Source organism: Marmota flaviventris, chromosome 6 (assembly GCF_047511675.1).
Source record: "Marmota flaviventris isolate mMarFla1 chromosome 6, mMarFla1.hap1, whole genome shotgun sequence".
Taxonomy (NCBI): domain Eukaryota; kingdom Metazoa; phylum Chordata; class Mammalia; order Rodentia; family Sciuridae; genus Marmota; species Marmota flaviventris.
The window spans coordinates 1787198-2074729 of record NC_092503.1 but is presented as its reverse complement, the minus strand read 5'-3'; the positions used below and the strand labels follow the sequence as shown (position 1 = coordinate 2074729).

The 287532-nt window shown below is 50.1% G+C and overlaps 3 protein-coding genes and 1 long non-coding RNA gene across 13 annotated transcripts; 2 read left to right on the top strand and 2 right to left on the bottom strand.

Moving 5' to 3' along the window:
- The first annotated feature begins 46511 nt into the window (after positions 1-46511).
- On the top strand, positions 46512-64096 carry Frmd1 (FERM domain containing 1). The gene is made up of 14 exons (XM_071613780.1): positions 46512-46964; positions 49304-49393; positions 49968-50111; positions 53352-53442; positions 57453-57529; positions 57782-57858; positions 58506-58692; positions 59649-59804; positions 60429-60494; positions 60569-60637; positions 61215-61389; positions 62108-62380; positions 63062-63141; positions 63599-64096. Exons 1-14 carry the CDS (start codon positions 46512-46514, stop codon positions 63839-63841), a joined length of 2181 nt encoding a protein of 726 aa, XP_071469881.1. The 3' UTR covers positions 63842-64096.
- A 7142-nt stretch (positions 64097-71238) lies between these two features.
- Kif25 (kinesin family member 25) lies at positions 71239-100321 on the bottom strand. The gene is made up of 13 exons (XM_071613867.1): positions 100290-100321; positions 99996-100134; positions 97673-97776; positions 94622-94710; positions 93573-93609; positions 83892-83959; positions 83112-83186; positions 80998-81147; positions 76630-76806; positions 73937-74088; positions 72476-72646; positions 71943-72098; positions 71239-71417 (listed from the first exon to the last, which is right to left on the bottom strand). Exons 3-13 carry the CDS (start codon positions 97730-97732, stop codon positions 71239-71241), a joined length of 1314 nt encoding a protein of 437 aa, XP_071469968.1. The 5' UTR covers positions 97733-97776; positions 99996-100134; positions 100290-100321.
- A 3279-nt stretch (positions 100322-103600) lies between these two features.
- LOC139706179 (uncharacterized) lies at positions 103601-107572 on the top strand. 2 transcript variants are annotated; one of them, XR_011707820.1, is made up of 3 exons: positions 103601-104785; positions 105793-105884; positions 106394-107572. It is a non-coding gene; the product is annotated as an uncharacterized lncRNA (long non-coding RNA). The 2 variants fall into 2 exon arrangements; XR_011707819.1 differs by having other exon boundaries at positions 105793-107572.
- A 6393-nt stretch (positions 107573-113965) lies between these two features.
- On the bottom strand, positions 113966-240132 carry Afdn (afadin, adherens junction formation factor). 9 transcript variants are annotated; one of them, XM_071612848.1, is made up of 33 exons: positions 239956-240132; positions 206205-206400; positions 201475-201590; positions 198923-199086; positions 196334-196494; positions 187306-187463; positions 181767-181878; positions 180118-180285; positions 174489-174583; positions 173365-173627; positions 169948-170017; positions 166684-166802; positions 163166-163227; positions 162859-163064; positions 161077-161097; positions 160201-160346; positions 159790-159884; positions 159118-159383; positions 157519-157662; positions 155701-155899; positions 153075-153178; positions 151412-151498; positions 138018-138083; positions 137768-137841; positions 136945-137063; positions 135399-135590; positions 134753-134844; positions 134225-134410; positions 131655-132650; positions 122980-123111; positions 119818-120106; positions 116700-116784; positions 113966-115928 (listed from the first exon to the last, which is right to left on the bottom strand). In XM_071612848.1, the coding sequence occupies exons 1-33, from the start codon at positions 240058-240060 to the stop codon at positions 115775-115777; spliced, it is 5442 nt and encodes a 1813-aa protein (XP_071468949.1). In that variant the 5' UTR covers positions 240061-240132; the 3' UTR covers positions 113966-115774. The 9 variants fall into 9 exon arrangements, with proteins under 9 accessions (XP_071468949.1, XP_071468952.1, XP_071468951.1 ...); XM_071612851.1 differs by having other exon boundaries at positions 122980-123105; XM_071612850.1 differs by having other exon boundaries at positions 198923-199083.
- Positions 240133-287532: the final 47400 nt, after the last annotated feature.

Below are 287532 nucleotides of genomic sequence, written 5' to 3'. Positions count from 1 at the left end.
GCAGTCCTCAGGCTGTGCCTGCCCTAGTGACTCCATGGTGTGTAGGACAGCAGTCCTCAGGCTGCGCCTGCCCTAGTGACTCCATGGTGTAGGACAGCAGTCCTCAGGCTGTGCCTGCCCTGAGTGACTCCATGGTGTGTAGGACAGCAGTCCTCAGGCTGCGCCTGCCCTAGTGACTCCATGGTGTGTAGGACAGCAGTCCTCAGGCTGTGCCTGCCCTGGTGACTCCATGGTGTGTAGGACAGCAGTCCTCAGGCTGCGCCTGCCCTAGTGACTCCATGGTGTGTAGGACAGCAGTCCTCAGGCTGTGCCTGCCCTAGTGACTCCATGGTGTAGGACAGCAGTCCTCAGGCTGTGCCTGCCCTAGTGACTCCATGGTGTGTAGAACAGCAGTCCTCAGGCTGTGCCTGCCCTAGTGACTCCATGGTGTGTAGGACAGCAGTCCTCAGGCTGTGCCTGCCCTGGGTGACTCCATGGTGTGTAGGACAGCAGCTCTCAGGCTGTGCCTGCCCTAGTGACTCCATGGTGTGTAGGACAGCAGTCCTCAGGCTGTGCCTGCCCTAGTGACTCCATGGTGTGTAGGACAGCAGTCCTCAGGCTGTGCCTGCCCTGGTGACTCCATGGTGTGTAGAACAGCAGTCCTCAGGCTGTGCCTGCCCTAGTGACTCCATGGTGTAGGACAGCAGTCCTCAGGCTGTGCCTGCCCTAGTGACTCCATGGTGTGTAGAACAGCAGTCCTCAGGCTGTGCCTGCCCTAGTGACTCCATGGTGTGTAGAACAGCAGTCCTCAGGCTGTGCCTGCCCTGAGGGACTCCATGGTGTGTAGGACAGCAGTCCTCAGGCTGCACCTGCCCTAGTGACTCCATGGTGTGTAGAACAGCAGTCCTCAGGCTGTGCCTGCCCTAGTGACTCCATGGTGTAGGACAGCAGTCCTCAGGCTGTGCCTGCCCTGAGGGACTCCATGGTGTGTAGGACAGCAGTCTTCAGGCTGTGCCTGCCCTGGGTGACTCCATGGTGTGTAGGACAGCAGTCCTCAGGCTGTGCCTGCCCTGGTGACTCCATGGTGTGTGGAACAGCAGTCCTCAGGCTGCACCTGCCCTGAGTGACTCCATGGTGTGCAGAACAGCAGCTCTGAGCCTGTGCCTGCCCTGGTGACTCCGTGGTGTATGGAACAGCTACTAAACAGGTGTTAGTAGTAAGAGCTGACACTTGGAGGGACGCCGAGGTGCTCTGTCCATGCTAATGACATAGCACTTTCAGGTTCACGACAGGTTTGTCACAGACGCCCCTGGAAGCCCTGGGAAGACCTTGAGCCCTGCTGGGTTCCTGAGCACAGGGGGTGCCAGGACTCGATCCCTGGCCCTTCCTCTGTCTCTGGGTTGTGTCTGTCTTAACTCAGAAGCAGAGTCTCGGACACCAGTGGAATTACCCTATGTGTTTTCCCCTGGTATTCATGGTGTGAATTTAATAAGAGTCTTGGCCACATGTCAACATGATTAGAGGCAGATTCACCTCCTTGTAAGGCAGTAGCAATTTACCTGGTCCCCACCCTCTCTTATCAGCAGGTAAATTGTTTCCAGCAAATCTAAACAAAATGTGAGCATATACAACCCCACGGCAGTTTTGAAAACATGTGCAGGTGCCACAGAAGAAATTTTCAGGAGTGCATGGGTTGCTGAGCAGGCTCGTGTCAACACTCAATTTGGACCAGTAACCAGTCATCCTCTGCAGGTCACGCTGACTTACTCCAGGTCAATGGGGCTTGGCAGGGTGACGCCCATCAACAGCATCTTCAAAACAGCCACTCTACCACAGGAAAAGAGGTAGCCGCTTGCTTACTTCACATTTTCTTAATTAGAGGCAAGACTGAGCATCCATTTTCTATGTATAAGTCATTTGAATTTTCTGTTCCTCTTGCTGAGAGCCATGGCTCTCAGCATCCTGTAAGTGGTTTCCTCCTTTCAGTCACGTCCCAGGAGGGAGTTTGGGTCGTGAAGAATGTGCCCTAATACCAGCAGGGTCAGAATGGGTGCCCTGTGCCTTTGGAAGTCAAAGCTGATGCCATCCTGTCCCGCTCCATGTCCAGCCCAAGTGGCTGGGGCAGCACAGCCATGGCCCTCCCGGGCATCTATGCAAGGGGCAGGTGCTCAGAGGGTAGAGTCCAGGGGCAGCTCATGCCATAAATAAGAATGGTCACCCCACGCTGGCCCACATGGGGTGGTCTGCAGGCTGCTGCCACTGCTGGCCACTGGAATGCCACCGTCAGTGCTGGAGTGTGACAGTTTCAGCAGGACGTGAGTCTCTGAGAACTCTGGAGATGACGAGCCAGCTGGGGAGGCGCAGGAGGCAAGTGCTGGCCAAAGCTCTGTCCTGGGGAGCAGCAGGGCAGCCTGCTCTGACCCGCCAAGCCCAGGGGGGCTCAGCATCTTCCCCACCTGCCCCTGCCCCAGAAAACGGCTCCACGTTAGTGAGGCTGAGAGTCAGGACACACTGCAGTCATAAAGGGGTCTCAGAGGGTCTGGGATCTGGCTTGGATCTTCCTGGGATGCACTGGCTCTGGGAGCCATTGGCACCCGAGAAGGAAAGGGGAGCCCTCCTGGCCTTGGGGGTCCCTGCCCGGCAGGTGCTGCAGGAAGACCTTGCAGGAGAGCTCGGAGCTCTCCAGGGAGTGAGTGCTCACACGGCCACGTTCTCTCTCCACTCAACAGCAGATGGAAATAGACGCGTCGTTGTAAACATGAACAAGAAACACCATAAGGGGTCGGGCGAATAAGTGCCATGTGGTGGCCTCGTTGGTTAGAAACCCAAACCCCAGGAATGGCTTGGTCTGCGCCCGAGCACTGCAGGGGCTGCTGCTCAGGTCAGCCGCGGCCAGCAGAGCTCACGCCAGCCACGTTTGCACACGGGCTTCTTCTAGAAGGCACATTGGGGAAAGCAAGAAGAAACAGCAGAAGTTAACGGCACATTTTATGTAGCCCAATGTATCCAGCTGTTGCCACCCTGATATGACTCGTAGCAAACATGAGCGAGACGCTGCATCCTACGTTTCTGGATTCCTCCAAAGCCAGGACATGTTGTACCTCAGCCTTGACCTGGGCTTGACACTGTCAAGTGCCCATGGCACGGAGGCTGCCTGGGTCTCCCTGCGGGCAGCTCAGCTCTAACCTGCCAGCAGAGCGTCAGGCCAGCCTGCTGCTCTGAAAAATTCCAGTGCTGAGCCATGGCATGGGCCAATGGGCACCCATTGGAGGGAGCGATGGGGACACCGTGCCCCTCAGGCTGACTCAGCGGCACCCTGCCAAGAAGCACCTGCTCAGCGTCCCCAGCAGTCAGGACAGGTCCCCTTCCCATGCTCTGCATGGAGTCGACAGTCAGATTTTGCATGTTGTGATTTGTATTTTTAATTATTAGTGAGCTAAACAGTTGCTCCTGGTTTAAAGTTTATTTTTATTCTTGTCTGTGAAAATCAAATTGGTGAATTAGAAAACGGCCAGATACAATGACGGGAGAGGGTGCGGGGATCAACCAGGAAGCTCACTGTCCATCTTGCACATGGGTAGACACATCTGGCTCCAGGCCCTCCCTGTCCCACACCCTGGGCCGTGTGACTTTGGCTCCCTAACTGGAGCCAGAGTGTAATTCCTGCTCCCATCCTTGCTGATCTTGGCCCTGTGAGAAGGGTGGACCGGGTGGGGGCGAGTGTGTGCTCCAGACTGGGCTTAAAGGATGTCTCTCCTCCACTTTGAATGCCTTGAGGAGGACCTGGCCACAGTCCCTGCTGGCAGCAGCTGGAGACACCGAGGAGCAGGGAGTCACCAACCCAAGCCCATGGCCCGAGGGGACCAGGCAGCTCATGCTTTGGGTCATGCCAGAGGCTGGGGTGGCTTGTCACAAAGCACGAGTGTGGCCATACTTGGCAACGCAGAGCAGACAGAGCTTGGAGAGGGCAGGCCAGGTGCGGCTGGGGGGTGGGGGTCCCTAATGCCAGCAGAGGCCGGGTCCTCCTGTTGATGGCTGAGGGGTCCCTAATGCCAGCAGAGGCCGGGTCCTCCTGTTGATGGCTGAGGGGTCCCTAATGCCAGCAGAGGCCGGGTCCTCCTGTTGATGGCTGAGGGGTCCCTAATGCCAGCAGAGGCTGGGTCCTCCTGTTGATGGCTGAGGGGTCCCTAATGCGAGCAGAGGCTGGGTCCTCCTGTTGATGGCTGAGGGGTCCCTAATGCCAGCAGAGGCCGGGTCCTCTTGTCGATGGCCGAGGCAGAGCACTGCAGACAGACGCACACACAGATCCAACTGGAAAATCGTCTTCAGTCCAGGTAGAAGGTAAGGCTGTGGTCCTCCTGAGGGAGGGGTGACCAGGAGAGGAGAGAGAATCAGAAGTCCCAAGGGCAGCACTAAATTCGGAAACTGTGATTATAGAGATTTCGAGGGAAAGAATGGCAATACGAGAATTTTACACTCAGCCAAATTATTGTTTGACATTGAGAGCAAAGAAAAACAGCTTACCGCCCAGGCACTTTTTCCAAAAACAAAAACGATTACTCAATGAAATCTACCACCCACGTGAAAAATAAAACTCCCAAAGATGTAGATAGAATTGGAATCCAGCTGCACATTCCATTCTTTTTCCACTTTTCAGTGTTTTCAAAACAGGCCCTGAGCAGCGCGAGCCTCACACAGCGGTTCCTTTTCTTTCTTTTTAATTTATTTATTCTAATTTGTTATACATACAGCAGAAGGCATTTCAGTTCGTAGTACACACACAGAGCACAGTGATCATGTCTCTGGTTGTACAGAGTCACACCATTCCTGTCTTCATACATGTACCCAGGCCAATGATGTCCACCTCATTCCACCGTCTTTCCTACCCCCTTTCGCCTCCATTCCTCTCCCTCCCCTTGGCCCTATCTAGAGTTCCTCCATTCCTCCCATGCTCCCCCTCCCGGCACCACGTCCCCATTATGGATCAGCATCCACATATCAGAGAAAACATTTGGCGTGTGGTTTGGGGGATTGGCTAACTTCACTTAGCATTATATGCTCCAATTCCATCCATTTACCTGCAAATGCCATGGTTTATTTCTCCTTTATCACTGAGTGATGTTCCATGGTGCACACATGCCACAGTTTCTTTATCCGTTCATCCACTGAAGGGCACCTAGGTTGGTTCCATAGTTTAGCTGTTGTGAATTGTGCTGCTATAAACATTGATGTGATTGCGTCCTGAAGTCCTTTGGGTATAAATGGAGCAGTATTGAAGCTGGCCACGTGTTTGGACCAGACCCACCCACGTTACAAGACAGCAAAGTTAGAAACCACATCCCTGTGAGCACAAATGCATAAATTGTCGACCAGCTGTTTGAAAACTGGATCCCAAACCATGCAAAAAGGGCACTGTCTTGGCTGTTGTGGGCTGTATTGTGTCCCCAAGACAGATACGTTGTGATCCTCAGGATTTGGGGAATGTGGGTTTTTACCTATGTAATTGGGTCACTCTGGAGGGAGGTGGGACCTAAATCCAGGACACCTGGTGTCCCTGTAAGAGGCGGAGAGATGCAGAGGACATCATGGAAGACAGAGACCCATGTGAGGGCCACTCAGGGCAGAGGCAGAGACACAGCCCTGTGTCTGGGAGCCAAGGAAGCCGAGGACGAGGACCGGTGGCAGCCGCCAGGAGCAGGGACACAGGGAGGGGACCCTGGCACCTTGAAATTCCTGTCTCCAGACCACGAGGGAACACACTTCTGCTGGGTCCATTCCTAACCCTCATCACAGAAGACTTCGGAAACCAGAGCAGTGGTCCCTGGTGTTGTTCCACGTTTGGTTTGATGTATGAAGAGCAAATAGTGCACCTCTCCGTAATAAGAGAGTAAGAGGAAATGTGAGCACCCAGCAGATCCAGGAAAACTCGTCTGACGCCGAGGGTGAGTCCATCAATGGCACCTCTCAGCACACCAGGGATCAAAGGCGCCTGGAAGGGGCGTCTGTAAGCAGCTTGCAGACAGAGCGCTCTCCAGGAGCAGCTTCCCGGAGCCTGGACAAGCAGGGTGCTGTCCTCACCGCCTGCAGGCAGCCACGCAAGCCACAAGAGGAGTGGGGAAAGCACGGGGTCAGAAGGACAGCTGTCTCCTTGAAGGACAGGTTAGAACATCCTAAGGAATGGCCAAAGCTCCTAGAGCTATCAGGTAACTTCAGCACACTCAGGGACCCCCAGGACAAACGGCCCCTGAGGACCGAGGGGTGAACACCTCAGGGGAGAGAAAGAGCGAGCCAGCTCCCAGCCACACCAGAGCATGAGGCGTCGGAAGGTTCCGGGCCCCCAGGCCTCTGGGAGTGAGGCTCTGGGAGAGAGGCCCCGGGAGACGGGTGGCTGGAAAGTCACTCATCCTTCTGCACCGTGTGGTCCACAGAAGTGCCAGCTCTAAAGGCACAATGTCAGGGATTCCCAGACTGAGGGCAGCACCAGGTGGCGAGGGGCCAGCGTGGGCGTGGCACCGTCACCCAGCAGTACACAGCAGCACCCCTGAGTGGTGAGGCCCAGGAGCAGGAAGAGGCAGGGCAGCCGGAGCCCGGGAGGGACTGTCCCACCTCTGCGTGTGACGACCTCCAGGGATGAGTCCCTGTCTGCCTAGATGCCGCGAACTGCACACCTCCCTCGGCCTGAGCCAGGCTGCGGTCTCTGACCCCAAGGCTGACCCCTTCTGCCCTGAGCTGGGCCCTCAGTAAAGGTGCTGGGTTGAAGCCTCCTTTCCACGAGAACCCAAGGTCAGTGACACTGAGCAAAGCTGCAGGACATGAGGCCAAAATAGCAAACCTCTGCTGTGTGGCCGTACCCTGCAGCGCCAGAAACGCAGACGAAATGTTGAGAAAACCCTCACAATGGCATAAAAACATGCTTAAGAGAGATTTAATAAAATAAGAGCAAGACCTGAAAAGTACACAGCAGGCCCAGGGCACCGCTGAACGAGACCACAGAGGACCTAATAAGTGACAAGTAGCCAAGTGTGCGGGTTGGATCCGTCAGGACTGTTGGGTGGCCATGCTCTCCCCAGGGACGCCGTCTATGCAGGGCCGCAACCCGTGCAGGCCCAAGAGGCTCTGGGCCAGCCCCTGGGCTGCCTGACGAGCAAGCCCCATCCTGGACTGGCAAACGCAGGAGCAGGACCAGATTGCCCTGGACACAGGGAGTCGAGAGGCCCAACCAGCCTGCACCACAAGGGCTCCAAGGAGCCACTGGCCAGCCCCTGGCCAGCCTCCTGCTTTGGCAGAATAAGGACTGTCCAAGGTGCCACCCTCCACTTCCTCTCACGCCCTCTCCCCAGAGATTAAACTTTTGCTTTCCCTCCTTCTCGCCAATCCAAGAAAAATTTAACTCTCATCATGTAAATACGAGGGCCCACTGGACACTCCTAAGTGGACAAACTTGAACCTGGGACCCCTCTCCTCCCAGGCTGTCCTTCCCTGACTCCCAGCACAATAGGCTTCAGGGGCTCTGCTGTCCAGTGGAGGCTCCCAGCCCAGCCGGGCTCCCTGGGACAAAGGCCTGCAGCTCGCCTTTGTCTCCCCAGCCATCTTTTGTGGTGCAGCCTGGGAAAACCCTTAATGAGCCCGCCCGCTGCTGCAGAGGGTCTCCTCAGATAGAGGCAGCCCCCCTTCCACCTGGCAGGGGACACGGAGGGGACAACAGCCCACATCTACTCGGTTCCCTGAAACAATGCCCCTTTAGCTTCCTAGGCAACGAAAAAACACGATACCACAAAAGATGGATTTGATGCAAGAAAACAGAGAGTTAAAGAGCCCAGTGGAGAGGCCGCCCTACAGGACTGCGTGGCTGACGGCAGAGAAAGACGCAGGAAGGCCCCAGCACAGGGCCACCCAGCCCCCTCCAAACACTTCCTGAATGGTGATGGACTTCATTTCAAAACCCGAGTCACTGCGGCTCAGCCGGCTCTGCATGACACAGCAGTAAAGTCATTCACACTGACAGGTCGGCAGACGCACTCAGAAACCGAGTCCTACGCAAGGTAAATGGGAAAATGTCGACGCGGACACTTGGACACACCTAAATAATAATATGTATAAACTGGAGACAAAGGTCAAAGAGGTAAAACATTCCGTGTTCACTGGGTTCCTTTCAAAGGTCGATAATTTGCTGAAATTTAAATAAAAATAATTGAGCTTGTGTCTGTCAGCCTCTGGCTCACCGTGGGCTGGCGGGGGTCCTCCCTGTGTTGGGCACCACCACTTGGTACCCAGGGGCAGGATTCCACCCTGGTGGCTGCATTCCTGGAGACGGTCTCTGGGTCAGAATGCATGGCTGTCCTTGACAGGCAAGAGCAGATGTTGGAAAACAAGCCCTGACCCGGATTTGCAAGGCGTGGAGGTGCAAGGGAAATAATTCTGTAGGTAGCCTTCAGAAGAAGTCACATTTTTGTGCCCTCGATCTTCTGGATGGTGGCCCTTCCAGCCACGTCCAACTCCAGCTACTCAGGACAAACCACAGCTTCTCCAGCCCCTGTGCTCTCACCACTCACGGCCGTGTTTGCCGAGTGAATAAGCGTTCCAGTCTGGATCAAGGCTCAGCACAGGCAAGGGGTAGATGGAGATGAGCTGGTGGGGACACCAAAGGGCATCCTGAGTGCCACACTGATCAGATGGTCCTTTCAGGTCTGCCAATCTGCTCTCAAAGTCCCAACAGAAGTGACAAGCTTGTGCTCCTTGACATCAATGTGAGGAGCTTGGCATTTGTAGACAATTACCAACTTTCATTAGTAGCAAGTCCTATCACTAACAGGTTTATCTCAATCCCTGACAATCTGTGTAAGGTTCAGCTCTTCAACTTCATGGGCCTCTATCTCTTGGCGAGAGACACTGAGAGAAGGTCTTGCAATTCCTCTTGTAGGAGATGCCTTGTGTAGCTAAGCAGGGAGCAGAGCCCGCCCAACTGTCAGTCATGCTCTGGGAGCGCCCGCCTTCCTGGGGGAGGGTAGTGTGTGCATTCACCTGCAGGGGAAGACCCTCTCCTAGGTTGCTCTTCTACAGGTGTCTCCAGCCTGCAGGCCCCTCCAGAGCTCTGCGGGAGCCCTTGCCGCCCTGCCCTGGCTCAGCACCTGGTCTCCCCCGTGCACAGAGCAGCCTCTCACTGCGCCTGTTGCAGCCAGTTTCCACCCTCTCCTGGCTCTGAGCTCAGGGCAGAGCAAGGCTGTGAAGGCCAGCATCTCACAGGAGCCTGGGCAGAAGCCGCACCAGCCGGGCCGAGTGAAGGGGGAGTGCTGAGCTCCCCATCCCCAGGACTGGCCAGGCCGGCCCGGTACTCGCGTGCCTCCCCCAGGCCGCGCAGCATGGCTGGACCTCTGCCGGCTGTTGAGGCTCGGTGCCTCTCACCAGCTTGAGATGGAAGGTGTCAGCGTGCCTTCTGGGTGCTCCTGGGTTTGGTCTCAACCACCTCACCAGTTTCCCCGGCTAAGCACCACGGAGTGCTGCTCCCTGCATCCTGTGAACCGCCTCTGAGCAGTCTCTGCGAGGACACGGCCACTCAGAGCTCCTTCACTGAGGATGGTCCTGTGCCTCCTCATGTAAGGCGTCCGTCCAGTCGCGCAGTGCCACTTGCACCTCACGGGCATTCCCGTGTTCTCAATGCCTCCCCACGAGGCAGGGCAACCTAGCTCCTCGCTGTGGCTGGTGACAAGAGCCAGGGTGCAGGAGGGCAGGCACTCTGGGGAGACACTGCTGACGTTGGCCTTGGGAGGAAAACATCCTGTGAGCCCCAGCCCATGGCCACCAGTTCCCCGTGGCTGCCAGGTCCTCCCAGCAGGCCCCCTGACCCAGGAAGCTGCCACAGCCCCAGCACATCTGGCGCTGAAGGGAAGTTGTGTGGGTACAGGTCCTCCGTGTCCTCTTTCTACTGTGTCCTGGTCTCTGCTGCTTCTGACCAAAGGGTGACACTGTGGGGTGAGGCAAAGGGGCGGAGCTCTCCGAGGGGAAGCAGCAGAGGGATGTGTCCCCAACAGGCTGTGAGCTGAAGGAGACCTGGCACCTGCTTTGCTCACAGCTGGTTTGGTCCTTGCTGCTCTCAACAAATAGACACGCCATGAAATTGAAGATTGTCGAGGATCGAGACAAACCCATATAATGTGACCTGCTGTGAATGATACTTGGCGATTGTCTACAGATGCCAGGTTCCACGCTGATGTCAAGGAGCACAAACTTGTCACTTCTTGTTGGGACTGTAAGAGCAGACTGGCAGACCTAAAGGAACCACGTGCACACACTCATGTAAGTATATACAGGCACACACATGTTCCTGTGCATGTGTACATGCACACACATACTCCAGGAGGTGGATCTGCACAATGCACATTCATGTCAGTACACATAATATGCACACTCGTAGCTGTGAAAGCATCTGTATGCGCACACGTGTACACACATGCACACATGCATGTCAGTGTACACTCACAGGAGAAAAGAGCAGGTAAGAGAAGGCCCAGCGCTGCTCACAGCACAGGGCAGGTGGTGCAGCCAGACTCACGCTCCCGTGGCTCTGCAGGAGCACAGTCCGCCCTGGGATGGAGGGGGTCACGTGTGCTGCTCGGCTCCACCACCAGCACCCAGGGCTCTTCAGGGAGCACCACACGGTGTCTGCAGCCCAGATGGAGCCCGCGTCCACCTGGAGAGTATCACAAGGCCAGCCTTCAGTCTTCAGGAGGACAGTAAGGAAACCTCCCCCAGGGAGGCTGTGGGCATCCAGGAATTCTTGGGTTCTTCAGAAACACACCACCCAGCTTCTAATGGGAGACCCAGCGGGGAGGGGGCAGGGTGGCTCTGCCCGAGTGTGGGAGAGTCCACACCAGGACTCCTGCTGCCTGCTCCGTCCTGGTCCAGGAGCGACACAGCAGGGCATCATGCCTCATGGGAGTCTCAGTGGTGGCAGCCCCTGGCAGACGCACCACAGGCTCTTTCCTGAAGCTGCTCGGCCCTTCCCTGCCGGAGGCTTCACTCCTGGGGTCCAAGGTGGCTCCCCAGGGCCCTCAGTGTTGGGGGGATGCCTAGGGCCTTGAAGTCCCTGGGACTTGAGTCTGCCCCACGGCAGGACTTTGTGCACTGGCCGCATGGAGTCCCCCTGTCAATTGAGCCATGGAAAGCGAAGGGCTGTGGCAGGAACAGGCGGAGAGCGGCAAGCCTGCTGACGGAGCTCAGCCACCCAGGCGGGGCCCTGCACTTCTGCCCCTCCCCGGCCCACAGGGCTGCTTTGAGGAGAGCCTTCTGTGAAGGTCCATTTCAGAGGCAGGGAGCACGTTCTGGAAATAAAGGGCTGGAGATGAGGATGATGGAGGCGCTGGGCGGGGCTCCATGAGACCCCACTTGACTGCTGGCTTGGCATCTGTGAGCCAGGCTTCCCTGGGACATGGTCACCGCGACTGTGGCCACAGGGCACCACATCTCCAGTCAGTGCTGGCTCCTTGCCCACCGGCCACTGAGTCCAGATCAAATCTCCAGGATTCCCTGGGAGCCCTGGTCAGCTGTGAGCTCCTACTGCTGGGCATGCCTGCAGCAGCCACCAGGGGGCGGCACCTGCTGCCAGTTCTGCACCAGAGTCTGGTGCGGAAGTCCTGCCCAGATCTGCCCCAGGCGTGGGCCACCCGCACAGCCTTGGGTGCTCTGCATGCTCCGGGGCTTTGCCTCTGAGAGCTGAAGTTACAAAAATGTCCTGTTCCACAGGGCGCACCGGGCACCCCAGGGGCTCAGAGACTCCCATGAACCCACTTCCTCCTGCAGACCCTTCCTGCAGGTGAGCTCGGGAGGCCAGGATGGGTTACCACACCTCCAGGAAGCAATCTCCTCAAAGCCCCTGGAGGGCAGCCATGCTTGATTCAGGCTCCAGGTTGGCCCACTCTGCCTGGGCCACCTTTGCTGCTGGGTAGGCAGAAGAAGCCAAGTCAAGGGGATTGTAAAAAGGCAAATATCAGGGGCTGCCACTGCAGAGTGACTTCCAGCTCACAAAGCGCTTTCCTATGTCGATCTGTGTGCTCAGTGTTCATGTCACGTGTCTGCAAGTGCCCGTGAGACCACCCTGACTCTGCGTTGTGCAATGGGAAACTGAGGGGCAGGTGCTGTTTAACTGAACACCTTCCCCAGCTCAGTTAGAAGCACTGAGGCCGTGGACCAGATGAGGTTCTTCAACCTCAACGACAGCAGACCCTGCCCACCACACGGGAGCCCATGGGACCAAAGGAAAGGTGAGGAACTAAGCCAGGAAGGACAGGAAGCAGCCCATAGAGATGGGTGAAGGACCCCGCCCTCGGGACTCAGTCACCCCAACAATTATCCTGGGTCTTTGAGCCAAATTCCAGGGGAAGTCACATGCTGGCCCCTCCCGGCTCAGGGCACACAGGTGCTTGTGATTGACAACCCATAGGGGAAATTTGGGACAAATCCCAAGATTCCTGGTTCCTCGCAGAGCTAGAAGATAACCTGGCTTCGTTGCTAATAAGCAGACACAGTGGAACTTCCACCCGGGTTTAGCGTCAGACTCTGACTCTCACCCAGCCCAAGCCTTGCTGGTGGAAGACCCTGCAGGAAAGGGGAGTCGGCCACTTCCACCCTGTAACTCAGCTCCTGACCGCCTGCTTGTAGCTGTGGCCTCTGTACCAAGGAGATCCGAGGGCCCCATGGCTGTGACCAGCATCAACAGCCTCTGGACTTGCCGCCCTGTTGAGAGCCACAGCCGAAGGGGCCCCAGCAAACTTCCAGCTGCCAGCAATCCAGCTGCCGGCTGATGATTGGCTCACAGCGGCCCCAGCAACATCTAGCTGATTGGCTCCTCGGCCCCAGCAACATCTAGCTGATTGGCTCCTCTGCGGTGATGCTCATTGGACTGTTTCCCTGCCCTTTCAGACCACGGAGCTGCTCATTGGGGGACTTTTTGGCTCTGCCCACGTGACCCAGCCAATCGGCCTCAAGAGCAGGAGGATTGTGGGAGGTGGGGAGAAGCCTGTGGGGGGAGAGAGGCTTGTGGAAAGCCGGTGGTGGAAGTTGAGGCTCTGAGGATTTTTCCTGAGAGGCTGTTTTGTTTGGCGTGTTTGGTTCTAAAAATAAAGTTAGTTTCTTTTGACAAGTGGCTTCTGATTGTGCCCAGCCAGACTGCGGCACCGCCCGTTCTCTCAGGGTGTCTCCTGGGTGTTTGGATCCTTCGCCCCTTCCCTTGACCCCTGGGACCCGACCTGCTCACTTCCCCCTCACCCCAGGCCGTGGTGGGGGTTGAACCATGCCCCCCAAGACACTACCACTCCTGACCCAAGCACGACTTCCCTTGGCGCTACCACCTTCTCAGTTCACGACCCAAGATGAGTTCATCCTGGACCGTCTCCAGGCCACGGGCGGCAGGGCTTGGGAGCAATGGGCACCAGGTCTTACAGCCAGAGGACTTAATCATGAGACTCTGGGAGCAGGAAGCAGAAGAAGGAGAGGGCCCTGGTGTGCGGCCCAGGGCCCAGCTGCCCATGCTGAATTCAGGGCATCTTGGGATTCTCTCCTCACTGGCCACCACCAGAGGCTGGAGGAGGCAGGCATAGATTCCCGGGGGACTTTGGGAGGACAGTGGCCAGTGGGCACCTTGGTCTAACACTCTGCCCTCCAGACAGTGAGAGAAGAAAGGAAAGGCCTGCTGTCCAGCTGCCCTGCTAGGGTGCCCAGGGTCCCTGGGAGGCACATCCGCCTCTAGAGGGAGCTGCCCTCTTGGTGGTGTCCAGGACATCCCGTCAAGGGAGCCTGCTGTGCCTGGTTCTTCTCACCTGCCTCCCTGTGGCCTGCACCCGCACACTCTCACACACTCACACACACACACACCTGCCTCCCTGTGGCCTGCACCCATACACTCACACACACATTATCACACACTCACACACACACACTCGCACACACACACACACACACATCTGCCTCTCTGTGGTGTGCACTCACACATTCTCTCTCACACACACACACCTGCCTCCCTGTGGCCTGCACCCATACACTCACACACATACTCACACACTCTCACACCCTCTCACACACACACATCTGCCTCTCTGTGGTGTGCACTCACACATTCTTTCTCATACACACACACTCACATACACACACTCTCACTCTCACACACACACACCTGCCTCCCTGTGGCCTGCACCCATACACTCACACACACACCCTCACACACACTCTCACACACACACATCTGACTCTCTGTGGTGTGCACTCACACATTCTCATACACACACTCACAGACACACACTCACACACTCTCTCTCACACACACACCTTGCTCCCTGTAGCCTGCGCTCATACACACACACACACACCTGCCTCTGTGTAGTGTGCACTCACACCCCACACACACTCACACACCACAGTCTCACACTCTCACACACACACAGTCTCACACACTCACACACTCTCTCTCACACACACACCTTGCTCCCTGTAGCCTGCGCTCATACACACACACACACACACACCTGCCTCTGTGTAGTGTGCACTCACACCCCCCACACACTTACACACTCACACACAGTCTCACAAACTCACTCACACACTCACACACTCTCTCTCTCACACACACAGCACCTTAACTGTCAGGAGCTGCCACTGCACCGCCTCTCAGGTCCTCATTCCCACCAGTCCTGGGAAGGGGGCCGACAGAGGGAACTGCGTGCTCCATGAGGGGTCACCCCTCTAGTCCCCTAAGTTTGAAATGGGGTCAGTTGGGAGTCCTCCGTGAACCACCTTCTACGGGGGCTTGAAGGCTCCCCAAGGCCTCTGTGTGAGGCCCTTCTCCCTTGAAGGAAGAGGGAGCCCCCACACCTGGCCTTCAAAGAGGAGGCAAATCTGGCTCCTGATTCCTGGCGGCCACCACCTTCGCCGTGGTGTCTCATCTCTCCTTGGCGTGTGGCATCTATGGAGCCTTGGTGACAGTCCAAGTTCCTGGGTCAACGTCCTGGTGCTCGTGACACAGGGAGGTTGGCCTCTCGTGACAAGATGCTTGCTGAGCAGCCCCGCCCGCGGACTGGGGTGCAGAGCGAGGACGGAGCCCCACCTCTGCCTCATGGTGGAATGCACATCAGCGCCCCGTGTTTCCCTAGCACCAAGTCCCTGGCCCGGCCTCCAGGCTGACCCTGGACGAAGGCTGTAGAGGAGGCCTGGAGTGCAGAGGCTGGCCAGGCAGAAAGGCACGGAGGGCTCCCCCTCGTCACCCGGGCACGTTCTCTCCACATTGAACCTCCAGTTGGACAGGCTCCTTCCACTCTCTCCCCTGTTGAGAGATGGCCGGGAGGGGACTTGGGCACCCGCTGGAGCGCCATGGCTCATGTTTAAGGCTTGGCAGGGAGGGAGGACCGTCCTGGGCAGGTGGAATCGGGGGACTTGCATTTGAGGGAAGGGTCCCATGAGTGAAAATGGCTAAGCCACTTAGGTCCCCAAGAAAGGCTGGAGTCAGTGCCGTGGTCCTGGAAGACAGGGGCTGCTGGTCCCTGAGAGACGGGGCTGCTTCTGCCCACGCTACTCCAGGTCTGCACTGGAACAAGTGGGCCAGGAGTGAGGGAGAAGCTTTCATCAGATCCTCTTCCAAACAGGCAGGGAGACGAGGAACAGGTCACTGAGAGCAAGGCAGGGGGCCTCAGGGAGGACGGGCGTGGAGCGGCCACGGGCAGGAGCAGTGCAGCTGGCTAAGCCCCTGCTGTGGAGCAGCAGAGCCGCCCGGGGCCTCACGTGGCGGGTTCCTGAGAAGGGAGCGCAGCAGAGCAGGAGCTTGGAACAGGGCGCTGGGCTCACGACCTGCTGCAGGGGCCAGGGGCTTCCGTCTGGGGACCCCAGGCTTCACGTGAGCACAGGAGCTGCTGCCAGCGCAGGACGGCCCCCGGCGCCCCTGAAACCAGCTGGTCCAACCCTGCCCTGCAAGTTTGGGACAGTGTAAGCAGAGGCTGCGGGGAGGGGACACAGGAAGGGAAGGAGACCACCAGCAGCTGAGTTGTAAGGGGGACCCAGAGGTCCTGGGCTCTGCTTCTCAATGCACGGCCCCAGATCTGGCAGTGCCCATCAGGGGGCTGAGCAGAACTGCAGGGGAGGGGACGGTCAGCAGCCAGCCCTTCTCTGCTCCCCTGCTGCTGGGTCTTCCCATCTCTGCAGCCCTCTGTCCTCCAGATCTAAGATACCTGGAACTTGGAGTGAGAAGTCCAACCCTGACACTAACTCCCCAGGTGACCTGGGGTACTGGGTCTCAACATCCAAAAACGAGGAAAGTAATGACATCCCACTGCAGTGGGAAGATCAGGTGGACTCTTGGCCACAAGTTCCTCTGATGGACCCTCAGACCTGGTATGCGTGATTTTGCGCTAGTGGAAGTGTGTATGGGTCTGCTGGTGACGCTGTAACAAACACCAGGGACCTGGAGGTTAAGCAGCAAAATTCATTCAGCCTGGAAGTCCACCATCACGTGTCGGAAAGGCTGGTTCCTCCTGGGCTTCTCTCTCTAGTTCTCCCTGGGTCTCTTCACACCGTCTTCCCTCTGTACCTGAGTTCATGGTTCTCCTTTTAATAAGGGTACTAGTCATGGGGATTACGGCCTAGGTGGTGAGCTCCAACTCCACCACCTCTCTAAAGAACCTACCTTCAGGTCAGCCCACATCTGGCCATGCTGTGTGCGATCTTCACTGTGACCGTCCAGCCTGGGTCTGCAGCAGTGCCTGGAAATCTTGGAAGCTATGAGAATCATTCACGGAGGCTGGGCACAGTGGTGCACACCTGTCATCCCAGCAGCTCAGGGTGCTGAGGCAGGAGGACGGCAGGTTCATAGCCAGCCTCAGCAACTTAGCAAGCCTGTAGGCAACCTCCTGAGACCCTGTCTCTACATAAAAAATAAAAGGGGTTGAGGACGCGGCTTAGTGGTTAAGTACCCTTGGATTCAATCCCTAGTACAAAAAAAAGAAAAAAGAAAGATAGAGAAATAGAATCATTCAGGGAGGTTTTAGAAAACACCCACAGGCCTAAGCCATGCCCAGGTCAGTTAAACCAGAATGCTTGGGGGTGGAGTCCGGGCAGGGCACCCTTGAGGGCACCCAAAGCCCCAAGGGAAGGGGTGATGAACATCAGGGGCTGAAACTCCTCCTACCTGTGTGGCCAGTGGGCTGCAGAGGGGCCACCTCACCAGGGCCTGTGAAAAGGGGCAGCTGCTGGCCTTGCTGAGGGACCTGGTGCTGTGAAACCCAGGAGAAGAGACGGTCTCCAGCAGCTGAGCCTTGGCCCCACCTCACCTCGACCTCGGCAACTCCTTCTGAAAGACTCTGATGTCCACGCAGCTTTGCCAACCCTTAGGCGAAGCCCTCAAAGGGAAGCCCTCGTGCTTGGGACCTGGAGGGTGGCCACAGCAGGACAAAGAGAAAGCCCCTCACTGAAGGTGAAGCCAGAGGACAAAGGTGGGGCTGCTTGGCCAGCCATCCCTCCTCGTGAAAGTGTCTGTTGTCGGTCATTCACTTGCCTGTCCACTACCCACCACCACTCACCCACCCACCCACCCACCCATCTAGTCGTCCACCCACCCACCCCCCACTCACCCACCCCACACTCACACATCCACCCACTCACCTACCCATTCACACATCCATGCACACATCCAACCATCCACCCACCCATCTAGTCATCCAACCACCCCACCCACCCACTCACACATCCACCCATCCACCCACCCATCTAGTCATCCAACCACCCCACCCACCCACTCACACATCCACCCATCCACCCACCCATCTAGTCATCCCATCCACTCACCCACCCACCACTCACCCACCCACCACTTATCCACCCACCCACTCACCCACCCACTCACACATCCACCTACACATCCATCCACACATCCAACCATCCACTTACCCACCCACTCACCCACCCACTCACACATCCACCTACACATCCATCCACACATCCAACTGTTACCGCTGTTGACCGGTGACGAGTCCTTGCTTCCCCAGTGTTGAAGAATAACACCAGAGAAGCACGCCGAGGCAAGGTCAGAGTATAAATTAGAAGTTTATTAAAGGACAGCAGAAAAGACTTCTCCTGGAGGAAGAAGGGGACCCAAGAGGTGGAATCCATGGAAGTGCGGTTGTTTCCCCTTTTTATAGTTTTGGTGATGGAATGTAAGGGGGAAGGGTTGGGACACAGGTGGGCCAAACAAGTAATCCGGGCAGGAAGGACTTCATTATCACTTCTTTGGGATGGGCTATCTTCAAATCTGTTGGGGGCTGTTTCCTGGGTTCCATTAACATTTCTTTGGGGTGGACTTTGGCCTAGGGCCTTTCTGGGACTTCATTAACATTCCATGAGTTGTCCTGTGTTTCTCCGGAATCATTGTCAGCATGGCCTCCATTTTAGATCTTACTCGATATTAGACCCGATTTACCTAACTACACTGACTACCTAACTTTAAATCTGGCTTCACAACCATCCACAACCCATCTAGTCATCCAACCACCCCCCCACCCACCCACTCACCCACTCCCCACTCACCCACTCACTCATCCACTCACCCACTCACCCTCCCACCCACTCACCCACTCACTCATTCATCTACTCACCCACCCATTCACCTACCCACTCATACTTCCACCCACCCACCGATCCACCCACCCATTTACTCGTCCATCCATTTACCCATTCACCCACTCACCCATCTACCCACTCATCTACACATACATCCACACATCCACTCACCCACCCACTCACCCACCCACTCACCTACACACTCACACATCCACCCATCCACCCACCCATCCACTCACTTATCCACTCACCCACCCACACATCCAGCTACTCACCTACCCACACACATCTACCCATCCTCCTACTCACCCACTCACTCGCTCAACCCATACTCCTCCAGAGCGTTCAACATGCCAAGCGCTGCTCTGTACTCATAGACACAGGAACTGCCCCCTCGGGGACATTTACTGGGACAGACACAGAAGCTGATGCGTTACTCTACAGCAGCTTCGGGCGGTGAGTGTGCCATGGGGAAAAGCTGACGAGGCCAGCAGAGAGGGCAGGGGAGCTGCCTCTCTCTGGAGTGGTCAGGTCATTTGGTATTTTCCTTGTCAACTTGATACTCTTGTCTGTGACTGCTTACAGGAAGAAGGGGACCCAAGAGGTGGAATCTGTGGAAGTGCAGTTGTCTCCCCTTTTTATAGTTCTTTCAGTGATGGAATGTAGGTTGGAAGGCCCGAGGGGTGGGACACAGGTGGGCCAAAGAAGTAATCTGGGCAGGAAGGACTTCATTAACATTCCTTTGGGATGGACTTTGGGCCTCAGGACTTCATTATCACTCTGTGAGTTGTCCTGCTTTTCCCGGAATTCATTCTCAGCATGGCCTCCATTTTAGATTTCACTCGATATTAGACCCGGATTTACCTAACTACACTGACTACCTAACTTTAAATCTGGCTTCATTCCCCCCTCTAATTTTGGGAACTCCTTACTGCTGTAAGGAAAGGGGGCGAAGATCCTTCTGGCTTCTTCAGGCTGAAAGGGGACGATGTGGGGCAAGCAGTTTGGAGTCCCCTTTAAAAATTGGGTCTATCGAGTGGTCCATGATAGAAGTCCGATTGAGAAGTAATAGGCTGGAGGGCCATTTGAGTGATGGGTGGTCTATAAGAGAAACAAGAATTCATTAGTACTGGATCCAGATTGATGCAGCAATAAATGCCACAGCACAGGAATATGCCAATGAGTATGATGACAAAGACAAAGACTAACACTGTTTTCCACCAGGAAGTACCAGAGAACCAGGAGCTAAGATATTGTTTCCATGACAAAGTTGCTGAGGACATGGCTTCTATCTGAGCATGTAAATCTTTAAGGATAGTTGTCACATTGCCAGAATTGTCAGGGATGTAAACACAAGATTTAACTTTTAGGGTTAACAGTTGTCCTTCCCTTAAGATACAGTTTAATAATTTAATGTCATCTGATCTTGTAAAATCCTTTTATTAGTATGACCTCTGTGTCTAAGAGAGAGACCTTTAATTCTGTTATTAGGGCTGGATAACCATACTAGCAAACAACATGCCTACCTGTGTAGGTTAGAAATAAAGGCCTAAAACTAAAAACTACTCTGGCAGTCCCTTTTGATAGTTATCAGGCATTCCTACCTAAGAATCTCTTTTGGAGCCTCCAGTTTACTTATTCTTGGAAGTTACATTTAACTATTATTATCATTTAAAATGCCCAGGAATAGCTGTTTTGGTTTTGACTGTCTTTGCTAAGTGTTTAAGATGAAGCAAGTCAAACTGACTTTTGTTTCTCTCTATTGTTAACAGTCAGCCGAGTTTCCCTGGGAATCCTGGGGGAACTTTACAGCAGCTTCTCAGTTCTGCTAGTGCCATTTGCGCTAGGATGGGTCCAGGCCTTGCTTGACCATGTGGCTTCCCTTGGAAGCATCAGGGATGTCTCCCTTTTCTGATGACCCTCCTCTTCACAGCAAATGCACTGATTGGCTTTCTGTTCTCCAGTGGTCTCACTAATCTCCCTGATTGGGAGGTTAAGTGGCCCAGAGTTGCAAAGCTCTTTGGAGATGTCCCCTGTTCCCTGGATTCAGACTGACTCAGAGGGCAAGAGCCAAACATTGGTTTTCTTGGCCCTTTTAATTTAACTTTAAAACTTAATCTTAAACATCCAGCAAATAAATTTCAACAGCCTTATATTAAGAGTACTGGGCTTTAATGTCTATCTCTCTAACCTGTAAGTGATAACTCATTATCTTAAATTAACCCAGGTTGTGTGTTCTTAAAGCAGTACCTCTGCAAAACATTAACAGGCAATCTTTAGACCATTTATAAGAAAACTACAAAATAAAATTAACAAGAGTAAAAATATATTTAGTTCATGTAATAGCTACCTTGAATTTTGGCAGAGTTATACATTATAATCCCCTGTTTGAGATCCTAGTAATCGTGATAAAAACCAACTTTTGGATACAACTTTAAATGTACTGAAATCTGGCCTACTTCTTTCATAGTCACTTTCACATGCAGTGAGATGGGACACAGAGCCTTATCTCAGGTAAGGCGGGGTTCTTCATAAATCTTAAGTACTATAGTTCTGAAGCTGATCTTTGCTTTTTAGACATCATTTTATAAAGTCTACATAAATTGTTGCTCAAGTTTACATGAATATTAGCTAACACAACATAATATCACACCTAAAACATGAATTAAAGAAAAGCTGAAAGCTTTTAACCTTTTGTAGAAAAGTAGCAAAGTATTTTTTGTGTTTTACAATAAAACCTTTACACAGATTAGGCTCTCATTAACTTAAAAATACATTTAAATTGTATCTTAGTATAAAAAGTAACATAGAACTTTACATATCTTATTGATAACAAGTCCAGTTATAGAACACAAATGATATAAATAAATCTCCAACATGTTTTTCTTTTAAGCCTAAAATTACCATACAACTTTAGAACACCAGCTTGATATAAGGCTCTTTTAAAGCTTCTACCTTATAGACTTGTATACCTGGAAGATATGAACAAATAGCACCACAATTACATTGATGTTTTTATATTAACCAAGTTTAGCTTTTAAAGAAATAACATAGCACAATTCTGTAACACAACAGTACTTGTTTAACCAGCTGTTTAATTTCTTTAAGATTACTTGCTCAAAAACTTACACATATAACCAACTTACACAGACCTTCTTTATCACTTACTTAAACCCTCTTATTAACTTAATCACATAGACTCTTATCCAGAAACGCATTTTCCTTCTACTAAATCCATACCTAGAACCTTTTAATTTCTCTTTTCCATCTGTTAACCTCCTTTTCTGTTCACATTTTGAAACAATACTTGTAAATTTCTGAATTTAAGCAGATTATTTCATAGACATCAACATTTTATTAGGGTCTTTTTTGAACACCTAGAAAAACTTATAATCTTATTTTTAAAGACATCTTTACTTTTATCTGTTTACCCAATTTAAATTGAACCATTTGAATCACGTGAATCAAAGACATTTGGATCCATTTTTTTTAAAATTTTTCATGAGCGCTCCTCATATATCTGCAAATTGTCATATAATTGCATGATATATGGACATACACATATAGACATACAACACGTAACACAAGTGTGCACACATACACAATAGTAAAGGCCTTGTAGCTTTTCTCAGGTGAAATCTCCATTGCAATGTTTAAAAAAACTCCACAGTTGATCAAAAATCGAACTGATTAGAAAAACATTAACTTAGGTCTGTAGGATCAAAATCATGAGCTCAAAAAAAAAAAATACAGAATTAAGAAAAAGCAAAAGTCCTAGAAAAAAATTGACCGGCCAGTAATTAGTAAATACCATACAATTTACTCTTTGGTTTAATCTAGTTTGAGTTCAGGTAAAAGACACCTTTACTTTTTTCCCCTCAGTCTCCTACTGAGCCCCAGGCTTCTTCTATTTGCATATCAACTTAAGTCCTGGCTGAGGTCTGGAAGGAACTGGGAAAACTGGAATTCTGAGCAGAAACCTCATGCCTAAGGCATTTTAACCGTAAGTCACAATTTTCAGGTTTGCATGTTGAAAATTATGATACAAGTTTAAGATACAATTCACAAAATTTCATACCTCTACATCTTTCTACACTAGAAAAACTTGCTCACACAAAACTGAAAATAGGATCTCACTTGATAATATAAAAGCTACCATCAGAAGAAATTCCTTCAGGATCATTAAGCCACATCCTTTATTCTGAAGTTCCTAAAGTAGTATTAAGTTACATTAAATCACCTGAAAAAAATTCCAAACGAGAACCACACACTACCATGTATATCCAAAATTAAGCTTTAAAAATTTCCAAGACTGTTGCTATTTAATGTCATTTTAATAAGCCAGACCAGCATTCCAATTCAACACTTTTCTTTCCTAAATCTTACACACTGAGAGGAACAGATACCATATCATAATTTACTATCCTTGCCCAAGTTAATGCACTGGTACACCTAGTGAAATCTTCTCGAGCTACCCAGTTCAAAAATTGATGAAAAAAATAAAACTAAATGATTGGGAGTTACTTGCCAACTTGGAAGTAGAGTTCTTTAATTTTCCATCCTAAGTATTTAGCATGAACTATCTGAAATCACAAACTAAACAATTACCTAACCCCAACTTTTAACTGCAAGATTGTGCAATGCTTCAAACTCATTTAGATACCAGATGTTACAATGAAACATCATCTTTTAGACACACATTTAGCTTAAATTATCCCCAAGAAACAATTTATAATAACTTTAAAACAGACAGACCAGATAAGAGAAAATCTCCCCAGGTTTCTAACTTCCATTTAATTATGACTCCTACATCAGTGGCACCATAGATTTCCCCACGAGTGGACCAGATGTTCTCACATAGGGGCAACTAGAGGTTAGATAGGGTCTTGGTGTGGCGACTTTACTGCATTCAGTGTCCCCTTCTTTTTAAGTAGACAGAGATGGAGCAATCCTTACAGTGCAGGGAAGAAATGAGGAGGTTCCCCAAAGCAAAATGGCTTTGGCAGCTGCTGGGAGTCCCTCAGTCTCTCCTTTTACTTATAGGATTAGCTCCTTTGGTTAGATCCAATTCCAGGCAATCTGGCATATCTCCTAACTTTCCAATAGTCAGTTTTTATCTGCCTTAGGTCTTGAAGGGGGAAAGGGGTATGTACTTTGATTGGCCCAAATTCTCCTGGCATCTCCTGGAGAGGTAATATATTTGGTTTGCCTGTTGGGGCAGATGCAGAGAGGCCAGCCGATGGAGATTTTGTGGGTCCTCCTGATTCTTTTTCCTCAGTGAGTCCCCAAGATTTTCTCTCTTCATGGCAGATATCACAGCTAAGTCTACTTTACACTGTTGGCATAATTTAGGATTTTCCCTTAGAGCAAAGAAAACCTGAACATACAGCACCTCACACCATTTCCTTTTTTTGTAAATTTTATCAAGCTGTAAAATTGTATTAAAATTGATATTTCCCTCTGGTGGCCAGGTTTCTCCATCAGAGAGTTTGTATTGAGGCCAGGCCAAGAAAATGAGGCGCTTTTTCTTGAGTACTGAGAGTCAAATCTATCCCAGTTTTTCAATACGCAGGCTAGTGGTGCACCTGGCGTATTGGAGAGAGAGAAGCTCCCGTCTGAGTGAGAACAGGACTCAGGCGCCCGCACTGCGCCGGAGAAAACTGTTCTCATTAGGGACGTCTCCCTAAGTTTGAGCTTCCTAAACGGTCCAGAAAACCCGTCTCTCACCTTGCTTTGCCAAGGGGTTTCTGGTCCCCTTTAGCAAAGTGCTAGGGTCTCAGTTTGCCCTGTGCCAGAGACCCTGGGAGGATTCAGACTTAAGGGCATTACTGCTTATCCTCCCGGCCACTAAAAACCCATTGCAAAAGAGAAACGTGCACTCTTTTGTTTCCTTTGCTCTGTAGACTAAAGGAGCCGCCTAAGTGTTAAGGGATATCTACTGGTTGTAAGGTAGCAGATTACTGGAGGAGTTGATTCTAAAAATGCCTCTCTAGCAGCTTAAAGAACACAGCACATTTTAAACATTGGGGAGGTAAAACAGACTAGTGAAAGTTACCTATGCATCTTAGGGAACCTGGGCAGATTTTACTAATTATCCCATGCCTTTCTCTCAGTCCTGCAACCTGAATTGCTAACATTTCTGACCAATGAAAGAAGGGGAGCATCCAGGAGGGAATGGATGCGTTTTGGGGAGTGTTGCATAGCCCATATGGAAGCAAATGTGATTGGGGCTTTCCCTCAGTGCCATTCATCTACCGATCACCTAGATACCCCTGAGGGCTGTCGGGAGGGGGCTCAGAGAAAGGAATTTAGGAATACGTCCGAGTGTAGCCCAGACCGGAATTCCGCAGTTGTTCCAAACTCCTTCCTCCACCTCCATGCATCCGAGGCAGACCGGGATTCGGGACACTGTGTACTCACGCCAATTGCTCTCCGGGCCCAGACAGAAAAGTTGGAAGTGGCTTTGGCAGAACCCAACATGCCTGCTCTGTACCGAACAGGTGATTGAGAGCTGCCTAGGCCGGGAAACCTCTCACCCGAGTCTTGAAGAGTGGCGGCTGCACTAATTGCGTTTAAGTAGCCGTCGGGTGCCCACCTTACCCTCCAGAAAGAAAGAGAAAGATGCACCTCAAACAGACATGGGGTGCGTGCACTTACCTCGGTGTAGAATCTCGGTGGGACCTCCAATATGTTACCGCTGTCGACCGGTGACGAGTTCTTGCTTCCCCAATGTTGAAGAATAACACCAAAGAAGCACGCCGAGGCAAGGTCAGAGTAGAAATTAGAAGTTTATTAAAGGACAGCAGAAAAGACTTCTCCCCGAGGAAGAAGGGGACCCAAGAGGTGGAATCTGTGGAAGGGATGTTGTCTCCCCTTTTTATAGTTCTTTCAGTGATGGAATGTAGGTGGGAAGGCCCGAGGGGTGGGACACAGGTGGGCCAAAGAAGTAATCTGGGCAGGAAGGACTTCATTAACATTCCTTTGGGATGGACTTTGGGCCTCAGGACTTCATTATCATTCCATGAGTTGTCCTGCTTTTCCCCGGAATTCCTTGTCAGCATGGCCTCCATTCTAGATGTCACTGGATATTAGACCCGATTTACCTAACTACACTGACTACCTAACTTTAAATCTGGCTTCAGTGCTGGGGAGTGGGCCTCCTGCCCCTTCACCTCTCTTCTCGTGCCCCTCCTCCCCTTTCCTTGCCTAGGAGGCCAGAAGGGAACGAGCCTCCCAGGGTGCTCTCTCATCTGCCCAGAGGCAGGCAGGGGCCCCAGGAGGTGCTTCCTGAACAGCTCCTGGGAGGGCCACTCCCTGAGGCAGTAACCTTGCAAAGGTGGGGGGGAGCTCAGCTGGTATCCGCATTTTATGTCCTCTTGACCCATCCCCCATCTTCCTGACCCAACCATTCACCACCTACACTGACTGTCCTTTGTCCCCCTCAGGAGGGGGCATCAACCTGGCAGCTTTCACTTTACCAAAGAGGGACATTAGGGCTTTAGAAGGTATTAGTGCCATCATAAGCACCTTAGAGAAAGTTTTGAAATTAAATTAATTTATTTATTGGTACTGGGGATTGAACCCAGGCACACATTACCACTGAGCACACCCCCAGTACTTTTTATCTTTTATTTTGAGACAGGGTCTTGCTAAATTGCTGAGGCTGGCTTTGAACTTGTGATCCTCCTGCCTCAGCCTCCTGAGTCACTGGGATTATAGGCGTGTGCCACAGCATCTATCCCCTTAGAACAAATTGTAAGAAAAGACATCATCTCAGACTGAAGGATAGTCTTTTAAAGTAAACATTTTTACTTGTTTCTCATTTAATCTAATTTTACCAAAAACTTTTGAAAAACCACTACTATGGGTGAAATTGGGTCCTCCCAACATTCAAACGTTGAGGTTCTAACCTCCAGTACCTCAGAACGTGACCTTATTTGGAAACAGCTTCAGTGCAAATGTAACTAGTTAAGCTGGGGTCACACTTCTGGAGTGTGGGTCCTAACCAACCCGGCCTGTGTCCTTATGGAAAGAGGAAGGAAGTGTGGACACACACACCATGTGCATGTGGACTCTGAGCTCGAGGGACACTTCTAGAGACCAAGGTCACCCAGGAGGCCAGCCAACCCCCAGAGGCTGGGGCTGGGGCGGGGCCCCTTGCAGCCCCCCACCCCACCCCACGTCTTGCTGAGAGCCATAGCTGAGTCGGAATGACCCATGGCATTTTTGCCAGAACAGAGTGGTTGAGAGGTGACACCAGCAAGCCATTGAGATGATGATGGTTATGTTAAGCTGTGTATTCAATTGCATATTAGACCCCTGCTGTCCGCCTTGGCCTGCTACTTTGGAGTTCTTGAGGGGAGAGTTCCCATTGGTTGGGGAAGTGCCGGAGGAGGGATTTTCCAGAGGAGGGATTTCCGGTTGGTGTGTGGAGGGTCCTGGGGGAAGGCCGCATGCATGGCCTTCGCGGGAGTGCAGAGAATAAAGGAGTTCCTGTTCTGAACCTACAAGGCTGTGTGGCAGCTCGGTTAATTTGTGCCCAGCCAGATGTGGCAACGTCTTAGGTCTGCAGGCCTCAGATCACACCCAAGAAACACCAACAGTCACAGAATCAAAGCAGATTCAGCATTTTGTGTCAAAGCTTGTATCTGCATAAATACAAAATTCTGAGACATGGGAAATCCGGCCCTGGTAAATACAAATCACACCAACCATGCCTCTGCCAACCTGGGATTGCAGGAAAGACCTGATGATCCCCCTCCCATTTCTCACCAGCAAATACTTGCAGGAGCACATTCTGGCACATTGCAGAGACAGCCCCCTTGAGCGCCAGGCTGGGACTGTGCCCGGCGGGTTTCTCCAACCTGAGCTGCCAGCCTCAAGCGTGATGAGGCGTGTGCTGCCATGCGCTGGCCGTGGCTGTGGGTCTGCAGGGGTCGAGCAGGAGGACTTCGAGTCAATACGCCACATTTCCATTTGAGAGCAACTTGCTTGCTCTAACAAACTCAGAGAATTTTAGATGGAAGGCCATCATGTGTTTAAGCCCAAAGGAATTAATTCTTTTCTAAACAGCAAGCCATTCATGGGAAAGAGAACTTGTTTGGCATTCACAACTTTTTATTAAAAATGTAATGCAGAAAACAAAATTTTTAGTTCTAATTTTTATTGTTAACATCTTAATGTATTTCTTTCCACTTACCAAAGATAAAGTTTGGACAATATTATATAGTTTTGTATCCTGTACCTTTACATAACAAAAAAACTCACATGTGGAAAACAACATTCTAAAATAGTTTTTACAATCTTCAAAAATAGTCTGTTGTCTTGATGCAAAGCAACGTTTTCAAACCGATTCTACATTGTCAGCCATAAATGTTTTTCCAAATTCTTAATCTCATAGTCTTCAAATCACAGTGCAGCATGTATTCTTCTGTGTAAACATCTGGGTAAGCAGGTGTTGAGACTTGAGATGTGGGTAGCACTGTCAACCACTACTATGCAGCTTTGCATTCTGTACTTAACTTCGTGGCATTTGTTTTGGTGGAGAGTGTGAAGGAAGAACCTACCTTTCATATGCTCCAAAGGTCCTGTGTCCTCACGGGTCAGTCTGGTCTGCATCTGGGACCTGTTTCCCCACAGGGGGCAGGAGCACGTGCCAGAGACCTCTTCAGCCTTCCACGGGCTGCAGCTGCAGGGTCCTCCCACAGGCGACCGTGGCCCGTCCCTGTCCCTCATTTCCTCCAACCTTCCCAGGGTTGTTTTCATCTGCTTTGTGACCTGTTCTACGGCTAAAATGTTCCTTGCTACATTTTTTAAAATTGATTTTTAAAATCAGAAACTCTGTGCACCTCCAGGCTATTTGTGTGAAGAGTTAGACCCTGGAGCTTCCTGCCCAGCTGAGTGACGGAGTGATCACATTGCCTGCAACCGTCTACAGTCTGGGTTCTTCCTCCCAGTGATGGTGCCAGGACTTCTTTATCACATTTGATGGCCTTTCTAGAAGCTCCAGGACAGGGTGACAGCTGGTCGGTCATGGTCATAAACACAGTTCCTCCTGAACTTCAAAGTGTCCATAGCAGGTACCTCACTCTCCAGATGATGTCACCTGGCTAAAAGAGTCTTCTGTTGAGAGTGTCCTTCTCTTCCAACTCTGCCAAATGCTTGTATCAGAAAGCATTTGAAACCTTCACAAGTAGCCGTAGAACAGGTCACAAATAACCACATAATATCAAGCCTTGTCCTGTTACTCTAAGTTACTGGATTAAAGCACTGTCCCACAATGAGCCGCACTTATAATCTGGACAGAGTCATAGTAGATTGTTCTTTGAATACATTGAAGGGTTTTAAAAGCACATTACTGTACACATATGTACAGTCTACAGCAGGTATGTGTACAGGGCATGCATGTATGTATGTGTGTCCATGCATGTGCATGCACATGTGCAGGAGTCAAGTGCATGTGGGTGCATGCACATACAGTCATGTGCATGTGGGTGGGTGTGTTACATGTGCATGTGTGTGTCCATGTGCAAGAATGCATGCACATATACTCATGATGGGTGTGCATGTGCTCGTGTGTGCTCTGTGCACAGGGGCTTATCTGCTAGCACATGTGCACACGAGCCAAGAGGACACAGCTCCATAGACAGTTCTGAGGAATCCTCTTGACTCAGGTTTTTTATTTTTGTTTTTTTGGTACTGGGATTGAACTCAGGGGCACTCAACCACTGCGCCACACCGCCAAACCTATTTTTTTTTTTTTTTTTGTATTTATGTAGAGACAGGGTCTCACTGAGTTGCTCAGCAGCTTGCTTTTGCCAACATGGCTTTGAACTCACAAGCCTCCTGCCTCTGCCCCCTGGCTGCTGGGATCACAGGCGTCGACACTGCACCTGGTTTGACTCAGTTTTTTATTCCACTTTATAAAAACAGGTTTGTATATGAGAAACTTCTATAAAATAAGAAGTTTTTAGGGAAATAAAACTACAACACTTTTTCCCCACATTATTTGGCCTGCGTCTGTCAGCTCTTCACCCTCTGTGAACACATTTTCACATGACTTTAACGACAGCTAGGCGTGTGCAGAATCCAGCTGTGCCCCTTTCCCTTGCAGTTGTTATGCATGACTTTCAACCTTCATCGTGAGCCATTGTCCTCATATTTTAATTCTAAACACTGCATGATGTTCCATTGCTATTTTATACTGTAACTACATAATGTTCCCACTGTTAGCAAGTTTATTACTGCCTTAGAAACTTCAATTTCATGAGCATCTTTGTGTATGTAATTTTTTAAAGGTTTCATTATGTTATTTGCTGAGGATAAATATCCAGAAGTAGACTGGTTTGTCAGAGTGTGGACATTTTAGTGGCTCTTTGCAATTGCCAGCTTGTCCCCAAATAGGACTGTGTTGGTCCACTAGGTGTCCCCAACAGAGCACCAACAGACAGTGTTTCCAGTCATACAAACCATTCCTCAAGGTCCTGGAGGCTGGAAGTGGAGACCAAGGTGCCAACAGGGCTGGTTCCTTCTGAGGGCCTCTGGGCCGTGGAGGACCGTAAGTCACCCTTCCATGAGGACACCAGCCGCTGGTTCAAGGCCACTCAAGTGACCTCATTTTACCTAATGACCCTTTTTGCCTAATTTGCCTTGCAAGGGTACATTCTGAGGAGCTCAGGACTGGGACTTCAGCACATGAATCTGGGGACAGGATTCAGCATGTGACCAGTACTGCGCACTGGTCATCTCGCCTCTGACTTCCACCAACGCACCTCTTCTGCAGGGCCTGGTCAGAGCTAGGGGGTTAAATGCAGCAGTAGAATGAACAGTAGAATGAACAGTAGAATGTTCCTTCCCATCAACCCCCTTCCTTTTAGTCCAGATTTGGGGAAAGGCCCACCAACCCCACACAGAGCAAGGGCCCTTGGCAGTGGGGCCCGAGCAACTGCAGCTCCCGAGGCACCTGCCCCAGGCCCCTGTGTCTGGGAACGAGACACCTGCCTTCTCTTCAACTCCTTCGGGCCCAGCCCGAGAGCCTGAAGCTCACTTTCCAGAAGCTTCCCTGTTCCTACCCTCACCCTCGTCAGTTCCCTTGGGAGCATCCCTGTGCTGAGTCTCTGTGCGTCATACAGGTGGTATTGGGGTCCCCTGGGCAGGGGACAGTCCTGAGGTAACAAGGGTGCCATTCTTTCTCCCCAGAAACTTCCATATGAATCCTGTGGCAGATACTCCCAGGAGGTGTGGTGTGTCCCCACGTGGCAGAGGGCAGACCACCTGGGCTGGGAGTGGAGGCCTCGGCAGCACCGTCCAGCCTCCTCAGGCTTGCCCCTCTCACTTCACGAGGGGAGACTGGAGGAGGACGAGCCTCTGCTGGCCTTGTAGCCCACTCTGGGGTAGAGTGACCACAGCCTCCACCTGGGAACTGGGGCTGCAGTGCCACGATCCCCGAGCCACCAGGCTGCAGGATAGACGTAAGAAGGGCCAAGGAGGAGCAAGCACAAGCCCAGGCAGGCGAGGGCACCTGAAAGGAACCTCAGGACACCAAAGCGCCTGAGCACAGGTGTCCTTCCCAGACCCGCAGCTTCCCGGCCCATCATGCCCGGGCCCAGGCGGACTCCCAGCAAAGGCTGAGAGGTTTTTGTTGTTTGGCCAAAGCCCCCCTGCAGAGCCTGTGGAGTCAGGAATCAGCCACTGAGGGGGAGGGTGCTGGTGTCACTGTCCTCAGTCAGGGACCGTCTCCTCCAGAGTGGTGGAGCCTCGGGTTCTGCCCTGCCCTGCCGTGACCTCATCACATGGCTCTCGCTTGACTTCAGCCAACTGCAGGGACCCCTCTGGGTCACTGAGCTGCACAAGCACCGAGGGGGAGGGGCCCACGTGGACTGTGCAAGGGGGGACCCAGTGCTTCCGGAGCTCGCGGAGCCCCATGACCGTGTCATCGTGGAAAGCATCGGACTCACTGGCCGGGTCTTCCACTGCTCTTCCCGCAGGTCCAACTGGTCCAGGAGCCTCTCCTGCCGGGCCCAGGGTCAGCAGGCACGTCCACACGTTGTGCCATGTCAGCTGGGGAAGCTGGTGAGGGGGACCTTGACCCTCTGGGTGCCATCCCATCCCTCTGAATTGTCCTGCTTTCCAAAGAGCACCCCTGAGTCAGGGGGCTCCTCTCTGTGGTGCAGACAAGGGCAGCACACACGGGGCCTCTTGTGGGTGTCCCTCATGCTGTCCCTGGGCACCCAGCTGTCACCCAGAGCACATGGGGGACCACAATATCCTGCCCCCGGCAACCAGCCAGGACTGCGAGGCTGATGTTGGTGGAATAAGGGGAGCAGAGGCTGTGACCCGCGGGCCACTCTCCACCTGCCCCTGGCCACGTGGCAGCCATGCTCCGGGTAGCACTGGGGGCTTGAGCCTGAGCCAGAGCCTGCATGCCAAGGTCACTCTGAGGCCACACCACGGGGGGCGGGGGGCGGGGTGCCAGGACGAGGAGGCCAGCAGGCTGGACAGACGCGGGCCGTGAGGCACCTCCCCAGCGCAGACTCCCGTCCTCCTTGGGCTCCTGGGAGGTGCCACAGGCGGTGGACACCCACGGGGGAGCCCCCCACAGCTGCCTGGGCTGTCCCTGGAGAACACTTCCTCCAGGAAGCTGTGGCCTCCCCAGGTCTGTGACATGCTCTTGTTCCACGGTGACAGTCGGTGTGACCTCACTGCCCTCTCTGGCCCACCCCTACTGTCAACCAGAGGCCTCAAGATGTTTGATTCCAAAACAGTTCACCTATGTCAGTATTTTAAAGTCATTCTTTTGGGGACTCCTGGAACCTGGCACTGACAGGTCATTGTCATGAGCTTTCCAATCACAGCCTTGGTCTTCGTCTTCTCAGGTGACTTTTCTTTCTTTGCTCCTTCCTGCTGCCTCAGAGGAGGCCTCCCAGCTCTTCTGCCTCAGCTCCTGATAGTTCACGCCCCACAACTGGCTCTTTCCTGTGGTTTCCTGTTTTTATTTTGCATTCGCAATGTCTTTTTACCTGATTTGATATTTTATGATTATCTTAAATTACTGGCCCATTTATTTTGATAATTCTGCTTCAGATTAGAATGCTGTCTATTTCAGGGTGGTGACTGCTGGCCCCATTATTACAACATACAAAGTCTATCTGCATGAAGTATACAGGTTAAATCACTAAACTTAGGAAAATAGAAAATTTTAATTTCAATCATGGTAAGAAACTCAAAGTCATGTTTTATAATATGTTATAAAAATGTCTTGCTTTCATTAGCGTTCTTTAAATTCACTTCTTGGTTTACTTGCTTCAATATGACATTGTACCAGTTGCTCAAAATGATAATCATAGCAATGATGTTATTAATATTAGCAATATTTTAAAACAGTCCTTTCCTTTTCTTAAAATAATTTCATGATCTTTCCTGGATTCTCAGGGCACTGTGGATGTTGAAGTCTGCTTCCTGCTGAACTTTGTATAATGTTCGTTCTATTGGAAGCAGCGTGCCAGATTAGAGCTGAACAGAAAACGCTGAAGGTGAGTGGAGGTGTGATCTGGGCCGTGTGGAGCCTGCAGCCTCCTGTCCTCAGTCTCCAGAGGAGCATGTGTGCACCTCCACGCGAGTCTGTAGCTGTCTTGCCAGAGCCTGGGGAGGTCAGCTGGAATCCTGATCGCTGTCCAGGGTCTGCAGCCACCCAGCTGGCGATGCGCCCCCTCCACCCCGCCCAGGTGCCCTGGTGACTATCCCTGACTGGGTCCTATGAGGAGCCCTCTCTGGGTGCCATTGTCTGGATCCTGTGTCCCCCAAGGAATCTAGTGTTAAAGGCTTGGTCCCCAGCATGGTGTCTGGAGGTGGGGGACATTTAGGGGGCCAGTTGGCAGGTCTTTAGGTCCCTGGGGGATTGGGGACCCCGCCCCTGCTCTGCTGTTTTGTGTGAGGCCAGCAGCTTCGCTCTGCCCTGAGCTTCAGGGTGAAGGGTTGCCTGGACACAGGGACAGAGCCGTGGGGCCCACTGGTCATGACCGCAACTTCCAGAGCTGAGCCAAAAGAAGTGATTGTCTCAGGTGCCTGTGTGGCCACGTGAAGCTGACCGACGCCGCTGGTTGTTTGTGTCTGCCAGAGGCCTGCGGGAAGGAACTGGACCCTGTTGCAGCCCCTAACAGCGGTCTGTGAGATTTCTACATTGATGAACAAGACTGGGGACTCATTTACAGACCAGGGTCCAAATTTCATTTTCTGTGACAGATCTAGGTAGGTTCCCCTGCTACTTTCCATCTCGCTTCCTCCAGATTTCTCCCTGATGGTACAATGAACCAAGAGCCCAGCACTGCGTTATTTTTTGCCAAGATTCTTGTGTTGAAACGATCGAGCCCCTGGGATTGGGACGGTGCCCCTTTGCTGGGTGCAGCAGAGCAAATGGTCGCACTGAAAACATTGCTGCTGGCCTGGAAAAAGCACGGGCTGGCATGGGCTGGGCGAGTCCGAAGCCGGCCAACATCATGCCTTGGGCAAGCGCAGCCCTCCAGCACTCAGCCGAGAATAAGACATAGTCCAGAAGCCTTTTTAACATGAAGGTGTTCATTTCACACAGGCAAACCAGCTGGTCGTTTGCTCAGAGCCAAACCCCACCTCAGGTCCAGCTCTAAGGCCTTCCTGGGTTGATTTGCCAGGCGGCAGCAGAGTAGAAGGGGAGGTGAAGAGGGGAGAGGAGAGGTGCTGATTACCCACAGGCTAACAGTGGGGAGAAAGACAGCTAGGGCAAAAAGAATATTTTTAAGAAGCCAGAGCCTCCTGGGGCCATTTGGGCGAGCACGTTCTGTGCAAGACACCCTGCTAACCTCTGAAGGCCTCGGAGCAAACTTGTGGAAATTAGCCCAATTAATAAAAGGGTTGATACAACGTACCTGTGTGTGTCTGCCAGAGGCCCGCGGGAAGGAACCTGTACCCTGGATGCAGCCAGGGGGATTGTGGGCCCGCCCCTGCCCTCTCTCACGGACAGTGGCGGTTAAGTCCTGAGCCTTTGAGACTCCGTGTCCGTGGTGGAGGAGTTGGTCAGTCTCCTGGGGACGCCTGAGACAAGCTTTCTGCTCTGGACACGAGGCTGGAGGTGAGCTCCATCTGGCTTGTTTCTGAGTCCCACGGAAGCTCAGACGCCGGCCTCAGCCTGACGCTCGTCTCTGATGGCAGGACGATGAGGCTGCCTTCCCCACACACAGCCGCACTGGAGCCCACCTCGGCCCCTGAGCGCAGAACTGGAGTTTCACTTGGAACCTTGCCTTTGCACCTGGGCACTTGCTGGGATCTGATGGTGTTGATGACGTCATTCTCAGCTGGCAGTGTCACCCTATGCCACCTATCCTATGGGCCAACCGAAGAGGTGAAGGCGGTACCCCTATCACAACCAAGGAGCCGCCAGCTCCGGAGCCATCCACTAGCCATGGAACCCTCTGACAGCTGACCGCTCAGCTCAGCTGGCCAGAAGCCAGGTCCATTCCTAGAAAATCCTGTCAAAACGTCCATGTGGCCTGGGAGAAATCAGGGCACCTGACTTGTGGTACTGCTGACAAATTTCTGCTGTGAGCCTGAAAATGAGGGGAATCAAAAATGGGCCTTTCCCCTCTAGCCGGCCCCCCGCCGACTCTTGACCCTGTACCAGCAAGCCATCCCAGGACTTCAGAACAGGCCCTTCCTGGACGTGATCACTTAGGGTGAGGGCACTGACCCAGGGTGGCCTTTTGTCCAATGCAACTGCATCCCTGTCGGGGAGAAAGAGACACAGAAGGCCTTGGTCCTGGGATGAGGGAGGCGACTACAATCAAGAAACCCGAGGAGGTGAGGAGCGTCCTCCTGAGGGCCTTACAGGGAGCACTCCCCACCACAGCCTGACCCCACTCCTGCCTCCAGCACACAGGGATGTGTATTCCTGATGCTTTAAGCCACCTGATTTGGGGTCCTTTGTCACAGCAGCGACAGGAGACTAATGCCATGTGCCACCAATTATAATTTGCATCTGTGAGGTCAAAGCAAGGCTTCTCCCAGGACAGTAACTTAAAGAACCAGAAACTGTTGTTGGTTTCCAAGTATCTGAAGGGTGACCACCTCCCTTCCCAATTTGATCAGTGCCCTCACCATCCCTGCAGCTTGGCCAAGCTGCCCACTTCCACACTGCGCACGGAGGACCTAAACTTGGGCCTGCATCCTTAGACCTGTCAGAATGACCACAGTCTCCACTGGCTGGCTTAGAGACAGAGGTCATGGCTTCAGGCAAATGGAGTCCCCGAGCCCAGCCCAGTCCATTAGAGAACTAGTCTTGACCATCAAGGCCACCTGTCCTTGCAGAGTGTTTCTCTCTCTCTCTCTCTCTCTCTCTCTCTCTCTCTCTCTCTCTCTCTCTCTCTCTCTCTCCCCACCACAACCCCCATCAATCTCTCCCTCTTTTCAAAACATTATTTGCAGACTCAGAAGTTTTCTCTAGTAGAAATCTATTTTTACTATTTTCTACTTACTATTCTAAATTAACAGTTTATGAAATCCTGTTTTATTAAAGCCCAGAAGCCTGGTCAATAAACCTTTAAAATAGTGAGTGAGATGGACCCATCTGTCCCTAGGTGGACCCCCTTCCTTGTTTCATGGGTTCTGATGGCCGCCAGCTCTTCCTGAAAGCCCTTGGCTTGTAAATAGGTCACTGCCGTCTCTGCCTGCCACCACATGGCCCTGGCCCCCCCGTGTTCAGGTTGGTTTGAGTGTCTCTCTGCTTTTAGGGCACAGTTCAATAGAAATACAGTATACTACCATTCAACAAGTAGCAATATCTTAAAATAAACAACAACATTCTACGATCTGTTTTCATACTGAATCTTCAAAATCTGTTCCATTTATATTCACATGCATCTCAACTTGGACCAATTGCAAATGTTCAAGAGCAACATGCGGCCAGCAGCCATTGCTGGGGACAGTGCCAACTTAGAGATAATGGAATGCAGCTGAATGACAGCGGGGTTTAAAGGCCCATCTGTAAGTCCTTCGCTATCCCTCCCTGGCAGCTGGGTAAGGGCTGGACTCACAGCTTGCTCTAACACTAGAATCATGGGAAGATGGCAGTGTGTGACTTGCTCTCCGCTCCCTCTCGCGGATCAGATGGGTCACTGTCTCTGAGGACTCTCAGCTTCCTACCAGGGCCCGGGCATGTCACAGGAGAGTGCCATGCTGGTAACTCAGGGTCCCCCCCCCCATCGCCAGCCTCTAAGTTTGGACTGTTGTGTGTGGAGCTGCTGTAAACACCCAGGCATGGTTCTTGGTGATAATGTAAGTTTTCAGCCTCTGCTAAATTCCAAGGGAGAGACGGCTGGAGCAAAGGGAGGAGTGTCTTTAGCTTTGTGAGGAAAAGCCAAGCTATCTTCCCAAGTGGCTGTGCCGCTGTGTGCTCCCACCAGCCGTGTGCGAGGGGTCCCCTGGCTTCCCTTCTGAAAAACAAAGACGAGAACAAAAACATTTTTCCTGGCAGTTGCTCCAGTGCAGAGGGACCAAGAGCACCCTAACAGGGAGGACCAGGCAGGATGTGCAGAGGGACCCCTCCAGGCAACAGGACCAGCTCTGTGCTGTCCTTGGGATCTGGAGTGCCCTAAGGGCCATGTGTGGGAGGCTTCATCCCGCCTGAGGCGCGACTGGGAGGTGGTGCACCTTAGGAGGTGGGCCCCACGGAGGGGAGGTGAGCCGCTGGGTGTGTCCTTGAGGGCCCTTGGGTCCTGCCCCCTCCCGTCTCTTTTTCCTGCTTCCTGGTTGGCATGGGGTGTGCAGCCTCCTCTGCCACAGGCTCCGGCGGCCATGGTTTGCTGTGCCCCCACAGGCCCAGAGGAACAGGGCCAGCCACAGGCTGAAACCTCAGAAAACAAGAGCCAAACAAACTTTTCTACCTGATAAAGGGTTCTTCTCAGGTATTTCATCACAACAATGGAAAGCTAGCACACTCAGAAACAAAGACAAGGTAAAACACCTGGCACCAAGACAACGTAAGGCACCATTGACCATGGAACCGCCCGGGGTCGTGAGTTCCTGGATCACACTGGTCTGCGGCTTCCACCCCCTCCTCCCTCACTGAGCAAGCTCCTGGATGACGCAGCCCACCTGCTCATGGTTGACAAGGACCATCCTCATGCAAATGGCTCATTGCTCTGCTACGACAGTAGCTGAAAGGAAGACGAATTAAAATCCAAAGAGGAGCCACTGAATTTGGGCATGGTGTTTTTATTTCTCCATAGAAAACCTGGAAAGCTAGATCCTACAAGGCCCTTCCTTCCTGCCAGGAAATTTCTGAATGTCTTACAAATACGATGGCAATGAATCCTCAGACACACGAAAAGTACATTCCATTAGTTTCCCTATTTTATAGGTAGAGAAATTGAGATAGAAAGTGCTTCAGTAACCTGACGAGGATCACATAGCAAGAAAGGGACTGTCAAGATGTGGGCCCCAAAGCCAGGCTTCAGAGTCCAGTTCTTAACCTGTGTGACGGCTCCTGTTGGTTTGCCCTTTGCTCTGATCACATGAGAGAATGATTGGGCTGTTTTGATAGATGAATGTAAATTAAAACTAATGGATAACTCATAATGGCTGGTGAATAAATTCACTTGTTCCAGAGTTTTTCTGTCGGCCTACAGAGATCGAGGCCCCTGGGTATGAGTACACAGAGTGGGCAATGAATGAAAAACAGCGCGGCGTGATTCCAGGCCCTGGACAGGCAAGGCCTGCCTCCCCGTGGGTTAGCCCTGCAGGATAACCAGGCCATTGATTCCCTCTGGCCACCAGTGTCCTTCTCTGTAAAATGGAAAAGTAGGTTTCTCCCTGGCAGAATTCACTGTAAACCTGAACACTGTATTCAGTAGACAGTTGGTGGTACTAAAAAATAGCTCACACCCAACAACGAGAAAGACATAAACAGTTACGTCTTGTAGTTCAAGGAGAGATGTAAATCTCACTGTAAGTGAACCTGTGATATAACTGGGGTTGGAAGTCCACGTTGGGAGGGTGTAGAGGAAAATATGACTAATGGGGCAGTCCCTGTGAGCTTGGCCCTGATGTTCACGCGAAAGGTAACTCTCCAGCACCAGCAACCCACGGAGAGTCCAGCTATAAACAAAACAGACTTAAATGTCTGCCCTGTGGGTGCTCAGATTCTGCCTGAAGGAGCCAGTCAAACTGAAAGAGCAAATAATCCCAAGTGCTCTGAAGGAAACCCATGGAGCAGAGTGCAGGCAGGAAAGGAGGAGCAGAAACTCACAAAGCCTGGGGCAGCGGTCAGAACAGGAGAGCAGGGCTCTCCCCAGCCAGGCCACCTCTCAACTCGGGCCTTCTGCCCTTGCACTTGGAGGTCCTGGGTCTGGACCTCTCTTCTCCCCCTCTCTCCTCAAGGTTTCAGCTCAAGCCCCAAATCTCCCTGGTCACCCTGGGGGAGCAAACCACCAGGACCCAGGAAGAGTCCGCTCCAGGTCTTCTTCCCTTGTGAGGTCCTGGCCCGGTGGTCGGCAGAGAACATCTCCTGCTTCTTAGAGCCCGGCTTCTGAACCTGCCCCAGCGCCCAGCGAACAGCTCTGCCCACTGCCCCGCGCGTGTCCCACCAGGCGAGCCCTCTGACCCAGGACGCAGCCCTTCACCTGGGCTGCGGGTGTCTGCTGTGGTTGCCCCACAAGGCAAGCGAAGGATAGTACCCACTGTATGCGTGCGTCTGGCCCAGGGCGGCGGGGGTCACTAGATGGCTGGCCAGCCCTGAGGTCGGGGAGAGCTGCCAGGCCAGGCAAGCGGGTCCTGCGTCGCGCTTCCCCGGACCCCGCGCGCTCCCCTCTGAGTACGGGACGCAGCCGCGGCCACCCCGGGAAGCAGTGAGCCTGGGGACCGGACCGGCGGCCCCTGAAATGGTGCTGTGCAACCCCGGGACAGCGAGACCCCGGGACTCTGCAGCCCCACGGGATCCTAGGGGAGGGGCGGGCCGCGCCGGCCAATCGGGAGCCCGGGCCGCGTCATCCCCGAGGTCGCCGCCTCCCGCGGTTCCACCCCAGAGTTGCAGCTCCAGCGGGTCCACGCCAGGGCCCGGACCGGATCCGAGCCCAGCCCGCAGGTGAGCGCGTAGACCCCCAGGCGGGGTCCCGGGCAAGGGGACAGGGCGGGGTCCCGGGCAAGGGGACAGGGCGCGGACGGTTGTCCCCCTCGCCGTCGCTGTGTTTCGTGGTTTGTGCGTGATCCTCCCCCGTCCCGCTGACCCAGAGGCCGCCTCGGGTCGGGGAGGGTCGGCGGTCCTTGGGGTCCCCGCCTGGGGGAGGGAGCCCGCTCTCCGCCTGACCCTCGCCCTCGGCCGGACCCTGGCCTCCCACACTCCTCTAATAGACACCCTTTCCAAGGTAGCTTTCCTCCCCAGGCAGGCGCAGCCGCCTTAGCCTTCCCCCCACCCCATCCAAGTGTGGTGGGAATGGGGGAGAGGCGCACCCAGAGGGGGAGGGCTCTGCGGAGAGGGCAGGTGCAGCTTCAGCCCTAGAGCCCCTGTGCTGCCTGGGGGGCAGCATGAGTACACGGGTGCAGGTGGCTGGGGGGAGGGGGACTTACAGGAGGTGAGAAAAGGACACCTGAGGGTTAATTCTGAAGCCAGAACAGGGTCTCCTTTGTTCTGAGCCTCCAGCTCCTTCCCTTCCTGAAAAGGGTGGTTGGAACACAGGTGGGTGTATCTGCTGCTCAGGGAGGGTCTGGAAACGTTGGCTTGGAGCAAGTGGGTATTGGGTAGGGGGCTGCCAGCCGGTGGCCCTGGACCTCCTGCCCCAAGCTTCAGAACCTCTGCAGCCCCCCTGCCCTGACTCACCACAGGAAGCTGTGGAGGAGCCTCCAGGCTCACCTTGAAGCAGGTCCAGTGACACACAGGACCCCACAGGCTGCTTTGCTCTAGACTTGGTCTCTTCCTGGCTGACCCCATGTAGGATTCCTGGTGCCCAGCTTTATTCCTGGACATGAGGCCACAGGAGGTCCCCAGCCCTGCATGGCCACCGGCACATCGAGTAGGCCTCTTGAGGCTGGGCAGGCTTTTCTCTAGGGCCCCTTCCTGGCCACTGGGCAGGCCTGGGATGCTCCAGTAGGCTTTTGTGAGGTCCAGGTCTGGACACATACCCTACAGATGAAGAGAGGGTCCAAGCCCCTATGGAGAGCTTTCCAGAAACAGCAAAGTTGTCAGCAGGGGCTGATTCTCCAGGATTCTGCCCTGGCCCTGCCAAGCCCCTTCAGTGAGCAGGAGGCATGAACTCCAAGGCAGGGAACCCTAGTCCTGCAAACACCAAGGGGGACAGTGGTCTCGGGCTCTAGAGTATTTTTCAGCAGGTTGCAGCCAGGTCAGGGGCAGGGCTTGCTCAGCTGTCACCCTGCCCAGGCCCAGTTAAGCTAGCGCTGGCCTGAGCCTCCTTGTCTCTCTTGGTCCCCATTCAGGTAGGCTCTCTGCCAGTCCTCCAAACATGGACCAGGGAGGGCTGCATTCATGTCTTCTAGAAGGGAGGAATCCCAAACTCAGTGGCACAAAGTGGCTCCTGCCACCAGGCAGCCTTTGCTAAGGGAACCTCTGCCCTTGCAGAGGGCTCAGCTTATCTCCTGTGAGTAGCATGCCCAACAGCCTTCCCCGGAGGCAGGCGGCACCCCGAGCTCTGGCACTCCTGTGCTGCCTTCCTCCGCTACCTATCCAGTACCCACCTGGGCACCAGGGGTGGACACACCATGGCAAATAGCACTATGGAACCCGGGGGTGGGGGGTTCACCTTACAGTGCAGACTTTGTCCCACGTTTCACAAATATTTCCTTTGTCTTGGGGTAGAGTTATTTTCTTTCCTATTACAGAGGTCCCTTTGTTCAGAAATCTCAGTGTTCTAGAAAGGATCATGGCTTACCAAACAATAACACCACCCCAGATCCTTCCTGGGTCTCGTTTGAAGTGTCCTCATCGAGACTCAGCCTGGGCACTGGGACTGATGGGGATTTAACACAGGCCATTTTTAAAGGACTCAACTCTGAATGATGGCTCTGGGCCACACCCAGCTGCCTGAACTTTACGAGGTGTCACCTGTTGTCCCAGTGGGGTCTTCATCAGAAAAGCATCATGGTCCCAGTGTGCTAGGCCTCTCCTTCCATGTGACGGAGGCAGTAGGTGGCCCAGGTATCTGCAGGTGGCTCTTATACACCTCTGGTCTGAGCACCTTCCCACCTCCTGGGACCAAGTACATCGTCACCTGGTGCTCCTGCAGGCTCCCCAGGAGGTGGGAAGGTGCTCAGACCTCATAAACAGGGACTCCCTGTGGTCTGCAGTGGGCTGGAGCCACCACGAGTGCAGCGCACACCTGCTCGGGCTGCTTGGTAGTGCCTGAGGTGGTTCTCATGCTGCCAGCATGTGGTGGTCCTGTGTAGGTCCTGTGCTCCCAGAAACCAGGTCTGTGCCCCACGAGAGGGGACCAGATGACGGGAAGACACTGCCCCCCAGGCCCCACCCTCTGCATTCCGCCACGGTGGTAGGTGAGGCTTTTGAACTAAGCTGACTGTGTTGGTTGAAGTTTTCCGTTGGTCTGAGGGTTTGCTGTTGACATTTGGAGGAATGGCCCCTTTGGAGCTGGGAGTGGGAAGGGCTGGCTGGAGGAGGCGGGGGTCCGAGGGCCCCGAGCACTGGGTTACATAATCGAACGCTGCCAGGCCTGGGCTTCCCAGGTTGTGGGGCACGTTTTCTAAGGCCACGTGGAAAGGACCCGGGCTGTACCCAAGAACCCCTCTGGGAGTCTGCCCTCCGAGGGAAGGACAGAGTCCCTGCCCAGGGTCTGCAGCCCTCAGGGCCACATGGCTGGTTGGTGGCCTTCCCCTGGGTGGTGAAGCGGGCTGTGTGACTGGCGCTGCCAAGATCACACAGGAAGCAGGCAGAGCAGCTCCAGCCTGGGTCCACCTGACCTCCAGGGCCACAGTTGCCCCTGTGCTGTGGCCAAGCTGTGGGTGCTCCGGCCTTCCAGAAACCCACTTAGGCTTGTGTCCACTGACCCCTGAGCAGTGAGCAGATGGACGGCCCAGGACGGAGCCCATCTGCTGTGCTGTCGGCGGACGATGTCCCTCCGGGGTATCAGCCAGCAGGAAGGGACCCGTGCAGGCCGTGCTGGGCCCAGCACTCTGCTGGCGAGGTGTACTCGGTCCCTTGGTGGCTGAAGTGCTGTGTTCTTCTGACTGTTCAGTTCCCCCTGTCTAAGATTTTGATCCCTGATTTGTAAATTTGTGATATTAGGTGTAGAAAAAGTCACGTTCCGTGCTGTTAGTCCTGTCTCCTGGTGGCCCTCTCTGAAGTTGCAGGAGTGACTTTGTGTGCTCGGTGGATTCCGAGTCTCTGCTCCCTGTGCCCTCCAGCCGCCAGGCATCCTCTGGTCAGAACTTGTTGAGGCCCTGAAAATTGGGCTGGCGCTGGGGCTGCATATCACAGACAGGGCCTTGGCATTTGGAGGGGCCAGAGAAGCCCCTGCTGGTATTTTGGTTCTAGTCTCATGGCTTGATTCTGCTTTGGGGGCATTTTAAACATTGCTTTTGGGCGTCTGTTTCTTTTAGCTGTAAAATGTAAGTAATGTGATTCCTTTTCTCATGGGACTGTGCCGTGGGAACACATGGAAACACAGCAGCCTCCAAACACAGGGCTTGGTCGTGCTCTGCAGAGCTGAAACCTGGCCAGGAAGTCAGCAGCGGGATCACTGTGTGACCCTAGTGTGATGGACACATGGACAAGATTTGTCCAGCCCCCCGGGTGCCAGCAAGCCCTGACGCGGGCCACAGGCTCTGGGTAGAGTGACGTGGCTGTGTGGGGCCTCGGTGGGGGGTCTGGGTGGGAAATCTCTGACTCTTCTTCCCAATTCTCTGTGCACCTCAGATTGCTCTGCAGAAATAAACCCTATTTACCAAAAATAAAAATAAAACACAACTCGTTGATAAAACACAACTTTATTATAAGAGGGGAAGGGGGGCTAAATAGGTCAGTTTTCGCTGAGCAAGGGAGGGTTTTAACAGCCAACTGACCCATGATGACCAGCGAGTGAGTGGCTGGCAGGGACACTGGTCATCTGTGCAGCGAAGGCTTCTCCTGAGAGCAGCCCCCACCCAACAGCAAGCTCTGACTGCCACTCTTTAAAACTACGCACAGCACGTGGAACAGGGACCCTAGACTTATCCCCCTCCACCAAGTGCAGGTTTCCTCCTGCTGTGGAACTCTCCTTCTTCTGTAAGTGAAGCAGGACACGCACAAGGTAGACTTAGCAAGGACCGGACAGGGTGGCTGTTCAGAGAATCCAGTTGTGAGGTCCAGAGCACACTCACTCTGCTCCCAATGCAGGCTTGGTGAGCAGTCTCCGAACTGTTCCCAGAGACTCTTCGGCCTCTTGGCCCCAAGATTTGCTTACACGGAGATCTAGGAACCTTGTCAGAAGTTCTGGACCAAATGGTGCTTTGGCCTTGACACTACTGCTGCGTGGAGCAGGCAGAGGCCTGGGGGCTGGTGCAGCTGTAGCCCCGGACTGCATGGGGGAGAGGAGACCCTGAAGCCACAGTGCAGGCTGGAGACGGCCAGGGTGGGCCCTGGTGGACATGCTGGTGGGAGCATGGCTGGGAGGTGCTGATGTGCTTGGAAAGTGGCGCCATCTGGGTCCCCCGTGCAGGCCTGTGGTGGACGCCCAGGGGCAAGGGCAGTGCCTAGAGCCTATCAGTAGCCCAGCAAATATCTCTTGGATGAATGGAGGCATGCAGGCTGCTGAGGATGGTGCGACTGCAGCCCCTGTGGGAGCAGGTGTCTTGCTCACAGGCTCTTGTGTCATGGCCAGGAGCTTTGGGTTCAGCACGGGGGCAGCCTGCCTTCCTCCCCTCCCTGCAAACACGCCTCGGGTTTCAGGAGGGTCACCCTGGTGCCCTCAGGGGCCCACTTTGCAGAGACGACAGTGAAAGGCATCAAGAGCCAGTCTACCTTTTATTGTCCCCGGGCATGGCCCTAAACAGTGCTGATGGCAACGCCCCACCCCATCCCCCCCTTTCAGGAAAGGCCCTAGGGCTCCTCTTGGCCACCTTCCTGAGGCTGGCCCCTCCAGGTGCGAGGGCTACAGGAGCTGCCCTGTGCCATACAAACAGGGTCTCTTGGAAAACTACAATGGGTTTTCCCATGACCGTGTCCCAAGGACTGTGACACAGGACGCACAGGCAGTGTGGGATCTGCACACAGCTGAGGGACTCAGGTGCAGCAGCTCAGGGCCCCGCCATCCCTGCTGAGCATGACCACAGTGACCACAGGTGGTGTGCGTGCGGTGTGCTGGCCACAGGCCCCCCTGCCGAGCCCAGCACCAGCTCGCAGGCTGGACGCCCCTCCACCCCTATTCCCTGGGCATCAGGCAGCCTTTGGCCAAATATATCTTACTTTCCAAAATGTGTCTTTCTCCTGAGCCACAGCTCCGGGTCCTGTGAATGGGAGGACGGGAGTGACCGGCAGCTTCCCAGGATGGACACCAGCGAACGGTGGGTGGATGGGTGTCTGTTCAGGTAACCTGTGCGTGTGAAAGTGTGGGACTTGTACAAGGCATTGAAGGCCGGCATGACAGGTGTGTGTGTGCAGGTGTGGGCAGCCCGGCGCCCAGAGGGCCCTGTCTGTCCGGCTGTCTGTCTGCAAGCCTCGTGTGCTCTGGCCCTCTGGTCTCTCAGAGTGGGCACCCATCGTGGGCCGCCTATCCACACCGCGTATCTTCTTTCTGGGTTAACACCCCCAGTTAACAGCTGCTGCAGCCTGGGTCACACCTGGGGTGCCAGGACCCAGCAGGCAGAGAATTCCAAGAATCTGCCCTCTAGGTGACAGGGAGAGTCCCTGAGCTGAGACCAGCAATAAAGGACTTGGGAGGGCAGAGGCTGATCCTCCCTGGAGCCAGCTGGCCCTGCTCTCCACTGCTCCCGCCCTGCCCACCCCTCGGCTTCCTTCCAGGAGGCCAAAGCCTGCACTCTGGGTGCACCCCGAAAGCCTGTGGGGGAGGAGGGGCCTGGGCACAGGATCCCGAGGCCGAGACGGGAGGGGTGGGACTGGGACAGGTCCTGCTCCACTCGCGTAGATGGCACAGCCCAGAGCATGACTCCAGGGGAGAGGGTCAGGAGGGCCAGTCCAGGCCAGGGTCCACCCTGGTCCTCAGGTCCCCATGCTACTCATGTCCCCCTCACCCGTCCTCAGGTCCCCAAGCTGCCCAGGGACCCCACACCCTGTCCTCAGGTCTCGTATGCCAGTCCCAGAGTCCCCGCGCCCTGTCTCTGTAAGCAAGGACGTGGCAGAAAGCGGCGGTTCTCGTCCTCCTCCCTTGGCCTCTCGGACGCTCAGATGTGCTCAGCTCACAGCCGCCCGCCTCTCTCAGACATGGCTGACCTGGTCCCTGTAGCAGACGGCTGCCGCCTTCCTCCACCCCTTAGAAAATGCTGCCCTCTGACCAGGGCACCCATTCCACCCCTAGTGATGGGTCCAGAGGCCTGGACACTTAAGTGTCACCCGAGGGGCAGGTGACCTGGGCTCTCTGTCACTTGGCATGGTGCCTGGAGGCAGACCCTGGTCTTCTGTAGGTCCAGGAGAGGAGCTGGCCCCTCAGCGGCTCTGCAGTCCCTGTCCTGTGGGGGCAGCTCCTGCCCATGGCACTCCCACCTGCAGGGAAGGAGGGTGGCCAGCCAGGTGAACAGGGATGTGAATGTCACACCTGCTGACCTCTGTCCACAGCAGGGCTGACCCCTGTGGAACCTCTCTCAGCCCTGCCACCGCGGTCAGTTAGAAAGGCAGAGGCAGCTCCAGGGGCAGGACAGCCAGGGCTGTGGGGGGCCCGTCCTGCTCGTGGGACCTTGGGTGGTCACTGGGGCCGAGGGGCCTGATCAGGTCTGAGTGGGCAGGAGACAGACACCAGGCCCTGCCCATGGCACCGGCACAGTCCCTGGGCGGCTCTTTCCCGCGGGCAACCTCGTCCCCAGCCCCTAACGTGAGCCGCGACTCAGGACTGATGATTGAGGACTCCCCAGCCCGGGGCCTCCGGCACCCTTCTGGAAGGTCCTGCCCAGCCCGGAGGGTCCAAGGGAGGTTCGTGGGAGTCGGAGCCCACCCGCGGATGCCCACACAGAGCCTTACGGGCCTGCGAGGTTGCACGAGTCCGGCTCACGACTGGCGCATTGCCGAGAACCTCGAGGGCTCCTGGGTGCAGAGGCCTTGGAAGCGTGGGAGCCTGGCCCTGAGCAGGGCCCTCAGCTTCTCTGTGTGGCCAAACGTGTCCCGTCTGGCCCTGACTCCTGTCCCTGCTGGGGAGGCTCCAGCAGGAGATGCCGTGGGAAGCCCCCGCGTGCTCAGAAACCGCGGGTCCCCTGTGGAGGTGGTGGTCAGATGGCAGCTGGGGAGGGCAGAGTGGGCACAGGACAGTTGGGGAAGTGACAGGTGTGCAGGTGGCGGGGAGGTGCTACATGAACCTAGACCCCCACCCTGAGGGGGTGCTGTGGCCTAGAGCGAACCCTGACTGAAGGTCCTCACCTGCGGCCGGGACAGCCGGGGAAGGGTCCCTAGAGCCGCCAGGGGTGCCGAGAGGACCTGCGTGTGCACACACCCCTGCACAGGCGGCCCTCACGTGCGTGTGCACTCAGGGCACCCACACAGCACGTGCACACGGGCACTGAGCCCCCTGCTGCGGCTGGCTGGGGCTGGGGACATACACTGCCTGTGTCCTCCCTGTTGTAGGACTTGTCCTGCATTCCGATGGCTTTATTGAGATATGATTTACATTGTGTAGAATGCATTCCTCGTCAGTGAGCGATTCAATACATTTCACCAAATTTAAGGGTCGTGTAACCGTTGCCACCCCCAAACAACACTTGCCTTGTTCCTGTCACCCCCAAACAACACTTGCCCACGGGCAGTCCCTCCAGCCAGGCAGCCAGAGCTGCCCTGTCACCGTGGACACGGCCATCTCTGGACACCTGGTTAGTGCAGTCCCCACATGTGGCCTGTCCTGTTGGCTGCTGCCCTCTTGGCATGGCAGTCTCAGTCCGCCACGGGAGTTCAGAGGACCCCCTTCCTTTGTCTCTCGGAAAGGTATTCCCGCGTTGCTTTTTCAAAGCCTATCCCTCATGGGCGTAAAGAACTGAGAAGCTTGAGTTCTAGAACATTCTCAGCAAGCCCATCTACAAGATGGCACCCACTGTCCAGAAGAAGGGAGAACTGGGTAGAGGAGGACTGAGTGCCCGCCTGGAAAGAGGCCTGGCATCTGCCTTGGCATCTCCATGTGGAGCCCCTCACACCTGAAATCCCAGCCGTGGCCAGTAACTGACCAAGAGCCCAGGGGACAGTGCACCCCGTCAGCACGGGGCTCCGGTGGCCCCACATCTGTGCACCAGCCTAGTTTGGATCAAGGATACTTGGAAAGCACTGCGTTTGGCCGGGAGGTGTAGGCTTCCTGGCCTCTCTTCCTAGCCCTGCGGTGTCCCAGCTATCGGCACAGTCACTTTGCATCAGGCATTATAAGTCACCTCAAAGTGATAGTTATTCACAAAATGAGTGCCATTTTAAGCAAGGAGCTTGAATGTCACCAACTTGGGACTCTGGGCAGTGTGTGGAACCCATTCCTGCAGATAGCAAGGGAACTAACTGTACCTACAGGTGCTGTGGATTTGGGGTATCTTGCCATGTTTCTGTTTTCTCAAAGGACAGAAAGCTGTTGTCTTCCTGATGAAGTGTCCCCTGACTGTCCCTCAGAGGTGTTGCTGGGCGGCAGGGCATTCTGGGTAGCCCGTGCAGCTCTGGGTTCTGGGCCTGAGACATGCCACAGTGCCGGGGTCCATGGGTCGTTTATCAGTGACGACACACGTTTCTCTTCCTTTTGGCTCGGAGAAGACACCACCTATGACACATGGGCACCCACACCCACCACAGGGCTCTGTGGCCGTCGACCACCCCCGCCCAGCTGTCCTGGCTCTCTCCCCGATTACTACCGCCTGTGTTCCCACAGCCTCGGGGGCCCCAGGGGCCCTCCTGTGCTCAGACACTGCAGGAAGACAGTAGCTGCTGTCTTCTGAAATGCTGGGGCAGGCGACCATCCACCTCCTGACCAGCATCCAGCTAGCAATTAGCCTGAAGTGATGATCAGAACCCAGTGTCCATCTTCCGGAGCAGTTTGCCTTGGCTGAAGGGATGTGTGCTCTCCTGTGACGAGGAGCCGTGCATTACCCTGCAGAGAAAGCAGGCCCGGGCGGGAGGGCTCAGCCTGAGTGGAGGGGGCGGTGGGCAGAGATGAGGTGGAGCCCCCTGTCCCTGGGCCTTCTAATCTTCCAAAGCCCTGGATAGCCCTGAGGGTGCTGGAGTGTGGACCTCCTAAGACCAGCCAGCTGCCCCTTAGGACCCTCCTGGGTTCATCCACCAGCAGCCTCTCAGGATCAGTAAGAGGGACTTCTCCAAGGAGGTCCTGAGACTTAGGGACGGGAAAGAGGCTCCCCAACCCTGGCTGAGGACAGAGGTCCACAAGCCAGGCCCATGGGTCCAAAATCTCCTGGACCTGAAATGCCCCCAGTGTTGGCTGCCCCGGCCAGTGGCCTCCTGGGGCCCCTGTTAGTGCCTGGAGAGTCCACGGTGGCCTCAGACTGATGGCAGAGATCCCACTGCTGGCTTCTGAGAGTCCACACCCTCATGTGCCTGTCGTGGCCCACTTCTAGCTGTCCCGGCCTACTGCAGGGGGCCGATGAGCTGGCTCTGGCCAGAGGAGTCCTCAGCTCCCAGCTAGCGGAACAGAAAGGGCCCCACGGCAAGGTCCCTCGAAGAGCTGTGACTTCAGCACGTTCCTAACTCTGTGGCCAGTACAAGCAGGAGGTGTTGTCCTGGGACCAGGGCACGTTCCTCTCCCGTTGCCTCTTGTCCTCCTGGCCCTCCTGCTGCTCCAGTGACCAGGGGCCACCCTGGTCACTGGAGTCTGTGTCCAGGGCTCTGTGTGGCCCCTCTGTCCTCGGAGAGCTTCAGGGGACATCTTGTGGTGCAGGGGTCCTGGCCCTTCCTATAGGGGCCACACAGTGGTCCCTGTCTGTGGCCTGGAGTGGAGCTGCCCCTGCCCCTGCCCCTGCCCAGGTACAGTGAGGTGGCCACAGGACCGTGCATCCAGTCATCCTCCACACGCCCAGCTCCCAGCCTGACCCTTGTCCTGCACAGCCACCAAGTTCCTGGCCCTTTACGGCGAGTGTCAGAGACACCAGCACAGAAGGCATAGCTGGGAGTGGGAGGCCAGTGTCCACCTGAGCTGACGACCAGGGGAGACCAGAGACGGTGGTGCGGAGGTGCCACCCAGAGGAGGCGGGGCTGCAGCCGCTCACTCCCCCTGGACAACCCTGACTCCTCTCCCCTACAGGAGCTTGGCCGGCAGAGGCTGGTCCTGAGAGAGGCTTGTACGCAGCCCAGTGGAGCCAACCCTGGGGACAGCAAGATGACCTCAGAGCACAGGGATGTCCTCGTGCTGCTGCCCGCCCAGAAGCAGTTGCGACTGGCAGTAGGGGTGAGCAGGGCCTGTGCCCAGGGGGTGGCCAGGAGAAAGTTGGGTGTGTGTCCAGAGGGTGACTGGGGGACAGTGGGGACCACATGTCCAGAGACTGATATGGGGACAGAAGGAGCTGTGCACTGGGGGCACCTGGACTAGGGGAGACATCAAATGACCACTTCACTATGATGCGGGCCACTGTAGCATGCTGGGGCTGAGAGCTGCCCAGTCCCCTTTAGCGTCCAGAGTCCTGGGCTGCCTGGCCCTCCCACAGCGTCCACGCCTCCCTGGGTTGACCTGTCTGATCCCTGGGTGTCCCTCCTGTGGGAGAAGCTGGACTGGAAAGGCCGATGAAGAAACGGTGCCTCGGGAGCAGGAAACTGGAGGCACAGTTCACCCGGGACAGTGGCCTCCCTCTGGAGGCCCTGGGTGGCTCTGCGTGCCCCTCCGCCCTGCTGCCCTCTGGTCCTGCCCTGTCCTCCACACTGGGCTTTAGGGAAATGTTGGCTTCTCTGCGTTTTCACTCCAGGGCCCCTCTGAAGTCCCTGCATCGTCATCGGGCTGTGACTGTCACGGGCAGGGCCTTTCCCCCGGGACCCCTGCCTCTCTTCCCACTCTGCAACCTCTGCCCCACCCTTCGGCCTCCCCCTCCAACTTGGTGAGGACCCTCATGGCCGGACCATCCCCCTGGGGATGATGGATCACACTGTCACCCTCAGAAGTGGGACGCCCTCCCTGGCTGATAGAAAGCCCCTGCCCTTCAATCTGAGGACAGCGCCGAGGGCTGTGCCCAAAGTCACCAGAATCCCCTCAAGACAGCGTCTGGTAGGAGAACTGAGAGCTAGGAGCAGCGCTGGCCGGCCCCAGAGGAGGGAGGCCTGGCCCGCAGGAAGGAGCCGGCGTGGTCCAGGGACCCCGGCCACGGCCTCCACAGACGGCTTTTGGATCAAACTTCAGGTTGTAAAACCACATAAAGGAACGGAAGGCTGCCAGATGTCGCTCTGTACAACCTGGTCACGTCCTGGCACTTAGGGTCTGAGAGGGACACTAAGGAGCAGGCCGTCTCCTGGGCACAGATGACCTGCAGCCAGCGCGTGACCCTTCTGTGAGGACTTTGGCATCCTGTGTGGATGCAGTCTCGACGCCTGCAGCTCCTCCCTGCCGTCCATCACGGGGCAGTGTTGCCAGCTCATGGTCCTCAGGTCACTGTGACCTCAGGGACAGCAGGGTCATGCGGTTTGCTGCAGACCCGGCCCTTCCCCACTCCCTGCCCTGGGGAGGAAGGGAAGTGACCGGGCCCGGGCCCTGAACTGATCCAGGCACTCACTAGTCCAGGTCCAGGGTCCCTGCGATTGGCTTCCTTCTGGGGCCCCTCTGTGCGAGCCGCGGCAGCCTAGGGGGGGCTCTTCCCTCAGGCCGTCTGAGCAGCTTTAAGCTGGACCAGGATGCAGTCCTTTCACCTTTGTAAGTTTGAATGGTGATTGAAATGATGGTGTCTGACAGAGTGACAGGTCCCTCCCGGGGGAATGTGTTGGGTCTCCTTGTGGACAGCTTGGTGCTCTCTGAGGCAGTGACGGGCTGTGACATCACGGTTCAGGTCCCCCGGGAACCTGGTGTCTGCCTGGGGCTGCGTTTCCGTAGGAAGTGCTGGCACTTAAGTTTGTGGCAGTGCCCCACGCACTGGGGTACCCACCTGAGCAGGGGATGTCAGGGTCCTGGGGCCCTCTGAGGCATGTGGTGGACATGCTGGGGCCTCCTCCTGTGTGGCCAGGGCGTCTTCTACCTGTTTCCCTCCCTGAACTGCACTGTGAGATTCAGCCGGAGGCTGCACCCAGAACACAGTGTGAAGCCCTGGGTGAGGTCACGCTCGGGGCGTCATGGAGCGTCTCCTGCTCCTACCTCCCCAGTCGGGCCCTCTGCTTGGCAAGGACACAGCTGGCCAGCCCTCAGGTGCGAGCCAGGCACTGTGGACCGTGGGAGCCATCATGGGAGTCCACGTACCCCTGTGCGGGGCCCAGTCCAGTCATTAGAAGAGCGTGGGCTGAGAAGACCTTCCCAGTGCACGTCCCAGTCCTCGTGGCCCTCGCCATGTTAACGGATGCTGATGAGCCGACCTTTCAGTAACTTGTCATCGAAAAGCAGGAACAGGCCGTGCAGCTCTGGTGACACAGAGGCACAGGTAGCAGACAGCCAGGTCACGGGGCTCTGGGTTTCTAGTGGAGGCCAGGTCAGGGGCCTCACCGGGGCCCGGGGCCACCGACACACACCTCTACCATAGCCAGCTGGCACACACGGTCTCTCTGAGTCACCTGCAGGAGATGTGTGGCTGTCCCCCAGCAGAGAGGCGCAGGGGGTGAGGACAGCACTGCCAGCCTGGAGCTGAGTCCGTCGGGAAACTGAACAGAAGCAGTGGCTGCAGGTGCCACGGTGTTGTCCGCCCGCGGACCCGGTGGCATCTGAGGGGCTTCCACGCAGGCAGCTCAAGGACAGATTGGAGCAGGGACGTCACCCAGACCCAGCACGGGAGCTTCTATAGGCTTGGAGTCAATAAGTAGGCATAAGGGGTTGGCACGGGAAAGGGGTTTGAGGAGATCGCTGTGAAGAGCCCGTCAGGGAGCCACGCTGGGACCACGGGAAGCAGACCGCAGGACGTGCCGTCGAGAGAGTCCTCACCTGCGCGCCGAGGAATGCACCCTCCTGGGCAGCAGCATGGACACTGGCCCCGGGCGTGAGGCCTGCCCGGTGGTGTCTGGGGGTGTAGTGTAGGATTGCCCAGGGCCAGCTGTAGGAGTCGTGTACCCGATGACTAACGCTGGCTGAGGCACAGACTGCACGGTGAAGCGTGTCCTCGGGGGCCTGGGGCCTGGCTCAGACTGTGCACAGGGACTGCTAGTTAGATCTGCAGAGCGCTGGGCAGGCAGTGTGTTCCTGAGTGTTGTCAGCCCCTCCTCGGCCCCCTCCCTTCAAAATCAGGTGTCTTCCCCATGCACAGATGCCCATTTCCGGGGTGGTCAGGGCCATGTTTGCATGGGGTAAGGAGGATCTAGCAGGCGGGCCCCCAGGTGGTGCACATTATGGGGAGGGTGGAGGGTGCTCTGTGCAATCCAGGGGCACCCCTCCATCTCCCTCTCCCAGGCAGCTCTGTGGGGTCGTGAGTGACCTGGCCCTGAGCACAAGCCACTGCTCACGTCCTGAAGCGTGGTCCCCTGAGCCTGTCGGGGGCAGTCCTGGCCGCCCTGAGCACCACCCCTGTTGCAGGTGAGGGCCACGGCGCGGGAGCTGTTCCAGCAGGTGTGCAGCGTGCTGGGCCTCCGGGAGGCCCGCTTCTTCGGCCTCAGCGTGGTCAGAGGTGAGCCGTGCTCCCGTCCCCACCTTCAGGCCCTCCTGCTCCCCGCACCCCACCCCGATGTTGCTGGGCTTCTGGGGTCAGGCTCTGGGCGGACTACCACAGACAGGGTGTAGGGGTGTGTCAGTGTGTGCACGTGTGCTGCAAAGTGGGTGGTCGGTGGTGTGCAGTGTTCTGAGAGTGTGCGGTGTGAGGTGTGTCTGTGCGATGCCTGTGGCGTGTGGCGTGTGTACGTGTGGTGTGCCCGTGTGTGGCCTGTGGTGTGTGCTCGTGTGGCGTGGTCATGCATGGCCTGTGGTATGCGATGTGTGCTCGTGTGGTGTGCCCGTGTGTGGCCTGTGGTGTGTGCTCGTGTGGCGTGGTCATGCATGGCCTGTGGTATGCGATGTGTGCTCGTGTGGTGTGTCCGTGTGTGGCCTGAGGTGTGTGCATGTGTGATGTGTAAGCCTGTGGTCTAAGGTGTGTGGTGCTCACATGCGTGTGTGATGTGTACATTTCTGTGCACCAGCACATGCGGATGACACACACAGCTGCCCGCTCAGCCTGCTGGGCTCTGTCAGGTGGGGAGTGTGACAGTTTCGGGGCCAAGGTGGGTGCCTGTGCAGACGCAGCCTGATTTCAAGGACCTGAGGGTGGGGCCTGGGAGTGCCGGGCGGGTCCCCAGGAAGGAGGTCGGCCAGACACAGTGGGCAGGGGAACACCCCACATGCTGTAGGACGGGGTGCTTCTCCCTGGTGGCCCAGAGGTGCTCGGCTTCCTGCTGGTCAGGGACTCCCCAGGCCTTAAAGCGAAGAGTGAATCAAAGCCCTGGTGATACCGCGCCAGGCCCCGGGGGCCGCCCCTGCAGGGGGCCAGAGCCCACAGTGTGAACACAGCCAGCAGCTCAGGACCTCTGTCCTTCTGATTGAGGCTCAAGGTCCATACCGTGAGCTGCCCACACCTTAGGGACCAGCTCACAGGCCTTCAGCATGTGTGTGTACCATGGAGCACACACCTGTGAGGTGGACGCGTCACGGGAGGCCCTCAGCCAGGGTCAGCCCAGGTCGAGGCCTTGCAGCAGAACTGCCGAGGCTCGGCTCCTGTGGGCGGGCACAGTGGCCACTGCGAGGAATCCAGGTGCACACACAGGGATTGTTGGGAGTGTCGCAGGGCAGGTTACCAGCTGGAAGGCAGCCACCTCCACCAGACCTGTCTTCCATCTCCTCTCCTGTTGGCCATCTGAGATGGCCTGCCACCAATCTTGCCGGCCCCAGGAGCAAGTGGGCAGGGCAGGTTAAGGAAGAAATTGGGGTTCCCTGCTCCCGGGTGAAGACAGGCTCTCCCTCCTGCACATGGGACCTGCCGAGGCCGAGGCTCAGCCCACTGAGCTTGTCCATCTTGGAGCTCAGCCCAGGGCCACGGGCACCCTTCATGGCCAGAGCCTTACTTGGGAGACGTGGACTTTTGAACAGGACCTTGGATTCCTTGCTTCAGTTGCCTCAGGCGTGGTGACTGGTGCACACTTTTGGTAACACAGCAAGGGACGGGACCTCCACCGGCAGCCGGGGCTTGGCAGTAGGGAAGGTGGGACACAGACAGAGACCGGGCAGGCCCCACCTCCCTGGCCAGCAGGAACGCGTGGGTCAGCTCCTCAGTCCGCCTGGTGGCTTTGGGTGTCCTGCCGTCTGCACTAGATAGAAGGCAAGGGCTCCGCGGGAGGCCTAGGTCTTTCACTCCTCCAGAGGCATTGGTTGGGCTCCAGGGTGCCCTGGTGCGTCTGTGGCCTGAGAGGACAACTCTCCCTGGGCAGAGAGGTGGGGAGGCCTCCGAGGTGGGCAGGTCCTCACTGCCATTCCCGGTCACTGGGACATACCACGCTCTTGGCTGCACTTCCTAAGTGTCCCAGTGTGCGGGATCACCAGTGGGACTGGGCTTCAGGGGGTGCGTGTGCAATACCCCTCGACAGGGCTCCATGGGACCCTTGGCCACAGGAGCAGGAGCTCCCAGAGGGTCCTGGGGCTTTTCCAGCCCTCCCTGCTGCCCAGATGGTGGGGAGTGAACAGGAAGTCACCAGGCACTTGCTCCTAGGGCCATCTGCAAGACCTCGGGTGCCGGTGTCTGTCCAGTCACCAGGGGCAAGAGGAGACCTCCCTTTGGGCCTGAGTGACTGCAGGCTTGTTGCGGGCCCTCCTGCCTCAGGAGGCTGGAGTCACACTTAGAGGGGGCTTCAGGACTTTAACATGTCATTTTTTGGAGCAGGTTGAGGTGACAGCAAAACTGAGCAGAAGGAAAAAGTATTTCTCATGTACGTCCCACCCACAGTGTCCACATCCCAACAGGAACCTACAGGGACACGTCCGTGTCACCCAGAGTCCACGGTGACATGAGGCTCACCCCTGGTGTCAGACACTGTGCAGTGCCCTCGGTGTCACCCAGCAGTGCCATGGCCCTGAAGCCCTCCCTACCCACCCCCACCACCGCGGGTCCTCTGCTGAGTCCCTGCCCTGTCCCCAGTGCTGCCCCTCCAGACGGCTCTCCCTTGGTGACAAGCAGTCACATCGGCGCCATGCCCTCGACAGCTGGGGCTGAGTCCTCGTCATCAGTGACTGACCCTCCACTCTCTGGATGTGCCACAGGCTTTCCTAGTCACCTGCCAAAGGACATCTCGTACAAAGGACAGTTTGCTTCCTTCAAGCAAGAAAATAAGGCCTGACTCAGGAGGTGACCTGGTCAGGGAGGCAGGGCTGTCTGACCCCAGGGCAGAGACCATCTTCCCAGAGAGCCAGGGACCAGGGTCAGGGCTGGCCAGACTCAGGCCGTGGGGGAGAAGCTGTGCCTCCGTGGGGGCTCAAGGAGGTCTCTGCTGGGACCTTCCAGTCCAAGAAAAGAATCTCAGATGCATCAGGCTCCGCACCACGAAGAGCGTCACTGGACAGCGGAAGGCCGAGGTCGCTCAGAGCAGATGGGCTCTCGGCCGCCAGCCGGGCCGCAGGGTTCAAAGTCTGATGTGTTAGGGACAGAATTGGGAGAGATACACGTGACCCTGGTGGCTCCTGGGGTCCTCTCCCTCCTGTGTCCTCTCTGCCTCCTTCCCGGTGTCTTTGCATTGCTGTCCCTCTGTGCTGCATGTCCATGCCCCGTTTCTGGTGGAGCAGTCCCTGAGGCCCTGGGGTCAGGGCTCTGACATTGGGGGACACAGCTCAGCCCCTAATTCCTGGCCCTGGTGAGCCTGGGAGCTCAGCTGGACCCCAGCCCGCTGTCTGTCAGGTCCGTGGGGCTCTGGGGGAGACAGAGGCAGGCCAGGCAGAGTCGGGAGGCCTGGGCCCCCAGCCCTGGTCCCCGGGGAGCCTCCGGACATTTCCGGGCACACTCAGCCCTCTCTCTACCTGGGCAGGACTGCTGGTCCCAGTGCCATGTCCAGCCGGGTGTCTGAAGGTGGCAGCTGGACTGGGATGTGCTAAGTGGGCAGAACGGGATAAAACTGCCAGGGACAGCCGGTGACACTGGCCTGCAGCACACTGCCCTCACCGTCGCCCAGCAGCTCCTCGGTGGCTCCCGGGGGACGTTTCCTCCTCGGTTCACTTGGAGCTGTGCACCTCAGGCCTTGGCATGGAGCCTGTGACCGTGGAGGGAGCCCCCAGCCTCCCCCTCCAGCTTCCACAGGAAGCCCACTGTCCTGCCCCAGTGTCACAGCAAGGCTTCCCTCAGCAGAAGCGTCCCCAGCACCCCTCCCAGCCACTGGGCCCACGGTGCACTTGGTGGTTGGCGTCTGTTGGCGTGGGCAGGTTAGAGGGTCCCTCTTGTTCTGTGGCTGGGCCAGGGACCCCGCCGCTCACCCTCATGCCTCCCGGAAGGCTGTGAGTGCGCCAGCCCTCCCTGGGAAGGCCATGCAGGTAACCAGCAGCGGTTGACAGGGCTGTCCCCGCAGCCAGCCCAAGGGAGCAGCCCACACCAGGTCAGCCAGAGGAGGAGCTGCCCCGGCTCGAGGCCCTCGGGGGTGAAGGCGCGTTGCTGACGAAGCCCTTCCTTTCTAGACAGTGAGCACGTATTCATGGACTTGGAGCTGAGGCTCAGCAAGTACTTCTCAGAGGACTGGAAGAGAGGGCCGCGAGTAAGTGGGCTGCGGCCAGGCTGAGCCGTGAGGGCCTGCGGCAGGAGTGCGCCCGAAGGCCCCTCTCCCTGCTGGGCCCCCGCCTCATCTGGGCTTGTCTGGCAGGCACACTGCTGTCCCCACGTCCTCGGCAGGCTCCCTTCTCCCCTTAGAAGAGTAGGATGAGATACTGAGTGTCGCAGCTCCTAAAACCCCGGGAAGGCCGGGCGCAGGGAGATGCCCAGGCCGCTCTTCCTCACCCTCTCCCAACAGGGAGGCTGGAGGCCCCGGGCGCCCTTCGTCACCTCCCTCAGAGTGCAGTACTACGTGGAGAACGGGAGGGTCATGAGGTAACTGCTCCTGGTGTCCAGGACCTTGCCTGGAAGGACACCCAAGTCACAGGGGCCAAGCCGTCTGCGTGTGCCTCAGAACAGCCATGTTGGTGCAGTGTGGGGCCTGACTGGGCCTTTACCTGTGCAGACGTGGCAGGAGGGGTTCCCAGGACAGGGGCGGTGGCCTCCCTCAGATGGCCGCCTCAGAGCTGGCAGGACAACCAGGAACCCTGATGTTCAGCAAGACAGAGAGGGGGCTGGGGACTCTGAGAAGGCAGGAGGTGGCTGATCCCAGAGGGGGAGGGGGAGGGTGCAGGTTCTGGGGAACCGGGAGGTGGGCTGAGGGCAGTGCCCAGCTGTATTAGGAGACCTAGGGGAGGCCCCCCGGGCAGCCCGCCTGGTCCTGGAGCTGTGGCCGGCTGACGGCACTGGGCAGTGGGCTCAGGGAACCGGGTTTGGTGCCGCTGCGCCTGAGCCCTCGGGCAGGCCCTTCCCTCCGGGGTCCGGGCTGCTGAAGGCTGCAGCCAGGCCTGGCTGGGCCCCACTGGGGGCGGCAGCTCTCTGCTCGCGGAGAAGGGTGCGCCCGGCACTGCCCTGTGTCAGACAAGGCTGTGAACAGGGGGGGCTGGGTGCCCTGGACCCCACCGGGCTCTGCTGCCTTCCAGTGACCAGGTGGCCCGGCACCTGTACTACTGCAGCCTGAAGGAGCGGGTGCTGCGGTCCCAGTGCGCGCACAGGGAGGAGGCCTACTTCCTGCTGGCCGCCCTCGCGCTGCAGGCCGACCTGGGCAGCCACCGCAAGCCGCCGCACGTGGGGCGGTACTTCGAGCCACAGGCCTATTTCCCACAGTGGGTAAGGACCCCTTGGCCCCTTCCTGGGGGGGTCACTGACACTGTCCCCAACAGGACTCTATGGGGTCCATGCAGAGGGGAGGCTGCAGAGCTGGGAGGGGCAGGGTGGGGAAACCTGGGGGAGCCCGAGGCAGGCGTGTGGCCGCGTGGACCAGTGCCAGGGCAGACTCCGGTGCTCCTGTGCACACTCGGCCAGCTGTGCGACCTGGAGACAGTGGCTCTCCTCCTCTGAGCCGCTGGGCCTGCCCAGCTGGGAAGAACAGCCCACCTGCCCCTTCTCTCCAGGTATCCCAGGGCCCTTTAGGGGCCACTCACGCCCGTGCTTCAGCCCTTCGGTGCCCTGGAGGAGGGGGGTCAGGGAGCAGAGGAGTCCACCTTGTGTTCCCAGCCCCGGGCACTGTGCCTGGCTTCGTGGGGGCACTGAGCACTGGGTTGTCCTTCCAGGGACAGTGGCCCCTGCCCTGGGCAGAGTCCTAGTTTCCCTCCCTGTGGGCGTCTCCTTGTTCCTTGGCTGCCCCAAGCAGCTGGAAACTGTCCACTCTGCACACTGGTCACTGTGCCCAGGGCTGGGTGCAGTCCTCCAGGTACCCCGTCCCTCTGGACACGGCTGGCCCTCCTCAGATGCACGTCCCTCAGGTTTCACCCCGTGCACCTCCTGGGCCGCTGGGAGCCGTACGGGGAGTCGAGGCTTGTTGGGCGCACACTGCCACCTGGAATCAGCTTGTTTCTGGGTCTCTGTGGTGGGCACTGGGGGGCCCAGAAAGAGAGGGGCTGGCTTTCCTGGGTGCTTTGGGGAACTCCACACACTCCTCTCTGTGTCCCCAGCTTGGACAGCAGGACGGCTGCAGCTGGGGAGGTCCTCTGCAATGGCAGGAGGCTGGGAGGCTTCCCAAGGAGGAGGCCAACTCAGGGGAGGGGAGGGAAGGGGGGGTGGAGCTGACCTGGGCCCGTCCTCAGGTCATTGCCAAGAGGGGTGTCGACTATATCCTCCGGCACGTGCCCACCGTGCACCGCGAGCAGCAGGAGATGAGCCCCCAGGCAGCTGTGCTGAGGTTCATCAGGGACGCCTGTCAGCTCGAGGACGTGCCTGTCCACTTCTTCAGGCTGTACAAGGTTGGGCCCAGAGCACTGGGGCCCAGGACAGGGGAGGGACAGAGCCCCCATGCTGACAGCGTGCTGGGACCCTAGGACAGGGCAGGCAGAGTCCCCTGCAGAGGACACTGTAACCTGGATCCCAGAGCAGAGCTGGACAAAGTCCCCACGGGTGACAGTGTGACCAACCATCCTGGGGACCGAGGTCCTCAGGACAGGCTGGTGTGGTGAGGGAGGGAATGTGTTCCCTGGTGGCTGTCCAGAGGTGGTGTGCAGAGCTTCCGCAGGGCTCCAGCGAACCCCGAGGGACTGGGGACCCCGAGCCTGCTGGCTCAGCCACGGTTGCTCTGACTGGGGTCTAGTGCTGGGGCCTCGGGCCTGGCCCCTGTGTCCACCCGGCCAGGCACACAGGTGACACAGCGCTCAGTCTTTGCGGAGAGGACTGGGTGGAGGTTTCTTGGGGCAGGTTAAGGGGTTCAGACACCTTTGGGGAATGGAGACTGAGGCAGTGCCTGGGCAATTGGCAGGGACAGCTCCAGCACACAGAGGGCCAGGGGAGGGTCCAGGACAGAGCTGGGTGGGGCATGGTGGTCTCTGGCTTCTCGCCACCCCAGGCCCAGGGCCTCCACCTCTTGCTCCTTCCAGGATAAGAAGCGTGAGCACCCCACCTTCCTTCTGGGACTCACCCTCAAGGGAATGCATATCTATCAGGTGAGAGAGGGGCTCGCCCCTCCCCGGAGGCCCGCCCTGGCCGCCCTCCTGGACTCAGTGCCTCTGTCTTGCAGGAGGTGAGCCACGCTCCGCAGCTGCTGCACGACTTGCCCTGGCCCTGCATCGGGAAGCTGGCCTTTCTGGTGGGTGTCTGCAAGGGCATCTCCGTCCTCCGGGGCAGGTGCAGGCTCCCTTCCTCCTGCTCCCGACAGCCCCGGGTGCTCTGGACATGCTCACCCTCGCAGCTGTGCTGGCAGGGCCCTGCCGGGACTGGGCGAGTGGCTGAGATGTGAAGGGAGGTCCTGACGCCCCTCTCATTCCATGTGACTTCTGGCTCCCGAGTGGGTCCTAGAGGCACACCTGTGCCGCCTCTGCCCCTCTCATCCGGCTCCGGAGCTGTCACCCTGGGCCCCCTGTGACTGAGAGTGAGGGCCACTGGGTAGAATGGACAGGGAGACTCAGCCCTTTAGGTCCCACCCTGGACACTTGCACCCTCACCCAGCCAAGGCAGGGGTCTGCATAGAGGGCTGCCTTCTCGTGGCTAAGGTCAGACAGCCTCCTGATCCCAGTGACCACAGAGATCCGTTTGCTCACGGAAGACAGATCTTTAAGGGGGACCTTGGCCGTCGCCCAGTTAGAGGGCCACGTGATGTCCTTCCTATGGTTGGAGGGGTTTCTCAACGTACACAGCCACAGCTATTGTCCCTTCTGTCTACTCAGGGAAAGAAGCTGGAGATCCAGCCGGCTGGGCTGCCCCCATCCCGGAAGCTGGTTTTCTGCACGGGTTCTCCCTGGCGCTCCCGGCACCTGCTCTGGCTGCTCCGCTCCAGCCACCAGTTCTACCTCGGTGTGAAGCCCCTGCTGCAGCGGCTGCAGCTGCTGGATGAGGCTCAAGGTGGGCACCTCCCCGCTGGGGTCTGGGCACCTAGCAGACAGCTGCTCACCCCCTCTGAGGGGTGGAGATGAAGCAGATTGTCCCTAGGACTTGCCCAGGACCTGGGCCACCCACCCTGGGCTCAGCAAAAGGGTTCTCCCGTAATGGCCAGTGGCCTCTCAGCTCCTGTCCCCCAGACGCTCCGGGTGAAGGGTGGTGGTGACCTCAGCAGGAGCCTAGAGATCAGGGTGGGGTGCAGGCAAGGTGAGGGCGGCTCAGCTCTGCCCGGGCTCCGGAAGCCCCCTTTCCGACTCCTCACATCGTCCCTTGTGCAGAATCAAGGCCACGTGAAGACCTGGCTGCAGTGCTGTGCCAGGCCTGGTCTCACTCTCCCAGTCTTCACCTGGGGACTGTTCTGTGTCCTTAGAGAGCACCGGGAGACAGTCACGTGTGCACACCGCAGTCACAGAGCACGGGTGGGAGCACATGTGTGTCTGCATAGGGGGGTGAGCTTGCACAGATGTGTTTGTCCTGTGTAATGAGGCAGCCCTAGGGGACACCAGCCCTGTCCTGGGTGGCCGTGACATCAGGGATGCTCAGGATGAGCCTGTAGCCTGAGACAGCGAGAAAGCCCCAGGAAAAGCCTTGTGGGCCCTGTCCCCTGGGCCAGGCCTTCCTCCACACCTGGGCTCCGCCTGCCTCCAAACCCAGCTCTACATCTGTCCCCCACGCCCTGCAGAGAAGAAGCGCTACCAGGAGGCCTACATCAGCGACCCGCTGGACTTGGACCCAGAGCTGGCCAGCAGGCACAGGAGGGACACTGGCCCGCACCACCACCGCCGCCTCTCGCTCAGCTCTGCTGACAGCCACGGCAGCGGCCACACACTGGGCACAGAGGCCGACTCTCAGCCTGAGGAATCTGGGGAGGTGTCTGTGGATGAGCCCGTAGCTGCTGAGGGCCTCTGCAGGAAGATGCCGTCCATCAGCTTCAGGGGCAGCGGGGGCAGCAAAGGTGGGCTGAGAAGAATGAGGTAGCAAAGAGCCTGGCCTGCTCTAAGTGCCATATGCGGGGAGAGGCCAGGCTGCGTGTCACAGTGACTCTCTGGGAACATGCCCGAATGTACCACCCAGGGCCGCCTGGTGTCACCTAAGGCCAGCCAGAGTCATCTGGGGTTGCCCAGGGTCGGCAGATCTGTCACCAACCCGTGTCCACTGCTGGCTTCACCTCTGATGTCTGGACCGACCCAGTAGAAGTGACCACAGCACCCCCCTGGCCTGGAGAAGTCTGTTCTGTCTGCCTTGGAGCGGACAAGGCCACAGGACAGGGAGGGCTACTGGGGAAAAGTGGCCAGCACCACCCAGGCCTGGCTTCTCCCCAGCCTCAACACAGACGTGCACTGGGCAGGCTGGGGCCCCGGCTCTCTGGGGAGGTCCTGGGCCTCCTGGGGCTGCTCACCTTCCCCTCCTGATGGAGCCAGGTGGGGCAAGGAGAGGGGTCCTGTGTCGGTGGAACCCGATGCCCTGGGCTGCCCGGGACACACAGGACCACCTCGCAGTGGACACTGTGAGACCACAGACCGCCCCGCCTGCTGGCCACGAGGAGTCGGGGCCCCAGGACACAGCACTGGGGCGGGCGGCTGCAGGTGCAGGACGGGCCCTGCCAGCCCCGCTCAGGCCCCTTCCTCCTCCTCAGCCTCCTGCTCGGGGCCCTTCACGGTGGAGCAGGTCCCGCTGGCCAGGACCAGAGGCCAGAGCGCCGAGGTCCTACACAAGGTAGGGCCCCTAGGTCCAGGCTGGGCAGTGTGGCCTGCATGTGACCCATGTGTGGCCCACAGGTGGCCATGTATGTGACTGTCCCCATTCTTCCCTCCATCCCCCTCTGCCACGTGTGGGGTCTCTCTGGGACAGCCCTCGGTTGGACCCACCACCCCGATTGCCGCAGCAGAGGCCAGCCAGGGGCTGTGTGATGGTAGCAGAGGACCTGGCGGTGGAGGGTGGCGGGGTGGGGAGGCGCAGCAGGGTTGAAGCAGAGCTGCTGCTGCTGCAGTCAGGGGCCTCGAGCACCCGGAGCAGGGCCCCCCGGGCGGGGGCAGGTGGGCCTCAGGCCGTGCCAGGCAGTGGGAGCCCTGCAGGGGTCCAGTCCTCCTGCCAGAGGCAGAGCACACCCAGCAGGGGGCACAGGCTGGCGCCTGCTGCTAAGTAAAGAGCCCTGGGTGGCTTCTCCCTGCAGGTCCGGGAGGCGGAGCCCAGCGGCCGGGAGGCCCTGCACAGCCGCAGCCTGGACCACACGCATCAGCTCCAGCCAGCCCCTCGCCCTGCACCTGCCTCTCATACCTGTGCCTTCAGCTGCGCCCTGGCAGGGCTGCTGGTGCCCCAGGAGGCCAGGGCTGCCCTCGGTGGCAAGAGGTCCATGAACTGTCTCTCCCTGGACCTGCTCAGGGAGGGCGCGTCCTTGCAGGAGTTTGTGGTGTAGACACTATCCACAGGTGCCTCCGTCTGCGCCTGCCAGCCTGAGGGTGGCTCACCCCAACACCACTGCCCTGTGGCCAGCCCGGGGCAGGGCGGTCTTGGCCCTTGCCTCTTCTCTCTTCCAACCCCCACTTCCTGGCCAGCTTCCAACGGTCTCCCCCTGTGGGAGGTGTGAAGCCAGCTCGGACGTCAGCTCAGGGTGACGGGGGTCCTCCTCGTGCCTGTCTGTGGCCCCTAAGCTCCTTCCCCGAATGATAAGTCAGGGTCTGGACATCCAGCGTCCAGGAGAGCCAGGAGTCAGTGGTGCTGACCCTGGGGCAGCGCAGCAGCCTATGTGAAGGGTGTCTGGCCAGCCTCAGGCCCTGGGGGAGCCTGGCCTCCTGCACTTACACTGCCCGCACGGGCCCTAAACCCAAAGCTGCAGCTCACCGTTGCACCACTGTGCCATGGCCTCTCCTGGACCTTGCTTTTTGTGATTCTGCTCAGAAGTTCAGGGTCCTGCAGATGCAGGCCTCTCCTGCACTCTGGGCCCAGCTGTCTCCCAGGCCCAACCCAGAGACCCTGTCACCTCCTGCACAGACATACCACCAGGTAGAGGATGGCTCCCTGCACAGACCCCTGCCCTGAGGCTGAGGCCCCTCCCGCCCCAGGCCGTGCTCTCTTCCCGAGACATCCCAGCCTGGCCCAGACGGCCCTGCTGGTGGCAGGGAAGGTGCCTTGGTTGGGGCTGCTCCTCTGCCTCATCTGCCTGCCACCACAGTGGCCCCTGCCTTCCTCCCAGGAGGCTCCAGGGGCTGCAGGCAGGTGGAGCCCACGGGTAATTCCGCCTTGGTGTCTTGGGTGCCTGAAAAGCCCAGGGCCGGGGGTTCATTACTGCGGACTCTACCCAGGGGCCTGCCAGCATCCTGCCGTCCTGTTTATTTGGCCATGTGGACTTGTGTGTCTGCTGGCTAAGCCCTGTGTGGTCACTGGGAGCCACAGCGGCACAGCAGTAAAGAACCAAGCACACCCAGGGCCTGGGTTCGTCCTCTCCCGGGGGCTGGGACCAGGCATAACAGTTCTGCAGTGAGTGCACTCGGGGACTTCTGTCAAGCTGAAGGCTTCATCCCAGGACAGTGTGACGTGCAGGGAGAGACCCGCCCAGAGATCCATGTGCAACTGGGGACTGTGGGTGGGAAAGGCACCGGAGCTGTGAGGACAGTGGCAGGACCAGGCCTCACACAGCGGGCACAGGCTGCCTTCCCCAAGACGGGGACGAGAAGGGGTTCACCTGGCCTGGGGAGGGTCAGACCAGCTCCCTTCAGAGACACTCGAGGAGCAAAAGCCCAGCCCACGTAGGGCAGGAACGTGCCCACTGAGGGAGCAGGCGTGGTGAGGGCCTGGACAGGATCCTGCCCACACAAAGATGTCCCCACATGTGCACGCGCGCCCCACGGGCAGGCGCAGCCCACGGGCAGGCGCAGGAAGGCGGAGGACGAGGCAAGCGAGGCTCCCGCATGGGGTCAGGCGAGCTCCCAGCCACCGGCCTCGACCTCCCCGCACTGCAAGTGTTCCTGGAGAAAGGGCCCGGGGAAGTCCCTCCCAGCACAGCACCCCACAGCCAAGGCGGAGGCAGCATGGCTGAGGGTCACCCCGAGGTCCCTCTGCTCCTCAAGGACTTGCCTGGCCCCCAGCACACCAGCCGGGGCTTGGGTTCCCGTTCACCGACAGGGAGGCCATGGCCATGGCGTCTCCTCTTCTTCCCTGGCTGCTGGGGTCGAGGGTCGACCTGTCAGGCCTGGGTCTCACAGCATCATCAGTGTCACCGTCACCACCAGGGCTCCCATGGGGCCCTGAGTCCTGTGCTGAGGGTGAGCAGGCACCATGTGCCATGAGGCCATGGCTGAGGGTGGGGACCCAGTGCCTGCTGTGAGGACAGTGTCCAGGACCAGGGCCTCACACAGTGAGTCCTCCCCGAGTAGCCAGGGTGACCTGTCCAGCCCCCACCCACGGTGGGGTCACCTTTTCGTTCTGGCTGCTTCTCCCCGTGTCTGGGATGGGCCGGGAGCCCCAGCTGGTCTCTGCCAGCCCTCCCAGAGCCGGTCACAGCCTCTCTTCAAGACGTCCCCTGCCAGTCCCCTTGGCCCTGCCCTGGGTGTCCTGACTTCTCAGCACAGCTGTGGGCAGCAGCGGCAGGTCACAGGGAGGCCGGGACCTGCACCCTGGGTCCTTCCAGATGGGAGGCAGAGGGGGCTGCTGGCTGACCCAAGAACCCACTTGGGCCCTTTGGGCCTTCTATTTCTGTCCTTCCTCTGGGCCTGGGGCCCATGGAGAGTTGAGCCAAGTGACCTCAACCACCAGGCAGCCCTGCTGCGGCTGCAATCTCTGGTCTGCGAGGTGGGTGGAGAGGACACTTAGAGGTCGACGGGTCAGCCCCAGGCCAGGGTCTCACTTCCTGCCTCACCCAGATGCAGCGTGGACCCTCCGCACTCTGACTCCTAGCCGGCACGCTCACTTTGTAAATGCTGCTTCTTGGGGAGCAGAGCCTGCTCTTGTGTTCCTGTCCTCTGTGCCCTGGTCAGCACCCCCTTTGGAGGATGGAGACCGCCAGCTGGAGTCCAGCGCAGCTCCATGACAATGCGGGCCTGGACGGCTGCTCTGTGGCTGGAGGAGGAGGAGCCGGGCCTCCGGTGCCTTCCCGGGTCCAGAGAGGGTCCTCCACGCCAAGCAGCGGGGCTCAGGCAGCAGCACGTGCAGCAGCCCCCGAGGCAGGTTAAGCCGCGGGCTCAGCAATGTGCGCAGGCAGTTACAGCTTCATAAATGTGCAGGGGACTTTGCACTGTGGGGGGCTGGGACCCCATCCTCTTCCACTGGGCACCACCGCCCTCCTCATCATGGCTGACCACACGGGGCCTGAGGCATGCAGGGGGCTCGTGCAGCCCTGGGGGCACAGCTGCAGACCATCTAACTCGGGCGGGCCTGGCGGGAGGCCTCCAGGGCTCAGGCCAGGTTGCAGGGGTGGTAAACTTCTGGGACTGGACAGCACAGGGCAGAGGCCATGTCACAGGATGGGCATGTCCTCCCCAAAGCAGAGTACCAGGGGGCAGCAGAAACACCTCCCAATCCCGCAGCCCCTTTCTCAGCCCTGGGTCCTCATCATGTCACCAGTTACCCGGCACAGGGGACATGCCTCAGGCTCACTGCTGGGAGCTGGCCTGCCAAGCCAGGAGGGCCACGTGGTTCAGAGCGCGGTTCACAGGACCCTCTGCAAAGGCCCCAGGCTGTGTGTGGCTCGTTACTCAGGCCACCAGTTCATAAAAGTGCTGACTCGGAATCTTGGGATGATTAGCGTTATTTTCCAGGTTTTGAAAGTTGGGATTGGATGGTTTTTGATTTTTCTCTGAACTTCCTTCAGACCTACTTCAGATTTCCCAGCCTTAATTCTTTCCTCCTGGCAGAGGGTGCCCATGACCACCTGGAGGTTTCCGGCCTCAGAGTCCGGCTCAAGCTGGGGATGCTGGTGTCAGACCCTCTGGTCACAGGGCTGACTCCCAGGGACATGTGTCTGTGCCCAGATCTCGGCTCACAGCCCTCCTGCTGGCGAATGGAGGCCCCTGGCTGCAGGACAGGCCTCAGACTGGCAGCTCCTTTGGGCTCCTCACCTGCCCAAGCCTCCATGGCCCCCATGGCTTGCCACGTCCCCAGCGTCCCCAGCAGCCCTTGGCCTGGGTGCTGGCCTGCACCTAACACTGCCCGTGCCCGACTCCTGTGGACCTGCTGGGGCTGCTGGCAGCATGTGGCTTCTCCCATCTGCCCTTTGCTGCTGTCACCGTGTGCACCTGAAGTAGGCAGCCAAGGGTTCAGGCTCAGTAGAAACTGGAGTCACCATCACAGAGCATCTGGGACCACGGGCAGTGTCCTGAACGGTCTGATTTCCCTGGTGCTGGGGCCTGGTCTTCTGGGTGCCAGAGGCTGCGGGGCCTGAGTGGTGCTGGAGCAGGAGGAAGAGGCCATCCGGAGCAGGGCGGGGACATCATCCAGCATGCAGGGCCAGCTGAGTCCCAGGCTGACCTCAGTCACCCACAAGGGACTCGGGATGGGCACCACTCTGGAAGGTGTGATGGGGTTGTGACCAGACCAATCCCCATTGTGGTGACAGGTCCATGAAGCGATGCCCCTGGCCCAGAGACAGGGCCCTAGAGGTCGGTGGCCACCCGGCTGCAGCCTCGCCTTGCACATGGCTTCTCATGAGAGGTGGCCTGCAGGCACCTGGTCTCTGGGGAGGCAGCTCTCATGCAGCCTTAGCTTGGCTCCTGCAGCGAATCACGGGCACAGAAACTGTTCAGGCAGAGACACGTCTGGGGGCCCAAGGCCCAGGCCAACTGGACTCTGGTCAAGGGCCTCTTCCTGCTTGCCATGGCCTCACACAGTAGAAGGGGTGAGGACCCCTGGGACCTCTAATAACATCATTAATCCTGGCGTGGCCCTCCACCTCCTAACCAAGTCACCTGCCAAACCCCAGCCTCCCAGCCCTCGTTACCTTGGCAAGAGAGAGCTTTGGGGACATATTTAATCTGCAGCTTGTGGAATAACCAACTATTTTTGCACTTGGGGGCAGGACACGCCTCGGGGAACGTGGCTCTCCCGCCCAGCTCTGCAGTCTCCCAGGGCAGGAGCTTTGTGTGTCCACTGTGGCATCTCCAGTGCCCAGAACACAGCTGGACACGAAGTAGGCCTCCAGGGAATGGATGTGTGCTGACCGTGTGGCTCTTTACACACCAGAGCTGGGGCCGAGGCTGGAGGCTGGCAGCGGGACAAAGCCCTGCCAAGGCACAGCTGCAGTCTGACGCCAACTTGCCCGACCACATGCCCACTCTCGCTGCCCCCAGGGCCGCGCTCACTAAGGCCGTGTCACCCAGCTCACTGGATACTGCAGCAGACACCACGTGTCCTGGAGGAAGGGGACACGATGAGGCAGTGGTCGGCTGGGCCTCGTCCTGAGCAGACAGCTTGCTGGCACCCCCAGTGACATGGGGTGGGGGGGCAGAATCCATTTCCTCTTTCTCCCCAAGGCAGCGCGTCCCTTTCTGCTGACAAAGCAGGGCTGGGCCTGGCTTTGTCCTACCCTGCCAGTCGCAGAATACACAGGCACACGGCCTCTTTGAGGATCACTGGCCCCTGGCTTCAACCCTGTGCTGACAAAGCCCTGTCCACCCCTCCAGGTTAGCAGTTTCCCTCTGGCTCTGAGGCCTGCTGTCCCACACACTCTGTGTCGTGGGAAATCATCCCTCACAGGCTTGGGCATGAGATAGAATGGGGTGACCACAAGGGGACAGCACAGCACCCACACACTCAGCCCCCGTGTCCTCCCCAGTGTCGCGGACCTCCCCCACACTCTGCTCGGAGCCAGGTCCTCAGGGAACCGCCCCAGCAGAGGCACTGGACCCCTCTACACCCTGACACCCAGGTCCTGTCCTTGCTGTCACTCAGTGGTCAGGAAGTCTCTGCCTCCCCTCGTGGTCCATCCCTCACGCAGCCGTTACGTGCTTCTTAAGCTGCTGCTGAATCCTTTCTTCCAACAAATCAGCACAAAACATCTTTAAAACCAGGGACCTCAGACCTCCTACAGGTTTGAAGAGAGTGGGGTGCAACTCCGGCCTCGCATGAAGGAGCTCCCGGAGGGAGGGCCCCCAGGGGGTCAGAGCTGAGGGTCAGCCTCTGGCCATGTTATGTTCCCCTGGTGCAGGCTATCTTTGGGATGTGTGCCACTCTGTTGCCACCCAGAACGGGGGTTCCTTCCCCTCCTGGAGATGTTTGGGGATACACACTTGTACCCCAGCTTTCCTGTGCTGCCCGAGTCACTGCTGGGCACTGAGTCATCTACGGGCAGCAGATCCAGAGAGGCCTGAGCCTCCCTGTCTGAGGACTGACACCCACGTCCTGTCCACACTCCATATTCAGTGTTAAGCAGGGTCTACACTGACCTAAATCCAGTTCAGCCTTGCACCAGTCCCAAGAGCCTCTCACCTGAGGTCAGGCCTGTCCAGGGTCAAGGGAGGCACAGGGGGCTGTCATTGTCTCAGGTCACACCTCCTCCCACCCATGGCTGAGTGAGGGCCAGCCTACTCCCACCAGACCTACACCACCAGACCTGGTTCTTTCATGTGTGTGTGTGGGGGGTACTTGAGGGTCCTGGGAACTATGAGACTCACTCCCCTTTACCAGTCTCCCCGCAGCCTGCCCCGTGGAGCATACAGTTCCTGCTCACAGCCTTCCCCGGCAGGAGTCCCTCCTGGGCAGGGGCCTCCCCAGATGGTGGCCCACCCTCCTGCCCCAGCTGGCCTCTGCTCTCCACATACTTGGGTGGAAAGCTCGATTCAGGGACCAGCTGGGCTCCCCTCGCCCCCTCCTGTCCCACAGAGCCCCGAGCCCCAGCACCAGGAGTTGGGGAAAACACAAAGTGACTTCAAACTGCTCTTCCGACCACTGCTCTGTGGGCCTCCGGGTCTAGCCCTTCCCCACAGGCCTGCGGGCAGGGTCTCCTGCGCTTCTCTGTCAGCCTGGGACAGCGGGGCTCTGCCCAGAAGGTCAGAAACAAGGAATGCAGCTCTCAGGTTGCCACTGGGTCCTGTGACATGGCTCCCAGCACACGCGGACACCAGCAGCGGGCAGATCCCCAGCCCCCTCCAGGCCCTTCTACTGCCCTGGCATCAAGTCCCCCGATGCTGTGGTTGGTTTCCCACACATGGAGCTGCGTGAGTCCAGAGGCTGGTGGACATGAAATGGGCTGTTTCCTCCTCGGTGCCCAGAGCCCTGACTACTCATAGACCCCTGGCCACGAGCTGGAGGTCTCGTCACCTCCCCTGCCACTGTGCCCAGCCTGGGCCCTCACTTGGCCAGGGAAGCAACGTGCAGACACCTCGGGGCGGTGTGCTGTGAGTACGGCACCTGTTCTGCTCCACCAGGCCTCGATGCCCATACTGTGCACCCCTGATCTTCACCCCAGCTCACAGACAAGGAAATGGGGCCTTCCCTCTCTGGGACACAAAGCCGGGAGGAGGCAGAGCCCAAGTCTGTCTAGTTCTGGAGCCTGTGCGCAGAGCTCCTGGGTCTGTGTCTAAGGAGGCACAGCACGCAGAGCTGGGCCTCCTGGGGGGCTGCGGGCCTGCTGCACAGACAGCACAGCTCCTCACCCACCTGAGCACCTGCTGCCCACCTGCTCCGGGAGGAGGCTCCTTGGACGAGCCGTCCTCTCTCTGGCCTCCTGTGCCGGGTGATTTGGCCTGAGCTGTGCGCGGATCTCCCAGCCAGCCAGCCACAGGTCCCTGGGGCACAAGAGGCTCATCAAATCCAAACACATTTATTCCTCAGGCACCCACACTAGAAAACAGTGACAGAGAGCACACTTCCGGGGAAGAGGACTCATCGAGATGCGGAGCCCCCGCACGACTTCCTCACCTGGGCGCAGGAAGGCCTCTTCCCAGCCTGTCCCCGCTCAGCCTGCCGAGCTCGGGCCCCAAACCCCAGGCCCTGCAGTGTCTCTGCCACGTGCTTCTGCCCGGGGGACACACAGAGGATCACCAGGAGCTTCGCATCACCCCCTTAAATAAAAGGAACAAGATGTGAGCTGAGTAGGAGTCATGACAAATGGCATCTATATGTCCCAAAGCACTGGACGGGGTCCAGCTGCCTACACAAAGTCCACTGGCACTTGGAGCAGAGTGCGGTCCCCAAAAAGGTGGCAGATACAGGCCCTGAGGCTGCACCAAGTGCCCTCACCCCACTCAGCAGAGCTGCAGCTCCCACAGCTTGGGGCTCATGGAGCAGGTGGCCCTGGCTACTGCTGAGTCCAGCGTGGTGGAGGGAGAGGTGCGAGGCCTTCCCCAAGAGCCCTGAGCCTAGCTGGATGGCGAGGGGTGCACCTCTGAAGGCGCACACCAGCCAGCCCTACCCAAGACTGGAGAGCACAAGTGCAGTTGCCACCAAGTGCCAGGGACATTGGAGAGGGGACCTCCCAGAAGCCCAGCAGACTTGGGTGGGCCCCAAGGACAATCTGGGCTGGGGACAGCTCCCCCAGGCTGAGCTCACAGTGTTCTCTATTCTGGGTTCATCCGAGGGGGACGAACCGATGGTGTCCTGGAGCAGGTGGGTAAGCTTGCTGTTCCGATAAGGCACGTGGCCACGGCGCTCCGACAGGGCACCCAGGACATCTGCCAGGGCTGCAAGGCTCCGGTTGATGAACGAGGTCTCCCTTAGTGCCAGGCCAGTCACCCCAGATGCACCTGCAAAGCACAGGAGCCCCCTCAGCCACCCTGCACTTCAGCAAGCGCCCAGGAGTAAGGAGGCTCTGGGCGGAGGGCCTCTCGGCAGCTGGTGGGGAGGCACCTCCTGGGAGTCCTTACAGTGGACTCCGCCATCGCGCCAGCATGGCTCCTCCAGGGGCCAGAGCTGCTCCTGGAAACTCAGGAGGAAGAACGTGACCTCTGACTGCCCTGGGGAGACCTCTGATGGCCAGATGTGACAGGGCTTCGAGTCACCTGAGCAGAGGTGCCAGGCTCAGAGCTTCCTGGTGGCCGGTCACAGCCTGGCTGTGGGCACCCCCAGGTGAGGGCTTCTGCCCGCTGCCTGTCTACCCAGCTGGCCGCCAGCTGCTGCTCACCTGCACACTCACTGCCGGCCAGGTCCACCAGCTGCAGCTTGGCCCGCGCTTGCCTCGCAGAACCCGTGTGGTCCACAGGAAGGGGCTGGAGAGGCCGAGCCTGGGGAGAGGTGCTCCACCCCTTCCCTGCCCCAGCGTGACCCTGCAGGGGGGCTGGATGGTGCTGCGGGCCTGGTGGGAGGGGAGGACAGAAGACAGCCGGGCAGGGAGTCAGTGCGGAGGCCTCTTGCAGCTCCACCCTCCAGGCCTCACCCACCAGCCAGAAGCTGGTTCTGCCTCTCTCTTCCTCTTAGAAGCAAACTGGGCAGAGGGGCAGTCGGTGGGTTCTGTAGGGGGCGATAACAAGAAAAGGAGGCGGGTAGCATGCTTCACATTGGGAAGTCGAACGAACGCCCAGTCCATCCCAAGAAAACTAAATAATGCTTCCTGGAAGTCCGGGTGACGATGGTGACCGGAACCCCGGGAAAACCCATGCCCTCCTGGAAATCCATCCATCAGCTTCACAGAAGCCCGAAGAAGTGCTGTTTCCATGGGTATGAAGTCTCGCCCTGCGAAGTTCCTGAACAGACTCCACGAGACCCTCGAGAGCTTATGCTCATGGCACAAAACAGAAAACACAGAGATTTTCGTAGGAGAGCCCAGAATCCCTGCACAGAGGCACCTCTGTGTCTGTGCCTTGTGGCAGCCCTCACAGGATCAGCAGAGCTCCCTACATATCAGGTGCCTGGCGCTACCTGGGCCCTACCTGAGCCCAGTCCTGTGCCGGGCAGTAGTGTGCTGGCTGGTGGAGTGGCTCGAGGAGTGAGTATGCTGCCCCCGCCCTCCCTTGTCCGGGGACCACAGTGTGGAGTGTCATTGTGATAAGACGCACCACATCTGTCTACACTGGCCTTCCGGACGCACCACATCTGTCTACACTGGCCTTCCAGGCAAGAAGGAAATGAGCTGGGGCAGGTCAGCAGGGCTTCCCTGGGGCTGGGGGGTGGGGGGCAGAGCAGGGCTCTGCAGGACACACCCTCTGCACCATGGACTTCCGCGGGGCCTAGCCTTGCCTTGCCTCCTGGCGCCCTGCCGTGCACCCGTGCGCAGGCACGTGTGGGCCTCTGTGGCTAGAGTCCAGGAGCTCTGCTCTGGACGCCGTGGGCCTCTGTGGCATGACACGGCCTTTCTGACACGCCAGGCGTTGTTCTCTCTCCCACTGTGCAGTCCCCTCAGGACGCTGCCCCACGCCCCCAGGTGCCGCATGCCCTGTTGCCCATGTCCCTAGCAGATGCTTCCTCCCGCCCACCTCCCTCTCTCTCCCCAGCCTGGGTCCTAGGGCCTCCTGTGTTCAGGTCCCAGATCCCAGGTCGTTGGAGCGTGTGGCTGCAATTCCTGCTCCAGACCCCGCGGGGACCCCGGGATTTTTCCTCTTGGTGGATTTCTGTTACTTGAACTGACCCAGCGCCAATAGCAGCTCACCAGTGCTGTCTGAGGGGGACACCACGGTCAGAGTCACCGTCACCACCAGGTGAGATCTGGAAGAAGCCATGTGCACCAAGGTGGGGTGCCTCGCTCTGAGCTGCAGACCTCCATGGACAAGTGCCACCAGCTCTGCGGCGCTGGCGACGGCCCTGGCAGAGGAGAAGTGTTAGAGGGCACCCAAGGGCAGGTAGCAAATACCACCAGGCTGCCCCCAGGTCAACACAGCGTGCCACCGCTAACAGACACCGCTCCCAGACAAGGGTACGGCAATTCCAGAGGAGACTGAAGCTGATTTAGGCAAAACAGAACATAAGCAATTAAAAATAACCAGTGTTTCACCAAATCCAAGGTCGGTAACCCCCAGTTCCCATCTTCCTCCATCCACCCTCACGGACCCACGTTTTTAGAATATTCTATCAAATTAAATTCATGAGATAAGAGCCCATGTCCGGGGATCGGGGCTGCTGCCCAGGCTCCGCAGGGAAGGGCTGCGTTTTGATCACAGTCCGGCAGCCAACAGCTGAGAGTCTGGGTTACTTCTGCAAACATGTCACCACCAAGTGCCTGGCACCTCAGGCTTCTGGAAACAGGACCAGCAGCCGGCACAGTCTTCTCTTGCTGAGTCTGAGTCCCCGGCTGGGCAGCCCCGCCGTGGCCTCAGGCGGGAATTCCTCCTGTCACTCCCTAGTGGTGGGTCAGGTGCTGACCCACACAGGGCTCTCACAAGAGTAACTTGAGAACCCAGGCCATGTGAGGAGTGCACATTCACAAGGGCTGTGTTACTGTGCTCTATAAAATGCTGATGTTCAAGTGTGAGGAAGTTCACCGTCCTCGACTGACTGTGGGCAGTGAGGTCACTTCGTCGGCTTTTCCTCTCCTTCAAGGTGGGGTTGAGGAGGATGGAAGACACAAGCACAGGTGGACAGGGGAGTACAGAAGGATGGGGGCTGTGACTTCACCCCAAGATGCCCCACGAGCAGCCCTGCACTCCCTGGCCTGTGCCCCCAGGTCTGAGTCTTAAGCAGCCCAGGGCCTCAGAGTGTCGGGGCCCAGTGAGCCGGCGCCCCCCACATTGCTAGCTTGCACAACCTATTTTCTTTAGACTAAATAAAGCCAAGGGAAAAAATGTTGCTAGTGACTTATGAGGTGGGAATGTTGCAAAAGTTATCTATAAACGCCCAGCAAGGTCAGCCTGGAGATCCTGAAGAGAACCAGGCCCCCATCCTGAGCTCCGAGATTAAAGGAGCCTTGGCTCCCTGGTTGCGGTCTCCTTTAAGAGAAGAGCCCGAGGCCCGTTTCACTCTTGAGATGGCCTGCGCTCTGTCCCTCCGGTGAGTGCCCCTTGCCTTCCTAAATGAATCTCTGCTATGCCTCTTCCCGACAGGTCCCCAAATTCTTTTTCTGCAGCATGTGTCAAGAGCCAACAAAAGCTGAGTTGAGGTCCCTGTCTCCCTCCTGGGCCCCATTTGGTGACAAAATGGCACCCATCCCATGGACTCTGATGAAGACTTTTTAAAAGATACATTTATTTATGTATATTTTTTAAAAGTCTTTTTTCTATTTCTTTCTCTTGTGCTGAGGACTGAACCCAGGGCCCTGCGTGCACAGGCTGGCATTCCACCACCCAGCTCTACCCCTTTTTTATTTTCAACAGCTTTATTAACATATCATCAACATATAAAAATTATTGAACACCTTGATGTTTTGACAGACTTACACATTGTGACACAGTCACAGCATTCCAGCTAATTAACATATCTCTCACCCCTGCACAGTTCCCAGTAAAAAAGGTCACTTTGGGCTGGGGGTGTATCTTAGTGGTGGAGCGCTTGCCTGGCACACATAAGGCCCTGGGCTTGCTTGATCCCCAGCACCATGAGAGAGAAGGAAGGAAGGAAGGAAGGGAGGAAGGAGGGAAGGAAGGAAGGGAGGAAGGAAGGAGGGAAGGGAGGGAGGAAGGAAGGAAGGAAGGGAGGGAGGGAGGGAGGGAAGGAAGGAAGGGAGGGAGGGAGGAAGGAAGGGAGGGAGGGAGGGAGGGAGGGAGGGAGGAAGGAAAGAAGGAAGGAAGGGAGGATGGAAAGAAGGGAAGAAGGAGGGAAGGAAGGAAAGAAGGAAGGGAAGAAGGAAGAAAGGAAGGAAGGAAGGAAGGAAAGAGGGAGGGAGGAAGGGAGGAGGGAGGAGGGAAAAAAGGAAGGAAGGGAGGAAGGAAGGAAGGGAGGGAGGAAGGAGGGAAGGAAAGAGGGGAGGAAGGGAGGAAGGAATGAAGGAAGGGAGGAAGGAAGGGAGGGAGGAAGGAAGGAAGGAAGGAAGGAAGGAAGGAGGGAGGGAGGGAAGGAAGGAACTAAGGGAGGGAGAGAGGGAGGGAGAGAGGGAGGGAGGAAGGGAGGGAGGAAGGGAGGAAGGAGGGAAGGAAGGGAGGGAGGAAGGAGGGAAGGAAGGAACGAAGGGAGGGAGGGAAGGAAGGAACGAAGGGAGGGAGAGAGGGAGGGAGGGAGGGAGGGAGGAAGGAAGGAGAAAAATTCTTAAACTAAGAATTGGGAGACGTGCACTAAGCACTGAAGCCCGTGTGGCCCGTCCCGCTGACCACCAGCCCGATCCTCCCTCACAGCTGGCTCTGCTTGGGCCATGGCCGATCGGCACCTGGGAGGCAACCGCCCCTCGGGGCCAGGGGGACCTCCGCCTGAACTCACGTGCAGGTCAGACCGGGGACCTCTGTGCACCCTTCCCGGGTCGTCAGGACCTCACGCTTGGTCCCAGCCGCTGCTCCAGAACCCTCCTTGGCCAGGAGATCAAAAATGTCGTTATTGTAGATCTCCACTATGGACAGCTCAGCCGTGGGGCTTCTCGGTGGACTTTCTGAAATGAGCCTGGGGAAGCACACAGGGGGTTAGCCAACAGAGGACAGCCCGGCCCCATGGCAGATGGCCGCAGCCACAGACACTCAGCAGGAATCCGGCAGCAGGGTGCAGGGCAGGTCTCACAGCACCCAGGTCACTGGGAAGGGAGTCCCATCTAACCTGGAGGGAGAACCGCGCCCTGGGGACAAAGTGACTTCATGGGAGTCTTGCTTAAATCAGCTGCTGCACAGCCCTACCCACAGGCCCCGCGGCCCAGGTGGAGAAGAAGGAAGGATTCACAACCAGGAGCAGAGACCCCCAGCCAGCTCACCCTGGGGCACGAGCCTGGGGCAAGCTGCAGACCACAGGGCTCCTTTGTCTGAACCCCCTGCTTCAGGGAGGCTTGGTCAGAAGCATGGAGGCCAATCCACTCATGAGGTCCAGCCAATGTCCCCTGGCCTCCTGCACACCCACTCAGCTCTCAAACACCACCACGAGCCTCACAGTGCTTCAGCTTTTAAAGTGTGGTGTGCTGACCACTGGAGAACTAGAACTAAGGGGGCTGCTCACCCAGAGGGGAGCCCACCCCCCACCACTGCCCGCCCTCCCACATCCCTCCTGATCCTGGTCTGCCCTCTGACAAAACTACCCCCCAGACCTGTCCCAGGCCAAAGGACAAATGAAGCTGCTTCATGGTCCAGATTCCCGCCTCCTTGACACAGCACAGTTGGGTCAGCTGATCCCCATCCTGCATTGCTCTCGCCCAGGAGGACGGGCCCAGGGGAGGGCATTGACGGTGTGCTTGAGGCAAGTCCTGTGAGATTTTCCTGTCCGAGCTTTGCTAGAAGGAGTCGTTAGTCCAGATCTAGAGACAGTTGTGGGTAAAACAAGCAATCGATGTCTTCTCATGGCAAACAACAGACCTCAGCAACAGAGCAAAGGGGAAAGAGGAGGCAAGGGTCCAGATGCCAGCGGTGCTCACACTGGAGTCTGTGGGGACCGTGCCAGGAACAGGGTCTGGAAGATGCCAGAGGAGCTCACTGAGCCGGCAGCTGGGTGGACATGGCCTCTGCAGTCGTGGCCTTTCCTGGCAGGGGCCAAGTGTCTCAGGGTCATGGGCCCCGAAGCAGACGCTTCTCATCCACAGAATTCCCCAGAGTTCATTTAAAATGCTCATCAAGTCGTCCTCTGGATTCCAGAAGGGGTCGGAAACTGCATCTTCTGTTTTAGCCTTTAAGCAGCTAAGTTTCTCGGGCAAGATATGCGGTCGTCACGGAGAGCAGTGTCCTGTGGTCAGCCCAGGCGACACCAGCCCAGGCTCCTGGGTTACATGGGCAGGCCGTGCAGAGACCCCTTTCCCTCCTGCGTGCCCTCGGCTGCTCTGTGCCGTGTCCAGTGGTCCGGCACACGTCCTCCTGCTGCGACCTCTCCACTCTAGGCTTCTTGAGGGCTGAACAGTCATCACACACACCTCACGTTCTCCATGCCTTTGGCGGTGTTGAGGAAAGCATCCTGCATCAGGTGAATGAGGGTGAGCAGAGACCCAGCCCAGGAGGCGGTGTCAACAGCCAGCTTAGAAGGAAGTGGGGAAATGCCAGAGCAGAGTCCCCGAATCTCATTTCAAACGGCAGCAACGGCTTCTCTGGTAAGTGCGGTCTAGCAGGACCCTGTTTTAGGGTAAAGGGTCCTCAGACACTCCCTGATACGCAGGCCCCGGGTTGTGATTTTGTCTTTTGGCGGGAGGACAGAGCACATGTTAACTCCGGCACACCCATGCTGCCCCCGACCAGTGCGGGCAGCTGAACTTAAGGTCAGTCGTGTGAATTTCCTGGGACCCCAAATAAAACACAGACACACACTTTACCTTTAAATCAAGCTCCGGGACGGCTCCTCTGCTCTCGACCTCAAGCTCCCCAAATGGGAGAGCGCGGAAAGTGACGAGAGGCTGGCGAGAGAGAGGGCACGTTTGGAAGTGGGCTTTTATTGGGGGGACCCTCATTCTTAGAAAGTTTCATCAAAAAAGACCAGGAGGGGCAGGGTTACAGGGACAGGTGAGAGTAATTCGACCCCTGGGGCTGCAGGACGGCTCGCCTATGTCTGAGGACACTTCCAGGATCCGGGCAATATCCAGGTAACTACGAAAGTGACCCACAGAGCCTCTCGGATCACGGGAAGGAGAGTGCCAGTCATTCAGTGAGACCGCCCCCCCAGACTCACCCCCACGTCTGGCTGAACCATGTCTAGAGCTCGTCTCAGGTGACCAGCTGAGGTCTCAGCTCCGGGAGATCAACCTCGCCAGCTTACACTTGGACTGAGATCACACGGTGCCTGTCCCTCTGAGCCGGGCTGAGCTCTCCTGGCACAGTGATCTCCAGGCCCATCTTCTTGTACACGACAGGGTCGTCCTTCTGTGGCCGACTCGTGCTCCATGGGGCACATGCCCCGCCCCTTCTCTGTCCACCCTCAGCTGACGGACACTAGACCTTCTGTGAGTCGAGCTGCGGTGACCCAGGGAGAGCCGGTGCCCCTCAGCACACTGACTCCTCTCCTCTGGACGTGCACCTGGCAGTGGGATGGCTGGGTCACGTGCTAGTTCTACTGTTGGTGTTCCAGGGAATCTCCGTGTGGTTTTCCACGCTGGCTGTGCTGATTCACACTCCCACAACAGTGCAAGGGCCCCTTTCCTCCACCTGCTCGCCAGCGGTCACCTTCAGTCTTCTTGGCAATGGCCAGTCTCACTGGAGCCTGGTGAGGGCTCACGGTGGTTCTGACTCGCATTTCCCCGACTGGTGGTGTGCAGCATTCGTAGGCCTGTTGGCCATCTGCATGAACTGACTGGTCAGGCCTGCTGCCCATCTCTTGTCAATTCTCTAAGGATCTGAGCCCTCCGCGCCGTCTGCTCCGGTGTCCAGATGGCTTGGTGCTCTGCGTCCAGATGCCGAGAGGCTGCCTGTGCAGGTCCTTCACAGTGAAGGAGGAGCGGGAGGGCTGAGGCAGGCAGAGGGCAGACGCCCCCCCGGAAATCCCCTCCGCAGGCCTTCTCAGCCCTCAGCCTCCACAGGAAGTGAGGAGCCTCGCGCTCCAGCCAGCAGTCCTGCGGCTCCCAGCTGCGGCTGGCCCTGCCTGGGGCTCAGACCCGCACTCCCCTGCCCCTGGAGGTTCTGATCCGCTTCTCCACCTGCATGGGCACTGTCCACCTCATCTCCGAGCTCTTCTGCAGCCCACAGCTGAGCAGTGTCTACAGACACCGAGACTCCCCCAAAGCTGGACCCCAAGACCTGAGCTCAGCATCGGTGAGACATCTCTTGGTGTGTGTCTGTGGTGGGGCCTGATGCTATTCCCAGGGCCCTGTTCTGCTCAGCCGAGGAGATGGGGAAGGATGGACGCAGGTGCCCTGGGGGATCCCTGAGGGCACAGGCATAGCTTCCCTCCCCTCACACACAGGCACATGCTGGGAAGTCCTGATCTCCAGGACCTGTCACTGCAGCACAACATTATGCAAATGCACAAGGTGGCCCATGACAGAGAACATGGAAGGACTTTGCAGCATGTACCCAGAGGTACTTAGTCCAAGTAAATTGGTAGACACGCGAGTTTGACAAATATTTAAGGAATACCAGTTTGAAGACACTAAAGCACCCGGCTTGGTGGGATTGCTACATCATGGTTCATCCCTGGTTTTAGGACACAAAAGATCAACATAAGGAAATAGAGTCAAGAGTCGAGTCCCAGGGTGGGGAGCACAGAGGCCGCTGGCCGAGCCATCTGTTCCCACGGGGCAGGGCCCGGGCCGGCTGGGTGGGCAGCCAGGGTGCGTGCAGAGCAGCGTGAGAACCAGAGGGGAGTGAGGAGGCCAAGCCGGGCGTGGGCTAGAGAGCCTCACCGTCGCCATGGGCCCTGCCAACCTGGGCGGCTGAGGACCCTTATGGTGTTTTCCTAGGACTAATTTAGGTGGGGACATCCTGACCATGGCCACAGGTCTCCTGTGGGGACCCGTGAATGCAACAGGAGACCCTCCATCAGGAGGGAGGAATTTGCTCCCGGGGGGGGAAAGGAGCCCAGGGATCCTGGTCAAGAGCTCCGTCCTCAGGAGACTTTTGTGAGCTGAGTGAACGGCTGTCCAGCGCGAGCTGACCCTGGGCCTGCTCTCCATCCCTCCCGCCCCGTCTCGTCCCACACAGCACCGAGGCTCTGTGCTCACAGTCACCACCATCCAAGTACCTGAAGAGCTCCTCCGCGGCTCTGGGGATAATTCCCAAGTCAGCGTGAGCCCCCGACGGCAGCCCAGGCTCATCCCCAGCATGCGGCCCCAGCATGGTGTAGCTCTTCCCGCTCCCAGTCTGCCCGTAGGCCATGATGCACACGTTGAACCTGAAAGGCAAAGCCCGCTCAGGCACAGCACACGCCCGGCCGGCCACCGCCCAGCGAGAAAGCGCCCTCACTGAGGGTGAAATTTCAACACACTTCATTTCGTGTCCCCCTGTGACTCCACTTCTTGTAAGTCAGGTTTTCATTCAGCCACGACTAGTGCCACTACGGCCACCGTGTGGCTATTCTGCACACAGCCCGCATCTCGCCCCGCCTGCTTCGCATCCGGCGTCTCTCGTGGGTCATGTCCTCCGTCAGCTCGCAGGTCACCAGGGCCGACCCACAGTGGGTCCCTTCCGAATTCCCACAATGTCTCACTGGCTTTCACCGCAGTATTAGAGTGGCCCCAGGCAAGTGCATCTTCGTGTTTCATGAAATGCCATAGAAGTCTGCGCGTTCTCTTACCATGTTCTGAGAACATTTTGTTGGTTTTAGTTAGTCAGCAGCACAGTGGCCACCGTCGTACACCGATGGTTTTAGGACACAAAAGGACAACACAAGGAACCGTGGGCTTTCCTTCTTGCCAGTGAACCCACCAGTGCCCAGGCCCTCCCCACCACCTGCCCTGGGGTTACTGGACCACAGTTTGTTCCACAGAAGGCAAGGATTCCTGATGGACCCTGAATTTCCCTCCAGTCCTGTAGGCCAAAACATCCATGAGAAGGTCGGAAACATCTACATACGTTTTACATTAGTTTATTACATGAAATTATATCCTCAGCCAGAGGTGGTCTTGCCTGAAAGGTGCTGGCCAGATGCACGCTGCAGGGTCCTCCACCCTGACTGCCCGGCAGGGTCACCCAGCACTCCCCTCACCCTGGAGGTTCTGATCTGGCTTCTCCTTTTGGATGGGCACTGTCCACCTCATCTCTGAGTCAAGTGAGTGCTTTCCCTGGACAAAGGTTTGGGCAACTGGTTGGTGGTCATCTGAACGCTCAGTGCCCAGAGCAGTGACGAGCCCAAAGGCCCAGACTGAGGGAGCTGTCGCATCCCCAGAGACCTTGGGGCCACAGGGACCAGCTCAGGGCCTGTAAGCTGTCGCCCTGCGCTTCGGGATTGAGGAGGCTCGAGGCGCGGTGGCGGGAGCCACCACACCCCACTCTCATCTGAGTAGCCCACCTCCCTTGCCCTTGACCCAGCAGAGCTCCCCCCCTGGGAGGGGGAGCAAGCAGGCAGCACAGAGGCTGGGACAGCGCAGCGTGCTCCGGTTACCAGGGGAAGGCAGGTGCAGCCGAGACTGCACCACGGACTCCTCACTTCTGAAAAGATGCCCGCTGACCGGAGCAGCCTGGCCATCTCCAGGGCAGATGGACACAGGCCAGCTGAGGCAGAAAGTGCCCAGTGGTGAGCGGGGATCGCTGGGTGCCGGGGTGGTGAGGTGGACATGGCCAGCCCCACTCCACAGATCACAGGCCTCGGGGCAGCCAGGGCACCAATGGCGAGACAGCAACCCTGCAATTAGCTTCTATTTGTGGAGGTCGGTCACGCGGCCTCCTCTCTGGGCAGACATAGGGGCGTCTTCTCCAGGGAGTTGGATGTGGACCTCTGGGCAAGTTGTGGCCTGAGGATCCTCAGTTCAATATTCCAACCTGGTTTAACTGATGGCTAAAGAAGTGCTCTTTACTCCTAAGACCCCTGCCTTTAAAACCGGTAGTTGTCTTTTCTAAGAATAGACAGAGCCCCCGACATGATGGAGCGTTCACAGCAGACTTCTAGAACGTGTGAAATGTAAAGAATCCCAGAGGGTAAAGGCAGCCGCTAGGAGGCTCGAGTCCACCCGCAGCCACCCAAGCCCTGCTCAGGCCCGTACGCTCTGCCCAGCAGTGCCCTCCATCTCCAGGGGTGGAGACATGGTGCAGTGCAGGACACAGAGCCAGCACTGGCCACAGGCTGCCCCCGGCCAGGCCTCTGATTTCTGTATGGGAAAGAGGCTTGTGATCACTGGTCTTAAAAACGTTTTCACTCACCCATCCAGGAAGGACGTCAGTAGGGGACACACATCTGCAAACACAGCCTCCTGAGACTCTGCTGGACCGTAGACTCTGCGACAAACAGAGGCTGCGTCGGGGGAGGAAGGCAGGAGCGGGGCCTGTGTGCAGGCCTACATGTGCACCCCGACACACTCGAGACCCCTGCCTGTCCCCAAGCTGAGAGGATGCGGGAGGTGGACAGGTGGCGCCCTGCCTGGGAGCTCGGAAGCACAGGGGTGTGCGCAGGCAGACACCCCAGTGCTGCTGGGCAGCCCCGTCCCCGAGACCCCGGCTGGACGGCGCCTGGTGGACTGTGTGTGCTCTGAGGTCCACTGCTTCTCCCTGGAGGCTCTTTCAGGACACCCTGCCCCTACTCACTTGTCCCTAGCTGGGGACTTGGAGGAGTCCGTGAATCTCCAACTGTCCCCACAAAGCCAGAGGCCACTGCCGGGTCAGGAAGAGAGTCCTCAGACATTGTAGTTAGGAGCAGAGGACTAAGCCTGTGCCGGGGGGCCCTCACCATCCTTGGGTGGGGGGGGGAGGACCTTCCCACTCAGGAGCCAGGATCACTCACACCCAGCTGACCAGGAAGGCCTCTGACTCAGGCCCCGTTGTTTGAGAGAGAAAAGAGAGAAAGAGAGAAAGCCCTGGATTTACCTGGGGGGTGGGCACAGGGGTTATCTCTAACCGCCATCCCCCAGAGGCAGGACAGGGGGCACGTGTCAGTCAACCCCAGGCACGATGTGCATGGTTTATGTGTACTCGGCCAGCACTTACCTTTCAAAATTATACGTCTTATTGATCTTAGGGTGACCAGGACGATGGCATTTCACCAGAATCGTTTCCTAATAGAAACAAAACAGAGCCTTCAGACCCAGCCAGGGCTTCACTCATCAAACGGGAGCCAGGGTGGAGGACAGGCCCTGGGCCAGGGCCAGCTGTGGCCTGTTTGGTCGACACAGTTTCCTGGACCACCCGGAGCCCTTTGCTGACGAATGCTGCAGGCGGCGAGGTGCAGGATAGCTCCAGTGGTCAAGACAGAGGACGCACGGCCTCGAAGACGGCAGCCTGCAATGCCTGGCCCTTAGAAAAAGGTCGGCCTGCCCCAACCCAGAGAAGGCACTCACACCGTGCGGAGTATGTGATGGCCTGGGGCCAGTGGCCTGAGCATCCTGGGCACTTGCAGTTTCCCATAGGGGATGAAGCCCCCGAGGCTGGAGAGCCGCTTTCCAGCCACTTCCCCTGGGCCTACTGAGCCGTCTCCTTGAGGTACCTCCCATGGGAGGGGAGCCGAGGCGCCCTTCAAGAAGTGGGGCACCAGCTTCGGCTGCAGCTGAACAGAAGAACGTGGGTGGGCTCCAGTTCCAAAACAAACTGAAATTTCGTGGAGAGACAGCAGCTTGGGAGGCCAAACAGCAACAGCCCAGTTCTGAACGGCCAGGCGTTTGCTGTCCACAAGTCCTTGTATTTGGAGGAAGCAGGATGGGCGCTCCCCACCCCCTGGCCAGCATGCGATGCGTGCACAGGAAGCACATAGGGATTTCTGTGAGATGACAGATACATGCCACCACGTGCCCATTCCGGGGTGGAGCCACAGGCTGTGGGCCCGACAGCTGTCAGTGCGAGCAGTGGTCCTCTTCGCTGTCCACTGCTGGAAGCCCCTAATGGCAGCCGCTAGAGCACGACGCTGCACACCTGGCCAGGTGGGGCTCCTGGTGCTGAGCTCTGAGGCTGCCGCACAGGCGACCCTTCACCGTCTGCAGTCACAAGTAACGCCACGTGAGTCCCAGCATGCATCTGGGTACGGCAGGCTAGGGAGACGCGACTAAATGTTGGCCTCTGCACACATCCTGCGGGGATGAGGCTTGGCTTTGCCTGACAAACAGCCTGGCCCGGCCCCTCCCACCTGCAGCGCCTGCCCCGTCAAAGCACGAAGGCCCTGCCCGTGCCCGGCCTGTCCTTCACACCACCGCAGAGGAATATTTCCAAGATGCCAACTGAAGAGGGGGCAGTGAGGTCCCTGAAGCCCAAGAAGCAGTCACGGGAGGGACAGAGCCAGGTCTGGCAGAGGGTCACCCAGCCCGTACTTCAAGTCCCTGTAAGCTGTGGTGGACCAGGAGGTCATCTGGGCCAGGATGAGAAGATCAGGAGCGCAGGTGGGGGAGCCTGTCCAGGGGAGGGCAGCTCAGCGAGACCCTAGGGAGCACTCGCTGTGCCGCCATTGCTTCGAGAACAAAAGGTTCCTACACCCCCCTGTCATGACCCCAAGACAGAGCTCGCTGCTCTTCTCACCCCCTAAACTCCCTAATAAAAGGCAGGAGCCAAGCTCAGATGCCAGCCACGACCAGTGCACCCACAGCCTGGCTGCCACACCCCAACATGGCCAGCCTCGGCCCCGCTCCCCCGGCCGGCACCCCTCTCACTGGCCCCGGGAGTGACCCCCATGGCACGCAGGCATCAACAGGAAGCAACGACCCAGCTTCAGCTGTAAGGAAAAATCAGTGGAAAACCCTGACGCTCGAGGGGTTCTCCAAGGAGCACAGGGCCCAAGCACAAGCTGGAGACCAAGCGCCCTCGGGCTCCCGGGACCTCCGACTGCAGTGCCATCAGCGGAGGAGAACACCGAGACCGTCCCCGAGGAGGGAGTGGCTGTCCCAGCCCAGCTCAGGGCTCTTTTCTGCCTGTCCCCACAGAAGCTCCCCGTTCACAACACTCCATGCCTCTCGGTCTCACGAATACAGCCTCCAGCCCCGGGTGGGGGCTGCCTGTGGTGGCGCGTTCCCCAGAGGCTGTGGATCTGCAGCCCTCTCCCGCAGCCCCGTCACTCGCGGGCTCTGCCTCCGGATTCTCGCCATTCCTGAGGCTTCTAGAGGCGGAGGATGGAATCCAGCGTCCTGCAGCGAGGACCGGGCTCCAGGCCAAACCGCCCCAGCCCTGCACGGTCTGTTTCTTATTCCTACCTAGCTTCCTAGCTAGCTTTCAAACCTGTAGGGCTCAAAACTTGCTCCCAAATTCCAGATCTCACATTTTATAGAAATAAGTCTGAGGCCAGGAGGAAAAAGGCAGACCCCATGCAGACTGGACAGCCAGCTGCTCCGCCGCCGTGCCCCCCGGGGAGGCGCACTCACAGCCAAGGCTGGGCCTCCTGGGGTAGCAGAGGGGAGCCCCACCCTCCTGGGGGCCCAGGCGGGGCACCCAGGTGAAGCACCCTCTGCGTCTTTCAGAGATGTTACCTGGATGCCACGGGTGGTCGGGGTCTTCCAACTCTGATAAGCCACAGGGTGACACAGCTGCGATCCTCTCTTGAGAGGACACCTGTGAGGACTGCAGCCTGGGGACCGAGCAGAGCCCCGAGTGAGACCACCAAGGGGCTGGAGGGCTCCCGGTGACTTCCTAGGACCTCTGTGGATAGGGCAGCGCCTACAGTTTATAAGCATTATTAATTCCTGTGTCTATGTTCAACGAAGGTGCCGGCAGTACCAGGTGACACAGGATTCAGCTTGCAAGGGGGACATCAGGCACCAGGTGGGCCACCCAGGGAGACCAGGCATTGCCCACGTCTGGTTTCCACATGGGGTGATGCGTTTATAGAGGTGTTAATACTACAAAGTAATGATGCAGGCGTGGTTCTGAACCACCCACATCCCCAGGTTAAGAGAGGAGTAGAGCAATCTGCCAGCTGGCAGATTGTGCCAAGGACAGGAGCAAGACGAGCCGCACCTCACGTGTGTCAGCAAAATCAGACTGTGGGCTGCACCCAGGGCTCACGGGGGCTGGAGGGGCCTGGGGATAGGAAAGCCACAGAGGACACCAGAGCACAAGTTGGCAGGACCGCACCGGGCTCAGAGAGGCGCACTGGGCAACGGAGCTGAGGGGACGAAGCTGAGGCCAGATCCCGGTCAGCTGGTGGGGCCATGGCCTCTGTTTGACCGGCTCATACCACCTCTGCCTTAGGCCTCTGTTCTCGTGTCTCTGTGTTGAGTCTTGATTTCACAGAAGGTTTGAAGACAAGGTCACAGAACTTAAGGAAGAAAGAGTGAGAAGAAAGGCCGCAGGGCTCATGGACGAGCCCACAGGCACGATGGCGTGACCTGAGGGACACCAGGGCAGGCGCCAGGGATGCGGTGCACCTGAGGTCCCCGGCTGAGGCTCCAGGTCTTCAGATGCGTGCAGCAGAGGGCGGGATGGTGGCACCAGGGGCCAGGAGGGAGGACGGCAGAGGGCACGGGTGGCAAAGTCCCATTCAGCGAGCAGGACACCCTGGAGATGAGGTGATGGCCACGCGCGCCCGACGCCACAGAAGCGCGCCTGGGTGGCAAAGGTGGCAGCTGTCAGGTTGCCTCGTTACACACAGATGGCCATCCCAAAGCAGGGCTAAGATCCCTCGTGCCCGAGGCCCAGCGAGGAGAGAGCATGAAACACGGTGGACAGGAGCACCGGGCACAGCTCAGGCGCCTCTGTGCCCCAGCCCCTTGGCAGTGATCGCCTTCCTTCAGGGAGGAGGCGGGACAGGGCTCAGGCCTGTCGGTAGCTGTCTGCAGGCCAGCTTGCCCGCCCAGCGACAGATGAGGACAGCTGTCCTGTTCCCGCTCCATGCCCCTGACTCGAGCAGGTTTGGTGGCTGGTCAGCCACGGGGCTGGTGCTCAACCTGCTCTGGAGCTGGGGACATGCAGGAGTGGGGGTCCCCTCTGTGGGTGTGAGGGGCTTGCAGAGGTGGCCGTGGCCAGGGGCGCAGTCCTGCAGAGCTGAGGGCTATAGGCAGGGAGACGGAAACACATGGACCATAAGGAAGGGCCAGCTGGCCTCAGAGCCCCTCACAGCCAAGGCCACACTGCTACCAGGTCGCGCTACCTGATCTGGGGGAGTTTTCTATCCCATGATGGGTGCAGAACCTCCGGGGATCCCCAGGCACTGGACCGCTCTGTGCTCTCGTGAGCTCAACCCTCCATGAGTCTGTGGCAGGGGACAAGCCTCTCCTCCACAGCACAGATGCTGGGTGACTGGGAGCACTTTCCGATGTCCAGTTGCACATGTCTGATTTATTCAACCTCATCTGAGTCCTTCCCTATGGCCACCATCCCCCTGCACCCCGGGTTGAATCCCAAGCCTCCCTGCCCCAGGCCAGGAACACGACACCTCTTCCCAAATCTACCGTCTGCTCTGTCATGTGGCTTGGACGGTGGGGCAAGGAGCACATGCCTAGCACCTGACACCAAGTGCCAAATGATACTTCCTACATTTTTCATGGGCACTTAGGAACAGAGATGGTTTAGGGTCGTGTGGAAAGTGCCTACCAACCCCCCATAATGTGGTTTTAGGTGCATATGGTACACGATGCCCCTTTCCCGGTTACCTGAGCCTACCCACACGGCTTTGCCCACATGTCACGAGGTGGTCCCGTAGCCTTGCAATCGTAGGATTCATTAGGTCTATAGGTCTATGACTTAAGTATCCATGAAACAAGAAAATATGAGGAACTACCACTAGAAAAGGAGCACACTGCAGAGGCACTCTGCAGAAGTGGGTGGCTTCCTAAGACGGCCTGTACACAGGCAGCCACATGCTGGCCCTGACGAGGAGCCTCGGGAGGAGCCGCACGCCCTCGCGGGAAGAGCACTCCTGAGACAGCGGTGGTGAGCAGGGTCTCACCCGTGCTTTGGGGGCCAGCACACCGAGACTGGCTGACAGGAGAGGAGGCTGAGCACAGGGGACCGGCTGGGCGCAGCTGACCCTTCTGTCCTGCGTCTCCTGAAACAGAAACCCAAGCCTCTCTCTGACCACAGTCTGTAAAAGTCACGTTTGTTCTTGAAATAATTTTCCAGTTTCTCACAAGTGATTCATATTTGAAAACTAAATCTTGATCCTAAAGAAGTCCCTTTTAGACCCACTTCATGGTTGGAAAGAAGACCCCCTCAGGAGCCACATCCAGTGACAGTCAGGGCTGTGACTCCCTGGTCCTGACGGGCACGGGTGATGTAAAGTGCCTGCCGTGAGCGAGGGGACGTGGCCTCCCTCTCCGGAGACAGACGCTGCCAGTCGGCGTGGTGGACAGTCCTGTGACCTGTAGGCTGGTGTGCAGACACTGGTCTAGGGAAGACCACGAGTGCTGGGGGTGCGGGCAGCGAGGTTGCCAAGGAAAGGCACCATGGCAGGGGGTTCAGAGAAGCCCCTGTGGAAGGGGTGAGGGCCCTGGAAGGTGGCCATAGGCTTGCGGGCAGAGCAGAGCCTTCAGGATGGAGTGAGAGCCCTGCAGGTCCTGCCCGAGGCGCCGCGGAATTCCACGAGCACACACCGAAGAGGCTCCGGCCAGGAGTGGGTGTGACCATGATGGGACCAGGTTGCATTTGAAAGGACACTGCTGCTGGGCAGGTGAGCAGGCCGGCCAGGAAGCCAGGAGCCGTCGGGCAGGGGAGAGGGTGGCCTGGCAGGAAAGAAACCGTGGGAGCGCTCACGGCAGAATTCACAGGACTTGGAGATCAGATGTGGCCGTCAGGGTGCCTGGAGTCTCCATGTGATGAGCTGGGAAAACAAGGACAGTGGATCCACAGAGAAGATGAGGAGCTCCGCTTTGGACGTCTTCAGGTTGGGAAGCGCACATGCTAAGATGGGAGGCCAGTGGCTGCCGGATGCGTGGTCTGAAGCTCAGAGGGGTCTGGAGAAGGAAGACGGAGGAGGCAGGCGGCTGTGTCCCTGCTTCTGCACAAGCCCAGGGACTGACTAGGGGAGTCTGAGGCCAGGAGCAGTGTTAGAGAAGATCGAGCGGTCCACGGAGGACCCAGGGTCTCGGGCCATGAGAGACGGTCCTCAGGTGTGTCACTCCGCTGAGCCCTCGAGCCCCTCTGCAGAATGCGATTCACACCATGGCAGATGTGGCCAGGCCTTGTGACCCACAGCCCCCACCAGCTACATTCGGAAATTGGAGTCGGTGTCAGGCAGTAACAGGGATCCCAGGCAGCAGTCTGCAGGAGCTCGACACAAAGCCCGAACTCTGCTCTCCCGTGTCTGGTCATCAACAAGGAGATGAACGTTAAATAAAAACTGCAAGTGAATAAGCAGGAGGCAGGGCCCAGGTTCTCCAGCTGACACCGATGGTGTTTTTGGGGCGAATCCAGACCTACCGCAGGCTGAGTGCTGGCTGCACATCCACCAGCCTGGACCTCCAGATCCCGGAGAGCCGCACAGCCTGGGAGCCTGCAGGTCACACCGTCCTGGCTCTTCCAGCAAACCCAGTGACAGGCAGTCCTTCAGCGGGCAGGCCAGGGTCCTGCCAGTGATTCTTAAACTTGAGCCACACGCCCCCCGACCAAAGAAATGCTACCTTGTTAGACTGGGTAAGACGTGAAAAGACAGGCGTCCCAGGGAGAAGGTTCGGTGGGACTTGGCGGGGCCTGGAGGGGTGGGCCACTGCCTGCCGGCCTCTGGCTCAGGAGGACCTTCTCACCAGAAATTCAAGGCTGGCCAGAATGTCCACAGGCAGACGGCCCCTCAGACTGGGCCGCAGGGACAGGGTTGGCTGGGGAGGCAGGGGAGGGAAGGCCAGGGCCAGGGTCCCCCTCACCCAAGTCCAGGAGTGAAGGTATGAGTGCTTGGAGGTAACCAGGGACCTCCAGGGACAAGGGAAGCCACCTCAAGGGCTTTGGGAGTGTCCACTCCAGAGACAAGTGAACTTCTTGATGCAGCTGTGACAATGATCTTGGCCGCTTTGTGAGAAACCATCCCATCAACCATTAACTACCACAGAGGACTGCTAAAGCTCAGGATGCTAACACGGTGAGACACGCAGACGAAGCCGCCTTTCCAAGAAGTGATGAGACTTTAGAAATGCTCCAACATGGCCATTCTAACCCACATGACTGAGATTTTCAGGTGACAGTCAGCGTTACCCACATTAATTACGTGCTTAGCATCTCACTTGTTTCCTGAATGCATTCTTTGGTAGTCATAATAAGCTAGAGTGAAGCATAAGCTCAACACGAAAATGCAATTGTCCTGCCTCAAAAACACTTAGCACCAGGGCAGTCTTCTTTTAAGGACATTGTGGCACAATCTACCTCCCTTTTCTCAGCATGTTTTAGATTCCAAACCAGACAACATGTTGTTTCATCTGTAAAGACCACAGTCCATATCTTAACCAATAAGGGCTTTTTAAAGCATAACTAGCATGCTAGTAGTCAGACCTTGTAAAATTAATGTCACCTGAGAGGTGGCTGCATTAGTCTATTTCATGTTGCTATAAAAACATAACTGAGGCTGAGCAATGTATAATAGTTTTGGGGGCTAGGAGTCCAAGATCAGCTGGCCCCTCAGTTTGACCTCTGTGAGGACTTCTGGCTACTCACAACATGGCAGATGGCATCACAGTGGGGGTGCATGTGGCAGGGGAAAAGAGGAGCAGCAAGATGGGAAGTGAGAGGGGTCCAGGGCCCAGGCTGGCTCTTTGTGAAAACCCACTCTTGTTTCACAGGCCCTAACCAGGGTCCCTCCAATGGGGTCTATGACTTTGAGCAAGCCCTTCCTCCTCCCAGTAGGCCACACTGGGACCAAGTGTCCAGCATGTGAACTCTGGGAACATCCTAAGCCGCATGCAAACCACAGCAGGGCGGACAGCTGCCCCCAAATGCTTCACTTTGGCACCAGGGCTCTTTTTATTTTTAACATTTTTTTAGTTGTAGATGGACACAATACCTTTCTCTTCTTTGTTTTATTTTTATGTGGTGCTGGGGACTGAACCCAGTGCCTCACACAAGGAAGGCAGGCGCTCTACCACGGAGCCACACCCTGGCCCTGGCACCAGGGCTCTTTTCCTTTGAAGGCAGGCAGAGCAGAGGAGAGCGTCTGAGCCACTCTCCTCCAAGGCAGGAGATGAAATCCCCACCAGCAGCCCCTGCTGGGAGGAGAGGAGCACTCTCCAGAGAGGGCACCCAGGCGGGGGAGACCACCAGCAGGCTGCGAACGGGCCTGGTCCCTGCGCCCCGTGGGTCTTCCCGCCCTTCCTCTTTGCTCAGCCTGGTACAAAAGCACCAGACTTCGCCATGCCTGGTCTCCACTTCCCGACAAGGGCCCCCATGTCACATGGACCTCTTGCAGTGTCCCTGAATGCTTGTCTCCGCACAGCTGTCTCCTGCAGAGCGAACACTCGGGCAGCCCAGACTGCAGGGACAGGCGTCCTGCCTGGGATGCACTGGCACAGGCGCATTTCCCAGGCCCCCCTGTCCTCCAGTGAGCCTGCTCGAGAGGGCGGGCCCAGGGGGTGCACCGTGCAGCTTCAGTGTCCTGTTGTTGACTTGTTGGGGACGCCCAACTCTCATCCAGTGAAGTGCCCACGTTCTGGAGTGGTCAGGTGTTTCCTCTCCTTTACCATGACGGAGGGGGACCTGTCCAGAGGCAGCTTTGGCTACAGCGAAAGCCCTGGGTGGCTGCCCTGTCGACTTCACCCCCGTCACGAGGTCACCATGTCTGCAGTGAGCTCTGAGAGCTCAGAGGTGCAGGGCGTCCCTCCAAGTGTGCAGACCCTGCTGCCCCCGGGGCCACGGCGGCCACCGAAGCCTGTGACCCAGGCACCACTCCAGGGGCTTCAGAGCCACCTCTCAGCATCGGCTGTGAACTGGTTAGCCAACGTCTGTGAAGACGCTTCTTACCACCACTCACTGCCCTGAACCACCTCTCTCACACCCAGGGCGGCGTAAATGCTTGGCTCTTTTTTCCCCACACTTTTTAGAATAATGAATTGACCATCTACCACCCTACAGAAGTAATCAATGGAGTTTTTTTAGAAAATATTTATGAACTCAGAATTTTTAACTATGATCATGTATCTCCATCTGCTCAGCCATTTCCTGAGCTCCTCGTTTCCCACCGTGCCAAATGGTTCTGTGTTCTGGGGACATGGCCACAGCCTTGGGGACTTCCCCTGTGGCCAGCAAAGGTGGCCCCGGCTCACCCTGTCCCCTCCCAGCCCCATGAGGTCGCCTGAGGAGCACAGTGCTTGGAGAGCAGAGCGTGCATCTTCTCAGAGCTACTTCCAGGCATCGCTGGGGTAGAACTGAGAAGCATGAGGGGTTCAAGGAGAGACAGAATCAGGTCTGTTTCCAATTAACACTACAAAGTTCATGTTTGACTTCACTGCTTTTAGTTTTGTACCTGTGTCTCTTTTCTGAATGCTCTACTTTTTTGAACCTACCCACCTGCCACATGCTCAGTTTGCAAGAGACTGGGCTCTGAGGCTGCAAACGCAAAGCACTGGGGGACCTAAGCCAGGAGCCACCCGCACAGGAGCAAGAGCACCTGCTCGCCCAGAAAGTAGGCAAAGCCACCCTGGCTGACCAAGAAAGCCAGCCTCGCCAGGGAAGCCACTGGCTCGCTCCCAACAGCAGAGTCTGCAGGAAGCTGCCCTCCCGGTAGGACACCTTGGGGGCCAGAGTCCCTGAGGATGTGGGGACACACTGGGGACTACTCACATCATCCAGTGCATGGGCCACTTCTCGCGAGATGGAGCTGTAGGGACAAACGACACTTAAAATGCACACGGCAGCATGGTTTCTTTCTGAATTCGCGGTGTCCCCTGCTCTCTCCATGGCTCTTCCCCACCCTCGACTCCCTGGACTCTGGCTTCATTCTTGCTCCTCGCGGGTGTTCCCTGACCTCTCCTGTGTCCACGTGTCCCTCTTTCCACACACACATCTCTTGTCCTCTCTGGCCTCTTCTTCTACCCTATACTCTTCGCTTTTTATTTCTTCTGTTCCTACATGATTCAGAATAGGGGCCACCACGGGCCCTGCTCTGCTGGGGGCACCCTGCGTCTGAGCTGCCGCATCACACTTTCGGGGTAGCAAGTGCGACCGAGGAACTCAGTTTCTGATTTGTTCAATCTCATCGGTGACTGGTGACGGGCCGCCCAGAGCAGATGACAAAGCAACAGAAAGCTGCATTTGGTACCTTGAGGCAAGGACCATCTGGAAGCCAGGCCCAAGAAGCTGTCACATGTCAGGGTCACCACTACACTGTTTTCCCTATTTTCAGTCCTTTGACAAACTACAAATGCTCCCAGTCCACAAGGTGCACTTGTGCTTCCTGAGGCCTTCCTGAAGTCCAGCGCTCAGTCATCCAAGGTGAACACAGGGGACCAGGCAGGTCCCTAGAGGGGAGTAAAATGTGGACAGAAGAGGGGGGACCTGAGACCAGGAAGGCCACACCAGCCAGACTAGGGGGCAGGAAGCAGATGACAAGTGCAGAGGAGGTGGAGAGGCAGGGGAGGCTGGGGAGTGGGGGTCCGGGGGTTTCAGCCACTCTGAAGCTCTGTCCCCAGGTCTAGTTGCCTGGCGAGGAGCACCACCCTGAGGGATACCTCCACTCGGACACCAGCAGCACCTGTGGGGCCAGGGCTGGGGAGCCAGGCTGTGGAGACTCCTGCCAGTTCTATACCTTTTCCCTCAACACCCCCACGTGGCCACACACAGCCACACACAGCCACACACGGCCGAAGACGATGCCCCGAGTGTCGGGTCACCTGCTATGTGAAGCCGAGCTGTTCCACTCACTATCGAAGGGCAGCAAGGGACGGATCCGACAGTGAACTCGGATGCTTCCTTTCAGCTCCTGCAACAATGATGTCCACTGTGGACACGGCTGTGAGCCACAGGGGGACAGGAGCCACCCCCTCGAGGCGTGCACTGGGGACATTTCCCAGGTGATCCACGGAGTCACTGCACTAGTCCTGACTTCTGGAGAAGGCCTGGGGGCAGTGCGTGGTCAGGGTTAGCCCAGGCTTTTCTGACTCAAACCTAACCCATCCATTCCCTTGGCAGACCCCCCGCCCTTGGCAGAAGAACCCACAGGAGGCCTTTCAGTGCATCCCAGGTGAAGTGCACTGGGCATTTTAGGGGAAATTGAGACATTTGGCTCTTCTGCTCATCATCCTGGCCCTCCGGAGGCTTCGCCTGGATAACGTCATGGCGAGGTTGGTCAGGGTGGACGAGGAACGTGGGCCCCTGTGCGGGCAAGGGGCAGGGGCAGCCCGCAGCTGCCCATGGGGAGCAAGGGAGCAGAGCTGAGTGCAGGTGGAGCTGGGAGACTGTCTGCCCCTCTGCCTGACGCCTCTCCCCACTGCCTGCGGCTGTGGGCCCCTTGCACACCTGTCAGCTTCCAGGCTCCGCCTTCTCCACCCGCCTCCATCAGACCTCCCTGCTCATGGCTGACTCCCAGCACCATCCTGAATGGCTAAAATCTACCCACTCGGGTTTCCTCTTTCTCTGGGTGAGGTGTCCAGAACGAGAGGCACGGGTCAGGTGTGGTGGGTCCCTGCCAGAGCAGAGCAGGACTGAGGACCACCCTGACCCACGTGCTTTCTGTTGGTGCCGCCCAGCGATGCTCGCGCTGGCTTGGCAGCTCTGATCCTGGCACTGACAGCAAGCGAGGACTGTCAGTCAGGCCACCAGTGGTTGGTAATCAGGTGTCTTGTACCCAAAGAACTCCCGACCTGACTCGAAGGCAGCATCGTCTTCTCCCAGCCCCTTTGAATCATGGAAATCGGAAAGCAAGAGAGCCCTTGGAAATGCACGTGTGCAGATGCCTGTAAGGGCGCCGAGCCCCAGCCCTGTGGGGAGAAGCCCGCTTGGGAAGGGGCTGTCCCCGGAGCAGCGGCAGAGACAGCCTTTGATGGGGGGAGGTGACAGAGAGCAGTGAGAGCCAGTGAGACCAGCAAGTCACTCCACCTGCAGAGTACAGGGCCTCGCCACCCTCGCACTGGTGCAGCCCGGGGCAGAGGAGCGGGGTGAGGAGGGACCAGGCCCAAGGCAGAGCCCTGCACTGGCTCTTCTCTGGGACCAGGGACAACATGTGTCTGTCTACTGGAATCTGGCCTTGGCTCAGCAGGGTGCTGCCATGGGGAGTCCCTGCGTCCTTCCACGTCTTTCTACCACACTGTGCCTGCAGTTGGTACCCAGGTCAGGCTCAGCCTGTGGCTCTGGCCCGCTGAGGTATCTGCGACCAGCCAAACCCGCATCTCCTCTGAGATCCCAACCAGGCCTTCTACATCCCACCTGAGTCCTAAACATTAGGGTCTAATGTTTAGAGCCAGACAGAGCCACAGGGTGCCGCTGGGCACCAGGGCAGAAGCCTGGCCCCTGCTGGGTTCCTGGGGACAGGAAAACTCCTCTCTCCCCGGGTGCTGGGTAAGCGGGTGACCGTGCTGACAAGAGGCAGCAGCTCCTGCTTGGAAACTGTCCATAAATACTTCATGCAGTGCTTCCCCACGCGCCTGGCTGAGACCAGACACTCCACACCCGCCACATTTCCTTGATTTAATACCTGAACATTTCATTCCTGTAAACTCCTGCTGCTCTCAGGGAGCGACCCTGCTTCCTTTAAGTGCTCACACACTTTGAGCACTCCATTCTAAAGCCTCGTCTTTGATTGATGATGAGCAAGTCCAACAGCTCTGCCATACGGCTGCTCCTACTGCTCGAGAACCAGGTAAGTGACAGTGTAGACGGATCTCCAGCCTCTTGAGCTTCCCGAAGCTGAGGTCAGTGTCCTGTTTGCACAGTGCCCATGGCAAGGAAGGGCCCCTTCGGCTAGTGCAGCAGGTCCAATGACGATCCTGACTCTAGACTCAGGATCGTGTGCCATCGATTCTTCTGTATTGGACTTGTGTCCACCCTAGGTAGTGTGTTTTAGCCCTTCTCACTAGATCCCAGGCTGTCCCCAGCAGCCCCGAGAGGTAGAGATAGCACGGCAGTTACGTAAGGTGAAGGACCACAGTGCTGTGGAGCGCTGGCCCCTGAGCACCGACAGACGACTCCTGAATACTGGATCGCACAGATGGCCCCTGCGCCAGAATCATCCTCAGCCGTGTCTCACGCCCAGTGGAGCTTTTCACCTCTGTGAGGGCCGAGCACCCCTCAGGAGCACAGGCTTCATGGGCAAGAGGTTCTGGAACTCAGACGTCAGCCTGGGTGCGAGCACAGTCAGGCCTCACAGAGGAGGTCCAGAGCAGACCCCCCGCCCTGGCCGCCTCACCATGGTGGAGGGGAACCGTCCTAACTCCGGAGTCTCAGACCCCTCATCTCTGAAGCAGCAGTCGGGGGACCTCATGACTGGGCTGGAAGAAAGCAGCTAAGGGCCGTGAGGAAGGGCAGCTGGGTCCTCTCACCCTGGCGCAGACCTCTGAGCTCTCCAGCTGGGGAGAATTGGGGGTGTCCTGCTCTCAAGTACCCCTCTCCTTCCTGAGCTCACATCAGCTCAACTCCTGCAGGCCTCAGGGGCTGACGGGGTCCCAGCCTAACCCAGCATGGCCACTGTGTGGCCCGGGACAAGCACCTCTCCATGCCTCGGTGGCCCCTGCTCTTGACTGAGCACCAGAGTGGCTGGTGGTGTCTGGGTGAGGGAGGACACTGGAGCCCAGCACTGACCTCAGCTGACCTCTCCGCCCTGTGCCCCCCCCCCGGCTGTCCCTCCCATTCCCACGGTGTTCTGACTTTCTGTCCCCTCCCGCCCAGCTGTGGCCTCAGCGCGCCCAGCCCCTCAGTGGCGGAGCCCGGCAGCCGCGGCAGGCGCTCACCAGCAGGCTGTTGTGCAGGGCCCGCCTCCTCTGCTTCTCCCGGTGGCAGCGCTCCTCCATGTCCTGCAAGGACTGCTCAAGACGAAGGGCCTCTGACCGCCAAGCTGGAAGGACAGTGCGACCCAGGTGACGGGGATTCTGCAGGGGGGACCCGTGTGGCCTGGCAGATTAAACGCCTCTGTTAGCAGAGAGGCAGCCACTCACGGAGGCCAGCAGCTCTCCACATGGGACACACCCTGGGACCATGGCCAGGGGCCTTGCCCAGGAGTCCTGCACCAAGACCCAGTCCTGGAGGCCTGCTCCTGACGTCCCGAGGCTCCCGGGGACCCTCTCTGTGGGTAGAGCCTGCAGCAAGGGAGGCGGGGTCTGGTTTCCAATTCCTCCATTGCCGGGCTGACCTGGGGCCTCCACTTCCTGTCAGGTCAGAGACCCTCTGGCCATGATGTGAGGATGAGGGGAGACTGTCCACTACACACTGGGGCCAAGCACAGTCGCAGCTAAGCCAGGATGCCCAGGAGCCCAGAGGGCCATTGTCATGATGGCTGCTGCCCACGTGGAGTCCAGCGCAGGAATGGAGAGGCTTGTCATGGCCTGAGGTCAGCAGCAGCCAGGCCTGCTCCAGTGCCCACAGTGACACACCTGGCCTGGCTGCAAATGTCCAGGGAGGAGGCCCCATCAGCAGTGGCCACTCACAAGGCTAGAGCAGAGTGTGCTCTCTCGGTGCCCAGCCAGGTAGCACAGGTGTAAGGGGGCACTGCCCCCTGAGCAGGAAGGTCTCCACAGCTGACCCTGACTCCGTCAGCAGGCCTGCTCCCCACCCCGTCCTGTCTGAGGTGCGGGATGAACTGCCTGACACCAGGTGGTGTCTCAGCTTCACCTCTGATGGGCGCTGAGCTGCAGGGGAGGAGGAGCTGGGAAGCTGGCCGCCTGGACAGGACGTGGGCCAGCAGCCTGGAGGGGCCTTCCTGGGGGTCTGTGTGCATAGGCTGCAGGTGTCTGGCCAGCCTGGGACCTCGGCCAGACATCAGCACCTCCCTAGGGAACGGCCCTGGCTCCCGCTCGACCTTCCCTGGGGTCCCAGAGCTGCACCCTCTGCCCTGAACTAAGCAACAGACTCTTCCCGTCAGCTCCAGTGGGGAGACCATGCACAGACAGACACACCACACACACCTACACACACTGATACACGCCACATGCACCTACATACAAAACCACACACACCACACACACACCTATGTACACCTACACACACACCTACACACACCTGTGTACACCTACACACACCCACACACACACCGACACACACACACCACACACACCTACACACACCACACACAGGTGCACATACCACACACACCTACATACACCTATACACACACCTACGTACACCTACACACACCGACACACACACCACATACACCTAATACACACACCTAAACACACCACACACACACCTAAACACACCACACACACGTGCCCACACACCACACACACACCTATGTACACCTACACACACACCTACACACACCTGTGTACACCTACACACACCCACACACACACCGACACACACACACCACACACACCTACACACACCACACACAGGTGCACATACCACACACACCTACATACACCTATACACACACCTACGTACACCTACACATACCGACACACACACCTAAACACACCACACACACGTGCCCACACACCACACACACGTGCCCACACACCACACACACACCCAAAAGCAGCAGACACACTGTCCTCTCTGGGGCGTGGCGGACCCCGTGCGCTGCGCAGGCCCCTGGCCATCTGAGCGCGGCACGGCCATGCCTCAGAAGGGCAGCGGGGCCGCAGCCCCTCACACTCTGGGAATCACAGGAGGGGTCGTCGTCCACAGCCCTGCCCAGTTGTCTTCAGGCTCCAGCAGGACGTGGGCTGCAGTGGATAGCGTGACCCTGCACTCAGGCGACACCGCGCAGCTGACCACCCTGAAGACAAGCCCCTGTGAGAGGAGGTGCGGTCCAGTGGCTGGGGAATCGTGGAAGGAGGAATTCCACCCATCTCGGGGAAATCCGACTCTGAAAGCTAACGCGCCTGCAGGCTCTGTGCACCAGGAACGCCACGGGCAAGAGTCACTGTTCCCGTGACAGGGGAGGAGGAGACCCCCACGGCGGTGGCCGCAGGGTCGGGGGGCAGCAGCCAGGATATAAGACAGCGTCTCTCCTCGCCCTGAATGGGCATCAGTGGGCAGCTAGGAGAGACGGGGGCTGGCCCCAGGCAGGCCTCCCCCAGCAGGCCCGGCTCGCACAGTGCGGCACCTCACCTTGCACAGCCTGACTGTCCAGCTGTGCTCTCTGCACAGCGGCCGCTGCTGCCGAGAGGTGGGCCTGGCACTGCTCCTGACAGCTGCCCACAAGCCCCAGGACGGAAGAGCGGAACTCCTTCACATCTTGTTTAAGCCTCTACGGGAGGAGAGCACACACACGGGGCACAACCGGTTTGTAACCATCCCCACTGTGGTATGACCCAGAGCAGGTCATCGTCCGCTCCTGTCCCCAAGCCCCAGCCCCAGCCCCAGCCGGCGGCCAGCCGAGTCCATCGGGGCCTGCAGCAGCACCTGGGGTGCCCTCACTGCCACACCCTGGTTCAACAGGCTTGGACCAGTGTTGGGAAAGCAGCTCATGTGACTTGAGTGGTTTGTGTCTTTCAAGTACTCACAAAATAGAGATTCAAGTCTGTCCCCCATTTCCGCAGCAGTGCCGCCCATTGTTTGGAGGCGGAACTCCCCCTGGCCTTTTGTTGACCACCCTTCAGTGTTGGCAGAATCCTCATCTCTGTGTCCCCTCCAGGGGAACAAAGCCCTGATGGACAATCCAGACCAGCTCTGGAAGCCCCATTATCATGGGGTCCTGCCAGTGAGGACCGCTCTTCAGAACTGTGCTCCAACAGAATCCCCGGACAGTAAGCAGGAAAGCATCCCCGGAGCGTGGGGGACGTCACGGCGGTATCCTGTGCTCCATCTGCTCTTTCCCCTGGATTTATTTCAAGGATTTTCAGTTTGACAAACAAATTGGTGAGCGGCCACCACCAAATTCTCCTAGGCTGTGACGCCCACCTGGCCCAAGCAGTGCTCTGCTTCTCAGCTACACCTTTCTTTTTCTATAAAAAGAGAGAAGTTCTTTCATGTGCTTGGGGAACACTTTAATGGAATATAAAAGCTAAACTGAACTAAACTATTTCATTATATAGAATACAGATAAATTACAGAGCTACTTTTCAGAGATGGATTGATTTTCCTCAAATGGAAGAGAATTAAAAATAAACTCTATATAAATCCTCTCTGAATGTACAAAAAAAAAGTTAAAAGTCTCTGGATGTGACCAGCACAGAGCGCAGACTGATCCCATTTGCAGATGGTGTGGCATTGTTGTGATGACGTGTTTCTTCCTGATTTTGGCCCTGGTCCCCCTGTTTATAACAAAAGGCAGAACAATGCTCCTAATCAGAGGTCGTGAAATATCCACCCTGGAGGACTTCCAAACATGCTCATGGACTAGCAGTTTTCCTTCTTTCTAGAAACCTCCGGCAGTGTGCTAGAGGCAGGCCCCATGGACACCATGGACGCCACGGCCATCATCCCTCACCCTGCACACTGCACTCGCCTCCCCGGGCGGCCGTGAGACAGCAATGCTACCTGACCACGCTGAACCCCAGCAGCCGCCTCAGCCACCCACTCCCCGGCCAATGCGAATTTTCTGCTCCCACTTTTGGTCAGAATCCCAACATGGGCTTCTAGGTCTTTTCTGTTCAGTGACGTTGGAGGGCGGAAGCCCCAGAGGGAGAGGTGCCTGCAGTGAATGGCCCCCAGGGACCCCACCAGCCCCAGGAGGTCTGCTTGCTCAAGCTTCCCTCGTCCCCGGGGTGGGGGGCTCACTTCCCACAGGCAGGCGGCACGGTTCCCCCAGAATGAGCCCTGCATGCTGGATCTGCTCTCTCGTGTAGCTGGGCGATGCCTACCTGAGCCAGGTGCCAGGACTGGGCCAGCGCTGGGTGCACACCTCCCTGCCCTCCTCCGCGCGGAGCGTGAACCTGCATGGCCTGCAAGTGGCTCCCTCTGACCCTTCCTTGGTACTGTTGCACAGGGAGAAAGGAAAGAGGGCAGAAAGTCTTAGAGCCAAGCGGGTGCCGTTGCCCTGAGGCCTGGTTCCAGCACATTGTGTGCAAGAGCAGCGGCAGTGGGTTGGCCCACAGTAGGGCAGGGTCAGGAGAAGCTGCTGGAGACCCAGCTGTTCAGGGCTGAGCCCTTGGGCACTGGCCAGGTAGAGAGGAGAGGCCAGCATCCCAGGAAGAGGCCACCAGGCAGATCCCAGAAGGGACAGGAGTGGGAGGGATGAGGTGCAGAGGCCCATGAGCCCCTGAGGAGCTCTCAGGACCCAGCAGCAGGGCTCTCAGAACAGGTGCAAGACCCACCACTCTGGACTCTCACGGGGAGGGGTGGGGTGAAGGAGAGGACCCTCGCAGCCCTGGGCGGCCATCTAAGCCTCCAAGCAAGCAGGGAGGGAGAGGGAGGCAGAAGCACTGGGGCAGCCTGGCAGGCGGGCCAGGGTGTAGGTGGGGGCCAGCCCAGTCCTGGGCTCTGGCCTGCACCTCTGACCGGCATGACGGACGCTCCAACAGCAAGCGCAAGGCAGGCCCAGGTGGTTTCGCCTCAGTTGTGGCGTCCACTGTGGAGCTGCCCTCACCAGCAGTGCATCCTGGTGAAGCCGGGCACCCGAGGCCGAGCCACACGGGGCTGACTGCCCAAAACACACCGCAGCCTTCACTCACAGGAGGAGGCACCACGCATTCCAGCAGAGCGTGAAAGCCGTGGGAAGGCGCGATGGACCCCCAGCGTCTTCTTCAGAGGGGCAGAGAAGGGAGCCTGTTGGTGGGCCTCTGGGAGGTGACCCAGAGGGTGTGAGTTCACCGTTTAGGGGAGGCAGAGCCCTGGACTCCCAGCCAACCAGAATTTGAGTTGCTGGCACAGTGTGCACTGGGCCCAGGTGAGTGGACAGGTTCCCTCACAAAGCCTGGGAGAGGGAGGGCCGGGTCAGCAGGGAGATTTCCAGAGGTGTCTGCGGGGGGCAGACGAGGCAGGAAGTCCATTTGCTCCGTGGAACTGTCCACCAGCGCACAGAAGTTCAGTAGAAGGCCAGGGCAGGGAGCCCGGGGGACGCAGCAGGCTGCCCTGCAGGCCAACGCGCACCACAGGAGACGGGCTGCCCCGCGTGCGGCAGCCTGCGGTGGACACTGGAGTAAAGGAGCATTCGCAGCTAACGGCTTCTCTTCGTTTGGGTGAAGAAAAAACTAAAGCAAAACAAACTCTCTAACAGGACTGACTCCTATATTCAGAGGAATCAGGAAGTCCATTCTGCTGACCACACGAGGGACAGAGACTCAGAGGACCTAGCACAAGAGTAGCTGGCACTGACAGCAGCCTAGAGGAGAGCCCGGGTGATTTGGTTTCAGGTAACAGGAAGGAAAGACTGTGGAGGAGCAGGGAGTGGACAGGTGAGCTGGGCTGTCCTGCTGCCAGGGAGGCCGAGGAATCAGCCAGTAAGCGCAGAGGGAGGCTGTCAGTGGAGCAAGGGTGCTGGACCTGACTCAGGAGAGGGGACACTGAAAACAGGAGAGCCAGGTACTGTGGCACACACCTCTAATTCCAGAGACTTGGGAGGCTGAGGCAGGAGGATCACAAGTTTGAGGCTGACTGGGCAATTTAGAGAGACCCTCCCTACCTCAAAATAAAATGAAAAGGGCTGGGGATGTGGCTCAGTGGCAGAGTGTCCCTGGGTTCAGTGCCCAGTACCACAAAGAAAGGGAGGGAGGGAGCAGAGGAGGGCGGGGAAGAGGGGGAGAGAGGGGAAGCAGCTGCCTGGCCTCAGCTGAGGAAGGATCCCCCTCCACGCTGAGTCTGGTCAGTCCACCTGAGAGCAGCTCCTCTGCAGAGCGGTCATACTTTCAGCATGTCGTGCTGGGGGATGCCCTTCCGGGAGCAGCTGCAAGGGGCGGCACCCCGGACCAGTCCAAGGGTGAGCAAGTGGCGCCCTGAGTCACTGGAGGCAGGAGGTTGTGTTTTCTCGCCACCAAAAGGACCACCAGGAACTGGAGGTGCCAGGAAGCGGGTCAGGCCGTGAGAGCAGACGGCAGAGACTCGGGCGCTGGTGCCGGCTCCCGGGGCTCCCAGGAGGATGCTCAGCAGAGCGGGCTCCTGAGCACAAGGGGGGGGGGGCCCAGGGCCCTCGCAGGGATTCTGCAGCTGGAAGGCCTTGGCTGCTGTGGCTTCAGTGGCCTCCAAGATTCCTGGGGGGCCAGCCCACTGTGGGGGCATTTGGAAGGGGAGGTGATGAAGTTCCCAGCTCCACTCTCACAAATGGACCAGTTCCCTACGACCCTTCCTGCTCTTCTGCTTTCCCACCGTAGGAGGACACCCAGCTGGGCCAGCGGGAGGAGCGGCCTCACAGACACCCGATCCATACAGCCTCCATCTTGGGCTCCCAGCCTCCAGAACTGGGGGAGAGCAATGTTCTTTGTAAATCACCTAGTCTCAGGTATTTTGTTAGAGTGACACAAAAAGACAAGGGCAGTTGAGTGACTCTAAATTTACTCAACACAGATTGGACAACTCACAGTGGATGGACTTATGGTGCATATATTAAATCTAATTAAAGCTGTTTAAAGAAAAATAGCCTTCAGCTGCATCCTTACTTTATTAAATTCTTGTGAATGCAGAGACAAATAGGAATTTGGAACATAACCTGTTCCATTGTAAGAAGATACTTTAAAATGTCAGCTGAAGAGTTCCTCTCACCTCACCAGACAGAGAACAGAAAAGATCTAAGGAGAGAGTGTCACTTTCAACTTATTTCTTCGATAAAGGCTGAAAACTGACTTCAACACTAAATCACTGGATGCAATTCAAGATATTTAAGTATATTACCTCTGCCAATTTCAGATGAAGAATAGCATTTTCTGTTTCCAGTTCAACTATGCTTTCTTCTTTGACCTACCAACAAGGATCCAGAAAGGGAAACTGTCACCAGAGCACTCCCGGGTGAACTGAAGTCACAGGAAGTAAGTGCACACACAGGAACAGAGAGGTGTGCCTTTGAGGAGTGCAGGAGTCGCCAGCATGGGGTCGGGGGGACTCCACTGCAGGCTCCTCTGCCAGCAGGCCTGGCCTCCCTCCCCACGACCCATATACCTATGACCCCTCCCTGCCCAAGGGCAGCCCCAGACTGCCGCAGCAACACTTGATGGTGGGCTACAAGCGCAGGACCAGGACCCTCCCTCCCTCTGGTCAGAAAGGGTGCTCAGGAAGATGGGCTGGCAGGGATGGGAGTGGGCAGAGTGGCCGAAGGAAAGGCAGTACCCAGTCACAGGGCTGAGGAGTTTGGCACATCAAGGAGAAAGAGCCTTCTGTGATGTGGGGACCCGTGGGGGAAGGAGGTGACTGCAGAAAGGCAGCCAGCGCTTGGCTGGGTGGGGTCTGCAGCCAGAGGAGCTAGAAATGGGCATTTAATCACACGGAGAGAAGAGCCCTGGAGGTACTGCAGCAGTTTGCTAGGTACTTAGACTAAGTACTGCAAGATCAGGAAACTGGAGAAGAGTGGACAGGAGTGAGCTGGTGAAGTCCTGCTGGCAGGTGGAACCTCCTGGGGGGACTCAGGCCCTCCTGCTGGGAATTCCTCCACCTCCAAGCCTGCTGATAAGCAGGTCGCAAAGAACCTGCGATTATTTTAGGACTATCTTGCTTGTAATTCTAAACTTTCTGATTGGTGACACAAACCTGATGACACCTGAGAATTATCTATAGTATTATTGTTATGTCCATTTATTTTTTACCTCTTATAAAAATCCTCAGAATATTTCCACAGTTCATTCCAGGATCCCACCATATCTACATGTTCCATTGCAATATAAACTAAAGTTATGAACCTGATACACTTTGCTTAAATGTTTCCCACATAGATACTTTCATGATACTGTATATAAATTGTTTTCTGAATTTTTAATTTTTTCATTACTATAGCATAGAAATACAATTTTTAATATGGATCTTGTTATCCTCAATCTTACAGAACTCACGTTTTAGTGCAGACTTAGAGTGGATTCGTTGGGATTTTCTACCGACGCCATCTGTGAATACAGATGTCCTTACTCCTTCTCTGAGGTGGGTGACTTTGCCTTCTTCGGCCCCCTACCCTGAGTAGCATGTCTAGAGTAGTGTTGAACAGCGGGGCTCAGGAGGGATGTGCTGACCTTGCTCCAGATCTTGGAGAAACAGTCATCTTCTGCCACACAGTGTGATGTGGCTCTGAGTTCCAAATGCCCCACACCTCCCTGGTCAACTATGTCCCTATTATTCCTAGTTGGTAGTTTTTGGTTTTTTCTTTTGTACTGGAGATTAAATCCAGGGACACTTAACTACTGAGGTACACCCCCCTCCCCCTGCCGCCACCGCCTCAGCGGTGAGACAGAGGGTGACTGAATTGCTGAGGTTGGCTTGAACTTGAGATCCTTCTGCCTCAGCCTCCGCAGTCTCTGGGTTGCCACTGTGTGGGAAGCCATCCATGAGCCGTGTGTGAACAGAGCCATTAGGCAGGGAAGGCTGGTTTTAGGAAGTCCCAGTTGGAATCAATTGGTTTGAGAACATCTGAATGCTTTGGTGCCCTGTTATAGCACAGCCTCCCAGGAGATGGGTATAGCTTGTCAAATGCCAATCAACCTATTTACTGCAAGACCCCAGACCGAGAAGCAAGCATAAAACAAGACTCCTCCCACTGAAACCTTATACCTGCCTTTGATGTACTCCCCCTTAAATAATCCGGCCTTTTTCAAAAGTTATTTAGCTCCAGTTCCCATCAGGATTGGAAGACTCATCAGGCGTTCCACTTTTTAAAATTTATTTCTTACTGATTATTTCAGACTTTTTAATTTTCCCAGGCAGCTCACGCCTTTTGGTAGAAACCTATTCTGTGGGGGTGCTGGCCACCCCAATACCACTGTGACCTATGGTTGGTGTTTTCATTATGAAGGGTGTTGAATTTTGTCAAACACTTTGAGATATGGTGAAGAGTTTTGTCCTTTATCCTACTGATATGATCTGCTGTATTAACTGATTTTTGGAGTATATCCATTTGGTTGTAGGATATAATCCTTTTTATACATTGTTGGAACATTTTACTAGTATTTTGTTGAGGGTTTTTGCATCTATGTTCATAAGAGATACTGCTCTGTGGTTTTCTCCCTGGATTGTCTGTGTGGCTTTGACCTCAATCAATGCTGGCTTCATGGAGTGCAACACTCTCCTATTTGAAGGGGCTGAAGGACAGCTGTGAATCCTATAAGGGACTGGTGAACTAGTGAGAGCATCTGGGCCTGGGGTCCTCCTTGAGAGTTTTTTGGTAACTCATTTAACCTCTTTACTCATTGTGGTGTGATAGTAGGAGCAAATGTGACTCCATTTTGTTTTATGACTTCATCCTGTAAAACAACCACGCCAAGTAGAAGAGTCATGACTGGAGCAAGATGTTTTTTTCCTTTTGCTAAAGAAACCTTTAAGAACACGGAACTACCTAATGGGGTATTGTTTCAGTAACTAGGGTAATGGGCTCTGTTTCTGTAACTGGGGTGACTGGGCTAACTGTGATTGGTTAGGCTTCCCTCCGCTTGACCGCACTTGTCCTGCTTCTGTAACCTGGCTGGCTTGCATTGGCTTGACCCCCCCGAACATCCCCTTTGCGGTTTTCAGGCTTATAAGGAGTGCCCTTGCAATTGTTCGGGGCTGATCAGGGGCACAGCTTTATGTTCTGGTCAGCCGCCACCTGTGTGCTTCAATAAAGGCTTGATTTGATTATACGTGAGTGGTCTGGAAGTCAGTTTATGAAACCCTGGGACGAAGCTTGAACTATAACAGTGGTTCTGCTCAGCTTTTCTATTTTTTCTTGAGTCAGTTTTGGTAGTGTGTGTCTCTAGAAATTTGACCATTTCACCTAAGTTGTCTAATTTCTTGGCAACTTTCACAGTATTTTCTTACAATCCTTTTTCCCCATCACTTTGGTAGTAATGAGACCTTTTGATGTTAGTAATCTGAGTCTTCTCTCTTTTTAGCCAGCCAAGCTGATTGTAATCATTTGCCACTAATTTCCCTCTGTGGTTTCGCTGTTCTCTGCTTCATGCATTTCCTCTTTACTTCCTTCTCCCTACTTAAGGTCTGATGTGCTCTGCTTTATCCAGTGTCCTAAGGTGGAAGGTCAGATTGCTGCTATGAGAACTCTTTTTTATTTATTTTGGTGGGGGGTACCGAGATTGATCAGGGGCACTCGACCACTGAGCCACATCCCCAGCCCTATTTTGTATTTTATTTAAAGAAAGGGTCTTGCTGAGTTGCTTAGCGCCTTGCTTTTGCAGACGCTGGCTTTGAACTTTCCATCCTCCTGCCTCAGCCTCCTGAGCTGCAGGGATTACAGGCATGTGCCACCGTGCCTGGTGAGGCCTACCTTATTTTTAATGTTTTTACAGCTATAATTCCCCCAGGCACTGCTTTAGCTGCACAATACAAAGTTTTATACATGTGTCCTGTCTCAAATCATTTCATTTCATTTCATTTGTGATTTCTTCATTGACCTACTGGTTATTTAGGGGTGTCTTATTCAATTTCCACATATTTGTGTTTCTCAAATTTCTTTTTGTTATTAATTTCTAATTTTACTCTAGTGTGATCACAACGGATTTCGGGCAATTATTCTTTCAAACTTGCCTGGGCTTGGCACCAGGCCTGGCGTGCTGCCTATGCGGGCCCTCACTCAGCAAGCACTGGCCCGCACTCGGCCGCACTCAGCCCCACTCGGCCCGCGCTCGGTCCGCACTCGGCCCCACTCGGCCCGCATTCGGCCCCTCTCGGCCAGCACTCGGTCGGCACTCGGCCCCTCTCGGCCAGCACTCGGTCGGCACTCGGCCCCTCTCGGCCCGCGCTCGGCCCCACTCGGCCCGCACTCGGCCCCACTCGGCCAGCACTCGGTCCGCACTCGGTCCCTCTCGGCCCGCACTCGGTCGGCACTCGGCCCCTCTCGGCCAGCACTCGGTCGGCACTCGGCCCCTCTCGGCCCGCGCTCGGCCCCACTCGGCCCGCACTCGGCCCCACTCGGCCAGCACTCGGTCGGCACTCGGCCCCTCTCGGCCAGCACTCGGTCGGCACTCGGCCCCTCTCGGCCCGCGCTCGGCCCCACTCGGCCCGCACTCGGCCCCACTCGGCCAGCACTCGGTCCGCACTCGGTCCCTCTCGGCCCGCACTCGGCCCGCACTCGGCCCCACTCGGCCCGCACTCGGCGGCGCTTGGCATGCACTTGGCACTCTCTCGGCAGATACATTCAGCTGTGCGTGTTGCAGGGATGTCTCTCGGGTCTCGCTGGTCCCTGTGCTGTCACTGTCCCTGTGGAAAGTGGAGCACCGACGTTCACAACCTTTATTTTTGAAGTGCCTATTTCTTGGTTTGACTGCCGAGTTCTTGTTCCACTTATTTTAGGGCCCTGTGGTAAGGTCCATCACATTCATAGCTTTATGTCTTCCTGACAGACTGACCCACTCATCCTGACGAATGTCCCTGTCCCTGGAGGAAACCAGATTTATTTTCATTTTAGTGAGACAGGGTCTCACTAAGTTGCCCAGCCTCCTGGGTCTCTGGGGTTATAGGAGTACACCATCACACTTGCTTTTGCCTTCATTTTGAATGACATTTTTGTTGGGTCAGGTTTTTTTTGTTGAGAAGTTTTTTTTATTGGCGTACTGTGGACATGCCCTCCTGCCCTGGCCTCCACTGTTTCTGGAGTCAGCATCAAGTCCTCTTGGAATCTCTGACCACTGGTTTCTCTCTTCCTGCTATCATATCAGTGTTTACTGTGACATGTGGGTGGGTATCTCAATATCTACCTCACTTTTGGAGTTCACTGAGCTTCTCTGATGTTGTAGGTTCACGTTTTTCAGCACACTTGGGGTTTTCTGTTCCTGTCTCTTCTCTCCATCTTGTTCCTCCATGATACATAGGTTGATGTGTTTAAAGGCTTCACATCTATTCCTGACGTTCTCTTCATTTTTCTTCAACTTATTTCTATCTCTGTTTTTAAGATTGTGTAATTTCTACCAGGCTCCTGATGACCTCCCCCAGGCCACACTGGGTTGGTGGTGGTCTGAGTGGGGCTTGTTGCCCCTCTCATTTTCTGATCCCTCTGTTAAGCAGCCATCAGGACACAGGGGACCTTCTTGGCCTCACCTCTGAAAGATATGGAAAATGACAACCCCTAAAACTGTCTGGTCCAGAGGAAGAGGGAGAAGATCATTAATCTCTCCCAGGGAAGCCTTTCTCAGTAACGATGAAAGCAAACTCTCATCCCTTCCCAGTTTCATCCCCAGCATCTCTAAAAGCAAACAGTCATCCCTTCCCAACCACAGGGAGTCCTGAAGGGAGGAGGCAGACACTGAGACACTCGTCCTGGGCTTTTCCCCTTTCCCATTGCCGATGAGTTCTGGAAGAGAAAAACCAATGGTGAAGCTCTGGGAGACGATGAATCCTGGAGAAAGAAGATCAGCAGTGAACACGGAGTCTGCGCTTTTCCCAGTGACGATGAGTGGCATTCTCAACTTCTTTTTAAGCTTCTTTCCTGACTGTCCAAACCAACATGTGCTGCTTCAGTCTCCAGTGATTAAACCACCCTCACTGTAAAAACCCAAGACTCTTCTGTAAAGCAGTGGCCATTTTCCTACCCAGAATGAGCCCCACCAGTGCCTGGCTGACTGCTTGCTGCAGAATAAAGGAGAGCTTGCTGACCCACTTGAGGTCTGCTTCCCTCCAGTTATTTGTGTTTTCGTAATGGTGCAGAACAGTGTTGGTTGTTTTGCTTACAACGCCTGCTTAATAAACTCCCTTAATTACTGACTGATTGCTCTATTGATGTTGACAATGACCTGGGACATACATTTCTCCAAGATCATCTGGTCCAATGAAACTGGGGGCAGTGATAATTTTTAAATCCAGTCTTTGACGTTTATCCTAAACCCAGAAAGGCTCTCCTCAGCCATCTCCCTACCTCTCTCTAGTACCCGAGCTGGCCTATAGTTTAACTTGTGGCTCCTTAGGGGCTGGCTTTGCCCTCCCTCCAAGGCACATGTTGAAGTCCCAATTCCCTGGCCCTCAGGATGTGACTGCCCTGAGGTAGCTGAGGGAGAGGGATCCCATCCTCTTGGTCACCCCAGACACAGGAGCTGGTGAAGCTGAGCCAGGGGGAGGCAGAACACAGAGACCTCGATGATTTGGGGAAATTTTAGCACGTTGTCTTTACTGAATGCTTTCTTGTTTGATGCGTTTACTGAGGATGATTCCAGAGGCCTTAAACACTTATTTCCTACGGTTTTCACTTTTGCTTACAGCAGGTCCACAGAGCTCCTCACCCTCACCCTAGAAGTCCTTGCCTGCAATGGCCTTCTCAAGTGACCTCCATGATCCTTCATACCCTTGAACCATGACTGCACAAAGTGACAGATCTGATCATGTCTTGCTTCCCTCTTAAAATCTTTCTGATAGCGTATCCTTGGCATTGAGATAAAGGTCCTTGGGCAACCCACTGCTTTGTGTGCCATCCAGCCCAGGGCCACCATATATCTGTCCCCACAGGAAGCCTTTACTATACGCTCAGCTCCCATCAGAACATGGTTCAGCCATCAGGACACAGGGGACCTTCCTGGCCTCTCAGTGTCTCATTATGTTACCTCCCGGGGGCAGGGGGTGGTCTTTGAGGTCTTTGCCACACAGTATTATATTTCTCTAAACTGCTTCATCAGTCTGCTTCCTTCACACTGCAGACTCCATGGGGATAAGGACAGGAGTGATGCCTGTTTCTTCCTAATCAGGCATGCCCAGCAGCTAGCTGCACAGCATGCAGCAGGCATTCCACGAAGAGGAAGAGGCTGTGTGAAGGACAGTGGTGGACAGGGTAGGAGGACAGAGGGGGAGTGGACAGATGGGTAGGTGGGCAGAGGGGCCCAGGTTGAGTTGGAGATGAGGAGCCGTTGGGGGAGGGCAGACAGGCCAGCGACCCCTTATGTCCTGCAAGCCAGGTTGTGTGTGTGTGTGTGTGTTTGGCCCATCTTCAATTTCACGGATCCATGAAATCCATGAACCCCACAAATTCTCCCTTGGCCCCCAACGCCCAGGTGAGGGGTTGGCTCCAGCCGCTAGGCCCCTCAGGCACTCACCCGCACTTGACGCTGCAGCTGCTGCGCTCGTCGCTCTGCGAGGCCCCATAGGGAGCAGCACTCACGGGTGTCACCTGCACTTGCGGGCCTCATCGCAGGGATCCAGGCCTACAGGTGGAGGGGGGCAAGCAGGGGCCAGGGGCCGACCAGCCAGGGGCCAGGGGCGGATCCACCGGGGTGGGGGCGGGGCACAGCAAGCTCGCGGGCCGGGCGATGGGAGGGGTGGAGAAAGCAGGGGAGCACGGCCCTGGGGGCGGGGTAAGCAGGCCCACGGGGCACCCAGGGACCCTGGCTGCAGGAGCCGCCTGCCCACTCCCACTCCTTTCTCCAAGGGCTCTCTGGATACCGTGGGCGAGGCGACCCTCACACCTTTTCTGCCTGGCTGGGGTTGCCCGCTGCACGAACTTCTCACTATGGCCTGTGAGGTCCGCCTCTCCCACCTGGCACTGGCCGCTCTGCGGAGCGTTACTGACTGTGCAGACACCTGGTCCGTTGTGCCACCCCCTACCTGCAAATGTGCCCTCCTCTCAAGAAAGCTGGTTGTTTTCTCTGGGAGTCCACCACCTGAAAGTTCGGTTACTAAATGCGTGTTTATATTAACGAAGCCACGCCAGAACTACATTCCAGGGCAGTTTGGGAAGTGGGGTCACCTCTGACCAGTTGGCACCCGTAATCTTCACTGAACATCACACAGAAATGACTTCCACATCCCAGTCTGAAGTCTAACAAGCAAACATGCACCCTTCTGGTTACTGACTTTGTGAATCCACAAGATGAAATGCCAGCATACAAAAGTGTTGACCATTTGGGGACACATTTTCCCTTCTGCAAGTAACTTGACTTAGATTTTGTTTACTGTTACCCTAAATATATGGCTGAGCCTTTGGATTAGTTTTCTGTCCAGTAAAACACGGAGGAAATTTTTGTCCAATGGTACACAGTAGGAAATTATCAAGGACCCTGCTGCTACTTCATGTGGTTCAGACCTGAAGGAACACTGTAGGTCAAAGTCATTATTTCCAGAGAAATATGGCTGTGAGATGGAGTGGAATCAGTACTGATCCTCAGTCTCCAAGACTTGCTTTCTCCAAACTTTCAAGTATCTTTTCAGGCATTAGCATACAGTAAGAGTGAATAGTATGATTCAGAAATGTAAATACCCAGTTCTGCCATCAAAGGCCTCCCACAAGTTCTCCCAGCCCTGACACGCTGCTTCCCTCATGGGAGCCTGTCTCAAAACACAGTATTGATCACAGTTGCTCCACTGTGCAGCAGAACAGCAGTCACTCCTGCCTGTCTGCAGCTGTGTTCTCTGGCCCTCTATTTCCTCCCTCGAACTCTCCTAGAAGCCCTTTGTACCCTCCGCGCCGCCTGCTCCGCACCTTTGCTCACAGGCTATGAAGCATAAAGGAACCTGTGAGTGAAGAAGAGGTACCCCGGGGACAGGCGGGGGGGGGGGGGGGGGGGGGGGGACGCACACTCAGGCATACGGGTCAAGGGCAGGGCTGGCCCTGCGGGCACAGTCTGCACAAACCTGGTCTGGCTGTGGGGCTTGCTCTCACTCCTGGCCAGTGGGAGTTCCTCAACACGGACTTAACACTTTTAGTCCCGCACATCCCTTTTCACCAGCTGCCTCAACTGGGTGCTTGCATTTAAACACAGCTCAGGAACATTCACACAATGCTCGTTACTGGATGTGTTTAGGAATTTCAAAGTGGCCAGGATGGGGCATCCTAACTAAGAAATGGTCCCAGGGGCCACCTGGGATTGCTCAGGTGCAAAACAAGTGACAAGTTGGGGAAGGAGCACTCTGGTCATGGACGCTATGAAACTCACCTGAGCCTCAGTGGACTTGTTCATCCTGCAAAGAACATGTCCCCACAGGTGGAAAATACAGGGGAGCAGCGTTTTGCATTGTTTAACATGAGTGACAGATGGAGGCAAGGGAGACAGGGCTGCTGTTAGAAATATAAACTCTGTCAGCATTTTTAAAACAACAGTGAATACACTTAAATACATACAAAGTTTATTAAAAATAGGTTGCAACCGAAATACAGTAGAAATGGAAAACTACAGCAGTTTGGATTTTTCCCATAGCAATGCACATCATGAAAAGCACTTTTACACATATTCACATTTGACCTCATCGTCCAGGGATGGCCAAATCCACCTTTGTCTGGGTTTGACAAACACACAAATATCCCTGTTTGCACTCGTGCTGTGTGTGTCTGTCTCCCACGTGTGACAGGCAGTTATCAGCACCCGTGTTTCTCTAGGCAAGGTGTGGATTTGCCACCTGGAGGCGCCAGTGCCCCTGAGACACCAGGAGGAGCTTGCTTTTTCCGGGGCAAGTGTGCAAATCCTTCATCAGCTCTCGGGACCATTCGACTCTTACTTACAGGGGGAATGGAGAAAGCACACTTTCAAATAAGAACCCTGATAGACAAAAAAATATTTACACTTGTACTTTGGACATTTTATCATACAACTCATATTAAAGTGGTTTCTAGGGCAGCAAATGCCTCTGTTCTATTTGAAAGTGTGCATATTTTCCCAACATACATCTTCGTAAGAGAACAATATGGTACAGAAAGATCATCTGGACCCCATTAGGGCTTTGTCAAATAGGAAATGTGCTTAAAATCACAAAAAATTTTACCATTTTAACATCACACAACATAAACAAACTGAGGTCCGTCTCCCCAACATCAGCCATATACCCACAGCTGAAAAAAATGACAGTGATAACTCAGAACTCACAAATTAAAATTAAATAACTCTATTATACTATAAAAAACAAAGCTCAAACTGCCATGAATTATTCTTGCAATACTCCAGTTACAGATGGCATAGTCAAGGAATTCCTTTCTTTCTCACAGAATATCAATGTAAATTCGTTTTCCAGATTTAAATTTTCTAGTGACATCTGTGCTTGGGGATCACCTACCAATATCCCCATTTTCTCAGGCATTTTTGATCCTAGTTACATCAACACTGTTCAGCTACAGAGATCTTTGATAGACTCCTTAGAATATATGAAATATTAGTTAACCTTCTAGAATAACTGTCATCTTCAATTTCATCAATGATTTTTATTAGGCTAACAACAACCTGTATTTATAAAAATAAAATCTCCTAAGATTAAATCCTCAAAATTTTCTTCTTTGAGAATTTTAGAAATCAAATATTAATCAAAAATTTAATTTAATCCAATATTCAGAACTGATTGGGGGCTCTTGTTTGTGGGGTGAGATGGGCCGTGCGCCATTCTGCTCACAGGACCTTGCTGTCCAGGCTACTGCGTGGCCCAGACAAGAAGGCAACTGGAAACGTACCCCGAAGGGGCCAGAGGAGCAGTCCACACGTCCACCCTCGATCCTAAAAGGCTATGGCAATGGAGCGCACACAGCAGGCAGGGCGGGGTAGCCAATCTGAGGGTCATGGGCAAAATGAAGTTTCCAAGAAAGTCCAGGAAGAGACTTCTTGGTCTACAGTGTGTGGCACCAGGACAGGGAGACAGTACCTTGACTGTTCTTCTTTTTGCCCCATGAGGCCAGGACTCCAAAAATAAACCAACAAAAAGATACCCTCACGTGAGATCACTCAGAATCAGACAGGGTTCAAATTGTACAAACAACAATTTCTTGCTGAAGCAAAATAAAATTTCTTGGAATTTGAACATCTCTAAATTACAACCACTTTAGAATCTGAAATTAGAAATCACTTAGAAACACAGCCTCCCCCCTCTTCTTCAGGTTCCCACCTGTGACCCCTGAGCAGATCTGTGTGCACATAGTTGCCCTGTGCCGCTCCTCACTTTGTGTTTAGTTCATTCTCCAGTTCTGTTAATTTACGGGAAGCTTTCACTTTATTGGACACATCTTGACCTTGTGAAAAAAGGCGCTGACGCTCTCTGAATGTCAGGTTTTCAGGGGCTCCGGAACTTCCAGGTAAATCTGCATCTTGGCTGGACAAGAGACAAATGAAAGATTACCCTTCAATGCAGACATGCCTGCCCATAGCTAGCTAAGTCTGCATAATGAGCAATCAGTTGAAACTCTCAGAGAGGAGACACATTCTTTGCTGAATGTTTTTATAACGCTTCTTACAAGTAAACTTACTGGGGCTATGTTTAAACCCACATACAAATATAGGCAAAATGTTCTCCTTATTAAAATTATAACATCCCCCAGTCATATCCAACATTCAGACACTAGTGAGTCAGATTTCAGCAAGCAGGTGTTTCTTACCAGTTAAACAAATTTAACCAAAGGGTGCAGTTTCAAAATACAGCATATGACTCATACCTATAGATACATCTAATTTAATACTAGGAACCAGAATGGCTGTTTTCAAAATAGCTGGCATTGAGAACTAAGATCCAGGTGAGGACAGTCTGTGATAATGTACAGCTGGTTTATACTCTGGGCAATCTCAGGGTTGACTCCACATGGCTGAGCAATATCCTTGGCTACTCTCCTCAGATTTTCAACCTTCTCTGGTAGAAGCAAATGGCAACACAGCTAACTGCTTCTAGTGCCTGGCCGGTAAGCCCAGCACCTATATCACTGTCTGAAACAGAGCTACATGAGAAAACCAACGTTAAAGAGCTTCCATGTGCTCCTGTGATCTTGTACAATGGAGACACGGAGCTAATGAAGCCTTTGAAACTTCAACCCAGTTTCACACAAGTTAGCAACATCTTGGTCACAGACACTACCAACGTGACTCGGGGTACCTTCTGGTGTGCTTCTCTCTTGCATCCCGAGGAGCATCATGGGCACCGCTGACTGCCCCAGCAGATGCTGGGTAAGGGTTCAGTCCTTTTCCAAAAAAGAAAAAGTCCAAGTTAAAGTACCCGATTATCTGTAAACCTTCATGACAATAAAGATACAGTGACCCCCACAAAATAAGACACCTTTAATCATTGAGCAAACAAGAAAGCCAAGGCTCTTCATATCAGATGAAAGACGCACCTCAGGAAGCCTGCGTCTCTTGGTGGCCTGAGTAACCCAATCACTACTCAGCTGGTGCTCAACAGCTCACCTCCCTTCATCATTTGAGTGGAACACTGTGGTGGATGTGTGATAACCAACTCAAATCTGATGGAGTGCATGGTGAGCACAAGTTCAGAAGACAAAGCCACAGAAATTTCACTTAAATGGGAGGTTAGCAAAGTGTTCCAACATGCTGCTGAAACCAAGAATTTTTTTTACAAGATCTCTGAAGCAAATGCAGTGCCAGAGATTAAGCAGGTAAGCACATGATTGAGTTCTTCTCTGGAAAGCTACTGAATTGTTTTTCAAGACAAATGGTTGTAATTATTAAAAACAAAGTAAAGTTTTTAAAGCCAGCTGGGCTGCCATGGCTGCTCATGGCCATCAACCAGTCAGGCAGCCCCCCAGTACCCTTGGTGAGTTGCTGGAGATCCAGAGATGATGTAAATGGAGAGTTCCAGCTGTATCCAAGCATGTGGTAATACTGCCACTGATAATGTAAAAATCACAGAGTACTAAATCATTATTAATGTGTACCTATTAATTGTGACAATAAAATATAAAAAAAATTCACACCTGAAAAACCTGCTTATAAAAATATAGGCTGGAGTACTAAATGCTCAAAATACCCCACACTGACAGTGTCAAATATTGGATTAAACAGGCCACAAAGCTATTGCTGTACTTTTATATTAAAGCCTTTTTTCCCCCCAAACAAGGTGCACAAAATGAATTTTTAAGATGAGTTTTCTTCCATATGAAGAGTCCATGGTGCAGAGCTCCCCAGACACACAGACGAGAGGGGGGCCATGGGGTGCTTTACCCTATGGCTGCCCCAGGGTGCCCCCTAACAAGGCTCAAAAGACACAGCAAAGCATGTCTCTATCTCACGGTCACCCACAGTGGCCTCCTGGAAACTATGAGAAAGGGTCTTTCTGGAGTGAATTCCAAACACATCCTTCATTTCATCTGTCTTTAAAAAATACTGTGGCATCTTTTGAGCTTTGTTGGAAATGATACTGGCTTCTTTCACTGGTAAAAAAAATCAATTTTTCAAAACTTTTAAACTTTGTTCCTAGAATATCAAAAACCTCCAGCAATATATATATACATCTGAATACTGCCAATTATAAAGTTTCCCCAGAGCTTTAGTAGTGCTTCTTTTTCAATGTGTTGCTATGCTGAAATCAGCATCATTCACTCTGATTTGTATCCAAATTCTGTTCCTCACACTGCCCAGTGGAAGAGGCCAAGTCCCACGTGCAGAAGCATGCTCGCCAGAGAGCTCACAACAGAAGGCTGGACACAGGCATGCGAGGGAGTGGACGAAGACAGGGCCAGATGGGCTCTGCATGAGCTGCAGAGGCCGCAACTTTACGAAGGATCTTCAAAGAGGCTGAGCAATCAGACGCAGGCTGTAACCTGCTCCGAAGTGCCACTTCGTTGTGAAATAAAGGGTTAGTGATAGGACTGAGAGCCAAGATGGTTAGAAATGACTCCGACCTGCAGCGTTCCGCCACCAAACCTCACAACTGTCACAACACTTACAAATTTGTACAGCTTAGCTTATAAAATTTAATACAACACTGATAGCACCTTCCTTCAAAATTTGTTACTCCATGAGTGTCTCTAAGAGGTACCAAGTTCTAAATACTTATGGTGAAATTCTACAAAAAAGATTCAAGTTGGCTTTCAGAATTTCTCAACCTAGGTATTATGAAACACCAAGCCTTCAATGTGGATTAAAGCTGATTCAGGTAGAGAAAAGGCAGAATTTGGGGAAAAACTCCTCTGTCAGGTTGCACTAAGCTCTGAGAGGCTGACCTCCACTTGTTGGTGACGTGGAGCTCCACAGAATTCGGAAGGTGCACGCACTTGCTAAAGCTACAAAAACTGACCAACCGACTGTATCTGAGTGGGCTCAAAGCTGAATTCCAGTGTTGTCACCTGGGTGGAGTTCAGTGTACCTTAAGCATAACTCCTGCTGCTCTGGCACCTCTGCAGGGAGCAGCTCTGCATGCAGGCAGCCAGGGGCTTTTCCCTAACTAACCACAACTAGGTCTACGGCTGCCTGGCTTCTTTCTGAGTGAAAGGCCAGGGAAGGAAGGCCAGGGCGAGGAGAGGAACCGGAGGACAACTGGGGCACTAGATCCTGGGTAGTGGCTGTGTTGGAGACCAGCTCAGCAGATGTTCCACCCTCCAGACAAGCCACTACCAAGTATGGGATGCCTGACGTGTAAACTAAAAATGCACCTTCATTGCTACCTTTAGAGTCAGTTCAATGTGCGAAAAAGGCACTTGCTCAACCACAGGTGAAAATTGTTGGAAGAGGGAGAGAATGAAAGCCAAGACCAACAGTACTCATGGTCTGGAGTAAAGGGGGAGGACTGATTGTCAGCTGATCAACGGGATGGAGCTTCTCAGAGTGAGAGAAACCAGAGACATTCATCAGCAGAGCAATTAGCAGGACACTGCAGCTGGGGGTGGAGGGAGATCACCATGCTGAGTGTAACCAAGTGGAACCCAGACTCCACAGCAGGTGATCTCGGGCCACCCCAGGTGCAGCTGTGCAGAGACCAGGTTCCAATCATCAAGACCAGAGGGTGGGGCTTGCACTCTATCTTTTACCTCTACCTTTACAGTGGCCAGGATGGCAGAAGCTTGGTTTGTTTGGAGGGGGTGGGGGCTGGCCTGTTTTGTGGGCAGTACTGTTGGCTTTGGCCGAGGGTGGCTGGAATGAGTTGGAGAGAAAGATGCCATCGGAGGCCGGGCGTGGCTTGCAGGGGGGCTGCTGTGGCTTAAGGGCGGCAGGAGGAAGATGCCCATAAGACTTCCTCACGCTGGAGTACTTATCCTGACCTGCTAGGCTGCAGTCCTCCTCCTCCTCCTCCTCATTGTACGAAACAAACTTGGCAGTGAACAGCGAGTCTGGGGAGAGGACCTGTGTTTTGAGGTAGGAGGCGTTTCGCTGAGGTGGGGGAGGAGGGGCGCTGGGCACAGGGGACGGGGACGGGGGCTCGTAGTCCCGTGGAAGCGGAGGTCGGCACAGCCCGGGCTCCTCGGGCTCCAGCAACCTGCGCGCCGCCTCCTCATGCTGTCTGCGCCTCTCGGCCTCCAGGCGGCTGTAATACCCTTCTTCCTGTCGCCTCTGCAGGCGGGAATAGACAAGAGTACAAGGTCAGAGATCAGGAGGGGACAGGCGGACCCTCTGGGCCTTCACGGAATATGACAGGTGCACTGACCACCAGGCCCCATCTTCACACCGACCACATGTCCACGGGATGTCACATTTAACTGTCACAACTACTGCAACAGAAGAAGTGGGTCAACCCAGAAATAGTCTCCTTGGGGAGAATCTTTCTTTCCTGGGAAGGGTACTTAGGTCACAGCTGGACTAATCTGGGTTATGTGACATAAAACTGCTCAGCAATAGTTTAGATCACTATCAGGCCCCTCCAGTCACGAAACAAGATGAAGCCTTACACTCCTTTCTTTCCTCCTGCTTCTCCTCCTCCTCCTCCTCCTCCTCCTCTCCCCTTCTGTTTTGGTAGGACATTAACTTACCTGTTAATGCTGTTTTACTAGGAAACCATAAACTGTAAGGAATATCACTTATTTTCCCAAAGCAACAAACTAACAAATAATGCTTTCCAGTTCTTAACTTACATTTCAAATCTTAATAAACTCCCTGGTGGACAGAAAATTAGAGAGCCAAGCATGAATAGCAACAGCAACAAGATACTGAATTCAAATATATTTTGACACATACTGTACATTTTTTCTGACATACATCTGCACAAACTACAGTTGACAGTGTTAAAATTGTTTTGACATTAAAAAAAGGTAACAGCACAGTTTTGTTAAAGATTGACATGAGTTTTAGAGCACAGAGGGAAAAAGTAAGTATGAAAGGGAGTGAAAGATCCAACAGATCACCTGCTTAACCCCAGTGAATGTCTAGTGCTGGAATACAGTGAAGTTTCAATTCATTCAACAAAAAAGAATTGCTGGGGTCCTGCTGGCACCAAGATAAGTGTTCATTCTTGTATTTCTGGGCTGTATCCTCTCCTGCTCCCTCTAGAGCCAAAGCTCATGCACATACACACCAAAGCCCCTGCTCCAACTGCAGAAACTACGGAGGAAACTAAGGAACTGCCAGCCCTCTGCACTCCATACACCAACTTCGAGCTTCACCTTCTGCTCTCTGCTGGGAGACCCTTGAAGGAGAAGAATTCTTATTCTCCTATCTGTACAAAGTCAGCAATCCCTTGGGCAGGGCAAATCAGAATGACTTCTGTGACTTTGGAACAGCTCTACCAAGAGCCTTGGAGTTAGAGGAGGAGCAAGCTGCCTGATAACACAGGGCGGAAACCAAACCCCTTGCAGTTACACCAAGAGCAGATACACCAAGAGCAGATACAGTCACATGACCAAGGGGACGTGACTCTACCCAGAAAAGGACCAGACATTTTTCTATGACAACACAAACCCGTCAATTCTGAACATTCTGTATTAAAAATAGGGTTTTCAGCTTTTTTACAGGGACCACTCAATTATAGAAGCAGTTACTAAAACACAAGTGTATTCAGCATAATAGTAAGTTCAAGAATGCACGTTGGAAAAATGAACCCAAGAGTTCCTCAACAACAAAACGCAGCCTGGCCCTCTGTGGACACAGCCCTGAGGTGATGGCAAGGCTGCCTCACCATGGCTCCAGTGAGGCCAAGACGGGGCCTGACCACAGGCATGGGCACCGGCAGCACTGGCACAGCTGGCAGGCACTGACCTGGGAAAGGCACCCTCCTAACAGGCAGGGGGCTTTCTCAGAACAGCACACCACCACCAACAACGCCACAGGCTTAGAAACCAGAGAGTCAGATTCTGGAAACCCCTGCTTTGCCTCTGTTACACAAGTGAAAGACTTGTGGGGAAACCCAGGCTCCCCCAGCCCTCGGGAGCTGCTGAGCCACAGCAGTGCTGGAGGATGCCCTTCACAGAGGCCCAGACCTCCCAGCATCCATTGCTTGCCTACACACGCTCTACTCTAGGGGCCACCTATTCCCTAAGTCTAACTGAGCCACAGCATGATATCAGTCCTGCTTGTGGTTAGATTGTCCTGTAGCCTAATCCATCACCACAATACCAAAAGCTTCCTAAAAACAATGGCAGGGGGTGGGGGTCTTACTGACACAGCTCACTGCACTATCAAGGAAACAACTGCTAATAAAACTAAGCTTTCCCTGTCACAAGTTGTGACGCTCAAAGCTTCGACCTTCACAGAAGGGAGGTGACTGGGGAGCACGGTCCCTCTGCAGCTGCACAGCTCCCTGTAGTCCCTGGACGAGTTGGGGTCTTCTTGCCCATGGGGAGGGCTGCAGCTATGCACACAGACGCGGATCTGAGAACTGCCTCACAAGGTGCCCATTTCTCAAAATCAGATGTCATTTTACAATTCAACTGAAGAATCACTTGAATTAATACACACACAGAGAAATAAATAACTCAGAATATAAATCAGGTTGTAGACTAAATTTTCCTTGAATGATTTTTTTTTTTTTCCAAACAGCCATCTGTTCTCTTAACCACTACAAAAATGGAGTGATTTCAGTGAAAACCCTATCTGAGATGGTCAGTTACCAGACTGTCTTACTGTTTGTTCCCACTGCCTCCCATGGGGCTGACTCAAGTCAATAACTTAACAAGTGGCATCTTCACAAAAACGAGCTGGACCCTGTCCAGTGGGGTCCACACCCTGCGAGGGGGCCTGCGCCCAGAGGCCCAGCGCCATGCAGACCTAGGAGTTCGGGAGTCTGAGGGACAGCTCAGAAGGCAAGGGGCCTGGAGGCAGTCCAGAAGAGAGGTAGCAGGCCAGACGGGAGAGAGTTTTTGGTCCATAACCAAAGCTGGGGGTCCGGCCCTGTTCTGCCGTGTGCATCTGAGCCACGAGGCTAGCCCCTCTGCCCCAGCCAATCACCAGGTCAGGCTAACTGGCAATGCTAGCTGCCCTCAGAGGACCAGGACCTTTTCTTCGGCGTCCCGCTTGGCTCGCTCCTCCTCCAGACGCCGCTCCTCCTCCTGTCTCACGCGGTCTTCTGCTTCCCGCCTGCGCATATCCTCCAACTGCTGCTGGCGTCTGCGCTCCTCATCCTGCAACTGACAGTGAACCGCTTTTAACTCTCACCCCAGCCTCCCCAGCCAAGACACCAAGGGCAGACCAGACAAGCAGGACAAGGAGACAGGACACACACAGAAGGCCGAGTTTCTACTCAGGAGATGACAAGACTCACAGCTTTACTTGCTACTTTCAAAATGAGTGGCCTAAAAACCTTGTCTCCACAGTCCCAGGGTCATCCTCCCACTCATCAAGGCTCACAGAAGCAAGCTGTTACACAGCCATGCACGAAACCACCACTCTTCCATCAGAATGGGTCTGTCAGCCAGCTCCTGTAGACGGACAGACCTGCGTGGCCGAGAGCCCCACTTCATGGAACTATGGAATGCCTCCGCCACCCCAAACACCAAGAAGGACGTCCTCTCTGTGCCTGTGGTGGGGGGAGTACCAAGTTGCCCACTCTGGACCCAGTTTCTGCTGACAGCTGTTGCCAGCAGCCCACTTCCCTGGGGAAACGAGGGGCCTAGCGCTCTTGCTCCTCTAGCCCTTGGCCACTGACTCCCTCCAGATCCCATCCTGGACCCATCCTGAACCTGAGGTTTGAAAGGAACTCATTCTGATTCACTTTTGTCTGCACCTGCAAAATGCCCGGGGACCACTGCCAACCCCTCACAGGGTACACTTAGGTAACGACTAGTCAAAAGTTCTTATGTTGGTCCCGAATCCATCATCTTAAGTTTTTCTTTTTTTGGTCACTTAGGTTCTGCCTTTTTGAAATAACACAAAAATGTAATGTCTTTACTTCATGACATTCAAACATGTGAGGACATCTTCCCATTACCTAGGTACTCCTTCTATTTGTTTTTTTAGCTCCTTATCCTCCTGGTCACATTTCTCTGTACATCACAGGTTAAAATACCTTTTTTAGACAGAAACTCCGGATTATTGGCCAGAACAACACTAAGACTCTCCTTTTTCATTGGGATATGTGGCTATTTTTTACATGACAGCCTGAGACAGTGTAACTTTGAAACCCCTGCACATTTCTTCTCATCTGGCATGGAGCTGGGTGGGCTACAGGACACCCATAGCCACACCATGACACACCATCAAAAGAACGATTTAAAATTTCTAAGATTACTCAAAGCCATCTAGTTCAATCTTTAACCACTGCAAAACTGCCTTACATAAAATTGCTATGATGTATTTCAAATATCTAGAAAATTACCAATTTTTCTATAAATTGATCCCAACAAAATTTAAAATGTTAACTTATGAATTTAATTTTTGGGGAAAGCAAAGAAACATTAGCAACTTCTCTATTCCTTGATTCCTGTGGAACAAAACACCATATCTGATTGGAAAGAATAAATTAACCTGTGTTATTAGTTTCTTCATATCAGTTAACAATGCTAAAACAACTCAGAACAACTGAAGTGGCCTTGTAGGGGACAGATGAACTTTTCTTTTAGCATGACCTAGTCATCAGTGCAGAGAAGGTCAGCATGCTCAGCTGCAGGGTGGGTTTGCAGCAGGAGCAGAGCAGGCCCAAGTGGCCTGCAAGCTAGGCAAGGGAGAGGCCTGTTGAGAACTTCAGCCCTCAGCACCCATCATGAGAAATAGCACCCACACAGCAGCAGCAGAGCGCAGAGCTCACAAGTTCTGAGAAAAGCAGCTCGGAGTCTGGGCTGCGCCCCGCAGCAGGCGTTTCCCTTCCAAGCAAGGCGCTCCTCATGCTGCACTTCCCAGAGCCACGCTAAATAAGGCCAAGGCCGGTGTAGCAAAGCCTAGTGCCTGGTACCCGAGGCAAGCTGTTATCTCTTCCAGCCCAGCAGGAGCGTCACCACAGGAGGCGAGAATGGCAGGATTTCCACAAGCACCTGTCTGTCTTACAAATAAATCTATGAACAGGCATCGTCTACAGAAAAGCTCTATGCCTTTAAATCAGGATGGTGGACAGCAAGTAAGAGGCCTTTTCCTTGTGATCAGCTCATTAGTTACTAATTTTAAAGTAAGAAATATTAATTGGTGCTATTACAATTAAGAAGTTTCTTTCCACTCTTAGGCTAATTCATGTATTTTCATTTCCAAAAGAAATTGTTTTATTCTCCAAAAATATGTCATTTATTTCCCCTCCTGCCCCCTCCAAAGCATTAATGAGAAAAAAAGAATCTATTGATTTACTCAAAATAACAGTTCCTAAAGTACATTGAACTGGGTGGTTTATGTTCGTTGAGAGTAAAAGGCATTGGAACATCAATTACAAGTCTGACCACTCTGCAACCTAGCGACACCTGCCTGATGGGACACTGGACTTCAGTCAGGTCAGCTCTTTGCTACACATGGAGAGGACGAAATGCCTGGGGAACAGACGCTCCGGACCAGGACCCAGCATGCACGGGTGGGCTATGGCCCTGCTGACTGGCAGTCCACACATCCATGAGTACTTCTGTTTTAAAAAGTGCAGGCTGAGATCTAAATGGGCACAGTTTCAGGCCACAAACACCCGCCTTCTCTCTCCATTTACTACAGGATCCCCAAGGCAGACAGTAGGGGTTAATATCTGAACAGGAAGTGGGCCATGATACCTTGGCTTTTTTGACATTTTCACCAAACAGACAATTTGAACTCTTGCTAAAGTCCTTAAGAATCTTCCTTCCTCTATACACCTTTCCTGCTCACTCCTACTGGAAGTGACCCCCACCACCACCACCAAAAACAAAAACAAAAACAAAACATTAAGGCCAAAAGATAAAGAACATCCACAATTAGATAATTCATTACAACAGGCATTGGTTCCCTGAGCCCAGCTCTGCCATGCAGCTGCTTATCCAAGAGAAAGCTCCCCCATGCTATGGTCAAAGCTCTTCTTAAGAAACAGCCCTCCCCACGACAGCACCATGTGTCCCTGCCTCAGCCCAGCCTACTCGCTACTGCTGCCTTTTCCTAATCCAAGGAAACTGATTAGAATTGTAAGACCCAGAGCTCAGCTGCTACACTGTCTCAGTGACAGAGACAAAGCAGAGTGACCCCAAGCAGGCAGTAAGACATGCACCTGGTGCTCCTTTAGGCCAGCTCTGGTCTTGCACCCACAGGTGAGTTCTGTTTTCTCCATGACACACATTCACTGGCAGTGAGATGAACACGATTCTCTTCCTGATTCCTTCAGTAACTCTGCCCTCCTTGGGGAGTCACTGTCCATACTGGGCAGGGCCTGTCTCTGTCCAGGGTGCTCCGGTGTAAATGGTACACAGGCAGTACACCTCCTCCTGAAGGTCACTTCCCTAGATAGGCTTTTGATCTCATCCCCTCCACTCTCTGTGTCTAATGCCTACTGCACACACCAAAGCCAGGCTAGAGAGTGGCATGGGATGGGAGGGCCAGCTGGGGTTTTCACACAAGGCATCCAGAAGAGCTTCTAAAACCAAAAGGCATCCTGGCCAAAGAGGAGGAGCACTGCTGTGGGGTCTCACATTATTCTGGTCAGCAGATGACCACTGAAGTGTGGTAAAAGGCAAAGCTGAGACAACCACTGGCGCTGGCCAGGCCCTGGGACTGTCTGGTGGAGTGAGTGGCCAGCAGCACTGCTCTATGACAAGGAGGTGCTTTGTGTAGCACCAGTACTACTCTGGACTGGGGGACAGGCAATGCTGCTGTGGCCGGGTCTGTGACGGCAGGCCAGACTCACACCAGGCTTGGCTCTTTCACTCACCCACTTGGCAGGTTTGTTATGAGGAAAGGAGAAACAGAAGCGATTATTTGGCAACCTAGAGCAAAAATGGCAGGGGTTATGCACACTGTGACTGGGCAGGAGGACTAGCAAGCTGCCCTGTGAACCTCTGCCTGTGAAGCTTTCAAAAGCCCAGGGACCACCTGCCCTGGACCCTACTTGGATGGGCTCCATAGGCAGGACAGGTGCAGACATGCCCAGGTCTCCTGGAGCCAAATCTGCCTGTTGGAGCTAAGGGAAAGACCCTGCAGGCAAAGCTCTGCTGCAAGCTGGCCTGTGGCTCCTCTATAGACACTGTGGGTTGAACAGGGTGGTACATCACTCAGTAATCAAGACTTGGAGGGCCTCTCAGCCTCTCCCTCTCCACATGCCCTTGGAGTTCGGGGATCTGGCCCCAGAGCCACTTGCCTGGCCATTACTGACCATCAACCACATGCTAGAACACCTCCAGAAATGGACAAATATCACTGCTACCCACAGAGGTGAATGCACATGTGATGAGCCATGTTTAGGGATGGAGGACACAGTGCTCAGCACACAAGCAGTGAGGGGGAAGGGTGATCAAGAGCTGGGGAGGAGGGCACAGGCCACAGTGCTGGGCAGCATGCCCACAAGATGTCATGGCGGGAGGCAACCAGCCAGGGCAACCCCAGGGAGATGACATGGCGCTCAGGTACGAGCTGGCAGGCACACTGAGAGTCATCACATGGGAGCGGGCAGGCAGCCGCATGGGCACTAAGGAGGACATGGAGCCAGACAGACTGCAGGGAGAACCAGAACGTGTTCTTGTGGGGCAGAGACTCACTCAGGAGGGCTGGGGTCTCTGAGGCTGCTACAGCTGCTCTGTCTAGAGACCTTGTGAAGGGGCAGGGGCAGAACAGAGAGTGCCGCCATACTCTCCCCATGACCAGGCAGGAAGGGACAGCAGCTCAGGCTAAGGGACCAAGGTGGTCAAGTGCTAAGGCGGAGAGGCCAACGGTTCTTGAACAGAGAGAGGGGTTATGGAGACGGCAAAAGTCCCCAGGTGAGCAGCTGAGCCTTCACTGGAACGAAGAGGGTGGAGGCAGGGGCTGCTAGGAGGCTGCAGGCAGAAGGGCTTCAGTCCTGAACACTGACTGTTCGAGGAGACAGGCAGGAGGTCTCCAGGTCTCAAGGGTAAGGGGGTGTGGCACTGGCATCGTGCAGCCCTGAGGTGGCAGGGGCCACTGAAGGGGTGGAAGGGCAGGAGCCAGCCTAGGCAGCCTCCCACCGTGGGAATGCCACTGCTCCCGCCAGGAGTGAGATGCGCTAGGACACGTCTCCAAGCTGCTCCCTGAAGACCACATGCTTGTCACTGCCCACTAACCTTTCAGGAGGCTCCCGGGCAACCTGCCAGATCTGACAGCACGGGCATGCTACAGACAATGGCACATTATCAGTAACACGGATACTCACCAAGGCTGAGCTGAGAAATGCTCAGAAACATGTGGGTTACGTGACTATTAATACTCAAAATACTTGTCTTTTTAGATGCTCAGAACTGTTTCTTTGAAATTAAAATCTAAGTGTGGGCTGGGGTTGTAGCTCAGCGGTAGAGCGCTCACCTAGCACGTGCGAGGCCCTGGGTTCGATCATCAGCACCACATAAAAATAAATAAATAAAATAAAGGCACTGTGTCCAACTACACTAAAAAATAAATATAAAAAAGAAATCTAAGTGTGCCCATTATTCTTAATCATTGCCGCTCATCCATCAATGTCTCATGGCATTCAGACTCTTGTAGAGCAGAGTCAGCCTCTTAGAGCCTCAGGCCTATGCCTGCCACATGGTGGACACTGACAAATGTTAAATGCTCTACCACCTGATTGATATTTTCCATTTACATCTATGGACACCTCACATACAAAATAGGGGGAATATATATATTTTTCATTTTTTCTTTACATAAAACAAAAGGAAAAGACGCAGAGCTCATATAATATGCTTTCTGATTACCAGGGAAGTAACACATCTTAAGAAAGCTTTTCTGTGGGTGACACTGTCCCTGTGCTGAAGAGGGGACTGGTGAAACAGCATCAAGACAAACCCAGATTAAGAAATATTTGCAGTGCTGCCTGGGGCTGCCTCCATTTCACCCCGCAGTTGATCCAGAACAAAATGGCTTCAAGTCAGTAAATACAGATCAGTCAGAATGTGACGGTCTAGCAGGTTACACATCTGCTTCTTAAGCGTGAAGAGCAGTAACTCTTCAACCAAAACTTCCCCAAACTGACAAACATGTTGGACTCACAACAGAGCACGACCTGACCATCTGGTATGGCTGATAAGCTAAGATTCCAGGCTGGATTAGTAAAGAAAGTGGCAACTGAATATCATTTCAACTGAGCTTATGACAACTGAACATGTAAAATCTATTAATATAACAAGAATGAAACAGATTACTCATTGCAAACTTTAGTTGTTTTGCTCACATACTAATGACTACATAAGAATACACAGAAGCAAATTATAACTAAAACTTGAGAAAAGATCAAAACCATAAACAAACAGTAACACTTAAAGTTAACAGAGAAAAGTAAAAAGTAACTAAATCTAGTAACATTCAAAAGCATGCTTCTAGAGAGTCACAGGGCCAGTCCCCTGGTCTAGGAGACCCTGGGCAGAGCTGACCTACTGAGAACATAAAACAGCCACCACCAGAGGAGGAAGGAAAATCGAGACAGGAGAAGCACCAAAGGAAGGAAACAAGAACATACCAAATCTAGAACAGAGATTGCTGGCACAGCAGTCTGCTGCAGGCAACAGAGAAGGAAAAAAAAAAGAAAGATGAAGCGTGAAAAAAAAAGTTAGACTCAGACCTGAATTCTGCCATCGGCATACTTTGTTGCTATCATGCTTCATGTTTTTGGACAACCTGAGAGAAAACTGAAGAACTGCAAGCTAACTTCTCATATGAGAAGTAGGAAAGTGTCCACATGGTATTAAATACTTGGGCTTCAGCATTAAGATACATAGAAACCAAAAAAGCCAAATTTCCTTTGGTCTCTTATTCGGACACTACGATATTAACCTTAATGTAATTAATGGAGAAAAAATTAATACTTTTATTAAATTCTTATAAAAAGCTTTCCCAAATATAATCCAGACTAAAAGGCTTTGAAATATTCAGGGTTTTAACCATCTGGAAAAACTCTGACAGACCTTCAATAAAAATTTCATCTTCACACAGAAGAATCCTACAGAAATGTTATGCTGCAGCTGCCCACTCTCACTGGCTGCTGGAGCAGGGTTTTAGTAGTCGAGTGCTCACATTGCCTGCTCGGGGAGCATGGTCTACACCACAGGCAGAGCTGTGCTTTCCCTGCACCTGTGACTGCTGGGCAGTCACAGCTGAGCTGTACCTCCCTGAGCAATGACCTGTCTCCTGGCACACAGCAGGGCCCCTGGCCAGTGTGCAGCGGGTGCACCAGAGCTGGCCAGAACAGTGAGTGTTCCCGAGAGCTTCAGCTCTGCGTGCGCTGGGGGAAACTACTCAAAGGACCAATTGCAAAAGTTCCTGGCTCTTACCAAACAGTAGCTCTTTCAAAGAAAGCACTTCTAATTGAAATACCATCATTCGTAAGGGAGTTTATTACTGACAACATTATAAAACAATGTTGTCATTAAAATCACATTTTGGTCTCATTTAAGAAACTTATGAGTCTAAAAGGGACTCAGGATAAAGTTATGGGGCAAAGTTACTAACACATTTGGCTGATATTGATTTTATATATATAAAACATATATATATACACATATACACACGTGTATGTACGTGTGTGTGTGTGTGTGTGTGCCTGCCTAAGAAGCACGTGTGTGAGCAAACTGAAAAGGACCCCACTATTGGCTCTTGCGTGCTCACAGGTATTCTCTAAAGTTGAATTTCATCATAGGGTGGGAGGATAAGAGGGCTGACCTACAATCAGTACTGTTTCAGCCCTTCAATTCACTGCATTAAATTAGAGCTGAAATTAGAAACTAAATCCAAGACCAAGAGAACATGCTCGTGGCTGTCTCCTGCCAACACTGCACTGTGCAGATTAAAAAGGAACACTGAGATCACCAACAGGACCTCAACAACAGCACTCTCCACAAGTTCATGTTCAATGCCAAATTAGTAAAGTGCCTCTCTGGATGAGGCAACAAAGAATCTTTCATCTAAAATTTGGCATTTTAATAAGTAATTGAATTAAAGTAAATTTTGGTTTTAAATTTTTATTTGAAACAAAAGTAATTTCCAAAATATAGAGAAATAAGGTAAGATCAAAAGTTCTCAATATCTTTATACTATAATAGTGAAACTATTAATCTGATAAATACCTGCTTCATCAATGGTATAATTACTATAAAGACCGTGCCTGGCAATGATTTAACACTTTCACATTCTTTGCTCCCAGTCAGGATCAGGAGAGTGACCTGACACGTTTGTACGTGCTTTGTCAGCACAGGCACACCCACTGTGCCTCACAGCAGAGTCCATGAGGCCAAGCCAAGTATTTACTGTCTGGCCCTTTAAGGAAAGCTTTGCAGACCCCTGATCAAGATTATTAGTGGTCATTAGCAAATACCTATTATCTCCCTTAATTATGAGGCTGCTAATTAAGACAATAGTGGATTTAATTCTTGTCAAAGCACAAGTACCAGAACTTCCAGCACCACGTTCCGTCCCAGCTCACTTCTGTGGGTCAGGGGCAAACACCCTTCCTACAGCGAGCATGCTGAACCAAAGCCCACTCTACTCCTTCCTGTCCACGGGCCTGGCTGCCTCCGGGACACATACGCGGCAGCTCAAGCAGGGAGCACAGATACCACGACCCAGGAGCTTTGCCCTTTACCCTGGCTCTCCGCTCGGCCTCCAGGCGCTGCATGATCAGCATGGTGTCAACATCATCATCCTCCTCCTCCTCGTCGTCCTCGTCCTTCTGCTTGGACTCCTGCAGTCTCTTCTGGAACTGCCACTCCAGCATGAGCTTGCGCAGGCGGTCACTCTCCTCTGCAGTGCGCTCTGCCCTGCTCTGCAGCTCGTGGATCTCCTTGCTCAGCATGTCCACGATGTGCAGCTGTTGCTGCTTCTCCAGCTTCTCCCTGGCGTCCCGCTTCCAGGGGTCTGGAGACAGGCTGTCCCCAGAGGAAAGCTCCTCTTTGCTGATGGTGATATACTGCAAGTCTCTGCGCTCGATGGTACGGGGCTGCTGCTGGGGTTGCAGCTCGCGAATAACTGTCTCCTGGGGCCTCTGGAGTGTGGATGGCTTTTCAGGCTTTGCCTGAGGGGTGGCCAGGGGAGGGAAGGGAGCAGGGTGCAGAGGTGGTGTACGCATCTGGCCCAGCTTCCTCTCCTGCTCCCTGCGCTTCCTCTCACGCTCCTCTTCCAGGCGGGCCTTCTCCTTCTCATACCACCTCTGGTGCTCCTCCCTCTTCTTCCGTTCTGCAGCTGCCTGGGCCGACTGTGGAACCACCTGGTTGGCGGGAGGGGGTGGGAGAGGCAAATCCATTGGCATCCCATCAAAGTCTCCAGCGTAGTGGACAGGAGGTGGAGGCGGAGGCGGAGGCAGCTCTGTTCTGATGGGCTGGGAGATGGCCACTGGGGTGGGCAGCACCGCTGCTGGTGTTTTCCATCGGCCAGGGCCACTTTTGGTCAGTGTGGAAGCAGGGGTGGCCGACTTGGAGGAATGGTTCAGGTGCTCTTGGCTGGAGGTGCTGGATTCCACCGAGGAGCTCTGATTTATCCACAGGTCACTGTCAGATTTCCGATCCATAACTGCCTCTACTTGCTGTCGCTCAAGCTGGTAAGCTTTCTCTTCCCGAAGCTCTTCTTGGGAACGGGCAACACGCTGGGAAAAGAAAAAGGAGAAATTTTATACTTCAGTTATTCACCAGAAGAAATCACCCCCAATTCACAGACATTTCACATTTGTGGAGAAGACAGACTACAAAAACTGATGAACGAGGGTCTGGACTGGAGGCTGGGGCCACCCTGTGGCTCACTAGCCAAGAGGGACTGCGGTGAACTGATCTGCCCAAGGAAGGATGAGCCGTCCCCTCTGCATCACAGGAACAGTCAGGCCCATGGCTGCTGGTGCCTTCCTTGTGCTCCAAGGACAGTGCACAAGGGCTACCAGCCTCGCAGCTGGCTTCTGAGAAAAAGTGAGTGCAGTCTTACTATATGAAGGGCAGAGCAGTGAGTCCTCTTTAACAAGAATTCTAATCCTCACAAAGAGGAATTATTATATTTAAGCCATTTAATCCACCCCTGGACCATTTCTGAATGAGTCCTGAAGCTCAGGACTAGCTTTATAAGCTCTTTAACAGAGATGTGTCCATGGGCAAGGCCCATCCATCTGAGAAAAATCCATTCCTATCCTGGAAATGTAAAAAAGGCAGTGCTATAATCCCGATGGCCATGAGGTTTTATGTGCACATGAAAGAAAAAAGAAATGAACACACTTTCCATAAACAAAAAAGAGAAAGTATCACTTTAAAATACAACAGCATAATGGAAAAATGGGACATTTACTTCCAACACTTAGCTACAGCTTTACTTTTCAAACAAAAAGAGCTTCTTCATTACCAGGACACATAATCTACACACTACATGAAGTATTGAATTACATGGAATCTGTGGAACTGCCGCAGGGTCTGCGACTCTGCACCTGTGGTCTGGCAAGACATCCAGGCAGGGGCGAGGAAGGGCATCCAACACTCACAGAACCAGGCTGCCGTGGGCCATCAGGAAAAGGCAGGATGGGCCAGTGGATCAGACCAGAGGACCACTTCTGCCCTCAGAAAATGGGCTATGGCTCTCCTCATGCACTGCCCCCTGTGAGTGGGATGCTCTCCTTTCTGCCTGCCTGCTTCTCTCACCCTTCAAGGTTCAGCTCAAACCCCACCTTGAGGCTCAGGTCTTCTCTGACACCTGAATGGAAGATTGGCTCTCAAGCAGGTACTTCTTATTTGGTTCCACTCACACCAAGCCCTCGCTTTGCTGGCCCTCAGCAGGACCCTCCACCACAGCAGCACAGACTACCCTGTGTCTACCAGCCCCACTTCCCAGGTGCATGACAAGCTCCAGGGATGGAGACAGAAACAAAGTGCAAATGACATCCCTGGTTCTCACTGCTCTGTCCTGCCTCAGGAAGCCCTGCCCCAGAAGTGCAAGGCCTTCTGCCACTAAGGCTTCCTTGCACAGACACAAGAGCACGCAGAAGCCATTCTCTCACTTATCCTATATTCTACACTATGTCTTTTTTCCTCAGACCACAAAACCATAAAAGAAAAAAGAAAGAGGTAACCTCACTGTTCTAGAGAAAATTCCAACTGTGCCTCAGAAAGCGCTCATCACCCTGTCTCACTGGTCCCTTTTGTTCCCTCGCAGGTGCAGAGGTTTGTGGAACCACTTGCTTCTAACCTGAATGGCAACACTGGCATGACTGCTATCTGTGTGCATGTGGGGCTTCTCCTCATAGTCTGGCCACTGGTTCTGAGGAGGAACCATGCGATCCTGGGATTTGGAGGCTGGGAACGTGAAATATTCTCTGGTGTATGTCTGAGTCGGGATGGGGTAGGCTTCAGGTCTGGGTGGAGGGCTCTGCTCCTGCAAATTGTGAAGAACAAGGAAGAGTGAGTCATTTGCAACTTTAAAGAGATTAATTCCGTTTCCAGTGATCTGTTTTACGATAAAAAACCCTATATATGTTAAATACTGTATTAAAAATTAAAAGTGTTTGACTCCATATTGTGAATAATAAAACACATTTCATTTAGTTCAACATGAATTTACCTGACTAGTTACTAAAAATCCAAAAATTAAATGCTATAAATCTGAGAGTCAGAACCAAGGCCACTTTGCTGAGTAAGAGCTGCTTTAGGTAACTGGGATGGTCCCAGGGGACCTAAGGACCTAAGAGAGGTGAGAGCCACAGCACATCAATCAGACCTCAGCGCAGAGGTTCCCGGTGGAGACAGACGTTATCTTGGCTGTGGTTCCAGAGGAATATGGGCTCTTCCCTCCAGGACTCGGCGGCTGATCTGTTGGAAACAGGGAAAGGTTTCATAGTAAACCAACCACCTGAGAAGCACGTGAGAGTGTCCTTAAAGGAAGCAATGGTGTCCCACATACCACCACACTGTTCACACCACAGATCAGAGAAACACATGAGGTGGGGGAGAAGCTGGGTCCACCCAGCTTGCAGACCCAGCCCAGAGCTTTTTCCAAGACTAGGGATAGGGTAAATAGTGAGCACGCCAGGCTTTGAGAATCTTGTGCCTCACTGTGTTTCCTACTATAACTTCTCCTCCTTTCTGTTAACAACCCCTGAAAAATGTCAAAACCATCTTGGCTTCAGTTGGTAATTTGCCAATCTTGGTCAAAGACATTACCAAGACAGTTTGCCCAGAGCATCAACTGGGCTTTTACTTCTGTTACAAGAAAAGAATGTTAAGAATGTTAGTCCCGACACCCCTTGTCTCTCACTCCGCCAAAATACGCAGGTGATGACACCTGAATAGCTAACACAGAACCATGCCCCCTCACTGCTGACTGTGACCACGTGGGTACTAAGGAAGGAAGTGACCCCTCTTACTTGCCACGTTGGGGCTAGAGCGATGGTCAGCTCTGTTTTTCATCAGTCTGTCATCTGGCAATTTCTTTGGTTCACTGTACTCTGCCCAGGGCAGCTGAGGACTCTCTGGCGACCCATTTTGAGCTGAATTATTATAGAGCTCAAAACCTTCACTCTTTGGTCGGGGTTTACCTGAGCCACGTCGATCTGAAACTGAAATCAAAGTACATTCAATATCTCTTCATTGGTTGAAAGATCTTAGACACCTTGTTTAGCTTTAAAAGGAAGACAAATTCTAAAAATATTTAAATTTCATAAGAACTTTTCCCAGCAAGAAAATAGTGATTTTTATGTAAAGGTAGATTCTTTGTATAGAACTGTTAAAAAGCTTTCAAATAAAAATCCTGAGAATATAGAAAGCATCTCACTTAACCAGTATCTACAGAAAAAAATACACTTCTAAAATTCTATTCTCATCAAATGACACCCATGTAAATAACCCCTTCTAAAGTAAATTTAAAAACCAGGAGACAAATGTGGTCTGCTTGTTCCTCAAGACTTGCAAATGGTCTTGTCACTGGATCGATGGGGTCATGGCATTGTTATGGTGCCAGCTGTCTGCGTCCCATGTTCTACCTGCTGCCGACTCTGATCTGCTGTGTGCACTTAGGGGCTTCCCTCTCTGGCTTCTAACTCAAAGTCTAGTTTGCTTGTGTCCTGTTGTATGGGGTGGGGTCAAATGTAAGAGGCATGCAGAGGCAAGGCTCATGATGAATGTGTGGTTAGCTGGGGCGCCCTCCCCGCCTGCTGGCTTCAGTAAGCAAAGGCGCCTGCCAGGGCCTGGCATGCTACTTCCAGCTACAGACGTCAGGTTCTGTGGAGAAGAGGGCTCTGTGAAGACCACACTTCACAAGCTGTGCACATATTAAAAAGGGTATTATTTCAGAGATCTGGAAGGTATGCGATGACTTCAGAGAGTGAGTCATTATGTTTTTTCTCCTTGAGGTTTCTGAAGGGATTCTTTACAAAGCCTTGAGTTTATATTAATTTCATCGTGAGATGTTTTTGATGTAGTTATACAAACACAGTTCCCACAAATAAATTATTTTAAAAACTGAATTTTTAATTTAAAGTGAATTACATACACTAAGATACATAGCTTACTTCAGCACATGTGCGAACATTCCTTCAGTAAAGAATGCGCCATGTCCTTTAAGGACCTCCCACCCTAGGCTTGCCTATCAAAACTGAATCTTTACTCACTCACGACTGGCTAAGCACCTATTTGCTCCTGGCCTACAGAAGCTTATTAGCAGCACGGGATCAGCTCCACGGGAGCAGAAAGGAACTGGAGGATCAGAATGGGCTCCCAGGGCAGGTGGCACCATCTGAGTCTTGCTATTGTGCTTTCAGCCTTGACATCCTTATTTTCAGAACTGAGACAGTGATAATACCAGCACTGGTTCTGCTGTAACTATTAACAAGTCATGTCTGATACATCTAGCACACAGCATAGGGTCAGCAGAAGCCAGCTGCCCCTGGTCAGCGAGGACTTCATGGTCCTTACTTCTCTGCATCATGGGGGATGGCTGGTTGAGGAGGGTGGCCAGGCCGTGATAGATGGCACCTTGCTTTGCTACCTCGAGTGTAACCACGGAACTTGTTCTTGTCATAAGTTCTGCTGCCCTGGGAAGAGAATGTCACCAGTGTAAGAAAAATGAAATCATATTCACTGTCACTTTGTCATCCATGGCAAACACAGCCACCAATCATGTCACCCAGCCTCATTTGCCATTTTGGACAATTCTGACTTTCAGACAAATTACCTTCTGCCACTTCCTTCCTTTGAAAAACGAACCATAAATGCATGCTAACATATCCCCTAATATATTAAGATAGTAAGATTAGCTGGGTGTGTGGTGGCATATCTCTATAATCTTAGCTACTTAGGAGGTTGAGGCAGGGGAATCCCCAAGTTTGATGTCAACCTGGGTATTTAGTGATACTCTGTCTCCATTCCCTCACCCCCCGCCAAAAAAATAAATAAAATAAAATAAATGGGGCTATGGATGTAGCTCAATAGTAGAGCACCCCTGGGTTCATTCCTGTTAGAAAAAAAAAAAAAAGATGATATTCAAAAATTATAAATTTCAGAAAGTACTGAGTATATGTGTGTGTGTGTATCTCTAGTTTATAAGAAAGTATTCTAGACTAAAATATATAGTTATAATTTGATAGCAAAGGAAATGTCAAATACACTAGGAGTTTACACTTAAAATACTATAGAATAATAAGGGCACAGAGCTTTTTAGCTTTCATCTCCCAATTTCAAAACTGTATGTGAAAATCACATAAAAACACTAAGCTTTCAAATAATCCATGGGTCATACCTTTCCTGAGAGAGCCCCACCAGACTGCGTCCATCCACACTGAGGAGCTGGTCTCCTGCTGCTAGTCGTCCATCCTGGCCCACCATGCAGTGTGCAGACACATTGCGGGAGAAGAGAAGCAGTGTGAGCAGACTGGCTGTCCCCCTAGTCCTGCCCAGTCCCGCTCAGCCAGGGGCACCAGCACACAGCACCCATCCCATCCATCAAGCACAGGACATCAAAAGCCTGCCTCCTCAGCAGTGATACTGACCACATCTGCAGCACCTCCTTTCACGACAGACTTGACATAGATGCCCAGTTTATCCTGGCCAGCGCCCTACACAAAAACAAGGTAAGAAGCTGAGTGCACAGCAGGAAATGAAATGGGCAGCAAAGTGCAACAAACCAAAACTTGCCGTGAGCGCGCAGAGAGCTGCACCTCACTCCAGAGCTCTGAACTACTTCAACAGAATCAACACTCCACTTGCTACACCTGAAGAAACTATAGAAAATATTTCTACTTTTTGATTCCAAATTTGGAAAAAAAAAAAAGCTCCTGAAAAAATCAATTTTCATAAATCAGTCGATAAGACTGAAATGGACTTAGAATCCTGAACTGACCAAGAAGGGTCCAAGCAGCTCGCAAGTCAATAATCAGCACTTACATGACAAATGCTGTTAACCACGGGGCAGGATTTCTACCCTCTGCAATTCACCCTTACATCCATGTTCTTTTCAAAATTTAAAAAGAGAAAACGAGTATTTTTTTTTTTTTTTGTGGTCAATAATAAGAGGGACTTAGGTAGTATGAGAAAAGTATGCATTAAATACTGTAACTTACACTTTGTAACTCTAAACAAATAGTAAAGCTACAAAACCCAAGCCATATAAAGTTGTTACATTATTCTTTCATAATAAAATGACACATACTTAGGTATATGTATAATTACAGAATCATCTATATTCTACTTAGACATCACAATTACAAGATAAAAATTAACACTGGATAGTTTTCTAGGATCATCAAAGGAAAAATTACACATGAAATCTTATTTGGGTATTACTGACAGTCTATGATTGAGTACATACATTTTTAAGCCATGACAAAGGTAAATTCATATCAACTTAAACACTTAGGAATTATTACCTCATACAAGAAAGTATATAAGATACCACAGAAAGGGAAAAAAACAATGATTTTAGCAAGTCACTTAATTAAAATAGATTTTTTACAAGACCCTGTGATGATGCAATTTTCAGTTGGAAACTATCCACATTTCCCCCATTTGTTAACAATTTCCTGTCCCACGTCTATAGCTGCATTCCCCCAGTTGCAGGCAGCCCCGTGAGGTAGCCCAGCACTGGAGAGTAATCACTCTCCACGACAGCCATAGAAGCCTCCCTGGAGCAGGGCAAATCCTGCGCCTTTCAGACAGAATGAACCCATACTAGATACCCAACAAATGGCAATTTTCTGACCTCAGCCAGTCACTTAGCAACGTCAGTAAACTACACTTTTTACCTGACCTCACCTGAGCAGGTACCACCTTCCTTGGTCAGGGATCCAGGAACACACAAGACCTGACTTCTAAAACCTCACCTGTCCATGTACCACCTTCTTTGGTCAAGGGGCCCAAGGCACATACAGGACCTGACTTCTTTATTTTTTTTTAATTTTTTTTTTTTTAGTTGTAGATGGACACAATAACTGTATTTTATTTTTATGTGGTGCTGAGGATGGAACCCAGTGCCTTCCACATAAGAGGCGAGCACTCTACCACTGAGCTATAACCCCAGTCCAGGACCTGACTTCTAAGGCAGCCCCAGCTGCTGTTAAACTGGGTTAATGATCTAATTAGTCCAAGTGTCACATATTGATATCTTTGTGAGATACAAACAACTTCTTAATTGCACAACACAGCTGTTCAAATGACCATTCTGCTCATTCAACAAGCCTCCCCTGTGTGCCCCTCCTGCCATGAGCTCTGTGTTTGCACATGTGAAAAGAGACATGGCTGCCTGGATGGAGCCTACCTGCCAGGAGGGCCTCTGCTTGCTTGTAGGCATCAATCACTCTGCCAGGATACTGAACCCCCTTCCTTTTCTGGTACTGCTACATAACTGTTCCCTATTACTTAGGCCAGATTTTTTTTTTTTTTGGGCGGGGGGGGGGGGGGGTTACCAGGCTCAGACCACTGAGCCACATCTCCAGCTCTATTTTGAATTCTTTATTTAGAGACAGAGTCTCACTGCGTTGCTTATCATCTTGCTTTTGCTGAGGGTGGTTTGAACTCATCATCCTCCTCCCTCAGCCTCCTGAGCCGCTGGGATTACAGGCCTGCGCAACTGCGCCGGGCTCAGATTTTTTTAAAGTTCTAAAACAAAGACTTTGTTGTTCTGTTTCCTGCTTGACTGATAGAAAAGCAATGCTTACTGAATGTCAGAACCACTGCTGGTGGGAATAGGCTCTTACTTACCCATGTTTTCACGTAGTGGTATCTTTTGATTAATACAACACTGACTTAAAATAATAAAAATATAATAAAAACTATCCTCATGTGCGAGCAATAGGAGTATTTTAGTAAAAATAACAAACACATATTTTAAAACAATAAATCAAGATTCCTTTCCCCATTTCTGGTATGCTTTAGAATATTGCCATGAATATAAAAGCCCCTCAATTGCCTACTTAGACAAACTGTAAGACGATGACTCTTTATGGCATAACAACTCTTCTGCCTCTCCCTGTTGCCCATCTGCAGGGGCTCCTTGGTACTCAAGCTCATCTAGGAAGGGCCATGACAACCCTGACTACTGCAGGTTGCTCTTGTCAGGAACGTCTTCAATCAATCTGACATTCAGGAATCACAGCCCAAGGACTCCATTAAACCTACTACATCAAAACGACATTCTAGACATCTACTACACATGGTGAGGTTGCAGACCCCATGTCCGTAACAAGTACATCTAAGTAACCTGAAATCCTGTGCTGCTTTAATTAGGCAACTTACAATATTACACACAACATGAAATCTGCAAATCCAAATTTAAATATTAAAGTAAACTGATCATGAATTTCAGAAACCTCCAGCAAGACCAGGACGCCGTCTTGCAGCAGAGGTGTTTGCCTCTCCACTGCCAATCTGCCTCTCCTAAAGCCTAGTGGGAACCATCTGACCTGACCAGACTTCTCCGTGGTCACAAGCTGCCTCTGCATAGGCACTTGAAGCTCCCCAGCTCGGGTTCAAGTACAAACCGCTCCCAATCATGCTCCACGTCACCCTACGCTGACTCTTGTTCCTGATGTTGTCATTCTCTCCACACAAAACATCCTTCTGATGCCATGAATCTGCCCAGATTCATTCGACCCCTAGGCTCACCTGCCACCCACCAGCCGCCATCTCTTCTCATTTGTGCTCACCATGGGGTTTTCCTTGTTCCCCTGGAGTGCATATTTACTGGGATAAGGAGTCTGAAGTTTTAATGAATGGATGAATACTTTAGTAAGTGAAGAAGGAACAGATACATGTCTATTACATAGGAATTAGCAATACATCTTCGTAAAATTAGTTTAGAAAGTTAGAAAGCCTAAGTGTATCAGATGATAGATGAGCTCACTTCCTGTGCAGCTCAGTCACATACCTTCTGTAAAAATCTGTGAACACAACTGCTGTAGAGAATTTACAATGCCTCTGGTGGTTATTTCAGAAAAACAAATTTATAGAGGAGTAACTTGAGATGAAAGACCACTAAGGAATTTCTGATCATCTGCATCAGAGCATAAGGATAGTTACTTTCATCCCCAATACCATACTGTTGGCCCAACTATAAGAGGCTCGCTGTGTCAATCTGCCCACAGTAGTCCTGGTCTGACAACCTGGACAGCAGAGAAAGAAGCCAGACATACTGGAAATGGACAGCTACTGGACAGGTGCAAAGGAAAACCCAACTGCTGAGCCCTTACAATTCCTTAGCTGTAGGGAGCCCCCTTACTACCTGCCCATTTCATCTGAATAGAAATAACACGTTAGCCTAGGATAAAAAAATATGTAAGATAAAATTCATTAAACCACTTAATTTATGCCCAATTTCTAAATAGTAATGCACAATAATATAACCCGGCCCAGTAAGACTGAACTCAAAATTTATTATGTGATACATTAGCTTCTATTTTACACAGACGCAAACGTGATTAACTCAATCTATGGTAGTTCTATCCCTTTCCCAGTTGGGGAAGGAAAGTGAGGTGCAGAAGTTATGCCTTCTCTGCCACTGCATGTTAGCAGACAGCACATCAGTCACTAAAGCTGAAAGCAGAAGCTTTGTACATACCAACTAGAAGTCAGTTCAGGAACATACAGCAGGTTATGGCTGTTGGTGGACTGGTATTCGTCAGCCTACAACCGTGCCATCCAGTACAACCCTTGAAACATGGCTTTAGAATAGGCATCTGAGTATAAGACACCGACATTTCAAGGCATGTTTGGAAATACTGACTTTTACGCTGATCACATGCTAAAGCAACATTTTGAGTGTAGTAAATAAAATGAAGCATTATAAGAATGAATTTCACTTGTTTCTTTTTTAAAAAATGTAGCTAATAGAAAATTTCTAATTACCGATGTGGTTCACAATATATTTTTATTGAACAGCCCTGCCCTGATATTGAAGGATTTTCACAGTATGTATGCTATCAGAACCAGAGTAACTAGTAATGAAATTATAATTATGCAGATAACTGGTCAAAATAAGATCTTATAACAACATACACACAAACATTATGCTCTGGTTTCTAACCATGAGTAAAACAATAAGTGCCATTGTAATTGAGAACACGACATAGTAGAGCAATACATAAGAGCTAAATAATATTAAGAAGTTATTGCCTAAAGGTACCTAAGATGGTATTTAAAAATACTGCATTTTGGTCTACTTATTATTTGCAAAATTAACATCACAACCATTTAGGATTACCCACTCCTCATTCAACAGGCCGGTTCCCTTACACAGTAAGCAGGACATGCCCTCTCCCTGATTCCAAACAGGGAGACTGACAGGGAACACATACGGGGTCAAGGGACACAGAGATGCCACCCACAGGGGGTCTGCATCCCAAGCTTAAAATGCACTGGTAGCCACTCTCCTTCTCAGAGGAAAGGGGCTTTGAGGAGAGAGAGAAAGGAGGGCAGAGGGAGAAGAGGGCGCAACAGAACCTCAGCTCAGCTTTACCTCTAGATGGTCACACCTGAGCACAGCAGAGCAAACGCACAACTAGGAAGACAGAAGTAACTCCATCTCGCCACCGTGTATTGCTTAGCTGCGAGACTGCACTTCCAGCCGCCTCAGCCGAGGAGGGGAAGGCTGCTCCTCAGGCCCGCTCTGGCTCCTCACCTGCCTTCTCAGAAGCGGGCAAAGACACCCATCCTCTGCCTTAGGTGGATACAGGCATAAGCAGGAGCCGGCACTCCAGACACTCCAGGAGCAAACAGAGTGTGTGGGAGTCCGTATGAGTAACAGCACGAAAACATCATTAAGCAACAATCCAGAAGGAAAAAAAAAATGCTGGAGGAAGAAGGTGCTGCCAAGCTGCCTGGCCCAGCCCATTGTTCTCAGGTGCGGAGGCCAGCCTGGCGCCCGGCTGGAGCTGTAAACAATGTGGGCCTGGGACCTAAGAGCCCCATGCAGCACGCAGCTAGCTCACACCCACAGTTCTCAGGGCTTCAAAGGCTTTATCGCCAAACTATCAAAATCCAAACTGGAGTTTAAGAAACATCCGGAAGAGTTCTCTTTTTGGTAGGAATTACCTTAATGTTTAAATAATCCGTTCTAAAATTCATTCCTTACATAGCTTCAACACCGGCAACCCTGAGAGTAAATGATAAATCATCCTAACAGACATGGTATGATACACAAGGCAAGCTTGACCTTCATGGGCGAAATGCTAATCCCATTGGTTTGTTGCTTACTCTTTTTGTATCAAATATAAAGAGGAAAAACCAAAACACACCCCATCACCCAACTCTTCTCTCTTCACAGAATGAAGAAGCAGAAGAGGCTGAAGCTGGGTCCCAAGAAGGCCCAAGAAACCCCAGCAGTGTGTGTGTGTGAGAGAGAGAGAGAGAGAGAGAGAGAGAGAGAGAGAGAGAGAGAGAGACTGTTGCCAGGGAGGAGGCACCCCAAGCTTTCCTTGGACTCGCAGAGTGGTGAGAGGCCCTTGGAGGGACCCTTCCCCTCCTCACAGAGCTGGCCACGGTGGATCTGCACAGGGGCACACCTGGACCCGTAAGCCTGATGGGGAGGCGGAACAAGGCTTTACGTGCACCACACTGTGAGAAGACAGTTCATCAGAGGACTGACAATTCATATTCTTCCTATTTTACTACTATAACAAAATCCATCAATATTTCAGTCAACCCAAGAAATTAGCCCTTGGGCCATAATTTTTTAAAAAATCAGTGAAAGAATCATTCTTTTAAAATAATTTACTATTTTTCTTTTGGCACAAAAATATACTATTTTCTTGTTCACAGGTAAAAGTCACAGAGGCACTTTGTCCTTTCAAACGACCTAACAGAGTCGCTCTGTGCGCCAGGGAGTGGTCTTCACAAAGGGCCCCGACGAGGTGACTGCACTCTCCACCAGGATTTCCCACACAAGAGGATGGTCTCAATCCCTTCAAAGGATGAAATTACAGTTTCTGGAAGCAAACTGCTCCTCAAATAGTGAGAGGCATATTAACCAACACTGCTTTTCTTCTTTTTAATAGAGGCATCTTGTGTTTTAAGATGAGTTTTAAAAACTTAATCAGTATCTAGTCTAAAAGCACAAACATCTTTAAAGCACTAATTAACCTTCCATTTTTACACGGGCTAGTAAAAGGTCCTAAGTACTTTTAAACTTGTCATTCTCATGTTGCTTAAAAAAAAAAAAAAGAAAAAGAAAACAGGTTTTGGAGAAAGGTTACAGGAACCCCACTCAGTACAGCAAACAGTCAGGTGGTGGCTATTCCAGTCCTCAGCCCTGGCAAGCCACACAGCTGCAGTTATCATTGTTTAAATAAAGCGGTTTTCACCATTTTGTAACCAGCAGGATCAAATATTATGGCTTTTCTCTCAAATAAAAAGCATATAAAGGCTTTAAGTTTTTACAAACCTTAAGAATTTACAGCATAAAGAGAGCACCAACCACTTGGGTGTGTAATCACAGCTACATTCAGTGGTTCTTCACAAGCAAGTTAATTATCAACAGGCCTGAACAAGTGGCCTGGAGGAGAAGCCTTTGTCAAGGATCCCGGAAGAGCCCTCAAGAAACTCACCGGTTCTGTCCTTCCAACCACAGAGAACCACATTCTCCTCTCTAGGACAACAACAACAGCTCCTGAGCTGAAACCAGCCGCCCACTTCTCAGTTTTCAAGCAGCCAACAGCTGGCTTCTCAAGATGGGGAGGGCCACAACCCCACGCTGGACGCTCCGGCACGGATGGCACCTATCACACACGGGTTAGCACCAACGCGACACAGGCTCTTACGCAACCAGTGCACTCCGACTCCCATTCACTGTGCACTTTATTAAACTTTAAAAAGAGCTGGAAAAATAAAATTATTTCTTTTTCAAAAATCCAAACTACACAGGAAGCATCATGTTGTCCCATAGATAGTAAGAAATAGCAAGCCGAATTCCCTAAAAACAACGTTTCAAAACAAACTGTACACACACCCTGCTTCCCCATCATCTGGATTTCATAAAACTAACCAGCATGCAGAGGGCGAGGCGGAGAACCTCACATCAAACACAGTTCAGGGTTACAGCAGCTCAGCCACACACCAATTAAAAAAGGAAAGAGGCCTGGGCGGAACACAAACCCAGTTCCAGTGAGCAGCAGCACAGACGCAGGAAGGCAGGCTCCTCCGCAGGAAGGGACACTGGGCTGGCTAGCCACAAGACCACAGGAGCATCAGTGGCCCTGCTGCCACTGTGCATGCTCTACACCAGACACACAAATGGGGAGCTACAGCCACCACCAAAGCACCAAAGGCAAGGAAACAGGCCTCAGAGGGGTGGCAATTGCATGCTAGTAGCAGGATCAGAGTGGCTCAGAGTGGCACAGTGTGCCCTGAAGCCTGTGCAGCAGCAGCAGAAGGCTGTGTGGCACACACGGCTGGGTAGGAGGCAGGGCCCACAGGGCCACCTCCTGCTGCAGAAGGCTGCCACACACTGAACCACCCTGTACCAGGAAACACCCAGCAAGCTCACAAACAAGTCCAGGGCTTTAACTCTGCACACCTGGGCACCTCTCAACCACATCACGTTATCCTGGAAGTGCCCAGGATGGGACGCCTGCCTTCTACTGTGGGCCTTCCTCTCAAGAACCAGGGACACCACAAGTAAGCCAGAGGAAAACGAGCTGCATGAGGACTGTGCCCAGGGGCTGCTTCTCCTCTGGTTTTCACTCCAAGGACACACGTCAAACAGATATCAGAACTAGTCTCAATTCTGAAATCAGACGCTGCCGAGGGAAGGGCGGTCTTCTCCGAGTTGTCTCCTTAGGGTGCCTCACGCCAGCTCCAGAGGCTTGTCTCTGGCCCCAGCCTTCTCAGCTCCATTCCCCAAATCTGCCAGGTACCATGTTCACTTATGAGGCTCCCCAACCTTAAGTGCAACCTGTTTAAACCCAGCTCTCGGGTCCCGGTGCCCCATCCCCTCGGCCCTCCCCTGTCTCTAGCAGCTCCACTTTTAGTGACACCAAATGTACCTGCTGCTCAAGACAGAACCAGAATTTATTTTGATATTCACCCAAGTCACTGCCCACTCAAACACCGTCTTCCTACACATGTATGTCAGCACTGATTCCCAGCCAGAATCCACCAGCCCCTCAGCAGGGCACAAGAGTCGAGGCCTGCCTCCAACAGGGTCTGTGAAGCCACTCAGGCCTCGTCACAGCTGCACACCTGCCATGGACTGCTTCCTGCCACCCTGCTGGCTGCTAGGATCTTGGGTGGGAAACCAGCACTGAAAGACTCTGATGCATGTGCCACAGAGCCGGGGAGCTGAATTTCAACCTTTGCTTTCATCTAAACCTCTTGGAAGGTCCCTGCCTCATCTATAATCCAATCCTTCACCCCCTCAAGACCCACCTTCTCCAGGTCCTGCCTCAGGAGATGGCTGGTAGCTCAGCATCCACTCTTGTCATATAACTTTATCAGAAAGCTCAGTCATCTGCAAACCATCCTATACTTGCTTGCAGGTACACAGAGCACGTATTCATGCAACAGAGACCACGAGGCTGCAAAGTAGAGCCCAGCTACAGTCGGCCCCCTGCAAAAGCAGTTGCTGACAGCTCTGTGACCTGGCCCACGTGCCCGTGATTTAGACACACAGGCGGCCCCACTTCTCTAATCAGACAGCCCTTGCTTTCCATCAGGTTTCAACTCAAAAGCCATTTCCTCAGTGCCACCTTCACCGAACCTTCTAACTCAGAGTCAGACCGTCAGCAAACATCCCTGCACAAGCAAGGTCCCACGATGCCACCTGGTACTTGCTGGCTCACTGTGTGCCCCCAGTGAAGAAGGGCCTGCTGACAGGGCAGCTGTTTAGCAATATGATGAAGGCAGAGGAAAACTTCGACTACGTAACGAGCAACTTGTAGGAGAGCTGAGTCCAGACTCGGTCTCATTCAATCTGTTTTACAGCTGGGGGTAAGCCATGGCAGGAGGAACTGCACTCTCCTGTGGAAAAACTACTTCTGTTTTCTTTAATTTTAAATTTATGTACTCTACTCACTGTACGAAACTTCTGAAAAGACCAAACAGAAAAACAAAGTGAAAACTGCCTCCAAGCCAAGGAGACGTCTGCCCTCCCCTACAGCTAGAATTATACTCTACTTTTCACCACTAGGCTGTGATACCCTCTTTGGGATAAACATTCTAATAAGCCACTTACTAAGTTTATCCTAACACTAGGAAAGGTAACAATCCAGTCTTAATAGGACTCCATGGCCTGAATCTAACCTTGGGGGACACCCCCACCACTTTAGTCTTGGGTTCCACAGCTTATACTTTTGTGACAAGGCCAATTCCTGTTGTAGCTCTAGAGGGAGGCTGTGTGCTCCTCAGAGGCTTCTGCACATAAGCAAGTGCCAAGAGGACACACAGCTCCAGAGGCTGGGGTGGGGAGTGCCTGCAGGACAGCTGTGCCGGTGGCCCAGTGCTAAAGGTCAAGCAGCACAGCCTCCCAGGGCTCCAGAGCTGGCTTGAGGCCTGGCCAGCCCTTTCGGCCACAGGTCTGTGTTCCAGCCCAGGGCCTGTCTCTGCTCCTTGCACTCCTTCCCCACTCACCTAGGCCACAACAGGCAAGGCCTTCCTTCAGGCTCCTACCATCTGCTCGTCATCTGACTCCTGGCCTGAATCTTCCTGGGGAAAAAGCAACACAGGGTAGCTCTCTTGTCTTTGGCATCTTGCCTGTGCCTTCGTGTAACAGAGCAAAGGCTGAACTGTGACTTTTGGTTTGGCTCGTCCTAAATGTCCACCTGACACCTGACAGCCTGGAAAGGACAAAAGTTTGGAGCAGAGGCAGAGGATTGCCAGGTGGAGCCTGAGTCCCATTCTCCCTCCCTGCTGTGTCAGAACACCATACTGGAGAGAAGACCAGGGACCTTGGAAAACCAAATGCTACCCATGTCACACAGCAACATAAAACAAGTGGTTCTGGATTGGGAGTTTGATTAAACTGCAGATGACAGTGAGTCTGATATTGGGAGCTCAACCTGCACATCCCAAACTCCGGCAAGATGGGCTTGTGAAGTGACTGCACATGTAACGTGAAGTACAGAAGTTAAGTCTCTTCTGCTCTGTTGTAGCTTCCTCTGCAGTTCTGGGGTGGAACCCAGGCCTCTCCTGTGCGTGCAGAGCACACTAGTACTGAATGTATATATACCCCACCAGAAGTGAAGCCTTCCCTGTGTATCTAAGTATGCTGGGATCAACTGTGATCCTAATGTTTTCTTTATCCTGCAACTGGGTGCTGACCAGCTGGTAAGCACAAAGGGAAAGGAATCACACAGCTGGTACTTCCCTTTTCATATCTTTACATGTTTTGAGGTATGGATCAAGGAAATGGCAAGAGTCTGGAACGTAACAGCCTGTGAGCCCAGGCGCACCAGGGCTGAGCAGGAGTTCTGGACTGTGGGCTAGGCTCAGAGGCTCCACATGCACCCTCCTTCCTTAGAAGTGGCTCTCAGGGACTCGGGCTTCAGAGATGGCCCACTGAGTTCCACATGGGCTTTTGTAGGACACTCCTGAGCGGCAGTCCAGGCCCTTGTACTCCACACCAAGCCAGAAAACTGTCAGTGTCAGCACCCTATTCCTCACCAGCAAACCCTTCATTCCTTGGTGGAGCTGACTCAAGTTTCGAAGCTGGCTCCACACTGCCCTCCCTGCCTCCACCCCCTTGCCATGAGGGCCAGGCCATCCAGCACAGCAGCCACAGGGCTGGTCTGCTTGGCCCCACTTATCTTGTGGCCCAACCAGTCTTCCCTCAGGCCTTTCTTATAGGAGCACACAATCCAGGGACCAGCTGGCTTCAAGGTTTCCACAGTGCTCCACCAATGCTTCTAGGGCAGTAACCTCTTTTTTTTTTTTTTTAAGGACACACCATCTTTATTTTTTTATGTGGTGCCGAGGATCGAACCCAGCGCCCCACGCATGCCAGGTGAGCGCGTTACCACTTGAGCCACATCCCCAGCCCCGATAACCTCTTTTTTTCTCATTTTTCTAAAATGTGCAAATGCAAAGTTTCATGGTACTTGAACTGGATCTTTGTGACTCAGTCTATGGATAACAAACTTCAGAGCTAACCTAGTGAACATTATGTGACCACAGCTGGTAACATTATGTTATGTAAATTAACGTCCATGATTAAAGACACATGACAGTAAATCAAATGCCATTCTTTAAATTAAAAGAAAAAAAACTATTCTTGTTTATCCTGTTTTTTTTTTGTTTTTCAAGAAATATTTTCCCCTACTGTTTGCCAAAGACTGTCAGGGAATGAGGGTGCTAGAGAGAAGGCTCTGCAGTCAGCCCTCGGGAGAGCAAATGCCTAGTGATGTACTGCCAGCTGCAGAATGTGCTTCAAAGAGAATCACAGAGGGACAGCAATGAGAGGGTAGGCTGCCAGTGAAATCTTCGGACGTAGGACACCTGAGCCTTGTTTTGAGAAGGAGCATAAGGAACAAAGATTCCAAGAAAGGGCAACAGTGTCCATAGGAATCCCATGTTAGGAGGCCTGCATGTTCCAGCTCACTGCCTTCAGGAGCCACGAACTCAGCAAGCTCCCTTCTCTTCCACATGTTGGGTGCAGTGTTAGCCTCATGGTCTGCCTCTGTGCCCTCATGCCAATTGCTGAAATACTGTGGATCCCTGGGCAATGGGAACAGCAGGGTTTCAAAGGACAGTTTGTTTATTTCCAATGAGTACTCAGTGTTATGATTTGGATCTAAAAATGTCTCTTGTTATGTTATGCAATGTCACCAATGTTCAGTGGTGAAAAGACTGGATTATTAAGGCTGTAACCTCATTAGTAGATTAATTCATTTGATGGATCACCAATTTAAACGGACTACTGGGTAGTAACCAAAGGGAGGTAGGGTGTGGCTGGAGGAGGTACTTCACTGGGGTGCAGCCTTGGGGACTCTGTCCATGGCCCCTTCCTGTCTGTCTCTCTGCTTCCCGGCTTCAAGGAACAGAGCAGTGCTCCTCCGCCATAATGTCTGTCTCACCTGTCCCTCACCTGGACACAACCAACCATGGACAGGACCTCTAAAACTGAGTAAAAACAAACTTCTCCTTTTCTAAGTTGTTCTTGTTGGGTATTTTGGTTACAGTAACAATAAGCTGATGAACACACTCAAGATAATAGACATTTGGTACAAAGACAAATTTCAAACTATGTTTCCGTTACTATTACCAGTTTAAGAACACTTCTCAGGATATGCTAACAGCCTGCAACACCCAGGGCACTGCTATCGTAGTGCTGCACAGTATCTGCAAGCTTTCCAAACACATTCCCTAGAGATGAGAAACAGGTAATTTTACTGGTAAAGCATTATTTTAAACAAAATATTAGCAGAGTTCACTGAACTGTTATTGAATATTAGCTTTAACAATCATGTTTGTTCCTCTAAAATCGTCTATGAACCCACCAAAGTTCAGGACACACAAACCAGACTTAAACATCCACAGTGGAAGAGACTATGAGTAGTAATTCCAATTGTTTAACTGAAAGAGAATGTGTGGCTGTCGATGTCTTGCCAGATTAGTGGGTGCCAGAACTCAGATCCCAAGAGCCCTGGGGGGCAGCCCAGCAGGAAACACCTGAGAGGAGAGTGATGAGCCGAGGTCTCCTGAACCCCAATCCACCTCTGCAAGGGAACACCTGCGAGGCAGGTCCTCAGTGGCTCTCAGACGCCAACACCCGCTGTGAGGAGGCGGTAGACCTGTGCAGGCTTCTCCTGGGCCCACACTTTCTCACTGCCTTCATGGGCACCACCCACCAAGCCACATTCTCAGAGCAAGAGTCACCCCACAGTCATCAGCCAGCACAGGGGCTCATTCAGGCTGCAGCTCCTGCCCCAGACGGGGCGGGGTGCTGTCAGGCTCACTCCCCTACCTTTGCTGCCACGATGCTGAGGCCCATTCCATTCTGCTTCTTTAGGGTCACAGTGATTATTTCAGGCTCTTTCCTCAAAGGCTGGGCCTGAAGGAGGAAAACAAAGGCTCACTTTATGAGGAAAAGGAGAGGAAGACCCACCACCTCAGCCTCACACAGTGACCTGCAGAACTGAATACTGGCGCTCTTGAGCATGGAGAGGACTGACAATAGTACTATTTACATGTTCTTTTAAGAACTTAATTAATAAAAACAAAGATGAATTTCCACTGCTCTCATGTTAGAAAACCTTCCCCTATGACAGAAATCCCGTCTTCACCTTCCCCTCCAGTTTCTTTTTGGGGGAGCGGGGGTTCAAAGAAGAAATTTGAACATATTTCATATGGTCTGTAACGAGGATAGCAAAACCCAGCTATACCAAAGACAACCTAATATTTTAGTCTCTTGGGAAAATGAAACATCATTTTATTTTAAATGGAAAAGAAAGTGGCTGCAGGAGTTGTGTAGTGGCGTTCAGAGTCCCTGCCAGAAGCCCAGCGGGGGCGGGGGGTGGTGGTGGTGGGGAGGTCTACCCAGAGGGGTGAGTCGAAGCACAAGGCCAGGCTTGAACTGATTCATCAAACTGGAAAGAGAAGCCGTCCAAAGCCACGTGTCCTATACATGCCACGCCTCATCCCAAAGTAGGGACAAAACCTGAGACACACCAGCAGCACACAGGCCACAGAAGCTAGGCAGCAAAACCCAGGCCACGTGCAGCAGCGTGGCCATGCGTGGGCCACTTAGTTATGGGACAACAGCAAGCCTGAGAGAAAACATTTTGAAGGAAAAAAATAAAATCAGGTGATAAAGGAATTAAAAAAAAAAAAATCAAGACTTGAAATCTCCTAAAGAATCTAAGAATTAGAAGGTGAAGAACTGGGGATTCCTTCTAGGAAAGTACTTGTTTTCCTATAAAAATCTGGTAGTCAGAAGTGGATGCTATAACTATGAATTTGGCAAACAATAATCAGCGATGGTTTATCAGTAGTTAAATGTGATTACACATTTGGTCTAATAGAGCAATCAATCAATTTTTGGAGATGGCTCTGCTACTCAAATTTAAGGTATGCTAGAAGAGCCAAAATAAATTGCTCTGAATTAAATATACAAATGAGCATCTTTTTGTTTAAAACTTTGTGTACAAAGCAAAGGAGAAATTTCCCTTAAGATGTAGAAGCTCTTTACTATTTCAAAAGATGCAAAATATTAGTGAAAAACCTGATGTACATTTAAGAAAAGGTAGAACTGACTAGAAAAGAATAAAATATTTTTTGCCAAGGAAAAATATTTTTCTAATAAACTCTGTTAAGAACACCATTTTACTACATTTTTAAAATATGCATTAACATTAAGGCTGGCATAATTCTGAACTTCAGTATTCTTTAAACAGCACAATTTGTTAATAGACGAAAGAGTAAGATAGATGCGGCCCAGGGAAATGTATGTATATATAAATGCATGTTATCTTTATAAATCATGGTTTTAGGATGTCTGAATCAAATTGGTATTTTAAGAGGGCCCTGAAATATTTCCCATCACAACAGAGTTCAGTGCAAGCAAGGAACACATCCGCATCACATCTTCAAGTCAGTACAGGCCCACCCAACACCCTCAGACTACTTGCCAGTTCTGTGTTCTCACGCAGAAAGTGGCTCTCATAATCTGCACCTTCAAAATGTATTGTCCAAGTACCTGGTGAGCGCACATGAGGAATCAGCCTGCAAAACCCTAGGAGGACACAGGTGTGTTAGGACAGGGAAAAGCCCAGCTCTCAGAACAGTTGGCCCTGCCAGCAAGCCAGACACTACCCAAGCATGGCATCTCACAGGGCCGACTCCTCTCTGCTCCTTCATTCTCTACAAATCCGATTATCAGATACTTAATTATATACTGGTTTTGATCCAACAGGATTTCAGCAGCAAAGTGAAATTGGGTCTTTCTTTCCTCTGGATCCCCAAATGACTTTTTTATTACTTCTGAAAGAAATTAATTATCAGGTCATAAATTCCTTGTAGAACTGTTTACTGCAGACTAGGAGACCCTCAGTGGCATTCAGAATGTTAATAGACGAAAATGTATATCAGGTTTTTCACTCAGCAGAGGAGAGGAAGAATGACAGGGCCAGAGAATGGCACAGATGTGGGCATCTGCCCATGCAGCAGACCTGGCTCACCTCTTCACTATTTTTCACTCTTAAAACATCAGTAAGCTGGTCTCCCTGCAGCAGCTCTGCAGGCATGGGTAGAAGCCATGAAGCAGCTGGGCCTTGCTCCAGATCACCCTCATGTGGACCAGTAACCTGAGCATCAGCTCCGTGCCCTGCTGTGCAGGAGGAACCTCTGGGAGCATGGCCCCCTTCAAGTACAGTGGAAGTGTAGAGCAACTGAAGAAATACAGAAGAGTCACTCTTGGGAAGGCTGCCAAGTGTGAGGGTCATAAACACACGCTGGTTTTAAAAGAGCTGATGAGCCAGGTGCAGTGGCCATGCCTATAACCACAGCAACTGGGGAGGCGGAAGCAGGAGGATCACAAGTCCAAGGCCAGGCTCAGCAACTGAATGGGAACCTGACCCATAAAACAGAAAGGGGCAGGGCGCAATGGCCATGCCTATCATCCCAGTGGCTGGGAAGGACAAGGCAGGAAGATCAAAGAATAGCCTTGGCAATTGAGTGAGAACCTGTCTCGAAATAAAAAAGGGCTAGGGATGTGATTCAGTGGTTAAGTGCCCATCTGGGTTCAATCCTCAGTACCAAAGTAATTAGAAAAGTAAATAGAAAGGGCTGGGAATGTAGCTTCATGGTAGAGCACTGGGTGCAATCCCCAGAAGTGCAAAACATAAAAGAGCTGCTGGCAACAGGGCAGACTGAGCAGAAGGGGAGGCCTGGGCAGGAGGATGACAGAGACCACACATGATCAGCACAGGTGACTGTGGAGCATGGAAGAATAAAGCTGGCTGTGGGTTTTGACTTGTTGAGAGATGTGCACAGGACTCCTCCAGGCAGCCCTGTTGTAGTTGAATGCCTGCTGCCCCTGGTTCCCTACTCTGTGGCGAGGGCCACACTTCCACAGGCTTCCCATGTGCCTAGAGTTCTGGGCCAGGTCAGGTGCACTTCAGGGGGACTTGGCGGGCCTCTTGCTGCATTACAGCCAGCACTGGGCCACAGGTGTACCCTAAACCAGGACTAAGGGCTCTCCTGGCATACGCCTTCACATCCAGGCCACCCCACCTGGTCCTCTGCTTTTCTCCATGCACTCGGCATGTTGGAAGGGCCACAATACTCATACCATGTAAATAACACTCATGGGAAGTGGCAGTCTTTCTAACACGAACTTTTTTAAACTACCAAAACTTTGAGATACCTTTGAAGACAGAAAAACAAATTTATGTGGTAAATGAAACATTCACTGAAGTTAAAAATCATATTCACTGAATTTATCCATCATGGGCCCATGGACATGACACTTAACTTCATCTTGTTTAAATAAATCCCTACATTTTGCATCTATTTTTCTACTCATCAGAGCTTTTCTCTACTTTCCCCAAAAGTAGCAGAATAGAATCAAAATTTAGTCTGATTCAGAAGCTCACACTTCACAGCAACAGTGAGCGATGGGAGGGATGTAGAGTTGGAGGAAGATCCTGACTTGCAGCTGCCTTTCCTCTTGCCAGAAGATGGCTATTCTTTCTATCAATAAACAAAAGCAAGACTATGTAGACAGGGTCATGTGACAATCTAGGAAGGCCTGAGGTGGACTCTTGACGGCTATGTCACAAGCCCCTCCATGCCCCACAGAGCAGTGTGTCGTGCACAGCATGCTGGAGGCTGGCCCTCACTGGCCTGGCAGGGCAGCCCTGCAGCAGTGGCAGGGTGCTCGGCACTGAGGCAGCCCTGGCCTCCTGGCAACCGACCCAGTCCTCAGAGACCTCTTAGTCCATTTTACAGGTGAGAACCTGAGGCAAGGGGCAAACTGCCCCAAGAGCACATGTGGCAGGGTTGGGTGGAGCTGGCTGGTTGGTGCTACTCTCCCCTGCTCTACTGGGCTGGCAGCAACATCACTTCACCAGGTGGGCAAGACAGATGCTTTCTGCAGGGCCACCACATACCCACAGTCATGCGAACGAACACATCTGACCTCACGCCACCATGAAACACTTCTCAAGTCCAGGCAGAGTCCTCAGGAGACAGTGAAAGAGAAGCTCGCTTCCTCCTGGGCCACAGCTCAGGATCCACTGGGTAAGCAGCACTTACCTCTCTGGCACAGAGGGTCTAAAAACTCCTGTAAACCATTTGGAATGTTTCTGACAACGTCACAAGAATAGCCATCTTCTGGCAAGAGGAAAGGCAGCTGCAAGTCAGGATCCTCCTCCAACTGTACATCCCTCCCATCGCTCCGGGCTAGCTCATCCGCTGTGTTCTCAGCCACAGCCACCACGTTGTCTATGAGATCCTGTCAGAAAAGAGCACTAGGTCACAGAAGATGCTCAACACCTGAAGTGTGTGACCAGCAACACTCAGAAGCCAAGTGATCACAATGGCTCACCACCTCCCAGACACACCTACATGGGCACGGGGCTCTGGAGACAGAGCAGGCTCTCTAGCTCATCCATGCTCACTAGCTGGCTTTGAGAAGTGACAACTCACAGGCCAGCTGCTCACGTTTTAAATAGGGACCAAGATGCCACTAATCCTCAGCTACTTATGGCTGCACATAGGAAGAAGCTGTTCAACACAAGAAAATGCTATTCCTCTTTTCCAAATAGTTATATCTGTGCACAGTTCTTAAATAGCTTTATGTTTCAGTCATTAATCATCATATTCTTGTTGAATATTTAATGTGAAAATATTTAGGAGTGAGAAGACTGGATGTGGCAGTGCACACCTGTAATCCCAGTGACTGGGGAGGCTGAGGCAGGAGGACCACAAGTTTAAGATTAGCCTTAGCAACTTAGCAAGGCCTTCCCCCAAAATAAACAACAAAAGGACCAGGAATGTGGCTTCATGGTTAAGTGCCCCTGGAGTCAATCCCCAGAACAAAAAAAGAAAACACAGTAAAAAGCTTACATATTAAATACTAACAGCTGTGTCATAAGCCCTCCACGCCCAAAGAGCAGAGTGTGGTGCTCTTCACTTTTTCACTCTTAAACATTTTCACCACTTAAATATTAAAGCTTATACGTTAAAGTAAAAAAATGAATAAGTTATCGACCCAGTAAATTTCCCACTTTGGAAATACATCAATAGAGGGTGTTTTTGAATTAGAGTCTCACGCGTGACTTCCGTCTTAAACACATTACGGCACATGATGCACAAAAGAAACGTCAGTCCTAATGCACAGTCCAACCAATGAAGACCCAGCCCAGCACCCTGCTACTCCCACTCCAGACACTAATACCAGTCCCCATCCTGCCTGCCTCCCTACAGGGGCGGGCCTCCAGCACATCCACACCAGAATGGTGATGTCCATCCCTCTCATGCAGATGGGAGGCATCTTGAGTGTTCTCTGCACACGCCCTCTCATGCCACTTACACTGGTGCACTCACGCAGGCTGTTGTGGAACCAGAGTCCACACTTCCTCACTGGAGCTGGCACTCCCTAACATGACAATGACATGCTCTACTGGCAGGTGGCACTGCTGTCTGTGTAGCTTCAAGTGTTGGCTGTTTCCTGCCTCCTCCTGGCAGAAAGCAACACTGAAGGGTGGCTCACATAGCCACCCACTCCATCCTCAGGGCTCAGGTGGTTCCCACGGCGCTGTCTGAGCAGCTGCCTCTGAGTAAAGAGCCATCGGGGCAGACTCTGTGGTCTGGGCTCTTGGTCCCCATTCCTTCCAGCAAGCAGCAGGCTTGCCTGGCTCAGCCTCTTCCAGATTAATAGTTTTTTTTCTGCTTAAAATACTTGTGCAGTTTCTGCTCCTAGCATTGAACTGTCTCAGATAACTATAAAATGGATTTTAAGTAAACTAATGTACTAAATAAATTGTGAAGTAGGTGTTCCTTTTTTCTCCTCATTCAAATTTTCCCTTCGCAAACACACTCACACTTGGTCGCAATGTAACACTCACTTACCGTGGGGATAAAAGGCTCATCAGGTGCACAGTGATAATTTTGTAGTAAGGCTTGAAGCTGCAGTGAATTTAACTTAAAGCAGGTGCTGTTTATATTTGGAATGTCATCAGGTGCATACTTGTCCATGGTAAGCAAAGTAGTTGCCTAATTAAAAGAATAAATGAATATCACAAATTTATTTCAAAAATATTCTCTGGGTCTAGGAATGTAGCTTAGCGGTACAGCACAAGGCCCTGTTCAAATCCCCAGAAGCAGAAAAAATAATAATCTTTTATGTAATATTTATAAAGCCAATAACTTGCTTATATAATTTCAAAATTTAGGAAAAAACACACAAACACACTTGTTGATATCAACTAATATATTAAACTAAGAATGTCTTCCTTTTTTGGGAGGTGGGGGGTGCCAGGGACTGAACTAAGGGCCACTTAACCACTGAGCCACAACCCCAGCTCAATTTTTTATTTTATTTAGAGACAGGGTCTCACTAAGTTGCTTAGTGCCTCACCCTTGCTAAGGCTGTTATTGAACTCGCAATCCTCCTGCCTAGCCTTCTGGATCTAGATGGCCTTCTGGATTTTACTATCATACATACATAATCAGATTCAATTATTAATGTTCGTAACACATTTCAAAATTCCCTTGGAGCCAGGTGCAGTGGTGCACACCTGTAATCCCAGCAACTCAGAAGGCTGAGGAAGGAGGATTCCAAGTTCAATGCCAGCCTCAGCAACTTAGTGAGGCCCCAAACAACTTAGTGAGACCCTGTCTCAAAAAATAAAAAGGACTGGGGAGTGGTTCGGTGTTTAAACACCCCTGGGTTTATTTCCTGATAAAAAAAAAAAAATTATAGGTCTTGAGGCTACAGATAACTCATTTCCTTATTTCCTTAAATACAAAACACAGTGCCTATTCTTTGATATAAACAATTTCCTCAGAGCGAGTCAAGGCATGATATGGCTTGTGCATTTTAAAATTGGAATTTATCTTTCACTATGAAGCTTTCTGAAATACACTTCACTGGTCTCAATACTCTACCGGTTAACCACTTGTTACAGGTTGCACTGTGTCCCTCAAAATTCCAATTTTTAGAGGCCTAACCCCTAGCACCTCAGAACGTAGCCTTATTAGATGTGGTCTTTACAGAGATAACAGGTGAAAATGAGGCTGGGGGGTCATGTGACTGGAATCCTTTTACAACTGCACACTTGGACAGGCATGCACACAAGGAGAAAGCTGTGTGAAGCCGAAGGCAGACCTGGGAGGATGTGTCTCGAAGGCAGGTTGTCTGGACACCACCCGAGGCTGGGGAAATCTGGAACACATCCTCCCTTGTAGCCTCTGAAGGAGGCAACCCTGCCAACAGATTTCAACTCTGGCCTAAAGAACTGGAAGACCACAAACTTCCATTGAGCTACCCAGTTTGTGGTGCCTTGTCAGAGCAGGCAGGTGCTAGCACCTCACTGTTTCACTATTGGTATATGAGAAAACCCAACAAAAGGAAGGTTCTGAGTTCTACTGGATCCAAGTTCTTGTACATCATAATATCTGACACATTTGTCATAAAATGCATTACCCTGGGACAGGAACCACACACACCTGCACGATCCTGCTCAAGTGACAGTCCGCAGCCAGTTCTAGCCCCTGCTTCTCTGCCCAGGCTTCGATATGTCCCAACTGCTGGCGGATAATTGCTCCCCAGTAGTGGGAGCACAGCCCTGAATCCGGGTCTGTCACCAATCTGTTGAACAGCCACATATTGATGAAGTGGAACAGCTGAGAGAAAAGCTGGATAGTCAGGGCAGCATTGACTCTGCAGCGACGCAGCAAGGACATGGCTCCCGTGAGTGTGTGCAGCACATCATCTGTCCAAGACACAGAATGAAAATGAGCCAAACGTCCCCCAAGAACCTTCTGAACCACACCAAACCTGGATATGGCAGCTATGGAAGTAACTGTGTTGACTCACTTTAAAATACCAATCTCTTTCAAATAGGAAACAGTGGCATGGTCTTAAACTACATATTATTATTAACTAATCACTCTTTAGCCAACAGGTTCACTCAGAAAACTTAGAAAGTATGGCTAGTATGACATACCCAAAAGGGACATTCATAAACAAAACAGACGGTGGTTAGGAGTTATTATTTAAAGACTGCCAAATTCAATAAGACATCTCATTTACTCAAAAACACACACTTACATATTTTAAGCATGAAGGTAGAGCTAAATGTGAAGGGAAAAAAGGGAGGGATCACGGGAGAGCCTAACCTATTTTTGGTCTTTGCAGACTGTTCTCTTCAGGATCATCCAGAAAGGCGGGCATGTAGTTATTCAGTTCTGACTGAAGACAGTGGACCAGGTATCTGAAAGCATTAGACAAGCTCAATCATCTCAGCACGATGCTTCGGCACGGCCAGACATGCTACCACAGGGGAAACAACCTGTACTCTTTTAGAAACATTTTCCATTCGCAAAACCAAGAGTGTCACTACTCTCAGGATTCCTGAAGCAGAGCTCACTGAATCCAAGACTCTTAACCAACACCTCTGGCTTATGCTCCTTAGCACCATCTTCACTTAAGGTAAATAAAACACCAATACTCGCTTTGGAAACTGAACAAGAAAAGATAGGATTCAATTCTTCACAGAATGGTATCATCCTCAAAAATGTGCTCCTTACTTAAATGCCATCTGAACCAGGTGTGCTAGAACGTCCTGGGCATCGAGCGTGATCCGACTAAGGTCTCGGTCCTGCTTGATGAAGTTGAGCAGCTCAGATGCATTGGCCATCCAGAAGGCAAGTGCCCCTGCGATGTTCTTCTGCTTCTGCGGGCAGAACATATTTCCATCAGCTATGTGGCACAAACCACAGTGACAGCAACAGACAGGAATGCTCCGAAAAGCTGCAAAGACAGACCAGTACCTTCCATTTTCACCCAGGAATTGACCACAGATACCAGATACTTGCAGAGGAATTTGGATGTGGACAATGGGAAGCAACAGCCACTGCAATTGCTTCCTAGGACCCATGTATACAGACCAGGGTCTAATTAGCTTCGATTTATGCAATCAGTGGAGAAATGCAGATATCAAGTAATAAAACACCAAATTGTAGATTGTGCATTATCTGGTAATCTGTGCAGTATACACAGATGTATCCACGGTTACCCACAGCCACCCTGATACTTGTAGTCACTGGCACGGACACCATGTGACTCAGTATCCAGTACTGATCTATCGCATCCTCTCCCGACCACATGTGCAGGCCAGGCAACCTCAGATGAGAGTCAAAGAATAGGAACCAAAGACAAATAATAAGGAGAAGAAACAGAACTCTGGTCATCTCATATCCACACTGAAGTGCATTAAGCAGAAATTATGAAATGCTGATAAAAGTTGCACAGTCAAAAGGGTTTTAGTACTGCGTGTTCAGTTGCTGGATGAGGGTTATGAACTTTCAGTCCAGGTGCTGTAGTGTCATACTGGACATGGAAGCAGCATGAGAAACTCAGCTAAGCCAACGCAGCTAGGAGCAGCTCCCAGCAGTGTTTCCTACCTGATCAACCTGGTCTACCTCCTGGCGAAAAACAGACGGGGAAATCAGCAGAACAAGAGAAAGAAACGTGTAAACAATCATGACAGTTTAAAAAAAAAAAAAATCAAAACACTAACATGAAGGTACGACATGAAGGTACAACATTCAGTTATGTTATTCCCAATTACATTTCATTTATGATTCTGAAGCAGCTTTGGAAGTATATGACATAAAGGATTAGTTTCATGTTCTTAAAATTGGCACAGTAACTAAATGAATTTTATCATTTATCTATAAAGATGATGTCACAATAAAACACACACAAACATACTGATCTCTTTAAAAGATAGGCAAAGGAAGGACTTCTAAACATCTTTCAATGACACTGAGTGTCCATTCCAGAATTAACTAGTAGAAATGAGAGAGACAGCAAAGACTAGTACAAACATCAAAGCAAAAGCTGAGAATTTAAAACTGCTTGAAGAACTTACACTGTACCTATGCTAAGGGAAATAAATGGGATTTTGGAAGCAGAATTTAAATTATTCATTGCCATAGTCCACTAATTTGAAGCTTAAAAGCCCTGTCCTAACAGCAGTGACTGCCCTGACTAGTGGACACTGGCAAGGACACATCTACTAAGGGCAGTCTGTGGCTGGCTTCACTCCGAGGTGTGCTTTTCAAGTTCAAACATGAAGGGAGACAGCCAGTGCCTCAACTGAAAAGGAAACTCATGCTTGCCTATAAATGATGATACTAGAGTCACAAAAAGGTATCCAAATAAAATGTCCTTTCTTTTTATCTATTTCTTAGCTTAAGAGAATCATAACCCCACCAAATTTACATCATGCATGCGAAGGAAACATTTTCTTAAAATTTTTGGCTTTTAAAAACAATTCTGAGGGAATTAAAAGGTAATCTTGGTTTCCCCCAAATGGTCTTGCTAGGAGGAAAACAACCAAACCATCTACCCATATCATTTAACATCATATTACTAGTGTTTTATTCCTGAGTAAGAAACTTGAAACCTGTGAATCTACTGCTAAGGTCCTTAAAGATTGAATCTTCAAATAAATATCTGCTATCCCAATTTAATCAACCATAGATAGAGAATAGTTAGAGGAACCAAGCCATTCCACCAACAGAATGCATCCTCCTGTCCTGAGACTTTCAAGATAGGTTCATGAAAGAATTTCATTCTCAGTGAGAAATCTGTTCTGATGCCCAGCACTCTTCTATGCATGTGGTCAGAAACAGACCACTCCCATAAAAGCACAGTGGACACACCCAGGGAGCAGTGCCGGCCTGCCCATGGCACACTAAGGCGGTGGCTACCAGGAGCAGCAGGCAGGAGCCGGTGATAGAGTGTTTAGGACAGGGGGGTTACACAACACTGTGAATGCACTAAATGCTACTGACCTGTTCAGATCAAAAAAGGCAGCTGTTTTTTAACATGTAAATTACACTTCAATAATCATTTAAGGAAAATGCTACAAAAATGCACAATAGTCGCAACACTTGCTCACAACCACTGTGGCAATTGCGAGGTCTTTCCCATGATCAGTGTGTCATCACACACAGTTTCATCTTCATTTATTCTAAAGTACATAGGGAAGAAAGAGATAAAGGTCTACATTTCCTCTGAACATCTTAAGGTACACGTTTTCTACGTTCTTACTATAACTTATTTAGAAAGAGCAGCCTTGGGACAGTCAAACATGCAGCAGGCCGGAAGTGCTAAAGGACCTGCCTTCCCTGGCCGAGTGCCAACTCCACAATTGGCAGGCCTCCTGCCGCACTCACCTGAATGACCCCTTCCATCATGCTCACCATCTTGTTGACCACAGCGATGACCTTGTGCGTGCGCTCCGTGGGACTGACATCGGGCCTGTGCTGGCTGGACAGTACGTGCCGACACGCCATGTACAGCACATAAGTGGGGGACAACTTAAAATGTACTGTAGAGCTATTCGTGTAATTGATAATGGCAGATAAAAAGGAGTCTTCAGCTGTAAAAAGATTATAAGATAGAAAACAAGAACGTAAAAGTCATATGGGAAAAAAACAAACAAGAAATAATGCACTAACAGCAGAATCTGAAAATACTCACCACTTTCCCTGAATTCGATGCTGGCAGGCAGCATCAGTTCTGGCCCAGCAGCATCCTGAGTTCTAAGAAGGGAAGTTAAAATGTGGTCACACATCTACCAACACCACTGGCCGCCTGCGTGGACCTCAACAACTACTTTAAGTCTCACATGACTTTCAAATGGGAAATAAAAAACAGTTAGCCCTTGCCTCATAGGTGATCCATTCAGACACTGAGGCAAACAGATGGGGAACGATCTTTTCAGCACCCCTCCCACAGAACACCAGCTCTTCTGAGTACAGACTACCATGCCCGAGCAGCTCTAATACACGATCCTGTATTGCCAATAAGCACTCCTGTCTGGGACAGGGATCAGGTGTCCTGCACATGCTACACTATGGCTCAGGTGACAGTGAAAAGACACAAGAGACACCCAGAGAAGCTGAGCCAGGGCGAGCTGGAACTCAAGTCCAGCACTTCCTAGAAGTGGGACATCATTTGTCCTTCTCTATTAATGGGCACCAAGGCTGGGTGTGGCAGCGCATGCCTGTATTCCCAGTGGCTCAGGAGGCTAAGGCAGGAGGATCACGAGTTCAAAGCCAGCTTCAGCAAAAGCGAGGTGCTGAGCAACTCAGCGAGACCCTGTCTCTAAATAAAACACAAAATAGGGCTGGGGATGTGGCTTGGTGGTCGAGTGCCCCTGAATTCAATCCTTGGTACCCTCCCCTGCCCCCCACAAAAAAACTACATTGATGGGTACCAGAGAAGAAGACTTTTAGGGTTTTCCTAGCCACTCAGTACCACAGCCTCAAACAGGCATCTACTTACTCCTGTCTTCTTAAGGTACTTTAGCATCAGTTGGCTTGACACTACATAAATATGGAACTAATTAAAAAAAAATAAAGAAAATACTAGAGTTTGGAGCATTTCTAAGAACCAGCATTGTGCTAATGTTTACCTATTTCCAGGTTTTCAGGATCAAGTTATTTCAAAAGTTTAAGGACATTTCTATTGCTGTAAGAGTTCTTCCAACAGTGGGTCACCACCCAATGGTGATGCATCAGATGACCTTGGGTTGTGATAACAGTCAAAACACATTTGAAAGCCACTGCTAAACACAGACTTTCTAAAACATGTATGGGAAACAATCACAACTCCAATTTAAATCTCCTGCTTTCCCCATTGGATAATGCTTAACTTAAATATTCTTTCTCTTAGATATGTAATTAGGACCGTGAAGTTAGTATTCTTTAGTTTGCTACTAGCTATACTTTATATGTAATATTTACCAAAAGCTAGACACACACACACACAGATGAGTGATTAGCTTCCATAACATTTCAAAATCTTTATCATTTAGTGAATTTTAACAGACAATAAGAACTTTCAAATATCCCGTCTTTGAGAAATCAAGAAAATTGACAGCAGAAGCCAAAGAACATGTGTCCTACCCTTTGTGCATACAAAAGAAAAATTGAGTTGTGTGGATTAGTGATTTATATTGCAAGGAAAATATCCATTGAGTTAAATACTGACTTCAATCAACCTGAAGTTAGCTCAAACTCAAATAAACCATGTATCTGTGAGATGGAAAGCCAGCGCAGCTGTTGGTCATCTGAAACTGAGCTACTTAGCAGACCCTGGGTGACTGCCTGCCAGCAGCAACACTTCAGTGGGGACTGACAGCTGGTGGCGAGCTGCTGAAGCAAGCATTTAGAATCACAGGTGTGTTCACTGAATGAATAAACAGAGAGCCAGAAAAAAAAGAAGCCTGGGCTGGGTTCTCAATCTCCTCCCTCCACCCTCCCCGTCCCCCAGCACCAGGTAAGCAAGGAGAACAGGAATATCATGTGTGTTAGCATACGTTATTACACTCCTAAGGGTAAATCCCCTTCTCATCAAATTGTGCTCTTTAAAGTTTATTTTCTAGCTTATGATTTGATCATTTGGATTTAACTCAATAATTTAGAAAAACAAAGATGCTCTTATAAGCAGAATATAATTTAAATTCTCAATGATTTTACTATACCTCTCTCTTACACTGCTGAATTTACAGACACCTAAACTGCAGATAGACAGTTACTTAATGGATTTTGTCTTTAATATCCCACAAAACGAACCTGGATAAACCTTACCAATTATTTATTTCATAATTTTAACAAATCTGGTAAAAGTAAGGTTAAACTGTGATTAGAAAAACAAATTGTGACAAAAGGATTTTTTAAACTAAAACGTTGTGTATAGGTAAAGGAATGAGAAACATGTGTCATAGTTTTCAACTTACGGATGTTTGAGTGAGGACATGAATCCACTTGGGGAGGGAAAGACTGCTCAGGATGTGTAACATTAATAAATACGGGTGCTATGTCAATATGGTATCAAAATACCCATATGATGGTTAATTGTATGTCAGAAATTTATTTTTCATAAGAACACATTTTAACTAAATATTTTGCATGGTAACATTAGTTTGCAAAGACTCAAGGTTTTGTTTGAACTGTAAACATGTTGCTTTGTGGATATTAAGACAAGATGAAAGCAGATGAGCCTTTCTTTCCATTCCCACCCTATTCTCGCTCTCTTCACACCACATAGCTTTGGAACAAGTAACACTTATTTAATTGGTGCAGTCATGAAATCCGAGACACTTTAATAAACACATTTAAAATATTATATGTAATCACTCAGACGGAGGACACTGAAGTCTTGCAACGCACAGTGACCTCTGCTGGAAGATGGGAAACTGAACAACTGCTTCCCCACCAACTGCCTCCGCTACTACAGGGCTGACAGGGAACAGTCAGCTGGCTTCCTCCAGGCTGGCAGAGCACCCGCAGCTCCCTGCTCTACAAGACAGGATCCCATCAACATTTCAGAACAGGTACTGGACAACACAAGCTCTGGTATTACTGTTTAACACGTAAACTGTTCTGGAAGTCACAAGGACACAGAATTTCAACTTATTAAGGTGAGACATTAAAAATCCTAAGAAAAAGAAACAGAAAGCAGAAGTTCTCTACCCTAAAGACCAGTTAAAAACAAAGCCATGGGGAAAAATCATTTATCCTCCACCTGTCTGCCACATCAGAAACAGGGGCCACACATGACCCTCTGACATGCTTCAAGATTCTCTTCAAAGTCAGTTTGGCTTTGTATCTTTCTAAACATTAAAGATTTCTTCTAGAAATAGGTGAAATGACTGGTTTCCTCTAAATAAAAGAATTATCAATATTAAGGTCCTGTAAAAACTTCTTCCTCTACACATTGTCACAGAGCAGGCCATCTGGAAGAGCTACCTTATTACTCAAGGTGCAGCTTGCATCAACTCAGTAATGCTACAGCGTATGAGGGACACAATTACTAACCAGGTAATTTTTTTTTAAAATTCAATAACACAGAAAGGAAATACCTTAAAAATATAATTGAAAGCATTCTTAAAATGTCATTCTAAAATGCAGTTATACATAGTTTGGTATCTCTTGCCTCCAAGCCCTCTAGGAATGCTTTCCCTCCTAGAGGGTACATACAATAGTCCCTACCTGCTCTCCTGCCTGCGGTAGTCCTGCTGCTGATCCACGCGGATCATAGGCTTCACCATCCCTCGTTCAGCCGTGCTGGAGGTGGAGGACACCCTGTCGCTGTCCAGTCTGGTGGTGCTCTGTGCCAGGGGAAGCACAGTGTGTCAGTATGCATGCAAACCAGGCTCTGCATCTTGCACTCAGCACTCTAGGCGGACATCAGATTCAGGACTGCCTTGCGGGAAAGGAGCGGCAAAGCCCGGTCAGCTCCTAGCAGCCAGTCCACAGCAGCATGCCCAAAGCACTTGGCACTGAGAACAACATGACACTTCTGTTTTCAAGAGCTGGGAGTGAGCTAGCAAACAGAAGAGAACTGCGAGCTGTGTATACAGCAAGAGCTGTGGGTCTTTTGTTTATTTATCAGTCTTACGATCAGATGTAGAAGGTCTGCTTACTTTACAGCTCAAAACCTAGTGAATTTAGCACAGAAGCTGATTTCTAATCATTACAAAGCAAAAATACGTGGTGGTCCAATATAGACATAGTTAAGTACTTGTAAACAGTAGACATTCCTAACCATTTGCAAGGCACACAAAAAAGAAGAGAAAACCATCAAAACACATTCAAAAAAATTAATATGATAAATTATTTAGAGCAAAAATTCATCCAAGAAATCATCTACTATAGAAACTGAATGTAGGTGAGAAGTAAATGAAGACTGTCCTTATCTTACTACCCACAGATTAAAATTGAGTATGTATTTTTTCAGTTTTTCATATTTTCCATAAATGGGATTATATAACCCATTTTTGCAATACTCTTCATATACTGTAAATACCTTACATCACTATTTTATATTACAGAATTATAATGGCTCTACAATATTTTGTTATCTATTCATCATAGTTCACAAAGTCATTAATGCTTTATGACATTGCTAGGGCTAATCACATAAAGAGTGCTGTGACAGCTATGCCATGGATACACATTTCTGTGCACAATAATCACTTCAGGAGACACACTCGGAGACTCCAATTCCCTGGCCAGTCACTGACAATACTGTTTGGATGACAAAAATCTGTTACAAATGCTAGTAACAAGGCGATGGGTAAATAAATCCCAGCATATTTACATCCACATGAGTCTGTTTTACTTAACTTTTAAAAACACAAGAACATGCTCACAGAATGACAGCTGAAGGAAGCAGGACACAAAGGTATGGAAAAGAAACCTGCCCATTTGTGCTGAACTGTGTCGATGAACACGTGTACACAGCTCAGAAGCGGGCCAGCAGCACACACTGGATGAACAGTCTTCATTCTCTCTTCTCTCCACCTATCAAGGCTGCCTTGTCAACTACAGCTGCTTATGAGTAAGGGCTCTGCTTGGCTCCAAGAGCACTTACTCATTTCTGCATGAGGTAAATGCTGTGAAGTGCCGGGCACTTTTCCAGGTACGGGAAGCACAAAAATGGCCTGTGGAGCAAGAACCCGGCGTCCAGAGCTCTCAACCCCTTCTGATGGGAGAGACAACCTCATGCAGGAGCAGGCCAGTGGGACCGAGTAGCAGCAGAGCAGAAGCAGATTAGGAGGAAAGATGAAGCCAGGCAGGGCTGTGATGGAGGCTTAAAGCAGTGCACCAGCACCATTGCATGCACACTTTTAAAACAGGAGGACGGGAGACAGGTGGAACCCAGCACCCGTGATGCCAAAGCTGTTCCAGAGTCTTCTGAGGCAGATGTACACAACGTGCCTGTCCTCATCAGAGGCTGAATGAAGGAAAAGAATCAAGGGCAACTTCCATCAGGTTTGTGTTGGGCAATGTCATATGGATGATGACATTACTTACTAAGGTGGAGAAGGATCAGGAGGAGAAGTAAGTTTGAAAAAGATCTAGTCTTGCATTAGCTATGTTAAGTGTGAAGTATGTTCAGACACCCACATGGAGATGCCAAGCAAGCCTCTGGAGACCAAAGTCTGAAAAGGTCAGACCCTAGGCACACATTAGGGGACAATGAATGTCAGATGGTGTAACCTTAGGCAACAGGGCAATTCAACAAGAGACGTGCGTAAATAGAAGAGTAGGGGCCTAGGCTGAGGGTTGGGCCCGACCCTCCCAACTTCAGAAGACAAGCCTTCAAGGAAAAAGGACCAACCAGCAATCAGCCTGAGTAGGGACTACCAGGCAGCGAGGAAGGGTCAGAAAAGAATAGCCTGGAAGCCAATAGTCAGCCTGAGTAGGGACTACCAGGCAGCAGGGAAGGGTAGGGAGCAGACACCCTGGAAGCCAGCAGTCAGCCCAAGCAGTGATCACCAGGCAGCAGGGAATGCTCGGGAGAGGACACCCTGGAAATCAAAAGCAAGCACTTCCAGGAGTGGGCACAACTGCACACTGCCAGGAAGCATGATGCAGAAAGCCAGGCTGCACCTGGCAGTACAGGAGCCAGCAGGAGCACGTTAGAGTGTGGAGTCAGCAGTGGAGACAGCCATTATACACGACTGTTCTCAAGAAACTGCAGTGTGAATTGAAACAGGAAAACGGGGTGGACAGCTGGGGGGGACGCAGCAAAGGTCCCTAAAACCAGGAGATCCTGTGACATGCTCTGATGTGGGAGAGTACTCCCAGGCCCTTGCTGCTTCATGGCCACCAATGAGCAACACCCTCTGTGGTGCTCCTCCCCTAGAACCAGGATGAGCCTGTGGTCTGCTTCAACCAGTACAAGGCAGAGGCATGACACTGTGCCACCCTGGGCCTACCCCTTAGAAAGGTCTGGAAGTACCAAGTTCTGTGAGCCACCCTGCCACTACAAGACCAGTAAACCAACTGCCCCAGTAGTTCCAACAAGACCGTACAATTGCAAGCAAAGAAAACGCCTACTGTGGCAGCCACTGAGCTTTGGTGTAGCTTGTGATCAAACGAGGAAAGGGACACACTGCACAAGAACTAAGGATAACTGTGGAAGGGCCACGTCTGAGAGGTCAAGCAATAGGAATAACAAGAGCAGGGCACCACCTGCAGGCCCGTGGGCACCTGACAGGACACACAGGAGGAGTCTTGGGAAGTGTGCAACATGTGGGAAAGAAAGCACAACATCCCTGCGTGGGAAAAAATAGCAGTCCTCTGACTTCTTCCATGCATCACTCTGAACTCACAGCAGAGCAGGAAGACCCATGGGTAGGACCGCTGTGGTCTGTCTTTACAGGGGAGTGCTGTGGATGCATGGCCAGTGTGTGGCCAGTGTCTGCCCATGGCGTCCTCTCAGGTCACAGGCATGCCAACACCTACCCTGCTTGTCGGCAATGCTGTCCCACTGTGGACATCTCCTCCCAAGTCAAAGGTTGTTTCCTGAACAGTCCTGGCCAAATGAAAAGAAACGTGGAATTAATTTTCAAATGACAGGGCAAAGTTTCTCAATGATTCAGCAAGCAAGAACAGTTAGTTAAATATCCCACGGTTCTAAACATCATCAAGAAAATTCTTTATTTTGAGCACGCGGATATAAAAATTTTTAAAAAATTACAGTAAATTTATGAACTTTCTTCCTGGCATATACTGAACACTCAGGATTGTATTAAAATCTATACTTTAACAACAAGGAATTAATTGACATAAACAAAGAGGATATTTCATCATATTTGGGCTGCAAATGATGTATAAATGAAGTAAGTGCACAGACTGAGGTGCCCAGGACCCTCTGAGGATGCAGCTACAGGAAAGGTGAGCCGCGGGAAAGATTGAGAGCCGCCCTCCTGCTGAGAGACGGCTGGTAGGAGTTGTGAAGCACATGGATATCACCACTTAAGCTGTAAGACAGACCTTGGAAACTTTCAGTAATGCTATCTCAAAATACCAAAACTTCTAAACACATCATTAAAAAGTAACTCAGAATAAAACAAATATCATTTTTCAGAGCAAAAAAGGCTGAGGAAATCTGTATTCTTTGGCACAAAGAAAGGGAGAATCGATCCATTGGTTCCAACCTAAGGGAAAAAAGATCCTAAAATCACCTAGAATCAATGGCTAACGTCCTGTACTGCTTGCTATACAGAATCAAAAAGAATGAAATCACTTTTGTTCTAATATTTGAAAAATATATGGTCTATAATTTCAAAGCACCATGCTACTTGGAATTTTTATTTAAGCTCAATCTACAGAATTAAATAAGTATTGTGGTAGCATATACAATTTTACAAATTAGAAAAGAAGGTATAAATTCCTCTACCTCATCACTAAGAAAATGAAACTATATTGTAATGTAAAATAATACAATGCTTTAAATAATAGCTTTTGAAAGAAGTTAAAGCTTTTACTGCAGGCTAAACACTTATCAGCTTTCTATAAACATCACCAAGTTTTTCTTAATCATCTTCTGTCACCAAGATAGTCACAAAAACATGGAAGTGCTTTGCTGGCCTCAGGGGATTTGAATGAGATTCGGTTGCACTATTGCTATTGATGTCTGATGGGGACAGAGAGACACACAGCTTGCCCTCTGTGCTGCCCATCATACACACGTCACCCTCCTGTGCTCTCTTAAGGACAGAACATGAGTATGACCACACCTTCTTGCTCTTCATAATTAATGTCCAGTAAACAATTCACAGCACCACACAAAGCTTTCTAGTCCTTCCTCCAAAGCTACCTCTTTCAAGGTTAGCATGGGCCATCCATGCTGTTTTGCATCTGAAAAAGTCCAGAGTGACTTACTGCATGGCCATGATGGGTCCCATCTCCCTGTCCTCAGCACTGAAAACACAGGAGCGCAGCCCCTGGGCTTCCAACAGACACACACAAGATGCACACGTGAGGCATCAGTGCATCATTCCAAGACCTTCTCATGCCAGACTGACCCTCAGTACCAAAATTTGCCACCTGCCGGTAGACACCCACAATGACCTGTAGATGGGCTCTGACATCTGTATCCAAGAGCTTGGCTATTACCTCAGAAATGAGTGTGGCAACTGGACAGCAGAACAAAGTGAATGTTTACAAAAAGAGCTCTTTCTAATTCATGAACCACAACAGTTTTCATGAGCATTGCCAGAAAAATATGTAATAACAACAAAATTTCACATCACATTCTTCTTATTGAAACCTAAGCCACATTCTTATATTCTGGCCAGAGACATAGTGAGAAAAAACAACCGCAGGCTTTCAAAGCAGGAGTCAGAGGGCAAATACTCAAAAGGAGCTTGACCGTCTCAAAAACAGAAAAACTACAATAGCAAAACCGAAGGGCCCACCAACATGGGACAGGGGTCCCTCCCTCAATCACAATTACCTGCAGCAGCAGAAACGGGCGAAGTAGAAAAGAACATGGAAGCAGATCACAGTGCAGAAGCAAAGGGCAACTGCACACAAGAGCAGTAACCGTGGACAGGGGCTGCCACTCCAGAAAAGCACAGCTTGGGCTGAGGTTGTGGCTCAGCAGCAGAGCGCTTGCCTAGTATGTGTGAGGCCCTGAGTTAGATTCTCAGCTCTGCATATAAATAAAGACAATAAAAAGGTCCATTGACAACTAAAAAATTATTAAAAAAAAAAAAAAAAAAAAAGCACAGCTCGCGTGTGGTCTTTGATGGAGCTCACCATCCAGGAGTGAGGAGGAGGAAGACAGTCTGCACACAGGCACACTTCACCCCATCCAGGGAGAGCCAGGCTAAGGAAGAGTACAAGTGAGACTCAGGACAGGAGCAGGAATTGGGGAGGTGGCTGGTGAGGGGACATCTGAACACCAGTGGTCCCGGACACAATGGAAGGGTGAATGCAGACATATTCAGTTTCAAGATGAAGGAAGGTGGTGGAAAGGAATGGGTTTTCCTAAGAAGGCACTTGCTAGTTTTCTTTGGAAACCTAGAGGTTTGGCCTTTTGCTGAAACCTCAGCTCAAGTGGAGCTAGGAACAGATCCGACTAAACAAACGTGTGTGATGAGCCATTTAGTGTTTGTTTTGGAGAAAGATCAATGTCTAAACTAATAATACCTGGCCCAAAGTGTAAGCTCTGGGTGGATAACCAGAGCTGTCATGGGGAAACTGTGGGAGCAACAGAGTCGAGAAGCCGTCAGAAGTCTGGTTTATGTCTGTGCTGGATGGAAAGCTCACACTTCAGTGGACTTTTCAAGATGCTTTAAATAGCACAGGGGAAGAGCTACTGCAGCTGTTTTTCCAAGATCAATACCTATTAATCTGCAATACAGATAATAAAGAAGCTCAACGTGTATGCTTCAACATTACCATTATGAAAAGGCAGTAACGCCTTCCAGGGTTTCAGCAACAGGCCACCCGAAGGTCCTCAGAGCAGCTCCAGGTAGAGCTCATGTGCTCTGAATTCCCTGAGAGACCTGGGTGTGCTCTGTTACCAGTTGTAGAAAAAACACTTCCCTAGAAAATTTCAAAATCCCAGTCACACAAGACGATTACATAGAATATTGTCATCTTCTACAAAAGAACAAGTATTGTTCTGGTGTAATGGCTTAAAAAGAGATTAAACATAAGCAATTCAAAATCCATTAGAAATTGCAGTATCAAGATGAAGTCATGCTCTTTTTCCCTCTAAAACAAACCCAAATTAATAAGAATAGGAACCAAAATTACAAATCCTGCTTTAACTTTTTTCAAAACTAAAATAATAAAAAAATAAAAAGTCAAGCCATTTACACCTCAGCCGATGACTCCCAGTCAGAACACACTGTTCCCACAGCTCACCCAGGCTTATGTCTTGGGCCCTTCCCCATCAGGCCTCCGTCCACAGATCTCTTGGCAAGAGCATGGTCCTGGCTGGGGTCCACAAACTTAAACACATGCGACACCCCAAACTGCACTTTCATGCCACTCTGCAGCATGGTGGTCTCCGAGATGCGCTGGCCATCCACGTAAGTCTCCGCATCCATACTTCTAGGTGTCACAGTGACCACACCATCCATGTTGGTGAGGTCACAGTGATGAGGCTGGATTCCTGGGCCAAAGAGCTGGAAGCACAAGGGAACCAGAGGCTTGTTCAAGCACACACAGATTTAAAGACAAACTGAAACTGTGAGTTCCCCTTCTATGATCAATGTCACCCAATGAGCTCTGGATTCTTGGTGCTTTCTTAAGTGCATTTTCCCCAACACCAACAGTATAAAATCATGCAACACTGCCAAAACACTAAGGCATTTTTAGCATCTAGTAGCGTGATTTAAGGAATATTTTAACTCTGCATTAAGAAGCACACAACTGAGCCTGGGGATGTAACTCAGTGGCAGCACCTGCCTAACACACACAAAGACTGGGTTCCCTCCCAGCCCTGGGGAACAAAAAAGACAGCGGTAGCAGCATCACATGGTTTCTTAAACACTTACTAGGTAATTTATGGACAAATATATAGAGATAGTTTTGATTAAAACTCCCCTCTTTTGTGTCTCACTGCTGTGCTAAGAATGAAGGAATGTAAAACTAAAAACCCTACCTTTTCACAACTGAAAATCAAGAAGATCGAGAGTGATTTGCTGGAGTTCAAACAAGTGACAAATCCTGTGCTAGGTTCTGTTTCAAGCTCCCAAGAATTACCTCCAGTCCCTGATCACTGAAGGCCACGACTGTGCATCAGACCCACTGGCAGGAGCTTCCACAGTTATCTCTTTCACCATCTTGTGGAGAAAGTCCACAGCCCTTGAGGAAGGCAGCAGGCCGACATCTCACTCACTGATTCAGAGTGGATGTAAGGTCTACAGTTTTCCTTCACCCACAAGTGAGCTCTGTGGCAGGCTCTCCCCTGTGCTTGTTGCTAAGGACATGTGGGAGCCACCGCAGAGTGTGGGGTCCAGAGTTGCAGCACCACCACTGCATACCTGGATGGAGTTGTCGTCCAACCTTTCTGTCCCAACTTCAGTCACACTCAGCTGAAGGCGGTAAAGCTTTGGCTTGTCTCTGGAGTCAGAGCCATCTGTGAAGAGAGAGGGAGAGAGCTCTGCGTGCCAAGTCTAATGTTCTTGCTATTTGAAACAAAGGACTCCCTTGGAAAAGACATTACATCTCAGCCTTCTCAGAATTTTTAAGACCTCTCCAACTTGCATCAGAGAGCTCAACAAACCAAGTGCAGAAACTTCCAAGAGAGAAGCACACTAGCTTCTGTTTACTGTGAAGTGGGAAGACTGCCACTCACCTCACCCTCTCATCTCATAAGAGGAAATACTCCCCACCACACAGCCAGGGGCTTCGCTAGGATTCTGAGGTAAGGGAATCAGCAACAGTAAGATCATTAAAGACACGTAGGCCTTTCCTTCAGCCCAGGACCTTCACAGGGCAAACCGGCCACCTTCACGGCACACCCGGACCTCCTAGCGCACAGTCCCAGGGTGAGGTGTAGGTGTAGACTCCCAACAAGTGACTCTGACGACCATCCCTGAAGAAGATGAGCTGGTGAAGAGCTCAGTTCCTTAAGCAGAGCTGGAGTGAAGGGCAGGAAGGAAGACTGGGTCTGTCTGGGTTCTGTCACTTTACCATCTCTGAACTGTTAGCACTCGTAACTTCCATGAGCGTGACAGGGGAGGGGAGGAGGTGGAGGAGGAGAGTAGGCAGTACTGTCAGGCCTCTGGCCTGTTTACGTGAGGCACATCCACTCACTCCTCAGCCACTGTACCCCTGCTGGTGCAAGAGGGTATCCCCTGAAGACTTCTCTGGTTTCAGAGTTCACATGTGAGAATGCACACCTCCAAGAATTAGACACCATCTCAGACCCCAATGTACATACCACAACCATACTTTTCAATCCCGTGGCAAAAACAACAAGCAGTTTCCTCAAGAGGCGCTTGCGAGTCTGCCTGACCTGTTTCACGACTCTCTGAAGAACTCCTACAATCTCATTCCTGTGATCAGGAATGTGAGCTTCAGGGCTTCAGAAGTCGGAGGTCCTTGCAGCGTGAGCGTGCGGAGTTCTGGCCAGCTGAACTCTGCTGAAGTGAATCTGAACTCTCACAGACAGGGCACCATGAATACACTAGACTCTACAAAATAGCATTCTAATGACAACTGCTTTCTATTTCTGAAATGTTTCAGAAAGCTATGACTTGTGGGTAAGCACAGAACGGCACGTGACTTTACAACACTAACCCATCTGGACATTGACCTGTCCTGATCCAGGCAAGGCATAAAGACCTCTGGGGCTTTTCCTGGACCTGGGCACTTCCCTTCACCACCTGGAATTTTGTTCATTTTAAATGCCCTGGGCAGTTCTAAGACACGTGCCTCTTCTGTGTCCAGAGCACCACACCTCTTCCTCTTAACCATGCACCATGTTTTATGAAGACTCCTACCAACTCATCTCCCTGCTCATTGGGCTCCTTAGTGGCCAGGCTGTACCTGGCCCTTGGCACTCAGTGAGTGTCCACACAGGGAGTTGTCCATCGGCAGTGCATGAACAGCAACTAATACTAGGTCATGCAGTCAACACAGGTGCACAGACACTATGCCAACAGAGCAGAAAGGAAGCACAGGGGACAAACATGCAATCAGGTGAAACAAGAACAATTATTTCAAAGTTAAAAATGTTAAGAACATGCCGGGCATGGTGGCACATGACTGTAATCATGTGCTTGGGAGGCTGAGATAGGAAAATCACAAGTTCAAAGCCAGCCTCAGTAACTGTGAGGCACTAAGCAACTCAGTGAGACCCTGTTTCTAAATAAAATACAAAATAGGGCTGGGGATATGGTTCAGTGGTCGAGTGCCCCTGTGTTTAATTCCCGGTATCAAAAAAAAAAAAATATGTAAGAACATAAAAGATACATCTGTTAGGGGGAGACAAGAGAAATGCACACCAATATTCCTTTGAAATGTCAACCTCCAAAAGCTGGTCCAGAGCTGCTGTGTGCCTTTCTATACCCATGGATTTGGAAAGAGAAAGGAGGGAGAACACAAGCTGCTTCTCCAGGCTCTGCTTTCTCCCCACATTGCTACACAAGAAATCAGAGAGGATACCTGTGCAGACCCAGAACACCCTGGTAGGGCCCAAGGCCAGTGGGCAAGTGGTGTTTGGTCCAAGGTAGGGGAGCAGGAAGAGTGAGCAGGGCAGCAGGGTCTGGGTGCCTCCTGCCCCTTCTGTGACACCTTAGGTCCTGCTCCTGACCAACAGCAGCTGATCATCTCCAAGCCAGACAGTAAGACTGCTCCCTCAACAAACACCCCAACATCCTCCCCTTCCTCTACAGACAGCTAACTTCAGCCCCAAGAACTGGAGCATCTTTCTCCCAGTGGACAGCTACAGTCGACCTGAAACACCCTGGCACGCAGGTGACTCAGCAGAGTGGTCCTCCTCCCAGAAACCTGCCTCTGATACAGTGTCCCTTGTCCAAAACCATCAGGACCAGAAGTTTCAGATTTTGTATTGCTTAGATTTGGGGGCATTTGCATGTACATGACATTCTGGAGATAGAGCCCCAGTTGAAGTATTGGCTTCCCTTGTGCCTCATATACATATGCTGTGTTCCAACCTTGACCCATTACATGAGGCAGGTGTAAATTTCCATCTGCATGTGGGATTTTCAGGTGTGGAAGGCTCCACCTTAATGTGAGGGGGCAATGGACTGGCATGAACAGAGCCTACAGACCCCCCTAAAGGCACTTCTGTTCTCTGTCTACAGCAATGCTGCAGCCAGCTGGGCCCAGCCACAATTGCTCCCCAGGGCGAACCTGGAAAAGCAAGAGCAGCAAAATAGGCTTCTAGTCAACCAAGTGGGTTCTGACACAGGTGCTGCACAGGCGTGAACAATAGGACAGTACATTACATTTCTTGGACATGCAACAGCAGGTCATCAGTGTTATTTTGCCATGAGGTTGTTAGTGCACAGTTACAAAAGTAGTATGAAGCATAGCATTACCTTCGTAAGTGTGACAGCTGTAGTAGGCAAAGTGACTCCTTCTCCCTGGGGCTGAGACACAACCAGGACCCAGGTGAAGGCAGCATCAGCAGGACAGAAACCATGCAGAGCAGCAGAAGAGGGAAGGAGGAGAAGAGACGCAGAGGTGAACTTCAGTGAGACTCGGCTCAAAGGAAGAAAAGGTACACTTTACCCTCAGCTTTCAGAGCTGTGCAGACAAGACTACAGTAGTGCCCCAGTCAGTGTTCTAGAATCAGTGAGACTGTTAGGAAAAACAGGACAGCAGGTGAGTCACCACGTGGCAGGACAGCAACAGCGAGTGAGCTACAGAGGTCGCCACCCCGCCTGGCCGACAGCCCTGCTTAAAGAGCACATTCAGATCCACACAAAGAAAGCTGCGCCCTGCCCATCCCTCCCACAGCTGGGGCAAGCTCACACCACATATTAAAACCTCCCTCTGCATCCAGCAGGACCTCACCGAGGTTGTGTGCTTGGTTGCCCGTGTGCCCAGTCAAGATGCAGTACTTTTCCATTCATAACAAATTAATATGTACAAATATTCTTTTCTTATGAATGGAAAAAAGATCAATTTCATTCAGCATGCAGACTGAGCAATCTGAGAACCTAGGAACACCTCATAACCTAGTGAAAGAACACAGCCTTTGGTGCAGGAAAGACCTGGCCTAGCATTCAGGCCTTCCACCAACCCTGTGGCCCTCAGGACAGCACAACTAGCTCCAGTCCTCGGGCACCTGTAAAGAAAGAGGAAAGTTCTCCCTGGCAGCCACAGAAGGTGGAGGCCGCGCAGGCTGGAGATGGTCACTATTACAGAGCTGTGGCTATTTCCTGGCATGGGGACTCCCTGACAGGATGGTCTTAGTCACCGCTGCACTCGCAGCTCTGCCCACAGCAGGAGCTCAGTGCATGCTGCAGGAAAGCAGCAGAGTGCCAAGACCTGCCAATCAGCATCTGCTGGAAGTAGCACAGAAATGCCATGCATCTAGGGCCCATCATCTTCCCACCCCTAAAAAAAAATCTATACATTTGATTATCTGAGAAACTAAAAGTATAAAATAAGCAGCTCAAATGGGAATTCCTACTAGAATGTGAGGTTGGGTTTGATCTGCTTGGTCAGGGCTCCACCTGTATAGCCCAGAAGGTGCCCAGTGTTCAATAAGTAAGTGTTTAATAAACAAGAGGGACAAACACAGCCTGGCTCTGCTAGCCACCAGAATCAGCTTCCCACTCTTCACTTGAAAATCTCTGTTGGCTGCTCTTTATCAACTTCTCTAAAGTCTAAACATTCAAAAAATTGGTTTTAAAGAAAATAATAATAGTTTCCAGCATTTAATGAAAATATTTTAAAGAACAGATGGTAATTTCAAAAACAAATAGCTGTCTCTCTGTCACCATGTCCTCCCTCAGGTACACAGAATCAGCGCTTTCCTGCACGACAGAGCAGTGATCCCAGGACACGGGTCCACACGACAGTGCTGAGGCAAAGCAGCACTGCTGCACTCCCTGGGCATCCTCGAGCATGAGCGAGTGTGCACTGCTACCCGCAGCCCCACTGCCACCAACCAGGGTGGCATCAGCACCCTGGCTAACTCCTAAGGCTGCTGGGCCACAAACACCATGTCTCTGCTGATTATAGGGAGCAGCCCAAGGAACTAAACAACCTTGGAAATAAAACTAAATGGTGGAAAATCAAAGAAGAGAAAGTACAATTTCTGCCTACAGACCCACATGTTTTCTACACAACAGATGCATTTTTAGGCCATTTTTTCCTATAATTACTAATTGGGCTGTATTTAAATGAGGTTTCTTTGGGGTGGGGAGGATGGAATAATATCTTCATAATAATACAGGTCACACAATCCTGTTTTAAATAATAAATTCCATAATTTTGGCTGAATGATAAACAAAATGCCTCCTATAGAGTGCCTATAGAATATCCACCACACAGGAATGTGTCTGTGTGGAATTGCTTTAGGAACGTGGGTGCACTGCTCTGTCCAAGGGACGACCACGCCATAGCTTTAGCTCAAGCACATGCTCCACGCAGGGTACTCTTAGGACTAGTAAGAAAATAAACTTAGTCTGCTACTTAAAAATCCAGATGGGCTTCTTAAATGCCCTGTTACATTTAAAGATATTCCTTTTCAACACTGTGCGCACATTATGAAGAACAGGATGCACACACATACATATATACTAAATATGCCCTAGGAGGAGTAAATTTCAATTTGCTACTTTTAGCAGAGTAAGTATTTAACTAAAGTTATTTGGGGAAAAAAAATTTCTTAAAAGAAAATAGACTGCTTCAAATTATCTTAAAATGCTGTACACATTATTTTAAATTTTATTTAATACTCATTTTTGTCCAAATGAACTTTATTTTTATATATTTATGATATTAAGTTTGCTTGTTATTTTAAATAAAAGTCATTTTAAGAAGATTCCTTTTTTAAAAAATAAGTAGTCTGAAAATGTTAAGTCAGCCAACAGCAAAGACACATTAATAAGATGCATTAAAAAGCAGAAACAGTCAAAGCTAAAAATGCCCATTTTTAACACTCTCTGGCATGACCAGCTTCCTCACCTGGGCTTAACTCCACTAAGTAGGGCAGCTTCTCAGGGGGGAGAGCAGATCCGTAGCCTGAGCTGTCTGCTCTCTCCTTCCCCTTCAGTGGCTTCCCTTCCACAAGCTTCTTCGCTTTCTTTGGGATGTAGTCTGATGGCCTCCTCTTCAACTGAAAGACTAAAATCCCTGGAACAGGAAAATTGGGAACCATCAGCCAGACAGACTGGTGTGTAGGTGCTGATGAGCAGTCAAATGCTCAGACATTTATCAAGATGGTCCATCTTAGTAACCTCTACTGAGGAACAAGTAGGCGAAGGCTCGTCCAAGTTACAGGTTTACTCAGTGAAGGAAGCACTAGCCTCTGGTGAGCTGCAAAGGCTCCAGCAAACACTGCAAGGATCTTTCAATTAACAATGGGCTTCCAAGGGCATCTTCTGCTGCAAAATGCACATCAGTGTAAGAGGATCCGAGTCTTACACTGGTGGATAGCCCATGGTCAGTGACCATTTCCCCCCCCATACACACACACAACATCCATCATCCTACACACACACAACAACCTATTTTAGTTGAGCTAATTTTGATTTAATTCAAATGAATAAATCAGAATTCAAAGCAATTTTTCTTTAATGAAGTTTACCTTTGTACTGTCCAGAAAAGTGCTAAGTGTGTATTTTAATGAAGTTAGAAATCTACTTGCTGAGGTGTTTGCTAGTAGGTATTTTTAAAGTTGTCAACCTATGTTTAATACTGATACGATTAACTGGCAATGAATTTTTATGTCTTTATTGGTGCAAAAGCCCCCACTACTTAAAATTAAAGCACAATTAACTTATGATGCAACTCTGAAAGTTAAAAACCCATGTTTAATAAAATAAAACCCACAGCTTTAAGCCATCACTGTTTTGAAATAATTAGGGGAAATTATTTGAACAATGCCAAGGATGAATTCATTACAAGTTGAGCATCCCTGATCTAAAAATCTGAAATCCAAAATGCTTCAAGTTCCCAAACCTTCTGAGTGCCAACGTTTAACTGGTGGAAGGCAAGATGCAGGTGCACTGAAACAGTGCCCAATGGCACCTGCAGCTGTGTGTGAGTTGCACACCACATGAATTTCATGTTTATAGCTGGGTCTCATGTCTAAGATATCTCATTATAAAAATGCAAATGTTTCTAAACCTTAAAAAAAAATTTTCAAAATCCAAAAACTCTGGCCCTAAGCATTTCAGATAAGGAATACTCAGCCTGTATCTGAAATGACCACAATACTGGGCAATATGTAGGATTGTAGGTTACTTTCACTAGCATAATGAATCTGTCCAAATGCCATAATTCATCAGATCAGTTTAGAAAGTGTTTCACTGCTAACAGGTAACAAAGACCTTGAGCACTACTAATAGTCTGGTGTCTTCCTGAGACATGGTTTTCACCTATAGTATCACTGTGTAAGATCTGTGCAGGAGACTCAGAGGAGTTGAGCCTGGTCCCACAGACCATGGAACCATGGAGGAGCTACCCAACCAGCCCACAGAGGAGGAGAAACACCATGCAACAAAGAGCCATCAGAAACCATTCATGCAGACATCTGCATCATCTGGTGAACAACAGGTGGGCCATGCGTAATCTGAGGTATCACAGAGGTAATCTCTAATAGTGAAGTCTACCTTTGTCACTTGGCCATTCCCTGAAGATCTGTAAAGGACACTCTTCATCATCAAGGATAATTTCTTTAGCACCTCTTTCATCAGAATGCTGGGCTCCAGGGGGAAGCATAACCTAAAGAAAAATAATTAACAGTGAATATGCCTATAAGGTAAATTAGCAGGCATTCTTAATGTTACTGAATGAATATAATGTCACTGTGATATGGGTGTGGTGCTGTACACCTGTGATCTCAGCTGAGGCAAGAGGATTAAGTTCAAGGCCAGCCTGGGCTACTTAGTAAGACCCTGTCTCAAAATAAAATAAAAATGGCTAGAGATATAGCTCACAGCAAGCATGAGGCCCTTGCTTCATTCCCCAATACCAAAAAGAAAAGTTGCTGTAGAATGAAATTGATCATGCATGATAAACAATTTTCACTAGTCATAAAAATCAAATCATCCACAAACATGAAAGAAATAGTTTCAAATAAATAGTTCAGTCAACTGATTGGGCAGATTTTATTCACTTGGCCTCTAAAATGGACTAATCTTGAGTATTTTTATTTGTTACAAACTTCTATTTTTTTTTTTAAGAGAGGGAGAGAGAGGGAGAAAGAGAGAATTTTAATATTTATTTTTTAGTATTTGGCAGACACAACATCTTTGTCTGTATGTGGTGCTGAGGATCGAACCCGGGCCGCACGCATGCCAGGTGAGCACACTACCGCTTGAGCCACATCCCCAGCCCCTGTTACAAACTTCAATATGGAAAGATCATATGTGAGAGCTAACCCCTAAGTAACTTCCTGAGGCAAGACCACTTCCTCACGGCAGTCTTCAACTTCTCCAGTCCCTGGCCCATCTTTTCACTCCAACAACTCTCTCTAAAGCAGTTTCAGACAACATGTCACCCAAAACCAGGTCAGTTTCCTGTACTTGTAGATAATGTCTTGATGATCAGAGTCTAATCAGATCATGCGATACACGCATGACCGTTTGTTCTACACACACGTAAGCAACTGTTTTGTGATAGTATCCTTACTGTACTCTCAACAGATAATGCTGCTGTTTCTTACTATGTGTTCTGACTAGCCAAACACGTTTTCCTAATCACCCAAGAAAGCCTGAGATGGAGAAGACAGTGGCAACTGCCACTCATCTTGTGGCCCTGCACATACTGCAGAGACTATGCATCCTTGTCACTCCATTCAGGGACATCAGGAACCATAAACAGAAGGAAAGCCAGAGAATCCAAGCCCGTTTCTACAATTACCGTGAAAGTGCACCCTAACAGGCCTCACCACCAGACATGTCACCTTACTCACAGACCCAGTGGGTCGCACTCCTGTAGAACCTTGTCATGACTCTCCACAGGGCTTCAAGTTGCCCTGAAGAAGCAAAGCTGTTAGAGCACTGCACTCTAGCTTTTTAATCCAACTTCCTGGCCTAGCACACACACTGCCTTGGGACCTTTTCTCCACTCAACTCCATTGCCTCAATCTCTTTCACACAACTTCTGAGCCAAGCCACATTGAGGTATGTGCACTTCACAACCAGGTCATGTTCCTCAGGCTTCCAGCACCCCTCTGGCCACCTTTCACATCTGGCCAGCATCCACTCATCCTGCAGCTGGGGCTCAGCAATTTTTTTTTTTAAGTTGCAGATTGACACAATACCTTTATTTATTTATTTTTATGTGGTATTGAGAGGATGGAACCCAGTGCCTCACAAGTGCTAGGAAAGTGCCACAACCCCAGCCCCGGGGGCTTATTAGCATTTTGAAGAGTTTTTGCCAACCTCACTTCAATTGAGAAGCCCTGTTGTTTCCTGGCCTTTCTATCCCCCTTAACTATAAGCTCTTTGAAGGACAGCTGTCGGTTTTGTATCCCAGCACAACATCTAACAAACAGGAAGATCTGTAGGATTTATGAATGACTAATGAATAGGTAGACAGGACAGATGACTGAAGAACACTAACCACTACAGTTCATGAGGTGGCAAGCTGAGAAAAAAAAAAAAAATTTCTAATTCAGGGAAAAAGAACAATCAGCTCTTGATTTGTAGTGCCTAAGCTTGCAAAAGAAAATTGGTCCAAAAACATTAGAGCAGAAAGCCAAAACTAAAGTGACCCTCTAAAGAAATCAACCCAAAGGAACTGTCAATAAACCCAAAGTAAGCTTCTGTAACTTCATGACCCTGGTCAAGGTCTCTTTGTTTTCTGGTTTCCACCAGTAAAATCACCCACCAATTACTATAAAGATATTAGACTGTTTCTTATTGCATACCAAATCATATGCACTCTTATGGAACTGTCAGACAGAGTAACACATCTCAACAGGAACATTCCGCAGCAAACACTTGAGCAATACCAGGTATCAGGTGCAACACCCTTGCCCCTGCCACATGCTCATAACTCAGCAGAGCACAAGGCTGGAAGATAATCAGGCCACTGCTCACTAGCAGACCCTATCTACACCATCACTTCACTTGTATTACTGACTTAGAAAAATTTTACGACATCACTAACAAATTTCAAGTATAAGGAACACTTATAAAATTTATATTATCCATAGACTTACTCAATTGGTAGATAATGTCTCCCATATATATTATAATGCTTGCTACATATAACAACTATCTCATAAAGCCCTGCGCTGCCTGGCATGGTGGCTCCAACCTGTAATCCCGTGACTTGGGAGGCTGAGGCAGGAGGATCACAAATTCAAGGCCAGCCTCAGCAATTTAGCAAAACCTCAGCAACTTAGAGAGACCCTGTCTCAAAATAAAAAAGGACTGGGGATGGAGCCCAATAGTTTCCCCTGGGTTCCATCCCCAGTATATATATAAAAACAACAACAACAAAAAAAAAAAAAAAAAAAAATACCCCTGCATTATGCATTAAAGTAGGGCCTTCCTCTACTTAATACATACTTGCCAGGAAGAAGAAAGTACACCCAAACGTCTTCTTCCCTTAGGAAACACATCCTGATGTGCCTGCTGACTCCAAATCCAAGGCCATGCAGGCAGAAACCTCCCCACCTCCGTCAGCCATTTTTTTAGTGGCTGATGACACTCTAGCTGGAAGGGAAAAGGCAGTCTAGAAGGGCTGCTGCTTCTTTAAAAGCCTGCAACCCAGTATTTCCTTTGAAATGCAAAGGAAATTTCCACCTCACCTAGCCAGTGTGGAGGACTGACCCTGGGTCCACCAAGGTTGTGCCTCGAGCACCTCCCACCTCACCCTACCCTTCCCACTGCAGGCTTCCTCTGCCTAGCAAGGTGTGGACCACCCGTCCTGTGTGAAGACTCATGGAAGACTCTGCTCTCCTGACATCTCTTCCTGCTCTTTTTATTCTTATGCATTTAAACAGCTGAATCCCCTCATTATTTCAACATGAGGAAAATACTTGTTTCCATGTTTCAGTTCTCAGCTGAAAATTGGGCCATATTCATAAAATTATGGAGCTATTTGGATATATGGAAACTAATATGGATCTATTTTTCCAATTGAATATAACTTCTCAGCTTTTCAGCAGAAAGATAAAATTCAAGCAAGCTTCTTTATTAAATTCCCTCTGAGGCTAACAAAAGAGGTACAAGGAACAACCCTGAACCCTGCAAAACATGTCAGGGAAGAGCTGCCCTCCATTCACTGCACAGAGCAGAAGGCTCCTTCTCATCAGATGAGAGGCAAACCCAGCCTTAGTCCCAGAGAGCTACAGGTAGAGCCTATTGAGCTGATTCTAACAGTCATGAAGAAATACAAGCCAGAATAAAACATGTTTAAAAGAAAAAGAAAAAATAGTTTCTTGTGATACATGATTTTAAGACTTATAAATCTACAGTAATGAAGACAGCTTATTACCGACAAAAAAAAAAAAAAAAGGTCATGTATATCACTGGAAGAGAACAGAGTCCAGAAAATGAAGCACGTATGTCTGTAGTCCATTGATTCTGACAAAGGTGCCAAAGCAGTGACGTGAGAAAAGAGTTTCCAACGAAGAGAGAATGAACATCAGCCCTTATTTCACATAAGAGCAAGCATCAACCTGAAAATCCCAACTCTAAAACACCACATCCCGAGCATTTTGCATCAGTGGAATAAATGCAGGAGTACCTGCAAACCTGAAGGAAGCCAATTCTCACACAGAGTATCAATGGCACAGGAGGCCAAAGCAGAAGCTGGTCTTCAACACAACCAAGAGCTTTTACTCTCTGAAAAGTGTCATTTAAAAAATAAAAAGAAAAGCCACCATTGGGGGGGGGGGGGGAAATCCACAACACATAGATCACGGGTAGGACATGACTCCAGGATATAAAATTCAACCACAAAAGGACAGTGCTAAATGCCTGTCAGAAGGGCCAGCCCTTTGGAAATGCAATGACTCCAGTTTGGGAGAGGAAAAGGATGCCGCTGGTGGGTGTGCAACAGCATCACTGGAGCCAGCTCCTGGCTTCCTAAAATGTCCGCCGCGTGCACCCGCCACGAGAGGGAGCCACTGCCGTGCTGGGAAGTGACCCCAGAGAAAGCGTCCACAGGAAGCCCCAGCACCTGCCTTCACAAAAGCCTTCTCTGAAGAGTGAGCTGAGAAGTGGAAGCAGGCCAGGTGTCCATCCACAGGGACATGGCTCATGACTGGTGTGACTACAAACTGACACTACTCAAAGCACACAACAACCTGGACAAGACCAAAGCCTCCATGTAAGTCTGAAGCCATGCAACAGGGTCCTGACTGGATGCCGCTGGTCATGGGGCAATTCTAGAAAACGCACAGCCCACAGCAAAGGACAAGGTGAGCACGAGGGAGGGACAGGTCCCAAAGAGGCAGGAGGAGCCCTCTGAGGTGAAGGGCAGTCAGTGGAACCCTCATAAACTCAGAGCTCAGACTGTAAACGTGGGGTTTGCTGAACTTCATTCCTTAATAAATTACTAAATTTTCATTATTCAACAATTGCTTGCTGAGATAGGAAAAAGGGGGACAGCTATGTTTTAAAATCTACTCAGATCATAGTAGGTCGGTCTATGGCTGTGGCTGACTCAGAAGTTAAGGCAAGAAGAGGCCGAGGCAGGAGGATTGCAAGTTCAAAGCCAGCCTCAGTAAAAGTGAGGTACTAAGCAACTCACTGAGACCTTGTCTCTAAATAAAATACAAAATAGGGCTAGGGATGTGGTCAAGAGCCCCTGAGTTCAATCCCTGGTACTCCGGCACCACCCCCACCACCCTGCCAAAAATTAAGTTAACTATGTATGCAAAATAAAAAATGACATGATGTACAACAAAATGTGAATGGTATGATTATCCTTTGGTGGCAAAATTTTGAGCTATCCTTATTTTCTTCACTTCGCCTTTTCACATTTTTATCTTTTATAACAGGAACATGTATTATTTTGTAATGGAACAGAGATTGCTATTTCTTTTATGTGGATCTAACACACGGTTTCACCATGTCAGATTCTACATGATGCAGTGAGAGAGAAAATCAGCAGAGCTGTTACAATTGCCTCTAAACCCAAACTCCTGAGCAAGGTGCTACTGGGAAGAATAGCACTCCAGTTACATACCTGAGCAATGCAGTACTCCTTAGGATTTTCTTTTTCCAGACCATATTTCTCCAAAGCTTCCGCCACAGCAAAGTCTGCAGGATCCGTAGTAGACAGGAGGATTGTCTTATAGGGAATGTTTGGTTTTAAACTATCTGCATAAATTCTCAACGTTCCACCTGAAAAAATATTTTGACACCTTTGAGTACAACTTTATTTCACACCAATGACAGGGACATCAGACATCTGCAACAGCATAGGAGAAGGCTCTCAAGTACCAACTGCGATGGTGCACAGGCAGCCTTAGCACCGCCACTACGCTTTCAGCCCCCACAGGAAGACCTGCACCAAAGGAAGCCACTGCAGGGAGTGGGGGCAACCCTGCAGGAGGAGGCTGCACCCGTTCTCTCTCCACACCAGAGCCTTCTCCCCCAGGTGCAGCCCTGCTCCTGCTCCCACTTCTGCACTTGAGCATCACTCAACCTGTTCCTCCACTTCCACTTCCTGAACCTCGATCTGAAGTAAATGAAAAATTAAACCCACTAAGCAGATCCTCTTTTAAAAACTGAATACGAATGAGGAGATCTCAGGTGCACAAGCCCAAAGGCTTTTCATGAGGGGTGTGCCAACAGAGCAGGGCTCTTTAATTCCTCGATAGAAATGACATTCTAGTTTGTACTAACTGTGAACTCATTTGAGGGGGAAAAAACATCAGCCAGAGCAGAGCACTCTGGCACCCTGAGGTTCTGTTGGTTCTTTTGCATGAAAATCCACAAATGCACACGTGGTGTACTATTGCCACTCCTAGGAGTCAGCATCCTACTTATGGCCCAGGCTCAATAAGCACAAAAGCCCCATCTACAGGAGAGAGCCTGAGGAAAGAAGGTAAGAGGCTCCATGTCCCCATACCAAAGTGTGATGGGCACATGCTCCTGTTTTCAGTCTTCAGCTTTCCCACCTATTAGGAGCTGCCCAGAGGTCTGAGGATCTCTTGGAGCAAGTTCTGAATCTCCATGACTCCCTGGGCCTCTGAATTCTGAAGCAATTATTCTGGCTGCTGAGTATTTCCCATGTTCCCTTCTTCAACAACTCTAGCATGAACCACATCTTGGTGATTGAGTCACAGTAAATTATAGTCTCCTAAGAATCTGGGAGACCACACCAGTGTAAGGATATGAACCTGCTAGGCCCAGCCCCCTTATCTGGTGGAGATAAGGCTTCCAGCATATCTCCACCAAGGGCACCCTCACACCAGCCAGAGCTGAGGACATGCGCCCTCCAAGACTCCCATTCTGGATGGGAGGTAGGATGCAGGGGAGAGAACTAACAAGAGAACAGATGCTGCGAGATGGCGATTCACATGTAAAACAGGAAGTATGGCTGTGAGAGAGTGAGCAGCCAGGGCTTCCTAAGCTTGGGGGATTGCCAAGGCCACTGAGACCTGAGGGACTTGACAGGGGAGCTTCCTGAGCAGGGCACCTATTCGTGCCAAGGCCCTTGGTTGATGAAGGCCTAGCTGGGCTCACTGGTCAGGGTGGATAAGGTGAGGGGAAAGGGGGAAGATACAGTCAGAGACTGGCTGAGATCAGATCACACAGGACTTCCTGACCTGATCACGACCTTGGGTTTTATTCTAGTTAGAGTTTTGAGAATGAGTGTGAGCATGTGTACCAATGCATGCAAACATCTCTATCCATGGGCACCTGCAGGGAGGAAGGCAAAATACCACGGAACAAAAAGGACTCCAGCTTTGGGCAAAGGAGGGCAACTTCAGGAGTGAGCCAGAACAAGGCATGTGTCTACCTACTGGGACACTTCCCCTCCTAAGCTACGATCTGCCCCAGGTGCAGATTTGAAAAAATCTGCAAGCCATGTGTGTACGGCAGGACAGGCATGAAGTGTGCAGACAGGCCCAGGTGGCATCTTCATGTTGCACACCAGACAACCAGGGAGACCAAGACCTGCTCTAAAAACTGACAAGATGAGTCTGCAACCTCACTGAGATGTCCACAGAAAAATACAAATGCATTTGACAAAATTATACTATGCGAATGTGTAAATACACCACAGTGAATTCCACCTTCACATATATCTATAACACACTGATTAAAAATGAATAAACGAATGGAAGGAAGACTACAGAACAGAGGAAGGTCACTGCAGAAAATGACTGGAAGGAGGGGGTGGGAAGAGGTGGCACCGGGAACTGAAATGGAGGAACTTAAAACCCATGCATGTATGATTATGTCAAAATGAACCCAACTATCATGATAATAAGAGCAAATAAAGAAAGAAAACTGCAACCTAATTTTTGTTTAAAAATGTACATTTTCTAAATCCTCAAACAATTCCTTTTTGATCCCAAAGTTACAGACCATGTTCACTATTTGGTCTGAAAAAAATTTATGGATGAAATTTACCAGGTCACTTTAAAAATCAGCATGGGTCCCACAGATGATTTAATCCTGAGCCACTTGGTACTCTTTTAAAGAAGATATCACAATGAGGCAGTTGTACAATTCATATTCTTGTGGCCAAATGAATTCAGTTATTGGATAGAATTACTTTTATTATCTATCTGAATATTTTAGAACATCTGTCTAAAATGATGATTCAGTTTTAGTATAGTGAATGTTGAGTCTTTCTGACACACAAAAAAGCAATAAACAGGTACAGTCCAATTTAAGAGATTTCTAGTTTTATAAGCACAAAACTATGTTGTCAGAGCACAGACACACCCTCCCACACCTGACAAGGAAGGAGAAAGTGAAGAGGAGGACTAAAGTCCATCACATCAGTTTTAAGACCGACAGATACATTATTTCCCCATTTTGAAAATGAACACACTGAGGTTCAGTTTGTGCACAGGTTTCCAATGCACCCTAACTCCAGGCCCATGTCTTTCTGTAGTGCCCAAATGCTCCCAGGATTGTGTGCTGAGAACTTGTAGACAAAGGAGTGACTCTCCAGAAATTCTTACAGTTAATGAATGTCTCAGTGAGAAAACCCATGACAACAATTGGTAGAATATCTGCACCACCAATCAATTAACTGAGGTATACAGAGCATTTTGGGGCCAACTGCACTTTGAAGACCTCACAGAGGGAACACACTTGCATGTTAAAAGCCTGACAGTGCAGTACAAGCCTGTTTGCATGGAAGACTCACCCACAGTTGAGCCAGTGGCTACTGGAGGCTATCAGGTCCATTTTTCAAAGTAATTAATTCATTAAAACAGACAGACAACAACTTGAATTTAATACTTTTGAGTCCCTTAATATTAACCATAAAGAGTGAAGTTTTTTCAAGATGGCAGAATAGAGGAGATCACTTTCCTGGATGATCCATGGTGTGAAACCAAGAAAGCAGACAGGCCACTTCCGAGGAAGGTAGGTGAGAAAAAAAGGACTTTACTGGGAATTAATACTGGACCTTCAAAAGCAGATTCGGGACTCAGGAGGTCGGATATAATAAAATAAGGAAGAAATCCCCAGCTCCACTCCTGCTGCCACAAGCTGAGACACCAGCCAAAGTGGGCCCACTGCAAGCCAGGTGGAGGATAAGGGAATTAGGCAAAAGAGGAAATTACAGGATACAAATGGAAAAGAAGAGTTCCAACTATCCTATTTGCTGATGACATGACCCTATACCTAGAGGACCCCAAAAACTCCACCACAGAACGTCTAGAACTCATAGAATAATTTAGTAAGTAGAAGGATACAAAATTAACACCTACAAACCAATTGCACTCCTATATACCAATGATGAATCAACTGAAAGAGAAATTAAACCAATCATTCCATTCACAATAGCCTCAAAAAAATAAAACATTTGGGAATCAATCTAACAAAAGAGGTGGAAGACTTCTACAATGAAAACTACAGAACACTAAAGAAAGAAATTAAAGGAGACCTTTGAAGATGGGAAAATCTTCCATGTTCTTAGATAGGCAGAATTAATATTGTCAAAATGGCCATACTTCCAAAAGCACTATACAGATTTTATGCAATTCCTATTAAAATTCCAATGACATTCTTCCTAGAAACAGAAAAAAGCAGTCATGAAATTCATTTGAAAAAATAAGAGGCCCACAATACCCACAGCAATCCTCAGTGAGAAAAATGGAAGCAGAAGCACAATACCAGACCCTAAGTTATACCACAGAGCTATAGTGACAGAAACGGCATGGCACGGGCACCAAAGCAGACTTGAAGACCAGTGGGACAGAAAAGAAGACGCAGAGACACATGCACATAAATACAGTTATCTCACACTAGACAAAGGCGCCATAAGCATGTACTGGAGAATAAATAGATAGCCTCTTCAGCCTCTTCAACAAATGGTACCGGGAAAACTGGAAATCCATAGGTAGCAACATGAAACTGAACCCCTATCTCTCACCCTGCACAAAACTCAACTTGAAATGGATCAAGGACCCAGGCATTAGACCAGAGACCCTGCACCTTCTAGAAGAAAATGTAGGGCCAACTCTCCAACACGTTGGCTTAGGAATCGAATTGCTTAACAAGACTCCAAAAGTGCAAGAAGTAAAATCAAGAATCGATAAATTGGGTTGTAGAAACTAAAAAGCTTCTTCACAGCAAAGGAAACAATACAGAATGAGAAGAGAGAGCCCACAGAATGGGAGAATATCTTTACCACAGGTACCTCAGATAGAGCACTAATCTCCAGGATATATAAAGAACTCAAAAACTTAACACCAAAAATACAAATAACACAATCAATAAATAGGCAAAAGCTCTGAACAAGCCCTTCACAGAGGAAGAAATACAAATAGTCAACAAATATATGGAAAAATGTTCAACATTTCTAGCAATTAGAGAAATACAAATTTCATGTCATTCCAGTCAGAATGGCAATTATCAAGAATACAAGAAACAATAAATGTTGGTAAGGATGTGGGGAAAAATGTTCACTCATACATTGCTGGTGGGAATACAAATTGGTGCAAGCACTATGGAAAGCGATATGGAGACTCCTCAGAAAACTTGAAAAGGAACCACCATTTGACCTAGTTATCCCACTCCTCGGCATATAACCAAAGGACTTAAAAGCACCATACTCAGTGACACAGCCACATCAATGTTTATTAGCCACTCAATTCACAATAGCTAAGCTATGGAACCAACCTAGGTGCCCTTCAAGAGATGAACAGATAAAGAAAATGTGGTATATAAACAAACAGAATATTACTTAGACACAAAAAAGAATGACTTTTGCTAGTAAATGGATGGAATTGGAGACTATCATGCTAAGTAAAATAAGCCAATGCAGAAAACTAATGGCTGGATGTTCTCTCTGATACAACAAGGGAGGCAGGGAATAGAAAGTCAGCGGATTAGACAAAGGAGAATGAAGGGAAGGGAGGGAAATGGAAAAGGAAAGACAAAAGAATGAACTGGACATAACTTTCCTGTGTTCATGTATGAATATATGACCGGCAAAACTCCACACCATGTACATGCACAAGAATAGGATCCTAATTAAAATAAGTTCTACTCCATGTATACATAATGTGTCAAAATACACTCTACTGTCATGTATATCTAAAAACAAATAATAATTTTTTAAAAACTACAAATAGCTGCTTTGCCCACAGCATTTACTTTCTTAAAGAGTTTTCCTGGGAATCTAACATATATAAAAATGTTCCTTTTGTGCCCAGCCATCCCTTTAATAGAGAAGCTCTGCTTGCGAATTCTACTGTTTCTACTCTGAATTCCTGGGGTCTTTTTTCTGTTTTCTTCCTGGGCCCCTAGAACACTGCCTAACTGTTCTGCTTGCTGTTGTTTTTCATCACCAGTGCGCTTTCTCTCCAATGAGCCTCACCCACACCCATACAGATAACCTTCTCCACCTCCATCGGACACCAAAGAGCTGGGCTATAGTTCAGTCACTGAGTCACCAGCCCAAAGATACCCCACACGATGCCAGCACCTCACCTGACACACGTTAACCCATCTTCCACCCCAAACATTCCCTCGCTCCACAGCCTATCAACCTCTGTCCAACACTGCTGAGTAAAACCCAGTCTTCCCGGGGCCCAGTATTCCACCCTCCAACATCCCTCTATACGCTGTGTCCTCTGCCTCCTATGGGCAACACAGGCTTTCCTAGGCCTGCTGCGTCTACTCACGATTCCCTCAAATCTAGCTTCTATGCTGCCTCCACAATCATCTCTCTAGATCTGAAGCCGAGGCTAAATTGAAAGCTTTTCAAATCCCTAGCTTAAAACTCTTCAGTAGCTCATTGACAATGCCCATCAAAATTTCCTATCAAAGTACCCAGACATCAGTGGAATATAGGTATGGGCATCTGGGAGTACCAGCTAAGGGACATGCAAAAAGCTTCCTACTTTCTTAAAAAATGTACATACATGTTACATTTAACCCACTAATGTGGATTAGAAGGTTTAAATAAACACTCAAATGACTTATAAAAATTAATACTGCAAGCCAGCTTTTTACTGTGACTCACATGCATCTGAATTCGTGCTTGGGGCTCCTCCAAGGAGGACTCTGCTCATTTCAGGGACACCTCAGGCTCCTTCCTCTGGCCAGTACCTTCAGGTCTGACAGCAGCTGGCACAGGGAGGTATTTCTGAATGCTCCTCTTGTGCTTTTTAAAATTTTTGCTTCTTTATATTTCTCTGCCTTTTTTGGTTGCATGTAGTTATAAATCATGACAAATTCTTGATAGAACACGGGACACATTTAAACAAAAAAATCCTGGATCTCAAAAATGCCTTATTAAAATATTTAAAGAATCAAGAAGTCCCTCCTGCTCCTAGTCCTAGTCCTAGTCTGTTTGTTTGTTTGTTTGAAGTCACCAGTCCTACAATTCCTGTGAAGTATCTAATTAGGACTTGTTTTCAGTGCACTGAGGATAGAAACAAGAGCTCCGAGCTGGGGTGGCAAGCTGGAGCCGTCTGGAACCTACGCTGAAATGTGCTAGAGCCCCGAGTCCTCAGCAATCACTGGCCTAGGGCAGGACAGTGACCACACATTTCCGAACACAGTCCATGGAGCCCACCTTCTGTGTGGAGACCAGAATGATACACAAACAAAACACATTAATACCAGCCCAGGAATGAACACAGGTGTGAAACTGCCTCCCAGTCACAGACCCAGCCTCACGCGCCGGACCGTGGCTGTAAACTCAAACTGGACAAGCAATGACACCTTCGATGCAGGAGAGATAGGCCTGGAACCGAGCAACCCTTCCAGACCAAAATTATGATTAAAAAGGGCTTCAGAGAAATTCTTCCAATCCTCACATCGCAAACCCTACAACTATCAGGTGTAAAGAGTAAATGTCCAAAGGTACAATTCTGAAGCCCCTGATGTGACATTACACAAGAAACATGGAGGTGGAGGCCAGACCAAACCTCTGTGGTCAGGCTGGATCAATAGAGTGATTTTTTGTTGTTTAAACTCAAATGGTTATGCTATTGTTGTTTTAACAAGTAAAAGAACTTTGTAACTAATGTGTAACTTTGTAATAACTAACTTGTAACTTTGTAATAAATATCTTCTTTGCTGAATACAATTACAGATTGAAGTAAAAGTTTTAGGTCAAAAAGCTAAAAATATTCACAACCAATGCATAATTAGAATAGCAAGATTATCTATTCCCATTTCCCTCAGAACTACAGAACAAACTCCAGACATGCTGGTAGAGGGAAGATGAGGTGCGAGGAGAGAACACCGCACACTGCTCACAGGACCACTTGCCATGCTTCTCCGTGAGCACCTTAGTTTGTAAGACTGACTTTGAAACTATGAAAAAATGTAAGTTATGAAGACACAAACTTCTAAAAGTAAGAAACAAGTGTAAATCAATAAGGGAACACGGCCATACAGATAGGAACTGTGTGATTTTAAAACACAGCAATTTAACAGTACATCCTTGTAAGAAACACCAACTTCGAAAAAATTTCAACATGTTTTCTGAACCCTATTGTTAACAGTAACACTGTTCCTATGTTTACAGAAAAAAACAATCAATCATGTTGATGCTGTTAGGAAGAAAGAATGCTACTGTAAAAGATACCCAGGTTTTCTAACATCAAAACAATTTAAAGGAACAAGGACTCCTGAAAGAAGCAGCCATCTCAAACCCCAGGAAGGACATGCACAGGAGGGACATCCCGCCAAATACCAAGTCACTCAAGACCACCAGTAGCCAAGGCCCAGAAAGAAGCTTGCTGGAAGACTCTGGCTGGCTCCAGGTGTCACTTCAAGAACCACAAAGGAAAACAACTGCTGTGGATCAGAAACACAGGAGGGCTGTCCATCCACAAGCTCGATAAAAAGCCTTAAGTCACTGCTCCTTGTGAGAAGACAATCAAGTAAGTGTTCTGGACCTCTCTCTATCTACACCCAGTCAAGAAAAGAGAGAAAACAAAAAGAAAAACAAGGCAACTGACACAAAAAGATACAGCCAGCAGAATCTACAAGGTCAATGACAAACCAACTAAAAAACAAAGAAGTAAAATGTAAGGGAAGAAAGGGAATTTTACTGTAAAAAACTTCAAAGGCATATTAATCAATGTGTAAGTCACTTCTGGATCCTAATTCAAATAAACATTAATCAATTTTCATGTGTGTCACTTGGTTCCCACTTCAACTAAAGGAATTACCAGAGACAGCTGGGAAAATGGAAACAATGTTATTCGATCAGAGTAAAAAATTACTATCAATTTTTTTATATGTAATAATGGTATTGGAGTTATACAAAATAATAGTTTGGGAATGGAGCAACGTATATTGCAGAAAAGAAGAAAAGGGTTGTTGATCACTGAAATTCTATAAGTGCATGAGTGTTCACTACCTCTTTCTCTTCTTTTTATATATCTGAAATACTCTAAAAATTTTTTTTTTTTTAAGTTATGCTGGGGGAAAATACGTAACTGGCTATTTCTTTATGGAAGAGAATTCTTTTACCCAAGAGAGTGCACAGATCTGCTTGTTGTTACTGCAGATCTGCTTGGTGTCGCACACAGACAGAAAACCAACTTGGTGTGTACCTGAATCGGGCCTCCCATCTGAGCTGCGGAACTCCTGCATCCTCTTCTCCAGCTTTTGCTGCCGCCGTCGTTTCATAACCACTTCAGGATTAGAAATGGTTCGCGTAAAGCTGGTTTCCGGCATGTCCTTGTATACCTCTGCAGCCAGTCGGGAATTCTCACTGAGGAAAGAAATGGTAACAGAACTTTAAGCCTTTTTCCACTGTAACACAAAACTATATGATATCAAAAGAGTAAATGCTACTGGGCTACCTCTTACCCCATGGAAAAGTTGTGTATACTCACCATGTGCTAATCAATTACTATGAAATAGAGAATATACTCTCTCGATAATATACCAAATTAAGCAGATATCTTCAACAAAATCCTTATCATTAGGTCACACAACTTAAGTGCTGTATACTCAACAACAAAAGGAAAATCTATAGAGTATACATTAAAGAAATTCTGACTATTGTTATCCTAAAACTAACCAAATGAATGATATTATATCACAACTTTCTAACCATGAGAAATAATTATAGGATTGATTGCACTTAAGTAAGAATCTTATTTAAAATTATAATAAATCTTCAAGATCTCAAATTAGTGAAATCTCATGATTTTGTAAAACCTAAAAGATTTACCAACATCACTTTCCTAAAGTTCAGATTTCAAAAGGAAATTGTTCTAACAATTTCTGTAAATGAATCAACTACACAGAGTGATGAGCAGAAAACTAAATATTAAGTCAAAATGGAAAAAGTGATATGCTATTAATAAATACACCTAAATACGTAATTTTCATAATTAAAAATGAAATTTTAATTAATCAAGTTAACAATATAACTCATTTTAAGTAGCTCTTTTTCTAAATCAAATTATACATCATCTCAAAACCTAAACTGACAAACACAGCAAACCATAAGGCATTAGTTTTAAACAAGACTTTTCTTTTTTTTATAAATGACCAATTGATCTATGCAAATTTCTTCTTCCGTACAACCACATTAAATACAGCCTACTACACTGTGCCCAAGTGATTATATCCCTGAACTGCTTATTAAACTAGTTTTGGTATATCTCAAATAGGCGCAAATTGCACTCTAAAGGACACATCATTCATGGACACACAGAAAATATCAACTCATTCTAAAAAGTGGGAAGAAAACAAACTCAAGGAGACCACTGCACCACAAAAATATAAATGGCTAATGAACACATGAAAGATGTTAACTTTTGAATAATACATTAAATTTAGTATGTGGAGAATATCATGTAACACAGAGGTAATACACTGATCCAAGAGGTAAGAGGTGTAAGCATGTAAGAAAATGAGAAGGGGTGGTCAGCCAACAAGCTGAATACCCAAGTCACAGTCCTGGAAATCTCCCAAGGAGACACGCAGACCTGCTCCTACCCACTGTCCCTCGGTACCTCCCCAGAAGCAATTGGGTGAGTGCCTGTAATACCAGAAGGATGTTCACTGGGTCATTATTCAAACCTAGGGTAGGGAGGTGGGCTACAAACAAATACAGGTACATTAAAAAAGAATCAGGTACATAAATGATGGAAGAACCATGTGACAGAATGCCATACAATCTTAGAACTGTTTTTGTGAAATACATATATACAGGAAAAATACCATGTAAAAAGTTCCAGTTGAAAAAGCTGTGATTGTACTTGTTTAAAAATCTTCTATGTAAACACTTTAAGTATATATATTTGTACGGAAAAACAGACAGGATTAGCTTCTCTTGGGTTCCTCATGGGTTCCGGCCCATCTGCTGTCTGACTTTCTGAAGTGTATGTTCCTTACTTGGCCATGTAACATACATAGTACAATGCATTCAATACCAGGGCACAAAAAGCTGCCCAAGGGCAGGTTGAACTAGCAACTGGATGGGGCAGAGTGCACGCTGGGAACTAGAGTCTACCTAAGGAAAGTCTAGGATGTGACCTACATGTCTTTCTGTTATGTAGAAACACAGAGATTTCCCTTATTCCCTCATCTCTGAGCTCAGGAGCTCAAATATCTTGGGACAGATAAAGTGCACCCACCATAGGCTGGAGTAACAGGGCAGGAATGGGGGACTTGATGTGTCTGAACCTTCAAAGGGAAAACCTGCTTTTCCCTGGCCTTGCCCCTTCTACCAGACATCAGTGTCCCGAGGCACACAGGAAACCCTGCCGCCCAATTCCAGATGAGGCCTCTGGCAGCAGTGCTCCACTCAGGAAACAGGCACCTCAGTCATGTATGCTGGGGTGAGCAGGAGGGTGGGCAGGCTTCTAACCTCAGGGACCTTCCTTAAGTAAGACCCGTTTACTCCCTAACTTTGTGGGTCAATCTGCATCCTTCCCATAGCCCTCTGGGAAGGCCAAAGCCAGTTGCATTAAGAACATCTGTGGGCTGGGCTATAGTTCAGTAGTAGAGCACTTGCCTAGTACATGGAAGGCACTGGGTTCGATCCTCAGCACCACATAAAAATTAAAAAAAATAAAATAAAGGTATTGGGTCCATCTACAACTAAAAATATTTAAAAAAAAAAAAAAAAAAGGAGCATCTGCTTGCAGTGCAGAGCAATGGGAATACTTCCAGAGCAAACCCACCTGTCATCCCCTCGAGAAGGTCCATCCTCCTTATCAGACATCTGTCTCAAGGCCTCCTTTTCTCTCTTCTTTTTTTCTTTCTTTTCTTTCTTTGAGAGAGTTCTCTTGAAGTTCTGTATAACACCTTCTTTCTCCTGCTTTTCTGGTCCATTACTTTGAACCTTCTGATAGAAGTAACATCGTCACTCGTTAGCCACTACCCAGGATAGCATAATGTTCCCTGTGGGGAGGCTTTCTTCTCCACATACAGCATCTCAAACCAGAGCTACGGGAACAGGTGAACTCTGGGGTGTGGGGACATTACATACAGTGAGTGAGCCTAGAGTGACACAGGCAATTTTTCAAAACCAAGTGAATTACATACTCGAGTCTGTGTGTTCAATTGTATATAAATTTACCTAACTTTCAAACTAATTGAGCAAGCAGGCAAACAAACACTCAAAGCTAGTAAGAACACTGGGGTGTGATTCATGAAATCTGACTTTTAATGACTAAAACTCCAATAAGTTACCATAAAGTAACCTCAGTAAAAGGAGCCTAATAAAACATAGAAATGAGGAGTCTAAATCACCATCTGCTTAGTAGGTACTTTTCTTTAACTTCAGGAGAAATGTTAAGAGTAGTCATAATAAGTGGCTTTCACAAACCAGGGTCCTACTTATCAGCTTTCTGCAAAACGCCTGACTGCTTTTTCAGGCCTTGTATGTGTTTGCTTGTTCTTAATCTGCTTTTCAACTACGAAAAGGCCGTCCCACATAGCCACATTATTTTTAGGTGGAAACTTAACAGGTGAAGAATTTTAAAAAGAAGAAAAAGATAAAGTACTGGAGAGAAAACTGCCTTTTACTTTCTAAGATGGGGGAGTAGAGAACATTCATGTTCCTGTTTCCATTCTGGAATCTTTTACATTGCACTGGTCCTAAGAAGAATTTGCACCTGGCAATGAAGGTTTGTGGCCCACTGCAAAGTGAACAGAATGCACAGCACCAGCTGAAATCACAACACAAGGATGAAATGAAATGTGAGTGCAGGACCACAGAAACCCATTCGAACCTGTGTGCATCACTTCAGGTACAGTCAAGTCACTAAACACGGCCACGAGGAAATCCAAGACCCCATGCATAGGTGTGAGGATCAGCAAGCAACACTGGCCTCACGCAGAAGGAAAGTGTTCTGCTACTGTGAGTGAGCAATGACAGTCTCTCTCAGTGTACAGGGGGTTGAACAGAAGAATCCCTCAAAGTCCTCTGAACTTTGCATTTGCTACTGCTTGCTAATACTGAATTCCTATGAAAGATGCTATCTGATTTAGCAAAGATTATGTAGTATTTTGAAATTATATCAACATTTCTAGTATTCCACAGAAAAAAGAACAGTAGTACAGAAATTCCAGATGAGCCAGGCAAGATTTAGAACTGACACGGCTCCCTGGCCGCCAGCCACACAGCCAACCCAATAATCCCTTCCAAAGCAGTGAAGCATGACTGGCGCAGGCCTGAGGCACAGCAGGCCAGTGCCAAGGTGAGCCAGGGCATGCTGACATGTCACCCAGCTATGGCTCAGCCTAGGCCTAGTGCAGACGCCCATTGCAGAAGACCGCTCCACACAGCACCACAGCTCGGAACCACCAAGCTTCTATAATCCAATAACCTCAACCTCTTACTTCCCCATGAGCAGTGGAAAAATGAAAGTGGAACAGACCTGGAAAGGACTGCAGGTGAGTCTGGGCTGGTACTTTTCCAAACCCTGATTAGCATAAATCTGAACCAAAAATATTGACCCAAGTGATATATAAACCCTTACACTAACACACTCCCATATGGGAATCCCCTTTCACCCTGCAGGAGTTGTGTTTCTATTCACACTTGAATAAATCCTGTTCTTACACTCACTCACCCTCATCTGCGGATTTCATTTTTCAAATCTGCAAGACAAGAACTCAGAAAGAAAATATTGGCGATGAGCTGCTGAGGTATGCCTCAACACCGAAGGGCATAGCTAGCCTTTAAGAGCTGCAGCACATTTCTTGGCTGCAGAGCCTGCAGCCTGTGCAGTGCCTACCTGCCAGCATAAGTGGAGAATCTAGTTTCATCCCAAACTCCAGTTTCAGAATCATCCCTCCATCGTCTAAGAACACCAAGAGTTCGCCGATTCCTAACCTCACTCGTGCACTGTGGAAGGTTGTCATGTGCCTTTTGCAGTGGCGTCTGAAAGTTCACTATAAATAGATTATCAGAGCTTCCTCTTCCTTCCTGATTCTCATTAAAGCAATTCTGATTTTACAGCTTGGGGAAAGAATGGAAGGTGATAACTTGATCACTAACTCAGTCACAAAAACTTACTCCTCTTTCAAGAAGTGAGCAGCAGCATCTGGGGCTACTAGATGAAATGAAGGTTAAAGCAGACACCATCAGGCTGCTTTTATGTCCTTTTCTAGGAGGACAGTAGAGGGATTTAGGGAGAGAAGACAAATAGAAGGAGCTCCTGTAACAAAAATTCAATCCGGTTTGCTCCCACCCAGCCACAGTCAGCATGAGATAGGGAGGCGCCACCTTAGCAGGGGCTGCGTCGTTCTCATTCTTGAGCACAAATCTGCCTTCCCGGTCATCTTTGTTCCAATTCAACTGCACAACTAGAGGCTTCTCATCAGTGTCCAATCTTCTTTCTTCTTCAAACATGAAATGGAAAAAAAAAAATATGCCGTAGTTATTTCATGGCATCAGCACAATAATTGGCCAAGTCATATAATTTAATTTTATAAAGTATTTTATTCCCCCAAGGATCTGTTGACAGACTGAAATGCACTGTTCAGAATGTCAAATCAGTGCTTAGTATTCTGTCAATACTGTATGCCCATTACCATGACCAGTGCCAGGTACTGACAGGGGCATTCCCCTTGTTCAGATATAACTGGGAAAAAAAGGAGAAATATACATGGACTAGGATAAAGTAAACACAACTCCGCTGTAACCTTATTTCTGAAGTCAAATCATCTCTTATGCAACTAGAAAATAAGAAAATGATGTTAATACAATGCAGAAGTTCCACAGGCTTACTACCTTAATGTTACATCCTACAAGCAACAGCAATAGCACACAATCAGGGTAGAAGTGACTGCAGTGACCTTCTGCTCTTCCTACCTGCATATACATCTCTGAAGCTTCCCAATCTCGACCCTCAGCTCGCCTTCACCAGAAAGCTGCCATGCCTTTCTCTGTGTTCCAGTGAAGTGCATGACTGGTGCACTGAGTCCCCCAGGGAGCAATTCCCAAGTGCTCCACAGAGCCTGACATTTCCAAAATCCAGAAGCCTATGGTGGGGTGCAGGCTCCAGGGAGAAGGCCCTGAAGGATGGAGCAGGCACAGCATCACTCAGCAGGGAAAAGACTAAGGAGCAGGGCCAGTCCACCTAACTCTAAGAGCACATTCCCAGGTGTCCTCATCCCTGGAGAAACCCATTCACCATGCTTTTCCTGTTACTTTGTTATAGCCATTGCTACAAATTTAAATAGTTTTTGAATAACCTGCCCATTTTTTCTTTCTTGTGAAGTCTGCCCTGGCATACATTTGATAGAACATGAACTCTTCCAGGAATTCCTGCTGCAGAAGCACCTGTACAAAGCTTCCTCCCTACACAATGCTTTACAACCCTTGTGAACAGGAGGACCCAGTACACCCAGGCTTGAATAAAGGAAACTCATCATAAAACCAAAGTATCTGGTAAAGCAGGGGACAGATTCCCTCTCCTATGGGCATCCTCCCGTGTCCAGCTTTGCCACTGCATAGCGGGCTGGCCAGCACATCATCACCAGGAGCACAGGCAGTGCACACACTCAGCCACTGTCGGGTAGGTGCAAATTCTGCACAGAGTGAGATTACATGGTGCTAGTCAGTCAGCAAATATCTCTTTAGTTAAAGAGATAGCTGGCAAGGGCGGTGACAGGAGAAAGGTCTAGCTCCTGAAGGCTGCAAGAGCAGTGAGGCGTGCTGGTTCCATGATGGGCCAAGGCTGCTCCTCATAACCAGGCTCCACAATGGCACAGAAAGTAAAGAAGCAGAGCCAGGACTAAAGATTGTTTTGTGAACTGGCCTGTACGTGACACTAAAACACTGTTAAATTTGAGATTGACCTCATTTCTCAAACAAGGTCTCTATCAAAATGCTTTTGCAGGGCTGGGGATATAGCTCAGTTGGTAGAGTGCTTGCCTTGCATGCACAAGGCCCTGGGTTCAATCCCCAATACCACACACACACACACAAAAAAAAATTCTTTTGGCACTGTTCACTGTACAATGTTTTCAGATTGAAGTGGAGTTATTTTAAGGGGCTTGCTATAGGCATTACGCATCTCTGGGTAACAGGCTCTGGTGTAGGTGATAACACATCAGTGAACACACCAGGAGAGGCACTTCAGAGCCACCCTGGACTAGGGTTCTCCAATGAAGAGCCCCGCTAGAGCATAGACCCAGCCAGGACTTGAAGGGAAGGAAAGGTGTAAGATGCTCCAGAGAAGGTCAGAAAGACAGGCAGGCAGTGTGGCAGAACTCTGGGCACCGGCATGAGCACAGCCCCACACCAGGTGAGAACTGTCATCTGATCAATACTGCCAATGCCATGGCAAATTAAGATTCTACAAAAGCACTAACATCCCCAGCAAGGGATGGCACCACAATGATGGATGACGACATGATGGTGCTCTCACCAAGGCTGCACAGAGGACCCAGATGACCATATCAAGACCCACCACCATGAGGCCAGCCACAGGCTCACTGTGACAAAGGAGGCAAGCATGCCAGAAAGAGCTAGACTTCCAGAGGTTCTTAGTAAACACTATATACAAATAGTAAGGCAACATATCAGAATGCAGGAATAATAGGTTATGAATTAATCAACTGAAAATCAGCTTAATAAACTAGTGATAAAAATCAATAAATTTGGTCAGGTGTGGTGGCACACACCTGTAATCCCAGCAGCTTGGGAAACTGAAGCAGGAGGATCACATGTTCAAACACAGCCTCAGCAACTTATAGTGAGGCCCTGTGTCAAAATTAAAAAAAAGTAAACAGGTTGGGTAAAAATTAAACAGGTTGTGACTCAGTGGTAAGTACCTCTGGGTTCAATTCCTGGTATCAAAAAAAGAATCAAATTTGAATTCTTGCATAAGCAAGAATTATCAAACTGTTCTGGTTACAAAATTTATACTAGTTTGAAATTCCTCATGATGTCATAACTAACATTAAAACTAAATCATGAAAGTAAAACAAAATAAAGGTGGGCTGTTCTTAAAGCATGGTGAGAAATCACTAAATTTAAACTTAAGGTGCTCTGGGCCCCTCTGCACTTTAGTCACTAAAAAGTCCTTCTGCCTTAGTTTTTCATGATTTTTTTATTTGCATAATCTTTTATGTTTCCACTTAAATTCCTATGAGGAATCTTATACAGAAAGAGAATAAAAGTGGAGTTTCCCTGGTGGGTGACATAAGGGTCTGACCCCAGAGTTATCCCACAAGGGCTGGCAGGTAGACATGATGAGTTGCCCTGTGACAACAGGCTACTGGGGAGCACTGAAAGGTTTGAAGGACCCAAGTACACCTGCCAGGCACCAAGAGAACCCTGACTCCAGGACTATGTTGACTCTGCAGCATCACCTTGGTCAGCACTGTGGATGCTGAAATAAGTGAGTACTGTCTGAAAACCCACATGCACAGGAAGTGAGAGCCAGAGTGTGACAGGTTTGGCAGACCCAGGAGACACCCCCCATCAATAGCAGCAGTTGTGATAAGAATGAGATGAAAAGCTCAGTGTGCTTCCCATTTTATGTGTGCTATTTTTTTCAACCATCTACCAGATTATTAACTAAGTATGCACCAATTGTCAGAGTCTACCTATTTAGTAAACTGGACTACTGTGTATTTCCTTTGGCCTAGTGGGGTCATTAAAAAAAAAATCACTGAGATACTAAGGACTCAGGGAACCCTGAAAACATGTGTGCTTGGATTCCCAGGTCTGAGGTCCGGTGCAATACATAGAGCAGGCAAGGACACCAAAGGGCTAGGGAAAGCACTTCCTTTGCCTTGAAATTCCTTTATTTTGTTTAGCCCATACCAAAAAAACAAAAACAAAAACAAAAAATACCTATTTTACTTTTTAATTAAAAACATCATAGAAAGTTTAAAGGAAAAAAGTTGAAACCATTCAACTTTTAGATATCAAATACCAGTCTTTCATCGTATTACTCCAGAGACTTTGGTAGGACCAAATAACCAGACAGCATGGATGGAAAAAGCATTTAAGACAGATATCTTCTTTTCTTTGTAACAAAGGTTCTAAGATAAAAGAAGAACTCAACCTCAGAAAAAATACCCAAAATTGCAAACATTCTCTATTGCCAAGTTTAGTTTGGGTATTATTTATACAGGGAATATGCTCAAATCCTTAAAAAGTAATGAACATGGCCCACCTCCTATACCACTGGGCAAAGGGTACCCTACATCTGGAAATCCGCCATGACAAACATCTCAGTCCAAATTCAAATGCACAAAGAAAGCTGTATATCTGAAAAAAATGGATTATGTTCAGAAAATATTTGTAGTTAAAATTTACAACGGGGTTGTGTCAAACATAGCCTTTAACTTGCTGAACTAACTAACTGTATCCTGTGCTTTTTCCACAGTTCATACAACACCTATAAAAATTGTATAAATTTCTACATTTCTAATCAATCCAACTGGAGTTGTCATTTGGTATAGTTAAGCTGTACATAATCTTACAGAATGTAACATAATTTCCAACGTTCAGTCAAGGAGGAATGACAGCTACGTCAGGGGACTTTCCTTGAGATACACAACACAGCCTGGAGAACAAGGAAAGCATGTTGCTCACCAGGCAGAAACACGACAGCAAGACCCACAACTTACACCACAAACATCTGACTGGCCACAGCTAGTTACAGAAGCACAACTGTATACCAGGCACACCCTCCAAAGGCACGAAGCACCCCACCACCATGCAGGCAACACAAGACATGCTGCACAGCATGAGCCGTCAACTGTCATGCCCCTTCCTTCACAGGAGCAAGCACTTCATGAAACCGAAATGTTCATTCTACTTCCAGTGAGCATAGGCGCTGGGAACTTCCCAGGCATAAGAACTGTTGCCAACCCACCCATCACTCCCTGCCCATGCAAAAAGGAGGCAGAGGGCTATGGTGATTGAAATGCACAGTGCAAGCTGTGCACTCCAGGTCAGGGATGCCTCCTAGCAAATGCTCTGCAAACACCAACCTCCGCTGACGTGCACTTCATACAGTGAATACTTGGGAGACGACAGCATGCGCATGTCGGGGCGGAATTTCTCTGCCAGAGTTTCAATCACATCTTGGGTGGTAGCAGTGCTAGAAACGCGGATGCATTTTGTGGCAAAGTTTCCAGCAGCTTTATCTTGAAAATAAAATCTCATCACTCCATGGAACTCCAGATCCTAAAAAAAAAAAAAAAAAAAAAAAAATTTTGAAAAAAATAACACTTTGAAGAGATTCACTTTTGATAATTATGCATAATAAGTAAAAAAGATTAGTCATCACTTTCTAAAAATGTTTCTTTACATAAACACCTGAGGCACAAATTAATATGAGATTTTAATCTTCGAGTTTAAGTGACTCTGGACAAGCTGTTTAAGGTTCTCACTGCCTCACTGCCCAGATGGAAAACAATGGCTATGAGGAAACTAAAGTTGACAGCCAGCTTCACTGGTCCTCCCCAACGCAGGTACATGTGGCGTACACTGTCTACTTCTCCACCACAAAAGAGCTGGGGAGTTTGCTTCAATCACCAACTCTTTGAGTCTCTGCTTGAGAAGAAAGGTGTGAGACAGACCCAGAACTACAACCCAGAGCCACTGCACTCCGAAGCCCAGCCTGTGCTGCCCCTGTGCTCTGAGCCCAGCTCTGAGCTTCTGAGCCATTCTCTTCTGAAAGTAAGGGGGATATGTCAGCCACAGTATGGCTACCACTGTGGATGAATGGAATTCTCAACTTTTCATGGAGTACGAGTGTAACAAATTCCCAGCATGAACTACTCACCCTAGACAAACAATGCCCTTGATCCTTGTCTCAAAGTCTCACTTGTAGAGAAAAGCCACAGCAAACCCAGCCCAGGGAGTCCCTGCACAATCCTGCTGTATGGCTGAGGCCTGCACAGGAGACACCCTCTTTGGCTTCTCCCTAGAGCGCAGAAGCACAATTCCTGAGGGGGTTCCCAGGAGCATTTCCAAGGCCAGGCCACTCCCACGGTGGCCAGCAGGAGGAGGGACTAGGCTCACCCTTGACCCCTCTCACCTCTCACTCTGGTTAGTACTTTCTCAAGAACCAACCAGAATCTAACCAAGAATTTGTTTTAAACACTCCCCCCGAAACCCTCATCCCAACCCTGCTAAGTGGAATCACATCCACCCTTGGCTGCACACTCCATGGAAGCTTCCCCTTCTCTCAGAAGTCAATCTGACCTGGGGCCCAGAGCCAGGCCCATCTGAGCCTCTATTTCTCCCCAGTCCACTGGTCTTTTCTTCATGGTTATTTATAAACTAAGAAGTACTTATTTAAAGAGAAATAGGGGATACTGGAGAGGGGTTTACAATTGTATAAACAACATGAAAATAAAATCAGGAAGCAAGACAGTAAAGCACACTTGCAGCTCAAATCTTCTCTGGGCCTGTTCACCCTAGACCTGCTCCATCATGCCCACCCCATTCCCCAGGTGCCAGGGGGTTTGGGGGAGGCAGGGTCCCCATTGTGGGGTGGACTTGAGAAAGCTTCCTCACTTAGCTAGGTAGAAGCTGCATTAGCAGGAGTCCTGCTCTGGTTTCTCAGAGATTATTAGCAACCACCTCTTTGGTATGGATAGAGTAACAAAGCAAACTCAACTGATAGGCCTTTCAAAGTCTCATGTTGCTCTGGCAACCCTGGAACCTCCAAGTGACAGCACGTGAGAGGAGGCTCAATTGCAACCTGTGGGCCTGAGCTGGTCAACACCAAGCTACCCCAGGCCCTTGCCAGACACTCTCACGCACCCTGTTCAGCTTTCCTTCCATTCAAGAACCTTCCATTTCAGAGTCCACTCTCCTTCACCAGCTCCAAAATTACTATAATGTTTAGTTATATAGATATAAGCTTTCCTATGGAAGCTGTATTCTCATCCCAAGAATGTGAGACTGCTACTGCCACCACCCCAAAGTCTCAAAGGTGAGCTGGCAGAAGCACGTTCCTCTTGACAGAAGTGACACCAAAAGGGTCCACCAGCCCCATGACACTCGGTCATCCTGTAAGCAGAGCCTTCACATTATCTGCAGCACAACCCCAAAGAACATGAAGGTACCAACCTTCCTGAGAGCAGTCAACAAGGGATCCCAGGCTAGGAGACGCTGAAGAATCAGAAAAGCGACATCACCAGCAGTGGGGTGGGGAGACCCTCCATCGGCATTAGCAGGATAGAGAGTGAATGGATAATGACAAATACAGGAAGGTGGAGAAGTCCACCTAACTTCTCATAATTCCTTAGACAGATCACTACCCTTTACAGTGAAAAGGAAACAGCAGATATAAACCTCCTCCCTAATGCTTCAGTTTCCAACCTTGCCTATAATGCTAGGAGGAAAGGGGAAACACAGCCAGTCAGAGGGGCAGAGCAAGTGCCCCCGCCCACAGCACTTGTATAGAGAAGCACAAGCACTAACCTGAGGGGTCTGATGAGACCACGCTCCAGGCCTTACAACTTGAGTCAAGTATACAATGAAAACTACCTTCGATTTGATTTCAAATTTGTATTCCAGGAATGTTAATAAGTTTGACATCACACAGAAGCAGCTGTTAAAGTTTAGATACGAGGTGTTCCCCAGAAACTCATGTGTGACAACGTAAGAAATGACTGTGTTATATGACCAGAGACTGAACTTCTGAAATCATGAGCCAAAATAGACTTTTCCTTCTCTACACTGTTTTTTTTTTTTTTTTTTTTTTTTTTTTAAAGAGAGAGAGAGAGAGAGAGAGAGAATTTTTTTTTTTTTTTTTTTTTGTAGATGGACACAACACAATGCCTTTATTTTTATGTGGTGCTGAGAATCGAACCCGGCTCCCGCCCGTGCTAGGCGAGCGCTCTACTGCTGAGCCACAATCCCAGCCCCCTCTACACACTGTTCTTATCAGATCTTGGACCACACAATGAAAAAGCTGACTAAAACATTAAGTATACCTATGACCAGACTATTCCCTTAATAAATTAATAGGTTAACATTCTGTTCAATTATTTGGCCATTCCTAAGTTTGGCTAATGTAAGTGCATAGAATCTTATCAAACCTGATAAATGGGGCTGGGGTTGTAGATTAGTGGTTGAGCACTTGCCTTGCATGTGTGAGGCACTGGGTTCGATCCTCAGCACCACATAAAATAATAAAATAAAGATATTGTTTCCCCCTACAACTAAAATTAAAAAAAAAATAAAAAACCTGATAAAATTGAAAAAAATCAAGTTCCTGAACCTGAACACTGGAGTGTAAGGACAAAACTAACAAATTATTATTATTATTATCATCATCATCATCATCATCATACAAAAAGGGTTTACTACATGTCAGGTACTAAGAGTTTCATACTTAATTCCCCAAAATAAAGAGTTGGGTGTGATCACCACCACCACCAAATGAGGAGAAACAGAAGAGATGGCACATAGGGGCTAAGTCACCCAGCCTGCTAGGAGCAGGACTGGGATGTGCCAGCCCGAGCCATCAGAGCAGGACTCAACATGGATCTCTGCCTCCACAGGGAGGGGTGCTGACTATTTTTCTTTAAGGAGAGTAGGAAACAAATGGCCCAGAGGTCAGCAACCTGCACCCACTGCCTTCCTGGACTGAAGTGGCATGCAATGAAGGGAGGCATGCTCAAGCGGGGCAGAGGCCAGGCTGGCTCTACCTCAGCACTACTGGCCCACATGTCAACCACCTGGGAGAGAGCAGAGGATACATGTCAGCATGTCAGGCTGCATCTTTAACTGAGTTACTTAACAATGCTGAGAACTTAAATTTCCTCAATTCTAAAAGGAAAATAAGCTTGTTTTGAGCATTAAACAAAACACGTATAGCAACAAACATGCTGTTTGACACAGAAGTAAGTGCCCAGTGGTCTCAGGTCTTGCTCTGCAGCCTCTCCCAGGGGAGCATGGCTGTTCTGAGGCAAGGAACCCACTTTATTCTTTATGCTAGGTCTTTCCTCAAGGCACAAGGCAATGCTCCGCAGGTAACTGTACAGCAAATTTCAGTCAGAACCCTGAAAGCAGACCCAACTCTTCCAGCTGAGGTATCCATTCCAACTGCTAAGAACCCTGGAAAGCAAAATTTTAAATTTGTAATAAACAGCCATAAAGGCTTGAGGACAGAGCTACCATCCTAATAATGCTGCAGCCAAGCCAGCTATGATTTTTAAAAACAAAGGCTGCCTTCGGGAGAAAAAGCACATCTCCCTCCCACAACACTGTCAGCTGTACAAACCACCAAGGACAAAGGATATAAATATTGCCATGTGACAGGTTCTCCAGGCTGAAAGGAAGAAACTGCTTGCAGCACAGTATTTATGAAAGAAAATTCTTTCTTTATTTATTTTTATTATTTATTTTTTAGTTTTCAGCAGACACAACATCTTTGTTTGTACGTGGTGCTGAGGATCGAACCCGGGCCGCACGCATGCCAGGCGAGCGCACTACCGCTTGAGCCACATTCCCAGCCCATTTTTTTTTTTGAAAGAAATTTTTTTAGAACGGATAATAACTCCCCATAATCAATCCATCAGTACAGTCAGCGTACAATGCTAATCTAGGTAATTTAATTTGAAGGGAAGGAAAAGCAAGCCAGCAATCACCAATGCCTTCTTCTTACAGGTAATTCCTCCTAACAGGACATGCATCTCTAGTATATATTTACCTTTATATAGACTTCTCCCTCAGAAGTGATATCACCAGAAACAGAAACTCTATTTAGGATCAATTTCATTACAACTACAAACAAAATTATTTTATCAGAAAGAGCACAAAAATGCTACATTGTAGAATCACTAAAGAGCCAATATAAACGCCTTACCAACGCCTCACCAACTCATGAGATTGATGATCAATTGGTATTATTTTCCAAACCAGTAGAGGCTCAGTGGGAAACCTAAACCTTCTCTGGATAAAGCTAACCAGAACCATTAGTTCCACGACAAATGGACCAACCATGCACAATTCATTCTCTTGCCTGTGTTCAGCCCATATTGAAATTCACATCCCTCTCTAGCCTGTAACAAAAGCATTCTAACTTCAAACACCAACATCCCCATTCCAGTTCCCTGTGAGGAAACAAGGGGTGGCAGAACCAACCACTTTCCAGAACACTATCTACTTCTAGAGCTGGTGCCTCCAAAATATATAGCCACTCAGATGTAGGGCACACGTTCCAAGCCCCCAGTAGATACCTGAAACAAGAGTGTACTGAACCCAGTCTATGCTACATATGTTCTATACATACCTATGAACAAGTTTAATCTGTAAATAGGCACAGCAGATTGATAATGATGACAAATACTAAAGCAGAATATGGTGACAAGATTATTAATTGAATTAACTAATTTAAACTATTTATAACTTATAAATATTTATTTCTGAAATTTTCCATTTAATATTTTTGGACCATGGGTGACCATGGGTCTGAGACTTTGGAAAGCAAAATTGCACACAGTGGGGGACTGCTGTATGTGCACATATTAATAACACAGCTGTGCCCTCAAGCACATCCTTGCACACACACTGCTAGTACACAGGACAGTGAAGTGGACAGCAGTGGCTGTTCCTCCTACTTCTGCTAAACCATGATGACCTGAGTGTTACCAGTTTCCTGTAGAGGATGGAGGAAGCATTTGAATGGGGGTTGGGGGAAGGTTATATGAACACTTTAAATGTCAGCATTTTGCGAATACTCTTTAAGATGATTTTTGTTTCATAACCTAAAACTTTTGGAAGACAAGCAATACTCCTGAAAGTCTAAGGAAAAAAAAAGAGGCTTCAGACACCAAGGTTCTTCTCCCCAGGGTCTCCTTGCCAGCGACTTTCCATGCCCCACTCCCAGGGGAAGGAGCACCCACCAACCCCATACTCTTCAAGGGCATTAATTATATGACCTTGTAATTGTCTGACTTCCCCAATACAAAAGCACTTTCTACAAAAATTCAACAAATGTGCTTTATATTGAACTCTCTCTTCAGATAACTACAGGACATAGGTTAAGAATCATGCCTGAACTCAAACCCCAGTTTTACCACAATTCAGTTTAATTTCTCTGAGCCTCAGTTGCCTCTTCTGTAAAATGGGAACAGTAAGAGTGTGGCTTTCAGAGGATGCTGTCCGTTACCTTGGTCAGGGTGCCCTAGTCTGCAGCCACTTGAGAGCAGCTAAGCAAGCGTGCACACTCTGGCCCTGAGACCCACAGAAGAAAAGGTTCACTCAGCACCCGCACACATGCACTTGGTCTTTATAATAAAAATGTCTGCATTAACACTTTGCTGCCTAAAACCACAAGCATAAGCTCTGGTACATAGTAGCACACACCTTGGCAACCACTGTGAACCAACCACCATGCTCCCAACGCTTCGATGTTGGTTCACCAAGTCTGAAAGACCATGTTCACTAAATACGGAGGGAAAGGCCATTGCTCAAGTAAAGAGCAGAAGTTTTCTGGACTCAAACACTGACAAGGCATGAGAGGATGTCAGCAGACCTCCCTTTCTATGCAGGCATGCTCACTGACACCCACCCAGTACCCAAACACTTAAACATTTTTTTAAACCCTCGGAAAACAGCCCACTGTGAAAACCAAGGAGCAAACATTTGTTTAAACACCTCAGTTATAAATGCCAATACTATCTACCCAACAGCTATCTGCTCGTCTGCTCGTAGCTGCCAAAACTCCATAAGACATGACTGTCAACTTTTATAGCAAGTCAGATTTCATGGAATCTCGACCCAGGCTCTTGGGAGCATCACAGAGGGCTCAAAGAATGGAGGTCCCCATGGTGCTCTTTGGCTTTCTGATTTTTGAATAATGAACCACATAAACATCTACATATATTAAAGGAGACATCAAGCCCACATGATAAAAGAGCAGTTACTATATCTTCAATCATAATCTTTAAATACAGCATGTATACACACAGAGAAATGTACAGTTACAGCTCCAGAACCAAATCCATGAGGCATTACTGATTTTTCCATGTGCCCTTAGGAAGTCTGATGAAACCTATGAATATGTTCTTAAAATAAGGATTTTAAATGAATAAAATACAAAAGATTACATGAAAACACAATTATTCAACTATTTTAAAACCTACTAAGGAATAAGTAGTACTTCATCTACATATCAAAGATCTGGAAAAATTTCATACAACTATTATTTTAAGGAAAACATGAGTAATAAACATCAGTGAAGAAAACACTAAATTTCACTTAGAAGTTAATAAAAAAAAATCTATTGAAAATAAACATGTAGTTCTTTTCTCATCCAAGTTCTGAGACCCTATGAATCTCTCCACAGACCTCAGTTCAGAATTCCTGCAGATACCCCAGCAATGGATATATCACCAAACAGGCTGCTGTGCTCCTTCTTGGAAGCTTGTCAGCAGGAAGTCCTGCACTGAATGAAAGCAAAACTCACGTCACACAGCTTCACTAGCTGAGCTCATTGTAACACAGTGGTATTATCTGGGCCTACATACAAACGATGGGCTATCAATGATCGTATGTTTCCATTAATGAAATGGAATAGGGCAGAATAGAAGATTTCTACCAGGACTGATGCACTCTGCGTAAGCAAACAGCGTAAATACTGTCCCATGAAATTTTATTTCACTGATTCTTTTGTACATGCTATGCCACAAGATAAAACACACCGCTTTTCTTCCCATAGGTCACTATTGACCCAAAGTAAGTTGAAAAATGGTTTCTCAATCTCACACTATCAACATCTGGGGCTGGACAACTGTGGGGTGTGCATGTCTGGCACATGAGCATATCCATGCAAATGTTAAAAAACAAAGCTGGCCTTCACCACACCCATGCATACACACACCCAACAATCGCCATTTGGCCTGCTTCTGTTAAACCACAATCACATTTGAGTGCTAACAGACCAAGTTCACAGAACATGGTGGGAAAGGCCATTACTCAAGCAAAGAGCACAAGTTTTCTGGACTAAAACACTGACAAGGGGTGAGAGGATGCGAGCAGTCCTCCCTTTCTATGCATGCTGACACCTGCCCAGTACCCAACCACCTTACATACATTAATGGCATTAATTACACGATGTTAAATGCTTGTGTCTGGCCTTCATGCATGAGAAGCCAGCACCACCCCACACCTACCCTGGGGCAATAACTAGTCTCCAGACATCTGCACATGGGTCCTGGGGACAAAGACATCTGATGTGAGTGTGGATTCAGAACAAGTCCAGAACCTCTTCAGAATGACATTCTAATTCTGGTTCCTTCGATTGCCCACCTTCCTGTGACCTAATTCCAAACCCACTCTCTGTTCTGTTTGCTTCTCTTTTCCACATCTGTGTTCTACTCTCCTAGCCCCAAACAGACATAGACTGGCCAGAGAACTCCAGATGTGGGCTGAGCAGCAGAGGACACTAGTTCTGCACACTAAGCTGTAATTAATGCAACTTAAGACTACACCAGCCTTTTGGTGACCACTTCATAGTGTTAATCCACCAGATTGCAGAAAAATAAAAAGTCACATCATTTTCACGTTAATCTACTTGATAACATTTGTCTAGCTTGGTTCTCATCCATTCAACAATAGCCTTTAAGTATAGCTAATCAACTCATTCCTAATTCATTGAGATGTTGTAAAGAACACAATTTAGACATTGTTAGATTCCCTTATAAGGCCCAAATACTCAGTGGCTACTGCACTTCTTCCATCTATATGTATCCGCCTCTCTTGACCTCCTGGCATTTAATGAGCCATGTTGATTCCTATAACTGGGATCACACAGCTGTTTAAACCCAAGAGCTCCTTAGTCTTGCCATAATCCCACTTTGGTAAAGGTCCTACCAAATCACATCTTGCTTCTAAAACTTTTTACTGTGTAATAAACATCATCCTGGAAACTCACACTTAAACAAACACACAGTAAGATATAAAAGTATACTTGCCAGCATACATGAAAATAAGAGACAACTGAGACAAAAGCTCATGAAATAGGTCTTTTTACCCAAATCTGCCTCAAATGTATCAATAAATATATCTGACTGATTACAGCAGAACTCAGCATGTAAGACATTAAGACTCCCTTTTCACAAATTAAAGAAAGGTTTTTCTGTTATAGCATTGTTTGCTCTGCAGCCTTAGTTATCTCTTCTTTCAAAAGGAAGACAACACACTCTCTCCTTTCCACAAGAACTGAGACAGGGACACAGCGCAACAGACAGCACCTTTAGACTGCACTTGCTTCTTTGTTCAAAGACAGCCACCCAGTGACCCAGAGTCCTGTCTACGAAACTAACAGGGAGAACCACCCAATTGCCAGCCAAAGCCTCAGCTACCCTAGAGGTAGGTCACCTGAGAGTACATGCTCATGAATGTTGAGCCGCACATGCACTATCTTTTGACCCTTCAGATAGGCGATGCAGCTCCCAGGTGAGTACAAGGGAAAAGGCCTGTAAAACCTGACACACTGAAATTAGAAGTCATCCCTAAGAGTTCTAAACTAGCCACTGTGCTTCAGAGAAGGCCTCGGATGGGAAGTGAAATAAAATGGCACTGACTCCTGTCTAAACACTAAGGTCCAGAATTTGGTGTAGCCTGTTGACTGACGTAGACTGAAATTCCATGTGCTATTCGAGCTCTGGGAAAAATCAGGCATGGTTGTAAAATTACAATCTATCACCCCAGCATCTGGAATAAAATCTGAACTAAGTTGCTACAGTTGTCTCAAAAGCAATGAACATAAAGCAAGGCAGAAGCACTGCTCTATATTCAGTAAAAAGCTGATGGGCCTGACTGGAGTACAAGAGCAAGTCCAATGCACAGAGATTTGACTCTAGTCACCAATGCAGAATTAGACCCTGGAACTCACACTGCTTTTCCCTAGGTAACATGATCAGACTCACAACTAGTTCTAGAAGATCATATCTTTTGATACATTATTTTAAGAAAGAAAGATTTTTCCAGCATCATTATTTAGTATTCCTGGAAGTAGGGGGTAACATGGCTCATTTCAACAAGTAGTCTGTTCAATTAACCAGATTTCTGATCTACAGATCAAGGGCATGAGAAACAATTCATCATAAGGGTGTGCATTTTCATGACAGTCCAAAAAAGTGATTTATGATTCCATGTCACTTCATATACTTCAGCAAACTGGAATAATGAACTACATCAATGACACTCAATTTCAACATAAAATAAGTTATCCAGGACACGGAAATACAGATGAAGTCAAATTAGACTGAATGAATGTCCTTAAGCAACCTGTTTTCAGAACAAGATTTCTCTTGTGATACAAAATCTTTTCATTTAAATTAAACTTGTAAATTTAAGAAAATACCCAAATAAGAAATTGTGGGGGTTTTTCCCCCTGGAAAGAAACAAGCTAATTTTAAAAGTTACTTCCCATGGAGAAAAATAATCAAGAAATGCAGTGCGACCCAGAAAAAAAAGAACTGTAACTATAGAAGGCCAGTCCACTAAGTGCTCGGAAAAGAGTGAAGCCTCATGTCACAAAACCCAAGGTTTGTATGGAAGGAAGTGCTTAGAAGCAAACCTTTAGGGGTGTCTCAAATCAGTGTTAAAAGATGGCTTCCTCATGGGTGATGCTGAGATAAGGAGACAGCCCAGGCAAAACCAGATCCATATACCCACTGCACCTCAAGACAGATCCCAAGTGGATAAAGAGACACAGGTCAATCAATCCTGCTAACACTTAGGAAGAGGGCAAAAGTTCCTGCCCATGACCCAAAATGCTAAAGCAACTCAAGAAATATTAATAAAACTGACCACAGAAAACTCACATCACAAAACCAAACCAACCCAAACCCACATGCGCTCAGCAAGTCCAGAGGCAAGCACCACAGTGGGAGAAAACATCCAGAGAGGAATGTAGTGTCTCTTATGCACAAAGGGATCCCAAAATTTGAAGAAACGGACACTGCCCAGCAGAAAGATGGGCAAGACCCAAAACACCTACAGCAACTCCTGTTAACGGCGAGCATGTCCTTAAATATACAAAAGGATGGACTACCTCACTCACAGCAAAACCACCTCAAAACAGAACAATGTTAACAGGGTCATTCTTCAACAACTCAGCTGCAAAACCTCTACCTTGGGAAGGATGCAGTGCACAAGCACTGATAACACAGCAACGCATGGAAAAGTCACACACACACACACACACACATACACACACACTGACACAGCAGCCCACTTGTGTGTACCTACCCCAGAGGTATACCAGCAAGAGCAACAGAAGCCTGGACACAATCCAGCGACAGGGCTGGGTGAGCGGATTCTGGTACATCCATATAGCAGGATAAGATGCTGCTTTTAAAACATCAAGGAAGCTCGCAGATGTGGGAAGGCAGACTATGCAAGACACACAGTCAAGCAAGGACAGAGTTCAGTGGCATGCACCTGAGTCCCTCCTGAGAAGGGGCAGGAAACACCACAAAGAACACTCAGAGTGAATGGATCCACATGCAACACACAAGGTGAGCTCTCCCAAGCACCCTCCATTGCATAGGTATACCTCTGGAACCATGCAAGTATTTTAAATAAGAAAAACTAAGTTTTAATGAAAAACAATCACTGAAAACATAAATCAAGTTGAAATGGATGGGTCTAACTGTATCTCAAATTGGTCACATTACTGCACAGGAAAAAAAGAAGATTTTTTTCTAAGTGACTTTAGAAAACAATTTTTGACTTCACATTCCCAGTGAAGTAGTCTAAGGACAAATATCTACAAAGAAATGTTAATCCTCCTTCAAAAGTTCTATTGTTAAGTAGTGATACTGGTATTATTTTATGTAATAACTATGTAACAGAATAATGCCAGAAAGTCATTGTGTGAATATAATGACAAAATTTTCAATATAAAAGAAAAGAGATATAAAATGATAGAAATTAAAAATTCTATAAAGTCAATCTGAAATCTTAGAACATGTATTTTTCTACTCACAAAAAAAAAAAAAAAAAAAAAAGGAAAAACTACCCGCTAGTTCTTCCACAGAACCAGCTTAGAAGCAAAGACAAGCATGTCCAGCACCTGGCTCTCAGCCCTCCACACGACTCTCCACTGAGGACCACAGCTCCAGGGGAGTGTGGCTTCAGGGCTATAGGAGAAAGAGTGAAAGATGAGTTTGGGACATCTGGTTACTCTGGAAAGAAAGCAGCTCTCAAAGACTAAGGGTTCACATCAAAGGAACCTTCAGCCAACCAAAAGGCACAGCTGTCCAAGTGCATGGCAACTGGACACAAGTAAGAGGAAGCCTGAAACGCACTGCATGTAAAAACCCACACAATCGAAACGCTGATAAAGAAAAATGATAACTTGAAAATTAGTTGAAACAACTGAAAATAAGCAACTCAAGAAAAAAAAAGTATTTTCTGCTTTCCTATTTTGGATGGTAAGGAAAACATATTCCTATTTCTTTAAAGAATCTCAACCAATAGGAATGAGATGGACATCATTATCCTGCATACATGTATGAAGATACCAATGGTGTGAGTCTATTTTGTGCACAACCAGAGAAATAAAAAATTGTGCTCCATTTGTGTACTATGAATCTAAATGCCTTCTGCTATCATGTATAACAAATCAGAACAAATAAATTGATTAATTTTTTTAAAAAGAAACAGAAAATATTTTTTAAAAAAGAACAAAAAACCCAAGAAGCTCAACAAATAAACATGAAAGAAATAATGGAATTATTAAAACTGCCATTCCACACCCTAAAGGCCTGGGCAAAGGCCACCATAATAGCACCTTCTGGTGAATGCTGGTGAGGAGCTGGACAGGAGAGGGCTCTAGGAACTAGACCTGGGATGCTGCCCCCAGAGACCAGCAGTGCCCACAGAACACATGGAGAAGCTGATCTGAAGGCAGCTGAGCCTCAGTCAGACACCATCACACTGAAAAAGACAAGCCACAACCAGAACAGGGAGCTGCTACAGGGAAACTATCCAGCATTCTCCAAACACCTAAGGCACAGCACCACTGCCTCGATTGAAGGGGAGCTGCCTTCAGGGAGAGTCTCCTATGGCTCCAATTCAATTAACCGCAAAACACATTTTTGAGATACAGGGAAATCTGAGCACAGACAGGGAATGCACAATAAAGAGGAATTACGGCTAACTTGGTTGCCCCGAGTATTGAGATGCACACTGAAACAAGGGAGAAATGACATAATGCATCTTAGGATTTGCTTTAAAACAGGTCAGTTAAAAACAACAAAATGATGAACTAAGAATGAAACTTGAAAATTCTAAAGCCTGAATTTCATCTGCTGTAAGATTTCCATATTAAACTGCTTGATGTGGAAAAAAAAAAAACCTGTCATAAAGTGCAAACTATAATTACATACAAAATAAAATATTTTCATAAAAATACAGACGCTGTAGAAAAACCCAAGGGATTTGATTCTAGAAATATATAATAAATTATTTAACATCACAAAGAGCAGCAATAAATGTGTGGTGGAAAAAGTGAGAAAGTGAGGTGGAGCCCTGGAAATAGCCACTTGCCAGCTTGTGACCCTGGGGAGATAGGTGAGTCCTCCCAAACCTGCTCAGCCATGGAGCGAGAGCTACTCCTGCATGTGGTAAAAAAAACATGTGATCTAGAGCATACAAAAACAAGGCACCTGCTGATGGGTGTCACACCCTGAGTACGCACTAAAGGTCTGCGTGAAGAACATAAAAGAATAAGCTTTGCAGAAGAAAATAAAATGACCTTTATATAGTCATAATCCTATTGTTGAAATAAAATCTCCAAGAGTTCAAATCATTTCCAATGATTCAATTGATTCTACCCCCCCAAAAAAATACATAAAAGTATGAAATGTCTTGCAGTTCCTGAACTTACCTCAGAATTATGGCAGCCAGAATAAAACGCAAGCAGAGGAGATGAGAAAATTGTATGAAGACTCTCCTTTGTGCATATGGAATATTATAAGTTTCTAAATTTGAAGGACGGGGTAATGAACCATACAGATTTTTACACAAACACTGGCCAGCTATCATGTACTTGTATTTACTAACTTCCACATCAAAGTAACATAAATCCTCAAACTCTGGCAACCGCAATCAAAATTTCCATCTACACCTTTTCGGTATACTAAAAATGGATTTCATAGCATTCAGCCAAGTTAAGAAAAAATCTCCATCAATAAAAAAATGGGAAAAAAGAAAGAAAAGATCTTCAAACCACTTACCTAAATTGAAAATATCCTCAAATCTGTATTAAAGTACTGCATTAGCAAACAAACACATTTAACATTCAGGCAGCTTTTCACCCTCTGTCTTAAGGCCTTTCACACCCAATTCAAGAGAGGCGCACTCTCCAGGGGCTGGGACAGAAACAGAAAGAACAACAAGAAACAAAATATTTTTTGAGTAGTGAGTGCAACATGAATGTTACTGCTTTTAGTGGGAATTTTACAAACTAAAACAAGACTCCTCCTCTGGTTCAAGATGATCTCTCCCTGGGTTTCAGGAGCAATCCTGAACTGGGGACCTGGTGCCAAGCAGTCCCTCCCACCTGCCCTTCCTGCTTCACTATTTGCATTACCAAATGACTACCATAGACTGGAATGTCACTTGGTATCAGGACTGAGGAAAACAAAAAAGTGAGCTACGCAAGTCAGCCTGGCAGCTTTGGAAAGGAGGTCAAGGTGCTGAGGAGCTCAACAGCAATAATTTAGAGAAGGGAGGGAGGGGCAAAAGGATTCTGATGACACAGCTGACTGCTCAATGAGGCGCTTCCTTGACACAAATTGCAAAGAGCATTACTGTGAGGAGTCACTCACTCACTTAACTAGAATCTCATCCACTGTTGGAAACCGTGCTCAGAAGCGACCTCAGCCCCTAGTCCTGAGATTCTTTCTTCCATGTAGTCACACAGATGCCCCTGGCTAACACAGACACACAGAGGCCAACACAAGTAGATCCTGCAACAGGTCCTTAGGTGATTAATGGCACACAGCACAGGCATGTGTTCAAAGACAGGAGCACAGAAATACAGCAAGTATTAATCAATTCCATAACGGGAAACCTCAAAATCAGTATTTCTGCTTTTCTGTGTAAAGTCACACTATTCATGAAACCTCATTTAAGGACATTTTTAAAGAAAATATTACCATTTTTAGATATAACTGCACACAAAATCAGAAACTACCACAAACATAATTTTCTTCTTCACTTTAAGACAAGGAATACAGAGTCAACCTAAAGCACCCACAGCAGACCTGAACTTTTCAGTGGAAACTGCCCTACCTCCACGCAGCATCAAATGATAGGAAGCCCAACACAGAGACCTGAATTTCCTTCCTGAGACAAACAAGATGTTCTACTAGAACAAAGAAAGCAAAACAAAGTGAAGGGAAAAGAAAACACAAATAATAATAATGGCACATACAATAAGCACATTCAAGAAATAATCTTCCTCTTGCTCACGCAGATGACTGAGGCTAACACTCAGCCTATGCTAAATGCTGTGCTGAGGGCTTCTGATGCATCGCCTGCTTCAATTTCACAGCACCTAGGAGGCAGGCACTGCTCCTGTTCTGCCTCACAGAAGGAACAGACCTAAGGAAGAGAGAGCAGCTCGACCCCCACACAGCTGCACTAGTGGCCCAGAATTCAGGTCAGGCAGTCCTGAAGCAAAAGCCACACTTTTAACCACCCTGCTACACAGCCTCTTATAAGGCCACTTGATGAGTGGACCTCAGTAACCATTCTCCTACACAACAGACAATATGAAACAAACATGGGATTCACCACACAGCTGAGTTTGAAAAAGAGAAATCTAAATCTACATCACAAAGTACAGAAAGTGTATGGGCCAACTCCTGGATAAACAGCACCAAGCACTGGGTAGTGGGGAGGGGGCATCTCCACTAGTCGATGAAGAGGTTCAAGTGAGAGCAATGTAAACAGCTGAGCAGTGAAACTCATCAAACAGCAGGGGAGAAGGCACAAAAAACAGAAAATATGCCAACTAAAAAAGTCTCAATCTAAAGAGCAATAGCAAAAGCCATAAATAACAACTTACACCCAATATATACAATTAGTATTCAAAACATATATAAGAATTCCTACAAGTCAATTAGAAAAAGACCAACAGTTCATTGGAAAAGCCTAGACAAAATACATATACAAGCAACTCAAAGTGAAAATCAAAATGACTATAAATATAGTAAAACATGCTCAATCAACTGAAATCAGTAATATAGACTTAAGTCATTATTATTTCAAACGCTTCACCCTATTAGAAATTTGACAGTACTGAAGTTTGAAATGTAAACTGGTATTGCCATCTCAAAGATTAACTTGACAATACTCAGTAAACTGGAATCCAGGCATTCCACCTCTAGGTACCAGACCTAACAGACTTCCATGAATACAGATGGACACAGGGCAGACAGTCATGAAATCCACATTTGCCACAGCAGGAAAGTACGAACGACCTAATCGTTCCTAGACAGGAGTACAGAGAAGTAAACTGAGTTTATTTGGACAATGGAATAGCACAGAGCAATCAAAACCATGCATTACATCTACTAACAGGAAGTTCCAGATGCACAGTTTTCCTGGGAGAGGCAGAGGGAAAAGGAAAAAGAAGTCTTCTTCTTCTAATTCAAGTTCTTAAGCTTTCTGAAGCTCATTACCTGAAAGGGTATATATGACAACAGTACATCCCGTGTGGCTTTGGGAGTCAAATGAAAACATTGGAGCAACACCTGCCGGTGTGAAATGAGCATTCTCAGGGCACACGCCTGGGGAGACTCTGGGCAGAAGCCCAGTTTGTGTGTCTGAGAACTGAAAGAAGACCACATGGCAAAATCCTAGCTAGGCATGCAAGCTGTTGTTACAGAATGTAACAGTGACCGTTACTAACACTCCAGCCCTGAGAAAGGAGGTCCCCAACACAAGAACTCCAAGGAGAACAAACATCTACTAGGAGCTGGTCAGTTACAAAAGACAAAGGCTCTCTGTGTTTGTCCAGTAATTATCAAGGAATGGAAGGGAGGAAGATGAAGCTCACCTACAAACAGGAAGAAACAAAACCAACTCCGCAGGTCAGACTCCAAAGCTGGGCCACAAATCAGCTGCAGGGCAAAGCTCATATCACAATAATGCTCTGAAATCATATTACATATTTTAAACGCCAACTAATATGATAATGCCAATCTAAAATAAATGTTTTAAAAGAAATCTGCAATCTAGGAGCCAAAGAATTCTCAGAATAGATGTAAACCCTGAGGTCTGCCTGCCTGCCCCTCCCTCCCTCCCTCTCTCTCTCTCTCTCTCTCTGCCCTGGGAAAAGAAAAATAATGAGTCTCTGCTCCTGTGGCACTTAGAGTATAGCAGACACATGTGAGGACAGATGGAGGTACACAGATGCCCTGGGATGTTGGTGAGAGGGAAAGTACCATTTCACACAGGGCAGCCCAGAAAGTCTAAGGAAGGGACACTGGTCTGGAGCAACACCTGCCCGTGTGAAACGAGCATTCTCAGGGCACACCCCTGGGGAGACTCTGGGCAGAAGCCCAGTTTGTGTGTCTGAGAGCTGAAAGAAGACCACATGGTAAGTGCAGAATGGGAACAGGAGAAGCAATGTGATGGAGTGGCGGGGGGACACAATGGAGATGGCAGGGCAAGGTATTCTTTGGGTGATACAAAAGCCATCCCTGGGGATTGAGTAGAAAAATGACATGATTTAGCTTAAGATTTAGAAGTATATTTCAGGATGGGAAACAGACTTGGGGCAAAGGTCAAGAACAGAAATAAACAGTAAGATGCCAGGATGTGACAGACAACACAATACAAAGTAAGAGTTTATTGAATAGGCCACATGAGAGATGGGGACAGCTTGGACAAGGGTCAGAAGCCAGAAGCAGAATGTTTAGAAGTGGTTAAATAATAAAACACAGTGGAGGTAGAGCCAGCAGTTTGCTGATAGATTAGACAAGGCAGGAATCTAGAATAAAACCGGGCAGTCAGTGTGCACACAGGAACGTGGAGGAGAGCCTGGAGAAAGAGCCAAGTGGGCTGATGGGGAAACCTTAAGTCTGCAACGCCAGATGCACCTAAAGCCATCCAGGCTGCATAGAGCTGGGTGGGGCTGAAGTTCAGAGCAGTGACCGGGCTGAGAACTATAAATCTGCAACACATTCATGCTTCTTAGAACGAGGATGAAAGGTCCACTCAGGAGGAAGTCTGGAGAAGACAGTGGGCATGGGAGCAAACCCCAGGGACTCCCCCATGTGGCACAGGACAAGAAGACAGCCCTGGAGGTCCAGGGAGACAGGGTCCTGTGGGTGTGATGAACCGTGCAGGAGTCCAACAGGAGAGCTGAGAAAGGAGGGCTGGTAGCACAGCACACGGGGGCCCTGACCAGGGTTCTGGTGAAGTTAGGATTGACCCACCTCGCACAAAAAGGCAAGTGAAGCCATCCTGAACTGTGGTTTTCACCTTTAAAATTAAACCACTTAAACTGTTAGAGTGAAAACTAATTTTCTCTTTTATCCGTGACAGCTTCACATCAAATAACCAAATTGGAAAAGCGACAACTGTCTTAACACAGAATCATTTGGCAGAGCCTTGTTTGTACAGTCTCCGGTTTTGTTTGTTTGTTTGTTTGTTTTAATCTTGACTTTAGTACCATGCAACTCCCTGCAGTGCCATGGATCAGGCTTCAATATTCCACCCAGAAGGTTCTCCAGGTACCAAGAAAACAAAATGTCCTGTTTTTTTTTTCTTTTTAAATACTAAATATCCTTTGTCCATCTATTAGACTGTGTATTTACTATGATATTTGTGGAAATAAACTGAAAATAGTGAATTAGTAGGGCTGGGGATGGGGCTCGGTGGTAGAGTACTCACCTAGCATGCGTGAGGCACTGGCTTCGATCCTCAGCACCACATAAAAAATAGTAATAAAATAAAGATATTGTGCCCACCTATAACTAAAAAATAAATATTTTTAAAAAGTGAATTAGCAGGGGTTGGGGTTGTGGCTCAGTGGTAGAGCTCTTGCCTAGCATGTGTGAGACACTGCGTTCAATCCTCAGCACCACATAAAAATAAATAAATGAAATAAAGGTATTGTGTCCATTTAAAAATGTCCATAAAAATATTTTTTAAAAACAGCGAATTAGCAGTTTCAAGTCTTTTGATACCTCAGTGGCAGCCCTGAACCACACATGCTGGGCAGCCTCTAGTGATGGTGGTCCACAATGGGAGCTGAAAGCTTCCCCTCCTAGGGTGTCACAGACTGGGTAAGGGCACCGCTTTTGCACTTCCCAGGTCTGATGCTAGGGCAAACAAACCTACTGTACAGCCAGACAGAGAAAAGTAGAGCAATGTAGCTATGGTCAGTATGTAAGACTTTGTAATGATAATAAACAACTGCTACTATATACTATGCTTTCCACTGTTAATTTAGAGTATCTTCCTTCTCCCCCCGCCTTTTTTTTTTTTTTTTTTGGGGTGTGTGTGGGGGGCGTGGGGGAGCTGGGAATGGAACCCAGGGCCTAGTGCTTGCTAAACAACCATTCTACCACTGAGCTACATCCCCAGCCCTCCTCCTTCCACTTATAAAAAATAAGATTACAGTAAAACTTGACAGCAGTAGTGGCCTCAGCTCCCATTTCCTGTGCCCTCTGATCACACACTTTTCTCTTGGGCTTGATTTGATCTCATGCTGCTCTATTCACCATGGCCTAGAGGCAACGGACTACTCTCCTTACACAGATAAGCATGCACTTGACTTCACAGCCCATCTTTGTGTTCATGTAAGCACACTGTCTGATGTTCGTGCCATAAAGCTGCCTAGAATGCACTTCTGAAACGCAGCCCTGTCATGAAGAGGTACACAGCTACATTTACAATCATCAAAGTTCATGGCCTATCTGTGACCTTTTTAAAGCTCATGCTCTGGTTCTGGGAACATTTTAATTTTATTGTAATATATATGTGTTTGTGAGAGAGAAACACACTATGGATATATATGTAGATACACACACACAAGCACACCTCTGTAGTCCATCTTGTGAAACTTCTTAATAAAGAAATGGAAAAAAAAAAAAGAAAGAAAGAAACACTAAGGTAAAAATAACTTAGTAATTTATAGTTGTACTAAAAAAAAAAAAAAAAATCAAGTTTTTTTTTTTTTTTTTAAAGCAAAGCATCTCAACCAGCCAACATTTAAAGGTCTCCGAAACACCTGTCTATAGCCAAGGCTCCTCTGATGCTCATGGTCTACTGGCAATTTTAATAGATCTGAGCCTGGTTTAAGAAGAAAAGACCACCCAAGCTCTGTTGAATCTCACATCTACCAAATGTAAAAGGGGAAAAATGGTACAAGCCATCAACTCTAACTGCAGCTAGGACATTTAGAATTGCAAAACATTAACTGTTCCCTTGGTCTTTTTAGTTCCAATTCAAAAACCCTAAAAATAAGGAAACCAACCAATAAAAGGCACTTAATAACAAACATACCATAAAATCAGAGAACAAAAATAACCAACTAGGAAAAAGTATTTGTAAACACAAGACATCGATTTTTTTTTTTAATTTTACAAATTTATAATAAAAGAATATTCAGACAGAAAGGCAACACGGATGGCAAGGACACTGGTGAACGGCTCTCAGCCCGACAAGGAGAAGGCCCCATGAACCTTGAAACCAGTGCTGGGATGACCACAATCCCACCAGGCATCGGAGTAGAAGACGGATTGACCTTTTAGGTACCAGCGTGGGAATCACCTACCTCAGACCCAAACTCCACTCCTAAGGCATGCTGTGTGGAACACACAGAACCCTCGCAGCAGCCTCCTCCTCACTCTGTGTCCTGGAGATGCTGGACCGCTCCTCCACAGTTAGGAAATGTTGAGGAATGCAATATGGGGCAGTTATTAAAAGGTACAAACTGTATTATGTCCATACATACATTTTCTAATTTATGGGATAATTTCTTCAATATAAAACATGTTGCAGGAAAGCATAACTCCTCTGATGCCATTGAAAAATAAAATTCAAATACACACATGTATTAATTTGAGGGTTCAGAATATAACTGGGGAAGACAAATTCTAAAACTTCCTCATAATGGTACTTCTGAAAAACTAGAATTGGAAGAAAAGAAGGAGACTTTCAAATTCACAGAATCTGTGAAAAAATCACGAACTAATCTTAATCCTCATAAATTTTTGTAAAAACAGACTCCCCATATCACTTGTCACAAAACTTGCCTTCAGCCTCCTTTTCAGAAAAACAGGTATGAGCCTCCAGAAAAGCCTGCTCTTATAAGGCGCAGACCTTTGCTCTTCTGGTGGCAGATGACAAAATTCCCCCAGCAGGGACTCCCTAACTATGGCTAAACATGATCCCGGCAGCATTTCCCCAAGGAATATTCCCAACTGATTGCCAGTCTAAAGCTAAACACCAGTCTTGGATTTGGGCACAGGCAAGCAAACCGTCGCCTAGATTGCTTGGCCCAGACTCCATGATGACAGCAAGAAGACATGGACACAGTGGGATGGAACCCATTGTGAAATCCTGGTGAAGGAGAAGTAAGACTCCTGCCAACTCCCTAGCAGAATGTCCCACCACCTGAGAATGCAATGAAACTCTAAATTTCACAGTAAGGATGCACAATGTGAAGTCAACAAATGTTAAGTAAGAATACCATCAGGCAAGATCAGAAACTACCTGCCTCCCTGATCTCAGGACAATGGCCCCACAGTTAACTGTGGGCCTTTTTTATTGAAAGAAGGGGCAGAGGACAGGAGCCCAGGATTGCAACCTACCACCAGAAGAGAAAATGGAATCCTCCAACGAGTAAGACAGCCTCTATAAAGAGAAGGGCCACCACTAAGATAAAGCCCCCATCCCCCGTGCCCTCAAAGGACCACTGGCTCTGGCAATCAGAATGTCAAAGTGTTCAAGGAGAACAGCTGGAGCAATGAGGTAGGGCCACACTGAGAAGGGCAGGGGTCACTTGAGTCCAGAGCACATGGGAAAGGCTGGAGTGGAAAGGTTTGTTGAATGAATAATGAGGTACCATAATGTGGCAGTTACAAGACTTAGCAAAAATACTTCCTAAGAAAACACAACAAAACTTGAATGCCTCTAAAGAGAACAGAAAAGCCCAAAGATGGATGAATGGAGGTGGGAAAGAAAGAAAGGAATGAGGAAAGCAGCAAAGTCCCAGAGCAATAGGATCTCAAACAGAAGCACTGGAGAGAATGCTCTTGAAGTAATAGGATCAGAACGTGTTTCCAGAAACAACAAAAAAAAGAAAACTGGCAACTCAAAGTGAATGTTATAGTTGATGCATGCTACCAGAGATGCTCAGGGAGCAGGGATCTCCAAGGTGCCAAAAAGTGGAACTTCAGGGGTCCTGAAGAAATCTTATGGCAACCGGCCCTCTGTGCTGGGAACCCACACCACTTATGCTACCCACTTCTCCACTGTCCTGATTGCCAGACACACTGTCATGGCATTACTGTGCTGATATTTGAGTAACCTGCTTAGTTAAAAAGGGCCAAAGCACAAACACTTACCTATGCATTGCATAATTGTCATTTTATGATTAGCTGTTGCTGTTAATCTCTGGGTTTAATTTATAAATTAAATTTCATCATAGGAGTGCACGTGTGTGAAGACACACAGCATGCTTAAGGTTTGGTACTGCCCTTGGTCTCAAGACACCCACTGGGGGCCTTGGAATGGATCCCCTGAAGATAACGGGGAGGAATGTACTTTACCTCCCACAAAGAAGTTTCTTCCAGGCTGTTCACTAAGTTCTACTATTTCCCATACAAAGAAAAACAGGTCTATCACCAGAGAACTGAGTGTAGGATCTAAAAGGTACAGGAGGCCATTTCCAAACTTGTTCCATATGTCTGAAATTCATCCTTTCTCTTTTGGAAACGGCACATATTTTTTCAATCAATAATAAGGCACTATTAATAATAATCAAGGAATTGTCTCTAAAGATTCTACTAAAATTCAAATGTTATCTGGGGAAAAACTGATAATACATAAAATAAATTTCAGGAAATTAACAAAGCCTTAGCAGAAAAGTCGGGGTCTGCAAAAATCACAACTCAAACAAGTTGGGTTTGCTGTTTACTTTTAGGCCTCGATTAGGCAAGGAGGGATGACCATCAAGGAGGACATCACTGAAAGAAAGCATAAAGGAGCTGGGAGCCACAGGCCAGAGCTTGTAGGGCTCAGTCTCAGCCAAGGCTGCCAAAATGGGTCTGACCCTTCCTTCCTTTCCCAAGGCACAGGAAAGCCATCGTGAGACCACCACAACTGCCTCCTGTCTTTACTCAGACTCACACTTCTGTTTGCTATGCACAATAAGAGGTAGCACCACAGCCTGAGTTGGAAAATAAAACAAGGCTCACAGACGTGGCTGCAAAACACAGAATGGCCCAGCTCAAAGTGAGATCAAAGGGAGGGCTGGGGAAAGCCCTCCAGTGAAAATCACACACACGTGCATACGTGCATGAGATGTGCATCCAGATGTTCACGAGCATGCGGGCTAAATAAACAGAAGATAACTCCCATTACATCATACCTGTGCTTCTTCCTGAAAATCAAGTTCTAAACTATTCTATTAATAAATTATTTTCCTATAAAACTTCCAAACACTACTTTCATTGCAGTAAACTTAAATTTTGGAATTTTATTCATACAATGGTTAACAAAAGGTTCTAGAGTCAGACTATCCGGGTTCAAATAATTGCTGCATGGCTTATGAGCTACATACTGTGGAATAAGTCATTTAAACTCCCTGTGCCTAAGACTCTTCATCCAAACATAAGAACAGCAAAAGTGCCCACTCACAGGGCTGCCTTGAGGCCTGGAGGAGGCAGCTCTGCAACACACTACTGCTGCCGCTGACCTCAGCCATGCAGTGTGCACTCCTTGAACTCAAGTTCTGGAGTGGCTGCCAGAATTACCAAGGTGGGTTCCAAATATAGGCTTATGGACAGACACATGGCTGGTCAAAAATCACAACTCAGTCCTGGCTAAATACGCAAACAATTAACCAGGTGCAACATAGACCCAACACTTTATTCCCCACAAATAACATAAAATCAGGAAAGAAAAACCCAGAAGGCAATGAAGAACTTCTTCAGATGGCAGAATACAGGGTAATTTGTTATCTGTGTATATCTCAGTACTTTCCACACATTCTAAAATATGCACATTTTTAACAACAGAAAAAAAAAAAAAAAAACCACCTTTAAATATATGACCTTACTACAGGGAAGGAAACGCACTAACTTTAAGTCCAACCACATTTTCAAGAAATACTTTAAAAAGAGCTACAAAGGGGAGGGGGAATAGTAGAGGATAGGAAAGGTAGCAGAATACAACAGTCACTAATATGGCATCATGTAAAAATGTGGATGTGTAACCGATGTGATTCTGCAATCTGTATTTGGGGTAAAAATGGGAGTTCATAACCCACTTGAATCTAATGTATGAAATATGATATGTCAAGAGCTTTGTAATGTTTTGAACAACCAATAAAAAAAGAGCTACAAAAATAATACCACAAATATATTTAATTTTCTTTCTGATTCACTAATCTTCATTTCACTACTCTTGATAGCTCCCAAAATAACTATTTCATGAAGGTAATTAAAAATAATTGTTTATAAACTAAAATCAGCAAGTTTGGCATAAAAATCATGTTAGCTGCACCATGAACTCAACAAGATCACCTTTGCCAAACTTGAATTAAAACCACATTTCTGAACCTTGGAGGCCCTAAACATGAAATGCAGTAAAACCACTGTCCATGGTACTCCTGGCAGGCACCTCCTCTTGAAAAAGCAGGAGCTTAACTGATCTGCAAAGGAATCTTTACAAATCCATATACTCAGCAATCAAGATTCTTTTCCTGTATTTTATTATCCTAATAAATCAAAGGAATATGTTTATTAATGAGCATGTTCCACTAACTGGTTAAAAGCAGCACGTCACCAAAATAACTCAGAAACACTACCTATGATAAGTGAAATGGCAATCTGATAATGTTGAAAATGAACTCACACCAGCCACAATTCCACAACACAGCATACCTGTTACAAAACAAGTCGCCACCGAGTAGAAACAAGTTAATCCTAAATGCTGTTAACCTTAAATAGAAAGCCACACACTATTTTGAAGTATTAAAATTCCAAATGTGTGTACTGGGTTTTAGAACATAAATATGTCCAAATGTCTCTCAAGTCATAATCTTCAAAACACAATAAAAACAGAAAAAAAGACATCCTCATGTAGCCGATGCTGGTGTAACTCAGAGTCTATGCTTGGGAGAGGGAGGCTGAGGGCAGGCAAGGGCTGACTGTAGCCCACATTAACAACGTAATCACACTAGACAGAATGCTTGAGCCACCACTGTCGGAAAAGCCCTATAAGAACTAGAAAACTTTCAGAAGGCATGGCTCCAGTCTAGTGCTTAGCCAACAGCAAACTGCTTCAGCTAGGATGCGGCTAGCATTCCTGGATAACAAAAGCGTAAATATTTGCATTTCATCACTAACTAAAATTTAACTAAAAATTAAGTATTTAAAAATATAGAAAATAAACATAAAATGCATAAAATTAATGTGAAATCTACACTAAGAGTAAACTCTGTTCACATTTTAAATATGACATCTGTTTATGTTATAGTCCTACTTGAAAATGTTATGAAATAGAGATTTACATTTACTTTAGAATTGTTATGTTTTAAAAAATCATTTGTAAAAGCAACCACTACTAAGTATACTAGGGCAGCAGGTCACAAACTCCAGGGGTTTCCTCGAAGGTCATTTGTGAGGAAGAAGGCTGTTCTTGTCATAACACCTGGACAATGCTGGCCTTTCCCGTGTGCTGCACAGATGGCAGGAGGCAAGGAGGATCACTGGAGTGCCTCAGCATGCATGAGTCAAGGCAGCCACATCAGGGTGGCAGGGACGGAGCACAAATGTACTTTCTACTGCTCTGCACCACTTACACTTTAGAAAAAGCTAGTTTTGCTTAAGAATGTCTCTGATAAAACAGAAAAAAAGATGGATTTTATTGAACTTTGAAGTACATGCGTTCAATGGTCTGTGTGCCCAAGGACACAAGGAAGCCTTCACTTCTGCGGCAAGCCAGTGCCTGTGACATCTACACTAGGAACTGGATGAGGCACTCTTCATGGAACACTGTTTTCTTGAAAGAATGACTGACAAACTACGGTTACCCAGGTTTGGGAGTTCTTCAGACATTTCCTCAAAAATGAACAAAGCAAGCTTATCCCTCTGAGCATTGCCTGACCAGGCTGCCAATCATGAAGAGTTTAAAAACTTGTCCCAGCACTGCTGAGCTTGAGCACATCCCTATACTCAAGAGCTTCCTGGTGAGCACATTATGGCACTGTCTGAGGGAACCTGTCAACAATCTGCAGACGTGTGTGACAGTGCATTAGTGTTTTCCAAATGATCAACATAGGATGCAGAAGACCATGCACAGGAAAAACATCCTTTCCAAGCACAAGATAGACACATGGGTTTAGTGTAGCAGAACACAAGGTCTTCAAAAGAATCTTCTAAAGGAGGATTAGTTACAAAATATTTAAGTTCAAACTAGAAACCTTATTTTGACTGATTCTTTCTATGTTCATTACCAGTGACCCTTAAAAATAATAACTTCAAGTTTTTGTCAACAACATAATTAAGGTAAAAAGCAAAACATGACGTAACCTAAGGACTCATCAAAAGCTTGTGTAACATCACACAGTACATACAGAACAGAAGCTCCCACAGCCTGAGTAAACCCCCTGTACAGCACTGTTCTCAGAGCCTACAGCACTCAACATTATTCAGACAACATGGACATCCACTGCTCTTTAAAAGACGGCCTCCCAACCCATGACTTTATCCTACAGTGCCTGTGAGGCTATGGAATTTAAAAGCTGGAGTATTCTCAAACAGGTTGCTGCTCCTGTCCTCCTCCTATCAAACACACAGCTCCGGATGGCAAGGGGCACAAATCTCAGGACAAAGCTGCCAATAGCAGCACACACCACCACCAGACAGTTCCCGCTGGTTCTAAGGAAACCAGGAAATAGGACAGGAGGTCCCCTTGGGAATCACCCCCGAGCCAGGCAAAGACAGGCACACTCAGTGGGCAGTCACTCAACATGGCAGAGGTGAACCTCCCCGACTTTCCTTCAGCAGGACCAGCATGGAACATGGAACACAAATATGAGCTGTGATTCTGACCAAAACAAGCCAACTGGACCCCTCCTAAGCAACCAACACTCAAACAACAATGAGAAAGGAGTGGTCCAAGTCCTCCTCAGCTGAAGTCAGGCACTCCCAGCGGTGCGTCAGGAGGTGAGGCTCAGTGTTTCTACTGGACGCTGGCAGAGCCAGACTCAACAGGAACTCGTCCTTATGGTCTGATTCCGCCCTACCAGAAAGGAAGTCAGCTTCAAAAACACAGAAAACAGCTGAATATTCTGTGAAAATGGCTGGTCCCTCTGCCTGGGTCAGTTGGGCCGAGTAAACTTTGGGCAGCTTGAAAGTACAGGAAAGACACAGTTCCAGCAGCTCAGTCCTGTTCACACCTGGAGCCAGTGGAGAAGACCCCAATTTACACTGCTGTCCTGGTGCAAACACCAACAGTCACAGAGCACTCCAAACAGTCCTCCTAACTCCAGTTGAATAGTGACATCTATTCAACCTGAAAATATAACAATGTGATCAAGTGCAACAAAAATGCTCTTATTTTCTATAATTCCTACGATATTCTTTAATGTTACATTTCACGCAAGCAAAAGTACAGAAATTTTGACTATTTTCCAGCCATAGCAAACCACTCAATTTCAGTTCCTCTAAATGTTTTCATTCCTGAAATGCACTTATGAACATGTACACATGAAACCCCATATTCTGTGACTTTGGAATCACTGACACTGGGGAAACTTACCCTGCTTCATGTGTGAGCCGCCTTTCTAGTGCTTATTCTCACTTCGTCAAAGTATGCTCACTCCTTAGATTATAATGTGGTTTGATTAACTACCTGTATCAAAATGAGCAAGTTTTTAGATTTCTACTGTGGCAGAATAAGCCTAACCAGACAACATGAGATAGAGAGACACATGTCCCCTGCCACCTCGCAGCCTGTTCAAACCCTCCTGTGAACTCCAAAACACCTGGGACCAATAGGTCCCGGACTTTTGGATTTCAGACTTCTCCAGTTTTTGTAACATTTGCAAGTTACAGACCTCTTAGGGAAGGGACCTGAATCTTTGCATGAACTTCAAATTTTTCTTACACACAGCCTGCAGATAACTGTAAACAATATTTTTATTGTGCCTATGTTTTGAATGAACCTTCACATGAGGTCAGATGTGGAATATTCCACTTGTGGCATCTTGTTGGTGTTAAAAAAATTTTTTTATTTGGAGGATTTCAGATTTCGGAGGTTGGGGTACAATTTTGCTAGAAATGTTAAGAAAGATCTGCTCATGAAAAAAGATGGAAGACAGACGAGGTGGCACACACTTGTAATCTTAGACTCAGGAGGCTGAGGCAGAAGAATCCCAAGCTTGAGACCAGCCTGGGTAACTTAGAGCAATCCTGTCTCAAAGAAAATAGAAAAAGGGTTGGGTGATATGTGAGGACTAGCATGTGTGAGGCCTGGGTTCAATCCCCACCATAGTAAAAAGCAAAAAAAAGTCCAAATTTGACAAGATGTACACACCTGCAACAACTCCTATAGGTGAGGACCCTGGATGGAAGGCCACCAGTGGCCTGCCTTTCAGGCCTTGCTGGCATGTTAGTGTTAGAACTTGTGGGATGTGGCACTTTGCTCAGCATCTGACTCACAATCGTAAATATGGTCAGAAAATCCTTGGTCCCTGTCCCTGGCATCTCCAGGGTGAACAAGCACATCCTACATACCATTAACAAGGAAACTAACCTAAGGTGGAAATAATTTTCAACTAATGAGTCAGTTTAGTTTTATGTTCAACAAGGGCTACTTGCATGTCCATTTTATTTATAGTAAAGAAAAATAGGTATATATCAAAATAATTGCTATTCATTAGCATTTTCTGACATTACATCAAAGTTCAAGTCTAGCAACACTGTTTATAAACAAATAATTTTATGCCTCCAGAATAGCCACTGCCTAATAATGATGCTTTACATACAGAATTGCTCAATTAAATTCCTAATGACATAAATATGACTCTTAAGAATTCTTCTTAAGCTTCCCACTAATTTAGTGATATTGTGCCTATATTTTTCAATATGAAAGACCACTTCTACTACTCCTGATATGCTGCTACTTCTAGTTATTTAATCACAATAGAAAGTCTATAAAAAGTTTATAGCTACAACATTTACATTCCATTAGGTCAACAAATTGCATAACATAATTTTTCATTAGCAGAAGGATAGCAAATCGAAACTGATCTAGATGTAGTTTCAACTTAAAGGTATCTAAAAATAGACAATAGCTGTACCTCAGATACTCATATAAAACTTAGCCCATTATTATAGGAAATAAAGATTTTAAAAGGTTATAACCACTACTGAGGTTCAATTTACAAAAAGAAAGAAAGAAAGAAAAAGAACAGAGATGCCGATGCATACTAAACACCCATCAGCGGCAACCACCTACTTCATCATACATTAGCCCCCAGAAAAAGGAAATGGGGCTTTCAGCAGTGCCAAAGCTTAAAGATACAACTGCCATTATCAAAACAGTTTAGTTGCATGATAAAGCATAGTTAGAACCAAAGTATTACTCTGGAATGCCGTAGCTTCACTGAGTTATGCAATCAGCTCCTCACCTGAAGACTCCCTGCTCCACCTCTGCTCACAAACCAAAGTTATTTTTCACATGCATTTTTGAGTAAATATAAATCACCACATTATTTCTCAAGATGAATCAAGGTATTAAATGAAACATACACATCTTCTATGAGGGCAGAAAAAAGGCAATGAACTCAATAAACAATAAACAAATGAATATAAAAAATATCTCATGAAGCTAAATGGTCAATTACCTAGCACAGGTTTTGCATGTAGGTTTAACCTTTACAGAAGATGAAGAATAAGATAAGTAAACATAAATCTTTATAGACAAAAGGCAATTTTCGCTAAATTTTTAAAAAGCGTTAAGTCCCATGTTTTGTCAGGAATACAAGTACACACAAAGGAAGTCATATTCAGTACTCTTCCACAAAATTGTTATTGAGCCCCTACCATGCAACAGACAGAATAACTTTTCAAGAACAAAACTCTGAAGTGTTTGCCTTCCGGTAATGAGGGATGAAGACTCGTCTCTGGCTATCCAGACAACTATGGTGAGTTAAACCCACAGGAGGACCTAAGGGTGACCAGAGAACCCTATCCCAAGGAAAGCAGGAGGCACTCTGCCTTGGAAAGCACTGGGAACCCCCTAAAGAAGTAAAGGAAGGATAGGAGAGGACTAAAGAGCTTCAATGAACTCTAATTTCCCACAGTACTCACAACGTTAATTCAGCTAACACCAATCCCCTGGTGATGAAATGTCCGCACCATCAACCCTCATTTCACAAACTCCAACAGAATAAGAGACCCATTTTTGGAAACTCTCTTTTTACACACAATGTGAATGTTAAGGAAAAGCAAGTTTAACCACAATGATTTTAAAATATATCTTAATCTTCTTAAAAAATAAATGTAATCCAAAGAACCATGTTAATTATCTTCCTAAACATAGAAACTCAGAATTATCATGGTTATCAAAGCTCACCAATCACAGATAATTAAAGCAATTATAAAATTTGATAAGACACTGATCACTGTACCAAAAAAGGCAAGAAAAAGCAAAAAACTCATGCTCTCATTCACATTCATAAAAAAATTACCCAACAAAATAAATGCAAGGCTTAAATCTTGTCTGTACAAGTGAACCTCTACAGTGGATTTGTTCAACATCTACTGAATATCTAGTAAGGACTAATGTGTCATTTATGTTCTTGTAGATAGCTAAGACATTCAATTTGTAATGGCCAAATGGAGTAAAAATAATCATTAGATGGTAAAAAAAAAATTCATATACACTCTGATAAGGCAGACTGAAACCACTATCCTTAAAAATACTGGTTTAGAGAATTATTAAGTTACATACACCGCAAAAAAATAGTATGTAAAGCTTAACTTCTAAGACAAGAACAAACAAAAAAGCATGCAAAGGTTCTCTACAAAACAGAATAGGAAGTGTGAGCTAGCCATACACAATGACAGTGCTCAGAAAAAAATAACATGGACTTTTTTTTGCGGGGGGGGGGGACTGAACTCAGGGGCACTTTACCACTGAGCCACATCCCCAGCCCTTTTAACTTTTTATTAAAAAGTTAAGTTTAACTAAATTGCTGAAGGCTAAGTTGCTGAAGGCCTTGCTAAATTGCTGAGGTAGATTTTGAACTCCTGACCCTCCTGCCTCAGCCTCCCAAGCCACTGGGGTTACAGTTGTGGCCACTGGGCCCAGCAACACGGATATTTGTTAAAAACAATTCACTATATAAGGCTTTCAAATACGATTTTGAAGAATCTCTTCTAAAAACAGAAAGGTTCAGATTTAAGAGGTGAGGAAACACCAGTATGAAATATACAATCTTTTTTAAAAAGTCCTTCAATTTTTGCTCTGTATACACAGCAACTTTTCACCTCCAGAGCGACGGAAGAAAGATTTCCAAATGACAAGCCAATTTTATTTTAATAAGTACTCATATCTCTAGGAAAATGAGAATGTTTCAAATTAATACTTAAAAGTAGAATTTCATTAAATTAATTAACTACATTTCTGGCTTGGGATTTTTTTTTAAATGTCAACTGAATTTAAAAGACCAAAGAATAAGTTGAATACTCTAATACCCAACTGAAAAAAAAGATTTTTTCCCCCAACTAAACTTGAGAAATCTCTCAAAAAAAAATTAAAAATAGATTAAAACAAAAACAAAAAGATTATGTACCAAGACAATATTTTACATCCAAATATTCTTATCCTACCACAAAAAAAAGAAATCATTTTTCCCAAAAAACATAATCCTTAAATTAAATTACTACAAAAGTTGTGCTAGAAGTCTATGAATGAACACTTCACTACATAGTAAATTTGCTTACTAGAAGCTAACTCATAAACTCACCACAGAAGATGAGTTGTGAGTCAGGTATAAGCTAACATCAGTGCTCAGACTGGTAACCTGAACCTAACAGTTTATATCAGCATTGAGACTGAGGATTTTGAGTGGCTCTAACCATCTCAAGTGTGCTCAGAGGCAAGATGAACAGAGGAAGAGCAGCCTCCCACCACAAGCAAATCAGGACCCCAAAACACTGAGTCAAATTTTTCTCAACATTACAAGCTGAAATTTAATGATAAAGAGATTAAATTTCACTAGAACGTTCATATCTACCAAGGGTGTTTTGGTGCCAGAAAGCCAGCAAATAAATATTGTTAGTTTTAAAATCACCTACAACAAACCAAAACCAGATGCTATTAAACAAGGTCCTGAACAGGCACGAATCCAGAGTGTCAGGTCGCGCAGTGGAAGTGTGCACAGCTAACACTCAAGGACATACATTCTGGCCCTGTGCCCTCACAGGAGGGTCCTCCTGGCCACCTCTGGCTTCCCTGATGGACTGGGCCTCAATCATTTTTTTTGCAAAACCGGGCACAACTCTTTCAGCAGCTCTGCTATAAACAACTGCCAATGCACCAGACAGACCAAGGGTGACTGACTTCCTCCCGCCTGGGAGCCGGGCTGCCTGCCACCCTGCTGCGCCCTGGCCGGCGGCGGGTGCCTGGGCGCCCAGCCAGGGGGGTCGGACACAACTCTGGACGTCAGTCTCTCGCTGGGGTGGGCACCTCACGCTCCAGACCCCCCAAGCGAGTACCAGCCCGTCACGTGCTCTCCGAGTGACCGTAGTCCATGTCCCCACACTCGCAAGACGCCATGAGAAAAACAGGAGGCGGCCAGGACCAAACGTCCAGTGCGGTCGGCATGCCCTGGGGACACGAGACCCACAGAAGGGCCGGGGCACAAGGGAAAGAGCAGGTGGGGTCCAGGGCACGGGGATCAGCTACATAGGGGCCCAGGAGCACCAGTGAACCACGGGTCACAGGTGGGTGACCAGGTGGGGGAGACAGGTGAGCAGCCAGAAAGCACAGGTGTGTGGCCAGGTGGGGTCCCAAGGACACAGGTGTGTGGTCAGGTAGGGTCCCTGGGGGCGCAGGTGAGCAGCCAGGTGAGGTCCCCAGGGACACAGGAGGGCAGCCAGGAGAAGGCCTGAGGCACGAGGGGCTGGCCAGGTGGGGTCCAGGGCGCACAGGCGAGTGGCTGGGGCTGGTCAGGGGAGGCCTGAGGCACAGGAGAGCAGCCAGGTGGGGACCCGCGGCTCAGGCGACGAGCCGGGGAGGCCGGAAGCAGAGGGGGCGGCCAGGTGCGACCCCGGCGGACAGGGGTGGGGGCGGCCGAGGGCAGGCCCCGCGCACAGGTGGGCGGCAGCGGGGCCCGGAGGCCCAGGCGAGCGGCCGGGCAGCCCGGGCACAGGTGGCGCGGCCTGCGGACCCCGCGCGGGACCCGCCGGGGCCGGCGGGGCGGGGGCGCGGGGACGGGGACGGGGACGGGGACGCGGCGGCGGGGACCCTCCCGCGCCGCCGCGGCGCGGCGCCCACCTCGGTCGGCTGGCTGATCTCGAACAGGTCCAGCCGGTTGGCGTTCCAGTGGTGGATGATGTCGGCCAGCTTCCGCCGCTCCTCGTCGCGGCCGCCCGCCGACATGGTGGGCCGCGCTGCTGCCGGGCCCGCGGCCGGCACCCAGGCCGCTCTGCGCCGCGCCCTCCTCCCGGCCCGGCCCGCGTCCGGCCCGCGCCGCCTCAGCCCGCGCCTCAGCCCGGCCGGTGCGCCGCGGCCGCCCCGCCCGCCGCCGCCGTGCGCGCCCGCCGTGCGCGCGCCCGCGCCCCGGCCGCGCGCCCGCCGCCCTCCGGGCCGCGCCGCTAGGTGCTGCGGGCCGCGCGGCAGGGCCGTGCGCGCGCCCCAGCAGGTCGGGCGCCGCCCCCGGGGCGGCTGAGGGAGGCGCCGGCGCTGCGGCCGCAGCTCGGGGGCTCGCGGGAAGCCCGGGCAGCGCGGGGCGTGCGTCCGCGGGGCGTGCGTCCGCGGGGCGGCGGCGCGGCCGGGAGCGCGCGGGAGTCCGACGCCCGGGGACGCCGCGCGCGGGCTCGGCGAGCTCGAGACAGGTGTCCTCCGGCCGCCCTGGCCGCGGGGAGGTGGGCTGGGGACCGCGCCGCGCCGCGCCTGACAAAGGCGCTCACCTGGGAAACGCCCCCGCCGGCGGGGATGGCGGCGGCGCGCGGCGGAGCCTCCGTCGGTGTCCCTCGCCCCCTCCCGACGGGAGGCAGTCCCCCGCCCACCGGCCCTCCGCCGCGGAGGAAGCGGTCCCGCCCGCCCGGCTTTGTCTCGCCGCGGCCCGGCGCCCTGCAGCCGCGCGGAGGCCCGCGGGAAGCGCCCCTCGCCCGGCGCCGCCCTCGCCCCGCCGCCCCGCGCCCCGCGCCCCGCCGCCCCGCTGCCCCGCCGCCCCGCGCCCCGCTGCCCGCGGACCGGGTTCCACGGCGGCGAGCGGCGCGGCCTGCGGAGCGCGCCGCCAGCCCCGCAGCCCGAGCCGGGCCCCGCCGCCGCACAGGCCGGCTCCAGAGGGGGGCTGCTTTGCCCAAGTATGAGAACTGGCGGCTCCTGAGGACGGTCCCCAGGACGGGTGTTAGGGGAAAGTCAGCCAGACTGCACGCTTTCTGCCCCTCGGGTTTTGTGATTAAAAAACAAACAAAAATGTGGACATGTATGCGTGTGTGTGGACCCAGATGTAGGTGTGAAATGCCCCCTGTGCCGCGCGGGGACACAGGAGGCTCCAGAGCAGTGCTATTGATTATTCTTTTTTATTTATCAAAATCGCCATTTGTATGATGCATGAGAAGTACATAGATATCTATCTCAGTGGGAAACCACCCAGCACGAGCTCATTGACAAAGGCTTAAAAGCAACTAGAAAGCCACAGATTGCCTGAGAGTCTTACACCTCGAAGACTCAGACATGTAGGCCATGACGGTTTCCAGGTTGGCACATTCTCCCACTAAGTGTCGTTGTCCAAGACCCCATGAAAACATTCTGAACCATATGCTAATTTTGATATACATAAAAATGAAAAGATGCGATATCCATCTTCTATTTTCCGTGCATTGCTGAGTTCTGATATGTTTAAGAATTGTATTGAAATGACGTTCAAGAAATACTACATATAAAAAGCATGAGGGATTTATTATTAACCCTATCTGGAAGAAAAACTGATATTTTAAAGTAAAAAGACTGGACTGAAGCTAAACAAAGTTGTACTGCATGAGGGTAAAAGTAGTTTACACTCTAAGTCGGTTTAAGTTTCCACTCTATATTTAACTCTTGGTTTTCCCTTTTTAAAGTATTAAATTGTTTTTAATTACACTATTAAAAAAGTAAGACCCTGTCAGCACTGATGTCATGGGAACAAATACATAAGAACAAGCAAGGAAAGATATTGTAAAATATCCACTTATTAAAATGCTTTAAAATGTTTTCTTAAATTATATATTACACATATATATATAGCATTACGAAGACCAGGTTCTAACACCAATCAACTGTAATAAACCTTTTCCTGCCTCAGTTTACACAGACTCTAGAATATAAGAAGTACCAGGAAAAAGATTAAAACATCTAAGGAAAACAAATGATACAAACATACCAACAATATTTGATGACCAATAGTTCACTTAATTTTCTAGACACTAATCTCAGTAAGTTAATCAAATTTTTAAATGTTTCAGTCTTATAATTGCATAAATCATCTTAAGTCCTTTAAATAAATGTATTGCTTCAGAGGATGGTATTTCCCAGAAAGTGAAAAAAAAAAAGATGTAATAAAAATACAGACAATGGATTTTATAGCCTACGTATAGTGGGCTATGCATGTGAAAGTTAAGCTAGTTAGTTAACCTAGAAAGTTAAATAACTAAACTCCCCTTTGCCTAGCCCATGGCTAGAAGGTCAGTGGGGTGCAATGAATTTTTAAGACAAGAAGAGAAAAAAAATTGTATAGGACAAGTTTCCATCAAGAATCTTCTAGTTTACTTGAAAAATGGAGAGGTATATCTTTCAACTCTATTTTCTTCATTATAGTCCCATTTTTCTGGTATTTGGTCAAATTTTAGGTTACCGGACAGAATTTCCAAGAAGCAAGTTTTTACAGAGTAATGATATAAATGGCTTTTAAAATACAAATTTAGTCTTACTTGCTTAAACAAAAATTAATCTTACCAACTCGGAAAGACATCTGTGGTTAAATGTGTTCACTGGCACTTTGTAACCTAAGATGATGCTGGTGAAAATTTTAAAAGCTCAATCTTATATACATAAGTTGATTTGCTGAAAGGAAATAAACCTCTTTCGTGGGAGGTTATTAAAAGGGAAATTACATCTTGTAAAAATTAGTCACTTACCTTTTAATGTGTTAGAGAATTACTTTGTATTGTTTTTATGCAATATTATGTGACGACATAAGTTAAAATGTGCTTGTATTTTTTCCTGATAGTCATTTGGATCAGATTTAAGTGAAATGTGGCAATGAGTCTTCTCCGTCTCCTTGCAATCTCCGCTCCAGGTCCTCCTTCACAGAGGTGGCCCTCCTCAGTGGGCCTTTTTGAGGTACCTGCTCCTCTGGAAGTGCTCTCCCCTAACAAAATAGCTCCCTCTGCTACCACGTTTCCCATTTAGAAAACTGACCAACAAAACTATTGCTTCTCTTGATGTCACCTCCCAAAATTTCCCTGATCTCTCATAAGGGGAACCTTGATTTCAGCTCCTACCTTTAACTTGATATCTTCTGAAAGTACCTTTTTCCCCTCACTAGTTCTAGGCCCTTGATGTTAAGCACCTGTCTTGACTTGATTCTAGCTCCCACTTCCCAGCACTGAGCACTGTGCTTGCATATAGCAGATGCTCAGTAAATTCTTTTGACTGCATAGAAGGTGTGTTCTACAGGGGCCCTAGCACACAGTTCCCATAGCTGCTTTCCTACCCTGTTGCCGCAGACAATAGACAACTGATGAGTTTTACAGAGCAGAAATTCCATGACTTGGAGGCTTTGAGGGTTTCCATCTCATCCTTCCCCCTTTCTTCTAATAATAAAGGTACAGTCCCAGAGAATAGGCTAGAGAAGAGAGAAGTGTGCTTGCCTTGTCCCTAACAGAGATCTTGATCTCCTGGACAACCATCCACCTGCCAACCACAGGAGGCATGATGGAAACCAGCTGTTAAAGGAACCAGCTAGGCTGGGCCTGACTCCCACCCCTGTTTCCTCAGCTCTGTCAAACAGAGGGACTAGGGAAAAGATGAGGAGCTATTAATATAGCCAAGACAGGAACAAGCAGTTCGTATATACTAGCCATGACTTCTCTGCCTCAGGTCCTCTCCTGCTGCAAAAGGTATGTTTGTATGCACGGTTTGTATGACATTTAATATATGCCAGTATATAGAATATATGTAATCTTGCCAGGGACTAGTATTTTAGGACACAAACTTCTATTAAATTTTATTTACTAAGAAACATATACCAAATGGAAGGAAAGTATGACTTGAAAATGCTTTACCCCCAGTAAAAATAAGAGAAACAAAAGGAGTTTAGAGGAATGCCTTGTTCCTGAATCCCTGAAAGTGAAATATCCAAGAACTTTCCCCAGGTGAAATCTCTTCTTTATCTGCCACCATCTCTGGAAATAAAAAGTACCAAATTACATGGTTTTACTTGCTTTTGAAAATGCTGTGCAACTTGAAAACATTTTTAAAAGGGCTCTTGACATTTGCAGCAATTCTATGAGAAGTGAAAACGTGGCCTGAGGCCTTCTCTTAAAATGAAGCTCTGAGGCACCCTTTCCACGTGTGTGTCTGCTCTAAGTACACCAACAGCAGATGGATGACCAAGAGAAAAAATGCAAGCAGGGTGCAGTGACATACTCCTGTGATCCCAGCAACTGAGGAGGCTGAGAATTTCAAGTTCAAGGCAAGCCTCAGCAACTTAGACCCACCCTGTCCCAAAATTTAAAAAATAAATAAAATAAAAAGGACTTGGGATGTAGCTCAGAGGTAAAGCACCCTGAATTAAATCCCTAGTATTAAGAGAGAGAAAAGATGTGAAATTTTAGGATGCTTGCAGCAACCCAAACTGATGAGTGTTTGGACAGATGTGCATAGTGATAAGAAGGGCTAAAAGGGAAGCCCTGCTGGACTCTGGGCCAAAGCTGGCATATCCTGTAGGAGCTGGGTTTCTTGGAGGTGGGGGGAGGGCTGGTAATGCTCAAAGGGAGAAGAGAAACTACTGCCCAATGCAACCTGGAGCTGTGACTCTCAAGTCTCACAAGTCATGGTAAGAGAAGAGAAAATCCTGACACAGCCTTCTGACCAGAAACCGTGCTATGCCAGCCAGAGAGCACATTTGATTCCTTCAACTATGACAGCAGGACTGCTCCTAGTGACAGACTTGTTAGCCAGAGAAAAGGGGAGCAAAAAGACAGACTCCCGGTAAGCTGGCTAACCGAGAGCTCCAATGCGCATGAGTAGCTCAAACGCTAACAGACCATCCAAATCAGGATGAATTCAATTCCAGATAGAATAAAAGCAATGGAGCATTCTGAAAAGAGCTTTAAAATAAATATGTTTAAAACCCTTAAATAAATATATGAAAGAATATCCACGGAGAGGGATAAGAAATTATAAGGTGACTGGCAACAATAAAATTTATTTTAAAGAACCAATTGGAAATCCTAGAAATGACAAAATTTACTAATTGACATCTTTTTTAAAATCCAATTTCAGAGGACTGCAGGGAGGGCAGGGAAGCATCATCACTGAGATAATGGCTGGGAATCTTCCTTCCAGAGGGGAAGAAACCCCTGAGTCTACAAGTCCACAAAGCTATCAAACACTAGGCATGATGGATGGAAGTAAATCCACGTCTGAGCAAATTGCAGTTCCACTAAAGGGTCAGTTCAGTCAAAGGGGAAACATTAGAAGTTACCTGAAAAAGAAAAAAATCCCTGTGAATGAAGGAAAGCAGCCAACGGGATGAGGAACGTAGGAGTGCATGCGTCTCTGGGCTTGGGCTGGGTAGCTGAGCTGAGAAATCCAAGGGCAGGATGGCCGCTGGCAACTGGCTGACCTCACTTCACCAAGCTCCAAATGCCTGATTCAGGAAAACCGTTTCCTGATTTTAGCACCACTGTGGAGGGATGAGGCTCCTCAGAGATGCAGCTCTGTGCAGGCTGCAGAGGATGCGACTAGCAGGGAATGGGGCACTTACATTAGGTGCTGGGTTCAGCTCAGTGACTCCAACAACTGGTTATCAGCAGGACTTTATGGGGAGGATTTTCAATAACTTTTATTATAGAAATCTGCAGTGCCATCATGGGAGAGCAAACCCTCATACAACCCTTCTCCCTGCCCACTCATCACCTGGCTTCACCAGTTAGCACCAGCCTGCTTCACTTATTCTCTCTCCTCTTGCCTTGTCTGGATTATTTTAAAGCAAAACTCAGACTTCACATAACTTTGTCCATAAGTGTTGCAGATGTATCTTCAGAAGGTAAGGACTCTAAAAATGCATTTTTTTCTAGTATCATATCTCACCCTGAAGATGAGCAATAATTTCTTAAAATCATCAAATATCAAGTCAGTGTTCACATTTCCAAAATTTGTCTTGTTTTGTTTTGCAGTACTGGGATGGAACCCAAAGCCTTGCACATGCCAGTCAAGCACTCTCCCACTGAGCTATATCCCAGCCCTCCAAAGACTATAAACCTACCCATATATCCCCTGGACCCAACCCTCACATGGACAACCAGTCTCAGGCCTCTAGGTATTTCAAACCTCCCTAAGTGAGTCTGAGGTTCAGTCAGATTTGAGAATTCCTGGCAGAGCTGGACTTTCCCGTCCTGTTTAACTGTAAGACTGCATCACTTCTCCCACATGACACACCTCTTTCCTCTTAGGTGAGACGCTTTCCTTTCTGTCACTGCACCACAGGGAAATCAGCTGCACTCTGGTGCTGGCAGAAGGGGGCATTGGCTTAAGAGGCAGCTCCCAGGTTTGAGGTCCATCTCTGGCACTATTATAGGACAATAAGCAGGTCCTTGTAGCTCTCTGAAACTCACTTTCCTTGGACAACGAACAACGATGGCATTGTACCTTGACTGCCCTCCTTTCCCAGCGCCGCAAGGATCGAGTTAAGGGAAGGCACATGAATACATGGAGTATTCATTGACAAAGAAACACTCCCTTCCAGCGTGGAGCAAGGGCACCACGCGGGCGGCCCTGAGTTTTCTTCATGGACTCCAACGTGAGGGAAACAGCACAGAGACATTTACACATGCGCATGGAGGAAAAAATCATTAAATTTTAACTTTTATGCATATTTTATGCTTAATGATTAACAGGCACTATGTTAGAACTTGTACTTGTTCAGAATATTGCAGCAAACCTCTGAAGTCTTGGAGGGCTTTAAGTCATAGAATACCATAATAACACCGTAGTTTTTTATTATTATTTTGGAAGGGAGGGGTGTGTATTTTGCAATTGTTTTCTTTTTTTTTTTAATTGGTTGTTCAAAACATTACAAAGCTCATGACATATCATCTTTCATACATTTGATTCACGTGGGTTATGAACTCCCATTTTTACCCCAAATACAAATTGCAGAATCACATCGGTTACACATCCACGTTTTTACATAATGCCATATTAGTGACTGTTGTATTCTGCTGCCTTTCTTATCCCCTACTATCCCCCCTCCCCTCCCCTCCCATCTTCTCTCTCTACCCCATCTGCTGTTATTCGATTCTCTCCCTTGTTGTTTTCTTCCCCCTTTCCCCTCACAACCTCTTATATGTAATTTTGTGTAACAATGAGGGTCTCCTTCCATTTCCATGCAATTTCCCTTCTGTCTTCCTTTCCCTCCCACCACTCATCTCTGTTTAATGTTAATCTTTTCCTCATGCTCTTCCTCCCTGCTCTGTTCTTAGTTGCTCTCCTTATATCAAAGAAGACATTTGGCATTTGTTTTTTAGGGATTGGCTAGCTTTACCTAGCATAATCTGCAATTGTTTTCATTGCAGTAAGTTGTCTATAGTGAATTTGGTATATTAGACCTTGTTACCTTTTTAAATGTATATTCCATGGAGGAGGAAACTTGCACCCACCTAGCCCATCCCCCAAACCAGCCCTCAACATGGCCAGCTGCATTCTAGTTGTCTCAATTGCAAAGGTTTCTGCCAAGCTGCTGTCCCCACCCAACCCTACCTCCTCTGGCATCACACACCTGCCAACTCCTCTCTGCATGCCTAGGTCAGCAACTTGTCTCCTTGTTCCTGGTGCTTCTCCCTCCTTCCTGTTGTGCATACCCAACTGGTCACAGAAACTCTCTATCACAAGATGCTCTGATTGTGTTCTCTCCTGCTCTCTTTCCCTGTTCAAACCCTTCCAACCCAACACTACTCTGTCTCTTGGTGTGCTCACCCCAATAAAAGCCTAGCGTCAAAGCCAGCTCAATGCAGTTAATTTTTTAGCCTAATTTCCTATGATTCCTGATGTGAACTCCAAGCCCTGTAGCTCTCCTCATCTGCAGGAGCACCACTTGCCAACCTCCCCAGCTTTGCTGCTACTCTCCCTGCACCTGAAGCCCCCTTCTCACATCCACCAGGTAAAATCCTGACCACCTCTGCTGGCTCTCAGGGTTGCTTACTGGCTTGGACTTTCCTTTGCTAAGCCCAAAGAATTTTGCCTTCCACCCTGTGAAGTAGGTATGGCTGCGTGACTTGTGGTCAGTGAGCACGTGCAGAATCAGCAGGTCACTTCTGTTGGGAGTGGCGTCCAGTCGTGTCTCCCTTGCTGCCATGAGAAAGGATGTGGTGGTGTAGAGGTGCCAGGGTGCCCAGCATCCCGGGCTTAGCCAGACCCCACACACAGCTACCCTGAGTCACTGAGCTGAATTGGGGGGTCTGCATTTTCCAGGGTACAGTAGAAAACATTTGTTGCGGTGAGCCCCTGAAATGTGGGCATTGCTTATTACAAAAGGACCACTTGGCCTGTCTGGACTCCAGGGCCATTGCCCTAAGGCCCAGCTCAGGTCCTCTGCCAGCTCAGAGCTCCCTGCTAACTGCTGCTCAGAGGGCACCCCTTCCGCCACACTATCCCCTTGGTGACCATGCCCCAGCAGGGTGGAGCCACGTAGGCTAAGAGGCTCGTGGACCTGCACTTGTCAAGCAGATGCTGGCCGTTCAATGGCCAGGTGTCCTCCTGGAACTCAAATTTATCTGAATAACTGGCATGATTTCTCCTGGTGAAAGTCAGACAAACTCTACCCTACAGCAGCTTCTCTGCAGTGCTCCCTGTTTCTAAAGCCTTCAAAACCGGTGTCTTTTATTCTTGGTTAAAAACAAAACAAAAAAACACTTCAAACTTAATTTCAGACAGTAAAGTTTTATTTTTGTGTGATTTGTAGAATAATTACAAGACTATATAAATAAGTATCTCACCTAATATTTCCTCCAATGTGTAATCTCCCAGAGTAAGGCACGGATACATGTTCCCTCGTAAGATAGTTCATGTGGTAGAACATAGCTGTATAGTTTGATTGAATCACTGAAGATCAATACTCTTGTCTTTCTAAAGTGAATTTTTAACCAGAATGTTCACAAGCAAAATCAAATTAAAAGACAACGAATTATAGGTTGAAATCATAAAATGAAAATTTTAAATTATTATAATATGTGTACAGTTACTAAATGTATGAAAAGTTTTGGTTCCCAGGTTTTTTGTTTGCTTGTTTAATAAAGATTTACTTGTGTATCAAGGATGAAATTAGTAAATAGACATTTATTGTAAATTAATTCACATTTTTTTTGCTAGAAGGAGCCAATTTGTTGCCTAGGTACTAAATGTCATGTTTAGGTGCATAGCTAAAGTAATTGTGCTTGCTTACATGGGAACTGTGGCTCCTTCAGGAGATGGGGGAAGCTACAGTGTGGTCAGAATACATTAGCAGTGGTATTAGGTACCATATGGGTTTAATAATTTGAGATTGTAATTCCTTTGAGCAATTGAAGATATCATAGCATCTTTTAAAACATGCATCCGGCAGCCTGGTATGACAGAATTCCACACGATGCTGGACTTGCCCTTGGATGGAGACTGCAGAAAGCAGCCCTCAGTTCAATATTAAGATGTCTTTTTTCAGAGAAAAGACCCAACTGTTGATTTTTTGTACAAAAAAAGAAGATCACAGCTTAATTTCAGTGTCTAAATATACTACATTAAAAAAATGGAATTTCAGAAAGAGCTGTCCTCAAGGGCGCACGTGCAAACACCGGACAGGGGTGGGCTCAGCTCCAAGTGAGGGAATCACTTATTGAAGACCGCTCGTTCCAATGTAACGAAGCCTGAGGAGATGCTTGTTCAGAGATCAAAGCCAAAATGCAAATGTCTACAGTTTGATAATTTGTTTTAATCATTGGGAAACAATCATATGGAGTGACAAAGCCTGTGATTCATTCCATCTTTAAAACATACCTTCTAACTATATTTTGTTTTGTCCCATTTTCTACACCACAAATCTACATTCCCCCAACACTTCCTATCCCTGAGATCACTTAGACTATAGATTAAAACTGACTTTCTGAGCATTGTAGCAAACTACAACCTCTGGGCCAAACTCAGCCTGCCTCTTGTTTTCATAGGCTTCATGAATGAAGAAAATCAAACTGAGAAGTGAAGTGTGACAAAACATTCATTTTAAAACCTGGATATAAAATAATAGCTAATAAACAAATATGAAGATATAGAAGTCAAAGAGCAGGAAAATATCCCACCATTTGATTTGATTTAACTATCTGCTTGCTTTGCTAAAACCAAAGAGGAACCAGGCACAGTGGTACACACATTAATCCCAGCGCCTTGAGAGGCTGAGGCAGGAGGACTGCAAAGTTTGAGGTCAGTCTGGGCAATTTAGGGAAACCTGTCTCAAAATAAATAAATTAAGGGGCTGGAGATGTAGCTGAGGGGTTTAGTCAGTCCTCAGTACCAAAAACAAGCAAAGGGCTGGGGATGTGGCTCAAGCGGTAGCGCGCTCGCCTGGCATGCGTACGGCCCGGGTTCGATCCTCAGCACCACATACAAACAAAGATGTTGTGTCCACCAAATACTAAAAAATAAATATTAAAAAAAAAATTCTCTCCAAAAACAAGCAAATAAACAAAAACCCACACCAAATACTTCAAAAAGGACATCGTACTTCACAGAGAACAATGACAATTGACCCTAAAGAGAGTGTGTGGTCCCAGTGACATCCTTAAAGATTTCTGCTGGCACACCAGGGGTCCAGTATTTGCAGGTATTCATGACTCACTCAGAAAGTTCCAGCAACTGTGAAATACATGAATTTCCCCTGAAGTCACTTGGAGATTTCATACACAGGCCACTGGGGTGGAGGACTAATCCCTAACAAGGATTGCCTGAAGAAACAAGAATAAAAAAAATACCAGATGTCAGTTCTTAATTTGCAATCGTATTTTCTGAGATGGAAATAGACAATAATTATGAGTTCATTTCTACCTATTTTGGGGAAAGCACAATCGTTAATTACTGAGTATGCTCAGCTGATCCAGGCAGAGGCTTGGAGGGTAACAGGAAGGTCACCACACACAGCGACTTGAAAACAAACAGCCTGGGCCAGGCTCACCTGTTCATTCTGCCTTCAGGTAAGAAATGCGGAAAGGGCTTTGGGAGCTTCCTGGATGATGTCACATGGTGGCTCTCCTGGATGAACTGGCCATAGGCAGTCACCCGAGGAGTTCCCCTTACACACCCCGTTTCCCGTCTCCTGTGGGCTGGACTGCTTCCTTCCCAGGAGGCCAGGCTCACTGTGGCAGTGGGTAGTGATCTCCTGTGAATCCAGCCACACTCCCTTTCTGCATCACTCGTTTTGCTCTTAGTAACTGAGTTATTAAAGTAATTAATGCACATTCTTGACTTTTATAGTGAGCATAGAAAGAGCACACCCCATAATTGAGCTGCTCGTTTACACCTGTGCGGACCCACCCAGACTGTCAAAACAGCAGCAGCCTACCACGCCCGTGCCAGGAGCCCTGCCCGTCCAGCCCCTCCACTCCCTGGCAAAACCGAGCACGATCCTGACTCTTGACACCACAGAGTCATTTGTCTGGCGTGTGAAGTTTATGAAACTAGAATCACACGATTTTTATTTGTGTGCCTGTTTGGCTTCTGCTCATACAGCGTGCCCCTGAGTGTCTGTGCAGTGCCCTGGGCCCACTCTGCCCTCGTGCCTGCTGTTGTGAGCACTGGGGCTGTTTCCAGCCTTCTGGTCCGGAAGAGTGCTCTTGTGTGTTCTCTGTGCTGCATGAGCACACACTCAGGTGTGGGATTGTACTTATGCACACACTTAGCAAACAATGCCAGGTCCCCAAGCACTTGAACCCATTGACATTTCCTTCAGTGCTGCTCCAGGGCCTCCGTCGGCCACTGTCCTCAGATGTTCTGGTGGGCATGTCACGGGGTTTTAGATGTATAGTTTTGGGGTCAAATTTATATTTTCCCATGTGGCTGTATGATTTTTCCAAGAAGAATCTGTTGAAGAAGAAAATCCCCCACAGCACAGCCACCATCGCACAGCTGAGTGTCCCATGTGCGTCTGCCCAAACTAACTTTTCTTTTTCTCACTGCTTTAGCTCCTCAAGCTTTATAATGAACTCTGCTGTCTGGTAGACTAAGTCCTTTTGACCTGCTTTGATTCTTTTGGCCTTCATTCTTCTATGTGAATCTTAGATTTAGCTTGTCAGCAAAGAAAATCCTGCTGCAAGTTTTGTTTGGCTGCATTGCATCTGTGGATCAATTTGTAGAGAACCGATATATTTAGAAAACCATTTCTAATCCATGAACATAGTATATTCCTCCAATTTAACTACATCTTCTTAAACTTTTTCTCAGTGGAGTTGCCCAGTTCCGTCCATGTAGTCCTTGTTTAGTGAGCTTTCGCACTGCTGTGATCAAAATATCTGACAAGAACACTTTGAGGGGGGAAAGTTTATTTGAGGCTCAGAGTTTTAGAGTTGATTCCATAGAAGGCTGAGTCTGTTGCTCTGGACCCAAGTGAGGCAGCTCATCATGGGGAAGGGCCCAGGGAGGAAAGCTGCTGGCTCATGACCACCAGGGAGCAGAGAGAATGGGTGGACATAAAAGGGACACAGGTAAGATGCACCCTTCCAGTGCAACACCAGTGACCTACCTCCTCAAACCACACCCCACCTGCCTGCAGTTACCACCCAGTCATTCAAACTAGCAGGGACTGTGGGTTACAGCTCTTGCAATCCTATCCTTTCTCCTCTGAATATCCCTGCATTAACAGGAGCTTTGGGGGAATACCTCACCTCCAAACCATAACAGTAATGGTGCATAGTTCTGTCCAAATAGTCCTTGTGCATCTTTTAAAAAATGATTTAATCCTAAATCTTTGATATTTTATTTATTGTAAATATCTGTTTTAATATTTTATTTTCTAAGTGTTACTAATGCATAGAAATATGATGGATTTTTAAGACATTCACCTTATGTCCGACAACTTTACAAAGCTCACTTCTTAATTCTAATCATTTTTATCTACATATACAATCCATTTTCTGCAAATAATGGTAGCCTTATTACCTCTTTGCCAAGCTTTATAATGTATTGGTCTGATTAGGATGGCCAGTTTAGTGTAGAGGAGTGTGGTAGTATATAAAATATTCTTGTTTACTTCCTAATCTCAGATGGAAAATCTTCAATAAGTCACTATTTAATGTTTTAAATATTTTTCATACCTTTTTAGAAAATACTTTTTGTCATGATCATGGAATACTCTCTATTCCTAGCTTGCTGAGTTTAATTCAATCACAAGTGCATTTAAATTATTTTAAATTTTTCTCTATCAATTGCATGATTATATCACTTTCCTCTTTTTATAATGTTAATGAGCCCAAAACTTCACCATGTATCATCATTGTTATACAGTGCTACTATTGGTTTGCTAATATTTGTGACATTTTCATTTATATTCAAAGATTAGCCTACTGTTTTTCTTGTTAGGTTTGATGTCACAGTTATGCTGGTCTCAACGCTTGTGAGTGTCCCCTTTTCTCTCCTTGTAGAATGTGCTTGGGTCTGGGGTTTTGTGTGGCGGGGGTGGCCAAGTCAGAGAGGGAGAGTGTTGCGTACAGACACAATTCCTTCAACAGTTCTGGAGCTATTCACATCTATTCCTTCCTGTGTCCAGACTGGCAAATTTCCTCTTATTAAGACGGTGTCCAGGGGCTGGGGATGTGGCTCAAGCGGTAGCGCGCTCGCCTGGTATGCGTGCGGCCCGGGTTCGATCCTCAGCACCACATACCAACATACCAACAAAGATGTTGTGTCTGCCGAGAACTAAAATAAATAAATAAATTAAAAAAAAAAAAAAAAAAAAAAGACGGTGTCCAAATCTTCAAATCTATTGGCCTGAAGCCATTCCTAGTGCCATCTTGAAATCCTTCTAATGTTTCAGGAATTTGTAGTGATGCCTCTCTTTTTATTCCTGATATTGGCTGTTCACGTCTTGAGATTTATTGATTTCATCTGTCTTTTCAAAGAGCCAAGTCTTAGCTTTATTGGTTTTATCAGTCTTCGACAGACACCATGAGCTATGGAAAGTGAATAATGGAACAAGAATCCAAAGACACTCAAAATTAGAGTGAAAGATATGCCTTATTGATATTATTTCAGGAAGTTCATCAAGTTTTTTTAGATAATGGCTTTGTTGAGACATAATCCAAATGCCGTAAAATCTACCTTTAAAGGTTTGCAATTAGCAGTTTTTTAGTATGTTCACTGAATTTTGCAGCCACCACCATTATCCAATTTCAGAACATTTTCTTCATCCCAGAAAGAATCCTTGCACCCATTAGTAGTCATTTTCCATCCCCCTCCCTCCAGGCCTAGGCAACCACAGCTGACTTTCTGTTCTTTTATGCCTGTTCTGGAAGTCTTATAAAAGGAATCATAAAATAGATGGTCTTTTGTGACTCGCTTCTTTCACCGAGCCTAATCTTTTCAAGGCTCATCCATGTTGTAGAACAGCCCAGTTTTACAATGAAAATAAAATTAGCACAAAAACGCTGTTCTGTGATCAAAACGTGACTGTGCTATTCTCTAGGACAGCACACTATGAGACTGAGTTATCCCCACTCAACATGCTTATAAGGTGTTAATGTTTATAGTGACTTTTTTAGATGCAAACTTTCTCATCTTAGTTCCTACTCTGAACATTGCTAGTTTTAGAATGAATATTTCTAAAATGCACGTTTAGCCAAAGGAAAATTGTTTCTAAATTTTTAAGCATAATTTTTCAAATAAGATAAAGTATTTTAGATGATGCAATTATTAAGGTGAACAATTTGGGTTAGAATGGAGTACAACATATCCTGCTTTTCTATATGGATTAATAATGTAAATCTTCCCAGTAATCGAAGAAGCTTTAATTTGGAAATATTTATGGCTGAGGTTTTGAAAGGTGTCAAGATTCAACTTCAGCCTCGGAGAAAGTATGTTCAATCCCTAAATCCAGGAGAGACATTGCTCTGATTCTCAATGTCTTCCTGGGACACGCGCAGGTCGAAACTGAGCACATGGCACCCTAGGCACTCACAGACCTTTGTGTTGAGCATACCTCCAGGGCTGCAGACCAGACGCACTGGGTGAGTGACCAAGATCTCATGGGCAAAGCCAACACCTGCCACTAGGTCAGAGGGGTCTCCCTCGTGGCCGTGGCTTCTCAAGGTAGTTAGGCAGCAGTACTATTTCTTTCTACTCCCTCGTCCTTTTAAGACATTTAATTTTAGCAATTTTCTCCTTTAAAAAAAAACGCTCATATGGTGTATTTTAATATTAAATAGGTAATCGACATGACAATAAAACCATATATTTCAATTGTGGAAATTGTTTTTACACATCTAGAAATAAGCTATAATCTTTAGATTTAGATGTAATTTTTTTTTTCGAAGAAAAGTGTTTCCTGGTCAGAAATTCCTGAAGAAATTCATATAAACCAATGTCTTAAAATGTTTGCTCAGAAACCCAAATTCACTTTCAAATTGGATTACCAAGTTATCAAGGTTTATAGATACAATATTATTTGTTTTACAAGGAAATAAAAATCTCACGGTGTGCCCAAACTCAGTGCCCCACGCCATGCATGGGAGGACTGCATGGCCTTGCTGTGCCCAGAGCCGATTCCCCTGCGGATTGCTTTCTGGTCTCTTCTTGTGCATTGGAGCCGTGCAGGCTCAGGATGCAGACTGTGAGGCCGGGGTAGGGGGTGGTGACAGTGACAGGTCTGTCACTGGAAGTGCCTAAATGCCGGCACGCTCCCAGGTGAGTTCAGGCAGTCCAGGGAGAGGCCTTGGTCTACTGATTAACCAAGTGTGGTGCTGCACAGTGCCCGGCCAGAAGGATGAGTCCTGGGTCAGACCCACGCAGTCGGATTCTAATTCTTTAACTTGAGAAACTTTCAAAGGTCAATGGCCTTCTGACTGTTGATACACGTGGGACAATACTAGTGTCCACTGTCAGGACAGCACTCTCCATGGGTCTCCTGCTTATGGCACATCCCGTGAGCAGGGGCACGATCAGCTTTTATAGCGGGCTCTTTCCAGGGCTGCGATAGAACAAGCAACCTTGAGAGGGAGAAAACCTCCCTCTGGGGCAAAGGTCAGGTTGGTTTGTAGCCCCTTATAAAAGACTGGCACAGCTGTGACACAAACCCACTGCATGTGCAGCAGCCCCTGGACACTGGACCAACCCCATGAAACCTGGCAAGAGGGGTGGCCAAGACGAGCCTGAGGCTCATGCCGCCTCTTGTGCAGGGACGAGGGAGTCCCTGTGCACCCGCAAGGCCCGAGCAGCACTGCAGCCCCAGGCTGGCCTTGAGCCTGCAGTGGGCAAAGACTTCAGAGGGACTGAGGATGGCACCTTGCCAAGTGGAAGTCCCTCAAAAGTACCCTCCCCTCTGACGCTAGAATTGAAATAAAGCAATGTTTCAGGGCTGGGTGTGGCTCAGTGGTGGAGCACTTGCCTAGCACGCAGGAGGCCAACATCCCCCCAAAAGTCAGTATTTGTCAACACGGGGGTCAGCTGCAGAGAAGGGGTGGAGGCCACTGGTGGATTCAGAGCATTCATCAGGGTGAGGGCCAAGAGTCCTCCTTTGAGGACTGGCCTCTTTGGAGCGTGTGATAGCAGGTGCATGGGCTGGGGACAGGGGCCCAACCAGCCAGCCCAGGTCTTTCTTCCGCATGCTGCCCAACTTCCCAGGCTGGAGTGGCTTTGTTCCCCTCTGGCTGGCTGCTCACGGGACCCTCGGGAGCCACCCAGGCTCCAGGACCCTGTCCCTCCCCTGCCCCTTCAGGCCTGAGGCAGTAACAGCTTCCCGTCATTGCTAGTGCCCAGGAGCTCCCTTTAAAATATGACGCAGTGGTTCTATTGAGATTCACTTCACAAACCATACTAAGTGGCTACTTGAAGGTTCTTTATGGCTCCTGCCACATTCAGGGTTGTGCAGCCGTCACCGCGATGGACTCTAGAACACTTTCATCACCCTAAGGAGAAACCCTGCCTGTTAGCAGTCTCTCCCCACTTTCCCACTCCCTCTGGACACAGGGAAGCCCAAGCTACTGTCTGTCCCTGTGATTTGTCTGTCCTGGAATTTTTGTATGGATGGGGTCAGATGATATCCCTCCTCCTCCTGAATGCTTTGGCCTGCACACACCTGTGTGCATCATCCCTCTGGGGAGACCCTGTTAGAGGTCACCCTGCTCTGCCAGGACCCTGACTGTGACAGCGGCACTTGCCACTTAGAGGTGGAGGGAAAGGGAACAAGTTGGGGAGAAGAACCAGGATGGGCCGTGTGGCTGGGACCACAGTGGTGCCTGGTGCCATAAACAAGGCAGGAAAAGCAGCCGTGTGGCACTGTGCAACCTGAGCAGGCCATATGTGCCTTTGAGGGGTAGTAGGTTTAACTCACCTGTAGGGGCAGGGAGAATGTCCGCCAGGCGGGGAGACAGAGAAGACTGCAGGCAGGGGCACCGCTGTGCCCTATGAAGTCAGTCCCCAAGCCAAGCGTAGCACAGAGATGCTCTGGCTGTGCCCCAGCTCTTTCTCTGTGCCTCTTGGACATGGTGAGGACAGAGCATCCCCAGAGCTTTAGGAAGGCTCCAAATCCCCGTCCACCTCCCTACCTTCCACCAGCCTCTTTGCTGGCATGTCCAGAACATCGTACATGATAATAACTTATCTGTGCAACCTATGCAACTAATCCAGGAGCACCTGGACACGTGGGCACCCCAAATCCTACTAGGAACACCAGCTAGGAGAGCTCATAAGCCTCAACAGCTGCAACCCCCTCGGCTAAGACCCATAACAGGAGAAGCGCCCTGAGACTGAACAGCAGTGGCACCCTGACCCTGTCACCTGGTCACTTGTCACAGCCTAGCTCAGGAAAATTGTCACCGTGATGAACCTGTCCTCAGGCTTTGGCAGAGCCTGGCTCCCTCTGACCATCAGGCCCCCACACGACCCACTCCAAGCTGGCACTTCAAATTGACACTCTTAAAATGGACACTGCTGCCCGTCTAGCCTCCACCTGGGCAGCTCTGCAGAGCCGGTTCATGAAAGCCCTCATCCGGCCCCTATAGTGACCCTGAGACCCTGTGACTCTGCACTCCCACCTCTGCCTGTGCTCCTGGCACTGCGTCCTGTAACTCTGTGGCTGTCTTAATGCGTTCTTAGTCTTTCTGTGACCTATACATATCACGGTGTGAAGTATGACGGGTGACTTGAGGGTTATGAGTATTAGAAGTTAGGACTGGGATAAGAGAACTTGTGTTTTCCGGGCTTATGACTATCACGGGACCCACGAGTATTCAGTGAACGGCCCTTGCTGAAAGGTGTAGCCTGTGAATTGATTGTTATTGAATACATGTGACAGTGTGAAAAGAGAAACCTGTTTGGTCTATGTTGATGACCTAGTTACAGCACAGAATTTAAGCACACAGCACGTAACAGGTGGAAGAAGAGCAACACCAAAAGAGGGTGCTGGTCTTGAGGTACAGAGGATGTGCAGGAGGAGCCTCCTGAGAGTTGAGAGGAAACAGATTTTGTGTCTGGGGGCTCCTGGTAGCCCAAGGGAGGAAAGGTCAAAGGGTCAGAGCCAGAATGAGTCCTGGGGTCCGTCCACTGGAAGCTTCTGGTAACTTCAGCCAGGACAGGTTCTCGGGTTGGTTTGGGTCTCTCCAAGAAGTAGTTGGGTAGATTTTACTGCTCTCCTAGTGGGGCCGGGAGCCGGATTTCAGCCATTTATAGTCTGAAAGGGAAGTGGGGCAGCAGGACTGGAGCTGTGGCCTGCCCTGGCAGAGCTGGAGTGAAGGGAAGGCGGGAGAAGGAAGCCGATGGAGAGCAGAGTCAGGCTTTGAAGGGCCCGTGAAGGCCCTGGCCCTGGGGACCAGGGCGGAGGGGAGGGCCGGGTGAGAAGTGGGCTTCCAGGGCTCTGCACTTGTTCTGGCCTTTATGAAGTGACTTAGATTAAGGGCGAGAGGCCCCAATCTTAAGGGTTTTGCTTTGTAACTCTCCCTGAGCACTGGTAGGCAGGGGCAGAAGAGAGGCGACTTGGAGCCCCGACACAGGCCTCAGGAGTCCTTGACAGGATGGCGCAGTGGGCAGAGTCCTCTGCTGGCCAGCCGCAGCGTCTTCCTTTCCTCTGATTCTACGCTGCCCTTTCTGGTGGCCTTTCCTGATCTGCATGTGAGTTTTTCAAGGACAGTGCCCATAGCCGCCTCCTCATGTTTCATGGTCTCTGGTGTGACACGAAGCATGCAGTGGTATCTGATTCATGCTCAGAGTCCGAGCCCTGGATCTGGAGGGGCAGGGCCTTCTGCAGCTGCTCCGTGCCGTCTCCATGCCTGCTGGCTTCTTCTTCCTTGTTCCCCTCCTACCTCGAATATCAAAATACTGCACTAGAACTCTTCCTGCTGGTCAAAACAAAGCAAAGCCTGCAGTTGGCCCAGAGGAGTCAGCTCTCAGACCCAGGCGGAAAGCCGGACTGTGCGGCCTGACCTCAGCAGGTGCTGGCGAGACTCAGTTGAAGGGAGTCTTGGTGCTGGGAGGTGCTGAGCGTCTCCCTGCCTGCTGCCTGGGCTCAGGGCTGTGTAGGAAGCCGAGGTGTGAGGATGCTCTCTGTCCCGTCTTTCTCTCCTTTCCTCCTCCCACTTCCTTCTTCTCTTTCCTCAAAAACTCCAATGCAAACACATTCGCATGCTTACCCCACCACAAAGCTTCCCCACAGGCGGGGCTCGGCCCGTGCCAGTGATGGGCTTTGTTCCTCAAAGCCACAGTCTCTCTCTCTTTCCTATTATCTCTCTCTCTCTCTCTCTCTCTCTCTCTCTCTCTCTCTCTCTCTCTATATATATATATATATATATATATATATATATATATATCATCTCTCTCTCTCTATATATATATATCATCATCTCTATCTCCCTATCATATGTCTATTAGCTACGACCTATATCTACCATGGAAGATTTATATCTACTTTCTATCATCTACTACCTGTATCTACCATCTATGTGTGTATTATCCATTATCTATCTACCTACCTATGCCATCTATCCATCATCTCTCTGCCATCTATCCATCATCTGTCTTCTATCAGTCATCTATAACAGGTGATTGTCCAACTGTTCAGCTCGGATTCTGCAGGTCTGTGCAGTGCCCATCAACCAACCCACGAATAACACTGTTGGCCAGGTGCTGTAGGCAATGCCAAGTGGCAGGAGGAAGCCACCTGCAGGGCCTGAATGTCTCCACCCCCCTAGGCAGGGCTGTTGCATAACACCCTGGCAGGTCCCTCCCAGTGAGGTGGGCAGGGGGCTGGTCCCACACACCTGAGTGCTTTCCAGGTCACCCTGTGGGGCCTCTGCACCTGCAGGACAGGTTTTCTAGGGAGCCAAATGCACCAGCCCCCGCAGAGGCCATGGCCATAGAGGGCTCAGCTGAGCAGACCTCCCTTGTGCACCAAATGTGCTCTGGATGCTGAACAGAAGGCGCAGGTGGAGGGTTTCCTTCACAGGGTCCCTGTGGGACACTGGCTGTGTTAACAGGACTAATGAGCAGCTATCACAGGCCAACTGCATGCCTATGAGGGGAGCCCAAAGGCAGAAGAAGAAAGTCTGTGACTCCTGCCCCCCTGGAACTTCCACCCCAGGGAGGGAAATGGGAATTAAAATAAAAATTAAATACAAAGTTCCACCTTGTAATATACACACTGTAATATTAATGTGTGCAATGGAGGAAATACGAAGGGTGAGGTGACTGAGAAGGACAGCCGTATCCACCAAAATCAAGAGTGTATTTCACGTGAATGCGTATACTCGGGAGCTGGCAGAAAGTAGATGGTTTTCCAGTGAGGCCCGTGGGTTAACCTGCAGGAGAGGACAAGACTTCACAGGGCTTCAGAACCGCTTTCTGCAGTGCAGATGGGAGACACCTACCAGCGTCGGGGCGAGGAGACCGGCCTGCAGTGGGACCCTGGACTCTGGTCGGAAGCCTGGCAGCTCTGCTGCCTGCTACACCGGACTCAGGGGACACCCTGGACATGTTCTCAGTACAGTGACTGCCCTGAGGGAACACAGCACAGACACAGTGCAGTTATACCCTGTCGGTCTTAACACTGAGGCCTGCCTTGTGGCCTGTTCTACAACTGTGGTCCAGTGGTTCTGGCGGTCAGTGGCGAGCCTGTGTGTCCAGGTATTGACTCTTGGCATTCATGCCCACAGCGTCTGCAAACCTGGACTGAGGATGCAGAGAAATTGCAAGTCGCCTGACATTTCCAGAAAGAAACAGGAAGTGCATAGCCAAGCTAGATCAGCCCTAGACCACTGCAGAAATATAGCGTGTGCCCCACACTTAAGCAAGACAGTCCTCAAAACCATGCTGAGTTTTTTTCTTTTTTTTAAGAGAGAGAGAGAATTTTTTAATATTTATTTTTTAGTTTTCGGCAGACACAACATCTTTATTTGTATGTGGTGCTGAGGATCAAACGCAGCGCCGCGCATGCCAGGCGAGCGTGCTACCGCTTGAGCCACATCTCCAGCCCCCATGCTGAGGTTTTAAGTTACATGTCTGAGTCCACTTTGTGTTGCTATAACACAGTGCCACAGACCACATGGCTTAAAAAGAAAAGACATTTATTTCTTGCGGTACTATAGGCTAAGGTTAAGGTGCTGGCATCTGGTGAGGGCTTCACACTGTGTCAAAAGGTGGAGGAGGACATCAGAGGCCAAGAGAGGGAGTGAGCCTGCAGGTCTCCTTTTCCTCTTATAATGCCACTAACACCATCTCGGGGCCACCCTCAGGACTCATCAATGCCATCACCCCCCAAAGGCCCTCCCTCCAAACATGAGCAATGTGTGAGCTTGGGGTTGTTTCCCTCACTTGAATTTGGGGGTACATAATTAAACTATAGCAGCAAGCAAGGGATGCTTTGAAAAAGACGTATTGATTGTCTTTCGGGAGCACAATGCTGTGAAATAGTCCTGCTGGTCAGGGAAACGCCACATTATCCTCACATGGAACACAGGTCCACGCAGGCCCTCACAGCTGTCAACGTGACTTTGACCCCTGGTGGACACAGCGCCCTCTCACACTCGCAGCCCACCCTCCCAGGCCCCTGGGGTGAGCACGGCCACATCCTGCCTTGGAGATTCCTGCTCCATTTCCCAAGGCCTTGGCGGAAGTCTCTGCGCCTGGTTGCTAAGATACCTTCTTTAGCTTCAGGCACTGTGCTGACAGGTTTCCAAAGGGACAAAGGAAAACAGTCCGCCCTGGTCCCCCACTACCCCCACATGCCTGGAAGGTGTGAGGAAGAGGAGGGAGGAGGAGGTCAGGCTGGGCTCCCACACCTGCACTCCTCCCATGACCTGGCCCTGAGCCCTGGGACCTGTGCCTAGTTCCTGGATCAGAGGTGGACAAGGACGTGGCTCATTGCCCTTAGGGACTCACAGTGGGCACTGCCCCTGCCCAGCATAGCCCACAGTGTTCAGGGGCAGGGGCTTTTCTGATCTTGCCAGGCAGGGACTGAGGATGAACCTTGACTCCTTCTTGCAACGTCTGTTTTCAAAGGATCCAAAGAACATAGGTCACACTGATATCTTTGCTGGCCTTGAGCACCAGCCACACCTGGAGGAAATGGGTGGCGCAGTGTTTGTAGCAAATATTCAGTGTCCAGGGGTAGCTAGTCTGCTCCTAGAGCGTGTGATGGGAGTGGCCAACAGCAACCCAGCACCACCTGGTGCCTCCCTGACTGGATGGAGCAGCACTTGTCTCAGCGGGTTTGTTGTCTTGGCAACATAGAAGGCGCCACCGGCGTGCTCTGCCTGCCACCGTCGCGTGGAATACCCACCTCGCTGCGCGGGCTCACACGCAGAGGCCAGGCTGCCTGGGCCAGGCTGGGGCAAGAATTTTCTGAGTGTTCAACCCACGCCTTCTTTCTCATTAATGGGTTCAATTTTTACTTTTTATGGAAATATAATAAACATACAGAAAGGTGTCCTAAACTGTCGGCTCATGAACTCTTACCAACCGCACTCCTCACAGAGGGGGAGCCCACGTTGAAAGCAAACCGTGGCAGGCAGCCCCGGCAGTCTCCTTCCCAGGCCCCGAGCTCCGAAAGCAGGTCTCTCAATCTCATGTGAAGGCAGAAATGGGTTTGACTTTTTGCACTTCGTTTTGTGTTTTTTGCATTATAACGTTATCATAAAATGCTCTGAAGATGCTACTTTGCGCTTGCTCCCAAGTGGAGATAAGATGGGGTCTGCCGTCAGGGGAGTCCTGTTGTTCTGGAAGAACCAGGAGAACCAGTGCGCCTACCGTTCTGGGACACGTGGTCCCTGGGCGGGGTGGGGGTCGGGTGGCAGGTCAAAGTGACTTCAGGAGTAGCCTTGCCAAGAAACTGCTCTGGGAGCTGGGGGGAGCGCAGTCTCACCCTAACTTTGGCAGAACCAAGTTGGCATCTGTCAAAACAACACTTTCAAGGGGAATTAAAGGCCATGCATAGTCCCAACCTGGTTAAGCCATTTTGTCCCATCTTCCCAGATGAAGACCACCTATAAAAACTTAAATATAGTACCTGATATATAATTATATAATTATTCACAATTATATAAGTATATTATAATGTTGTTTATAATAATATCAATTAATATTAGCATAATGATGCATAAGCTCTGGATTATGAATTCCAACCTAGTTTAATGCACCTGTGTCAATTTTGCTAAATAGTCCAAGAATTAAAACCTTAGGACTTATTGGGTTGAGACTGGGGTAATGCCTGCCCTTGGGAACCCCTGGCTGAGCTGTGTTGATCAGGGGACAAGGGTCGTCAGCAAGTCCCTGAGGATGGGCCAGGTCCTTCTCATCCTTCCTGGATTCCAGGAGCTGGGCACCGGTCCCCCGGGGCCCTCTTGGGTGGCCCTGGGGCGAGGTGGATGTTGGAGTGCAGAGGTGCTGAGCCCCCCCTTTCTCCCTCCTCCTCAGCACTCTGTCAGTGGATGGACGTGATGGTTAGCTGGAGGTGCCAACAGTTTGTCCCAGCTCCCCTGCTCAGCTCTCAGGAAGGGTGCCAGAAAGAGCCAGAGACAGAGGGCACACGAGTAAATCTGAGAGCCCATAACCCTGGAACCATTCGTAGTGCCATCCCGTCTCCTCCAGCATGGGTGAGGCGTCTTCCTGTGGTTTACCTGAAGCCCGACTTGGCTCTCGCAGGTGTAGGGTCAAGTGCGCGTGGCTTTTGTGATTCTGTCTTTGCTGTGCCAGGTTGGACCCGGGGCTGCTCTACCACTGAGCTGCATCTCAGCCCTTTTTACTTTTTGTTCTGAGGCAGGGCCTCGATAAGTTTCCCATGCTGTCCTTGAATTTGCCATCCTCCTGTCTCAACCGCCCGAGTTGCTGGGATCAAAGGTGGGTGCCAGCCAAGGGGCAGGTTTGAGAGAAGGACAGGTCTTCATTATTTGACTCAAATTTTTCTTAAGAGGGGATCAAGGAAACCTTGGTTCTCTCCTGTGATATATGTAACCAGCTGCAATAACCGCAGGCTAGAGGTGCCCGGGAGAGATGGAGACCCTTGCAGAGCAAGTGAGAGTTTAGGAGAAGGGTCCTCTGTTCTCTCAGGTGGCCTGGCAGATGAACTGGCCTTAGATGGATCCCAGGACAGAGGTCCTGGGTCTTTAGTAAGAGAAGGTGCCGCTGCAGCAAAATAACCGGGGGGTGACGAGCAACTTGTGTACATTGATACAGCAGGAGTGGGAGCCGTTTATTGTAGGACAGGAGGGGTATATACACATTCCACACAGCTTATCCTAATTAACATAAACTAGATACAGCAGTCAACCAATAAGGAATCTCCACACTTAATGGCTCACTGGCGTTACTTCACAAACCACTCCCTCTGGCAAAATGCCAGGCGCCATCTTGACTTGTTTACAGACTCTAACAGAAGGCTAGATGAAAAGGAGGATTGGTGGGCGTTGGTGGGAGGAAAAAGGCAGTGGGAGAGGGTGGGGGCAGGGGGAGGGTGGGGGCAGTAGGGGCAGGTGGGGGAGGGGGCAGGTGGGGGAGGGGAGCAGGTGGTATGGAAGTCAATGGGGAAGCGTGGGGAGGGGAGAGTAGGTGGAGGAGGACGGGTGGAAGGGGCACTGTGCAGGGAGGGTGGGCAGGTCGGAAGTGATGCCTACGTCTCTCCTGAGCCGGGAGCAGGATGGCTGTGTGGCCGGTTCCAGCAGTGACACTGCAGAAAGCTCTGCAGTGCTGGAGATTGGGTGGCTTCAGCGCCCAGGCTCCTGTGACAAAGCACCCTGCTCCGGGCAGCTTAAACAACATAATTTTTTTCATTTCTAACAGTTCTGGAGGACAGAAGTCCAAGAGCCAGGCCCAGTGTGGTGGGCATCACTCTTGGGCCTCCTCCTGCCATGGCCTGAGTCTCTCCACACCCTCACGGGGCCTCTCCTCTGTGCACGCTGGGGCCAGAGAGCTCCTCGAGTCTCTTCCAAGGCACTGAGCATGTGGGACACGGCCCCACTCTGAAGGAATCCCGTGGCCTCAAGCACCTGCTTACAGGCCCTCCCAGTCACTCCGGTTAGGGCTTCCACGTGAGCCTTCCTTGGCAGGGGATGGAGGGACAAGTGCGTCCACAGCAACTGTGAAGCAGAAACTTCTGACTTAGTCCTGAAACAGAGGAGCGCTGTAAGGTGTATGAAACCCTGTGTCTCACTACCGCCAGGGACATAATGACACCTAGTTAGAAAGACAAGAGTAGAAGAAACAAAATAGCAAGGCCAAGTAGCAGAAGAGCCACCAAAGCCTCTGGTGCCCCGGAGCAGAATTATATTAAAAATTTTAATATTTTCAAATTTGGAGGCATCAATCTAGAACATAAGCAATAAGCCCTTTTATAAAACTCACTTTCTTTTATTCACTTACATCTAAATACTATTCAACTTTAAATATTCAACTTTAAAAAATAAAATTGAATTTCTCTTAAACCTTAGAGTTGTTTAAGATGTTTTATTGGACTTTGTGGGCTTTGCTCCCGTTGCTTGGCCCAGTGAGGCTTGGTAGCCCAGCTCGTGCAGGGCAAAGGGGTGAGTGGGCGCACACGGTCATCTGGGGTGGAGGCAGTCCTGCCATCACCGCGGTTGCCTGGCTGCGACCTCATAGTTTTGTGTAGACTGGGCTCAGCGGTGTGCCGAAGTCCCCTCATTGGTGCCTAAGGACTCACTAAGCATCCCTCGACGCCACCAAGGCGCTAATGCCAATACAGACTGTCCAGGCCTGGATTCTGAAGCCAGTGCTGTGCCTGCAGCTCATTTTCTTAAGGCTCTTTCCTTTTGAAATCCTCTCACAAATGAGCCCACCTCTCCCTCAATTGCCACTGAATTCTAACCCAGAGTGACAGAGGCTCTGCGTCTGCCCCAGCTGGGTGCACACTGCAGGGGCCCCGCCCCCGGAACACAGGCAGAACAACCGCTCATGCTCAGCACAGCATCCCCTGGTCAGGTCAGGAGGCCCCAGTCCAGCTCTGCTGCTCCCAGTGGTCGGGGGCTCGACGACTGGTGTGAGGGTTTCTTGCAGAAGAGTAAGATAACCACAGGCCACGAGGGCTTCCTGCTTGGGTCGCACACTCTGCCAGCACAGAACACTGGCTTTCTCCAAATCTATGACTTACGAGAACTCAGAAAGAAAAAGACAAAAAAGGTCAAATAAAATAGACTTGATGGCCACAAGCACACGGTTTCTGAGAGCTCCAAGTGTCGGACTGTGAGCCTGCAGCCTCCTACGGGCCCAGAACCTGCCTGGGGCCTGTTCCTCCACAGGACAGCTGCAGACTATCAGGTCTAGCATCAAAGGCCTGGAGGGCGTCCTGTGAATCCAGGTTGATTTCCTCATTCCAAGCACATGGTTTTAGGCAGCTTAAATGGAAAATGGTATAATAGGATCAAATTAAATTTCATTAAAAGATAAAGGAACAATAGAATCTCATTAAATTCTGCCTGAGTGACCCCTTGGTTAGATGTCAAACATGTCCTGTGGACAGCCACAGCACACCAGCCACTCTGGGGGGCTGGGCAGGGGAGGCCCATCCTGCCCTGGAGGCTTTTGCCCCGGGAGGGAGCATGCCTGAGCTGGGGCTGATACAGTGGAGGTGCGCATGTGCAGAGCAATGCAAGTTATCCTAATGGATTCCAGCAAAGTAGTACCAACTTGCAAATTCGGTCTTGTTTTTTGTGTGTTTTGAAGACTTGGGTTTATTTTTAACATCGTGCAGTTAATTCCACCATCTAGGGTGAAACATGGTTAATTCTTTGTGGATTTTGTCTCAATTTCTTTTTTCTGTGCCATAGAATTGGGATAATACAGCACATTGGCAGTTCTTAGTGGCTCTCAGCCCTCCCTTGTTGGGGGGGTTCTCGTCTGATTTCTTAGTTAAACAGATGTGAACTCCTCCTAGGGACCCATGAATGAGGCTCTGTCTGAGATAACCTTTGAGCAACTGGTGTGCACTGAGCAGCAGCTCTGATGAGGAGATTGTTTTCCAGAGGAGCCCACACGGCGTCCTCTGTGTCAACGTGCCCACTGCAGAAGATGTGGGAGGTGCTGTGCAATTATTTTGCAAACAAAATATTTATTTCAAGGTTTTACTTATGAGCAAGGTCTCAAATTAGTTGCAAGAGTAGGGAAAAGATGGGGGCAGCTATAAATTTTGAGAATCAGTTTCAAAAGCAGTACATTATTTTAAGGAGGATTGCTTTAGCTGTGGACTGAAACTCCTTCTGATGAGAATTATGAATGATCTCTATGCATCGGCACTGCCTGAGGCCTACAGTGGGCTGTGGTCTTGGTGAGGGCATCTTCCATGGCCCCTGATGCAGTCATACTCCAAGAGGGGTCCAATTGTTGCTGAAGGTGACCTGGAGCCAGCACATGGGCCTGGGGTGAGGGAATTATCTGAGAGTTTCTGCCAAATCCTCCCTTGTTGTTACCAAGGGACAGGAATCCTCCCTCCCTGCCTCCCTCCCTCCCTCCTCCCTCCTTTTCTTTCCTAGGTCTACTGAGAGGATTTGCCTTTCATCAGCTCTAGATTAACTTGGCAAGCCTTGCTGGGGACCCTGTGAGGCAGCCTATACAGACGCTTGAAACTGCTAACCACGGCACCTGGTGGGGAGTTGGGAAATCAGCTTGAGGTGTCTGATCGTATCACCTAGTGAGAAATTAAACTGCAGTTAGTGTTTCTGAACATTCAAACATGAAGCATTAAAAATGCCTGTTAGAAGAACATCAGAAGCTCTCAGGACAGGGCTGGTGTCAGGGCCAGCTTCAGAGACCAGAGTCCAGGCCGAGTGAGCCGCGAGTGAGGCTGTCTGCATAGCACTCTGAAGTCCAAGCCTGCTGTGTGGACACAATGGCCAGGTGGTACAGAAAACACCAGGCGGGTAGCTCAGGAGCTCTCCCAGCTCAGGCTAATTTGGGAATAGTCTCTTCACAATGTGTGGGCCAAGCAGCTTTTATGTGAACCTCTGGATTTCCTACAAGATTTAATGCTTATTCCCCATTAGCTACTTTAAAAAGGTAAGTTTAACTTTTACCTGCATAACACTCCCCTTCCTGACCAGCATTAACATTAAAAAATACACTATATATGAACTCTTTGTTGCAATTCCAGAGAAAAGTTACTACACACATTTAAAAGAATTATTTCTTATAAAAGGGCAAAAACATTCCCTGGTATGTAACAAGAAAGAATAGGAGAAATTGCCACTCATTGTACTGGCTTTTCTTATTCGATTCTTATTTGAATATTCTGGCACATCATTTTGGATTTATAAAAAAATGTGCAAAGAGGCACCGAGGGCTCTGGCTTTGAAGAAAGAAAGGTGCAGAGCAAAGGAACTCATGCTTTACTTGCTCCCCGCGTGCACTGCGGCTCACAGAGGAGAAGCCTTCAAGCCAGGCCCCTCCAGAACCCCTGGTCTTAGGGTTCAAGACCACCTGAAATCATCCATTCCTTCAAACTGGTACTTGTCAACCGCACACTGGGTTAATCTCTGAGGATCCAAGACAGTTTCCACCTTCAAGGAATTTACCATTTGGCAGAGGAGATTCAGAGGAGTAAAAGAAGGATATGATTCAGTATGACACAAGAAGCGGGTGGGGAAGAACAGAAGTTCATTGAATTAGACAAAGTGGAATGAAGGGAAGGACGGGGCTGGAGGTAGGAAGGACAGTAGATGAATCAGACATAACTGTCCTGTCCTGTGTTCATGTATGAATACAAGACCCTGAAACTCCACATTATGTGCAACCTCAGAAGGGAAAGTTCTACTCCATGTATGTATGCTATGTTAAAATACACTCTACTGTCATGTATATCTGAAAAGAACAAATAAAAAATTAAAAAACAATTCAGTGTGACAGTGTGTGTTACATCTCAAACCATCTTATTGTTGAGAAAACTCTCTTCAAAATGATATTGGTTTATATCTTATCTGTCTATTCATTCAATAATCATCTGTCCATCCATCCCCTCACTTGCCCATCCATTTATCCATCTGCCATTCATTTGTGTTTGCACCCATTCACTGGGTATTTCTAGAGAAGCAGGCAGATGGAGCTTCTCAGAGATGGCTACACTTGTCTATTTAGCTCATCCGATACACATTTTTTTTTTTTTTGTACTTAACCTAGTCCCTGAATGAACATAGGGGCTTGAACTCAGGGGCACTGAATCACTGAGCCACATCCCCAGCCCTTTTTGTATTTTATTTAGAGACAGGGGTCTCACTGAATTGCTTAGCACCTGGGCTGAGGCTGTCTTTGAACTCTCGATCCTCCTGCCTCAGCCTCTGAGCTGCTGGGATTACAGGTATGCACCACCACACCCACTCCATCCCATTTACTCTTTCTATTGTGGAACTGACCTTTCTCCCTCAGGAAGGTCATTATTCCTCCTCTTGAATCTGTGTGTGTAGGGTCCTGTCACTGTCCTCACTGATGATTTGGCTATGTCATCAAAAGGAGAAAGCTTTTGCCTGGCTTGCTATTTCTCACTCAGGATGCTCTCTGTGGGAATTCAGCCACCAGGTTGTGAGGAAGCCCAGGCCACAAGAGGAGGCCACGTGCCTGGGTGTCAGCTGACAGCCCAGTGAGGCCCCAGCTGACATGGACTGCACGCTGCAGGACAGGGCAGGGCCAAGACACTTGTGCTGGGTCTGCTCTGTGACCCTGACCCTCAGGAGCCATGCCAGGTAATAAGCGACTGTTGGTGTATTTGAGCCACTGCACTTTGGGGTGATCTGTTGTACAACAATAGATTTTTAGTGCAGAAGGTTTTTAAAGGTAGTTGGAATTTTAAAAAATTATCTTCTGGAAGTTTAGATTTTACTTGTAGACAGAATACATAAAATATTCCGGTTTTGTCAGCTATTTTTTGTTGCTGTAACCAAAAGACCTGACAAAAACAATTTTAGAGGCTGGACATTTTATTTGGGAGCTCACGGCTTCAGAGTTCCGGGTCCATAGACGGCCACCTCCATTCCTTGGGTCTCAAGGTGAGGCAACACCACGGCAGAAGAGTGTGGCTGAGGAAAGCAGCTGGGGACAGGGCACTAGGAAGCAGAGACAGGGAGCTCAGCTCAACAAGGACAAAACAGAAACCCCAAGGCACAGCACCTCGGGCGCCACACCCCGCCTGCCTGCAGTTAACCACCCACTAATCCCTATGGGGGATTCATGCATGGACCAGGTTAATTCTAGACCCAGTCATCTCACCTCTAAACCTTCTTGCATCGTCTCACACATGCGCTTTGGGGGGCACCTAATATCTACCATCACATACTCAAAGAACAAGTCCATGACTGACCTGAAAAAGAGTGATTCAGGAAACTCGTATCTTCTGGGTTCATTCAAAGAAGGGAGAGATGCAGGGCAGGGGCCTTCAGAGGAGGAGGTGGTCTCGAGTGTGAGTTAAGAGTGCTAGGAATTCACTGTAAGGGGAAGGGGCCTTCAGGGCGGCGCATTCAGGGAATGGCAGAGTTTGCTTCACCCAGAGTGGGGGACCAAGGAAGAGAACTCCTGTTGATTAAGGACAGATACCTGAGTATGTGCTCATTTAGTTTTCACAACTCTCTGGTGAGAGATTTTGCCTCCATCCTACTGTTGAAATAAACTGGGGGTGAGAAAGTTGTGAGGATTTTCACGGGTTCCTCAGCCAGGAGCCGAGCTGGTGTTTGAGTACAGGTCAGGCTGACCTTGAACTTTTGATCCTTATTTCCTTAGTGTGATGTGATCGCCCAATGTCATGGTTATGGTGAGAGGCAGGTGTCAAAGGGCACAGGAAGCTCGGCCAAAGAGAGGGGTGGAGTACTCCAGCTCCTGGTTCTCAAAGCATGGCCCATGGACCCCGGGATCCCTGATGTCCTTCCAGGAGGCTGGTTTTCATAGTGGTACTGCGTGTAAATATGAACCGAGTGTACAACTATTCATACTAACGCAGACGGGTTGATGTCTTGTCCCCGTGTTGACACGTGCACCGGGGTGCAAAGCAGCAGGAGGTGAGTCTGCCAGGTGTGTCTAGAGTCCTCACCACTGCGCAACTGCAGGGACGGGATCGCCAGTCTCCCTAAGGAACGGGGAGGGTAGGAATTGCCAACTCGGTCCTGTCTCTACTGTGGAGCCCACGTGGGTAAATGGAGAGAGCGTAGAGCTCCCTGTGCCACGCACTGAGCAGAGGGCTGCAGCTCCCGGACTGCCCACTGGCAGGAGGAGCCTCTTCCTTCCCATGACCACCGATGTTCCTTCAAAGAACAAATGTTAGACAAACTGTGGCTATCCAGACTTGGGTGCTGGGTAGGCGTTCACAGAAAATGAGTCGAGTGAGCCTGTCTGTTCAAGGAAATTAGCCAGCAGCATTTTTTGGTAAGGACCACACTTGAGGTTTTGTGTGAAAATTAGAATCTTGGAAAACGTGTGTTCACTACCCTGAGCTGGACGGTTTCTCAATACTTAAAGACTGTCTGATAAGATCAGTGGTAATATTAACAAATGTGACCTTTTCAGGATTCCGTAAAATGTGTCGACATTTGGGAGAGCTGCAAAACTCAGCGAATCACAGCTTCTAAGTGACCCCGCAAAGTGCAAGACGGGTCTGTGAATTTTAAGGATAAGAGTAAAAAACTCCTTGACGTGATTTCACATTGGGAGTCGCAGGTACCTTTAAGAAATCGCCATTTGTCTAGTTTTAATCCATCATCAGAGAATGACCACAGTTATCTGAAAGTCTGGGTATTTCCCCCTCTGGGTTCAGCCAAAGCAATTCAACACGACAGACTGAATGCAGGGGTAGGTGTGAGTCCTGCCTTCTACCCCTCTCCTTCCTTTTAGTAGCAGGGGTTGAACTCAAGGGCTCTTGCTATTGAGCTACATCCCCAGCTCTTTATATTTCATTTTGAGACAGAGTCTCCCTAAGTTGCCGTGGCTGGCCTTGAACTTGTTATCCTCCTGCCTCAGCCTCTCAAGTTTCGGGGACTCCAGGCCTGAGACACCGGGCCCAGCAGTTCAACTTTCCTCTAAGACATTAATGATATTTGAAAAATATCATTGAAAAGTACAATTCTTTGTGCGGTTTGCACCAAGTTTTTCTTCACTTTAGAATATGTAGTTATGTTTCATAAAATTATGTTATTTATATTGATATATAATGAGTTTGTTGTTGTTGCTACTTTTAAGGGAATTAAATACTTTGGGAAATTCTCATTTAAAATGCGTCACAGGCTGGCGCAGCAATCTTGTGTGTGGTTTTCTAGCCCCGGGTGGTGGGGGTACAGCCGCCCTGAGAACCTGAGAGACTTCTGTGGGGCTTTGCCTGAGCAGTGCCACCCAGGGCCGCCTTGCTCGGTGGCTTATGGCCGACTCCACTTGCTCATTCACCAAGCGTTAGTGAGTTCCCACTGCCTGAAGGTGCTGAGCTCCTGGGGGCTAGGGTCCACGCATCTGCAGCACGCGTTTGGCCACGCTGCCTGGCACAGGAGCTGCTGGGTGGGCGATTCCTGAGCTCCCCTGATCTTACGGTGCTTGGCTCTTCTCTTCCAATGCTTCCAGCGGTGACGCCCACACCCTGACCTGCAGCCAGGAGCCAACGCAGGGACTCGAGCTTGAGGGTTGGGTGGCCTGCCTGGGTGTCTTCCTAGGGGCGTTATGAGAACATGTCTTTCGAGGCAGCACAGCCGCTCCCCTCGCAGGGCTGCAACGTGGGGCTGCCCTCTTTTGAATGCTCACCCCCAGCTGGGGCTACTGGGGCTACTAATGCAGGTATTTTCTTCAGTTCTGAAGACGGGGGAGGGCGGTGGGTGGGGTGAGCCCGTGCCTGTGGGTGGGAAGAAGGCGGTGTGGTGGACTCAAGTTAAAGGCTCACTGGAGGCCGGTGGAGAAGGGCTGACTCTCCCACCCTCCCTCACTCCCGAGCCCTGAGCCCAGTCTCATGCGTTTTGTTATAGTGACACAATCCAGCTAAGAATTCTTTTGTATTCTTCTAGTAACCTCTTTATTTCCCTGAAAGGTCACTGCTAACCAGACTCTCACCTGGACACTCTAATGATAGGTGACCGAGGAGCGGAGACTGCTGCCTGAGGCCAGCCGTGTCCTGGACCTGCCTGAGCACCCTCACAGGGATGTGGCGTGCTCCGTGGCTGCCAAGGCAGCATATGGGTGCTTCGGGGGTGGGCCGTCTCAGCTGGCCTAGGAGGCTTTCCAGCCTCTGCGCTCCTCTGAGCTTTGACCTCTCACCTGGCTCCTTTCCCACCTGGTAATTAAGAACTTCTCTGGCCCCACTTTACAGGCTAGTGATGATCTGGATTTGCATCTTTCTCGTTAAGGAACCCCGTGGGAATGCACGCTCGGTTTCGGCCAGGGTGGTTTGCTTTGTGCATTTCTGTTAAGGTTTGCGGTTCAGGGAATGGGCTGCTCCAGGGTTCTCTCCTGTCAACAAGTATTGCCAGTTGACTGCACCAATGGCCCCCAGGCTGTCACGGACGAGGCTGGGCCTGCAATACTGTAGCCCAAAGTACACACTGCCCCTGCCACCCATGGGGTGAGAGTGGGGGTATTGTGGGGTGCCTTACAAGTGTAAGAAAGCCCCACACCAGTTTTCAGAGGTCAGGGAGGGCTTCCCAGAGACAGAGACATCAAGCTGAGATGTGGAGGAGAGGGTCCCAGGCAGAGGATGAGATGCTGGGGCTCCCGGGGATCCTAGAAAGCAGGAAGTGCAGAAGGTGTGGGGGTCTACTCCAGAGGATACCAGTGAGGATTGGTGAGGTCAGCAGAGGACATCAGGGCTCTCGGGGAAGCCACACTGGTCTGAGGGCTGCACAGGTAGGAGGGTGACCTTTTGTGAGTAAAGACATGACAAGTTGTATATTTGGGGTTTTCCTTGCAGTCATATCTGTAGTGGTCTGAATGGGTCCCCCAAAACTCGTGGCTACTGTGATGAAACAAAGCAGAGAGCCTCCTGGAGGTCACCAAGCGGAGAGGGGAGGGGTCTAGCACCTCACAAACGGTCTCGGGTGGTCTGTTCTTTCCAAGTCTTTCTCCACAAGGAAACCACCCTGATCCTCTCTGGAGACCAGCAGCAAGGCGCCATTTTGGAAGCAAGGAGCAGCCGCTGACAGACACCAATGCCAGGGCCTTGGCCTTGGGCTTTAGTCTCCGGGACTGTGAGAATTAAACTTTTGTTCTCCCAGTCTCATGCGTTTTGTTATAGTGACACAAACCGGCTAAGAATTCTTTCTGTTTTGAGACAGGATCTCTCTAAGTTGCTGAGCCTAGCCTGGAATTTGTGGGCCTCTGCCTCAGCCTCCAGAGTCGCTGGGATTACAGGAGGCGCTGCCAGGCCTGCTTGGCCGCAGAGCTTTTTGGCGTACTTGCTTCAGGCCCCAGCGTACTTCCAGGTTCTGTGGGGGAGGTGAGCACAACGTGGTGTGCTTTTTGCATTTATAAATTGGTGCTTTATATGATGTCGAGGAGACAAGACTGAATCTTAGACAACAATTAGGCTAAGCCAGGAGAGCACCCCGAGGTTCAACCCCAGCACCCGAAACAAACCAACGAAACTACAGGCTTCTAAGGTTGCTGGGCTGGCGGAGTCCCCCTGAGCCGCCTGCTGTGCACGTGAGGGCAGGGTGGTGGTGAGCAGGGCTGTGCTGGGGTCATGGTGCTGCCTTGGGCCTGGGGAAGCGCTGGGAGGCTCAGCCTGAAGGGAGGCGGGAGGGACCCATGCAGTGCAGGGAGCCAGACAGCGGAGCCTGTGCGGTGTGCTCAGTAATTACTGGCCTCCATACATTCCTGACAGAGGAGCGGCCAAGCGGCGTCTGGGACTGAAGTCTGGCCACACTTCTGCAGGGGAAAGACGCTGGAGCAGGTGGGGCTGGGCTGGCGTGAGGAAGCAGAGAGAGCTGGAGGCTGGTACCCACCAGGAGAGGACCCGGCTGGGGACCTGAGCCTGGGGACAGAGCAGAGCGGGCTTTCCAGAGGTGGGGCCTAGTCATCTCTGCAGACTGCACCAGGGGGCTGGCTGAACACAGCTTCGGGGCAAAGGGTAAAGAGTCTCGCCCTGGTTGGTGCTGCTGCTTCAAGAGTCTCATCTTGTCATCAAGGGGTAATGACATTGTTCTGCAGTGTGAGAACCATTAATTAATACCTTGCCAAGCACGCCGCGGGCAGGGACCAGAGAGCATCTGGAAAAATCTGTGAGTCTCAAGTATGACCCACTTTGATTCAAAAGCAGCTGGCTGCAGCCAGGGACTTAGGTGTCGTGTTTTTAAAAGAACTGGGCCAGTCACATTAGTCCTGCGTGGCCAAGTTGATGCTTCTAAACCAAAATAAGCACCAGTTTAAAAACTGTCACACAACCCCCATGGTACTTATTGATTTGTTTTTTGTCCTCTCTATTGAAGATGAGAGCTGTTTAGAGAAGTTCCCTGGTGATTCTGGTTGGTTAACCCGGCTTCGATGACCAGGATGCGAAGGACAGTGGGAGGAAGAGCTTCACGGGATCGAGGTTGGCACATGGGGTGGGGCTAGGCAGCACAGATCAGGCCAGGCAGAGAACCCAACCACCAGTTTAGGCAGATGCTTATCTTTCTGGGATTATTCTGCTAAAATTTTGACTGCAAGCAGATTTCTTCCTGATCCATGGCACGGAAAGCGAAACACAGGCACTTGTGGGGGTGGGCGGGAGAAGCTCCATCTGAGCGCGGTGTCACAGTTAACTTGGCTTCTCCCTGTGTGACTTAGAGTCTGGACTCCATGCAGTTTTGCCTGAGCTTTGCTCCACGGCGGCCTTCCCCTGTGCTCCCAGCGCCAGCTCCTCACCAGCTGCACCCTCGCCTAGATGCCAGCGTGCTGTCTAACTGGTAGCTTTGTCCGACCCTCGCCCCTGGGGCCAGGCCTCACAGGTCAGCAGGGCGGTGCTGGTGCAGGAGCCGGGGGTGGGTGTGTGCTCCCCAGCTGCTGACCGCGGGGCCACAGGCCACCATGCTGCCCTGGGCGTCCCAGGTGGAGAACGCAGGTCTGAGTGGACGCTGCGGCTCCTTCTCCAGGCCTGAGGCTGCTGGCAGGGGGCCGCCCGCCTGGCTCCAACACTCTCTGATACAGCAGCTCTCCCTCTTCATAAAGAATCACTCCCAGGATGGAGAAACTGCCCTCTAAGCAGGGCTTTCCTTCCACCATAAACAAAACTCTTCATTCTCTGTTGGCTCCGCTGGGGACTCAATGACCAGGAAGAGAAAGACCTATGGTTTAGATGCCACGCGCCTGGGGGTTCAGAGCAGTCAGCAAAGGATGAGCTGAACTGAGAGCCGCACTATGAGTTCTCCTGTGAGCCACCTCCCGTTCAGAGGCTGAACAGCTGTCTGCATGGCAACTTCAGAAGATAAAAGAGAAACCGAACACTGAAAAAATAAAACTAGCTGGGCTATAGCGTAGTGGCAGAGCACTTGCCTAGTAATGCAGGAGGCCTTGGGCTCAACCCCCAGTATTTCAAAAAGCAAAACAAAACTCACATGAGCAGATCCCAGTTTGTAGAGAAAGGACTGAATTCTGGCCTTTAAAGACCAAGTTGAAGAAGCTTCACAGTCAAGTCTGCAACAGACCCCAAGGCTCTTGTAGAGGTGCCCGAGGGGGGTGAGCTGTGGCCAGAGCACTCACTGGAGGTGGCCCCAGGGGAAGGGAGCTGCCCAGGGAGCTCACCCGAGGACCCTGCGGGAGAGAAAGGCCAGCCGGGACCTGGAGTGCTGCCTGGCACCGCACCCACCAAGGCTGGTGCCACTCACTGTGCTGGTGGTTGGTGCTGGGCATTGCCCACGCCTTCTCACAGATCCCCACCACGGCTCTGAGCCATGTGTTAATCTGATAAGCCGAGGGGGCTGGAGCTGCAGATCCTGTGTGGAGTATCGTGTGCGGTCCTGCAGGAGCAGGCGTGAGGACGTTGGTCCACCAAAGCACTCACCCACACGGCAGGGCTCTGGCCCACGGCTCAGTGCTGGCCGGAGTGGGATGCACCGTTGCCGAGGACTCCTTGCTCGTCCCTCGGGTGGCAAGTCATCGGCTGTAGGCAGAACACTGAGGGTTCCCAGGGCAGAGACGCCCCTCTGGGTGATGGGACAGTGGTGGATGCAGGCCTTCGGGCATGTGACCAAATGCACAGGATGCCCTGAATGAGAATGAGCCTCGCAGAGGCCCTGGGCACTGGGAGCTGGTGACAGGACCCCATGAGGTCCCCCGTGTGAGCAGAGCAGCACCCTGGTGGAGCCGGGGATGTGGGGAGCGTTGGGGGGCAGGGCACACTCGGGAAATCTCTCACCTGCATGGTTGGGCCATGAGCCTAGGACTGCTCTAAAAACAGCCAGTTGGAGAAGAAGGGTGAAGTGCAGACGCAGGCTGCAGCGAGAGTGAACCTTCAACCTCTATGCCTGGGGACGCGCGAGAGGCTGCTGGCATGCGGGCTCTGGAAGGGCAAGTCCTCAGCGGCAGGCGTTAGAGCATGGCTGGCTGGCAGGGAGGGCACAGGGACTGCTAGGGAGTGTGGCGCTTCCCCTGGGGTCCTGAAAGTGTCAGCGTGGTGACATCTGCTCCACCTTGCAGATGTACTGAATACCACCAAGTCGACTGTGAAGGGCGCGTCAGAGCGTGCCCATTACCCCAAGGTAAAGAGGGTCACAGGGACAGCCCTGGGTGGCAGCAACTTACCTCCATTCAATGCACTCAGGCTGCACGGAGCGAGGTGGTGCAGGCACACCCTGCCACGTGCTCACGCTCCAGGAGGAGCTGAGGGAGAAATCCTGAGCGAGTTCCTTAGAGGTTGTGAGGGTGATAACAGGAGCGGCGATGGTGGGAAATAGAAATTCTAAGGTGAGCCCACCCATTAGGTCCCACCAAGATCCCGGACCATCACAGCGCTGCAGATGAATGGGTTCCTGCTGTACTGACTTCCAAGAAACTTCTAGTTTTATTGCTATGTGTTGTCTTTCTTTTGTGAATAGAAGCTGCAAAACTTAAATAGAATATTGTGAGCCAACCCCACTCTGGACACTTGTGTTCACGCTGCCTTTAAGTTCCAGACACATACACCTCTGAATCTTCAGGGTGGGTGGGTGGGGCAAAGAAGAAAGAATACAAATAAGATCTCCAGCCCAGGGACATCTTCTGGCACCACAGGCTGGTCTAGAATGGGGTTTCATATAATGTAAGAGTTAAAAAAAAAAAAGTATGGCTGAAATTCAAAACAACCGGAGCCATGTGTGGTGGCGAACACCCCTAATCCCATCAATACAGGAGGCAAAGGCAGGAGGATCCCAAGTTCCAGGTCAGCCTGGGCAACTTAGCAAGACCCTGTCTCATAAGATGAAAAAGAGTTGGTATGTCCGTCAGTCTAGAGTGCCCTTGGGTTCAGTCCCCAGTACCCAAACAAATAGACCGATAAAAAAAAGAAACTCAAAACCAAAAACCAATTTGAATATTTCAGCAAACTATATGTTAGTTATTACTGATACAGACCTAAATACTGGGAAATTATGCCAACTTTAATAATGTTAAAAATTTTAAATGCTAAATTATGTACATATTTAAGTACAAGGAATATCATGTTCTGCTAAAGACTCATGGTTTGCATAAAGAAAATTTGTGATAGTCAATGAGGAAAAAAGAAAAAATTAAGAGTATCATAATTCAATTTCACATACTAAGCATTTAAAATAATAAAAACTGAAGAAAAATTTCATCGAAGTTGTTGATAAAGTGATGAAGGAATTTGGGAAGAATTGCCAACTCTTTAGCACTGCCTGCTCGCAGCAGCAGGAGCCGGCTTGTCAGGGGAGCAGTCAGCAGACCTTCCCAGCACAGGGCTGGCGCAGGAGCAGCATAGCCATGCAGCCCTGACGCTGCTCCCTGAAGTCAGGTGTCTGCTGAGGTGCCCCCAGTCCAAGGCGGTAAAATTCCCTCATTATCTGTCAAGCGTCATCTCTTTCATATAAGACGATTGCAATTTATTTGAAATGCAAAATTCACGACTTCTAAGTGAGTGTTAATGGTTTTGCTGGCTTTGCGATGTGGACATCGATCATTATCGTCGGTGGTGGAGAAAACTGGTCCTAATGAGAATTCCTCCCGTGAAGCACCTTGGAGTGCCCAGCGTCTGCACAGCCCATGGACAGTGCGTCATTTCTGTCATCTACAAAACCTTTCAATGTTTTCAGGTAGATGGTCTAAAATGACTGCATTTGACGATTCTGTCCGATGAATGATGATGCATGTAAATCCATCACCTTGTATCTTTTCCCAATCAGCTCTCTATGTATATTATGTTCAGTAAACAGCAGAGAGAGTCAGATACCGTGTTGAAGAGCTGGAACCCAAACAGGGAAACCTGAAGCACGGGCGGATCCTGAGGCTCCCCTTAGAGCCGGAGCTGTGGAGCATTTTGGCACACGCAGAGACCCGTCGTCCCTGGAGAGCAAAGGCCTGGCTTTAGCCAGCTCTGCCTTCCACAGAGGGAGAGGCTGGCCTCGGCAGGAGGAGGAAGGCATGCCTCAGTTTCAGAGCGAGGGGAGAGCACTCTGCCCCTGTGTCCTTCCTATAGGTGAGCCTCTCCTGCTTCTTACTTCTTTGTCCGTGGCCCCTGTCACCTTTAAATCGTGGATCGCTTTTGTCTTGAACATTAATTATTTATCTTCTTCCCCGAACGCTGCAGGGAGGCAGAGTCCTGGTGCGACCAGAAGGCTGGCGCTTGACCTCTGAGCCCTGGGTGAGCTAAGAGACGTGGGGCGGCGGCTGAACTATGAGGGAAAGCAGAAGGTGGCCTTCAGGGAAGGACCGAGACGTGGGATCTGAGACAAGGACGTGAGGCCGCCACTCGAAGAGGAAAGACCGACATGAAATGCCCATCTGCTCCGGGTTTTAAAAAGGCAACTACAAAAGCATAGCCCAGTGCTGAGGCTGCCAGCGCTCCGAGCTCCGAAACTCAGTCCCAGGGCGTTTGGGGAGCCCAGAGGGTAAAGGAGATTCAGCCAGCGGATGAACTTTGACAGCACCGTCACCGGTCTCTGTGACCTGGCGTGGTATGGGGACCCTGGGTCTGTGGGACGTCAGGTGATAAGGCCAGATGCTGTCCTGCAGTGATGTCAGCACACGGGAGCTCGGGGTCAGGGCCAGGGCCTTCCCAGGGGCTCTCTGCCAGGCCAAGGCTCCCAAGGACCAACCACGTTATTAAGAGGGGCGGGAAGAGCGTGGAGGGCATTCAGGAGCCCCTCAGGGGAGAGTCAGGCCCAAGTCTAGGTTTGTTGATGGTTTGGACATTGTCAGAATGAGTGGAAGAGCAATGTGTGCTAGAACTCACATGTATTCCTACGTGGTTGTCTATTAATGGTGTTTATGTAATGTTACGGGGTTTGGAGAGCAAAGGGGAAGGTTTGTAATTTTAGGTATACGTTGATTGGGTGACTGGACACTTAACCGTTTGTGGGTCCAGGCCATCTGCTTTGCAAAGGGAGGTCTTCTTCTCCTCCCAGGTGTTCTTGTCCTTCTGCACGAGCATCTTCACGGGAGACGTGCCTGATCCACCTGCTGCCCACCGTGGAGCTGGCCCCCTGAGGAGGAAGAAGGCAGCCGCCCTGAGATGCAGGTGACTGAGCTCAGTGGTGGTCAGCAGTTTGGGAATCAGAGACCAGAGCAAAGGCTGACCCCGAGAGGGGCCATGTGGACTCGGATGTGGAATGCGCACAATGGCTCGGAGTCGGAGGCTGTGGAGCTCGGCTGGCGATGATACTGAGGGGTGTAGACACCTTAGGAGTGGAGGTGGGCCTCGCTGGGGAAGTGGGTCACAGGGGCAGGCCCTAAAACGGGTAGTTTGTCCTGGGCCTTTCTCTCTCTGGCTCTTGGCTCCCTGCCGCCATGAGGCAAAGAGATGCTCCACCACACCGTCTCCCCCTGACGCTCACCACAGGCCGGGAATCCATGGAGCCAGGAGACCGTGACTGCGACTCCGAAGCCCTAAGCCAGAATGAGTCTTCTGTCCGGAGTTGACTTTCTCTGGCGTTTTGTCACAGTGATGAGAGCCGGCTGACCCCCCTCCACCTCAGACTGGAATTCCCTGAGCAGTGGCACCCAGAAGGGAGCAGACAGAATCGGTCACAGGGTGGTGAGAGCAGCTTTTCCAAAGTGACGTGTGCCACAAGGCTGGGGCAGCAGAAGACCACCCGCGCGGGGGTAGTGGGAAACCCGCGTGGGGCTAGTGGGAAGCCGGCCCAGGCATGGGTTTGTCTTGTGTTGGGGCTGACCTGGAGACACACCGGCGAGGCCCCCTGCATGCCTTGCCTGTCCTGCCCTGGAGGATGGAAGGGGAGACAGGAGCGGCTCTGGTCGCCAGATGCTGTCCCTAGGGTCCACCTCTTCCCTTGGTTCCTGTGTGTTGGCAGGGTCACTGTTGGAGTCCTGCTGGTAAGTTCTGGGTGCAGGAGGCTGGGCTGCTCTGACTGTGCACCTCCATGACCTCTCGGGCTGGCTCTGAGGCTGCATCTGTGACTGAGCCCGCTCCCTGTCCCCAGGAGCTCCACATCACTCATGGTGAAGCGTGACATGAAACCCCCAGGTATGTGGGGATCTCTCTCTGGTATGGTTATCAGAAGAAGAAGAATCTGGATTGTTTGGAAATCTCAAGCACATGAGGAACACCGTTGTGTAGGAGTGCCAGGCCAGACCGCCCTCCATCACCCCGTGTGCTTGCTAAAAGTGAACCTAATTTGCATTTTCCTGGTCTGCATTCGGTCATTCACTCTGTTTATTCAGGTAAAACTTGGTCCCTGCACAGAACTGGAAGGCTTGACACTGCTCTCTGATTGTCATAGAGGGGAGTGAGCATTGAGAGATGTGACCTCCTGAAAATAAGAAGGCCTCAGAGCGACCACAGCAGGACTTCCCTGGGTTGTTGAGATACATTGTTGCACTAAGTTGTAAAGTCATAACTCAACCTGAGGAAGAAAAGGAAGGAAGTAGGTGCGTTTTAGGATCATTCTAAAAGAACCAGCCAGGGTTCTGCCTGGCCTTTTCCGCGTCAGTAAGGCCAGCCCTGCTGCCTCGACTGGGCCAGCGATCGGTGCCCAGGTCCATGTGTGGTCTGTTTTGGGGAAGCCATCCAATCAAATCAGGTCTTTCTGGGGAAGACAGATGCCACGTCCACTGGAGACAGAGACCCCTCTTGGGCTGCTGGAGTGGTGCTCTCCCTTCCGTCCATCCTGCCTTGGGGACCCAGAGGTAGGAAAGGGTGCGCCCCAGTCTGCAGGTCCCGCCTGCAGATGACTGCGATGAGCGTGCCCGGAGTGCAGTCTGTGACTGTCCTGTCCTTGCCACCTGAAGTCCCATCATGTGTGAAGCCATCAAGATGTAGGTGGAAACGTGTTGGCTCACCAGCCAGGGGCAGGACAGGGGTAAAGGAAGTGTCACACCTAGTGTCTCACCGCACGTGGAGAGGTGCTCCGACTCCTGGCTTGCAGAGGACCCAAGAGCTGAGCCACGAGCACAGGTGTGTTCAGCTTGCAGAGCTGGAGCCTGAGAACTGGAAGACCTTGTCCCTGCCTGTCCCCTTCCACAGGGCGCGGGCAAGCACATGCCAGAGGAAAAAGCCAGTCTGAAGTGCACCCTTGCTGCCCAGAAGGAGCGGGGTCCCAGTGGGGGGGTGCAAACAGCTGAGGTACAAACAACGAGGATCCGCAGTCTGGGCTGATCCTCTGCTGGACATGGGACCCTAGTCACCAAACGATTAAGCTAAACTTGCAGAAGGCAGACTTGGGTCAGCCAGCCGCAGCCCAGACTGCTTGGACACACCTCCGGTGGCTCGCCTGGGGGAGGAAGAGCCTCTGGTGGTTGGCATCTTCCCCTGGTGCTGGCGGTGAAGTGCTGGGGAGTCAAGAGTCTGATGGGAATGATGACCAGAGGTTCTGGGTGTGGGGCTGCCCCTGAGGGTTGTCTGTGCCCTGCTTCTGGCTGGCTCAAGGTTGTGCTCAGGAGCTGCAGTTCACAGAACCCAGATGCACAGCCCCCTGCCCCTCGGCACTCTGCCTTGGATGAGAGCAAAGCCCAGAAGATGCACACGACGCTCTCCTGGACGTTCAGGGCTGACATCCCGCTGAGGCTCAGCCCCAAGCACACAGTGGAACCTGCGCTAGCCTCCCAGGTCAGAGGGAGGCCAGGGAAGGAGCCTGGACCCAGCTCACAGCCCTGGGATCTACATTTATCTCTGGAATTTATATGTAACTCCTGGAATTTGTATCTACCCCTGGAGAGCCCAGACTCCTTTTTGGAGAGCTGATGAGAAGACTGACAGGAAACTCAGTTCGGTTCAGCTCGGTTTCCCTGCACAGATGCCTCTTCGTCACCGAGGCCAAGGTATGTCTCTGGGTTTTGGCTTTGGCCCTGAGTGCTGAGCAGCACTTTAAAGCTGGGGTGGGGGGAAGAGCCCAGACACGTGATCTCCAAGGGACTGATTTCATGGTTAATTACGATATCTGGGTCGGCAAATTCCTTTGAAGATGACTGCTCCTGAGGTAACGGACGCAGGGGTGGGACCCAGGCCAGCAGTCCTGCCGGAATTCAAAGCCCGCCGGATTGGAAGTCTGTTTCCTGGTGACACACGCCCCTCCACTCCGCACAAAGCCAATGGACACGCAGCATCTCGTGGCCACTGGGCGGAAAGTGGTCCTGTGTGCTCCCTTGTCCAGGCCTGGCCTCTCCAAAGGCCACCTTCCCAGGCCTGTCCGCAGACGCCCACGGCACCCATCACACCCCTTCCCATCACGGGGACAGGGGCTGCTCATGGTCTGGTCAGGCAGCACGGTGTCCTCAAGCTCCCATTTAACAAACGATGAGGGTCACAGGGAATCAGACGTCTGGTAAGAGGAAGCGGAATAAGCCTCCGACTCCCCAGCTCAGGGGCCTCTGCTCAGTGGGTTCCCATACTCACTGAAGCCCCGGGACGGTTTCTTCCCCTAAGACGGAGTGGAAGACTGGCCTGAGTCCAGGAAACGCGGAGGTGGTGGGCGGTGGGCTCCTGCGCATCCTTGGAGGGTTCTCTGTGGCCCTGGCTCCTTCACTGTCCCAGGCTGATGGCTTCTGATGGCGGGAGGTCACGTTCCAGGCTTGGCATCTCATAGCTGGACCTGGCCTGAGGTCCAGGCGCTGCAGGCCTGGGGCAGAGCTAGTGACCACAGGTTCCTAGGCCCTTTCTGATGACTCTGGTTTGAGTGGAATTTGCCGGCTTCCTGTTTCTTGGTGGGGATGGGGCCCACAGCCTTTCTCAGAAGTTTCTACTGCTGAGAAGTGGGGTCACCGCCCCGCTGTGCCCTTTCCCAGCTGTGAGTGTAAAACAGTGTGCAGGCATAAAGATAAGGTCTGACAGTGTCGCTGCAGCTCGGAACCTGAACACCCCCCACGGCCTTCGTGTGGAGGACTTGTCCCCAGCCTGTGGTGCTCCTGGGGAGGCAGCCTGGTGCCAGGAAGTGAGGACAGGGCAAGTGTGCTGCCAGGGGATATTGGGACCCTGGTCTCTTCCTCCGTCTCCTTCTGCCTCCTGACTGCTTTGAGGTGAGCCGTCTCGTCTCCTCTGCCACATGATGCATGGTGCCACCACAGTCCCCAAAGCATCAGAGTCAACTCACCATGGTCTGAAACCATCGAAATGTTGATATAAAATAAACCTTTTCTCCTTGTATGTTGATTATCTCAGGTATTTTGTGACAGTCCTGGATTGCTGATAGCACGAGTGCCTTGAACTGTGGAACTGGTTCATGTTACCTTCTGTTCTCTGCCTCGGTTTCGGCATCTGTCAAATGAGCTTAAGTGCACTCAGCCTCAGTGGTTGCTCTGGTAGTGAAAGGAGTTCTACAAGTGAAGGTTCTAGTTGAGGGCCTGGTGTGCTGTGAGTGCTGCTAGTAAGACTGGCTGCAAATACTGCAGAGTCCAACAGCCCCACCATCTTGGTCCTGCTCATAATGCATGTCCACTGGGGCCAGTTGGAGTTCTCTGGTTTGCTTTGCCCTCACTCTGGGACCAGGACTGGCAAAGCCACTGATCTGAGGGAGACCCTGAGCACACCAAGGTTCTTGTGTCAGAGCCTGGACTCAGCACAGAGCCTGCACACATCCTCGTGACTCAGGTCTTGCACGTGGTGAAGCCCCCGGGGCAGGAATGCCAGTCTTCTAGGAACTGGAGAGAGGGAGGACGGGTGTGTGTGGGCAGCACAGCTCACTCTCCAGTCCTTAATCAGTATTGGCTGCTACTGTCCAGAGTGTTGTGACCCTGCCCTCAGCTGGGAGAGCAAGGCCATCATGCCCAGTGCTGGGAGACGTCCGTCTGTCGGTCTAAGGGAAACCCAGGCCATTCTCCATTCCTTTCGTTCTACACTTGGGCCTCCAGCTCTGGACAGGTCACGTGCAACAAGAAGTGAGGCTGACAGGGCCAAAGGAGGTCACACCTGGAGAGAGCCCGGGACGGTGTCTGCTGGGCACTTGTGGTGGTCACCACTCCACTGCTCATCTGGAGGCAGAAGCTACCCGCGGCTGGGCTCCTGGGCCCGGCTGGGCCGTGGAGGACTTGTGCCTGCGCCATTTGGAGTGCACAGCGCGTGGGCTCCAGGGAGCCCGTGGGAGGCCAGGGACGGAGCCAAAAGTTTTCATAGTTTCCAAATACTTGTTCACCTTTGACCTTGGCACACCAGGCTGACAGGAAGTGCTGCAGAGCAGGCGCCTTGGCGGGGGGTGAATGAAGCCTTTGAGAGACTCTCCGGCCGTTCTTCCCACGTTTGGCCTTGGCTCTTGAGGGGCCACCCTCAGCCCCCTGGAGGCTCACCCAGGTTTTCTCAGCTGGGCCCTGTGTGCTCAACTCGTCCACATAGAAACACATGCCCAGTGTCCACCATGTGGTGCTGGGCTGTCACCGCTGCCCCGATCCCAAGGGGTCTGTCTCTACAGGTCATCTCTTTCCCGCAGTTGCCGGGGAGCTGGGGTTGGGTTTGGTAGGCGTGAGTGGGGAGGGTGCCCATGGACTCCCTGCCCTCTTCCCTCCTCCTTCTCAGTTCTTACCCCAACTTTTTTCCTCAACCTTAGAATTTTCCAGAAGGGAAACCTCAGCATTTCACCGAGACCTAAGTGGCCAGCATGGCTGTGGGCGGGGTGTGGCTGTCCTGGGTGGAGAAACGGGCAGCGGACGTCCCTAGGACAGGAGGACCTGTCTGGATTGGAATGAGCCTGTCTGAAGCCAGGCATGGGCACCCCAACCTGGAACACCTTCCCGACCATCGGATCTTTATTTCCTGGGCCCAATCTCCAAAAGAGGGGAGCGGAAGCCAAGTTGCCGAGGCGCCCAGAGGAGAAGCTGCTGACATGGGTCCCTGGGGGTGGGATGGGCCAGGGAAAGAGTCCTGCAGTGTGAACTGGGATTAACTACAAAGTGGCAATTCGTGGGTCAGAGCTGTGCCAAGGAAGCCCTGCAGAGTGAGTGACCGCACTGTCGTCCCCACTGGCCGGAGTGACCCCTCCACCAGATCCTTTGCTCCCTGGACCTGCAGGGGCACCGACTTGCACTGTCACCTCCTGCCCCAGAGAACATTCTGTCCCCTGGGAGCCCCACCGCCACTCAGGGCAATGGGTCAGGCAGGGCAGAGGGGTGGCCTTTTACACGTGACACCCACACTTCCACGTGGAGCCTGACATCCTCCAGCCCTCAGATCCCTGCTCCTCCTTCACGTGGGACTCCTCGCTCCTGTGCAAGGCTGCACCTGTGCTGTGGGCCCGCCCCCTTGGACAGGACCTGAGCAGCTCTACCCTCTCTAACCACTGCGTTTCCCCTCCCGCGGGTCTGCAGCCCTCTCTCCTGGATCTTCCTGACTCGCAAAGAAAGTTCTATGACTTCTCCCCTGTCTGAAAACCCCCAAAGTTCCTCTTGGTCCCATTTCTGTTCCAG

What these genes read in the sequence shown, in the direction of transcription:
- Afdn (XM_071612848.1), bottom strand. Translation starts at nt 240,060, where the DNA reads ATGTCGGCGGGCGGCCGCGACGAGGAGCGGCGGAAGCTGGCCGACATC. An exon ending in GTGGGGCTCTCTCAGGAAAG is followed by an intron (nt 137,064 to 137,767) that starts GTATGACCCATG and finishes TTCTCTTCCCAG; the next exon opens with GGCAGCAGAACTTATGACAA. An exon ending in ATGCCAGTGTTGCCATTCAG is followed by an intron (nt 132,651 to 134,224) that starts GTTAGAAGCAAG and finishes TTCTTTTCCCAG; the next exon opens with CGTGTTGCCCGTTCCCAAGA.
- Kif25 (XM_071613867.1), bottom strand. Translation starts at nt 97,732, where the DNA reads ATGGAGGAGCGCTGCCACCGGGAGAAGCAGAGGAGGCGGGCCCTGCAC. An exon ending in GTCCCCGGTCTGACCTGCAC is followed by an intron (nt 74,089 to 76,629) that starts GTGAGTTCAGGC and finishes CTCCTCTGCCAG; the next exon opens with GGCCGTCGCCAGCGCCGCAG. An exon ending in GGCCGGCAGTGAGTGTGCAG is followed by an intron (nt 72,099 to 72,475) that starts GTGAGCAGCAGC and finishes TGTGCTTTGCAG; the next exon opens with GTGCATCTGGGGTGACTGGC.
- Frmd1 (XM_071613780.1), top strand. Translation starts at nt 46,512, where the DNA reads ATGGCACCGGCACAGTCCCTGGGCGGCTCTTTCCCGCGGGCAACCTCG. An exon ending in GAGAACGGGAGGGTCATGAG is followed by an intron (nt 57,859 to 58,505) that starts GTAACTGCTCCT and finishes GCTGCCTTCCAG; the next exon opens with TGACCAGGTGGCCCGGCACC. An exon ending in AGGCCTATTTCCCACAGTGG is followed by an intron (nt 58,693 to 59,648) that starts GTAAGGACCCCT and finishes GCCCGTCCTCAG; the next exon opens with GTCATTGCCAAGAGGGGTGT.